The sequence below is a fragment of the Magallana gigas genome, chromosome 6 (assembly GCF_963853765.1).
Source record: "Magallana gigas chromosome 6, xbMagGiga1.1, whole genome shotgun sequence".
Taxonomy (NCBI): domain Eukaryota; kingdom Metazoa; phylum Mollusca; class Bivalvia; order Ostreida; family Ostreidae; genus Magallana; species Magallana gigas.
In genome coordinates, this window is record NC_088858.1 from 44,820,777 (window position 1) to 45,109,134 (window position 288,358).

General features: G+C 33.9%; 16 protein-coding genes and 4 long non-coding RNA genes across 32 annotated transcripts; 11 read left to right on the top strand and 9 right to left on the bottom strand.

Annotated features, from left to right (window-relative positions):
* Positions 1 to 2,573: 2,573 nt before the first annotated feature.
* LOC105346789 (calcium-independent protein kinase C) lies at positions 2,574 to 20,524 on the bottom strand. Of its 4 annotated transcripts, XM_034468879.2 has the most exons (16): positions 20,044 to 20,524; positions 19,742 to 19,805; positions 16,551 to 16,707; positions 15,231 to 15,345; positions 14,140 to 14,263; positions 13,405 to 13,526; positions 13,094 to 13,163; positions 12,547 to 12,600; positions 11,731 to 11,769; positions 10,042 to 10,220; positions 9,140 to 9,313; positions 7,877 to 8,031; positions 7,250 to 7,388; positions 6,039 to 6,227; positions 5,737 to 5,886; positions 2,574 to 5,382 (listed from the first exon to the last, which is right to left on the bottom strand). In XM_034468879.2, exons 1-16 carry the CDS (start codon positions 20,374 to 20,376, stop codon positions 5,206 to 5,208), a joined length of 2,241 nt encoding a protein of 746 aa, XP_034324770.1. In that variant the 5' UTR covers positions 20,377 to 20,524; the 3' UTR covers positions 2,574 to 5,205. The 4 variants fall into 4 exon arrangements, with proteins under 4 accessions (XP_034324770.1, XP_065944676.1, XP_034324772.1 ...); XM_066088604.1 differs by lacking the exon at positions 12,547 to 12,600; XM_034468881.2 differs by lacking the exon at positions 11,731 to 11,769 and having other exon boundaries at positions 20,044 to 20,523.
* A 6,715-nt stretch (positions 20,525 to 27,239) lies between these two features.
* LOC105317439 (deoxyribose-phosphate aldolase) lies at positions 27,240 to 29,501 on the bottom strand. Its single transcript, XM_011414082.4, has 2 exons — positions 29,259 to 29,501; positions 27,240 to 28,887 (listed from the first exon to the last, which is right to left on the bottom strand). Exons 1-2 carry the CDS (start codon positions 29,465 to 29,467, stop codon positions 28,137 to 28,139), a joined length of 960 nt encoding a protein of 319 aa, XP_011412384.3. The 5' UTR covers positions 29,468 to 29,501; the 3' UTR covers positions 27,240 to 28,136.
* A 229-nt stretch (positions 29,502 to 29,730) lies between these two features.
* On the top strand, positions 29,731 to 33,274 carry LOC105317465 (iron-sulfur cluster assembly 2 homolog, mitochondrial). Its single transcript, XM_011414108.4, has 4 exons — positions 29,731 to 29,890; positions 30,512 to 30,611; positions 31,161 to 31,276; positions 32,615 to 33,274. Exons 1-4 carry the CDS (start codon positions 29,733 to 29,735, stop codon positions 32,784 to 32,786), a joined length of 546 nt encoding a protein of 181 aa, XP_011412410.3. The 5' UTR covers positions 29,731 to 29,732; the 3' UTR covers positions 32,787 to 33,274.
* On the bottom strand, positions 32,801 to 50,493 carry LOC105317448 (tRNA (32-2'-O)-methyltransferase regulator THADA). Of its 2 annotated transcripts, none has more exons than XM_034468876.2 (34): positions 50,369 to 50,493; positions 48,760 to 48,947; positions 48,414 to 48,585; positions 48,034 to 48,145; positions 47,422 to 47,585; positions 46,785 to 46,919; positions 46,454 to 46,574; positions 45,698 to 46,275; positions 45,218 to 45,327; positions 44,747 to 44,833; positions 44,410 to 44,608; positions 44,001 to 44,094; positions 43,581 to 43,751; positions 43,014 to 43,178; positions 42,437 to 42,546; positions 42,100 to 42,293; positions 41,613 to 41,800; positions 41,206 to 41,501; positions 40,886 to 41,017; positions 40,466 to 40,570; positions 40,172 to 40,282; positions 39,552 to 39,795; positions 39,136 to 39,373; positions 38,496 to 38,714; positions 37,219 to 37,417; positions 36,691 to 37,091; positions 35,555 to 35,725; positions 35,018 to 35,117; positions 34,874 to 34,906; positions 34,663 to 34,781; positions 34,306 to 34,387; positions 33,837 to 33,951; positions 33,280 to 33,434; positions 32,801 to 32,897 (listed from the first exon to the last, which is right to left on the bottom strand). In XM_034468876.2, exons 2-34 carry the CDS (start codon positions 48,882 to 48,884, stop codon positions 32,838 to 32,840), a joined length of 5,505 nt encoding a protein of 1,834 aa, XP_034324767.2. In that variant the 5' UTR covers positions 48,885 to 48,947; positions 50,369 to 50,493; the 3' UTR covers positions 32,801 to 32,837. The 2 variants fall into 2 exon arrangements, with proteins under 2 accessions (XP_034324767.2, XP_034324768.2); XM_034468877.2 differs by having other exon boundaries at positions 50,373 to 50,440.
* Positions 50,494 to 50,610: 117 nt separating this feature from the next.
* Positions 50,611 to 59,779, top strand: LOC105317473 (protein expanded). The gene is made up of 13 exons (XM_066088922.1): positions 50,611 to 50,756; positions 51,433 to 51,590; positions 51,736 to 51,826; positions 51,924 to 52,003; positions 52,115 to 52,194; positions 52,328 to 52,514; positions 52,860 to 53,084; positions 53,360 to 53,431; positions 53,566 to 53,731; positions 54,175 to 54,372; positions 54,609 to 54,716; positions 54,818 to 55,740; positions 56,378 to 59,779. Exons 2-13 carry the CDS (start codon positions 51,495 to 51,497, stop codon positions 57,035 to 57,037), a joined length of 2,886 nt encoding a protein of 961 aa, XP_065944994.1. The 5' UTR covers positions 50,611 to 50,756; positions 51,433 to 51,494; the 3' UTR covers positions 57,038 to 59,779.
* Positions 59,780 to 71,454: 11,675 nt separating this feature from the next.
* LOC105317481 (protein FAM133B) lies at positions 71,455 to 91,401 on the top strand. 2 transcript variants are annotated; one of them, XM_020062856.3, is made up of 8 exons: positions 71,455 to 71,713; positions 86,963 to 87,006; positions 87,172 to 87,415; positions 87,573 to 87,625; positions 87,776 to 87,836; positions 88,007 to 88,425; positions 88,778 to 89,028; positions 90,740 to 91,401. In XM_020062856.3, the coding sequence occupies exons 1-7, from the start codon at positions 71,665 to 71,667 to the stop codon at positions 88,991 to 88,993; spliced, it is 1,086 nt and encodes a 361-aa protein (XP_019918415.3). In that variant the 5' UTR covers positions 71,455 to 71,664; the 3' UTR covers positions 88,994 to 89,028; positions 90,740 to 91,401. The 2 variants fall into 2 exon arrangements, with proteins under 2 accessions (XP_019918415.3, XP_011412433.3); XM_011414131.4 differs by having other exon boundaries at positions 71,457 to 71,713; positions 88,778 to 89,012.
* Positions 91,402 to 92,806: 1,405 nt separating this feature from the next.
* Positions 92,807 to 101,765, bottom strand: LOC105317490 (exocyst complex component 5). Its single transcript, XM_011414143.4, has 17 exons — positions 101,602 to 101,765; positions 100,729 to 100,971; positions 100,172 to 100,369; positions 100,009 to 100,076; positions 99,872 to 99,900; positions 99,616 to 99,725; positions 99,216 to 99,401; positions 98,880 to 98,956; positions 98,630 to 98,740; positions 98,366 to 98,461; positions 97,906 to 98,074; positions 96,354 to 96,462; positions 96,098 to 96,221; positions 95,671 to 95,866; positions 95,148 to 95,304; positions 94,217 to 94,377; positions 92,807 to 93,663 (listed from the first exon to the last, which is right to left on the bottom strand). Exons 1-17 carry the CDS (start codon positions 101,623 to 101,625, stop codon positions 93,577 to 93,579), a joined length of 2,145 nt encoding a protein of 714 aa, XP_011412445.2. The 5' UTR covers positions 101,626 to 101,765; the 3' UTR covers positions 92,807 to 93,576.
* Positions 101,766 to 101,769: 4 nt separating this feature from the next.
* LOC105317499 (kxDL motif-containing protein 1) lies at positions 101,770 to 103,351 on the top strand. The gene is made up of 4 exons (XM_011414154.4): positions 101,770 to 101,943; positions 102,163 to 102,315; positions 102,415 to 102,461; positions 102,866 to 103,351. The coding sequence occupies exons 1-4, from the start codon at positions 101,813 to 101,815 to the stop codon at positions 103,258 to 103,260; spliced, it is 726 nt and encodes a 241-aa protein (XP_011412456.3). The 5' UTR covers positions 101,770 to 101,812; the 3' UTR covers positions 103,261 to 103,351.
* Positions 103,352 to 105,053: 1,702 nt separating this feature from the next.
* On the top strand, positions 105,054 to 107,502 carry LOC105317509 (uncharacterized). The gene is made up of 4 exons (XM_011414165.4): positions 105,054 to 105,610; positions 106,172 to 106,345; positions 106,471 to 106,539; positions 106,649 to 107,502. The coding sequence occupies exons 1-4, from the start codon at positions 105,538 to 105,540 to the stop codon at positions 107,359 to 107,361; spliced, it is 1,029 nt and encodes a 342-aa protein (XP_011412467.3). The 5' UTR covers positions 105,054 to 105,537; the 3' UTR covers positions 107,362 to 107,502.
* A 3,748-nt stretch (positions 107,503 to 111,250) lies between these two features.
* Positions 111,251 to 123,390, bottom strand: LOC105317529 (gelsolin-related protein of 125 kDa). The gene is made up of 13 exons (XM_066087283.1): positions 123,328 to 123,390; positions 119,211 to 119,652; positions 118,891 to 118,971; positions 118,582 to 118,787; positions 118,114 to 118,299; positions 117,697 to 117,768; positions 117,010 to 117,090; positions 115,333 to 115,434; positions 115,083 to 115,229; positions 114,847 to 114,896; positions 112,052 to 114,443; positions 111,742 to 111,919; positions 111,251 to 111,416 (listed from the first exon to the last, which is right to left on the bottom strand). Exons 1-11 carry the CDS (start codon positions 123,328 to 123,330, stop codon positions 114,428 to 114,430), a joined length of 1,386 nt encoding a protein of 461 aa, XP_065943355.1. The 5' UTR covers positions 123,331 to 123,390; the 3' UTR covers positions 111,251 to 111,416; positions 111,742 to 111,919; positions 112,052 to 114,427.
* A 9,481-nt stretch (positions 123,391 to 132,871) lies between these two features.
* On the top strand, positions 132,872 to 134,201 carry LOC136276398 (transmembrane protein 79-like). The gene is made up of 2 exons (XM_066088292.1): positions 132,872 to 133,358; positions 134,185 to 134,201. The coding sequence occupies exons 1-2, from the start codon at positions 132,872 to 132,874 to the stop codon at positions 134,199 to 134,201; spliced, it is 504 nt and encodes a 167-aa protein (XP_065944364.1).
* Positions 134,202 to 135,553: 1,352 nt separating this feature from the next.
* LOC105317545 (C-myc promoter-binding protein) lies at positions 135,554 to 162,000 on the top strand. Of its 6 annotated transcripts, none has more exons than XM_011414230.4 (38): positions 135,554 to 135,572; positions 138,723 to 138,835; positions 141,403 to 141,703; positions 142,051 to 142,240; positions 142,382 to 142,438; positions 142,657 to 142,726; positions 143,072 to 143,241; positions 143,834 to 144,078; positions 144,365 to 144,431; positions 144,807 to 144,862; positions 145,160 to 145,304; positions 146,235 to 146,328; positions 146,477 to 146,558; positions 146,687 to 146,729; positions 147,040 to 147,180; positions 147,629 to 147,655; positions 148,455 to 148,596; positions 149,376 to 149,521; positions 149,783 to 149,838; positions 150,190 to 150,252; positions 150,497 to 150,638; positions 150,770 to 150,810; positions 150,938 to 151,082; positions 151,217 to 151,345; positions 151,466 to 151,790; positions 152,033 to 152,209; positions 152,468 to 152,596; positions 155,185 to 156,501; positions 156,906 to 157,125; positions 157,354 to 157,405; positions 157,601 to 157,901; positions 158,172 to 158,394; positions 158,683 to 158,833; positions 159,099 to 159,185; positions 159,514 to 159,616; positions 159,713 to 159,770; positions 159,999 to 160,171; positions 160,277 to 162,000. In XM_011414230.4, the coding sequence occupies exons 3-38, from the start codon at positions 141,408 to 141,410 to the stop codon at positions 160,411 to 160,413; spliced, it is 6,000 nt and encodes a 1,999-aa protein (XP_011412532.3). In that variant the 5' UTR covers positions 135,554 to 135,572; positions 138,723 to 138,835; positions 141,403 to 141,407; the 3' UTR covers positions 160,414 to 162,000. The 6 variants fall into 6 exon arrangements, with proteins under 6 accessions (XP_011412532.3, XP_011412514.3, XP_011412557.3 ...); XM_011414212.4 differs by lacking the exon at positions 135,554 to 135,572 and adding an exon at positions 135,629 to 135,778; XM_011414255.4 differs by lacking the exon at positions 135,554 to 135,572 and adding an exon at positions 135,629 to 135,778 and having other exon boundaries at positions 152,468 to 152,590.
* Positions 162,001 to 163,055: 1,055 nt separating this feature from the next.
* LOC105317584 (gamma-glutamyl hydrolase) lies at positions 163,056 to 171,377 on the bottom strand. The gene is made up of 10 exons (XM_011414274.4): positions 171,190 to 171,377; positions 170,256 to 170,381; positions 169,598 to 169,712; positions 169,167 to 169,223; positions 168,809 to 168,893; positions 168,119 to 168,260; positions 167,645 to 167,751; positions 167,237 to 167,330; positions 166,014 to 166,151; positions 163,056 to 165,064 (listed from the first exon to the last, which is right to left on the bottom strand). The coding sequence occupies exons 2-10, from the start codon at positions 170,332 to 170,334 to the stop codon at positions 164,919 to 164,921; spliced, it is 963 nt and encodes a 320-aa protein (XP_011412576.3). The 5' UTR covers positions 170,335 to 170,381; positions 171,190 to 171,377; the 3' UTR covers positions 163,056 to 164,918.
* Positions 171,378 to 174,653: 3,276 nt separating this feature from the next.
* On the bottom strand, positions 174,654 to 178,966 carry LOC136276447 (uncharacterized). Its single transcript, XM_066088425.1, has 6 exons — positions 178,810 to 178,966; positions 178,254 to 178,450; positions 177,568 to 177,738; positions 176,613 to 176,882; positions 175,364 to 175,614; positions 174,654 to 175,249 (listed from the first exon to the last, which is right to left on the bottom strand). Exons 1-6 carry the CDS (start codon positions 178,921 to 178,923, stop codon positions 174,699 to 174,701), a joined length of 1,554 nt encoding a protein of 517 aa, XP_065944497.1. The 5' UTR covers positions 178,924 to 178,966; the 3' UTR covers positions 174,654 to 174,698.
* A 6,233-nt stretch (positions 178,967 to 185,199) lies between these two features.
* Positions 185,200 to 188,793, top strand: LOC136276503 (uncharacterized). The gene is made up of 2 exons (XR_010714980.1): positions 185,200 to 187,518; positions 187,985 to 188,793. It is a non-coding gene; the product is annotated as an uncharacterized lncRNA (long non-coding RNA).
* A 15,460-nt stretch (positions 188,794 to 204,253) lies between these two features.
* LOC136276196 (uncharacterized) lies at positions 204,254 to 228,124 on the bottom strand. 3 transcript variants are annotated; one of them, XR_010714622.1, is made up of 4 exons: positions 220,056 to 220,358; positions 207,449 to 207,516; positions 204,936 to 205,195; positions 204,254 to 204,562 (listed from the first exon to the last, which is right to left on the bottom strand). It is a non-coding gene; the product is annotated as an uncharacterized lncRNA (long non-coding RNA). The 3 variants fall into 3 exon arrangements; XR_010714623.1 differs by lacking the exons at positions 204,254 to 204,562; positions 220,056 to 220,358 and adding an exon at positions 228,038 to 228,124 and having other exon boundaries at positions 204,839 to 205,195; XR_010714621.1 differs by lacking the exon at positions 204,254 to 204,562 and having other exon boundaries at positions 204,839 to 205,195; positions 220,056 to 220,365.
* LOC117689089 (uncharacterized) lies at positions 208,666 to 209,504 on the top strand. Its single transcript, XR_010715206.1, has 3 exons — positions 208,666 to 208,810; positions 208,925 to 209,026; positions 209,126 to 209,504. It is a non-coding gene; the product is annotated as an uncharacterized lncRNA (long non-coding RNA).
* A 4,339-nt stretch (positions 228,125 to 232,463) lies between the features above and the next one.
* On the bottom strand, positions 232,464 to 237,159 carry LOC105335158 (uncharacterized). The gene is made up of 7 exons (XM_066087503.1): positions 237,002 to 237,159; positions 236,462 to 236,658; positions 235,769 to 235,939; positions 234,810 to 235,079; positions 233,569 to 233,819; positions 232,912 to 233,453; positions 232,464 to 232,610 (listed from the first exon to the last, which is right to left on the bottom strand). The coding sequence occupies exons 1-7, from the start codon at positions 237,113 to 237,115 to the stop codon at positions 232,533 to 232,535; spliced, it is 1,623 nt and encodes a 540-aa protein (XP_065943575.1). The 5' UTR covers positions 237,116 to 237,159; the 3' UTR covers positions 232,464 to 232,532.
* Positions 237,160 to 259,273: 22,114 nt separating this feature from the next.
* On the top strand, positions 259,274 to 272,073 carry LOC109617250 (uncharacterized). The gene is made up of 5 exons (XM_066087504.1): positions 259,274 to 259,443; positions 259,788 to 259,906; positions 260,014 to 260,199; positions 271,627 to 271,746; positions 271,936 to 272,073. Exons 1-5 carry the CDS (start codon positions 259,338 to 259,340, stop codon positions 272,005 to 272,007), a joined length of 603 nt encoding a protein of 200 aa, XP_065943576.1. The 5' UTR covers positions 259,274 to 259,337; the 3' UTR covers positions 272,008 to 272,073.
* Positions 270,154 to 271,380, top strand: LOC117680555 (uncharacterized). The gene is made up of 5 exons (XR_010714624.1): positions 270,154 to 270,259; positions 270,365 to 270,466; positions 270,573 to 270,725; positions 271,080 to 271,198; positions 271,344 to 271,380. It is a non-coding gene; the product is annotated as an uncharacterized lncRNA (long non-coding RNA).
* Positions 272,074 to 288,358: the final 16,285 nt, after the last annotated feature.

Here is a 288,358-nt window from a genome sequence, read left to right on the forward strand (position 1 = left end):
GCCTGTGGACAAGGAAGGTGAAAGGGGCAAAAATAAAACGAGGGTGAATGTTTCCTTGTATACAGTAAATATTCCACCTAGGCACCTGATCATACCTCTATCTTTTTGGAGGTTCGTGTTGCTCTGCTTTGAATTTGTATTTCATTTTATGGATTTTTGAGATGGTTGACGGTTTGTTATTGTCATTTTTTCATACAGTAGTTTTTTCTTGGTTGGGTTGGCAAAGGCAGCAATCACTTCAGGTGGGGATTGTTCAGATAAAGCCATCTTTTGAAATGTAAGAAGTTCTAATACTGGTAATTTTACAGTAAAAAGATGGCATGGGAAAATGATTTCTTTACATAACTGGTACTTTTTGTTATCAAGAGACCCATGGGCCAAATCGCTCACCTGAGGAACAATTGGTATAATAAAATCAGCTTAATGGAGTCATAATACAAACTATCTGGACAATGTACAATAATACATGTAGATCCTGTATAAATAAAATCCATTTTTCCCCCTGGATATTCTTTTTTTTATAAAATTAGTCCCTTTTCTAACAGGATGATTTTATAGTCATACCATGCGTTGAGTATGCGGTTCTTAAAAAGATCCTTAACAATTGTTTATATATGGGATATAAACCTATATCAAATTCTGAACCTTCTTGTGAGGCCGATGAACTGTCATGGGGCCAAAGTCTAAACAATTATAAAGAATCATCTGGCTGATGGGTATCATTATTTTCACAACTTTTAAGCTACACTACCTGAGGATGCTTCCACACAAGTTTCAGCTTTGCTGGCTGATTAGTTTTTGAGAAGATGAGTTTGAAAGATTTACTCTATATATTCCTATGTAAAACTTCTGACCCCCCCCCCCCCCATTGTGGCTCCACCCTACCCCCAGGGGTCATGATTTTCACAACTTTGAATCTACACTACCTGAGGATGCTTCCACACAAGTGTCAGCTTTCCTGGCTGATTAGATTTTTAAAGAATTACTCTACATATTCCTATGTAAAACTTTGACCCCCTCCCCCCATTGTGGCCCCACCCTACCCCCGGGGGGTCATGATTTTCACAACTTTGAATCTACACTACCTGAGGATGCTTCCACAAACGTTTCAGGTTTCCTGGCTTAATGGTTCTTGAGAAAAAGATTTTTGAAAAATCTTCATTTATTTCTGATTAATTATCTCCCCTTCAAAAAGGGTGTGGCCGTTAATTTTCACAATTTTGAATCCCCTTTGCCTATGGTTGAAATTGGCCCAGTAGTTCTTGAGAAGGTGTTGAAAATGTGAAAAGTTTACGGACAGACGGACGACAGACAAAATGTGATCAGAAAAGCTCACTTGAGCTTTCAGCTAAGGTGAGCTAAAAACTAAAAGAAATTTTGAATTTGTCTCTTGGCAGTGCAAGTCTACAGACAGCTAAATGTATAACAACTGAATGATGTGTTTCATCAATTACCGGTATGTCTCCTTATATGAGCTAAATGTATAACAACTGAATGAACTGTTTCATCTACTATGTCTCCTTATATGATATTATAACAATATTCTCAGATTTGCAGCAGCTTAAAAATATATTTTAATGAATAAGATAAAGAGATCTGTTTTGACCGTAACCTTTGAGCTAAAATCTTGGTTCATGGTCACCCACTACCCCTCTTAATGATAATTATTTTCTTAAAATGATATTTTATGCAAAGATTGAATAGGATTTAGGCAGTTGGCACAGCCTAGTTTACCCTTCTCCCTTTACTCTCTTTATGTAAAGTATAAGCCAGATAGAATCAATGATAATGAATATATATGTTCAAGACAAAGATTTTTTTGCTAGTTTGACTTTTGACCAAGAAATGTTAGTACAAGGTCACTGTACACCCTTCATCCAAAGACTTTTATGCAGGTGAAGTATGAAAAGATTGGGCAAAGAGAAGGGAATATATGGTCTGGACAAGGATTTAACACACTGGATTATTATGACTAACTTTTGAAACTGTTTCAAGGTCACTTCACACCCTTTATCCAATGGCACTCTGTGGGCGAGGTATGAGCCAGACTGGGCTAAGGGGGAGAAATTGATGTCAGATGAATAGATAAAGAAACAGACATACTGATCATTATAAGAGTTATATAAGAATTTTACTACTTCCCACTATTTGAAACCACCAAGATTTTCTTTGAATGATTTCTTGCAAAACAGTTTTCTTTGTCTCCATACTTGATAAATACCAGTATTGCCCATTGAACAAATTTTTTATGTGACGTCAAAATGAATTTCACACAATATGGCTGTAAAGATATTACTATAAATTGCATCCAAAGGCCCATCAAGTAGAGATATCCATTGAAACAAAATAAAAACATATAAAAACAATCTCCAGTGAATTTTAGTGGTATAAGACAAATGATACGCCACCAAAAATCACGATAAATCTTGCACTATTATGCTGTCGAGCTTCATTATCTCAACCGCTGTATCTCAATTCCTCAAATATCTGGAATTTTATTTTTTGTTTACCATAATCACCTTTGAAATACAGTGGCATTATTTGCCTGAGGATATTTCAAAAAACAATGCAAGTTCTGATTTACTACATTTATTATACAACTTAAAACCTTTGTTAGAGGTTGCTATGGTAAAATGAACAATGGAATCGATGAGACATGTGTCGTAGATAGACTCTTTCTTAATGATATGGAATTTAAAAAATCCAAACAAAATAAACAAGCTCTCACGGAGTACTATAAAATGATTCATACATATAGTACACAATTGTCAGCATGAAACTTGAAAATCTCTAAAAATTGAATTGTAAGTTGCTAAAAAATTACATGAAATTCATATTACACACAATACTGATCTGGGTTACTCTAATAAATGACAGATTCTGACTCCAACTCTTTCTTGCTCTTCATGTATCAGCTGTATAAGATAAAATGCTTAAGTTCATATTAAAAGGAAATGAAATCAACAATAAACTGTCATCCCCAAAAATAAAACAAGCCTTCATAAATGCCTTTTTACTTGAAATGAAAGATACCGAGTTCAGCAATAAACCTATTAATAAAACAGTTGTAGAAATTTGTTTTTAAAGAGAGTCCTGTTATATCACATACATGTAGTTAAAACAAGGACACATGGTCATGTTTCTTATTTTGCATATTGTAATAGCACACTAGCATGTACATAAGATCTTTGTACTGGTAATTACAACATTCCCAACTTTGACAAAATACTTGTGTCAGTACATGTAGCCAAAACTGAAAAGATTGTCCCAATACAGATTCTTGCCATTAAGCATAACAGAGATTCAAAAAATAATTACAGAAATATCCGCAGAGGCGTAAATTTATAAAGGTCTAATATTCCATAAATCTAGACTAAGTGCAGAAAAAACAACCCATTTAATAAATAGCTTGTAAAATAAATACATGTGTGTATCAACCATCTTTTCGTCTTCAATTAAAACTGTATTTGGAGTTTATCAATAAAAGTTATGCAAGATTTAAAATGAAATAAAGTCTGAGCTTATTTTTTTGTAATACCTAGAAATACACACATATCGTATCAACCCTCATGAAATTGCTAAAAACATTTCTTATACAATGCAAGAGAATAAAGTCAATTGCTGAAAATGCTTGGAAATGAAACCAGCCTTTTTTCATCATTGAGGAAAATTTTTTTCTAGGGTAAGGAAAAGAGTATCAATATATTGTGAGCCAACACAAAAGGCAATCATCATGTTTGTACATGCATTCACATTCCTAGAATACAGTGTGTATAAACCAATCAAATAGCTTGTATCAAAGCTATAACAAATTATTTGCTCGAAGTTGTGTGCACTTTCCTTGCATACACAAATTTGGTTTTCTTTCAAATCATGTGTACAAACACTACTGTTATAGAAATTGTACGGGAATGGTTGAAGAATTTTTTTTCTATTTTGTATGATATATTGCAATCAATGTTTCGCAACTCGAACGATAAAAAAATGAAAGCATTCAGCTACTAAAATGCATAGAATGCCACATACATGAGTTATTTAAGAGACATCTCATTTAAATATCAACACAGGAGAAGTTTGTGCTTGAGTACATTTTCCCTCCAATTTTCTGGCATTTACTTGTTGAAAAGCATTTTAAGAATAGATACATATCCATGTAAATGAGATCAATACCAGAGTTTACAATAGAAAATTCATTACCACTGTTCAAGTTACACATAAGATTTTAGATCAACATGCTTTAATGAAACTTTGAACAACTGGTACAATCTGTCAATATTGTTTTTGTGTTTAATTGCCATATTTTACAATGTTTAAAAAAAAAAAAACTTTCAAAAAACCCTTCCAAGGTACCACAAAATTGGAAAGAAAAGAGGAATTTCCCCTCAAAGTACTATTGGTGTAAGCATCAATGTTTTTTTTATACACCGGAAACAGGTTGACTAGAATACTGTGAAATAGATAAATATATATTAAATTATATAAAACTAGGGATTAAAAACTTAAATGCAAACTGGTGTTTGTACATTATTAAATTAATAATTTATTAAACTACCTGCAAACATCCACAAGTATATTTCTTCAAATACAGAATTCAGTGCTTTCTTCATCTCAATATTTCTTGATTTGAAAATAAAAATAGCAGCTTGCTTAATTCATGAACATCTATCATTTGTGATAAGATTGTCATACTAGAATTTTTCTTTATAAAATAAAGAGTCCCAGAGGACAAGGTAACAATGCAGCAATATGTTTCTTATAGCATGAGAAATTTGATGATGAAGTAAACATGGTATAAAAACATTTACAGCATCATAGGTGACCATGAACATAGGTTTTGTATTCTTCTTTTAAATAGATAAAGAAACTGAGGTATTGAATGAAGAGGCTGAGGAGAAAAATAAACAATGAAGGGGGTATTTTCTAAAGAACTGGTGACACGCCACAACAAATCGCTGGAATATATGGAAATATTGGTTCGTCTGTATCTACCCAAAATATTGTCATCCGACATTTAATTACTGTAGATAAAAAAAAGGAAAAAAGAAACTGAGTTCCTCTTCTAAATTATCTTCTCTTCTTTTTCCTACAAATCCCTCTTCATTTCTGATGCCTCTGTGACTGTCGTTTTCTATTTTCTTTAACATATCAATTTGCGTAGGGGGAGCAAGGGAAAAAATCACATTCTTTCTTTAGAACTAGCTGGGGTCAATGAATATCCGAGGTTGTACAATAGGACAATTTTCCATAGTCTGGATTGATAAATGAGAAACCTTGGAATTCCTCTTGGTTGATTGCTTTCACAACACTCATGTCCACTGGAGTTAGTGTTGGTTCCTCAGAAGTAAAGTCTTTATCAAAGTTGTTGGCATCTGTTCTTGATTTCTGAATAAACATGACATGTATGATTTGAGTTTCAGACATTACATTGAAAACCACAAATTCAATGGCTTACGTGTGCATAACAAATTGACATTTTGTTTATGAGTATAATGACCTTTTCAATCTGTGTGCATTTTTTGTAATTTCAAACAGTAATCAAACTAAATTCATTGAGAGCTACAAATTATTTCCAAACATTATCATATAAGAAAATATTTTCTCCAATTTCAATTTATATACACATGTATTAACATACAATGAACTGATAACTTTATCTCTCCTCAAATTCATAGGGCTTAGTATGTGAAAACCTTCAAAATGACATCTTGATATATTTGCATAACATTAACCACTTACAATTTTAGGTTTAAAAGGAGGTTTTATTTGCCTCTTCTCTAGTAAATCCCAATCAATTTTCTCATGAAAAAATGGGTTAGTTAAGATTCCTTTTTCTCCTCCATGATCCTTCACACACCCCAGTCTCTTGGCAGGATTCTTTGTCATGAACTTGAATAGGAAAATATCACACACAAAATTAATTTTCATAGTTTTTAATATGAAGTTTACATATTGCGGTGTTTAACATAACACCGTAACTTGAACTCTTTTTTTTCATAAAGAGAAAAAGTACATGTAAAGCCTTGTACAGTAAACCCTACCCCTCGGAGGATCTGCACTGCTTCTTTACTGAGCCATACTGGATACAGAACATCATCATGTAGGATGGACTCAAACAGATCCTCTTCATTATCCGCCTCAAATGGGGGCTGTCCAGCCATCATTTCGTACATTAACACTCCTAATGCCCACCAGTCAACCGATGCATCGTAGTCCAGTTCTTGTAATATCTGAAATCAGCAGGCCATAGCTATTGCATTAACTTATTACATGTACTTAAATAAAACTAAACAGCTTCATGCTTTGTTTTATGATAAAAATATGTCACATTGTTGAGAATAAAAATTATGTGAAAAAGGAAAAAAAAAAATCAACAACACAGCAAGATTTGAACACTGGTTACAAGAACTTCAAGTCAACAATGTTATTGTTATTACACAATGTGTTAATTTAATGAAAATCTCAAATGTTTAACAAACATAAACAACATGTTGTGTATACCAAGCCCTGTGAACTTATACTCCTCACCAGGTTCAACTCTATTGAATAAAATCATAAAAGAAAGAGCTTGAAATGAATGCATGCATTATCAATGACCTGTAATTGCCCAATAAAAGCATGTCTTATATACTGTGGTTCCATTAATATTAGTGGGCATTAATTTTCATAGGTCTCGTATATTTTACACAGTTTCAAGGACACATGAATTCGTGGACAATGGTCTTATCAGTAAATTATGTTAACAGATTTTGTACTTAATACACATTTGATTTCATGGATTGACTGAACAATGAAATCCACTCTAATAAGAAGTGTTTGACAAAATACAGATGAAACCACAGTATATGCAAACTGCATAACCATTAGAAAATGTGGAAAGTTAACATTCCACAAAAACTGGTCCACTGAAATTTATGTGAGTCAACAGTATCTTTCATTTTAACACATACAGTATGCATTTCCAATAAGACCAATATGCAACTTGCTCTTATAGAACATGTTTCCTCATATTTCAATCATGACGCTTGACTACGACTTTAAATACAAGTAAAACTGTATGTACGAAGTATCAAAGTTACTACTATTTTAACTAATGACAAAATACATGAAATTATTTTTTGCATGCACCATTTGTGCACAACATTATATTTACTTTGAGAGTTTTAAGAGTCTGTGCATCATTTGTTGGCAGCATTACATTTATTTTGAGACTTTTGAGAGACTGTGCGTGTTTGTTTTTGGCCTATCTTACCTCAGGTGCTATGTAATCTGGAGTGCCACAGAAGGTTTGTGTGAGTTTGTTCTCCGTCATCCCTTCCTTACACATTCCAAAGTCAGCTATCTTACAATGACCCTCTGCATCTAATAATATGTTATCTAATTTCAAATCCCTGAAAAAGAGATCAAATGAGCATTTAATTGGATGCTTTTCCCCCAGAAATTTTATTTCAAAAGTGTATGAGATCTTACAGATACATTTGCATAAAATTAACAGATAAGTAATGACATAATAGGGAACATACACAGTTTCAGACCAAAAAATTCACATGAAAATTCATAAAACACTGCATACAATCTTATTTATTAGCTAATAAAGATTACTGTTAATTCCTAATTCACCACAAGGAATTAATATCTGCATAGAATTGTGAGGAGCAGCCACTGCATATTCAATTTTTTACAATTTTGCTACAATTTTTCTGAAAGTTGTGAATTATAAAAAATTAAGACAAATGTTATGTCGTGAAGTTTTGTGTTTGCAATTTCACATTCTTGATACAAGCCAGTGGGATTACGTAATAAAGTACATGTACTGCATAAAAAAAGGAATTTACAGAATTTTAATTTGTAGCTATAGAAGAAAAATTGAACACCTCACCTATATATTATTCCATTTCGATGAAGGAACATAAGAGCTAGAGTTACTTCTGCAGCATAGAACCTGGCTCTCGGTTCATCAAATTTACGAGCTCGTTGAATTTGGAACATTAAATCACCACCATTCACATACTCCATCACAAAAAATAGTCGGTCCTACAATCAATCCAAAACATGCCTCTAATAAATAGATATACACTTAAATCTCAAGTGCACAATATAGTATATTTTTAGGAAAACAAAGTGTCAATAATGATTATTACAACAGATAATTCAATCAATTGATACCCGGTAATCATTTTTGCTGAAATATAAATTTATACAATGTATGTATATATATTAAGCTTATAAACATCTCTTTATATTAAAGGATCACTGAAATGAATTCCATGTTTATAATATAAAACAATATCTCACAGATTTCAATATATTCTAACATATCATAAAAGTTAAATTTTAGATCATTATTATCATAAACAGTTTCTTCTTAAAACATTATAATGGCCAAGAAAAAAAATACACAAGTAATGTCCTACCTATAAACTACATGTATGTTCAATTTTTTACATTTTCTTATCATTTTGACCCTTTTTAAAAAAAAAATTTCACATCCCTTCATAAAAGATAGAATTCTAGCAGCAGCTTGGCTAAGGACAGATTGAAGTTTGCAGGCAATGTATGTACAAAATTACTTATGGCAAAAGTGAGTAATAAGTAGCTCGGCAATCTTAGCATTCTAAATTTTGCATCGAGTACTTACCAACTACCTGGTAACTTTACAACTGAAAAAATACCACTAGAGGTTCCTGAAGAAATACATGCATCACTCTTCTTTCTAATGCCCCCAGGCTTAATTAACATGCAAATTCTTTTTCAGTGAAAATCAATACATGTTACATTCATAAGAGGGATTGGAAATGAGAAGGGTATACTCAGGGTATATATTAAAGAATGCAATTTGATACACGACATGGACATTTTTCATACTGATGATGTAACCTTGACCTCAAGTCAAGGTCAATACATTGTCTTAGGTCATGAGTAACCTTTCCTCCTGGTATATTGAGCTATTGCTATCGATGCTTCTTTAAAAAGTTTGGTATGACTCAAATATGGAGATTCCTACATGCTCCCAATAATTCGCTTGTTAGCGTGGGGTTAAATAAAAGCATCCCCATGCCATGAATACACCATGACATTCTACAACTCTACTGATTACAATGCTACATCAATGCAGAATGAAGGCCCACATCACAAATCTTACCCTTGTTTGGAAGCATGAATGAAGCGCCGTCAGGAAGGGATGATTGGCCGATAGAGCCAGTATCCTCTTTTCTGTCATGGTGCACTCTACATCGTCGTCTTGTAAAATGGTTTCCTTTTTAAGAACTTTAACTGCAAAGACTTCATCTGCACCCTTCTTTTCTGCTAACATTACCTACAATCATGGATATCAACAATCATTCTTAGATAAATGTGAAATATTGTGCAACATTTAGAATCAGACAAACAGTATATTTTTTCCACATCTGTATTCAGGTTTTGGGTAGCTTTATAAACATATGAAGTTTTGTTTTTGCATGATATTTTATTATTCATTAATTTTTATGTGCCCATACTACATCCATTTACTAAATTAAAACACCTCAAGATTATTAATATATTATTATCATTTTTTTAGGGGGGGGGGGGTATGATCCACTGACCAATGTTATTAAAGACTACCTATATGTTTTATTCAATTAATTTTGACATATGAATAAACTTGGTACCTATGTATGTCATGTTGAAATACTGCATTTCCATTCACATGTACAATACACATGAAGAGCAACTTTCTAGAACACATGTGGTATACATTTTTAAAGTTTGATGAAAAAATTTTGAACTTTTTTTGAGCTTCTTTTAGCTGAACACTGATCTAACCACTTACAGCGATCAATGGACAAAAGGATGGAAAACAGAAATCAAATGTCAAACACTTTATGTCCTGTATATATGGGTAAAGTTTATAAAAAATAAGGTATTAATGTGTCACTGCCCTTACATCAATTTTAATTCTTCTTCAGTGACAGATATGAGTATTTTTAGAGAAGTTGGTCAAAAAGTGATACAGAAAATACTGAGACATAATTCAATCCCAATTTCTTCATGAGAATTACAAACCTTGCCAAAACTGCCTTTGCCCAGAACTTTAATAAATACAAAATCTGCTAGCCCATGTCTATCCATACGTTTGCGGCCTGACCGTTCCTGTGACGGACTACGCCCTCGACCTAAACACATGTCATCAGACGTCAATGTGTTCTGATCATTGTCATCTGGATATTCATCATTCCCATCATCTAGAAGCAAATGATCAGAGAAAATACATTTTAGAGTTACCATTAAGCTCTACAGTCCCAACCTGTTCAGAAACATAAGATTCAATGTCAATAAAATTAAAATACAGCAAAAAAAAATTATATATAGTTCTAAACTTGTATAGATCTTAATGTTTTAACTTCAAGCTTTAGATGCTCAACTTTTATCACTTGTAGAGTTTTTGTTTGCTAGCAAAGCAATATATCAAACTTTTACATTATTACGTTTTAAGAATTACAATTCATATTTTTTGCTAATGTTAGCTGAAAGCCTTGAAAATTTGTATATTATTTTCACTGGTTAAAATGCAGTACAAAATTTACATATTTCAGTAGAATATACACAGGTGTAAATTCCATTCAATGGGAGAGGTATTAAATTTTGAATAAGGTAATTTTACTTCAATATCTTTTGAACAATGCAGTAAGTATTGTAAATTAGGAAGAAAGTTAGCACTTGTAAAAGTGTGTGTTGATACTAAGAACACACAATGGTATGCATAAATAAAATTAGACACACTTGAAGACTTAATGTAAACAATACTAAACAAAACACAAAATAATATAAAAACCATCTAAACAACTGCATGGTAGATTTTCTGTTTAGTTTACTATATGAAACATGTACTGAAAAAGGTCACTCAATCAAAAAACATATGTACATATATAAATAAACGGATTAGATTTTGCACTGCATTCATTTTAAATAATAACTTGCATACATGTATGAAGTTATACATATGTATAATTGCTATATATATCCATTAAATAGGCAATGCAAGTAAGCAAGGTTATGCAGCATAAGTTTGTTTGCAGTTCAACGGTTAAACTGATTTACACCTAAGTTCTAGGTTCTCACTCTCCATTTTTAAGCTCTACTCACTACAAATGCATATTTGATGTTATCTGTTATGATATAAACCCAAGTTTTGCTTACTTTGTGATAACTAGTGTATATAAACTTTAATGGCATGTTCAGTTGTTTTTCATTTTTCAGTGATATTAATTTAAAGATTAAGCAAATTTTGGTTTTTAATATTATTGAAAAACAATAGGTATTATGTCCAACATTTCACATTCAAAACATTCAAATCTATTGATTGTTCATCCACAGCATTTCCAAAACATCTATACATACCAACTGTATGTGCTATAAAATGAAATTAACAATCATGACAAACACCTCATGCTTTTGAAGTTTCCCCATGCATGTTCTGGACAACTGATGGGAATGAAGAAATAAACAATTCATTTGATTGGACATAATCCCTCCAATGAGATGAAGCCACTCAAAGACAGCATGACACCAGCTCCCGACAAATTGTACACAATGTCTCCATGCATGCAGCAATGTAAATGAATTTGTCGCTGGCTACAAAATGATATATATTACGTATTTGGCGGCTGTCTAACGTGTATGAGATGCCAGCAGAGTATTGCCTTAGGTACAATTAAAAGCACTATTTTTTGTCAAATTGATTTTCTTACATACTTCTCTTTTTGTCTTTTGAGATTTCTACACCCTTTTCATCTATTAGATATATGTAAAATTTGCTCATTAAAAATATCTAGTAAAAATATTTCATAATTTTTTTATATAAGGGAAAGAATTTGATATTGCAAAATGAATGAATTTATGATTGAACAAAAATCCTACAGAAGGAATGGGACAATTCTCCTAAAATACACTACACTACCATACATATTTATAATTTAATGCAATTTGATTAGGAATTTTTTTCTTACATTTTTTCTTCCAATTTTACATAACCTCATTGTTCAACAGCATAGCGCATTTTATCGTGATGTGTAAATTGAGTTCAGATTGAAGGGTTATAAGATTTTTTTTTTAAATACTGTTAAACATTTTATGGCCAAATATCAAAACTAAAAAAAAAAAAAATTCTAAAGGATACCTTGATCTCAATTTTCAATTTTACTACTAATACAAATTGTCCCATTTCACCTGATGAAATAATATGCAACATATTTTAAAATTTCTCTTTATTCACATTTTATATAACAAGTAATGAATTATGAACCAAATAACTGTGCACAAACCAGATTTAGCTTAAATTAAGAAATTAACAACATTTCCATAACAGTAAAATTCTTGTAATAAAAATTTGTTAGAAAGTCCAAACTTTACAGGTGAGTGTCCAGAGATTGAAGAGTTTTAGCTTTGAAAATGTTATCTGCAGTTTGTTAATGCAATTGAAATTGCTTGATTGTAGTCGGAGCTATGGTCACAGAGAGAGAGAATGAAAAATGTGTAGCCAAAGACAAACACAGGTGATTCGTTACATACTAGCAACTGTGTGACTCCGCATGTAGGGAATTTTGTTCCCGTTTTTCTTTTTTTCTAAAATAAAATTATGGAAAAAAAACATATTGAAAAAAAGTTACCAGATAGAGAAGAAGAAAAAAAGTAGCAAATTAAATATAACATCAAGAGAGTCTGAGATTGAAATAAAAATTAAACCATGCAAAAATTTGTAAAATAAAATAAAGATTGTTTACTAGATTACAACAACATATATCACAGCACAATGAAATATTCATTTTCATTCTTTATAATAATGCGCTATATTTTATAAATCTATTAAGTGTCAATCTAGTAGAAGTGCAATTTCATATAAATGACCTTCATTCAATTTTCATGCTACTATTTATTTGCTTGATATGTTCTTCCCCTTTTCAGAAAAATTCATAAATCTAATCTATTGATCCAAATCATATACAGCTTTTGATGCTCATGCAGATTTTGATTGGCAGATAAACACTGTATAGATTGTCGTTATGCTGTCTAATCTAATTTGCTTAATCTAATTAACACTGTGCAGAACAAATCTTACCCAAGTCGGGAAGGGGTGATGTCAACCGTCCTTGTTTATCCTTGTTCGGAGAATCCGTACTTATTGATGGCTGCAACAAAAAACAAAAACCTATCATATAAACTCCATGTCATTATAAGTGTACAGATATCAAAAGGAACATATGGTGGTTTCATCAATATTTACTGAATGCCAATTTTAATAAATTTTGATCTTGAGTCGATCCATGAAATTAAATGTTCATTGAAGTATGAAAATATATTGCTGCTGAGAGATGCTAATCCTACTGTGCTTTGAATAACCATTCTATAATTTCAATGGTTCTCTCTTACCTTTTTTCTTGTATCTGGAGTAAGTCCAATATCTCGTATCACCTTTGCAAATTCTTTAGGATTTATTCCACAACTATTTGCAACATTTTTCTTGCACCTTTTGTGAACATTTATTTTGCAATCTGAAAACAAAAACCATGGCAATTAAATCTACAATTAATCATCATTTGACATTTGTTTACAAAGTTTTGAATGCAGAAATATCTATTAAAAATATCCAGACTTAATACATCCAACATTTTTATTTAAAAATAAAATGTACGTATGGAAACATAAAACATTTTGAGAGTCGATGCTCATATACTGTCAAGTTTTTTTAACAGATTCATCGGGACATTATTTTGTCTATTAATTTCTTGAATGATTAATGAATACATAGGGTTCCGCTTAATCTGATAGTCAATTTGTCCGAGAAAATTAACAGATTAACCGATTTAGCGTTTTTGTGGTCTTTTACGATCAGAAAGTGATTCTACAGTGACTTGCGCTTTGACTTTTACAGACTTGTGTTTCGACGACCTCAAAGTGATTCTACAGTGACTTGAGCTTTGACTATTACGATCTCAAAGTGATTCTACACTGACTTGCACTTTTACTACATGTATTACAATCACAAAGTGATTCTAAAGTTACTTGCACTTTGACTATTACAATAACAAAATGACTCAACAGTGACTTGTACTTTGACTATTACAATCACAAAGTGATTCTACACTGACTTGTACTTTGACTCACCCCCACACTGCTCTCCTTGTTTTACAATACCATACAGTAAGGATCCGCAGTGATCACAGAATGTTGGTCTCTTATAATTGTGAACACTGAACCGATGTGGAACATTGATCTTCACACGAGGTCCCTGCAGTAAAGAAAACCAATGAATTATACACCTACAAGTTCAGCATCATTACTGTTATTTAATAAGGACTATGAACAAAATTGTGGAACAGCAACCAGGTCGTCCTCCCCCTCCCCCCCCCCCCCCCTCCAAAGAGATATATAAAAGCATTTACCTACCATATATAAAAAGCAGCATTTTGAGTCTAAATCAAAAGATAAATACCTAATTCAGGGGTTTTTTTAGGTCCCAAAAACAAGGGCCTGGGCCTTTCCATTTGGGAAAAATAGCGACATTTGGATGAAATTGGGAAAAATGTCTTACCTTACATTTCTTTAAATAATTTCAAATACGACATAACCGTATTGTTAGAAAAATATGTGTAAATAGGTTTAACCAGCATCATCCAGTTTATTTTTTTTCTGTTATACTTTGAATTGTGCGACATAGTCGACAGTCACAATATGGTGGCCCTTATTTGGAACATGCGGCTTAGATTTTTAAAACCCCAATCCCGATTTACTTTTCACGAATTTCGGGACACATTTTTTTTCTTAAACGACATTTGTTTTAAACATTTTGGAATTTTCTGTGATGAAATTGGGAAAAACACGTTCTTTTCACCGTTGGGAATCGGGCCGAATACAGGCCCCCTATGATCCCTAAAAAAAACCCTGTAATTCGACAAAAAATCACAAGTATCTCCTTCAATCTGGTTAAAATCAGATCCTCGATGCTCCCGTTTTAATGATATGTTTTAACGACATATCATTAAAACGGGAGCATCAAGGATCTGATTATAATCAGATTGGTATCTCCTTCTACGTTCCTGCAATTACAATTATCCTACCGATTTTTGGTCAATGAAATACTGAGATCCTTCTTTACACTGACCACACTTAAACTGCCTCTGAATCCCCCGTCTGCATTTATCAGTACCATGCATGTTCATTCTGGTCATCATATATAATATTGCTGTACTACTCACCTCCTCACTACCATCCTCTTTAGAGCCTGGACATTTAGTAACAATACTTTTATGGCAGCGTTTGTGAACCACACATGTGCACACTTGACATTGATAGCCTTGATTCCAAAGACCCCTAGAAAGAAGGGAAAAAATGAAAATACAATATGATGCATACATTAAACAATTCTCAGTATAGACATCATTGCTATCTATTACATGAATCGTGGAATATGGGATTTATTTGTTTTAGTGGGCTAGAAAGGCATTAAAAAATGTTCAGTTTATTTACATCAAATTAATTTATAATTAGAGCATACTCTGAACAAAAAAATTAAACTGTAACATTATTCAAAAATTTCTTATATTTTGAGAATGTTAAGGACATGTCAAAGAAACTATATCAAGATTTGATATTTCTAGGATCGACAGAATACTATCATATTTATAAATGTACATGCAGCAAGGTACCTTGACTTTGCATAAATTATGAAGTTCAGTTAGTAAAATAAAAATATGTTTTCAACTTTTTATTATGTTTCAATTTACCTGCAATTTTTAATTAAGTTTCAGCAGTGACAAGTGAATGTCTGTGGGGCTAATCTGAATAATGATATTCATAATGCTGTATATAAATTATAAACCTATTCTTTGACCTTCTATTTTTAGGATGCATAATGACTTTGATTGACATTTAGTATTGCCAAGATCACTGATGTAGATCATTAGACACATATATATCACTGAAACCCCAACAGACACAACACAATTTATGCTCATTTGATTTCATGTCTTTCAGAAAAAACACCGTCATGAATGTCACAATCTAATCTAATTAACCAATGTTTTTACCTTTATAAATGCTTGAATTTACCATTAGAAAGAATCTAACACAGATCAGAGTTTGCTTTCAACGGTGGCAAAATACTGATGAAAAATATTTAACCTTCGAGAAATATGATTGCTAAATATGAAATCAAAAAAATAATGTCAAGGACTACATAGTAATGTATGGGTATTGGTGTTTTCAGCGCATAAAGGGCTTACACGTAAGGATCACAAAACAAAATAATCCTTGATAAACAGGATACACCTGCACAAGAACAATGCCTTATCCAAACCTGAAGTGGTTCAAGATCAGATGTCAAGTCTTTCAGGCCAAGAAATCAAGATTCTGTTAAAATGGCTTTTACAAGTCTGATACATCTTACACTCAGTAAAATGTCACTTGGCTACATGTTCATAGAAAAGTGACAGTTAATCTTGTGGGTCATTTCAACAGAGTCGACTGTTCTCTGACAAATGAAAAGACAGAAAGGGAAATAACCCTTGCACTCTCACCATATAAAATCTCGGCAAAGTGAGCAGAAAGTGGGTTGACGCAAAAGAGTAGCCATGAATTTATGTCCATTTACTTGGTGAACCCTTCTACGCATAGCCCCACGCCGCCGATTGAGTAGTCCTTCTTTTTCTTTAAACACTCTCTCCTTTGGGGGTTCTGAAAAATGTTCAAAATGCATTTTGATACAATTTTCAAAAGATAATACATGTAGTTATAGTTGCTGTCATTTACCAGACTTCTGATCAAATTGTTACACATTGTACCAAAAACATTCTTTAGAAATATTTATATCTTGTACTTTTATTTAGTATATAACTATATATATACCGGTATCAATAATTAAGGCTCTCATGTCACTTTTTATAGATTTCAACTGGGGCCATGAACACTTGGAACCTTTCACTCTTTTGGAGAAAATCATAATTAATAGAAACTCAAAACAATATTTTTGCTTGATAAAGACATGCTGTTTCTTTTACTTTTGTTGTTAATATATGTTTTCTGCAAATAAAAAACATAATTTTAGTTGGGAAAACAAGATTTCTTCTTTATATAAGTTTTTTAGATAGTGCCTTTCAGTGGTTCTAATCACCAGCTCTGATAATTCAATTAAAGAGAAATTAAGTTACTTTCCAAATAAATTAAATTCAATCTGAAGTGTACTAATCGACATAGGAAAAATATTAGGGTCATATTTTATAGTGTTGTACATATAAGTGATAAAGTTATGTTCTTAATCCTCATTTTTCTTTTTTTTTTTTTAAGGGAAGGGATGGGGAGAAAACCCATTAATTAAGACAGTCATATCTATGTTGTTTTTTTTTTAAACAGGGTAAGAAGGATACCCCAATGAGGTCCCTATACAGCTAAAAGGGCATAGAAGCTTATTAAGAAAATTCAGTTACAAGGAACTGTTACATATCATTTTGATTTTGAAACATTTTCCTAATTAATAATCTGACTCAAATCTACATTCATATCAACTGTATTGACCAAATATTGATTAAGACTTCATAGATGTTGAGCTGCCTTGTAATCATGAAAATATTAGAGAAATTGAATGTGTCAGATTCAGGGAATTAATTCTTCCTTTAAAAAAGTTTAAAGTTCCAGTACTTTAAAATTACTGCAGTTCAACTCCGGGAACAAAAAAACTTTTTTGAACAAAGGAGTACAGTTTTTACACATAGCATCCCTTTATTTTAGTATAATCTAAAGGTAATTTTTTAATGGTTTAATTATATTCATAGCATAAGTACTTTTGTGTATTAAAATAATTGGAGTAATATTGAGCAGGAAATGATGCAAACTTTATATGTGGTATTTAGAATAAGGGTCCTCATAATGAAACATATTAAGTAAGTACACTAGACACAAGTACTGCAAGTATACACTTCTATAAGCCTTGTGGATGTGTATTGTAGTATGCGTACCAAATTTCTAAGTACTACTGCAAGCTACAAATGGTTGTCTGAAGTGGAAGTTTACACTGTAGTTTACCACACATACCCAGCATGTATTTGAACCAGTATTATCAAGATATTACTTCAGTTACAGACATGTGTGACTAATAGTTTGAGTGTTTAATGAAATGAGTAACAGTACAAGGTAGTACTGAACCTTCAATTGTACAGTATTATGTGGTGTTCATATACAACAAAGATCTTAAAACAATGATGTAGATAAATTAAAAGTATGTAAATAAGTGACATAAACAAATGACCTATAAAGAGAGAGAGAGAGAGAGAGAGAGAGAGAGAGAGAGAGAGAGAGAGAGAGAGAGAGAGAGAGAGAGAGAGAGAGAAGCAGTGAAAGAAAGACATTGAGGGAGAGAGAAAGAGAGAGAAAGGAGAGGCAAAAAGTTAAATCAATGAGTACCAAGAAAGTTCAAGCAATGCAGGAAAATTTGGAGGTAAAATATTTATTCAAAATTTGTAGATTTATAAATAAAAAATTTCCAGCAGCAAGATGCATAATGCCGCTTTAACAACTAAGTATTTAGTGTTGTTTTCCTTAAATAACTGATACACAAGTATCAATCCTGATGACCCAATGTTAAATGACGTTTCTCAATATGTGAGCTAGAATCGTCCAATTTACAGACAAACTTTAAAATCAAAATATACTTTTTAATTTGAGAATGTTTATTTTTGAAAGCATGGATTTACGGACAACTATGGTAGTTTATTTTCTAATTCGCAATTCATCAAAAAAACAATAAAGTTAACAAATTTTAACTAAAAAAAAACCCCGATTGTAAAGTTCGGGGGTTGGATATTATCTTAAGTTTTTAATAGTTCATATTATTGATAAAAACATTTTGACTGAATAATTTTAACTGAATTAAAAAAAAGATCTATCAAGATGTGTATTTTTTGAAAGTTAAAAACGTAAGATAAAATGTTTGGAAAAGTGTACATATGAAAATAACCTTTCATATTCAAAATAAGGTGACATGCTGAAGATGACAATTTTTTAGGAAACATGATTATCAACATCATATGCTTATTACCACAAATAAAAGAATTTGGATTTCAATCTGTGAGCAACCAGCAACAAAACAAGGCTATTCAAATCACAACTCAACGTTTCCTTTATAGACAATATACTTCATATTGATAAAATTAACCATGGAAGAAAAATGGTTTCAAAACAAATAATTTTAGTTAAACTTGCAATCACTGTTCAATATATTGCCAGCTATGTAAACCATAAATAACACAAATAGATTACCCGCAGGGGCACCTGCTGCATGCAATGTTTACATACTTGCAATAATCTATTTTTACTTTTGAATCACCCATCCAATTGGTGTCTTTCTATTATCATTTTGATTGATTACAACTCAATATATAATTTGTGTACAGTGCACATACTCGTAATATTTATTTTATTATGATAAATAGCTCCTTATTTATTTACATTGTTAATATTGGTGGTAACCTCATTAACATAAATGATCACATCGACGACAAAAGCCTACGTCATTGGCTAATCTTCACATCACTTCTCCAAACAAGAGGGGTGCCAATATTGCACCGAGAGAGCATAACATGCAATCAACATTAACAGTTGATTTAATAAGAGTGCTTGTACAGTACATACGCTATATATACTCAAAGTTTGACCTGAAATTGAGGTTACGAGCGGAATGTACAATATATGCTAATGATATGATGTTGTGTATTACCTTCAGATGTTGAACCCTGAAGTTCCAATACAATGTGTATTTGTCCATTTGGTTCCAAGTCGACCTAAAATTTATCAAAAAACAGAAATATAAGTGAATCTTCAGTTCAGAACAGCAAACAGGGTTAATGTATATGGCACATTCCAATAAAATATACAAAAGCGACTCGTCTGCTGCTATTCTGGCGTCCATCTTGAATATCCGAATATTTTCAATTCCAACATTTTGGGACCTGTTTGCGTATAATTCCAAGCACTCCTCGTCACGAAAACCACAAAAAATACAATATGCTTTAAACATACCCAAAGATCGTTCGTTTTCTCCTTGATTTCCTCAAACGGGATAGAACAATTCGCAACAAAGTCGTCTGGGGGAATGGCAGCATCGTGGAAAACTGTCAATCCGATTGTGCGCCCGTTGTGCACCTCAGTCACAAAATTCTCGTTCCACACAGGAGTCAGAGTTTTCGTTTTAGTGGTGGTTCTAGCTACTTCATTGTCGTCAACATCTACCGATATATATGGATCTATCAACAAAGCCCCCTTGGCTATTTGATGGCGAGTTGAGCAGTCAGTTGGCTTCAGATCATGCGCTTCGCAGATCTTTAGCGTCATAGATCCATTGAAAAACTTCATTTTGGGTTGAATACAAACACAATAACTTTATATCATTGTACATCCATCATTAATCCGTTCGCAAATAGCCGAAATAACTAAACTTTACATCGCGGAAGTCGGTCCTTTGCTGCAATATATGCATTTTTACGTGTTACGCATGCGTGAAAATATACCATCATGACCTTGAACTTACGTTGCATGGATTTGTTTTTATTAGGAGGCTGACTCCAAAGCATCGTAATTAATGCGATTATGGAAATGATAACCACTGTTTTTATTTATCCTCTTAAAGAATAATGCATTGATATTAAATGATATGTAAACAAACTAGCAAGTGTTCCAAATGTTAAAAAAAAACTTAAATTTGGAAATTTAACAAATTTATTTATGTACATTCTAACGAGAAACGATTTAATCTTTTTTATCTTTTAAATATTTATGGGAAATATAACTGATTTTAATATATTTACCTTGCTTATTTAAAAAAAAAATATAAATATAACTCGACCTAATTTCGACGTAGACATATATACAATATAAAATATTCAGTCAAAACCATATATACATGTATGATCGTTCTCATGACTGAGGATGCCCGCCATTTGATATGACATCAAAGAAATTTCTAAATTTGAACAATTATTCACCATTCAGAATAAATCATATTTATTTATACATCTATAGTGTGAGGCTGAGGTCGAAACAGCTAAAACTTATGGATGTGTTTACCCTTCGGAATAAATAATTAAACAAAATTAATATACATGTATATAAAAATACAATTCGATCTTTTCTGGGACTTGAACGTGCATGTAGAGTATTTCAAATATAGTTCTTAACCTGTTTGATAATTTTTGTCTTCAGTACTAGTTTAAAAAAATACAAAAGGTAATAAGAGTATCCTCATATACTTTGATTTTAAAGATGGGTAGACAGAAATGTTCCAAGATCGGTGTGAAAACGTTGTAAATTATGCATTAAAATTCTAAGATTGTTTGTTATGTTTCCCTCTCTACGCCTATTACAGACTAATGAAAATGAATTGAGCTGAATTGGTTTAAATTTTTATTGTTTCAATGTTGAGTCACACCCACACATGCGCAGATTATTAAAATATTTAGGGGGAGGGGGTTGGGGGCTCCGAGGCCTATATACGGTAATTTCCTATGTTAATTTAATAAATTTTCCAAAGGGGAACCCTTACCCTAGATCCGCGCATGCCACAAATCACTGAAAAATAAAAAGGTGCAATCTGTCAAAGTAGAAATGTTGACAGAATCAATTTTAATCATCTCACGCGTTTTATTTCGGGGGTAGGGGATAATGATTATATAGATGTTAAGATATATCGCATTGAAATTCGTGTGTACACATATATTATTTAACTACAAAAGATTATGTTCTAAATCAAATAACAAGGAACGCTCTTTTTTTGGTTTAAAGAAAGAGAGAAAAAATTGTTTAATGCTGTTGACGATAGCGTGAGTGAGAATTCGAATCGCATAACAAGGTTACCTAACACAAGAGATATTTTTTCGGTGGGGATGGGTAACTCCTATACATATCTAGGCAGATAGAACTCGGGGATTTTATCAAGAACTTAGAGAAATAAACGACAGTCGCCGTATAAACATGGTGTGATGCATGACATGTGAATGTGGTTGTTAGCCGACATATTTTTTTGTTTACTTTATTGGGTATTTTCTTTTAGTTGTTACATAGTTAAGGCAAAAGGGTTTAAAATCATTACATGTATACACGACTTCAAATCGCTTTGCAAAGTTGATGTTAATTATGTACTCCAAAAGTAATATGTTCGATAATGTGGATCCGGGATTTTTTTTTTTCTTAACAGGGAGGGACAGGAGTAAGAACCCAAAATTGGATTCTTTGGTCATTTCAACAAAGGGAAAACAACTTTACCAAACGTTTCCACAGAGGCTAAAATACTAATTGGTGGGTTGGGGCTTGGACGAGGAAGGGTGAATGAGCAACATATAAGGTTTTTACGTGAAAAAAAAAACAATTAAACAAACAAACAATATTTCGACTAATTAACGAATGCTGTCCAGATGATTTTTTTTTGGGGGGGGGGGGGGTAGGATTGAAGGTATAGGTATTTTCTAATAACTGTACCCTTCTCTCCTTTAAATTAATTTACCCATTCTGCCCATCGTCGTAAACCACGGTTTTGAGTACACATGCAAGCTCCCTCAGTGATAATGTGAATAACACGTGGGTTACCAACGATGCCCTCTTCCGAATCTCCTCTTGAACCATACATGGGTGATAACATTAATACATGTATTATCACATTTTGGGAAAACGGTTTTCGTCGAGTTTACAAGGAGTAAACAAAAATCAGGGCCCCACTTGCCCACTTGCCTCTCTCTTTATTTTTTGGGGAAAATCCTTGTTCCGCGCTTTGATTTTGAAAAGAACATTCTCTCTCTCTTTCTCTTTCTTTCTCTCTCTCTCTCTCTCTCTCTCTCTCTCTCTCTCTCTCTCTCTCTCTCTCTCTCTGAGAAAATGCGTGGGTTTGCGACTACTTTCCTATGATAATTCGGTAAACCGGCTTTTAATTTCCCTCTCTAGATCGTGTAAAACAAAGTGCTGAATGTTGGGGGTTTCTGTGCTGGATTTCGGTGGCGTGCCGCAATTCTTTAACGTGTCACGTTGCAATATTGTTTCTTCAAAACATCCTGCTAAAAAAGTGGGTGTTTGTCGTCTTATAAAACGGAAGCGTTCGATTTTTAAATGATTGAAAGCAGGAAGTTTGAGAATTGCTCTTTATAAAAAAAATGAATATACTAAAATTTTAAAAACAAAAGTAGAAACAAAACAAAAAAAACTTCATTTTATTTTCTCAACAAGACGCTTAATTATTTTCTATCCCGGGAATTGACAAATACATGTATAAGAGAACATCTTTTACTCAATTTTAATGCAGACAAAATTAAATACTAGTATATTGTACTGCGTGTAGATCATCATATATAGAGCTTGATATTATTTTGTGACAGGCACGTAGCATTTTTTTTTAAAGCACGTAGCATTGTTATTGAAAGAAGGGGGTTGTGGATGTGAAATTAAGTAGCCAAGGGTTTACAATTCGCTACTGTTACCCTATAAACCCTTGGATAATGAAGATAATTGTAAGGCCGTGGAAATTGTGATTTTGATAAAAACTCATTTTAAATAAACGAAAGCTTGCCTAAATTTTTGAAAACCTGGAAGGAAATATACAGAAGATGGATTAATCAGGCGTGTGAAATGCCTGTAATGTATATAGTAGGAAGGATAAGAAAGTGAAAAATTGAAATTCCAACATATAACTACATGTACGGTGTGAACCCACCCCCCCCCCCCCCCAATAAAAAACCAATAACGAGTAATTTCCAGTTTCAGAACTTCAAAACTAATTAATTGGTTTTGCTATAATATTTATCAGTTCAGATCACTTTAATTTATTTCACTCATAACCATAGAATGGTATATGGGGTACAGGAACAAAAATAACGTATTTACAAAGGAACATTGTCACTGTGAAGTCAAACAGAAAGTAAATGGGGAGAACAAACCATTTGATTAATTTTTTAAATAAACATAATTTTTTTAAAGTCGCATAGCTATTTGAAGTCATGACTCATGATTTCAAAATTCTTTTTAGGATTAGGAGAAAAACAGTAATCTTAAGCTAAAAAAAGGCTGTTCGAAGTTAATTATATGTTTAACGTTGCCCGCGCGAAGGCTTTGGGGAATTGTTATTTTAAAAGAAAACAAACAAATCCTAATTTTCAGTTTTATATCCCCCCCCCCCCTTTTGATTTTATTTTTTGCAACTAAAATACTGCAATCTGTAGAAAAACGAAATGTTTAGAGCGCATTATTAATTATACATCGATAATTATTGGATTTGTCTTTAAAACTGATAGGAAATATCCTTAAACAGTTGCTTTACATTAGGCTTGAATGCGCTTACTGTATGCGTATAAATATAAATGAATAAAAATCATTGTATGAAAAATTTGTGTTATCACCCTTGATTTTATCACCCTTTCCGTTTTGAAGCTAGCTAGGTGACTTTAATCATATATTTAACTTTTGGCAGCCTACGAGGGTTGTTCGGAAATTATTGAGACAACACAAATATTTTATTTTTTTTGTGACAAATATTGGTAAAAATTGGAATAAACATTTGAAAAACCTAAACAAAAAATTAAACAAAGTATGATATTTAATATTTTGTTTACGACGGTACACAAACAAGTCGGTGGTCGCGGTACCCGGCGCAGGCACAAACTTGGAGATTATTAAACTTCATCAACTATACTTACTAAGTGTCGATGGACCAACAATTAATAGTAAGTAAGTAAGTAAATCATTTATTATAGTGACATGTGTATCTTTTACAACTGAGTAGTATATACAATTACAATTACATATATCAAACACCCGGACCATTGGACCTATAAATCACTGTAAAAACTATGTACATGTAATAATTTTTTATACATGCGCGAGAATTTATTTTGTCTTAATTTAAAGCAATATGAGCTGTATTTTTTAGAATTTTATTTTGCTGCAAAAACCTGTTAGTATGATAAGTCTGCATATTTAACTTTTATGATAAATAAAGTTAGAAAAAATCATTAATTTTTGTCAGAGGAAAGATTTCTCTTCTAGGGAACGTATAGCAAATCAATTTTTGTACGGGACGACAATAATTCAATTTTGCTCCAATTAAGGCTTCTTAATGGCCTTTTCACAAAAATTTGGCGAATAAAATTTAAAAACCATGGTATGTTTTGTCATTTTTGTAGAAAATATCTTTTTTCATGAAAATTGCAACTAATATTGCTTTAAGGTAACTCCGTACCTATAAAATTATGGGTTCAAAGTTAAAAAACTTTAACTTTTTTTTAACTTATTGGACTTGAATTTCATCAAAAAATAAATAAAATATATATGTATCCATACTATTTAAGATGTAAGGTAATAAAAACCAAAGGCTGAAATTATCATCTGAAAATCACACTTATTCTTGTTTAAAAATTAAATAAAAGTGGATGGATACTTGTTTATATATTTAAATTTTATTGCTTACTATGCCAGAAAACTAAAATTAATTAAAAAAAAGAAGAAAAAATTGTTTACATTAGAAAAATTATAGCATTTAGATATATCACTTAGAGAAAAATAGAAAAGAGTTATTTCCCTTTGTCATTATTGAATTATGTCGAATATAAGAATGAAAAACGCTTATAAAATATCTCCAAGTAAACACTGATTTGAGTTTATGATGTGCACCTATAATAACTTAGAAATTACAAATCTACTTGCAAGAATTTTAATGAATTCATGGTTTATGTAAAATGTATGACGTCACAGGAGGGTGGATTTACTTTAAATGCAGAATGTATAAAATTAGCAGTTTGTCTTGGAAAATTACAAATGAGAGTTCGAAATAGGTTGCCTTGAGATAAATATGAATTATTTGAAAAATTAATACTTTGATAAAGTTCACTTCTGAGATTGTTATATTGAGCACATTTTAGAAGAAAGTGGAATTCGTCCTCTATTTCGTCCAGAATGCAGAATTTACACGTGCGCTCAATGACAGGTTCCCCCCCGAAATCGTCCGGTCTCTTTCCTCAGCGGTAGTATCCCACACCGAAACTGTGCTATTGTTGACCTAACATGTTTAGGAATATTCATTGAAATGTAATTTTCTAGGCAAAAATTTCTTTTAAAAGTTTGTATGTTAATTTAGGAGTATTTTGGATCTGACTGCTGTTTGTCGATAAAACAGGTTATATTACATGGGTGCATATTTTCATAGGCTGTTAGTAAATCTACATCATCTAGAATAGACTTCATGTGCCAGCTCCAACTTCGTTCACCACATAGTGATCGGTCCCACAGAAAAGCCTTCTTGGTGATTCGGTCGCCGTCGATTGCCATAAGACGGTTCCAAAGTAATATTAAAGTAAATTAAATTATTCATGTTCATTTTGTTATTTATTGCATGTGACTAACTTATGTGCAAGTTTCACCAGTGTTCAAGTTGAGATGCAGAGTTTACCAAGCAATAGAAATCTGACCACGACGGTTCATTGAATTTCGACGAGAAGGCGGCGCAGCGCATATACATCAACTTAGTGGGAAACACGGAAGAAGACCTTTAACCCACATGTCAAGTAATTGTTTAAACAAGAATCACACAATATAAAGGAGTCAAGAGCTTCATTTAATGGGATTTTTTTTTTACTTATGCATATTTTTAATTTTAACAATTAATACTACATTGAAAATTAGATTTGTATGCTTAAAACCAGCTTTTAACAATATGAAATAGATCAAACAGGTTTATGTCCCATTTCATTCACTCGCATTCTTTGTAAATAATTAGCTCAAAATAATGACCAATGCCTGGCCATAACCACCATCCCCCCCCCCCCAAAATAAAACCAAGAGGCCCACAGGCTTTGAGGGTCACCTGAGTACCACAGCCTATCGATGGACCATACATTCAGTTTATTCACCCCTGTTGTGGATGTAGATAAGATTTTCTAATATTGAATACGTTTTCACTATCTGGCTTTATGGTAACAACTGGCCTTGTAGTTTTCAACAAGTTAAAAATGTAAAATTGTTAACGGACGATGATGGATGAAGACCAATGGCAACGTCACCCAAGTGACTCAGTTTACTTAAAATTTTGAGCCAGGAAGGCGACCTTAGGACAACATTGCTAACCTGTATAAACAGCATACCTCTTCAATCCCTGATCTAAGTCAGCTTCCATCTCCAAACTGATTTAAATTGGACTGATCAGTGAACTATCTTGGAATGATAAAAATAAAAACCCAGGCAAAATAGACATTATTTTGATTTTATTTGCCATTAACTGAGGTCAAAACAAGTTTACATACAAATTCTAGAATACTTGTACTTGAAAACTTCTGTTGAAGAAATCTAGAAAAATATATAAACCATATAATATTCAATACATCGATCATTCTATATTGATCTATAATTTTATAAGGAAAACTGACTAGCAGTTATAAAGATATAGTAGTCAACAAACATGAATATCTTTTTCATTTTCTGATTGAACACATAACAATTTCACCTTTTACAATCATAGAAAAGAAATTAAACCTCAGACAAAAGCAATCTGTACATAAATATTTATCTATAAATGACTCAAAAATTAATCCTTAATATTCCATATATTCCATGGTTTTTAAATCAGAGAAATTATAAATATTTACTGACTTCATCAGGATTTCTGTAATTAAAACACATGGAAATATCAAAACCAGTACAGTGTACATAGATTGGAAATTTCAATATTCCTTTAAACTAAAATCAGATCATTTTTTAATTCTTACAACACAGGTTAAATAACATGCAAAAGTAACTCTCTCCAATAAAAAAAATTCCCTTCTAAAAAGACAATTTATGGGAAAACAAATAGTGTCCTTTGTAAAAAAAATTTTAAAATAAAAACAAATATAATATGACACTATTCTCTAGTTACTGGGGAAAAGGGAGAGATTGAGAACTACTGGTTCATTCGTTTCTAAATCAAATTTATCTTAATTGGTAGCAAGGAATTTTAACTACCAGTATGGTTATTAACAATCATAACAAAATCATTCCTGACATTTCCTTAATGACAGTAATACTGATTATCTAGCACTTTTAACAAACTACTGTCTTCAAGAAACAGATCCTTGGTAACTTTTCCCCTTCATATGCACTCATATCTGTTATGACATAGGGATTTCATGGGCAGCTGCGTATCTTCCATATACGAAATGGAACAGCTGTCTTTCGATATCGATCAGAAGAGCACTGGCTCCAATGCGAAACAAATGAGGGGACAACCATTCATCACCCAGCTCTTCTTTCATTAAGGACAGCCAAGTGCAAGCATCTTTAGCACTCCTTATTCCCCCTGCAGGTTTAAAGCCAACTTTGTATCCAGTCACTTGGTAAAACTCTCGTATAGCTCGAACCATTACAAGGGCCACTGGCAAAATAGCATTCACTCCCTCTTTTCCTGTAGATGTTTTGATGAAATCTGCTCCTGCCATCATACAAGCCATGCTTGCTTTGTAGATATTGACCATGGAGCCTAATTCACCGGTGGCCAATATGGTCTTCATGTGAGCCTCTCCACAAGCCTCCCTCATCATGCGGACTTCATCATACACACCCCTCCAGTTACCCTCCAAGGCAAACTGGCGATTGATGACAATGTCAATCTCTTTGGCCCCATCTGCTACTGCCATTTTTATTTCCTCTAGACGTGTTTTGAGGGGCACCTGTCCAGTAGGAAATCCTGTGGCTACTGAGGCCACCGGGATGTCAGGGCGATTTGCAGCTTTAAGGTATTTTACACAATCAGCTACTCGGTTGGGATACACACAAACTGCACCAACTGTAATACCCTCATTATCCATCTCCATGGCTTTAAGGATATCCTTACCGACAGGATGTGCTGCCTTAAAACACAACCTGAAATGAAATTATTCAACATGTGTCAGGTTTCTCTTTAATAAAAAATTTAACACAAGTTATAAAATCCTTGTGAAAACTCTTTCTGTAGATTGTTTCAGCAGAAGATACTGACATTTATAATCCATAACCTGGAGATTTGTAAACCATTTTCATAGTAAATTCAGTGCACATTCTAAAGTTTGATAAATTTATGAATATAAAACCTAAGGGTTGCAATAGATCAATTTGACCATTATGAACTTCTAAAATTTAACATGCATATTAAACTTGAACAGTCTCTTAACTTTCTATTTAAAATGGTGCATTAAAAGCCGAGAGCAAGCAATTCAAATTACAATGCTTTACACAGGTAAGCTAATAATGATAACCTGGACACATTTGATGGAGTATCGTCCCCTGCCAAAGTTGTAAGATCAATGCATGTGGCAGCCCGCAGTAACCATGCAGCTTGCCATTGCTTCTTTACTGTTCTTCGAGTCCCTAGAGTTTCTGCTCTGCGCTTGACAGCAGGTAAATTGACGTGGATATTATCAAACCAGCTTGAATCGTACTCCACTCCAGGATTTCTGGCCGACATGTTTAGTTGTGTTCAGCTATATGTGACAAACTGAACGCTCACAATTTTAATTCGTATTGACAAGTGCTTTGAACGATAGAGCCGGATGCCAGCCATTTAGAGTTATGTCATTATATTACATAATACTTGAGAGGGGTCAGGTATGTTACACTGTTCTAGAGAATTCTTAATCGAAAATCACAATTTACAGAAATTTCTGATGTCTTTCATATAGACAACTGAACGATCCCTAACTCTATCACGGGTGCGTTTGAAATGCACTTCGATGACGTTGAGGGCGAAGAACTGTTTCGACGCAGATTTCTTTTCGTCCTGTCGTTTTTCGCTTCTGATTATTTTAAAGATAATTTTAATGGAATCATTAAGGAAGATTGGTCTATTACAGAAGACAAGCCAAGCTATTCTGCGTCAATGTTTCAAAAGGTAGGACTTGCTGTGTATAAGTGTCAATGAACAGAAAACGAGTGATGGAAAATTTAGGTTATTTCTGCTGTCAAATGACCTGCAGACGAAATGAGCGACGCGCTGCTCTGTTGTTGAATTGATTAATTTATGGAGACCATAAACCTTATATACTGATGTATTATTACTAAGAAACGTTCCAGTGGAACATGATTTGTCGATTGTGCTACTGGTATCAGAATATCCATAGTTTATAATTATGCAAGCCATTTTCACATGACATCAGCTGCAGATGAATAGATACAAGTCAATAAGGACTGTTTGATTGCTTTTTGAGTTTGTTTGTTAAATAAAAGATTTTATTTTTACACAAGGAAACTCGCCTTTTTTATCATTTCATAACGCTTTTGTCAATAGTACTATCGACCAACATCATTTGGCGTGATGATGTCACTGCATGTGTTCAGCATCAAGAAAACTACTGTGACATCAGTCACATCAATATTTTGCCGCTTTGCATAATATAATTTATAGTGATTTTTTAGATTGATTTTCATGATGATGAAAATCCATTACTGTAAGGTTTTATAAAACATCTCTTTATTAACATGCAATACAGAGTGTAAATGGTTTGCATTTCAGACAAATAACATGGAGTGAAAGGCGCACTGTCCATTTAAGCCAGAGAAAACTGACAAGTAACGAAAAGGACTTGATTAGACTTAGTGATACCTGTGTGAAGGTAATGTAACAATTCTTAATTTGTTGTTAGTATGTAAACTATTTAAAACTTGGCAGTTGCATAATATGTTCTGAAATTCCTGAAATTTATCTTTAACTGTTCCCTTTTCTTTTGATTTGTGAATAGTAGCAGGGTTTGCCACAACACACTCTAATCCTGCTTTTACTCTCATTCAAAGAATAAGTATTCTATACGTATGACTCGTTAACATGTTTAACTGAATATGTTCAACCAAATTGAGTAAATACCTTACAAGTGCATTGTATCAATATACTGGTACATGTACAATAAGTAATATTTTGCAATGATCTTATTTTCGCTTTTTAAGCAATCACTTCTACATTGCAAAATATCCAATATGCAAAAATTGTATCCGAACTATTTGCTACAAGACTTTTTTAAATTGCTAAGGGTGACTGATGCAAAGAATATTTTCCCCCTTATCACAAATATTGTGACATGAAAAAAAATGGATATACTGCATTTCATTCCTGGTAACAATTTAAGGTTTCTACATTCTGAAATGATCCTATTTTAATGTACATGCAGAGACTAAAAGAAATTGCACAAGACAACTCCTATCTGAGAGTAATGGTGGATGGAGGGGGCTGCTCTGGGTTTCAATATAAGTTTGACATAGAGTCTAAAATCCATGAGGATGACAAGTAAGTAAATTAAATCCCAGAAAACAACAATCATTTTGTTATGTATTTCTACTGCTGAGTCCAGGCAATTTGACCCTGATTTTCTTTACTGACCATACTATTTGAAGATATGACTGAAAGCATTCTAATGTCTAAGTAAAGAACAGTTTGGCATGTAATAAATTTTATTTTGAGGCAACCTAATCAGTTTAAAACTAGAGATACTGTGAGCAAGCTCACAATTGATAACCCCCGCTTAGAAAAAATCATAACTCATGGATTTTTTTATTATAGAAAGTATTGGATGAATCTGTTTCACCGTCAATTTTCTATAAATAACAACCGCTCTATTTTTTAAATCTGTTAATGCTGATATGAGTACACAAACCAATTTCTATTATTTAATAAAATTCCATTTTATTTCAAGTTAACTGTTAATGCATGAGGACATTTGCATCCTCATGTTAACAAACATGACTCAAATCAAACGAAAATCCACATGTCAAGCAGCCATTTAATATAAACATTTTGAATTTTTCGTATACTAAGCCCGATTTTTTTCCATACATTCCCCCCCCCCCCTAAAAAAAATACATCCATGCAGGCCATTTTCAGAGAGGTGGGGATGAGAATCTAAAAAATAATTTTATGTGGCCTGAGACAAGCAAGCTTTGTGTCAAATTTTAGTTTCTAATTTCCAATATTACAAGACGACACATTAAGCATTTTTTAAACAATGACCTTTAACTTCCTCAATTGACCTTGGATCAAGGTCATGACACACCCTTAGGTCATAAGCAATCTTTATGTGAATTAAAAACTTCCAATATTTGTCCATAAGAAAGATATAGACCGGACACGAATTTTGCACTTTTTCTGCAAATGACCTTGACCTTGCCCAAATAACCTTGGTTCACAGTCATGACACACCCTTACGTCATCAGCAATCTTTGTGTGAAGTAAGATCTTCCAGTGTTTCTCTATAAGAAAGATACGGACCGGACAAGAATTTTGCACAGACAGACGGACGGACAGACAAGGTAATTCCTATATACCCCCCCCCCCCCAACTTCGTTTGCTGGGGGTATAATAAATCAACAAGAGGCCATGGTATTCTACTTAAAGAAATTTTGGTACGGATGCACTTGAAATTAAAAAGTGCATGTTTTCTGTATAATTGTATGCCCTACAGTTTTTCAACCTAAATTTACCATTTGACATAAAAATGATTTTGGTGTAGATTTTGAATAATAAATATTCAATGTAAAATTTGTTTTGTAAGTGATATTTGAAATGTAATGTACTTGTAAATACATGTACATGTATTTGTTGATAACAATTGCCCCTTTTCTATTGTAGGGTATTTGAAAAAGATGGTGTGAAAATAGCTATTGATGTTGACTCCCTGGAATTCCTCAAAGGTTCTACCATTGACTATCACGAAGAACTCATTCGTAGTGCCTTCAGAGTTATCGATAATCCTAAAGCTGAACAGGGATGCTCTTGTGGTGCCTCATTCTCGATCAAGTGAAAAAAATAACACCATTCAACAGCAACAGCATTTATTGAGATGTCTGCATGATTAAATTAGACAGATTGTATTCCTCAGAAAGCTTGGAACAGCCCATGGTATCTTCTTGTTCTGAGGAAGAAAAGAAACAATAATCTGTGATACATATTATGAGTTAAACAAAGTTAATAAAGGATTAGCTTAAGTCGAAGGGGCATTACAAAATTCACTCTTCTGCAGACACACAAGATTTGTCATGACTTATTACGACTTATAAATTATTATAATGATATGCAACAGAATGTGTATTTTTGCAAGCTATTCATTATTCCTAATTAAGGAATAGCTTGCAGTGTCTTTTAAATATAAGAAATTAAAAAAATTACATTATCAGATAATGCAGATATTCAGATAAAAGCCTTCAAATGGTACCATGTACTTGTATGTGTGTCATGATTTTCACACACAACGTTTGTTTTGTTTTGAAATAAAAGTTTAAAAACATTGAACATACTGTCATAATGTTATTGTATCCAGCATTCATCTGAGAGATGTTCTCCTCACTGAGGCAGGCGGGCTTCTCATCTAGCAACAGTTGAACTGTGAGCAATAACTGCACAACTGTCCTCAAGTTAGCTGGCTCACATACATCATTGATCACTGAAGAATCTGTCACAAAACCATGGAAAGTGACTATCATACCACTAAGGAAGCTGGGTGGTCAACTAATTAACAATCAGATCTACCTTTAATTTTAGATGTGATTTTATAAAGCTATAAACTATTATTTAGTAAAAAATTTAATATAATTCTAAAATATGAATATTTTTCTAAATATTTATCCAGAGTTCTTCTAAAGGAAACTAACAAAGTCTAAAAATGACCACAACCATCCAGCCTTCTTTAATTGCTGTGTTTAGAAATCTCAATGTACTCATAAGAATTATCAAAGAGAATCATAATAACTATGTACATGTAATATGAGATAAAATTGCAATAGTCTCACACACAACTATTTTAGCATACCAGTAGCCTTGATAAAGCAATAACCACACTAAAGTTATAACATACCAAGTTGGTTTAGATATGCTTCTACAAACTGAAGATCCTGCACTATATCCTGTACATTTATCCCCTGCATATAGGAATGTGTCACTTCATTGGTGTTGCCCAAAGCCAACAGTTTCTGTGGTAGAAAACAACACAATAAAGTAAATAGTAAAAGAGGACCATGGGTCACAATACCCAGCTGAATAGTATGGACCTGATTCATACACATTCATTTGTTTATATAATCTTACATTATCTTCCATGTGATCTAAATACCAACAGTACTGTATATGTACCCCGTATAAGCAATGAAGGCCCTATGCTTTCATCAGTGTTATAAAAAAAATCCTTCAATTGTAAGACAATTTTGACTACTTGTATCCTCCATTTCTAAATTGAGAAGAAAATGTAAATGGTCTCAGACAAAATAAGCTTTATAGCTGGGCAAGTTAAATTAAATTATGACAATAAAATTTAATTTTGAACATACCTGTAACATTTGGAACAAATACCCAGCATTAAAGATGGCCTCCGAATAGAAACTATTGTCTTCTGCTTCATACAACTGTTTACTACAGACAAACACACAAACAAGATAATACAAATGTTGAACCTGTTAGAGGCATAAAAATGTTCCATAAGAAGAAATATTTTAAACAGTTAAAGTATATCATTAATTGCAAGACTTCAGTTGTCTATGATCAGGGCTGTTTTCCTGAAGCAAAGAGCATTTTTCATGACATACACAAACCAACCAACATACCAGTATGTTATTTGTAATATGAAAATGAACAAGAAAATATATGTGCATGTAGTAGTAGAAAAAAAATATCAGTCAAAAATGTACCCCTTTTGTGGTTTCACAGACAACTGGAGAACACTCCCAGGCTGGTAGAGTTTAAGAAATGCTTCCCTCACAACTTCTGATGACCACCAGAAATGGCCGCTGAAATAACTGATCCATTCCTGTAATAAGAAATGCACACAATATTGAAAGGATTCAACCAATGAAGAGGAAGGGTTTGAAATTTGAAAACTATGTCTGACTTGATACTTACTTGTAAACAAATATTGCATTGCAATGATGCATACTACAAATGGAAAGAAAAATAATGTTATGTGGTGTCAATATTCATCACTTACAAAAGAATAAAATGACCTAAAATACAAGCATCAAAATAAAACAGATTCCACATTGATACCTGGTTGAATTCCTGAGAGAGTGAGGCAATGAAGTTTGCGGCATGTACTCTTACATCGGTGTCATCATCTTGCACCAGGTTCCAGACACAGAAAAACAACCTGTTAGAAAAGACAGCATGTACATGTATTTTTATGTTTTACCGAATCACTAGCAGTTCTATATTGGGATATTTTTTTTCTTAGTTCTTACTTATTTGAAATCATGCATGTCTGTTGTATGTTGATGATTACGAATAATTTTCTTAGAATTTGAATCTCCAGTTATGGTAACTATGACATGCACAGACCCAAAATTCTTCCCTTGGGCATAGGGGAGGAACAATGATAATATTTGGAACTTTTGGTAAATTTGTTATGGGAATAATGAAATTGGACCCCCTAACCCCCTTTCGATGCATGCATGCATTACTGGAATGCCATTATGTAAAAAGTTTTACAAATTAACCCCCGTGTCTAAATTAAAGGTGATCATGGTAATGAGACAACTACACTGTCTTTACAAAAGTTTGGTATCAAAGTTGTTTTTCAAAACATACTTGATAACAGAAGACAAGAATAGTTCCCCTTTCCTCTGTTGGCTCAACCTCAGAACAGCCTGTCCAAAAATCGCCAGACAGTGACAGACAGCTTGCTTGCAGCGGTCAACACTTCTGCTGATTTGGTACATGGCATCACAGATTAACAGAACATCCTGGTCATCAACCTCCCTACATTAAGAAGCAAATTAGTATTACCTACATTTGGTATTACATTAGTATAAAACAGTAAAAATCAATTCCATATTCAGTATACTGAGAGGAGAGTAAAATGTACATGTACCGTTATCTATAATAATGACAAATTTTGATATTTGACTACATTTGAAATTAGATATCTTGAACACTGATATCTCGAATACAATGGATATGTCGAAGTGATTTGTAAGTCCCAACCACTTATTTTATAAGTATTTTACCCTCAATATCTCAAATACTCGGATATCATGAAGTTTTAAAACAGTCCCTTCTAGTTTGAGATAACAAAGATTTATTGTAGATGAAAATGATTTACAGTATATAAGGATATTAAATAAGGAATAAGAAATCATTCTTTGAGTATTATGAGGTGATAATTTCGGTCGGGGCGTAATCAAATCCAATAAAGCCCGAAGGGCTTTATGATAGATTTGATCACACCCCAACCGAAATTATCACCTAATAATATTCAAAGAATGATTCCTTATTACTTATATTTAAATAATTTTAAGCCATTGTACGATTAAAAATTTAAATATAAATAAGCAAACCCAGCTGGCGCTCCAATTTGACGTTATGGGTTATATAGTACAAAATTGATATGTATGTTATCACAGGCAAAGACACTCAAAAATGTAAAATTTAATATACATCTTTATTAAAAGGTTGCAAATTTTTCTTTACCGGTATTCTAAATTTCGTAGATAAAGTGATTGTTCAAATACCATTCTTTAGATTTCAAAAATAATTTTAAACAATCGTCAAAATTTGTGCATATTTACTTCACCAAGTAACAGCTAAAAAATCCTATTCTTAAAATACTCTGATCCAGAATTAGATGTATAGTACTCTAGCCCTGTTCTGTGATTGATCTAGATTTTTCTATGAGTATCGAAAGTGGTCATTATTCACTCGTTGATTCTATGAATGTTTCTTACCTTGTCTGCTCATTAAGAATACAAGCATCCAGATACACACTCCCTAACTCTAACACCCCTGTGCTCAGAACCCCACGATCCAAGATTCTGTGTTTGTTTTGTTGCCAGATCTCTTTCAACAGACCAAGATCAGATTTGTTCATTGTCCTTTGCTTCATGTATAATGCTGTCATACAGGAAAGAAGAGCACTCTTCAAGGGGGGATAATTCTCTGCCTGTGTGCACTTCAATAGCTGTGGGAAAGTCTCAGAAATCTTGTCTTCTCTGATTAGAGTGGTGATGGCTTCAATCACAAAGAGCTTCACATCAGCATCCACCTCCCGCGACATCAGCATTTCCACACACAGCGAGTAATGTCCATATTGTATCAAACAATCCACAGAGGCTTTCTCTGTTAATGGCTTTAAAACAATTAAAACAAAATCAGTCAATGCCACAGAACATATATACAAAATACGAAAATAATGTAAAAATTGTAAAATTACGTGTATATCTTAATTATATCTGTATTTGTTTTCATAATTATACCTTTGGCATCTTTTGTTCTTTCCTATGTGCATCTGAGCACAACTGTTTCCCTGTGCTAAGTATTTTGCTTTTTGTTGTCTGGTTTGTTTTGTCAATCAGACAGCACAACAGATGAACATACTGGGCTGATACTAAGTCTGGTAGTCCGGCCACTGAGCTCTGAATATTCAATAAGGTGTTTGTAACTTCCTCAGGTATTCTGAAAATAGAATGCTTTGTGTATTGGCTTGTGTATTGGATGGTAACCATTCAGCCTGGCATTGATTTATAAATGACCTTTAAATTACTAATATTTAGCTCTGACCTTGACATTTAAGGTCACCAACACTATATTTTATCATGTATAGTTCAACCATAAAAACTGAGAGAGGTTTTAGATATAAAAAAAAACACCCCATAATATCAAAAGCTGCTTTGATTACTGTAATGTTCTGATTAGATCATACATGTATATCGATTTATGATGTATGCTTAAGAAAATTCATAAACACAAGAACTTTATAAACATTTATTTTATGAGACTACCAAGTGCAACTGTTTCAATTAATTGTGATTACCGGTACAGTTACTGCTGACAGTAATAGGGTTCAACTGAATATTTTGACCAGTGAATTGTATAGCTGATTTCTAATGCACACAAAAACAAAGAGACGTTTTTAAACACTTATGCCCCCCTCCCTTGGAAACATCTGTGAAGAAAATGAACCTAAACTGCAAATACCCCGTAATTGAAATTTATCTCAGTCTATTGAAAAAAATGCTTGATTGTACCCAAAATTACAGTTGAACTAGATATCATTTTTGAATAATCTGTATACCAAATTTCATTTCATTACGTACAACCTCTGCAAAGAAAATGAACAGAAAATGAAAATAATTGGAATTTTTTTACATCCTAGGGGCATAATTCTGTCGAAAATTGTTCGATCATACCCAAAATTGAACTTGACCTAGATATTACAATGTATTATGATAAAACTGTATACCAAATTTCATTTCAATATGTGCATCCTCTGCAAAGAAAATTAATGAACAGAAACTGTTGGTGGAACGACTGACCAACCAACCAACAGCAGCAAAGCTTTCTTTAAAGAGGGGCATAATAAGTTCTCAAAAAAAATAATAGCAATCTGAAGAAAACTGTATGAAATGAACATTGTATAAAAGCTCTTTTAAAAGCTCTATTATTTTAAGTGGATGATTTAAATTGATAATTCACTAAATTATTTACATGTGGCTTTGTGCTACAAGTATTTGAGATTAAATATCCTACATACTCATTGCAACTGTTGATTAGCATCTCCACAGAAACCAGAGCTCCATGGATGAAGTTACTTTCGTTGGATTGCTTTAGTTCTGATAGCAGTTCTTTTGCTGTGTTCACGGTGATTTTCTGTGGAACCAAGGAGACATAGGCAGCAGCAGACAGCTGGCGTAGGTAGTACACAGGACTTCTCAACAAGGTCTTCACAAAACTCCTCAGAGGTAAGGCCTCACTGTCACAAATATAAGACAGTATTATATACATGAACATACAATATCAAACATGATATCTTAAAAAGATGACACATATTATTACTGTAAAAAATGTTGGCATTCTGACCATTATAGTTTATAGTGATTATTTCAATTAATATGAAAGTATATTGTGGTGACATTTTGTTTTTACCATCAGTCTGTACATATATAATAACTTGTAAGCGTTGCTAAAGATCTGATATATGCTGATGCATAATAAACAAAAATGGCTGCTCTATATAAGCATTTATAAAGGTTTTCAACACATCATTGTCATAGAATTTCCTATTAGTTGCCCAAGTAATGGTCAATATTTTGGTACTTTATCTTCTCATAAATTGCATGTAGACTGTACATATACCTATATAAATTAATCATTATTATGAATAAATTAATTACCTTGATTCACTTTCTTGATCGAGTCTACCCATGTTTGACAGAATTGTAAGAACTGGAAACAGGGATGGATGGAGGGAATCTATGGCAGTTATCTCCCTTTGCAGTGCATTTTCCAGACTTTGGAGGAGAAAAGGGACCAATTCTGGGTAATGAGCAGATAACTCTGACAGAGACTTGGTGTTGCATGCCTGGCTTCCAATTATCTTCTTTTGACCAAAAAGTCTGGTCATCAAAACACCTATAAGTAAAAATATATTGTTTTCAACCAGTGTACTTGATAAATATCTTCTTATCTATGATTTATAAAATAAAGTAAGGGCACCACAAAGTAGTGCATTGGTGTATTACTATGCTACAACTTTTAATTGTGTGTTTATACAGTACCATTTGATGTATTCATATAAGATAATACATACTAAACAATCGTGTTGCTGCATTCCTGATGGACCAAGCAGGAGACCCAAACTGCTCCACTACCAGGATCACAGCTTTCCCGATGAACTGCATGAGTGCCTCGTGTAAGCCAGAGTCTCCGTACAGACATTTCAAGATGTTCAGAGCATGAACCTGAGGCAGATCATGTCGGTCGTCTATGCTCTTGTCTAAAGGAAGCTCTGCCATATTGAACAGACCCTCCAAGGCTGTCCTCATCAATTCACTCTGTAACAATAATGTAACATCATAAAAAGTATAACAACTTTAGGCCTCCTCTCCCCAAATTTTTTATTGGTTTTTTCAAAATAAAATGTTGAAGGCAATGTACAGTATTTCATTTTTTATCCTTTTTTTAAACTTATAATAGAAATTTTGAGCTATTCCTCTTTTATTTATATGGCAATAAAATCAAAAAATTTGCAGAATTAGATCTGATGCAGCGGTGCATGAGAAACAAACCATCTTTGGTCTTAGAACAATGTATGATACATTTATGTATGCAGTACATTCATTTAGTAATATTCAGACAAAATGATTGAAGGGCAAATGCTCAAAGACACTACTAATGCACTGTTACAGAACAAAATGAGGGAGTCTCTACCTTTTTGGTGCGGCGTTCACAGGAGACAATAGACTGTATGATCACAGGCAGACCGGCCGATTTCCTGGTGGTAGATGTGGAGGATGCTTTCACTTTCAAGCTCTCCATTGACTGTGACCAACAAAGTGGATTTACATGTAAATTTTGTTAAATGTAAAAAACATACAAGTATAGTATGTCAGAACAGCAATCCTTTTGGTAATCTTAGTTTCAGATTTGAATTCATTTTTGTATGCAGTAAAAATATTATGACAAGTCTTAAACTTTTTTTTTTTGTTTCTTTTGAACACTTACTTCAGATAAGATCTTTTGTGGAATACATGTCAATTCTTTGTTACTTGTTTCAAACAGTGCTGAACAGAAGAGGATGAAAGCTGCTCTGCATCCTTCAATAACGCCCTGTAAGACATGAGAAAGGTGACCGATGTAATCCTGTTCTGCTCTTTATTGAATTGTAACTTCCTTCATTTCTTTTGTTAAATCTTGTTGAATATACCGTTACTCATTGTATGAAATTTATACAAGTCACAACAATAGGGATATATGTAATGTAAATTGTGTAGTACAGATTACTGCTTGAGCTATTTAGAGTGAAGTTCTTTTATACTGCAAACCAAAATATGTTTGCATAATTTTCTCCTCAGGCAAATACAGTTGGTTTAAAGTTGTCCTTAAGGATAAATAGTGAAAGTTCTACTGGCATTTAAGCCTTACCCTGTGTCTGCACTGAGTCAATACTCTAATGAAGGTGTCTCCTATAGACTGAACAATCTCAACCTTTGTGTCCATCTCATCTGAGAAGCTGATCATGACTTGCGATAGATGTCCCAAGCTAAGACAACTCTCCTGTTAATACAATTAATCGAATGTACATGTATATCATTTATATCACTTAAACAAAACATAAATAAACTTCAGTATATTTTCTTACTCTGTAATCTCTCAGAAGTAAAAGAATTTGAATTTAATTTGACTGATTACTTTCAAATACATGAAGTTTTTACAACTATCATATCCATATAATTGGGAAGTACCTTAATATTGACCCAGCACCATGACAGTAGATATTGGTGTTCCCCTGACAGGGCCTCAGTCTGACTATAGTCCTCCTCATTCTCCAGAATCAGGCTCTCCAATGCCTGCCCTATCTCTGCAAAGGAAGGACAGCCCTCGGACTCGGAGCCTCGGGCCATGATCCCTAACATGGTCTGGATGATCTGGGTGTTTAGCTGAACCAAAGAGAGATAATGCTCTTTGAAGTTTGCAATGGAGTCATGCTGCAGCAGTTGTGAACATTCTGTCAAACATCTTGTGATAGCTGTCACATAACCTAAAATAGAAGACATACATCCAAAGTCCTTATTCATCAAATTTAACTTACGGTAATCTAGGTTGAGAGCACAAAAGTTTGTATATAACTGGTTATGATAAGAATTCTAACCATGAATAGACACCGTCTTGGAAGCTTTCACAGGAGCATCTTGGGATTGGACCAGCATTTGTTTGACTTCTTTTAACAAGTCACAAAGGAAAGAATCAATTGGTCTTCCCATTTTCTCAGTCAATGTCAGGTCACAAGTACAGTGATCGGACTGTATAGAGAATTGCCATCCATTTTCTAATACACACCTAAAAAGGACAAAATTTAATTCCTACTAGTAAATGTAAAATAATGGAAGTTCAAAATTTCATACAATACAAAATTACCAAAAACCTTTTGTTTTTGTGCGAGAAATTTTTGCAAAGTTTGCAAGAGCCTCATCATTGCAAATATTTCTCATAGGGAACCAGTCCTCAAATATCTCTGGTACTTTTATTTCAGATAATTTACACATCATTTGTAAAATTAAGTCGCCGTAAAAAAAATAATGAATAAAGTTGGTGCATGCACAGTATTTAGAACTGCAGCTATCTATAGTCTGACTTACTTTGAGAAGACAAGTTTACAGAGAAGAGCCCCACTCTGACACTGATAAGGTTTAGGACTATTACTCAGTTGTAGAGCTTTAGTTAGCAGATGACACTCTGTGCTGCCATCAAAACCATCCCCTGAAGGCCCGGGACTACCATCCAGAGGCCAAGTAAAATACTCCAACAGCAGACTGCATGCCAGCTCCTGAATCTTTAATAGATAAGTCACCTTAGTATATTATGTGTTTATTTCTTTGAACTAGACTATTGCCATTTATTTTGATTCCATTTAATATTCACATATTACCAGTATGTACATATATCTAAGCAAAGTATTCTGGGAAGCTTGCTTACATCATCAGCTCCATCCAACATACATGTAATCAGTACTGTGTTGCTATGGCTACAAAAGAAATCCCACAATCCTTTTTCCTTCACATGCTGGTTCAATCTTTTGGTGCTTTCTTCAATAAGATAATAAATTTTACACATACATGTAAAATAAACATAAAAAGTTAATAAAAACTAAACATGAAAGAAAAATTCAATGCTATACATGTAGTGTAATATGTTATATACCATTGCAATTACATGTAAAACCTTGTTATCTTAAACTCAATAGAATGCTAAAAGACCTCTGAAATATCCAAAATTCTTGGTTAAATATACATGTTTGTATATAAAGAAATAGTGGTTGAGTCTTCCAATTCACTTCACATATCCATGGCATTCAAAATAATGATGTTCAAGATATCATAGTTTAACTGTATTCATATTTTACTGAATGTACAGTTTTTCCCTTAAATTACATGTAATTGTTACAAAGAATATCGTATCTACTTTAACATGAAGGACCAAAGAAAACAATCATTTCTAGCTGGTTTAACTTTGTGTATTTTCGTTTAGTCATACACATATACCTGGTACTAACCAGGTGTAAAGGACTTTCTTTGCTTGGCTTTCTCATTGTACTGAAACGTTTCATACAGAATGCCAAGGATTTCCAGACAGATCTTACGTCGCTGGTAGCAGGCCCCAGGGACAAGGTTATCAATGCACAGAGTGTGGAGCCACTCTACAAACTGTAGGGACACATCTAGAAAGAATAAATATTTCATAATCATTAAGTCACTATAACATCAATTATTAGACTATTTGTTTCAAGGTATGCAAAAAAATGGTAGGTAATGGAATTTAAATTGATAGTTTACTTTAAGCCAGGAAAAAATCACAGAAATATAATAAATTAAAATATGCCATTCACTTTTGTGCAATATAAACATTAAAGAGACATACAACATGAATGAAAATTACTTCCTGCTACTGGTAAACATCTATTTTACACAATATTTTCTACATATTACATTTATTTGAATTTAACTCAATCTTCTTTTAAAATACAAGTTTGTCATGACCAAATTTACTTAAATTTTCAAATTCATTATACTTTCAATAATTTTTTTTTTCTCTGAGACATTTTCAACAGCTTGATACTTACCGAGTAAATTTGAGTCTCCAGACTTGATGAGTGATATAGCTCCGTCCCTCACTCGCATCAAAAGTCTCTTCAGATGAGCCACTAGATGTTGTCTGAAAGGGGCAGAGTCTATCTTCAGATTCTGTGACAGAACTTCTCTCAGAAGTGTATCTTCTGTCTTTGATAGTGGTTCTGTAATGCAAGAGATTTCTCCAGTGTCTAAATTTATGTTGAACTTTATGTTTAACCAACCTCTAAACATTAGATTCATGTTTTCAGTATATATTAACGCAAAGTTTGAGAAATTAATTCAATCATATGTAATCTATTGATTAGAATACCTCTATGCATTAACTCATGGAGGAAATTGAGTCAATATTATCATCCAAAAAGAATAAAAAAAGATTTATACAATAATAACACACAATAATGTAGAATTACCTGCTTTTTTGTGAGAAACACACACAAGCCCTAAAGCTTCTGATCGAATTTCATCTTGATAGGAATACAATCCCTCTCTGATCAACTCTACATTCTATGAGGATAGAAGAAATATTCTGAGGTGAAGAAGACAATATGTTATATATTTAATACACATGTACACTTTCATTGCATAAGGCATTACATCAAAATATCCATTTTTTTTCTTCAAAATTTTCCATTTTTGGGAAAATGGTTACAAAAAAATCCCTATAGTAATGATTAATATGCCAGTCATTATGTGTTTTTTTGTCATCATTAGAAAACATAACTTGCTCTCACTTCTCTAGTATCCTGATTGACCCTGAGTTTCTGTCAACGTTTCCTTGCATAAATGAGATGTAATTACCATAATAAGAAAACAATTTACCTGCAATGCACAAACTTTTGTTGCTCGGATGACTTTTGACACACACAAATAGGCAAACAGAAGTCTAGATCTGTCTCCAGTTGTACATTTTTCCTTGGTAAGCAACTGCCCAAGTTTGCTTTGGATGTAACAACCCAAGTCTGGTGAAATCTTAGTTGTGGAGGGAATCCAATATTGGTTGATGTTGTTTCTCTGAAGCCTTGAGTATAATACATGTAAATAACAACACTTTTTCTGTTTGTGTAAAAGATAAAATGATAATATAATGGTATCAAATTAGAAATTTCTGGAAGCAATGCTTCAGACTTCATAACTGTTATTTCTCTTCATAGCTTACGTTTGGTCACTGAGCAGACCAGCTATAAGAGTTGACCACCACATTTCTTCCCACGATCTGATAAACTCTGTCTCCTCAGTTCGAGTCCTGGAAAAGAAGAAGTCCTTGTCAATGTACTGTACATAATATCTGATAATTGTGCTAAAGAACATTATAAATGACACAAGTGAAACTAGGTATTATAAATATGAACAATATGGTAATATAATCAAAATGGTGAATTTCGGATTACCATAGGTGACACATTTTAAGATAGGTTCAAGACTGGCTTGTTAACTAAATTGAGATAAATCTTTCCAATGCAGGAATATTGAAAAAATTAAATGTGCAATATGGTACAGGAATTGCATTTCACTGAATATGACTATACTTTTAATTCATGTCTGACTCCTTAAATATACTTATTCATATTATACATTGTAAATAAAACAAGAAGGAAAATGAATAATCCTATTTGTGGAAATCCAGTACCTCAAGTCTGCAACAAGGGCCTTGTACACATCTGCTGAGGCCGAGGCTAGGTAATTGGAGGTCAGACATTTCAGGAGCTCCTCTGGTAATGCAGGATATTCACGAATAATCTGAAGATCATCAGGTAAGAGATGAACTTATTTTTTACAATCATTGTGAGTCACATGTAATCATTAAACGTAGACAAATTAGAACATCCAACAACCCCCTGTAACCCCCCTAAAAATTAATGCCTGTACTAAAACCAAACTACTGAGTATGTCACACTTTTATCATTAATTTCAATGGTAATATTCAAAAGACCATTTTTCTATATTTATTAGAATTTGTTGACTTTTATATAGCCACAGCTCTATTTCACTTTGTAAATCAACATTTCAACATGAACTCAGGAAAATTAAAAGCAGAGAGAGAGAGAGAGAGAGAGAGAGAGAGAGAGAGAGAGAGAGAGAGAGAGAGAGAGAGAGAGAGAGCACTTACATAGTGAGATCCAACATAAGGTACCAGAGCTGATTTCACTTTATACTGGCCCTTTATATACCAAGGGACACTCTTAAGTTTCAGGAGAATAGAGGAATAGAAGGAGTCAGGATCTTTGGAACTCTTCCTATCTTTCTCTTTGTGAGCCATCTCCCACACTTCAAACAAATATTTCAGTGACCCGGTTGCTAATTCTGACACATCATCCACAGGGCTATCCCAGTTAAGCCTTACAATGTCCAAAGTTGTCCTCATTAAATAAGACTGTATGAAATCTTTACACTGGATGGCATCAGAGGAGATTAAGTGCAGAAACTTGCTAAACCAGATCTGAAGTAAGTTAAAGGCATGGTAGCGAATGGATATTGGTCCCATGCAGTACTCATGAACCACAGTAAACAGTTCAACACAAAATGGCACATATTCTTTTGAGTGGAATGCTAGACATTCATCACTGGAGCAAGCTAGCATTCCTTTCACCATGGCAATAGCTCCAAGCCTTTGCTGCAGCAATGAGTGTTCTTCGATTTCCCCCTCTGCCATCACCTCATTAAAGGAAGATACATGGGATCTGCTGCCTGCAGAGTATATAAATGGAGTTGTCTTGAATGTATTTATCAATTTTTAAAAATTTACCATCTGATAAAAAAGTTTACAGGCCAAATCACTCCCTGGAGCAAAATGGGCCAACCAGGTAAGTACATGTATTTTCCTTGCACCAACAAAAAAAGCATTGTGTTGTATTATAATATTTACCTTGAAATATATTACTGAATGCTGTCCAGAATTTGCGGATAGACAAGTGATTAGTTGGAGCTGATGCAAAAAATATCCCAATGGCTGTTCCAGATAACATTTTTACATCTGCAGAGAGTGTCTAGAAAAAAAAATTGTTGGATTAGAATATTCATACACTTACTTGTACCAGAAAATTTTTTTCTTTACACATGAACAAAGCATAACATGTGAACATAAAGGTAAAATTGTAAGGTAAAATGAATTCATTTGAAATCAGATTGACCACAACACAATTTTAAACATACATATCTTGGAAATAAACTAGTGGCAGAAAGTTTTGACAATATACCTCCTTGTCCAAAATCTGGAACAAACGGAGCAAGATTTGCTTTACAATTTGATGGTTGGGGTTATCTTCAGTTCCATCGTTCCAGGCTACAGCACAAGTAGTGGGTGAACAAGATTGGAAGAGTTGAAGAACAAACTAAATAACAGAATAACAGAAAATCATACATCTTTAACTCAATGAATCATGTGAGAGTTTTAAAAACATTTGATTTGTATGAATCTAGAAAACATAATACTATAGATATGATTGATCTTTGGATAATTTTAATGTTTTCTTCTAAAACAGACAATACACACACACACACATATAATCTCTAGAAAAAAAAATTATCATCTTCAGAAAACTCTTAAATATAGAGGTGCAAAGATTAACTACAGCAGTCAAAGATGGACCAATATCCCTCACCGGGCCTCTTTAGGATAAATGTAATGGTGATGATTACATGTATTAATCAGATGATGTCAGGTCAAGGTCATGACATCCTCAGATAATGAGAAACCTATGTGCTAAGTAGGAGCTCTTGATGTTTCTTTCGAAAGATAGAATGGACAGACAGATTGATTAATGGATACAATGTTTCCTAAATACACTGTACCCCCTAAACTTTGTTTGAATGGGTTGGGGTAAAATAACTGACCTTTACAACAGATGAAATAGTAAGAAAGTTTTCTATGCCAATCTCACTAGAGGCAATGGAATGTTGGACATCAGTGAGCTGCTGAAGAATCCATGTCAGAACTCCAGGCATATTCTGCTCTGCTGTGCCCCTTATAATTTCATTCTGCTCTAAAAGACATGATGCTGTAAAAGAGGAAGTCAGAAATTAAGTCATGGAAATGGTACTGAAAACTTGACATATGCTTTAAAAATCCTGTGATGTAACCAGTATTCATTTGATATCTGGATACATGCTGTTTAATAAGAAATCAAGTAATGTTAACAGTATTGAAAACTAGATTTAATGAAGTAAAAGAGAAAATGAGTACACTGGTACATTTAGAATTAATGTGACAAGATAAGTCTGTAGAGGGAAAAATATGGGACTGTTTACAGATCTTATAGACTACACCATGTTGATCATTGAGGTATAAGAACAATCAATGCATATATTTGGTAACAGGTCTTTGAGAACTGTAAATTGATTCATCTATCTTATTAAATTATTTACAGAAGTTAAACAGCTTCAAATGAAGGAAGAAATGTATCAGTCTTGCATAACCAATACATGACCCCATTTCAAATTATTTACCTGCAGTGAGATTTTGTACTGTTGGACGGGGATTATCAATGATTTCTCCCCAAAACTCTTGTAATTTTCCTTCAATTATTTTACCATGGTCTGGTTTCAATGGTACTAAAAACTGTGATAAAAGTAGAAATATTAACATTAATAATATCAAATATTAGTTTATTTCATAAAATGTGGGGTTTTTTACATAATAAAACCCATAAACTTTATTTGAATTGCATATAATCTTCAAATTTTAAATCTCTTTCTGATAGGACTTAATATCAGTGAAATGTGACTTGCAAGGGGACATTAAGTAGTGCAAATAAAAAATTAAGATAAAACAGCAGCCATCATGTTCACAATGAATTTGTACACATTAAGTAAATAAGTTTACAAACCTTTTCTAGAGCTCTGGCAAGTTTTATATTTTCAATACAGTGACAGTACAATCTAACGATGACAGTGATGAATTTTTGTACAACAGAATCGTCTACAGCTGTCTTATTTGTCAATATTTTCCCTTGCTGAACATCATCCAGATTCCGTAAAAGTTTATGGATATCATTTGTTCTATGATCAACAATATAAAATGATGACAATTGTATAAAGAATTATACCATATACAACACCTTTTTTCAACAGTTATAAAATCACATCCAATGATTAATTCTCAAATGGAAAGACTATTCACAGTAAAAATATGAGTCCAAATTACTTTAATATGACTGCAACAGCTTTTATTACCTGTAGTGTACTAAATTGCTAAAAAGTTGTTGAATTTTTTTGTGATTCTCCACTGGAAAGAGATGTATCCAGTCTGTTCCTTCAATTAGAGTTTTCAAATCAAATTTTGCTCCTACATCCATCATTGTAGTAGGTATCCTGCTACAGTGTTAGTCTGATAATTCTGGTATAGTAAATCAGCATAAGCCCTGAAGTCACAAAGAAAAACTAATTTAATATTCGGATATTTTATCGTTAAATTTACGAGGGTCAATCAAAAAATACGAAGACAATGTGGCTGTCTATCATATATTTTTAGTGAAAGTCATACTCAACAGATTAATCTGTGCACCAACACTTATGTTATTGATTTGCGAAGTTTTAGTCCATTTGATGAAACGGTATTTTTGTTACCCCTTTTTAAAAACAACATGTTTTGTCACCACGGCGCACGGTAACGTTCAAAACATAACGTCAAGATTAAACACGCACAGTTTATAGATATACCCCACCTTTATATCGCGCTTAGTCTCTTGTGCCTTTCTCCTTACAATTAAAAAATGGCACTGAACGACTTAACACCTTATTTGCACACATTTATTCAAGAATCATAAGTTAGTTCTTCAAATTTTTCATTTTCTAACCGTGTATCTCTTAGTGTACAGTAGTGATAACCCTGAACGTCGGTTGACGTTACTTATTTTTTGACCAAATATTTACAGATATTTTACTCTCTTTCGGACTGATTTATATTCAAAATACAATCACCACCACCTCCAATAAATTTATTACAGTTAAACACAAACTTGCATATAATTGTTGACTTATTTTATGTACCATTGAGTATTTTCACAGCTTGCATCGGCTTTTTCCTGAGTTAAATCCATTCTGTTTGTACTTCTCTTTGCGCCGTGACGTCCGGCGACGTCGATGTTTTTAGTCAATTCTAAAGAGGACTATCTGTCTTTAGTTACTAATATCTGTTTGACAAAACAATATATCCTGTCATTATTTGGTACATAGAATACCATGACTATACTTAATTTGCGGTTTCAATGTTATTTGGTTTTAAGCCCTATTCATAGAGATATTGCTTTTAACATTATATGGTTTATTGTTGACATAACACAAATATTGACCGTGCGCCGTGACCTTATTTTTGCAGGATTAGATTCTAAAGAATTCTTAGAAATAAAGGAATTTATTAAATTTTTTTCTTGCAAATTGTTTGAAACTATTGCTAAATTATGTCTTCCAAATTTAGTAATTATATGACGTTAAGTAACATAGCTATGACAAAAGTCTTCGTATTTTTTGATTGACCCTCGTATAAACATTGACCAAGTAATGCAGCAGTTGTCAGCAGGTGATTCAAACTAAAATTTCAAATTCACAATACATTCACTTTTTAGCCTCTGATGGTCAAACGAATAGGGTAAGGGGGTAGAATAAAAACTGAACTGAGAAAATTCGCGCTATTATTATGCTACTGTACTTCCAAACTGAGGGACCCTATATATAAACATCTTCACATGAAAGAACTCTGGGCACACTGTCTTTCTGTGTTTCTAATGCAATTAATGATTAGAAACCGAAACATTTACTTCAATACTAATAACTGAACACTCACGTACAGTCTTTCAATGAGCATCAACCCGAGTTATTTTCGCGCACATGTTGTTGTTTTGGTTTTCCATTATAGTCTCAAAACAAAATGAATATTTCACAAGTAGTATTTAATTAGATGATTTTTGTTACTAAACATTTATGTAAAAAACTGTTTGAATAAACTTCATGATATCTTTTATTATGATCTATAGTTTTGATACAGGATTAGACTAGAAATAGTTTGGGGATAAAGATCGAGATTATAGAAATGAAAACGAGGCTCGTTAGAGTTAAGAAAAGAGAATGGAATGTAAAGAATTCAGTTTCTTGGATGAATCGATATAACACAATAAAGTGCATAAAGAGCGACCGTGATCCAATTATAATTGTATCATACTGTAATTTGAAAGGTAAGTGAAAGCTAGTCAACTTCAAACTGCTTATATATAACCGTTAAAGTGCAACTTTTGGGGAAATTTCTCCGCCGGTGTGTACTTATCGGGACGCACTGCACGCATACACTCGCTCACACGTGTGTATTGTTTGTCCTCGTCGGGACAGCAATTTCCCTGAGATGTATTATGTACGATTATGAACAAATTATATAAATTCTGTTTTATTTAAAATGTTTAATACTAAAAAAATCTATTTGGATGCTTTTCGTAAAGGTAAACAACAATGCATTAAACTGATAATCCTTAAACGTACACACATGTGTAATGATATGACACATAATGTAACCATGTATAAAAGTGATATTACTGTGAACAGAAATGGTAATGAATGATTTCAATTGCAATGCTTATTACTCCTTCAGTTTAATTGGATAAAAATTCAGTAAAATTTTAAATTATTACATATAATTTTTAAAAGTTTTTTTGTTGTTTTCCCATCCAATCATTCACATGATCTGTTTTTCTGTGTTTGTAATAATATTTCTATAAAGTAAAATTGTATGGTCAAGGTTTGGAAATGTTGAACATATTGAGAGAATGTGAAACGGAAATGGGAAATGCTTGACAGGCAGTGATATTTCTTTTCCTGAGACTGTATAAGTGTATTTTGAACAATTATGTTTTTTTAAAGGGCTGATTATGGCTGTACACCACAGGAGATACCGAAGACGATAAATTTTTAGATTATAAATTATGTCCTCACTGTCATTGCACAATGCTGTCAGCAAGAAGAAAAAAGTTGTCAACGTCATCTTGTTAAATGGAGAGGCCTGTCAAGTCACTGTGGATGTAAGTATGCTTTAATGTTAAGACGTGGTAGTGCTAACTACACTACAGAAATGGTTTTTCATAACTCTTTTACTTTCAATTACCTCCAAAAATGCAATATCCTATAAAAGTGATGCATTGACTGAAAGAATTTTAAACTTTTCAGGTCAAGTCCAAATTCCTTGATGTGTTCAATCAGATTACCTCTTACCTAAATCTTAGAGAAACTGAGTACTTTGGGTTGGCACAGAAGAAAGGTAAGGTTCCTTATCCAAGTTCATATGGGAAATATGAATAAAAGATAAAAATTTAAGGCTTTTATGATTAAAACTAATCGTGTTGATTTTGTAATAGATGAGGAATACTTATTTGTTGGTCTTGATGAAAAAATTCACAAACAAGCACCAAAGTCTTGGAAAACAGGAAATGGAGAGGTACACTTTGATTGTTCATTTTCCTGTTTGACATTCTTAAAATGTACAAAATCATTTTTTTTTTTTGTTTATTTGAAATTTGTTAAAAAGAAAGATTTTGTTTTTATACAGGGCCTGGATGAACGAGGTCAGCCTATCTTGACTGTGTATTTTCGTGTTCACTTTTATGTAGACCAGTTTGTTTTACTGAGGTGAGTTTACATATTTCAAATGTCTACAGTACTTCTCTAGTTTTATTGTATTGAAAGTTTCTGAATATCTTAAATTAACAAAGTATTAATAAAATTGATTTAAATGTTTATTGTTTGGGGTTTTTTTTTTCAGGGAAAAGGTCACCAGGCATCTGTATTATCTTCAATTAAAAGAAAATCTACTGCATTACAATCATGTCTGTTCAGAAGGAAAATGTTTCCAAATGGTGTCTTATGCACTTCAAGCAGACTTGGGCAATTACAGCTCAGAAAAGCATGCAGAAGGCTACTTTGATCCAAGAGAGTATTTTCCTGCATGGGTAATTATATTTCCTGTTGATCCAGTTATACTACATTGCTATCAAAATCTACAAACTTTATATTTTCAGATTTGCTTTAATAAATCAAATATTATCTAGGATATATGATTTTATTGAATAAAAGTTGGATACTTCCTTCATGACTTATGCATTGTTTTAGAACCCTTTTAGAAATTAAACATGTAAGTTTGCTCTCTCTAAACCAACGTAAGAAAAATTGCCTTACTTAAGATAGTTTAGTTAATTAACACCATGAGAATCTTTGTTTAATTGCTAGCTGCTTTTTCTCTCTGCTTAAAGTAGTTTTAAACCAAATTGTTTAGCAAATTCTGAATTGTTTTGCAGATGGTGAAGAGAAGGGGAGAGAACTACATTGTGAACAATATACCAGTCATTCACAAGGATTTACAGAATGTGACAAAATCTGAGGCTGAACTTCGTTTTATTCGTGAGGCTTCCATGTCGCCTGCAGCACACAATCTTCATTTTTATCGTCTTCGGAAGCGGAAAACTGACAAAAGTTGCAATGCATGGTTAGGTGTTTGTGCCAAAGGAATTGAAATATATGAGGTATGATTGGAGTTGAAGGTTGTAATGAAGACTACAGATATTTGCTTTAGAACAGCTGTATAGTATTGAATTATTCAAGAGTTTTCATGCATATTGACAGATTTTACGCCTGTTGTTTTAGCAGCCAACAATTGTTTTTGTACAGTATTTAAAGATTCAGATCATGAAATTTTCCCCGCTGTTTATTTCATGGTTTAGAATTAACTTTGTAGTAACACATACAAGTATGATTTAAAAACAGATTTAAAAGCTCTTTGTTTTCTTTTTCTTTACAGGAAATGAGTGATTCATTCAAAAACCTTATTTCAACATTTTTGTGGCCTGATATTGGAAAACTCCACTTTGAGGTATGATACAAAAAATGGAATTGGCAAAAGGTTTAAAGAATTGAGTAAAATCTTGAAGTTAACACATATTTTGCAACTTTAAGGTTGTTGTATCTTTTAACAAATGAGAACTACAGAGTTGTTTTGATTTGTAGAAAAAGAAGTTTGAGATTCAGTCTGGACCAGGTGGAAGGAAGTTTTCATACTACACAGAGTCGGACTGCAAGTCTAAGTACTTGCTTTCCTTGTGTAGAACCACTCATATGTTCCAGATGGCCATCCAACCCAAGCTCATGGAAATCAGGCATTTGGATGCTGAAGGTCAGCATTGTTATTCAAATATATTTATTTATAAAATTCAGCTCTATGATCTTTGAGGTAATTGGAGATTTTTAAACAAGGATACAGATGAAAGTACGTCAATTTCAGATGAAATCAAGGAACCAGAATTTTCCAAGCATCTTAAATGCATTTTAAGAATTGTATAAAGGAAAAAAACTAGCTGCATGGTCAAAATTTACGACTTACAAATCACTAGGTGACACATAACCAGCTAAGATACCCTGTTAGGCATCAAAATTGTAAACAAAGTTTTGGTTTATCTTTCATTTCGAAGGAAAGTACAATGTACATGTACAAAAATATACTTACCACTAGATTTAGGTGGTGTCCTATTCTTCCTATAAATGATATATATTTTAAGTATACTTTACATTATGATGTGATTATAAATGCAGTTTATATTTTTTTCTATGAATACTCAGATAAGAGGAGATACAGAGAATCTTACATTTACTCGGATACCCAAGATTTAGTCACCAATGGAGGGACGTTTCGAGGGAACCTCTCACCCTCTACAAAAGGTGCCACCACACGATTCTCTGTGGTCAGTGACGCGAGCTCTAACACCACATCAGGCATAGCCAGTGACAAGATGACCATCAGCTTTGAAGAAAATGATGGTAGGTTTTGTAAAAAGATTGAAAAGATAGATGTATAGTTATTGGGGTTATCTGTCTGTAGTTCAGCTATTTTCCCCAAGTTGAACATTATCTGTGCATGTTAAAAAGACCAGAAAAGGTCATATTGAAAATGTTGCTGTCTTTAATTTTCTGTATTTGAATGTTTGGAAACATGATCATATGAATTTATTACATCATAAACTTGTGCATGCAAGATTTTATCTTCTATTTTTCAGAACCCACCAAAGAAATTATGATCGACTGTCCACCTCAAGTTTCAAATTTTAGAATGTCTCCTCGTCAAGGGAGATTGACAGCAGATGGAGTTATCTCCACTTTGCCAAGTATGTAAACAACAATAAGCATTATTATTTACTGAAAAGGTGTTGTCTATTTGGAGGAAATATTGATAATTTAAGGTGAATATTTTTTCCTCTGTTTTTAGGTTACATCCCATCAAGGGGTAAAAAGACAAGTCCTAAATTGGACTACAAATCAGCCTCCGTGGGGAGAGGAATGAAACATATAGACCGATCCCCCTCTCTGGGCCGCCCCACCATCCCCAAGCCTAGCACATCCCCCGTCACCCGACACATCGATAGAATATCACCCACCGCCACACCAGTTATTAGTGCACATAGGTCAGACATTAGCGCACATAGTGGACATAGTGCACACAGCACGCACAGTGCTCAAAGCTCAGGCACCATGTTTAACAGTTCTGAGCATGTGAACAAATCGCCTAGTGGGAGTAGTTTTGGTTCCTTACAAGGGGGACGACTCAGTCTGCCCTGCCCACCCCAGCCTGTGCCTCCAGCATATACCAGTGCTAGGACAGTGCCCGTCTATGTAGCACACAGCACCACCTCCAGTTTCAGCCATTCAGATGCAATATCATTTTCACAGCCAGTCAGTAGAAGCACAAGTCGTGCTGAAAGCTTTAACAAGAACTTTGGACGATACCACCTCCAGGAGAATGAATCCTTGATTCCTCCGGTGTCCAGTCAGTTACAAACACCATTCACTGGCACTTTGGCTCCAGATTTTGGGAGTGGCACACCTCTGTTAGACGCCTTGGCCGGTAATCTTGTCCTACAAAACTATCAAAACTACCCTCCTGTTACACACGGCGAAATGACCGAAGTTCCTTACCCTAAACCAGAAATTACTGAAGCTTACATTCCTAACACTGAAATGACGCTGCCAGAGATGACTAAGGAGTACCTGGCCCCACCCCCCATGTTTGCAGACAGTAGTCACAATGAGTCCACAGACTCAGCCTTGTCTGGGTCTGGTAGTATGGACCCCAAATTGTCAATGACTTCAGATAGTGGATCTATGGACCACACAGAGTCAGAAGTAGAAGAGGTAAAAAACTACTTAAATTTTCTAAAGACTTAATAATTTGTGTGAGATGCAATATTTTATGATGAAACACCATTTTTGGGAGTTGATTTTAATCAACTCTCCTATGCACTTACTCGGGCAAAGTGAAAGTGAAACAGTGTTTGGACCTAAGCACAAATCAATACCGCTGACAACACTTAGTTCTTGAAAATAATCGATAAATTCGATGCTATGTATTCTGAAGCATTGTTTTTCACGAAAACTTATACCATTATTAATAACATGAAAATAATAAGATTTTAAATTGTACAAACAGTTTAGATATTTTTTAAAGTTGTATGTATTCCTACGCTAGAGTTCAGTGTAGTCTCGTTCAACCAGACGCTTGGCTGTCTCCGTTAATATCCTACAAAACAGTCTCTCTTGCTTATCGGAGATAAACGGAGACAGCCGAGCGTTTGGTTGAACAAGACAAGAGTTCAATCTTGCCTGGATCCATAAAATTTCTTAGAAATACTTCGATTACTGATACTACTTGCCATGCAAATTCACATATCGTTGATTTTGAATAATTGATAATCGATAAAATCAACTCCCGTCAGTACTTCAGTACTTTGATATTTCTTGTTAGCATTTATAGATTTTTTTCATTTTGCAGTCAAATCAGGATGGGGAGCTAGCAAGTGAAAATCCACCAACTCAAATTTCTGTCAATAATCAAGAAGAAATCCTCCACCCCGAGCTGGAGGAGATTCGTGGTCAGCCCAGTGCATTTTCTTCCTTCTCCATGATAACTAAGCTGTGTACTGACAAATCCTTAATGCAAAACCCATATCCCAAAGTATCAGTACCTGTCATTGGTGCCTATGATATGAGTTCCATAAGGTCAACAGACTCACGAATTTCACATTTGTCACATGATATGGATGCTCGTCGTTTGTCGTCGTGTTACCCAGAATCCTCTCAACCAATGACAACGGTAACTCCTACCCGACCATTCAGCTGGCACAGTGAAAACTTTGAACTCGATGCCCAGTTGACCTTGCTAAATGGTAATGTTGCTATGATACCAGGTTACCTTGACAATTACACTAGCATGCCACAGAACCTGGGAGGAATCCTTGTAGCGCCCCCTTCTTCGTTAGCTAATACGTTTGCGCTAGACTTTGCGAGACAGCAGATGATAGGGGGCAGGTATTCCCCGCAGTCAATAGCAAGTCATTTAATGATACCCCCCAAGTTATCCAGTGGGGGACACAGTACTACTGATAGAAATATTAGTCAAAAAGCTTTCAAAGAAACCTTTGGAATTGCGTAATTGATGAGCTCTATTACATCAATAATTTTACTATTACTGATATTCTATTTTGAAAATCACTGTTGCAAAATGTTTGTGGATAATGTCTAAGCATGTTACTTATAAATTTTTGTTTTGCCCTGAAAGTGAAAAGATCTGAGTTGGAGTGACTGAACAAAAGTTGTATTTGAGTTTTGATTATGTCTGTTTGTTGAATGGCTTTTCAGTGTGTAGTTTTTGTAAGTCTGATGAACAATTAGAAATTGTCTACTGCCAAACAAATGGGTGAGCTAGGATTGAATAGCAGATATTTTTTGTTAAAGATTATTTTTATCAAATATTATTTTTATGTGCTGTGCACAAAATGATATTGTTCCTTATTTCATTAACCTTTGAAAATTTTTGTACATACATGTACAGTGAACAAAGTATTTTTTCCATTGAAATTTTTTTTTTTTAAGAAGCATGCAAGATGAAATATATTTTGAATGGTGATGCATATATTTTTTGAGATGAGAAGATGGTTCTATGCAATTTGATGGACTGTGGTCATTTAGATTTTACAGGTTTTTTTCCCACTGGGTATTTTATTTCATAATATTTTCCACAACATTTGCAATAAACTAACATTTTTATTATTGTAATATTGAATTGTTGTGATAGATATATATATATTTAATCTATACAAAGGTTGTATTAGGAAAGTTGTTGTCACAAGGATAAAATTTACATAGAATTATAAAAGATCATTATCATTTCCTACCTTAGCTGATTGTTTGAGCTTTAAAAGTTAGCTACATGATATATATGTGTTTATGTACAGTGGAATTTTAAAATGTTTTTGTATGTCAAAGTATGTGCATTTTTACCATGATATTATTTTAAAAGTTTTGGATCGACTTCTACATTGAAGCGTCTTTTCCTTTTTATTACGCAGGGACTTTTAGAGTTGCATTGTAAGCAAGCAGGCATATTTCTTAAAAAATAAAAAATCTGTATTTTTATTTCTATTTTATGATTGAAAAGTTAAATGAAAACTCATAAAACTCTATGATATATTACCCAAAACACAGATAATTATTTTTTAAATTTTTTTCTTCTTCATTGTTTGAAGGCAGTTTAAGTTTTAAAAGAGGAATATTTTAAATAATTTTGGAAATAACACCTCATACAAATAACATTGCTTGCATTTTAGGTTACAGTGCAACCTAGAGGTACCTGTGGTTTCATTCTGTGATGTAAACATTGTGATAATGGCTAAATAGCCAGCATTTCTTCTTCATGGTCAGTATAGCCTTCAGTATGTTAATTTCATGTTTGTGAAACAAACTTCATTCATTTCCCCCATTCATTTTGAAAGTCTAAATGAACACTTTATACTGCTTTTAGATATTTTCACTTTTGTGACTTTTGCAACTGTGTTAAAGTATTGTTCAGAAAAGGTAGATTTGACTGCATTTCCATAATAGCAAATAAGTTTAGATATAAATGAAAATAACCAGGTTTAAACACTTGTCAGCTGATATAAATTTTAGGATTTTTTTTTGGAAAAAAAATTTATATATTCAAACATTCGCTGTTAAGAAATTGGTTTTGTACAATATTTAGATTATAATGTCAGAATATGTTTGTTGAAAATGATACAATCTAATAAGTATGCTGCGAATTGTTGATTGCAGTAAGCATTTACAATCATTTATTTGTAAGCTGCATGGATTGTGTGATAAAAAAGCATGTTAAGGGTTATCCCTCCTTGAACTTCATACACACTTTGTTATATGCTAAGTGAACTTCTTTTCAAATCCACCAATTTATGCCGTATGGTTTATTTTAGATCTGAAAATCATTTTGGTTTTTGACTATGCATTTTAAATTTGTGCAGATAAATCCCTAATACTGCAGTCACAGGAAGGCTTTTGTCACATTTTCTTCTGCGGCAGACATCTATGCAAGTAATTCAAAACATGAAAGCTATTTTTTTTATTGGGGAATTTTATATACTTCATTTTAAGTCCATTGTTGTACAGAAGAATCCATCAAAGATATTACTTAGATACTGACATGAATTTATGTAGCCAGTATTCTCAGACATATTTGCAGAAAGCTAAGAAATGGTATCTCCATTCCTCAATATTTTCATATACATATTAATCTTACCAATAGGAATATGAGAGTGACAATGTTTTTGGTAGAGTGTGACTTGAAGAATGGAAACTTTGATTGTGGAATGACACTGGTTCTCTTGTTGTTTTCCCATGTTTTACAAAATATCCAGAAGACCTTTCATTGTGTTAGTTAACGGACAACGGGTGTGAAAGATCTATGCAATATCATTATTGGGCATTTCGCCATATCGACAGGAAGTTTTCTTTTGTGTTTTAAAATTCAAATCATGTGATTTTGGAGGATGCTTACAAAATGTTATTTCATATGTACAAAAAATACAAGCCTTAGAAATGTTGTCTTTGTGTTACTGAAGATATTATTACAATGAAAGTACATCAGTGTGTTTACACCTCATTCGTACAAGAGCAGGTTTAAATTCTTAAGAAGATGGTGCTAAGAATATTTCATTGGGGAGTGTTATGTGCCTTTTTATAGAAGGATATTTATCAAAGACAGCTTTATATGTTGTGTACACATGATGACTAACTGATTCTTATAATACATTAGAATTCTTTCATATTTGTTAAGATACTAATTATTGAAATAGCTAATTCATGAAGGGAGTATTTATACAAATAAATATATGTTACTACTGTATGCGATCTTTTCTTTTTATTCTTCATTGCTTTGTTTAGGGATTGTTTTAGGACTAATGACCGTCAACACCATTTCCACCAGTATTGCATTATACAATCCATAAAATATGATGGAACACGACTCTCCCTTTGGCCCAATCTGGCTCATACTTTACCCATAGAATGCTTAATGGTAAAGTGTACAGTGATCTTGAGCAAAGTTTCTAAGTCAAGGTGGAGGTCCTATCAGACCCCTTTGAAATCCAGTACCTTTGACTGACCCAATCTTCAGAACAAGAGTGCCTGTAGTGACCTTGAATCACATGTTTATGTCAACGGTCAAGGTCATAAGAGCTGTATGAAAACCTTTTTTTCCCCATTTTAATCCCTTCTTTGTATGACTTCACCCATAGAGTGCTGTTGTAGAAAGGATGTGATCTCAATGATGTGAAGGTTTGTTAAATTGTTGCTGAAGGCTTCAAAGCTACAAAGGTTTGGCATTGTGACATGTGAACAGTCTATGTCTCCATCAATGTGAAAAGAAATTGCCAAACACAATTTTCATCTAAGGATTTTATAATATTTAGTTAGCTTATTCCATACACATGTAAGAGCCACATGAAGTACATTATATATTCCATACAGATGGTACATTGCCATCGGACTAACGACCTTCGTCCTCTTAAATGAAAGTGTGCTTAATTCATACGTGAATAGATAATTAATGATATCCCCCGTTCTTGTTCTTACAGCGATAAAGTAATAAATGCTGAAGAGAATCAATGCGATATATATCGTTAATCAACCTAATACAGTAGCTAGCATTAATATCCTTCACAACGTCATTTCTTATTCATATCGACCAACCAATAGATGTTGTATCAAACTCATTCAAGTACAAACTGATGAATTCAATATGCAATGTAATAACTGAGAACACCGGCAATATCTTCAATAGGGTGTCAAGATCAATTAGAAAATCAATCACGAGAGAGACAGTTAGGAATATATTTTCCAGTGTCTTTGCCTGTGATAACTTTTTGTATTTATAGCCCAGTGCAGCTCATCAATGACGCGAATGACGTACAGGTATTGTTATGGCGCAAGCGGTGTTTGCGTAATTATACGAAATAAAAATAACGCAAATATATTTAAGGAATGAATTCAATATTTATTTGTTTCATACGATATAAAATGGTTTGGGGCAGTTTACGCTTTATAAACCGCAAAGCGGTTTATAAAAAAGCGTAAACTGTTTCAAACCATTTAAATCGTATGAAACTGATAAATATTGAATTCATTGCTTATAATTTAATTTTTTTATTCTTCATTGTCGATAAAAACCTTTAAAATGACAAAAAATTGTACAAAATTCAAACGTAACGTCAGGTGTATTGATACGTTTTTGACGTTAGTCTTACTATGACGTAGGCAACATTCTTTGTACGATATAAAATAATTTTTTAGCCAATCAGAAAGCGCGTTACAACCAGAATTAAATTATTTAAATGTAAGCAATAAGGAATTTTTAATAAGGTGATCAAATACTGTTGGCATGATCAAAAATCTGTCATAAAGCCCTCCAGGATTTATTGGATTTGACCACCTCTGACCGTATTTAATCATCTCATAGTGCATGTACCCAAAGAATGATTCCTTATTCCTTTAAAATAAAGAGGATACATTCCACGTGAATGTGACACCGAATGTTACAATTTAAAACATAGTATTTAAAAGCTCATTTTTAAAAGCCGACCTACCTACCCTATTTTAAAATTTGATGAAATAGGAAACACACATATTTTTGTTTGGCCTTATAAAATAAATATATATCCTTTTTTCTATAGTGCATGTAAAGTATCCTTAATACATACCTAATATTACATGTACTTCATTTCATAAAAGAACCATCGTTTATAATTGAAAATATTAAGCACCTTTATAGACTCGCGAATCCTACCCTTTGTATCCACGAACAGATCTTGATATAATTAAACATACTTTACTTAATAGCCGTTTTTGTAAAGGGAAAGATTAAACCACATTTGCCCCCCCCCCCCCCCCCCCCCTTCAAAATTACGAAGAGTACCCGGATCATGATAATTTCTTATTAATAATCTTATCACATTTTTTTAATCAGTCGTGAATTCTTGATTTGGTAATTTTTTGACCGCCAAGCCTTATATCATATTGTTTGAGTTTCCATAGATATCAAATCTTTACATCATTATTGGTGTAACGCTGGTCTTGAGTGGCCAATCAGACAGAATGAGGGCGAAGGAAATACATTTAGTACAACGGAAACATGATCCACAAAACAAACCAGGACGCAATGAATCATAATCTTTGAATTTCTCAGACTTCCTCTTCTACAATGATCTTTTTTAAAAAAAAAAAAAGGTTATCTGTGAATCACTCACATATGAAATTATACATTGTTGTTGGATCTTATGACCAAGCTGTATAACGCTGACATCACATGTTTAGAGTGCGGTAATAAGATTTGACAGCACTTTGGGTTCTTTAATATGTTTTGTGGTTCAGATAAAAAGACAAGGGAATAACTGTCAGCATTGTAAAAAAACTAATTAAACGGAGGAGACTGTCTTCTCAGCAGAGGCGTAAAGACTTGTGGAAGCTGATCTAACCGAAGCCAGATATCTGTCTTAGATTGGATTCAACCGGATTAAAAGATAGAATTATTAGTCGTTTTTACAACGGACATTTCTAAATAAAAACGGAATACGTCCTCTATATCATTTTGGTTGGTTTTGAGTGAATAATTATTTCAGTCAAATTTGATTCCAGTTTTAGACAATAAATTAAAATCTTCCACGTGGTTTAATAGATACTATTGTTATACTTGCATGTTAAATACTGAAATCTGATTGGTTTAGACGCAGTTAATAATATTTACTATTACCCTCAGCGTTAGCAACGCACTTGGCAACGGGTAACATTAAAAAATGTTACATGCGCGAAAATTATGCGCGTACGGTTCGCTGTAGAATTCACGTTATTCCTATATAAAAGCAGTAAAATTTTCTTAAAAATTTTAAAAAAGACATTCAGTATAACAAAATAAATAGTGCCTGTTTGGGAGGATAACAGTTGAAATTGACACCCCTCGAAAACCATTGTCAACCTCCGCTTCGCGTCGGTTGACAATGGTTTTCTCGGGGTGTCAATTTCAACTGTTACCCTCCCAAACAGGCACTATTTATATAATACTATGTATAAATGTGTATACAGTATATTAGTATCTACTAATACCAGTATCTAAAAGTATTGTATACACACATGTACATGTATATATACAGTACTATTACGTATTTAAAAACATAGTAATTAAATCGTATTCGAATTATATTAACACTGAAAGAATGTGATGTAATGTGATGCCTTTTGTCTTTTGCATAACATCATCTAAATGATATTTACATCAATCTAGACAAACAGTTCTTATCAATCTATAATAGATATAGTAGTTTCCGGTACAAAAAACTGTAGAGTTTTTAAGATAAGTATGATGCAAGTTGTGTAATTCATAATTTATAAACAGTATAAACTCATTTTGAACCCCATCTATTGATTCCATATTGTGCTTACTTAAAACAACCCCATATACCAGGTATGCCGCTATAATAACAGATATAGTATCTATAATATATTTTTAAATAATAATCATGAATTTTGGCTATAAGGTCAATGGTCAAGGTCAGTAGTAAATGTAACGATGGAACAGATGTCACCATGGTGAACGAGCAATTTAAGTGATAGAATTGTGGTGTATCATCATGGCAGCTGAATAATATCAATATAAGATGGAATGTTTTGGACAAGCCTACTTTGCACAATTGCAAAAAAAAATGCATTTCGGCATAAAGAACAAAATCGGGGCAAATATCAGACGAACTAGTATCGCAAGACTGACAGGCATGACAAAACAGGCACGAGGCAGGGAACATCAAACCAGAGGCGACCTTTCAAAAACATTTTGAATTTGACGGGCGACATTTACCAGGACTACTGGAGCTGCAGCCATTTATCTCTCGATGACATAAAGTGTGAGGGATTAATGCAGAGGCATTCGTCTGAGTTTGAAGTTTTAAAAGGTTAATAGATCTGTGGCACTGGAAATGCCAAAAGACTCATCGTACCAAGATACCAAACCGACCGTTCATACTCAAATGATGGCGACAGTGAGTTAGAATTGTATCCCGTTGTTTACTCAGATGATTTCATTTTCTTATATACTGCAATAAGAAGTTAACACGAAGCTGAACGCTTACAAATTATACAACGATACATATACGTACTTGCAATAAATACCGGATACCTTTCTTAAAGTGAAAAATTTGAAAGTTTAAACAATATAACCGATTTGGTTTGACTTTTCCTATAGCGTCACGATCATTTCTGTCAGCTACGTCATGCATAAATTATACACGCCGCCGGTGTGAAAACTGTATGATTGGTTAACTCCTATTTTTAGGCCGAGTTATCAGTATACGCTTATGCAATGCCAGAGCTGAAGGATTTCTCAGAACCGTTTATTTCCCCCCAATATTATTCATTCAAAATCGACTATCCCGTATGTTTAAATTCTGTGCTAAATTCTCTCTCTCTCTCTCTCTCTCTCTCTCTCTCTCTCTCTCTCTCTCTTTCTGTCTAAACGGGCGTTAAACCATAGCCTCAAGCTACGGTCCAGAGTACGGCGTTATAAAAAATATAATATTTAAAAGTTGCATGTGCTAAGCGTTCATTTCATGTAAATACCGTAAATGTATAATGCACATGTATTACCTACTAACTTGCCAGTCAAAGTGATAGGTATGAATTCCTCGATTTCTACACCTTTCGATCGGCAATCGACAGTCAATAAAACGATGATGTGAAAGAACGAGACGGAAGTGGAGAGTGCAAGGAGGTTTGTACATGTGCGTCTTCATTAGGCAAGTGTCCGATTCGTTTCTCTTCTGTTGCCCTATCACTTTCGGCGTAAATATATATACTAAAATATCCACAAACCATTTACTGCAGATTTCTTTATTTTACCTGTCTCTGAACCCCCGATCACCCCCTCCATACATGAACACTGGTTTGTTTACATACATAAAAAATACAGTTTTTGATCCGCTTTCCGAGTACGGTTAAAGGTTGTTTAATAGGAAAAAGTTTGGGGCGGGTAAAGCTACAATTATTAACAGTAGTAATCTAAATGAAGAATTATTTAAATGGATTATTTGCACAAAATGTGGTATGGTATGATGTAAATATTTTTAAAAATAGTGTTATTTTTATACGCGGCAAATTGCCGTAAAGTTTTTTTGTACATGTAAGTATTGTATGCACTGTAGCTTTATATTTTCTAACCCAAAATTTATACACAGAGCTACAGCTATATATGTGATGTACCGTATGTATTGTTTTATCACAAGTGTACACTTTCGAAAAATAGCCCAATTTGGACAGTCACGAGTACCCATGTGAATTTTTTATTCTCTGATATGTTGTTGTTCTGTCCGTGCATAATTTAGTCTTTAGTTAGTTAACCAGCAGCCAATCAGCGGTAAGTTGAATCCACCAATAAAAAAACTGTGGTTAAGGTGCGGGTATTGTTTATGTATGACGTAGCTGAAAAAGTTGAACGCGACGCGATCGGAAAAGTCAAACCAAATCGGTTTTAGTAATATATGCAATTACTAACGCAAATACAGTCTGTTCTTCAATTTTCTTTTCTTCTTTTTCCAATTAAAAATAAATCAAGTTTATTTAAAGGAGGAAAAACATAGCAAAGAAATATATCGATTTTCTTTGAGATTCTTTCCCCGTGCAACGAAACATCATTAATATAAGTTCATACAGGACACATGTAATGAATTATCGGCCCCATTAACTACCAAAGAGATTAACACGGACTATTAAAGTGACAAAGCTATTGTTTTAAGAACCTATTAAGACCAATTTATATTTAGTACCTTACTTTGCAATATACGGTTATTTGATTCATTGCTATGATGCCATTACAGACTTGTAATAGTAAATGGATGCACATTGAAGACTTAAGCATACTGACGCTGATAGAAGAAGTACATTTAGAATATCCTCTGTCACCACATCATTAAAAGATTTAAAAAAAATGTACCGTAGCACCACAATGGTTTCAAAGTAGTTTGCCAATTTTTGAAGTAAAGACTTGGTTAATGGTCTTATTGATAGAGCTCTAATTTGCACTTAAGACATTTTGAAGCTTATTTGAGGATTGTTTGAGTCAACTTTTATCCGTATTTTGACCATGCAGTAAAGTAGTATAAACTACACGTTTTATTTCAACATGATTCGTGACAGAGGGAAAAAATGAGCAACCTCCTCCCACGCAAGTTCAATCTTGTCACTGCTGCGGGAAAAACCATGATGACTCCAAATGAGACGAGCTCGGAATACAAGCCCCACAAGCATGTTTAAAATCTTAAATGTCACATTATATTTCAATATGATCGAACACATGATTTGTTTGAAACCATAACCATTCTTTACGTTGGCATTCTCGATAAAATCATTGCAGCCGGCGGTTTTTGTAAAGTTCAATTTCATGCTTTGGTTGCAAGGAAATGGAAGATACATGTATGTAAAATCTAAAAGGAACGAAATTAAATTTATCTACCATTAGTTGATCTTCCCAACATTATTATTTGACTGATATATATATAGATTTATTTTGCTGGTCATACACGCAAGATTGTGATTTTAAAGCAATGAATTAGATAGAAATTCTTTGTTGTTTAATTAGTTGTAGTGGCTGAATTTCCGTTGTTTGCTATGAATTTTTCAGTTTCACTGCTAAGTGCATTCCATTTAAAATTTCCCACTCCTTTGAATTATATTAGTAGGGGGTAAATAGAATTATACATATATTCCTTTGTTATGTGGAACTTTTTTTCAACCACGCATGCACAAGGTCTGTATAAATTTAGAACCACTTTAACAAGACTTTGGACTTTCGGTAGGACGTAACTACCTTTTTCGTGTGTCAAAATAAGTTAAAATTGACGCTTGTTGCAAGTGAAATATACGCAGATTGCGTAGTCTTTGCTCAAAAGCCAGACAAATCTTGTTGATTTCAAAGAGCCATGGCTGAGTGGCCAGCAATGAAATAGACAGGCATACGTCACATTGCTGTTTGGCACAACAACCCAAAGTCCAAGGTCCTGTTAAAATGATTCTTAGACTTGTTGCATTTAGAGCACTGTGTGCGCTTTCTACGATGTTTGAAATAGCCAGTTCTTTTAAAACTCTATCTTTCTTCTAGGTCAGTTGGTTAGCGGTATACCACATTGTTGGTCATAGGAGGCTGTAACAAAGTGTGAGGAAAATGAGCCACTCTATAAGATCTCGCCCAGACACTGTCAATTGATTTGACATAAGAATCCTATTGAGAATACACTCGATTATGAGAAGAAAAAATATCTCCTTGGTGTCACCTTAAACAAAAGGGAAATTGGAGTTATATCGATGCAAACCATTGAGACTTGAATGCTTGATCGATAAAAGTAATCATTTCTTTGTAAATGGGTCACACTCCAACATGATGACGATGAAAAAAAAGTTTCACGAACCATTTTTGTATGAACCATAGTTTATTTTCCTAATATCCGTTATTGTTTGATACTACACTGTGTCGGGTAGTAAAATTAGTATTTATGGTTGATTAATTAAAAATCTGGTAACAAAGAACTCCTCTTAACTTACTGATAATACTCGGAGATGACATTATAAAGACTTTGTTGACCTGACCTCATAAAAGTTCAAGGTCATGTCACGTAACGAACTTTCTTCCGGTGACTTGAATACGTGATGATCAGCAGCAACTAAAGCATCAATGACGCTTCGCTTTTAACGGCGTGAGCCATGTCATACATGTATGAATAAGCAAAACGCTGTACAGAATCATAATACAGTCATCGAACGATTCATCATTTGTGTCTGGACACAATGTCTTAAGCTTGCTTAGAAAGTGTTGGCGTAGAGATTATCTTTTCACCTAGTTCAAACAAATGAAATTCAAAATCTTAACTTATCGTAACAGTTATTCAAATTACACATGTAAATGTTTTATTACTTTAAGAAATGAATGTAATTATACTATATGAACTATCAAATCATTTTGGTACACACATTCTATATGGGTTTTAAGTATACAAAGTTTCCCCTGCTAGAGGAGAGAGAGAGAGAGAGAGAGAGAGAGTACACACATGTATTCACTTGCTACGCAGTAGATACCAAAATCAATAAAATGAAGTAAAGCATTGTCATTTTCTTTTTTATCGCATGTTTTATAAAAGGCAGATCTAACAGAAAATCAGGTTACAATCAAATTTTTGATTTAATTCTAGCACATTTATCCGATATGAGGTCAGCAATAATGCAACTGGACCCCAGATTGCGTGAACATATGAAATAAAAATTGTTTTACGCATTAACTTTGATCTATCTTTTTTATTAAACACCTTGGATTTATTCTTTTGTAAAGAATTATGAAACAGTAGCCCAAACAGGCGTTTTTTCTAATTCAAAAAAAAATACTTTATCGTAGACCTGTATATAATTTATGAATGAATCGATTTCTCATTTTGAATTAAAACATCGCCTTTAATTTGATTTATTTCTTAAATACGTATATAACCCCCGATAAATATGAATTTCAGAATGCTGGTTTTCTGAGTATTTGTACATGTAATTATATGTTTTTGAACGTTGAAGCAAAATTATAGTTTTAAACCTAAAACATATGTGTTAAACACCATAAACTGTCTATCTATGCCCAAAATAAAAAAAGATGGACAAATAAGCTAGAAAAATATTTTTAGTGGTATATTGAATCTATGAAAACAAAAACAGGGCACGAGCCTTGTTTACATGACAAAGAATTGTGAGCCCTGTATCTTGCTTATTACTCTACGATTGACTCTCAAATTTTATTTGATCATTAGAAATGCATTTCTAAAGCATTGTAAATAATAAAAACATAAAAATAGAATTTGACCAAAATCGTGACCATGCCCCTTTAATAGGAGCTTACTCCAGAAAAGTTTCTACGTAATGTTTTGACTGACCTTTGTCCAATTAGATTGTAACTGGGCGGAGTTGAGACATTACCGCTCGTGACTTGAATGAGAGAGAGAGAGAGAGAGAGAGAGTTGACTGGTTAATGGAGTAAATTATAGCCTAAATGATGCAGATAAGCAAACTATCTATCAAAAATAGTTCTATAAAGTGACAAATCAAGGTCTAGTGTTTCTATTTAATTCATGAAACTTTGAAGGGTTTTTAAATTCGGGAAACAGCGATGTCTATGTATAGATAATGTGATGAGGTACGTACTGTCAAACATCGAAGACTGTACGAATATTTAAGAAACTGTTTTTATTGCAAGTGTTACCATTAGTATTCAAATCAAAGTTTGCTTAATCTTCCTGGAATTAAACATTTACTTTGTATAAAAACTTTCTTCATGGTTACTCAGTGTGAAATATTCTTTACCTTAGGATGAATTTGTCCGCCATTGTTTTATTTTTCCACTAAGCATCCGCCTCCGTTGCCTTTCCTTTTCACTACATCTAAATTCATATGTGATCATTCGTATTTCAAAATATTTAATGTCCATATTCTCGGACTCCATGCTAGGAAATTCAGTTGGTTTGTTACGTCATTCTTATACATGTACATGTACATGTTGTCGACGGCGCGCGGCCAAAGAAATTTTCAAATCTTTAAAACGCTTTAAAGTTATACCAATATAAGATATACATGTAATTTTTATATTCAGACCTTAATTAATTTGTTTGCAAGTTTATAACTAATGATAATTTCTTCATCGGCACCACTTCATGACTTATAATTTACTCAATTCTCTCTCTCTCTCTCTCTCTCTCTCTCTCTCTCTCTTTCTCTCTCTCTCTCTCTCTCATCCAAGTCGCGAGCGACAGTGGCTTAACTCCGCCCAGCTACGATCAGGCCCAGGGGCCATAAAAGTTAGATGAGCTCACTTTTGATCTCAGTCTCACTTTTCCACTATGTGTTCCTTTTGTAAAAGTGAGACTGAGATCAAAAGTGAGCTCGTCTAACTTTTATGGCCTCGGGGCCTGATTGGACAAAGGTCAGTCAAAACATTACGTAGAAACTTTTCTGGAGTTTGACCCTGTTAAACGCTTCGATGTAGTTTGCTGTACAAAGATGTAGGGAAATGTTCAAAAATATTAACTTAAATCTAAAATATATGAATTTTTTTCTAACCAATAAATAGTTAATGGCCAAAAATATAATATTCAAACTTTTAGAGCAAATCTGATAGGAGATTTGTTGAAAATGCAACCTCTTTCATTACAGTCCAAGATGAGTATTGAAAGTCTTGCATGAAGTACATATATTCCAATGCATATTACCATAAGCAAGTACTAAAATCAAAAATGGTAACCGCGCAAATCTGTTTTTTCAAATGATTTTCCATAGAATTTTAAGTAAAATTTTACCGGGATAGGGGTGGGGGCTCCCATGCAACAAAATTCCCCCCGGGGAAGATGAAAGATGAGACGAATCACATGACAAGCGACCCGAGCGCTATTTTTTAGCGGACAGTCTATTAGTCTAGCACACGACACGATATTTCTGCAAAATGGTGATCAAGACTCAATGAACATTTGATTTAGTAGTACAGTTTCCAAATAAACATTCATTCGGTAACGTATTACAGAAAAGTTGTTTCGCCAGACATCATCAACGCTAATTATTCATTGAAGTGGTAGATTTGGGAAATTTGGGAATTGGGAGCGTCGTAATTGACAGTACACTGTAAAACGGATTGCATATGAGGTGCTGGCTTCACTTCTTTCTTTTAAATTACAAATGTCAATAAAATAAGCTTCAAGTTTAATTCCGGAAAATTTAATGACTATGTCGGCATATTTCAGTTGTTTGTGGGAGAAGTGCACGACGACCATTCATTGCTTGCACTCAAAATTCCTCTCAATTATTGATGACCCATGCATAATGTAACATGTAAGTAAAATGTAGCCCTCTTGTTGCAAGTCCAAGCGAGCGAGACTTGTTACTGTGAGCAGCCTGATGCGTCTCACGATACTAGAGCATGTATGGTATACGGCTTCTTGTCAGGGAACCCAAGGGTGAACATTGATCATTTGAATTAAAATGGAAGGACCACATAACTGTTATACATTCCCTGGCAGTATAACTCACTAGGAATATTCCTGTATTCCGCACTTTATCTCAAACTGATATTAAATCTACCATCGATGATCAGTTAGAAAAATTTTCCAAAGAAAAGTCGAGAAAACAACAGAATATTTGTGTTTTCTATTCAGCTTACCGAACTTAATCCTAGAAAATTAATTGATTTCGTCTTCTCATTTTTTTTCAATGAAAATCGATTTCTTAAGTTCTGCTGAAAAAGAAGATTATTGAAAAGCATGTAAACGTTTATTTCATCACACATGAGTTGATGTGTATTGCATCTACATTTTGTGCCTCTCATTAGATTCTATGTGGAGCCTTTCATCTATTCACTTCTCATTTACGTTGATCTGGGCGATTGATTTTTGATACATTTTTTTGGCGTTGACAAAAGAAAGCTTAACCAGAATAAAAGAAACACAGAATAGTGGTACATTCACAAATTCACACACAGTGCGCAGATAATGACTCTTACTTCCCTTTCAGTGACTTTTGTCAGAAACAGCGGCAGAAGACGCGATCCAGTAGCCGCCAAATACCTGAACTATTGAACGATTGCACAGATTACCGTAGCAGCGTTCTACAGCTTATATCCTCTCCTTACCGACTCCACAGAGCCACAGTCTCTCTGGACACTCCAAGCACTCAACAGGCGTCATGGCTTCTTCCCTCCTTGTTTTATGTTTCTGCCAAGGGTTATTCTCCGGTAAGTTTTCTTTAAAGCATTTTCTTAAAATTATGTCGTAGTTTTTCGTAGTTTTTTTTTAACCATCCATTATTCGTATTTTTAAAAAAAATATGTTTTTCTCTTTAAGCTCCGAGTTTTGAAGAATGTTATCTTTTAAAAATATTCTACCATATACAAAATAGTTTATTCTGTTATGTCTAGAAAAATTTAATTGAAGAAATTTTTACATTTCTTCTTTTATGAACTTTTGTATTTTTTGCCAACATATACTCTCAAATATTTTTTTTATATTGTTTTATTGATACACTTTTTGTTACTATCTAAATTGAGCGATATAAGAGCAAAGTAAATTATCATGAAAATACATATTTAAGCCAGATACAGTGCAATATTGATGAAGTTTCGTGAAATATGGGGCCTTTTTTGCTGTAATGGAACCGTAATAATGGAATAACATGCATGATTATTCTTAATTATTTAGACATATACATTTGCGCGGTTGATTGATTCATTTGGTTAAGATTGGTATAATCAATGTAATATAGATTGACATGCTTCAGAGACATATATATCAGTACCTATTTGTACCCTGGCATTTATTTGCTTTTTTGACTGTGAATACTATGAACCAGTGAAATTTTGCTTTAATTGATTCTTTTACAAAGTAACTGCATATCGCATCGTATTTCTCTTGCTTTAAGTGTTATGCATGTTCCTTTAATGTTGGTCTATTCTGGACAAACTCGCAAAAATATAAGAATTAAAAAAAGAATAATCTTTAATGGACATTAAAATAAAATATCAATGCATGATGGTCCGTAAAGATGTAACTTACAAACCCGTAGCATCTTTTTTTTTTAAGTGGGTGAGGGGGAGGCAAACTCATCCAAAAAATCTTGATGTGCTAAATAAAAATATTTAAAAAAAATAAGAAAGGTTACTTCTCAAATTCTCAAAATCATGAAAAATATAATCCGGGGGATTGGGGGGGGGGGTTAATGTGGTATACTTGTATACTTATAACTTCAATTTTACTGCACATTTCCGTATTTTCACTTCAATTTTTAAATAGTCCCCTAAAAGTCAAAAAGTGGGTTGGCCGACTCCACGATCATTCACTTTTTATTTGTAAACTGACTTAATCTGCAAATCTAAGACACAACTGTACGTACACATATATTTTTTTTCTACTTTACAATAACCAGTTACAATTCTGAAGACGGCAAATTTGAAACATTTCAAATATTAAAAAGTAAACACAATAATACTATTAGAGCTGATAATGTCATGTTGTAATGACAGGCAGTCAGAGTTATGTATCATATCAGGGATATATCGAGTGCTATATATTGATTTGTGGTTGTCGTAATAAGTGAGCTAGATTCGTATGGCGATGTGGAAGTGCAGGAATTTGGATGTAGATAGCTATATAGCCATCAGGATCCATTGATTCATTAATGAAAGCGGTATTACAAATCAGGGAATTTATCACACTGAATAAACATACGTGATATGTGGTGTATTGTCCCAATGTAACGATGTATATTTCTGTATATTCGAGTCGATAAAATTAAATAAAGTCGACATTATGGTGACTCGCCAAACAAAAAAGTATCATGCACATCTAGAATCAATCTATGAGAGACGAGAGACAAAATAAAAGCACCTGTTCTGAAAAGAAAATGGGTTCTATGTATAAACGTCTTTAACATCAGCAAAATGAATTTTTAAAAATCAATTCCATTATTTTCTTAATCATTCTGATTAATGGTGAAAAAAAAGCATTGATGAATTTCTTGTAGCGATTATAATCGATCACGCTTCGGTTTCCAATGTGTTTTGTGTTGACATTTCCAGATTGAATTTTATCTCAGATAACTGTAATCAATGAGTTAAAAACGTGCTCAGTTCCTTTTGGGATCTGCCGGTTTTCAAAATAAGAGGAACTGTCTGGAAAACGCAATATTTCTCTATATAAGTACTTTACTGCAGGTGCTCGGTTTTGTGTACTCTAGGCAGCAATAAGTTTCAATTTCACATCAATTGTTTCATGCGTGTGTGTTAGTTTCACTGCAAGAGAGAAAAACCGCGCGATCTTAAGAGAGTTTGATGACCATTTCCATTTTTAGAGTATATGTATTTTCTTTAGAAGGAAAGCTTTGATAGAGAAAGATAGAGAAAATTATTTAAATAATATTTGGAATGTTCCTTATTGAAGTGATAGTTTATGATTTTTTTTTAAAAACATATCTAGAATTTTAAAGAAGATCTGATTAAAAGTTTGTTGACATCAAGAATTCCTAAATTGTTGCGGGGTCTTGCATAAAGCATGACAAAGTTAGTAAGAATACAGCAGAACGCCGCCTGCTTCTAGCTAAAACGTAAAAATCATAATATCCTGTCCTAGTCATTGGGTACGCTAAATTCAGAGAGAAAAAACATATTTGAAAATCACAGGGATGAGATCTGTACCAAAGTCAATGTAAATTCTTATTCATTTTTTAGAATTTCTCCCCTGGGAGAAAACAGATTCAATATTTTACAAAAATAGGCCATTGACTCCTAAAGCCAAAAAAATCTTCGATCCACTATCTATAGATTCGGAACCAACATTAATTTTGTGATCCTCCAATATTTTCACGTTCAAATTTTCTAGCAAACGTCAATTACTAAAACAGAAAACCTCGCATTTATTGCTACGATCTTTTTCTTTATTTAATGTTAACTTTCTTGTAGCATCCCTTCACATCCACGCGATGTATACAACCACCAATCAGAATGGCGACAGTGTGTTCCGTGTAAAAAACATAAATGGACTTTTTTACCCTTCATCAATATGATTTTTTTTCAGCATACGAATCGCTTTATCAATACATGTATTCGGTATATACTTACTGTTATTCATATCAACCTTGAACCCCCCCCCCCCCAATAGAATGTTAGTATTGTTTACCCATATCACACCTTCACAGTTTTCCGATATTGCATATTTTATTTACCAGTATAATTCATTTATTTTTTTTTTCTCGAGAAAAAAAAAACCCAATAGCGATCCCATTAGCTTGATAAAGCCTTGTATTCGTCATTAACACTACATAATATTGTGTTCTTCTGTAATGGTAATATGAATCCCCAGGGGTGCTAACGCTGTTTGTTCAATATTGTCTATGAATATCAAAATACCAGTCCACAGCCAATTTAGACCTTGATTTGTGTTTGATATTCTATAATGATAATCTTTTTATACAATGCAGCAATCTTTATCCGTTTTCCTGCAAAATCACTGCATGATTATTATTTATTTTTTTTGGCAAAGGTCCACAATAAATTTATCAAATGATTTCGTAGGTTTTCTTTTAATTATAAAGAATGACATCCAACAGAAAATTGTTATAAACTCTTAAAATACTAAAACGAATCGAAATAATAACTTTTTTCTACAATAGCGGCATTTTGTAGTGCGCAAATTACCGTAACCTTTTAGAATTAGTACCGTTGATCAATTGAAAATTTCCCCGTATCTTCAAATAGAGAGGTGTTTCAACAATAGATGTATTCTGGTTGTAACGCGCTGTCTGATTGGCTAAAAAATTATTTTATATTGTATAAAGAATGTTTCCTACGTCATAGTAAGCCTTACGTCAAAAACGTACTAATCCGCCTGACGTTATGATTGAATTTTGTACAATTTGATGTCATTTTAAAAGTCAAGTGACTGTTTTTATCTACATTTAATAGCAAAAAATTAAATTATAAGAAATGAATGTAATATTTATTAGTTTTATACGATACAAAATGGTTTGAAACAGTTTATGCTTTTTAATAAACCGCTTCGCGGTTTATAAAGCGTAAACTGCCCCAAACCATTTTTTATCGTATAAAACAAAAAATAATGAATTCACTCCTAATATAAACCTGGGTACATTTGATACTTACACACAATAAAAGTGTTTCACTTATAAATAAGATAATAAGTACGGCACAAATATAACACCAGAATTTTTACACGTAAACCCTAACACCATGAGGTCCCGTGTGCCGTTTGCCGCTGAGCGTGTGAAGAGAAGCGTATAGTACAGGTGTTAGCACGTGCCGCGTGTTCAGTCGGTGTAAGGTTGTTATTTGACGTCATCATGGTGTGTAAAGTATTAGACAACGATCACGCGAATATATATAGGTTAAAGTACATGGTTGCAAAGAAGGGGATTAAATCACGTGTTTACTCATGGTCTCATGGTCATGGTAAAAAAATTTCTCAAGAATGAAAAAAGAAATTGATAAAGTGAAAAATTTAGTCCATAATTTTATTATCATTGATACATTTTAGCAACTTTTATTTATTAGATATTAATCATGTAAACATAATTTGTGTCTTCGTCAGACGTCAACAAAAAAATACATATAGTATTTAACCGTGTATGCTTTGCAGCGCTGGTGTTAGTTCCTTACAGTAATTTGGCGGGGGAAAAAATCTAGTTTTAGAAACTACATACCCATACCTATCAAATGAGATTATAAAAAACCAGGAATCCTTTTTTGGTCTATTGTACATCTGATACATTAACAATATTCAAAGCTTTCACACCTTTTGGTGATCATTCTCCGGCAAGAGTAAAGTATATACATGCTAGTTATAACACACCAACGTAACGAAGTGGAAAACTCGTTCTCAATGTTGCGACCCGAGTTTGATCCACGTGATCGACAATGGTTGTATCTGTAAGGTTATGGTGGTCGCCCTCTTGGACACGTGGATTTTCTTCGGGTGTCCCAGCTTCCACCCACATTAATGACCGCCTCGCGCTAACATCAGGTTTTTCAACACGTCTAAAAAACTTTTGTCCTGAAATAATCAGGGATTAACACACGTAATGTACTCACGTTATATTTAACACGCACATTATACTCACGTTATATTTAACACACGTAATGTAATCACTTTATATTTAACACACGCATTGTACTCACGTTATATGAACGAATTTTTTTTTGCATTTTATTAAATTTTGATTACAGATGATGCTATGCTAATATACAACTTATATATATTTTTTTAATTTGTAATTTACGTTGGGATAGTTTTTTAGATTGATGAATTCGATTTTAAGTTTTTACAAAAATGCATTTTTATGCAATAATTTAATTGGTTGATTTAATCAAACAATTTAGAAGCTTATTACGGGTTTCCACAATTTTACCGAGCATAGACTATAAAATGTCTGGTTTTGTTTACTGGACCATACGATTTCAATGACATATAATTAATGAACCACGTTGTGTATCGATTTCTTTCGAGATCTTATTATGGTACATGTATGCAGTTGATATTGCGAGGTTAAAAACCGTTTTGAGAGCAAAAAGGGTTCAACGTGCAGCCAAATTGCATGATACAGTCAACCCAATAATAAAGGAGGAGATATTACTGTTTATTAATGCATTTAATACGATATGACAGGACGTTGATTATATTCTTTTTAAATATTTGATTACTCATCGGGATGATATAAACTTATTATAACTGTTCAGCTAATGACCGATTGAATCCCATGTGAGCAAAAAGCAGATGTTTGAATGTTTGCTGAAAGCAATTTCAAACTGTCGTTCATCTATAGGTAATGGATGACGATACACACAACGTATTTGAGACACCATACATGTTTCATTGTGGGCGAAGTATGTGGGTGTTTTCTCCCCATTATTAAACCGATAAGGCTGAAATAATGCTAAATTATTTACATAATTTCATTCGTTTGTTTTTCGCACAGTGACGCAGAGTTGGAATTTGAGCTTTCCGTATTGAAAGAAAATGTACACGTATCTATAGAAATCAGCCGTATTTCACTTTTTATCTGTCAAATGCTATATTTCGATACACAACTTACCTGTATTAGTTTTCAATTGGGTTACTCTAACGCAACACAAATATTGTCTGTAGTAAAGTGTAGTTTTCGATAGGATTACTCTTACGAAAATGATATTAATACTTTCTCGTTTTACAATAAATTATATCCTGATATAGCCTGGGGAAAATAAGAATTTTTGAAAGGTGTACTGCAGTATTTATATTTTGGCTTTTATTTTCTTAATTTTTTTTAATTTGTTTATCTTTGTTATTTTTTTTCTTTTGCATTTTGTATGTTTTCCATTTTTCTTTAACTAAAATTGATACCATTAGTCAAAATTTGAGCATGCCCGAGAACAAAACATTTTGTACAGGACAATACCAAGTACTAGTAAGTTGTAAGAACTTGTTTCCAATCCGTTTGTGTAATTTACACAATAAAATATGTTCAAATCAAATCAAGTTCTAGTACATGTATTATGCCTGTCGTGTTGAGTCCTTTTTTAATGAACTGCCAGTGGGCGTGTAATGTCCATATCAAATACCATACAGATTGAAAACAAACGAGTCACGATAACTGCCACATTACAGTTGTGATGTCTACGCAGAATTAAAATCACAAGGAGGCGAAATAATAAATCACCTTCTATAAAGTAAAACGTGACATTGTATACTTTACACTGAAGCTTAGCATATTTTCACACATATTTTCTAAACTACTACACAGTTGTAAATTGTTATACTTGGTAAGAACCCCGTAAGTTGTTAGAACTTGAGTTCGAACTATTTGTATATGTTTATGCAATAAAATATGTTCAAACCAACCAAACATATTTTCATACTTTATTTTAATAATGGTATGTTGAATAGTAGAAGTTTCAAACACCAAAATGTAATAATTTATTTTTAATTTTTTTTTGTATTTAATTTTTTTTTAAATTTAGCTTCGTTATCTCGAACTTGATGGGGCTGTTTAAAAATTTCGAGGTATCCGAGTATCGAGATATCGAGGGTAAAATAAGTGGCTGGGACAAATCACTTCGACATATCCATTGTATTCGAGATATCAGTGTTCAAGATATCGAAGTTCAACTGTATACTGTACATTTTGGTGAGAAATAAAGGGTGGATGGGTGAGTGGGTGATGATTCCATGTCAGCTGTTAATTCCATGTTAACTGTAAAAAAAAAGATACTTTTGCAAGAGAAAACACAATTGTAAGGCGTAAACAAAAAATGGCCACCCCCGTACTTCTTAATAAAAGATTGTTGAATCATTAGTTGGCGATTGACTTAAAACGAACACATTATCCCCATGAAAGGAACTTTTCCTTTCATAAAGTGTCTCCACAGCTCGCGGAACGGTTGGACAGCTCTAATCAAATTGATATGCAGCGTAAGTGCCAGTTTTTAAGGTCCCTGCTGTAAGGAGAACAATGTAACGGAAGGAATGAGGAAATCGATTGCTCGCGCAGACCAGAGCTCGTCGTGGCTGCTATCCGTATTTGCCGGTATGCGAATTTTGCAAATCAATATTTTGACTCGGCTTTCTTTCTTATCGAGAATAACGCGGATTGTGACCATTTATAGTGAATCTTGATATATGGAAATATGATTACTGAGGGGTGGTTATTAGAATAACGAATGAGCAGAATAATCTAATCTCCCCCCACAGGCACATGACGTTATATATTTTTTTCATAATAATAAAAAATACAACCCCTACCTAAATATTTATTAATTTGGGGATATATTTTTTATTATGAGAAAAATATATAACTTCAGGTACCCATGCTTCCCACAATTTTTTTTACATACTATTAGATAATTTCCCTTTTTTTTCCCTAATGATATAGTCAGATATCAATTATAATTATTTAATTCTGTATATAGCTATTGTACATGTATTTCATAATAAACTATGGTTTACGCTAATCTTTTTTGGGATTTATGACAACCACTTATCTTTACTATTCAAAAAACAGAACTTCTAAATTAATTGAAAATTTTTTAGACTTTATTAATCATTGTGGAAAATAAGAAAACATCACAACCTGCAGTAAACTTAAGTTAATTCTTATTAATTTGTTAAAAACAATTTTCATAATCGTAAAATCGAAAAGCCTTCAAATTTGAAAATTTGCATCTCCTCGCTCTCATTTTTTTTTGGTCAATAAATTGTAAAAATTTACAAACCAACTTTACACCTCATAATATTATTGTTATCGTCACAAACCAGCATCCAAAATGTAAAATCCCTTGACTCTGGACCCAGACTGTAAATGGAGTAAAGTGATAAATCATCCTCTCTCGCGTTAAAATTGAAATACATGTATATCAATGAGAGTCTGTATCATTAAATTTTATCTTTAGTTTTATTGCTGGATGCCAGGATTCAACTTATATATTTTGCGGTACTTAAGCGCCCTCTTGTGGCCTTTCAGCGCCCTCTGTCGAAACTTCAGCGCTCTCGTGTAACCAGATTTCTTGGCTACACTCTCAAATTTTTTCGTTTAATTTTCCGGTTTAATAAGTAAAAACTGTTCTCTCGTCGTGGCAGTCTCACAATTAATATGAATGAAAGGGGAAAATAACTATTAAGCCAGAAACCATTCCTATACGAAGAAGCCGATTCTGCTGGCCGACGTCCAAGCCAAAATGTCTTCCTTGGGAAATGATGCTTCATTCTATTGCATGTATCCCTATATTTACAGTACTTTTGGGTTCTATAATATACAAGCCATGGCTTCCCTGGAAGATTATTTTCTATTGAACATTATCTATTTATTTCATCAGCGGGTGTTATTGTGATTAACCAAGCAGAGCGGACACCATTTACAATCACTTCCTTTCTGTTAATGTTTACTCAGATGATTTCAAAGACCATACTTTGTTCATACATTTTACCACCTTTGTGGGCTATATATATAATCAACACGAACTGTTCTATAAAAGGTATAAAGTGAACAAATGAATAAACAACAAGATAAGAAAATATATTAAATAATTGAATTTTCACCGAAAATTATTTTTAAAATTTACTGAAATCAATAAATGTTACAACTAAAATTCCCGAAAATGCGGATTATTACTAAATAATTAGTAAATCGGTTAATCATTATCGTAATCAATATTATAATGTATAAATTTTGGAACTTTAAAATTAAGTTTCATTTACATACAAGTAAAGTTAGTTTCAATACTAGTAGATGCTGTTCAGTTGTGAATTTATCCTAATATACATGTATTACTATTTTTGTGTCCTTCTGTGGACTTTGGATCATACATGTAACTCTTGGATGGAATTATATGAATCTATTTTACATCACAGCTGCTGTGTCATAACAAGTCAAAACTTGAGATTTCCAACACACTTCATGACGTCATAATCTTGTATTAAAACATTAACGATTGTAACTTTGTAACAACTTCGTAGCTGCACTGTGGGACTTATTACTTTATCTATGTAATCGGCGCTGTTCTATTGACGTCGTTATATCTTAAGATGATGCATGCAATGCCCTAGACAAGGGATACCGATGTACATTGTTTATAATTACGCAGAAAACTCGACGAAATCTTTTTGTGCGCAGGTGTTGAAACTTTATCATTTATTGCTGTAAAAATCGATTCTATAGTAGAAAAGGAAATAGATAACATATTAATACAAGAAACAGGCTTATTTCTGAACAGTTTGTGTGAATTATCATAGAAGGTCTTAATTTAAAAAGTTACAAAAAAACGACACAATTTTTGTGGCTCTGAAAGAAGGTCTTGGATTGAATGTCTATATATCAAAATATTAATTCGGTCAGTTGCAGGTTCCACAATAAATCAGTATTAGCAGTCGGACATTCATATATATGTTTTCAAATCACAAAAACTGTCTGATATTGGGAAAGTACTAGTAGTCTGTCGAGCATTCTTAAAATTGGAGACTCGCAAGGTTTTTGGGGGATGCAAGTCCTTCCCAGGGTATGATATATTAAATATGAGTAGTTTTACACAAAATCGATGAAAGATCTATCTTTTTTTTTAAAAATTCGATATATTTTGTTAGATACAATGTACATTCCACCAACACATTTCATTTTGGGTTTAATGACTTGAGGTAAAGATGACGACTTCGATATATTTACCTATCGTCTGAAAAAAAACTGTCTTGCTGTGAATTATCTAATCGTTTATATTGATGAAAAATGTCCTAACAGTTATCATTACAGTATAATAAATATGTATACAGACATAAAAAGCACGCTTGATAAATATGATTTAAATAATTCACAAGAACAAGGTTCTTCCGAAGGTCGTCTCTAAACAAACATTGCTCAACGTGTTAAACGCGGTAATGCAATCAATTATTGATATATCTGTAGTGAGAGGTTTTACAGTCTAATTAAAGTGAGTACCCTCGTAGATCTGCAAGGAAATATTGAATCCATAAAATTGGGTTTTTTTTCAAAAAGCACTTTCCTGTGCTCTCATTCCATTAAAGCATTTTCGACTTCACGTATTTCTTCACTGAAATAGTAAACCATTACTTTATCAACATACAGTGCATGATTTCCAGAGTGTCTTTATTGTGCTAGAACCATTATGACGTCATCATTGATTTGGCTTTTTTGTAGAATGCAGCCCAGGTTTATAAAATTTAAGATATAAATTCTTTCCATGATGCTTATTAACAAAAAGCTTTGTTTGATAGGGTGTACCGGGGCTAACATTTTTGGTAAACACAATGAAAAATCTTGTTAAACTGTCATATTTTCAATGAAATGTGAAGGAAGCTTTTGACTCATAAAATATATCTAGAATACCAACAGTCTCTCCAAAACAAGAATGAAACAAGCTCTTGACTTCCTCTTTAAAATGATGTCACATTGAATATAGGTGTCTGGATTTCTTTTCCCATGATTTAACATAAAATGTCAAGAAAATGTTTTTTCAACGTAACTCCTTTAGAGCCGTAAAGTACGGGAAAACGAATCTTCAAACTAATTATGACGTCATAATGGTTCTATCACCAAAAAGACACTCTGGGATCATTTACTAGATCTTTACCGGAATTTATGTAGAAAATGAAATAGTTTCTTGACATTCTATATTAAACCATGGGAAAAGTAATCCCGATACCTATATTCAATTTGCCACATTTTAAAGAGGAGGTCCTGGAGCTTGTAAAATACCGTTTTAATGAGAATGTAGGCATTCTAGATATCTTTCATTGGTCAAAAATGGACAATTCTAAGATTTGATACTTATTTCGAATTCCTTCATACTACTTAGATATTAATAGTTAAAAACTTGATTTTTCATTGTGTTTACCATTAATATTAGCCCCGGTACACCCTATGAAACAAGCTATTGTTATGAAGCATCTTTGAAATTATCTCAGGAATTTCATAAATCTGTAAGTATCTTTCATTTACTAGATCTTGACCTTAAAATGAACAACGCGAAAATGAAGTTGCTTCTTCATATAAAAAGATAACTTTCTAGACTCTCGTGGCAGGTAGCATTTTGCAACTATTTCATCGTTAAATGACCAAACCACAAACAAAATATTATTAACACAATTCTAAACACCAAGTTGTTTTTCAAAAATAAATTCTAGACTTTTTAAGTTATAGCTTTATGCCACTATTTTATTATTAGATAAGAAAACATTGTTGAAATAACAAGGAACGGCGATTTCTGGGTTGTTCTGAATGAAATTAAAGTCAGAGAAGGCACATAGATCGGATTTTAATCAAAAACAGGTATTCATTTACAGGATAGTTAGTCCTCAATTCAACTGTCAATTTTAATCATTGATATTAAGATTAGTTTGGGGTTTTTCTGTCAGTCAGACTTTTAGATTAAAAATGTAATCTGCATGACAAAAATCCAATTCCCTTGAGAGATATGTATTTTTTTAAGTATTACCATATATTAACCACTTTTAGTTGCTGAAAATAGAATAATATCAAAACCAATTTTAAACTTCTGTGTTTGTCAGGATCAGATGGACTTCACAATTTTAAGAGGAAGTACTTTTCTATCTCATGTGGTTGGTTTCACAGTTGCAGCAAAATATAGAAACATTACTCATTCTATATATCGGTAGCATGCAAGAGACAGACTTAGTTTGGACCAATTTGATGCCAATTCGTTCTGGCAAAGTAAAAATTCGGACAAATTGATGTCAGCCAAACACAGCAGGCCTTTAAAGATGTCGGGATGCATTTTGTTGAGATTGATCCAACTAGATCCAGACGAATTCGTAGTTATACCGATATATATAGTCTACTATCTACAACGAACCCTCTGTGTCAAAATCATGGTCAGCCACCGCTGCCAAGATGTGCTTTTAATTACTTCTTACAAGACTTATAGATTATACATATTACACAATTTTCCCGAAACAACCATAATTCTTCAAAATGCAGCTGATAAGTTGACCAAGGCTTCGTGATTTGTTTTACAATTCAGGGTTGTCATCGTACAGAGTTAATAAACCCTGATATTAAAGACTGTGGTCTGGATTCCCTGCTGCCGTGTAATCTGATTGGTGATTTCAAAGATTTATTTCATCCAATTTCTTCCTTGTAATCCGATTTTTTGAAATCCTATTGCTTTTTTCCCAGCTTTACGGTGTTTGGAAGAAAATAATTAAGAAGTTATGTAGGGCAATGTTCTATAAGATGCCAACTATCAATAATGGAAGTCGTAAAGTTTGTACGACACCAGATCGAATGTTTTTTACCTAGAATAGAATAGAGTTTACACTCATTGTTTACCGTTTAACACCCATTTCGAGAATGTTTCAATCATAAAAGATACCATTATAAAGATAGTGTCTGTTTGGGAGGGTAACTGTTGAAATTGACACCCCGAGACAATCATTGTCAACCGACGCGAAGCGGAGGTTGACAATGGTTTTCGAGGGGTGTCAATTTCAACAGTTACCCTCCCAAACAGGCACTATTTGTTTTATTATACTGAATGTCTTAATTTTAAAGAAAATTTTACTGCTTTTATATAGAAATGAAGTGAATTCTACGGCGAACCGTACGCGCAGAATTTACGCGCATGTAACATTTTGTTGTGTTACCCGTTGCTAGGTGTGTTGCTAACGCTGAGGGTAATAGAACGGATTATCAACTGCGTCTAAACCAATCAGATTTCAGTATTTAACATGAAAGTATAATAATAAGTGTTGGTAAAAAATATTACTATATGTACCGATGCATATATGCTCAGCAAGCGGGGTCGCTTACCTCACTGTTCTATTTGTGACAACAAACATAAATTGCCTACTATGAAATACGTGAAAGTCACCTTTAAAGAGCGTTTACATAAAAATCACGTAAAATGAATTTCATGTTGACTGTAATGTAATGTAATATGATGAATAGCACCAAAACATTTGAGAAATTTTAGCAAAGTGTAATTGCAAGTGAAATCGCACATGAAATTCAGGTAAGGGTCAAATGGATAGGTAAAGGGACAGGGGTCCTTAAGAATTAACATTTTATTTAACTGACTGCCACTGGTTTTCATGGCTTGAGTCTGTTGCAGTCAGGGCTCGAACCCACGGCCACAACCTTCCACTGATCACTGGGTGTAAAATTACACTTTCTCATATCATGTTAAAATTCAAAACTTTTTTGTTTTTTATTTCGTTGTAAAGTTATATCTTTATTAAAAAAAAACACCCTATGCTTAACTATATGTGCATCTTTTCAATAGTCTTTAATAATGATGTGCTTGAATTTGCAGTGATGTCATTTGCGTCATTTTCTCGTATACTTTTTGTAATTCGAAATGGGGTACCATAGAGTATTTTAGTTACCTTTTCTTTGACCCTCATGCTTAGTCTTGTTCTTTTATTCCTACATTCTAGATTCTATATTGCATTCAATTGTATCTGTCTTAGAGATTTAAATTCAAATTAAAAAGCTGCACTTATCTTTAAAAAAAAACCCACCTAGAATCAGGCATCCTTTAAACTGAAACATTTTACTGGGATCACGCGAAAGAAAATTTAAACTCATTAAGTAATCATTCATTTCTCTGGGAGCGAAACACGATAATAGTGATCTACCAAGTCGTTAGAATTTTATGGAGATTTGATGGCCAACAACTCGATATAAATTGAAAGAAAGGTCTTTCTGTCACTTAATGGACCACGTATTAGCAGATCCAGCGCGCAGGAAATGAACGCTGGGCTATATCAATATCTCTTTAAGTTCCAATTCCGGAAGACAAGGCACGACGTGCATGTCCTCCTTTGATTACGTCATCAGAACAAGTTGGAAGTGTTCGGATTAAATTGCTCGATTTGCCTGCAGGCAGCTTTTAATGAAATAGCAATGAAGTGATGCTCATTCCGGTGTCATCAAGGAATCAATCGAAAAATACTTGAAGCTCGAACAATTCATGATGGCGTGCAAAATTCCTCTTCCTATATCTCCCCTTGTTCCATTTTTACGGTGAAAAATTTGTGAATAAGATGAACGGGATACTGAATATGCCTCTGCAATGCCCTTGGTTTAATGCATGATGTTATGCAATCAGAGACAATATATCCTCAAATGTTTTACATTTCTTTAGGTAGATAAACAAACAGAAATTCATGTATGACATATTTATTTCATAGGCGTCGGAGCTGGGGGCTGGGTGGGGGGGGGGGGGGGCTTAACCCCCCCCCCCCCCCCCCCCCTCACTTTATTTTCAAAGTTGGACATAACCATTACCAAAACCTTTTTTAGGGCAGGGGAGTTAAGATTTCTGATAAGTTTAGCCCCTCTTTCCCTTCAATTTGCTCCGACGCCACTGCATTTGACGACAATTTGAATGATAGATTTGCAAATGTACAAAATGACTTATTCATTTGAAGACAATAGATTTACAAATATATAGTATAACATATTCATTTGAAGACATTAAGAATAATAGATTTACAAATTAACATATAGCCAACGGGAATGTTGGTATTGTGGTAAACGATGACAATCAATTTCCATGCAATCACTTCTTGGCAACAATTATACAGGAAGGTGAATTTTGATGCAAGGTTTTGATAAAAACCAGGAACCAAATACACCATTATAATCTACAATCATTGGTGGGAAGGAACAGAGCGTTCACACTTTAAACCAATTCAAAAAGTCAAAGATCTATCAAACTTTAAATAAATACTTGATCCCGTAAAGATTATACATGTAATATAAATCACAGTTATTATTTTTGCAGTAAACATTGAAAGACAACTAGTTATTCGTCGTTATTAATTTTATGAACAAAATTTATTTTACTTTAAAAAATATAAATCCTTATATTAGGTTTTAAAGGGTATGTTTTTATTATACGAAAAATATAATTATACTGCCAGGTGCCTATACATTGAAGGTATTTATTTACTGTTTTCTTTGTTTTTTCCAGTAATTACACTCGGAGCCCCTTTGGAGACCAAAATCAATGGAAAGGTGACGAATTGAGTATTTATATACACCTTTAAATTTAGAATGAGAAAAAAAAATGGAAACTTATCAAACTTTTCTGAACCAATAGTATTCTAAACAAACAACAAATGTTGCAATACTAAATGAATTGTATACTATTACTCATCCAGTAGTTTTCTATCAAAATAGCCTGCAGATGTTGAAGAAACAGACCTTTTGCACCTGAAGCCATCAATGGGCCGGTTCCTGGGAAATCCTGAAAATTTAGAAAGTTACGAAAATTCGGTCACGATACCAAAGTCGCCTGTTGGTGAATTCATTCGTAATGACGATGAAATGGAGGTAGAGGATGAAGAAAGTCTGAATGATTTATTGAAAACCGTTTTGATTACACTCAGAGATCACCCCGATATCATCATGGATATTCTTCAAGGTAACTACATTGCATGTTTCTGCTTTTTCATTCTGAGTTATACATATATTTAAACATGTGTTTCATGTTATAGATAACCATGATGATTTACACAGTCATGTATATCTTAACTATCGGCTGAAATATATTTATTATTCATTTTCCCCCCTTTATTTAGAGGAAGATAGGAAAAATAAAGATTTCCAACGACCATCGGCGCAACTTAATTCGGTAAATATAGTATAAAGAGTTCGTTGCTATTAGTAACTCCGCTAAAGAACTATGATTGTAGACATAATTATGGATTGGAACAAATATGATATTGTTTAGCGATAGTTTTCCATAATATGAAACAATTGTATATGTATATATCTTAATTAGGAGCCAAAGCGTATTGAAAAGAAAGGAGGCAATATGTACAAAGCGATGGGATATCCAAGTGGTATGTTGTTAAATATAGTTTCCTCTTTATTTTTTTTTTTTCTATTAATGGCAGTTTCTCTCATGCATACAAAATTATACCGTGAAATCGATTTGTAATACACTTTAAAATTTTCATTTAATTTGCTTTGGTGTCTATATTTCAATCATGGGATTAAATTCATTACGTAGAAGAATCAAATTCATCTCAAGAAAGTCAAGAAGACTCGGAATCACGTGATGGGAGCTACTATAAAAATAAATATGACAAATCGTCAAAGTCTTCCGAAGAATCAGACGAGAGCAAAGGCGTAGATTTAGCTCAATATTATAAACAGAAGTATGCAAATTCTAAAGAAGATGATAAATCAAGAAGTTCGTCGTCGTCGTCATCATCATCATCATCATCATCAGAGGAAAGCAAGCAATCTGAGCTACCATTGGACAAACGAGTACCAGAACAACCGGAAGAAACCATCGACATCACGTCACTTCCGGATGAAGGTGACATAGATTTGACGAAAATCATTTCAGAAGGGGGATTAGAAGATCTTCCTGAATATAAGGAGAAATTGAAATTTCAAAAACCAAGCAACCTTCTAACCTCAGATGTAAGTATCAGTCAATAAAATTTCTAAATTTCTAAAGCACCAAGAATAGATGTATATCTGATGATGCTTATAGTGCTCTGATTCAAGTTGTTACATACCTTTAAATACTTATTTAATTTACTCTTAATACTTATCTATTAATATTACTATCATATAATCACACTAAATATAACTTCTGTGATTCTTAAATGGTTTTTTATGTATTTATAATCCCCATAGCTTTATTAAATGGTATTGGGCAATCAAAAACCAAAAAATTGCAAATTAAAAAGTAATGGATTATTTAGAATCAGTAAATCGCTGCTTTCCATTATTACTCACTTGTTTGACAAATTTATTATTTCTGTTTCAGGGGACTATCTTTCTTGGAAAAATTCCTAAATCCGGTAAACCTAATGGAAAAGGCGCTAAACCCAAACCTAGTGCTTTAAAACCTGTCATTACCGAGGCAGACATGTCGGAAAGTAAAATGGAGGATAACAGAGAATCCGGCAGTGAGCATAAAACCGGAGCTAATGAGAAAACCGAGAAATCCGCCAGTCAACAAACTCCACAAGACGGGTCTTAACAGTCCTAACAACTCCAAGGTCTGGCGATCAATAGGTCTTGTTTTTTGTCGCTCTAAAATAAATCCTCGGGGTTTTAGGGTCCAATTTCATTCGGAACTGACTAAACAACGATATTGAACCCACCTCCATTTTCACGCCCAAAAGAACACTTTAAAGTTGTTTTTTTTTGTTTTACGGAATATTTACGAATCATTTAGATTGACTCCGAACAACTACATGTAATTCAGAAAAATCACGGTGATTTTTTTTTCATCAATTTTTTTTTCTGATTATTTCTAACTATAATTGTAAAGATCGATAAAGATATATGAATATACGTACCAATATACACACCAATAGATTATTTTCTTTTCAGTTGATCTCAATGCATAAATACTTACACAATTACTTACATGTGACTTCACATTTTTTTTTTACATATACATTCACAAATCAAAATTAATCGAAATTCAATAATCTCAAGCGTTTTTTAGAACTCCATTTAAGATTTCATTATGACAGCTTATGTCTTACATAAACCGAAACCAACTCTCTCCTTTCTATATGGGATTCTACAAAGACATATATCCTTTCTATACGTTAAAAAGTTTCCATTTGTCTTAACTCCATTTTCTTAAAAGTAAAAACTTCCTAGAAATTATCTTATTCTTCCTGTAGATAATGATTAAAAGATAATAAAACAAAATTAATTATTCATATGAATTTTAAAATTATATTGAATGTACATGTACTTGTAATTTTTTATGCTAAACATATTCAAACTACAGCAATAAAATGAAAAAGATTTTGATTTGATATAACTTTTTTTCGACCGAGAAATACTTTTCAAGCAAAATTCGAAATAACAGACAATGCTGTTTAAGTGTTAGATATGACTTTTTTAGCCATAGAACATTTTTAAGTAAAGGAAAACGCTTACTATTTTATTTCTAAAATTTGTATGTTTTTCTATATTTTTATACTTATCTCTCCTTCTAAAGAAAATAAAAAAGTATAAAATTAGTCATCACCCTCGAGCCAATATCATCCCATGTACAAAATATATAGAAGGTTTTCTAGTATTATTCGTCCTTATTAAAATCACCTCGGTTTATTTAACACTGAGATCGTGTTTTTGTGTTACAAATTCTATTTTTCTGGGGGAAAAACTAATGTAATCGGATATACGGATTTACTATAGTACTTAAAATTAAGTACTAGGGGATTCAGTTTTCGTGGCGTGACGCCGTAGTTTTCGGCTCAATCGGCGTAAAATAGACGATTTTCAACTCGCTTTGACTTTTATACTTTGATAAAGCCTTTTTTTACAAGTGCAACGTTAAGAATTCGCTCTTTTAAATGGTACTACTGATTTTAAAACGTTGAAGTACTAATATTTTTGCGATGCGCGATTTTGGTACTGTTATGTGATATCAACACCATAATGGTATGTTATTTCATAACACGTCATTTATATAATCTTTCAATATATTGAAGGAATAAATAAAACCCAGGAGGTGTTATATTGTTATATTTTCTGTGCTTCGTTATATAAATAATAATTAACTTTCTATATTAATCAATAGGAAACGTGGACACTTGCTTCCAAAATACAATGATGTCTTATATTGATAACATTCCGTGGGAGTCTATTTGATTAAAGCTTTTAAAAGAGCGAATTTCAAATTACAATGACTATTCCCTAATTGTGTTCTTTCGACTGGCATCTGCTCTTTGATACTAAAACTGTTCACTACTTCTTGCAGACTGAGGGGGCACTATCTCTTCCATAGACACCTTTGAAGATCATCTATCGTCATTTGATTATGAAGAATATTACAGTACCACAAAATCGTCCCTTTTCTTTGAGGAGCTGTAGAATGTAGATAAAAGTCGAGTCGAACACGCATCTGTGATACTTCCGTTATTTTCTGTTCAGATATTTGTGTGGACGTACTTATATTAAATTAGAAGTGTATAACTTTGGACGATGTGTCTTGATTTGACCTGTTACCCAGCTTTTGAGTAGTTTCCGGATTTCGTGTCAATATCAATACTGTCCAGTATCAGTCTTGACTTGTTCATATATATTTCACTCACATGTTACTTTGTATTTAAAATCGCAGTCACTCAATATCACTCCCAGTGTTCTTCCCTTTCTCGTTGTGAAGACTTTCTGTGAAGACATGCATGTACAATCTTATTGAGTGTTTTAAAGCATCAAAGTAGAAACAACGTTCTTAAATTTCAATTTACAGACTGTCAATGCAAGCAGAATGTACAGCGGCGAAAAGGTTTTTGTTGTTATCTTGTTATTGTTTTCTGGTGACACTAAAAAGTCCTAAATGAAATTGTTGCTATTTCTTGTTATTGTGTAATAAACCATGTTTATGAGAAATCAATAAAAAATCCCTGTTCGTTACCATTACATGACTGGGGCTTTTTTCCTCTCACGTATAAATTGATATTTTATGTACAAATCAACAGATATTTCAATGATACAGCTATTCCCTGAATCAACGGCGGTAATCGCTATTTCTACAGATGCCATTTTTCCCACACTAGTATATAATAAAAACAAGCATAAAGCAAAGATGGCTTAATTATCGGACCCATATTGAGACACAAATTAATCCTTTCTGCACTCGGCGATTCTTTATTATCAACTATAATAATAAAAACACTGAATACGATTGCAAAACCAGCATCGAATTAAACGAGCAAAACTGTTTAATCGACATTTGTACACAATAAACGTAGGAATAAAATACAGCAGAAGCTTTTTGAAATGGTTTTTATAGATTTATTACGCTGTCCTTTTTTTTTATCTTCCAAAATTGAATAATACGTAACTTTCCACTTCAAACTTTCAATTTTTAGTTTTGATCCTCATACCTATAGCGAGCATTGCAGAAAAATAGCGCCTCCAGCATTGGAAACCTATGGCTCAGATTCAACATCAATAACCCAAGATGCATCATCCATCCATGTTTAGTGTAGATAGGGCCAGTAATGATTTAAATATGACCATCAGAGGGCATCTGCACCAAAAACCTGCCCCTGTAAATTATTCTAAAAACTTCAATCTCCTCCAGCAGCTGATGACTCGCATTCATCATCTGTCTCTATTGACATCTATATAGTATTCTCTTCTCTATTGTTATAAGAGTTTCGATTGCATTCATACAGCTACAGATGACAAAACCGAATCATAATCGATCTAATCGTGTAGCGAATATTTAACAATAAATAGCTCTAATTCTTAGGGGAATAAAGGTAGTGAGCATTATTCCATTTGCATTTAAAAATGAGTAGAGGTACGTAAATTGTCGGTATTGTCGGTCAGCACGTCATACAGAAGGAACAACCATTTCTTCAAAGTATTTTAATTTTACTACTACTACTGTTTCTAATAACTTTTGATTTCAAAATTGCTAAAATTTCATAAAAAGATATCGATAAACGATGTCAACATTATCTTTTACAGGTATTTGAATTAAAGTTGATATCTAAATTGCTAAACTGTGTATATTTATGCATGAATATGTTTTAAAAAGCGCTAAATTGATGCTGTTTCAATAAACCTGTAGGACACCCAACCCCCTTCCCTCCCCAAAACTATATGAATTCAGTTGTTGATGGGTTTTTTTTAATCAAAAATGGCATTTTGGTTTCATCTTAGGCACTGATATCACAGAATTGAGCAATACGTAACCAAGGCCAATGTCCAAATTTCAACAGAGACAAAATACATTGTATATTGAAACAAGATTGCTAAAGGTACTCCTCCAATCATAATTTGGCTGGATTACTATCAACAAAACTAATCAACATATTTTTTCAAGTTTTATTTCAGACCTTCAATTAACATGTATAGGTATATGGTAAGTACTATTCATAAATATTGCACATCAAAGCATATACAACAATAATCAAACATCTGTAAAGGTTTAGAAGCATCTCTCTCTCTCTCTCTCTCTCTCTCTCTCTCTCTCTCTCTCTCTCTCTCTCTCTCTCTCTCTCTCTCTCCACACAAAATATCCATTGTAGTATAAATCAAGAACAATTACAGTGGTAATGATGACTGTGCATAAAGATCATTTCAAATTGAATGTAAATACTTCTTTGTCATTTGGTATAAAATCTTAGTTCAAGTGATAATGATTTCCCAAAAGAAATCTTAACTGCAATATGTTGAATTGCATTCGATTTCACAATGCGCTATGGGGTAAAAATTGACAGAATTTTGGAATTCTCTTATAAACTTATATCTGCAGGAATTGTCTGTCAGATCAGTAGGGATATCTCCCTTAATAAACGTTACTTGGGTGTATTTACTTTTCACTTCAACTGGTGTATAAAAATATTATAACATGAACAGTCCAACAATGAATTTTGTTTCTGAATATTCTTTAAGTTGTACAAAGCTCTGAGAAAACAAATTAGAAATTCAAGCTACCAGTAAATCAAGATCAAAACATGCACATACAGCATCTACTGTACTCATAATAAAATCTTCATATATTTATTAATTTTTTAAAATATAATAGAAATTGTCTTTCTCAATGACTCAAAGCACTCAAGGTTTTCTGTTATTTTTTCCTCATTTCAACATCATGGCTATCTTTGATGTTTTGTAATCTGTTCTCAGCTGAATAAAAGCCTGTAAAACGGACTTGTCTAATCCAGTCTGTAGAAAAAATGATTAATTATATATTAAGTAAAATCAGTAATATTAATGAAAGCTTTATCTCATCCATAAAGGTTATGTAATGGCTTATTCCTATTACCAAATGTATAGCAAAACTTTATAGCACAAGACCACTAGAAGGGAAACAATTCATCTTCCCGGACAAACACCAATAAAGGTAAGAAAACCTGTTAAGATTTTTTGGGGGTGGGGGGGGGGGGCTGTTGATTTATTGTACTGCACCAACAATGACATTTTTTTATGGTTTATTTTTGGTTGGGTGGGAATTCAAAAAATTTTAAGATCCTAATGACAAGCAAATGACAAGATTTCAACAAGATGTACATTTTTGTAGGACAAATAAATTTACAAGCTGATTGAGGTTTTGCCATATACTGGTTAAGGGCTTCAAACTTCAACCTATGCTTGACAGTGAGCAATAAATATAGTGTTTCTTTTATGAAAGAATTCATTGGTATACAAAGTTGCAGCATACCAGTACTTTACTGAATACTGATGAATGAATTATTCATTATATTAACTGAAAACTCACCAATGTTTCTCCACTACACACTTCCTTGAGATTTTCAGGAACGACCACCAGAAGATTACACAGAGCGTGGAGTTTCTCAAACAGATCAGACACAACTGGGATCTTGAATTCCTTCATACACTTTCTATATTCATTGACATCGCAAATCACCAACATCGCACCTGTCATAGAAACAAAGAGCAACTTCGTTTTGAATAATTGTATTCTGAAATATGTGCAAGTGCTTTTTATGATACATTTGTCAAGTATGTGGCTTTATAGTGGTCATAGGGTTTGATAAGTTACCCAAAAGTTGCTGGCTCAAATCCCACTAGGGGCAACTGATACTGTGCGTTAATTGTTTACTTATACATTGCAATTTATCTGCATTTTATAAGTGCATCCAAACTAAAATTACACATAGTTTGGATACTAATCCAGGGGAGTTAATGATTTACGGGTACACCTGGTATGAGTGCAAGCCCTATGAGCCCTTTGACTTGAAACTGATTTTACTTTACTTAATCAAAATATGCCCATAATTATTATCTTCTGTATCATTTTATCAAAATGTGCTATTCTAACATTAAAAACTTTTTTGATAAAATGTATCATAATATATTATTTTGGGGCTTATTTCAAAATCTCTGTTGATATTGAATAAATTTACAAAACAGAAATCATTCAACTACTGTGGAATCATTTAAATTCGAGGGGGCCAATTTTCGTGGATTTGGGTTTTTTTGCTTATTCGTGGGGATGTAAAGATAACTCTTTCTAAATTTGTTTTCGTTGAGGATGTAAATTCATGGGGGAGAACTACCCACTGATTCCACAAAAACTGAGCCACCACGAATTCTAATGATTCCACAGTATCAGTTCATGAATTCCATGCTTTGATTAATTCTAAAGCATTTGAGAGAAGAGAAAAATTAAATAAAAGATTACCTACCTAATGAATTATACTGAAATTGCTGTAGATGTTCAAAGAGCACTCTATGCAGCCTGACCCCTAGCTCTGACAGGACAACATCTATGTTCTTCCCGTCCAGGCTGTCACGGATGTTCTTGTGTATTCCATAGATAAACTTGACCACTTTTGAACAAGCCTACAATGAGAGACAATCAGTTGAAAGAATAACTTAATATAAAATGTTGTAAATTATATTAAGGATGAATATCTGTATATCAATGACATAAAACTTAAAAGAAAAGTGTTGCACTCCTTTTAATTTCCTGCAAAACTTTGTTCCAAGAATTATGCACATACATGTAGTTAAACACAGTCATAGCAAAATGATAGGGACAAGTAATTTTGATTCATCAAAACCTTAGTTTATTACCGTATTTCCTATCAGCTTATACATGCATTACAATTTTGAGGTCTGGGAAATGAAACTGACTTCTCTGAAAGCACAATTTTGTAATAAGTGTGTCTGCTGTAACCATGTTTTACTGTATTTTAAACTACTTACTGGTGACACCATAGCCAGCATGGCACTATCATCATCTGGTTTAAAGTCTGTTTTCTTCTGCTCGGCAGCTAACAGGAACTTTACATAGCCAGTAATGGCGGTCAAAGTCCGGTCTAGTCCACTGTCAATCTTACTCTCCAGCTGGTCTCGTAAATCTCGCTTCTTTTGCAGGCATTCACTGTGTCTGGGTGAGGATCTACATGAATAAAATAACAAAGTTCCAGCATAAAACAAGGACCAATGTAACAATATATAAACCAAGTCATGTAAATATGTATATCTACAATTAAAAAAAATCCAACAAATATAAAATATGTGGCTTGTGAAATAAAACTGCCAAAGCAAAAAAAGGTATGTGCTGATCATTAAATATTGAGGTACCTGGTTATAGGTACCATTAACCTTTAATAAGTGCAGATGTACTCACATGACAAGAGGGACCAGGGAGTCCATGAACTGTTTCTCAAACAGGTGAAATAGGGTATTGGCCTGGCCGACCACATCAAAGAAGTACACCTGAGGGGGAGTCCTTGGGTCAGGTAGAGGAATGGCTGGGGGATAAAAATAGGAATCTTTAACATGAAATCATTAAACCTAAAGTTAACTGCATTTCAGACTATCATATTTGCACCATTTACTATGAAATAAGAACAACAGAATCTTGTTCTGACAAGTAGGCCTACCTTGTAATCCTAATTCAACTGCATAATCAATGTGTTCAACAACCAAATACTGGATCAAGACGTCCAACACCTGCACCGCATTGCTGGGCATGTCTGAACTACTGGACAGCTGTAACAAATGTTGATCAATCAGTATTACAACAAAAATCACATTCAGCTTATACTGTAAATTCCTTTTATTATGCGAGTACTTAATTCTGCGATCCCGCTATTTTGTATCAAATCGCGAGAATATAAAATCGCGAAAGCGGAACTTTTATCCTTATTTCTCATATTTCTTAACTCTCAAAGAATAATGGCGATATTTTAAAATTTGCGATGGTTGCTTCTCGCGATTTTACGCGGATATTTATTCTTCGCGTTTAACTAGAAAACTGACCAGTCAGGAAGGGCCCCGCTATGACAATTAATATAGAGAAGTGAAAAAAACTTTGAATTCCATCCTCTTTATATTAACAATGATGAAAAATAAATGCCCGGCAGAAGATGTAAAGAACTGGAATATATAGGATCTCGTGATTTGTAGTTGGATATGATTTTCATCCAACAATTAAAGTGTTTTTTTCTTGAGCCTTAGTGAGGGGATAAAACACACAAGTTGGATAAAAATCATATTATACTACAAATCATGAGATTCTATTTATCCCATATTTTATACACCGCAATCAATGTTTACACTGTTTATAAAACTCTACATTATTTTTACTTCATTATGCCTAGGCAAATCCCATTGTAAAGTCACAACTGTGGAATATCAAAAAAATATCCAATGAGTCATATCCACGGGATAAAGTGGGTTAACATGGGATGAAATAAAATTTGTTAAAAAAACAAAGAATTGATACCAATGCAATGATACCTAGGCTTTGCCTCTATTCAATAAAACTATCATAAATCATTGTGTACGGTATTTTAACCCCAAAAAATATGAATATTATATTTCAAATCCATATTTCAAAGAATGTACACAATACTACACATCATTCAAAATTGACCTTAACTTCAAAACAAAGTTCATTTGCAGACACAGGCAGTGCAGTAATTAATCTCAATGTGACAGATAAAGATAAAGCTTAGGATTTTCTTCCTGTGGAAGGTTAATTAATCCCAAAGGACAAATATTGCACAGCCTTCCATGTATACAATGGTAACATTCTCAGCAGTTATCTCTCTTTGCTCATTCATTCTCAGCAGTTATCTCTCTTTGCCCATTCTTCTTATGCATAGTTAGGAATCTACCCCACCACCCCAGCTCCAAACCAGAAGACATAGAGAACCAAACTTAGCATCAAAATATGTATTTCTGCCTACTGAACTACCATACCAAATTTGAACTTGATTGGGCAACCATAAAAAAAGTTATTAGAAAAAAACAGGAAATTTGTGGACGGAAGAGTGACAGACAGACAGAAGGACGGACGGACAGAGTGATTACTATAGGGCACCCGCAAATCCTTGCGGGGCCCTAATTAGGAATCTACAGTAAACAACTCGTATTATCATTTACTTCAGCAATTCATTAAACAAAAGCTAAGTATCTGCATAGACTGACCACATGGCAGCGCTTGAATGCATTCTTGGCCTCCTGTAGAAGACTTATGGTCACTTCCTGGGATAGAAATGTCTCTCCGCCGTAGTTCTCTACCGCTGGACCGATGTTTACATTAGCTTTTGTAAGGGTGCCAATCTTTGCCTGTAGGTCTCTCTTAAAATCCACCAAGCTGTCAATAATATGTAAACATATTAATCATTACAGTGAAACATGCTTATAACGAAGTCCAAAGGATGGCCAATTTTACTTTGTTATAGGCATAATTCATTATATCCGTCAAGTTTACAACATGTAATAAAGTCACAGGGAATGAAAATCACCTCGCTGTAAGCCTCAATTCATTGTAAGCGTGTTCGCTATAACCGTGTTTTACTGTAAGTCAAAACAAAGAAGTGATATACCACTCAGTATCTGAGAAATGTCTTCCTATTACTGTTAAAATTCAAAACTTGTAACTTACCCCCCAGACTGAATCTGTTTTTTAATATGATTACTGTCCTCATAGTATCTCTGTAAATGAGCTGAACACCTCTCCTTCAGATATTTTGTTTCAGACCTGGAAAGACATCATCACAAATTAAAATTCGCTTTGCAGATTACATAACAAGTAAAAGATAAAAAAACAATTAAAACATAGAAGATTATTACTTAAATAAATCTTCTGATTTTTGCATTTGACAAAACTTATCCTTCATTTCAAAGACACCAAAAATTTAAAACTTACCCAATATAAGCTTCCAGATGTTTTGCAAAGATTTGCTTGGTTAGTTTGGTGAGAAATAGACTGTCACTGCCCATCTTGAAATGTGACAATTCTTCAGACAACTTCACTGTCCTATTTAAACAAATATATCATAATGTAATGTCAGATCAATCATGTTCTGAGAAAAATGAGTGAATTATTTCAAGGCTTTAAATGTTTGAAGAGCTTGGCGCTTTAATTGTACATGTTTAAATACATAGCAAAACATTACCTGGTATACAACTTGTAAAGTTGTACAAGATATTCTTCTGGGTCCTCTAAATGATCCAGTCGGGAAGAAATGTGACTCTAAACCACAAAGCAAATCAAAATACATCTACATGCAAACATCGCCTTGACTTCATTGTTCTAGATTAACTGTAGTACCAGTAAATATGCGGTCAATATCAACAATTGCACAAAGGATTTATAAATATACAATGAGACTGTTTGATATGATAAATTCGACATTTAATGTCCCTTCTGGGAGGATCCAGTGAAGGGGGGAGGGGAATTGGAAGGGGTTACGCTATCATATGAAGAACAGAAATCATGAAATGGAATCTACCTGAAGTTTGCCATGGAATATGTTCTGTACGAGTTTTGCCATCACTGTGTCTGGGTTACTGAACACCTCAGCAATCACCTCACTGGACCGTGTACACAGGGGGAGGACATCATCAAACGGGTCCGGCCTCAGGTACGCCCCAAGCTGGGACTCAGTGATGAAGGTCTCTATGCACTGTCCATAACCCTGTAATATTAGAAAAACCAGGAATCAATAATTGTAAAGGGAATTAATATTCTGTCAATCACAGAATACTTTCTACCTTTTTTACCTTGTTAGATGAGATAACATTAATATTTGTATTGTCTTTTGAGATAACATTTGTATTAACAACAGAGAAAAATAGTTTATCCACTTGTGTCTTATTTTTGCAAGTAAAGAATCTGAACTTTTAACAAACCTTGAAGTTGGATAGCACAGCAGCTACTTTTTTCATTTTTCTTTTATCTCCATCAGAATGGGCATTTTTGAATTCTGTGATCAGTTCTGACTCCACATAGTTGTATTTGTCTGTGAAGAAAACTTTACTTTAAATACCTTTAATACATGTATCAGACAAAATGATCATTTGTATCATATATTTATATCAACTTCACAAGTAAAAAATATGTTTATTACATAATTTTAAATAAATATGCAATATTATTGATTCTCACCCCATATCTTTTTACGAGCTCTGTCAAATCTGTAAATATAAAGCCAAAATGTTTATATTATATTGCATATAAAATATGCATCTAAAACCAGATAAATGTTGAAAAATCACATGTAAATTTGTCCTAAAAAAACTTACTTATCATTAGCAGGTAGTTCCAGTGCAATTTGGTATAATTTCTGAATGATATCAGCGGCCAGTTGCAACTAAAGGAATTAATATCATATTTTAACATTAGCCAGTTTCTGAGCAGCTTTTGAAACAGAATTGATGCATTAGATTAAAAAAAAACAAAATTTACCTGAAAAGGATCAGTAAAAACAGCTGACTTGGGAGGTTCATCTGACATGAACTCATCTAAGTAGTTCATGAGTCTTTGAGCCTCGACAGCTCGAGCTCTCGGGGTGTTCACTCCTTCAAGTTGGTCTCCTAAGTGAACAACTTTGGTTGCCACTAAGTTTATTCTTTCATCAAGAGATTGAAAGTGGGAATATGATGACTAAAGAGTAAGACAGGACATTTTAATCATGCTGACAGTAAGTACATGTAAAATGGAAAAAAATCATGCAAACTGTGAAACATGATGCAGTTGAGCAAAACTATATGAACCAATTGTCCCTTTATATATTCAGACTTTTTTGGTTTTTTTACTGTTAACTAAGATATCTGAATATGTTTCAATACAACTCACTATTTACACTCAACCTGAAGACAATCACAATAAATTTGAGGTATATACCCTCTATTCTTATTCAGTAACAAACAAGGGTGTTATCAAATCCCATAAAACTCTGTTGCAAGGGAATGACAAGACTTGATAAGTAGAGTTTTAATTACATTCATTATCATAATCCTTACCTGATTTTTCCTTTGTAGGTCTGCCACTCTTTGCCAGTGCTTCTTTTCTTCATCTTTACAAGACTGCTCCAACTTTTCAATATTCCTCTCTATCTGCTTATTTTTCTCCTCTAGATTTTTTATAACATCTTCAAATGCTGAATGCAAAGACCAGGGGTCAAAATTTTCATAGCTATTTTTGGATTTTTTTCCAATGACTTTCCATGCCAATCTTTCGACAAATTCATGCGCATTGAATGGTTCCTGGAATTGAAAGCAACAGCATTTATTTTTTTTGTTTAAAATAACTCATTAATAAATATATGCTTTTAAATAATAACTGAGAGCTAGTGGTTTGAAAAAAAAAATAGCTGGTATAAAAAAACAAGACTATGTACAAACCTACCATGTCAGAAAAAAAAATTGTTTACTTGTATTTAAGGAAAGTTTAAAAGCAATTTGAATTTTCACCAACCATGGAGATTTTAAACATAACTGTTAGCTATCCTGTAAAAGTCATGAAAGTAGAGTCTGGGCTGGGGAAGTATGTATTTTATAAAACAGTCTAAAACTGTTTCAACCCAAGTTACATGATTATAACTTAATTAGGCCCAGCTCTTTACTGACTTTAATAAGAAAGAAATATCAAAATATGTAATTTTTGATAGATTTGGGGACTGTATTTGAGAATTAAAAAAAACACACGCTCTTTGATAACAAGCCCATGTTATTGTCCAAAATGTGAGAATTTTCAACAGCCAAGCAATTTCTTAAACAAAAAATTCGCTCTCTTTAAAACTACGGGATATTATGTCTAAAGTTGAAACATAGCAAGGGTAGGCGTGTCTGAGGAAATTCAAACTGAATAAATCATAATTCCACATAAACTCTAACCTGTTCTAATTCTTCGAATGACATGGTTATTCGGAGTAGGTAAATTAGCACATCATTTAGGATTACAGCTGCAGATCAGTTCGCTATCTTTAACAAATCAAGACATTTCTGAATTTTTAGTCAGAAAAAATGGGAAGTCGTCTGTAATAAGGGAGATAAGCAATATCGATGTCATCAATGCCGATCCCGATTAATTTACATTCGCACAAAAATGTCAACAACGACGGAAGAAAATGATGATGATGAGGTAACGATAGAACCATCAAGGGCCTTCACCGAGGCACTTGTTGAACAGGTTAATAAGGAAGATGTTCAAGCCATGGTGGAACTACAGAAAGATATGTAAGTAACATGATTGGGGGCGTGGAGGAAATAAAAAAGAAAAATTCGAATTTCCTCTACTTTTTTTCGCATTATCCACCATTCACAAATGACCATCTAAAGGGTTGAAAATATTGTAGTAAATGCTTAAAGACCACTTAACATGAACATTTTTTGCGAATTGACTCTTTACAATACAGGAAATAATTTAAGATTATTTTTCTTCTTCATATCTTTCAGGTTGTCTAGGTATGAAAAAACCAATGAAATGTTGATAAATTTTAACATGCTTTCATCTGCTCGATGTGAAGCTACAACACAGGAATTTCGACAACATACTATTGTTCTTGGACAAATGAAAGCAGACTTAGATATTGTGTTCAGGAGAATAAGGTACAATGTACAGAGAGAGAGAGAGAGAGAGAGAGGGAGAGAGAGAGAGAGAGAGCACAACATGCACAAATTACTGTATATTTTAATTTAATTTTGTAGGTCTTTAAAACAAAGACTCGGGACTTTGTATCCAGAGGCTTTTGCAGGTAAAGGTATTTTTGCATCAGCTATTACATGTAATTCAAAATTATTCAGTGATGAATTGGTTTGCACCAACGTATTTTCATGAAAGAGCCTATAAAGATTAACATAAACTTAACATATTCAAGTAGTATTAAAGGTTTGATTTGCATGAGAAATATTTGCTGGCGGATTTTTTTTAAACATGAATAAACGTTTATTTATAATGTATTTCACTGAATAAGTTTTTTTGTTTTTTTTTTAAATATAATTCCAACCATGGCATGCTCTTATCCAAGATTAACTGATTCACTGCCTGGCTACTGACTAAAGTGCTTATTCATGTAATTGTTGTCAACAAAAAGCCATGGACTAGATTATGAAGGTGCAAGCAAATTAGGTACTAATTAACATCATGATTTCTTGCCAGCATGTAGTGATGTTTACAACATCTTAGAGAATAGTGAAGAGGAGGAAGAGGAGAAGGAAGAAGAGGCAGAGAAGGTGAAGAGCCCTGTAAAGATCAGTGTTACAGACACGACGACGAGTGAGCAGCGTACCCATGAGACCAATCATGGTGTAGAAGACTCTGATGTGAAAATTGTACAAAATGACCAAGCAGTGTTAAGTGATGAATTCATGGGTAGCTGTGCTGTGAAACAGGGTGATCATGTACATAATGATTGTGGTGCAAAATCCAGTGAAGTCTCATCATCCAGTGAAAGTGTTACCTCACCAAACATAATCAATAATGTAAAAAATCACAACACAGAGGCATCGAGTATTGGGCCAAATAACATTGCTGAAAATAAGCAAAGAATATGACACAATATTTTCTAGCTTTGTAGTATTACATGTGACTAGCTTTTTTGTTATAATTTTAGGAAAGTCTGTTAAAATAAAATTATGCGCTTACTGTGTATGGTTACTTTCCTTTGTAGTACTGTGTCTCTTTCTCTAAACATTAGGAGATAGCAAGAAGTAGGAACAGGACTCCTCTGACTTTGTAAGGCGTACCACTGCAGAATAATACCCAAATGAATAATTCAGCCAGAAGTATGGGGTATCCCACTCACATAAGTTATCTCAGTTTAATGAAATCATACTCAGCTTTTGAAGCAAACATTAAATAGACATGTAAGTAAGGTAGGGAAATGTTAGGATAGTATGTAAGCAACCCCTTGATATACAAATGCATGGTACAAGGATGCAGTCAAGAGATGGATCCAGGACTTTGCATTTGAATAATTCATGAATGCGAAGAATGAATCCCACAAATTATTTTTAGTATAAATCATGTGAAATTGCTGTCGAAAAATGTTCATTTGCAGACTTATCGCAATTTCATTTTGCTTCATGCAGTTCCATATAAAATTTTGCTTCATGCAGTTCCATATAAAATACAAATTATTTTCCTTCAATTTTACCTATTGCGAAAACTATATTTTCTCTGATTTTGTAACACAAGACATTCACTGAATAGGAGTTTCATATATATGAACCAATAATGTAAACAATTTATCAGTAAGAAAGCAGATTATAAAGCTTTTTTCGTAGCTTAATTATTTTTTTTCACAATTAAACCCGTTACTATATAAAACAAAACTTTTGCAAATAGACACTATAGTTTTGCAAATAAGACGCACAACTTGTAAAACTTCTCCGATATAACGTAAAACTTTCGCGAATGAGCGCGTTACTTTCGCGAATAAATATTTTATGTATGCGTGCTTTTTTCGACTTGAGACATATATAAGAGGTTGTTAAAGATAAGAAATGAACAACGAAAAAAAATAAAAAGATAAAAAAGGAATGAAAGGTGGGGTAGTGCACGGTCCTGTCCACAATTACATGTGAGCAAGACGATAAATATGTGGAATAGTTCCTCAGATACTTAATGTTTATCTTAAAGTTTATACTTTCTTAATGTATTATACAGAATAAAGCGGTCGTATATAGTTTTTACAATGCGAAATACGTGTGTGCTTCACGTGAAGACAGTCTTGTTCAGAGGTTGGGTATGGGATGAGTTTTTTTTAATTCTTATTGCAGCGTAATTTCCAGTGAAAATACGGACTAAATCCACAGTATGACGGCCTGTATGACCAGTTGTGATTGACGCGATTTTGATCCAGGAAGGGGGGATCCAGACCCCCCCCCCTTCCAATGAAAATTCAACCTTTTTAAATTTACGTATTAAGATTACCAAAAATAGGTATCAGACCCTCTTGGTAAACCGAATTATTTCTTGAGGCCCCTTCTGAAAAATGTTCTGGATCCGTTTATGCATATACGGTATATTTCTGAAAATTGATTCTCGATATACCCTATTTTTTTATAGGGAGGATGAGACTTTTTTTGCGGGGGGGGGGGGGGGGGGTATATTCTATTTTGCCCGAGTTTGGAGGAAGATGATAATTTTGCACGTACTTATTCGACCAACATTGTTATCGTAAATACCCAAAGATAATCCATCAGAGAAATTTTGTTTTAGAATTGTTTACTTGTTGTAGTCAATGTAACCACAAAAGCCGATAAAATTGATAAACTATGAGCAAAATAAACCGAAACCTACTCAATGTATTATGCAACATTTGCCATCTTGATTTATCGATAAATGAACCAAATCTACATTTAAAAGAATATCATGTGAAAACATGTATGCAACAGCATTGTACCACAACCATGTTTTTACTGTGTTATGTAAAATATGATATCCATCCGAAGGGCAGCGGTACCTATATATCTTTATCAGGTACGCCCGAGCACCTGTCTTTTGAAGTGCGAGTAACCAGGCCACGAATCACTTGTTATCCGTTTCTTGTCTTCATTGTGGACAGGGATACACAATAATCAATTTTTTAAACATCATAAAACCGCAATTTTGTCTGTATATTTTTAAGAATATCAGTTTTACGATTCGTATTTGATAATAAAATTATCAATTTTCAGTAAATTCTTTTTCGAATAAAACCATCAACGTTTCTTTGCGTTTTTAATCTGCCGACATTCCCGGCCATGCCATTGGTCATTTGCCTAGCCTAGTCCGGGAAATTTTGTAAATAATGGACGGAGCATGACAAAGAGGGGTGGCGATATAGAATGGACATCAACATGTGTTTTCTAGGATTTTTGACTTGTTTTGTTCATCTTCAAGTATATGTGTTTGGACAAGGTAATTTTTTTATTCATAAATATTTTTATATAAAAAAATAAGTTTTACCCTGCATAGACTATGGGTCGATATGATTTTTTATAGAGAGTGCCTGTTCTCCAGTCCTTTTACATTTATTTTCATGATAAAATATTGATTAAATTAAATCTGAAAATAATTATTTTAGTTTGAAATACACTATAAGTTATTTGTTTCATTCAATGATTTATCTATTTCATCGCATTGTCTCTTTTCGTTTATTGTAAGCAATGTGAGCTGTATTTCTTTCTTTTTTTTAAAGAATTTTATTTTACTGCAAAAACCTGCAATTACTAGTATTATAATTCTGCATGCAACTACACCTTTATGATGAGTAATATAAGGATGAGTCGTAAAATTTTATCAGAAGATTTCTCACTGAAGAATATATATCAAAATAAAAAATAATAAATTTTTGTACGGGACGATGATAATTTAATTTTGTTTTAATTGGGGCATCTAAAAATCTTTTTCCCACTTATACATGTATATGACATACAGAAGTTTATGAAATTATTTTATTTCGTTTAAAAATCACTGCAGTCGGCAGTGGCATGGAGATGGATGTCAACAAGTTCTTCCCTCATCTCCTGGAGAATTCCATGCACGCCATTAATCCCATGTCCTTAAACAACGCAGGGAACGACTGCCTAGGATCCGGGAATAATATATATGGGAATATTCCCATGGGAAACCCAATGCAGACGGGATTTATAGGTATACCTGTCTGCTTTGAATAATCCGTTCTTTTCTACTTACTCCTTTTCGTAGAAGACGGAATCAGACGAAGTTTGCCGAATGTTTTTTTTTCACTGCTGATAATTTTCTTTTTTTAATTTTAGCAAATGAACAATGTCCTTGTCAGCTTCAGATCAACTCTGTGGGTTGTTTTGTCTGCAGTTGTAGTACTGGTAATCACACGTACATTTTCCCGACATTCTTCATTCAAAAGTTGATTTTTGCAATTAAATTCAAACTATTTTTGTGCTTCATATTCACATTAAAGATCCTTTTTTTCAGAATCTCCAAAAACTGATAATAACATAATGACACCAAATGTTCCCGGATTAAATATGCCTTTCCAGTTTCCAAACGGACCTGCACACACTTCTAAACAATACACAGACAACTTATCAACAAACATGCCAACTAACCAGAAAATCCAATCGAACACAACCACAGTTTCCTTCGCGCCAAAAGGGACCCAGGCAAACGTTATTACCTATTCTACCTCTTTGTATAAAGCTATAATGAAAACAAACGCTGAGAAGACGAATTTCAGATCGTTCGTGATAACACCATCTTTTTCTCTTGGAGACTCTTATAAAACAGGCTACAACAAAGCTATAAAAGATTCGAGTTTTCCACACGAGTATACAGCGGTCATCGTAGGCCTTGGGACTGCCTTGTCCATATTTCTCATTCTTGTCTTAATCTTTGTGGTGAAGTGGAGATCGACCCGGCGAGAGCTTCGAAGACAACAGAGTGAACTGTATTTTGTGGAGAAGGCCAATCGGCAGAGTTCGTTAGTTTCCGACATCACCCTGGAACTTGAACGAGAAAAGAGGATGTCTGTGTACTCTGAAGTGAGTGACGATATAGAGCCCTCTTCCCCACAGGCTGACGTTATCTTGACCCCGACAGCCCCGCCTTTAACGCCAGGCCAGAAACAGCAGACGGCATTCTGCTACCCGGCAGACGACAATCGACATGACTATCTGGAACTGATTTAGAGCTGCACATCTATTTAATTGTCATCATGCAATTTCCTGTTTATTTTATTATTTACCAATGAAAACAGTATTGTATGCAAAAATTCAATAATCTCAATATATTTTCAGTTAAAGTATAAAATGAAATGAGCAAGATGAATAAGACGAATTAAAGAATAATTATTTTTTTCTTTTAGGTTTTACTGATTCTTATTTATTAAAATTGTTATTAAATGAATTCTAAAGATTGGTGGGTATAGCATCAAGTTTAAACTTACCGGATTTATAGAAATACTTGTTTTTTATGGATTCATTGGATTGACACTTGATAAATGTAGAAAAAAATTGAAACTTCAACATATCAAACGGTGCACCAAAGATTTCCCTATCAAGTAGACCAGTGCAATTCAGATGACTTCGTAACGCTGCATGCTGTTGAGTGCACGCCTGTTAAGACAGAATACATCTGCAATTCACACCTTTTTTTATATGAATGTAAAATAGCTGCACATAACTATTAGTAATGTATACCCGAAGGTACACCAATACACGTGGATAAAACGGTTTCACGTGGTGAACGTTTGTTTTGGATTGAGTCAACCGATGGCACTGTATATACTGTTGGTGTTATTGGGAGACCCTATGGTACTAATGATACTAGTACTACCGGTACATTTACTAGTACTTCCTCCTGGTACAAGAACACTATCCTCACATCAGGGGGAGCATCCGGGTCTTCTTCCAAATCCTGGATTAGGTCGGCAATGACAGCACTGACCTCGGGACTATTGGGATAAACCTGTTAATGATTAAGTCGCTTATACATGTATTACACCGTGGTTGTGACACACTATTATCCTGTCATTTATTTAACTATTATAAACAACAAAGAACATTTTGCAAGTGAGTACTAGCATTAGAAGTTACCATATTACTAGTATCTTTTGCCACAAACCAAATTATCAATGCCTTAATTTGTTCAACGTTTTAAATAATTAATTTCATGGGTGTTGTGTATTACCTTAAATCAAGTTGTAGATGAATATCATTTTTTTTTTATTTTGAAAAATATGATTTATTACAAACCACATTGTTAACAAATATTAAATTGGTGTTAAAATAATCTGAACTCAGATAAAGACTGTATGATTTTTTTTATTATCAAATCATCTATGCAGAGTATCAAAATATTTATACAATGTATAATCACTAACTTGCTCAGAATTTTAAATTAATTATTATGTACATTTCATTTTTCATTAATTATTTATGTTAATTATAACATCAACATTCGTCAATACACTTAACAGCAGCAAATTAAGCACTCAGCAATACACATAAATAATATAGCATCAACAGCATTCAGCAATACACTCAGCAACTTAAGCACTCACTGACTCAGCAATGTGCATAGAGAAAAATAACAACAGCAGCATTCAGCAATTTACTTAATACCAGCAACGTTAGCACTCGGCAATGTGCATAAAGTAAAATTACAATGCAGCATTCAGCAATGCACTTAACAACAGCAACTTTAGTACTCAGCAATGCAGCATTCAGCAATGCACTTTACAGCAACAACTTTAGCACTCAACAATGCAGCATTCAGCAATACACTTAACAGCAGCAACTTTAGCACTCAACAATGCAGCATTCAGCAATACACTTAACAGCAGCAACTTTAGCACTCAGCAATGCAGCATTCAGCAATGCACTTTACAGCAACAACTTTAGCACTCAGCAATGCAGCATTCAGCAATACACTTAACAGCAGCAACTTTAGCACTCAGCAATGCAGCATTCAGCAATACACTTAACAGCAGCAACTTTAGCACTCAACAATGCAGCATTCAGCAATACACTTAACAGCAGCAACTTTAGCACTCAATAATGCAGCATTCAGCAATGCACTTTACAGCAACAACTTAAGCACTCAGCAATGCAGCATTCAGCAATACACTTAACAGCAGCAACTTTAACACTAAGCAATGTGCACAGAGTTAAATAACAACAGCAGCATTCAGCAATACACTTTTAAACAGCAGCAACTTTAGCATTCAGAAATGTGCATTGAGTAAAATAACAACATCCACATTCAGCTTTAGCACTCAGCAATGTGCATAAATTCAAGTAGCAATGCAACATCCGCATTCAGCTTTAGCACTCAGCAATTTGCATAAATTCAAATAGCAATGAAACATTCAGCAATGTTCTAAGCAGCACCAACTTTAGCACTCAGCAATGTGCATAAAGTAAAATAACAATGCAGCTTTCAGCAATACACTTAACAGCATCAATTTTAACATTCAGAATTACATCTAGTTTAAGACAGTTAAAAGGTTGAAGACAACAATACAAAAATAGAAAAGTATCAGAAGGTCAAATGTCCTTTTCTTCTACTCTGTACATGGCTGTAGGAGGTGAGAGCTTTTGTCTCCATTCATTCAGGTAATTATTGTCTTGACATTGTTTGTGTTTACATTTGTGTTGGACATTTAGACCCTGCTGAACTTCTTCCTCCTCATATGAGAGCACTATCCTAAACAATGGGGGGGGGGGGGGGCAATCAGGTCTTCTTCCAAATCCTGGACTAGGTCAGTGATGACAGCATTGACCTTGGGACTATCGGGATAAATCTGTCAAGCAATAGGTAGCTTTTGAAGTATATGTACAGTGTACATATTATCATTTTTACAAATTAACATTCATGAAACTTTTATTCAAATCAAAGTAAATTTTGCATGTGAGCAGGAATATATTGGAAATAGTACCAATATTTCTTCTGGTTTAATATGTTATTGCTCTTAGTGTAGAATGATTTGGTTGATGTTGCAAACATTAGTCTATTATAGTAGTTCATGGATGCTCTGTTGTTATTTTTAACAATCGTACATACCTCTTTCCCACTTCAAAGAGCAGTGTCTTGAAGGATGGTAACTGGACAAATTGACACACACTCCACCTCAGACTGCCATATTTGCTGGTATAGGGTTCCCCAACCGACAGACACCACACTCCCCACCACCAATGTTGCTACATGATGACTGCAGGACACCCATTTACGCTTGCAGTTCTCTCGAGGGTGATTTAACCTGTTGTACAAGTCATGTAGCTGAAAACAAGGCAAAACATTACATAGTTATATTATAAAAATAACATTTTATATCTGGCTATACCAATGTATTATTAAGAGGGAAAAAATTACATGTTTGATCGGTAAAGTTTTCATGTAATCTTACCTCTCCATGGTGGTGCCAGTTAGACCTTTCACAACCTTAATTCTAATTGTTCTAAGGTGATGTCTTTGGGGCTGCCTGCCTTTCAGTCTGCAGAGTGGATTACTGCATCTGACGTCTTGTTGACATGAAGGTACCTGTACTTATACTGATCCGATGTTGGCGTAATATAGCCCTGGTCTCCGATTCTTCTCCATTCCCACTGTGAATATGAAACTGTTTCGTACAAAGAGATTTACAGTCAAAGAAGCTTTCTAAAAACACAGGTATTATATAATTACAATTGTACATATGCTACCTTTGTTGATTCAGTGGAAAAAACTTAAATGGTACATACCTGTACAGGTACCTTTCTTTTCCTATAATGTCATTATGTACAGATGATGCCAGTTACCATCCTTCAAGACTGACATTCTAGTAATGCCTCAAATTTTCCTCATACTGATTCAAATGAAGGGTAGAGAACATATTCTCTTGAGGTAGGGAAGGAGGCATATTATCTTCTTAAAGGGTTGAAATTATATCCTCTTGTTGGAGGGTAGAGGGCTTACAATCCCAATTGAAGGTAGAGGGTATATTCTCTTGTTGGAGGGTAGAGGGCATACTATCCCAATTGAAGGTAGAGGGTATATCCTCTTAAGGGAGGACAGAGGGCATATCCTTTTCAGGGAGGGTAGAGTAAACATTTTCTTGAGGGAGGGTAGGGGCATATCCTCTCATAGGAGAGTAAAGCACAAATCCTCTTGTGGGAGGGCTGAGATTGTTGAGACATATCCTCCTGAGAAACCTTGTGTTGTCAACTGGCAATGGGACCCATCAAACATCAAGAGACACTTGCACCTATGAAAAATAAGAAGCTAATTAACACACTACATGTTTACACATTTGACATGTACCTCTTCTTCTCATCTTTACAACAACAGATCTGTCTTTGAGTTATTTGTAATAAAAGAGCCATTTTAACAAGACCTTGGACTTTTGTAAGGGTGTAACTATCTATTTCATCACATTGCTGTTGGACACAACTACCCAAAGTCCAAACTCTTGTTAAAATGCCTCGAAATGCAATCTTATCATTTCCCAATTTGTCCTTTATGTAAGTTCCATTAAAACAAAGATCAGGGGCCCAATGCAGGGGCTTGCAGAATCTCTAACGATTAACAACCTGCAATCACAATCTTGGTGCCTATCCCTGGTGACTTTTTTGTTGATGTTGACAACACGTGGTTCCCTCTCATCCACATGGAGGACACTGAAGCAGCCCCACTCTCACAGATCACTGTTTGGCATTCATTTATGTTGATCCTGACAATTCATTGCCCTCGGCCAGCTATTGTAGCAAACTGTACAGAGGAAATTGATAAAATTAACTTGACAATGTTTCTGCACTTCTGTCATTGAAAATAGTATTAAAATTTCTTGGTTTCACTACTTTTAATATAAAGGAATCAATTTTTGATAATGATGATGATTACCTCAGCATCTCTGTTCAGTGCCATAACTACATCCTGTTTGCTAGCTACCATTTTAGGGGATCTGTGAGCTGTAAGCCTTATATAAATGTATCAATAAAAAAAGGAGGCATTTTTCATCTCTCTAAAAATCTCCCTGAAGGACTTATGCACCTCTACCCTCAACCTCTCATGCAGCTAGGAGCCTGTAGAATTTTTCATCGATGACTTTTGGGTACTTGGAGGTCTCTACAAATTCTTTCGCTATTATTCCTGTTAAAACATTTAGGCCAATTTGTCATAAAATATAAAAGAAAAAGGTAACAACTGATTCATTTCAGAGTATTCTATTTAAACTGATTAGGAAATCAATTGAATTTCATCATCAATAATCCCACTTTTTGATCGAGCCTCAGCAGAAATTTTGTTCATAGAATCATGGTAACTCTTATCGTGGCAGTGCCATTTTTCTCAGAAAACACCTTAATGACTTGAAGAGTTCCACCTTAAAATTGAAATAATACAGTTGGTACTTCTCTCCATGGTAATGGTGCCATTAATTTTACCTACACTATCAATGGTAAAGATTCAATGATAAGCATGTAACATATATGCAAGTTTGTACAGAAATTTCAAGAAGTTTGTTATAACTTTTTTGGATGTGTTATCTTACTTGAAAAATCGATCCTCCCATTTGAATTATAATCATGCTGCATAGGCTGTTCACCAGTGGCAGCTTCTATAACATTCAAGACTGACATGCAGTTTATGTTGCTTGGTGGGAGTGAGTGCTGCTAAGTTTGGCTTCCATCATTAAAGAGTCAATAACAAAGCTCTGTTTATCATTTTGTAAAACTGCATCTGTGTCTGAGACTCATCATCTCTTCTTTGAGTCATATACTGGCATCATTTCTCTGTTGGGGTCTCTCATAAATAAGGGTTGGGCCTTTTCCAATTGGACATTTCCTCTTGTATCCCTTTGAAAGGCTTGAGTTATATACAGAGTATAGAACAAAGTTCAGTTCTTGGCGGTGGTGGTTTAATACTAAAAACAACTCTTCCTTGGTTGTTTGGAGGTAATACTAAGATGAACAGTTCTTACATTTTTTGGAAGCAATACTAGATACAACCATTCCTGGGTTGTTTGGAGGCAATACAAAAAACAACTCTTCCTGAGTTGTTTGGAGGCAATACAAAATACAACCTACGGTAGCCTGGACTGCTTGGAGGCAATACTAAATACAACCCTTCCTAGGTTGTTTGGAGGCAATACTAGATACAACCGTTCCTGGGTTGTTTGGAGGTAATACAAGATACAATCCAGCCTTGGTTTTTTGGAGGCAATACTAGATACAACTGTTCCTGGGTTGTTTGGAGGCAATACTAGATACAACTGTTCCAGGGTTGTTTGGAGGCAATACAAAATACAACCTAGCCTGGACTGCTTGGAGGCAATACTAGATATAGCCCAGCTTGGGCTGTTTGGAGGCAATACTAGACACAATCCAGCCTTGGTTTGTTGGAGGCAATACAAGATACAATCCAGCCGTGGTTTTTTGGAGGCAATACTAGATACAACTGTTCCTGGGTTGTTTGGAGGCAATACAAGATACAATCCAGCCGTGGTTTTTTGGAGGCAATACTAGATACAACTGTTCCTGGGTTGTTTGGAGGCAATACTAGATACAACTGTTCCAGGGTTGTTTGGAGGCAATACAAATGACAGCAGTTCCTGTGTTGTTTAATTTTCAAGAACCAAATTAGTTTTTTTTCAGTCATAATAATCCTTGTATATTTTGTTTAGATTACTGATGGAGTGATCTAAACTTGAGGATGCTAGGGAGGACATAATTAAAATAAACGCTGAACATTGATATCCAAGGGTGTCTGTTGCAAAAATATAAATTCATGGAATCCTGGATGTATTTCCGTTTTGAGAACTCAAGTCCAAAATGGTAGTAGTTGTAAAATCTTGAATATCATCAAAGACTGTGAATTTTCTTTATCCTTAAATGTTTTGATTAAGCTTCAGAAATTTTGAAAATAATTTTACCAGGTGCATGTGTAATATCTCATTGAACAATGGTGCAATCCTTGAATTAATGAATTAATCTTCTTTAGACTCAGAGTGAAATATCTTTCAGCATGTGAAGTTGTTTCTGTTGGCTGCAAACTTTCCACCCTTCTATTAGTTATGTGACAGTGAGTTGGCTAGCTTGTCATTTGGGCCGAATTCTCCATGGCTGGTTGATTGGTTTTCAATAATAAAAGGAATCACTGTTGAATTAACTGGTTTCACCATAAACATACTTGACACAGCAAAAAATAAAAAATTATTGTCAGATAATATATATCACACATGCACCCGGCTGTTCCATCCCATTGTTTTCATGATTTTTTTTAATCCTCCCGACACCTGAAATGAAAAATTTGCAAAACATGTAAACAACTGTTATTCAAATAATCTTAGATCATTTAAGCAAAATCAAATCATTAACAATTTCATTAAGAAAACATAATACTGTGGTTTCATTAATATTCGTTGAATACCATTTTTCGTGGATTTCGTTGTTAAGTTGATTCACGAAATTAAATGTTCATTGAAGTGCAATTTCTATATTAATCCTCTATTCTACTGAATCTAGAAACCATTATTACCAACACAAAAATTACACTAAACAAACAACACTGATGAGTACAATATTTTTTTGGAGTCCAGTCTGTTCGGAATACTTGCAAATCACTTCAACATATCCATTGTATTCGAGATATCAGTGTTCAAGATATCAAAGTTCAACTGTATATAAAAATCTACTTACCCCGTGCAGCAAAACAGGCGTCTAAAAAAACGTCTGATTCGCTTCATCCTCTGAAACCAAAAATTAAGTGTTTATATAAATGTGAGTTTCAAAATCATTTTACTTAACAGTTCACTGTGTACCGGTATTATCATCATTGTAAAAATCATCATTGTAAAATGATGACGTGCGATTCTACAGTAATTTGAATTATCATATTTTTCTTAGAATTGATAAAAAGCATAGTAATGACATACCCCAACACGTTTTGGTTTTGCCTTCTTCTCAGTGGCATTGTCATTTAATGAAATATTCTCAATTGTTGGCACTGCTGCAGATTCAATTCCTCCGTTTTCTCTCACATCTTCATGCTGAGTTGCCTCCCTTATTTCAGGCTCAACATGCTGAAAAAAAAATATGCATTCTATTCCCTAGCAGTTGATGTTTAATAACCTGTGTACCAGGTCTAAAATATATATTTGTTGCATTCCTAAAAAAGATATATACCTCTCTGCAACAGGTAGAAGGTGTGCAGCAACAACAGGTAGAAGGTGTGCAGCAACAACAGAAGCAGTCCATCATGTTAGTCTTAAATATGGTCCAGCAGCTCTAAATACAAAACACAACATAATGACTGTATAAGTAGGAAACATCAGCAAGAGACTAGTGGTCCTCTTCTGATACTGTATACCAGAGTTTAAATTCTGACCACTCTTTTAATTCAATTAAATACAAACAGCATATTCAAAAGTTTACAGAAATATGAGATTGATTTGGTTAGTGACCTGCAAATCTTCTGAGAAGCCTGAAAAAATTTAATCACATACAAACCAAGTTTAATTATATCCTTGCCTTATTAATTTTAGAGCTTTACTGTTTATCACTTACATTTACATCTGAGAACAGCAAATCCTTCAGAATTACATGTTCATGTATTAATGCTTTTATCTATACTACTATATTAAAATAATAGACTCGAATTTTTAGTCTTTAATACCGAGAAATCGGAAGAATACTGTCTTTTGTTTTATATATTTTAAACATCTTTGGTACTTGAAGATTACCAATTTGTTTTTATTTTTTCTCAGTTAAGCTTCGCTAATTAATTATCAACGAAAATTCCTCAAAAAATCCCGGAAATCACCTGGATTTTTTGGATTTTACAATCTTGCGCTTGCGCAATACATTCACGCTAACGGGATCTTTAGTTTATATTTGTTTCCACAATATCACCTCTCCCTGAATAAACTCAGAAATGATAATACAAATACGGGTAAATTTTCATTGGACTTTTGCTATATATTCTGTTCATATAAATTAATGATTTCTTACGAGAGAAAGTATAAAATAACAAATATACATTTCAACTAAGCACTTACTTTCATCTTCGTGATGACAAAAAATATTGATTACATGCAAAAACGTTACATTATATTTGTTAGGAGAGTGAAGATAGAATATGTTTTATCGTAAAAATGAATAATGTCCTACAGACCCAGTTTTACAAAGAATATACGTGTACGTTGGTGAAAAGGTGTTGAGTTCTTCCATTTTATGGATTAAATTTTTTAGTTGAAAGAGATTTGCAGTCTCATAAAGGTTTGTTGTGATGTATTTGACTGTTATTTTCAAGGCAACATCATTCATTAACTTTCTCCAAAATCGTTCCGGAGCTTTTCTGCAATTTTCTGCTACTTTACGGGTATAAGTAAGGGATGGGCCTTTCTCGAGACACAGTTAGGTTATTAAAACTAAGGAACGTGTAGTGAAATTAATAGCATTATTGTAGGCTTATAGCTTTGTTATGTAAATGTCAATAATAAGGTGTATCGATGTACCTATTTCTAAATGTCCGATATGCAATGTCAACCCGTGCACACACGGGTCAAAGTCTAGTGTTTACAATAATGCAACCATCAAACAACAAGCTATTCTATTCTATGGGTTGAACATATAAGGACACATATATTTGCAATTATCAGCATTCTTCAATGACTTTTTTTTCATAATAATACTTTGTAAAAAGGGGGCATACATTTATCATTTAATTTATTGAGAACCTTTTATTGAACAATCATAAATCTAAGTATTGACACTTTTCAAAATTGCCTCATTGGGAAGGGGGGGGGATGGTATTTTAACAAATAAAAACATTTCCGAGTACTGGTACTGAAAAACTCATACCTCCTGTGGCATTGGATCTGAATAAGTCCTATGGACACCATATCTAAGATCATCTTCACACAAATACCACTCTGTGGTTTCCTGTTAAAATAATTTTTTGATGAATGCAAGATGTTTATAGGGTTCTTTTTTTCAGAAATTTTCAACTTTTTTGTTCAGGAGATATTTAGATAGATTAACTAATAATTATGGTCACTTCACCTTGAAATAATTTCTCAAACCAGCAGAAAATTACTTGATTATGATATAGCATGATGCATAAGAAGTATAAAAGTCAAATAGGCAAAAATAGGCAAATTTTGGATAAGAATTATGATGTTTAAAAATGCAACTCAGTAAATATGAACAAAAAAAAATGCAGACTTGAATTCATGGTCTGCAGTCTGATCACAAGCCTGATACTTTAAACAATGAGCTATGGTGATATTCAACCAAATTGATTGATACAAACAGTAGAATAATGTATTTAAAATGCCCTCTTGTAAGTATTTTAAAAAGTCTCAAATTAGTGAGGTACCTAAAAATATTTGTAGGCATCAATTGATGGAATTAAAAATTAAAATGTTGACATCAAAATTTCAAAGATACTCATGAATTCAAGGAAACAATTGTTACATCAACACAAAATGTTGCTAGCAAACTAAGATGAAAACAGAGAGTATATATATAAAACAAAATAAAACGTACCGCAATACTACCAACTGTTTGTTGGTGCCTGAACGAAGAACGATGCTGGTCTCCTCTTTGAGGAGTGAACGTCTGTAACCATAAAAAAACTAAAGTTATAAAATCCATCCATTCAGCAGCCTAATTTAGTATTTATCTGTACACAAAAATGTATTACATATATATATATATGTATTTAGAATATGGAAAATTTAGTAAATTATAGTAAATGTACATTAGAATGGTAAAATAACTTTAATTTGTTATTATTCACTAAAGTAAATAATATATAAGTGTCTTTTAAATATGTCATTATTATAATCCCTTTTACCCCCCCTTTTAGGTCTAGCAAGTAAATCATAAAAGGAATATAATAATTGATTTAAATATTAGCTTTTTTAAGGCAGTTAAAATAAATGGATTATTGACTGTACTTACGATGTCTTCCTGAAGCCTGCACTCGATGTCTTCTATGAACTCCCTCCCAGGGGAGCTAACTTCTGGCTCCTCATTCTCACTCTCTTCATCTCTTGAGTCATAGCAGAATCGTACTGTCATTACAGGATCAAAGTCAATATGGAACTTTTTGGGGACTTCGTTAGTTTGATGTTCTTCCTCTGAGTCCTAATTATAGTTCAACAGGTGTATACAAGGAAAATGAGGACATGTAAAGAAAGTCTTCTTAAATTGAGACTCTGACTAAAACAACAAATCTGTGCCAGTATATACTATGTCTGTGTAGTATCTGATACTTTTGGAAGAGGAATGCTTTTCCTGACTAAATTGCGCGCTTTCAAACATGTTCGATAAAAAGAATCAGTTTAAAACTTGTAAAATTGAAGATGCTTATTGCTTAATTACTTCTTTGTTGCTACTTTTTAGACACAATGACTGCTAGATTCTTACCTCCTCACTGAAATTGAGGATAATGTTTTTCTTTTTAGGGGGAACAGCCGGGTGGATTTCCGGGATGGCACTTTTTATGTTCTTTTTTTTGGTCTTGAGTTTTACTGCCAAAATACCCTTTAACTCGTTGGGTCTTGCCCCGCCAGCCCCCATTTCATTAGCTGTTCCACATCTTCCACTGCTTGTTGGGATTTCATTGCCTGTTGCTAAATATACATGATAATTTTTTTACTTATAAGATATATTTTTCAGAAGAATTTTTTATAAAAAAAAAAATATCGACGAGCAAACTTTTTAATGAAAGCATACCTGTTGTGCTTTCATCACCACTGACCACTCCTCCTTCATCACATGTGATGTAACTCTCATCACCAGATGTTAGTTCATCACCTGTTGCATGATATGAAATACAGAATTGATAAAACCATCATAAGTATATTTATCTATCATTAATTTGTTTAAAAGGAAATTGATATTTGAAAAAGTGATTTCACCCCTTTAAATACGTGACACCAATTTGAGTGGTTAGATGAGAATTACTAGATACCACCTTAATTTTCTTTTTGAATAAGTGATAATACATGTAATAAATGACAATTAACTCATAAAAGGTGCCAGGCAATGTTTACCGTCAATTGATGGAGAGCCGAAGTTTGAATCAACATCCTCTGTGTCACTGGTTTTAAGTGCCTCTTCAATTTTCTCTTTGCCTTCCTGATATTCCTCCACTCTATCCTCGCTTGCTGTTGCCTCAATGTTCTCTTCATTTCCGCCTTTGTCATTGTCTCTCTTGTATTCCTCCACTATATCCTTGGTTGCTGCCTTCTTGAAGTCCTCATTCTCCTCATTGCCTTCCTTGTATTCCTCCACTATATCCTTGGTTGCTGCCTTCTTCTTGCTGTCCTCATTCTCCTCATTGCCTTCCTTGTATTCCTCCACAATATCCTTGGTTGCTGCTGCCTTCTTGTCCTCATTCTCTTCCTTGTCAACTTTGCCTTTGCCTTTCTTCTCTTCTTCAATTAGCTCCTTGCTTGCTGCTGTTCTATTAGTCTCCTCAATGACTTGTTCATCCTAACAATTAGAATGTTCATAATTGATGCATCATTTATATTGTACAACTAATTTTACATAAGCACTCAACTGTTTTCTTTATGATAGTAAATGTCAAGAGCCATTATAAGCTAACAGGAAAAAATAGGTTTGTGCCATTAAGAGCATGTCTACGAGAAAACCATGCAAAAGGTGGTGGGAGCAAGGTTCTCTGATCAACTTCATATTTTGTGTGTAACAGTGTGCATCTATATGAATTAATTTGCCATCAAAATTATTTTGATTTGGTCAGTCTAAATTAGGTTCTGCAGCTCTGTTACTAAAAATAACATTTTGTCCCTTTTCAGAATAAAATTGTGCATAATTCACCAAATTATTGTTAAGAATTCTGAGTTAAGTTTAAATATAAATTCAAAATGTCTTTTAGAGTTAGTACTTACAAGATACACTAGTGTAAATCATTTTGTGAGAATTCCCAAATATTCTTTCTGTTAAGTGCAGATAGGTCACGAATCTGGCATGTTTCCAACTTTTTGTAAAATTTTTTAAATGCTTAAAAGTCAGAAAGTGGCACTTTAAATTCACTAAATCTGTTTCTAGTTATAAAAGAACATTTATCTTTACAGTATATCAAAATATCAAAAATCTGTCGTTGGACTCTGCACTAATGTTGCAAATATATTGTCTTAAAGTTTGACATTTTTCTGCTTTTAAAACTCTCCAGAATCTGTAGTTTAGCGTTAGCTTTCCATTGTCACAAGTATATTATGGGAAAAAACCCGAAATATTCGCGAGCCAAACAATATTTTACTGAACTGAAAGGTTCTTCAACACATTTCAGATTTTTTTTCAAAATCAATGCCATCAAAACACGAGAAATCATGGGGAAATGGGAATTAACTATTTTTTAAAAATCTTATACATTTCACTATTAATGAAAGAAAAAGTAAGCAAGCTTACATACCCCCACACCCCATTATTTGCCAATGCTATACATAAAGACAGGCAGAGTACCCATTGGATACACAAATAATTACAGGGGCAAAGCTACACAATTCAAAGTACTGAAGTACTTAAAGCCAGGCTCTTTTGGTGTGTAATTATATGTATTGTTTACTAAAGATTGACAATCTCTCTCTCTCTCTCTCTCTCTCTCTCTCTGCTAATTCGATAAACATAGTGATACATGTATTGATCTTTTCATTTTTTTATACTTGAACTAGTGATCTTTTGATTTAGGAAGTAGGACCAAATTTCATAGCCCCCCCCCCCCCCCCCCCCCAAAAAAAAAAAAAAAACCCAAACAAACAAAAAAAAACAAGCAAACAAACAAAAACAAAAAAAAAAACAAAAAGATTAATTCCATGGAAAAAAAATGATTAAATATAATTATATTTGTGTTGAATTTAACAGACGATTTTTTTAAATGCGGAAGTGGTGTGGAACCCATTGCCAGTGAATGTCCATCACATTAAATAATCATACAAAAGGTAGATTTGGTAATTATTTTTGTCCGACAGTATATATAAAGGATTGAACTTTTATTGTTTGAGGGGTGGAGGGACCCAATATCAAACCTGAAAAATCGTTAAAAAAAATATAATACATCATAAATTACGCCTAAAATTTGTAAATATCAGCATAATATCAGCGTAATATAATATAGAGACATATTTTATTAGCATTTCATTTATTCAATTTTTTTAATTACAAGACATGAAAAATTTGACTTTTTTATTAGACTGCTTCATAATTCTGGGACCAGGTCTTCTTATAATGGGTTATGATTAAATAACATCCCAAATAACAATCCTGTAAAAACAAGTTATGATGATTGTCTATAATTATATTATGGATAACTTTTTTATAGTTCATGTTTATATTTATATAAACGGGAAAAGGTAACCTAACACCTCCTTTTTTCCTTTACAACTATATTTTAATTTTAAGAAAAGGTACTGTACAAACTTTATTTTTTTCCAAGAGGAGATAAACTTCTAATAGGGAGGTAGGGAGTAGAGGTCTTTATTAATTTCAGATGTTCATACTGTGACAGTGTTATATTCTCAAGAACTAAAAAACCCTGGCCCCCTCCTCATCATTTCAAGATTCCATGAATATTATAACTTACATGTAGAAAAAAGTCTGATCCATAAAAAAAATATGTAAAAGGAATGATCGAAGAAAAGAACTATAGCTATCTGACATTAAATTCTTCCATCGGGCATATCAAAACTTGCAATGATACTGCGTACAGGTATAGTTATAAACTTATAATTGATAAAAGTGATTTAATATTGATTTTAAAATTTAAATGCAAATCATATTGTAAAGGTGTGCAATTACTCACTTTTACAATTATTTGTTTGCTTAATAAATTCAAACAGTCAAAATTAATGCTTATAGGAGTCTAACCTTAACACCTGCAGGGTGGTTTGTAGATGGTCAGTGAAATATACACGTACAGTAATGTGATGTCTATTGCAACAGACTCCTATGATAACGATGAAAATTTGCACGAGGCATTCCTAGTGAATTCCGAATGATGTCAACATACCCCATTATAAATCTTTGTAAGAAATCAGTTCTCGTTTCTGTGGATTTTTTCGAGTAAAATATGATAATCAGTGAATGAGATTATCTTGGATTTCCCCTTCATCTATTCTAATTGCACTTCTATCACAGGTTTGTATATTTTGATTAACTGATTAAAATAGCAGTTTAGACTAGATACAAGTCTCCTTCAAACTTCAATATGCGATACACTGAATAACCCTAACAAGACAGAACAATTTTTATGCAATTAAAATCATTCAATATCATAATATATATTAACAACACTCAAAGCATTTCTCAATACTTTGCCTGAACTTGAACTTGTATAGCTTTGTCAACATTCTGACTAGTTTACCTTCTCTACAGAAGAGCGCAACAGGGGAGACAATTCTAACAGTAGTAATGAAATGCAAATGTAATGAATAAGAATTCTTTGAGAAACAATGATAACAACTAATTTTTTTAAAATTAAAAGCAAAGCTTTTTTTCCCCATATTTGCATGGTTTTCTCGTAGACATGCTCTTAATATATCATAGCAATTTTCATGTAATATTATAGTCATACATGTATTTATTTCCTTTGATTATACTACGGTGTTATATTTTACAAAGAAAACCAAACATTTAATCTGCCAAAGATTGATCATGAACAGAAACTTCTACCCCTTTCCCCTTGTGCCTCTATCTTCCATTGTGATTTGACATGATTTCAAAATTCTTTATACTATTATAGCTCCAGGAGTTTGTATATCTCTATGAGAATTTATTTCACAAATTATATCCTTATTACTAAAAGGACGTTTCTTTAAATATTCTAATGTAAAATTGGAATACAATCAACACCCCCCCCCCCCCCCACACACACACATCAGGGATTTGGATATGACGGAATTTGATCTGCATACCATGCATGTAGTTTGCTTCAACATTTTTTATTCACAAGTCATACCCATCTACATATTCTCTAAAAGGATTTTTCCCATTAGTTTTCCCGTAAAATTGGACCCCCTCCACTATCCCCACTGTATAAAATTGTAATTCAGACATTTTTTGGTAAGACAAGTCAAATACTACGGAATTACAACCCAAAAATGTCTTCAAAATTATCTTAAAACATTACACAAGAAAGAAAGTTCTTACCATTCTTGCTTCTCTTAAATACTTTGATAGAATATTGATGAAAACTGTCGTTGCACATATAAAAACTACGCATCTATAAACAAAGCTATTGTGACGTCACACAATGAATTACGTCACACAAAGAAAACGTCATTATGTCAAAGTTCAAGTCTCCTGCATGATTACTTGTCCTTATTTTTTCGTAATTTTTTCCTCAAAAAAGATAGAATCATTTAAATTTTTAAAAAGAGCTTGGACTTTTAGTTACATGTGTCAAACAACAATGTGATGTAGGCTTGTTTATTTCATTTTAAACAGTTAGAACAAGGAAAAATTGTGGGTTGACCCATGTTTAGAACGCATGCAAATGCAAGACTGGCCGCCATATGTTTCTGATGATATTGCATCCTGAGCTGGTAACTGTGTCATATAGAGAGTGACCTTTTGAATCAATAGACCATTTAGTCAACCTGTATTAGAACCATTTTAACAAGAGCTTGAATTTTGGGTAGTTGTGTCAAACGGCAATGTAACGTAGGCCCGTATATCATTGCTGGCCACTCAGCCATGGCTCTTCGAAATCAACAAGGTTTGTCTGGCTTGAGACCAGCGTCATTTTTAACTTGTCAATAAGCAAATCTTGAATAAGACAGTAACTGTGCACTTCGAAAACAATCACTGCACTTATACATTAAACAAGGTAAGTTTTTGAGATGAACGCTATAGACATTCTAATTTTCTCTGCTTGTTAAAGATTGGACAAAGTAATGAAATGCTTTTCTCAGTTTCAATTTCATTCAAGTCAAATAAGTTACATATTCTGTCCTCCCCCGGTTCTCCTCGGTTCAATTTTTAGGGAAGTACACCACATAGCGATCATTGGAGAGGAAAATTACACAACCCGCTTACGCGGATTATGTATTTTCTGCAATTTTTCTGCAGTCGATTCCAAAGATACAACATGTTCATTTCGTGGCGACACTTTTCCCTTCTTTTTTTTTTATAGAAACGGGGTAAACCGATGAACTGATATCATTATCATATGGAGTATTAAGGAGGCTGAATGGTAAAAGCAAACTAACCATCAGGTCTGCCTTAAACTTTTAAATATGCTATTTCGTGCCATAAACTAATACTATTATATAAGTAAAGAAAAACCCAAATTGTTTAGCTTTCAAATTCGGACATATTTCTGTATCTTTATACAAAGTTCTTCCTCTATAGGGAGAGACCACTACTGTATATAATATGATATAGCTTAAAATGACCACGACCACCAAGCCCTTATAGGATAAAACAATCAGAAGCTTATTAAGGGATTTATGATAGATTTGATCACGCCCCGACCGAAATTATCACCTCATAATATTCAAAGAATGATTCCTTATTACTTATATTTATATAATTTTAGGCCATTGTACGATTAAATCGTTAAATATAAATAAGCAAACCCCGCCGGCGCCTCAATTTGGCGTCATTTGTATTATGGGTTATATATTACAAAATCGATACGTAGTGTCATCACAGACAAAGGCACTATAGTGTGATAAAACTGACGTAATTTCTACAAAGGTGTCTTGAGTTTTCATAGTGTTGTGTCATTATTCGATTTATTGCAAGGGTTCACACTTAATTGATAAATTCAAGCATTTTCTTGTAATTTACTTGTAGGCTAATTAAGTGACTTAAATGTGTTGTGATCCTGATATAAACTATTACAGATTAATTTAGTTAACAGTAGTAACCTTAGTATAAAATAGTTAACACGAGGCCTGATAGATACGATTTCTACCAAAGGTAATGGACATTTTTGAAGTTCGCAGAACTTTTAACAAACTATTCAACAGATTAAAATTATTGCAGATGAAGCTATTCATATGTTAAATTGTGAATTTTAGCTCGTTTATACCTTTGAAACGTTTAGATGACTTCTGTATTACAAAATGAACTGTGTCGTGAGACTGTCAAGTCATGAACACTGCATCATGCATGATCAGCGTTACATCTGTAGATGTACTATATATTTGTCAGGGGCATCAGTTTCAGTCAGGAAGTCTGGGGGCCACCTTGATAATTCAGGAGGAAGCTCCTGAATTCTAGAGATTTTTAGGGTAAAAATGAAGTCTTCAAATTTAGACCTTTGTGAAACATTTTCTGTATATTTTTCTTAAGAGTCTTAAAAACCTCACCTCCGTTGGTTGAAGGTGGATCGGTTCAAAACTTGCAACTTGTCGGTGAAAATTGTTCCAGTTGATTTACCCTTTAAATGTATTTACATGGGTATTACATGCAGATATTCAATGAAGGGAATTATCGAACTAGGATTTGAGGTCACTGCTTTTACCGGTAGATGTAGTTTGATAGCACATTTCAACAAATATTCATCGGCAGTACCTATCGGCTGGCAGACGAAGTTAGCAACCTTGTTGTATTTATATATACAGAGGGGATATGATTTTTTCAAAATGTTTGTTTTACGTAATTTTGTGCAATGAATGTATACATTAGATTATAACTATAGGTACGGTATAGCAAGCTCACGCTAAGAAAAAATCATAACTCTTGTATTTTTTCTATTATAGAAAATATTGGATGAATCTATTTCACCGTCCATTTTCTATTAATAACAACTGCTCTGTTTTTTAAAACTGTTGATGCTAATATGAGTACACAAACCAATTTCTATTCTTTAAATTCCATTTTAGTTCAAGTTAACTGTTAATGCATAAGGACATTTGCTTCCTTATGTTAACAAACATGACTCAAATCAAACAAAATCCATATGTCAAGCAGCCATTTAATATAAACATTTTGAATTATTGGTATACTGAGCCAATTTTTTTTTTTTAAACAGTGACCTTGAACTTCCTCAATTGACCTTGGGTCAAGGTCATGACACACATGACCCTCAGGTTATAAGCAATCTTGATGTGAATTAAGAACTTTCAATATTTGTCCATTAAAAAGATATGGACTGGACATGCATTTTGCACTTTTCTGCCAGTGACCTTGGCCTTGCCCAAATGACCTTGGGTCAAGGTCATGACACACCATTAGGTCATAAGCAATCTTTGTGTGAACTGTGAACTTCCAATGTTTCTCCATAAGAAAGATATGGACCGAACATGAATTTTGCACTTTTTCTGTCAGTGACCTTCACCTTGCCCGACTGACCTTGCGTCAAGGTCATGACACATCCTTACGTCATAAGCAATCTTTGTGTGAAGCTAAACTTCCAATGTTTCTCCATAAGAAAGATATGGACCGGACACGAATTGAACAGACAGACGGACGGATGGACGGGTGGACGGATGGACAAGGTGATTCCTATATACCCCCCAAACTTCGTTTTTGGGGGGTATAAATATGTCATAAAAGGATAATTTAAAGAAAAAATGTGTAAAGTCCTGGGGGTCTAGATACCTAGGAGGGGGTTGTCGGTCCTGTCCTCAAGCACCTCTGAAATACTGTGCGCCAGAAATCATTTTAGATGCTTTTGCTTATGCAGTTCTATCTTTTTATTTTATCACAAGACCTTTTCTTGTAATACAAAAACAATTATCTCATTATCACGAAAAGTATCTCGTAATAGCGAGAAATGATATCATATTAATGTCTTAGTCACAATACTCGGCCGGTAGCCGTAGACCGGTGGCTGTTGGTTTTGTTTTAAGCTGGTCTGTTTCGTATTTAAGCATGTTTTTAAGAATTAGTTGTTCGTTTTGCATAAACGTCTTTTTTATCCTTTCCGCCGTCCATAGCACAGTCAACATCTGAGATTAGCCACGTTGCAGCAACAACTCGTACAAGCTCGGCTTCAACATGACGCTAACCTGGCGGCGTTGTTCGAAGAAGCAGAACAAGAGCAACCAAGAGCCTCACGACGAAGAAAAAGGTGGTGGGTCCGAAACAGGATATTGCGAAGATGCTTGTTTAGGCAGTATAATACTCTTATGAGAGAGCCTGAGGCGGAGAATTCTATAGAGATTTTAAGTCTTTCCGCCGCATGGAGCCGGAGATGTTCCATAAGCTTCTAGTACGAGTGAGGCCACGCATTGCCGAGAAGATAAGGCAAGTTTACGTGAAATTGAGGTGAATTTACTACTAATTTTGCCAACACACATACATGTATATGTTTCAAATCTATTTATTCTGCATAAGTTTATTGGATTCTTCTCTTTCTTTAAATTTCCTTGCTGAATTCTATCGACTACCTGTCTCGCAATTAAGTGTTTTTGTAGTTTTGGTCATAGAACACGGGCATGCCCTCTAACCAGCTGGCTATCCTCTTCATGTTGTCAATAGATATTTCTTCAAAATGAATCCCTACACACTGTCTCTTCTTGGATCCGCTGACGGATAAATTAGTGGAGGCTTCCGAGCCGTTGTCATCGAATTCATCTTCATGTTCGATGATGTGGTCTGTGTCTAGATCTGTGCTCTCTGGATCCTGTGTCGGTGTCTTGTGGGGTGAGGTCCAGGTCGGTGCTTGGGTTGGCTTCTTCGGCTTACTGTACTTGTCAACACCTTGCCCTTCCAGACCCCCTTTGCCCTTGCTGACCCACTTGCCCTTGTCAACCACCTTGCCCTTTCCACCCGCCATGCTTTTGTCATTTCCTTCTGGGGATACCTTGATGTCCTTGTGGTCTTGGCATTTCGCTGAATGAATGTTGTGTACGTGTGAAAAATTTACGTGCCAATAAAGGTCCAGCAATGCATTGCTAAACATTTACGGATATTCGAGCGGTAATCGGCCGATGTATTTAACATCGTTCGTATATTGGCGAACACCATTCATATATCGGCAGTACATCGGCAGGCTATAGGCAAATGTTGGGTCGATAATCGGCCGATGTTTGTTAAAAACCGCTCACTTCAGACTCAAAGGGCACCGGACATTGATCGGCCATACACGATGTGTAAATGAGGTATTGACGTTGAGAAGCGATGAGGGACATCGATGGAGACATCGCTTATTTTAGCTACAACTTATTTTCTTCCGATGACTTCCACTGTAGTGCCGAATGACCTCAGATTAATATGGGTGTCCGGCTGGCATCTACGCCATTTTCGTCTAAAAACGCATCGGTAGCACATCGTTTACCCAATCGCTGGGTAATGTGAATGATACTTTACCAGAAAAAATGTTCTCGTTAATTACTTCATTATGAAAACCGATTTACGTTAGCGTACTAGATATATGTCCCGTAATAATGAAAACAAATCTCGATATTAAAAGAAAATATACCGTATTTAGGATATGGTTTTCATGTAATTGATAGATTTCATCTTTACAAGTAAGGCAATCTCGAAATTACGAGTAAGAAGCGAGACATTAATTAATCCCGTAATAATGGCTTGCAAGATAAATATCTTATTGTGAATTGGTTACGATATCTTTACTTGTAGATTTTTCAGTTAAATCGGTCGTAAAATCAATTCAATAAATACATAATATGTAAACCTAATGAAGTAACTCATAACTAGGCACAAAGCGACAGGGAGGGGGTGGGGGATTCTTACATTTTTGTTTATTGTGTCTTTTTTCTCTTCTATTTATTAAAAGAAAACCAACGACCAAGTCCCTACACTTTATTACTTATTACTACAAGATTAATTTGATATAGTTTATGTTAGCCTACTAGTACCATGACAATCTAATTCGTCTTTTGGTTTAAATGAGTGTTAAGTAATGATTTATGTTCAACGAATCTAAATTATGCTTCAGAAATAAGAAAATGATTTTTAAAAATACTTACCATATTGCATCTGTATGGAATGGCTAAGTCTGGACGGGAAACTCTCGCTTCGATCAAAACACAGGTTTGCAAGTATTATATCTACCGTGATATTTGGTAAGTATTGTAGGTACTACCAGAAAACTACCAGAAGAATCTTTCTCTAGCTTGATTATGACGTCACCATGGATGCGTCATAGAGAGGTTACATTTCGGAAGTCACTTACCCGATACTACTTCAGTTTATCCTTAAAAACGAAGCGTTCCGAATAGTTGAGAGAACAAAGGCGTGGGAGATAACTCTATTTTCCCTTTATTATTTTTTTTATCTTCTTTTTTTAGGGAAAGGGGAATCATTGGATTTATATATCATGTATAGTCACTCATTTTTAAGATTTTTAGTTAAATCTATTTATTTTTCTTTGTTTAAGGCTTTGTTCTAGTTGATTTTTCCTGTAATTGTTAATAAACAATTCCTAATAATATCTAATGAAACATCTGAGCAAACTAAAATTTTGATTTAATTATTGTTGTAAAACACACTGATTATTTTGTGAAAAACGTTTTAAAATTTTTGAAAAATAAAAATTGGTGTATGTCATGAAAATAATTACATTTACGAAGAGCTAGTCCATAATAATTTTTAGTTGACTGTTTGACTTCATGAATAAAAACCCGATATTATCGATACTTGATATTTATCAAAGCTCTATGCTAAACTTTTATATTGAATGGAGCAAGAATAATAATAATTGATGATGTCAATTTTAATTCAAATTGTATCATTATTAAAGAATTAAATTAAAAAAGAATACTAGTATTAAAATGAAATTTACTAATTACTAATATTCTCTCTCTCTCTCTCTCTCTCTCTCTCTCTCTCTCTCTCTCTCTCTCTCTCTCTCTCTCTCTTATATAAACAATAAGATTAACAATGATTAGTAAAAGGTCATAAGAGACAAAATTTTAAACATTTCTGTTACTTATAAGATACATTTAAATGCATGATTTGTTTAATTTTGATAAAAAAAAATTAGATAAGAAAAGTTGGTGATGGCTGTTACCAGTATGAATTTCAATATTGCATTGGAATGCGCGCTAAAAAATCCTGTTTAAAGATACAATAACCTTTATTCTGATTTTGCAAGACTATTTAGTATCTATTAAGTATCTCATTGAATCAATTCAATTCAATTCAATTTATCAGAGATATATGTCGTCGTTGTCAATTTTGCTACACCAAGAAAATCTATTCATGTTCAAACATTATATATTTTAATTCTGCATGAAGTTTGTTTTTCTCAGATATTGTAGGGAGGAATATCACGCATGCAGTTAATCGGATACTCTCTATTAGTTCTCATTATTTAAGGACAAGAGCGTACAATGCCTGACAAATCCCCCGCACCCAGAATGTCGAAATGGCATGCGTACATATAAAAAGAAATTTACATTTGAAAGTGCACATCAGAACATGTATAAAATAAAACATCATTCTCTGACAAATTAAAAAATTCAAATTTGTACTTTGTACTTATCTCATGTTTTATTCGTTTGTGTTATAAACATTAAAGGGACTTGGACACGATTTGAGATCAAAATTTTTATTTTTATTTTTTATGTATAAAATGATTTACTGGAGCATTTTAAATGATTGACCAAAATACTGAATGTTAAAGTCAAGTTACAAGCGAGATACAGAGCTAAGAATTGGTTGTTATGTAAACAAAGCTCGAGTCTTATAGTTGTTTACAAAAAATGTAATGTAGAGAATTACCATTTCTTAGACAAAATGACATGTAAAAACAATTTAAACTAACTCAATACCTTAATAAATACTATTATCAACAAAAGAAAGATATATTTGATTGAAACTTACACCAATACAACACATATGAAAAAATGACAATATTCGAGCTTTGTTTACAAAACAAAGAACTATGAATTCTGTATCTTGCTTATAACTTGATATTTGATTTTCAAATTTTGGCATAGCATTAAAAACTTCTATATTTATCAGTATAAACATTGAAAATGGAAAAACAAAATTTGAACATTTTTAAAAGTCAAATCGTGTTCAAGTCCCTTTAACATTATGGCCTCATATCTATGCTAGCGTTATTTTTATGCGACAGTGTGTGTAAAGAACATGAACATTAAGTAATTTTTATCGCTATCTAGTATTAAATATTTTTTCTAAAAAATCTAATGAATTTAACAAAAAAATGGTTTACTTAAAAGCACAGAAAGTCCTCTAAGATTCGAACACCCTCTCATACGATAATCTACAAGCCTCCGCCTTTTTTATCGCCTAACTCACTAAGCTACGGTGATACACTACAAGAATAGTGAATAACTTTGATGGTTTGACAATCATGAATATTTTAATAAAAGTGAAAACTTTTGGTGAAAACCACGAATTATGACCCAATATGGGTCTGGACTCCATTTTTATAAATCATTAATAAAAATGAATAAAACCTTATCCTTTAAATAAAAGTACTTTTAGGATGGAGTCAAGACCCATTCACAACTTAAATTTGCAATTTAGAACAGTAAATGATCAAGGTTTTTGCACAAAACGCTGTGCAGCTTAAATTTGGAATACCATTCCTGTCGTGTTTACAGAATGAAAGCATATGTTTGACTCATACCATGACATTTATACATGTACTATAAACAATGATACTAGACAAAAATTACTTTTTTAACTAGAAATATAAATCGTTCGTCTTTATTGCTCCAAGTGGGAGATATACAACGCCTTGTATGCCCCTGTCCTTTGAACATTCCATCGCTTAAAATTGCTAGATCAAAGCAACTTTTCCTCCAATCCACAAATTCCCCTCGGTGAGCCCCTCTAGATCTTCTTCGGAGTTGAGGTGTTCTAGTGGTTCACCTTCGTGCGATTTGCTTAGGAAGACCGTTATATATATTCACCCCCCCCCCCCCATATATTCAGTGTTATTTGGTTACTCTATTCTGCAGGACAGAGGCATTGTACAACATAATCACTGCACCACGTTTATTTTCAATTTTAAATTATTACACAGAAGCCGTTTAAGAAGAGGGATATCTACAGTAGAACTCGATTAGTACGAATACGGATGTAGCGAAGTTTTATAGAGTCCTCGACAAAATCTTTAACAAATCATTTGCCAATTTTAAGATAATAATGGATTAGGATATAACGAATTTACGGATATTAGTGAACTGATTTTGAGTCCAGTAGATGTTAAAAACAAACGAAATTCAAAAAGCTTACAACGAATTTCTTTAAAGCTTTGAATGTGGCCAATACCCATTGATATGAAGGTTAGAATGAATTAATTTCCATAAAAATTCTTCAATTTTATTTTCAATTTTTTAAGAATCAAAAGAAAGTATTTTTATTCTATGCCTCAATCAGTAAAATTGTAGTCATGTAAACATCAAAATGTGGTGGTGGATTATATAGTTTTAACAATCTCGGCAGAATTTTGACATTACTCGTTTTAAACCATTCAACGGTCAATCACTCTTCTCCCCGTCTACCGATTTATCCTCTCGCTGGCCTCTATTTTCACTGAAGACATATATACCGTTAACCTGATAGTTGATAAAGACAAACATTTATTCGACATTTGGCAATCGCACTACACAATCGGCAGAACGGAAACGTACAAGCAAGGTATGCTTCGTCTGAATAAGCGTGTATTTGTCTTTCTAAAAAAAGGCCTCATTTATAAATAATTTTGTTTTTGCATTAATTGGTGTTGTTAAAAATTATCAATAATATTTATTTGTCTTTTTCCAGTTCTAAACTAAGAATCTTACAAAGGGTCAAAATGTCGGACAAAGAAAAGGACAAGAGAACGCACGATGAGAAATTGGCGGTAATTATTAAAGAAATCATTGCTTCCGCAATCATCAGTAGCACTGTGTTTATTCTCAGCTACCTCTACCTTCCCATCAACACTTCCGGTCTGAAGGAACTTCCGGACAGACTGACTCTTACCATCAGCTGCCTCTTCGTGTCTTCGTTTGCTATTCACCTAGGGATTTTTGGAGTCTTCCGTTTCAGAGCTTTCACTAACGCCATAGATCCGGTTTACGGAAAATCAGAAAACCTGGTTTTTCTTCCGAACCAGATATTAAGAAACACAACTGAGCAGTTCTTTTTGCACATGATGGCCATGCTGACTCTGACTCTGTTCTTACAGGGCAGCTCTATGAAGGCTATTCCAATTCTGTGTGGCATTTTTTTGATCGCTAGGATTGTGTTTCAGGTTGGATATACGGCTTCTCCTATGAAAAGAGCGTATGGATTTGCGAGTACGTTCCTACCAACAGTAGCCGTGTATGTTTATTGCACATATTGCTTAATAAACAAACTATTGAACTAAAAGATGAATTTAACATTTATTTATTTGAAAAAATGGGTCTCAAACTAGTTTTTTATTAAATAAATATTATTGATAAATTTTGTATAATTTTAAGTAACACTAACTTTAAGATTTAATAACAGATGCATAACAAAGAGCGTGCAGGCAATTTGCGACGCTATGCAACCGTACACTTAGAATTTGACTGTATAATCTTATAAACGCATGCATGAATATGGATTTTTGTCTTGATATATAACATTCATAAGTTTAATAAATTGCGTACTACATGTCTGTTTTGATGTTGTTTGATTTACTTAGTATAAATTCATACATGTAATTGGGGTCCATATCTGCGGGCTCCGATCCGTTAATTAAGTGCGTCCGATCGATACATTTTATCCGGAACATATTTCATTTCCCTCTGTCCAAGTAGGTCCACCCAAACAGAGCCAGTGGATAGCATTGGACCAATTAAATTCCTGCTCAAAGGTGTTTAAAATCTTTGTTCCGAACATTTTTCCCCATTTGGTCCAGGCACAAATGAAACACCCAGTTCTATATGGTATCCATTTAAGTTACCTTGAAATAAATTTCTTTATCAAAAATTCAAGACCGAAAATTTTTCTGTACATATTTTCTTTCGATTTCACACCGTCGAGCATAGTGGCACATTGTGGAAGATGATCAGTGATCATACAGGGGTAGGGGGATATAGGTAAATTGAAATTCATTTCTTAAACCTTGAAACTTTTAAAAAGTTTTTGAATTTATAGATGAAAAATACATCTGAGGATTTTTTCTTCTTGCCATTGTCTGTTCGCTTTCCAATGGAAGATTTTTTTGTGGAGTAATCATGGGATTCAGCGTAAATATTGTTGCACGATGCCTCTGGTATCTTTGCACCGTCGCTTCGCGTCGGTTGACAATGGTTTTCTCGAGGTGTCAATTTCAACTGTTACCCTCCCAAACAGGCACTATTTATATACTGTACAATTCCCGCGGTCAGTTACAGTAACACGTACTGTCTCAAGTTCAATGTCGCCCAAACAACATGAAGTGTTTTGTGGACATTGAAAGGAAAGGAACTCGAAAATTGGATGCAATTACTGAGAAAAAACAGTGAGCTGTCGGTTTTTTATCACCTCGTACTTCGTGGAGAAATTAAAGAATAGTTTTCTTAAGATATGTGATACATATTTGTTAAAAGCATAATCGTCCAAGATGCCCATATCTATGATAACCTATTTAATTTGTTTTAAAGGTCTATAAGTCTGAAATACAGTACATTTAAAAATATCGATTAAACCCATTTTATCTTATATCTAATATTGTAATCATTTTTACGTGCCTGACCTTGGTTAAATGTTGATTTTTCTGTGTGAAATCAAGTACATGTACATGTAACAGTAGATATTATAGATAAAGCATAAGCATGAATCGACAAATTATGTATTAATATAGTTTACCTGAATGCACATCCTACCGAGACTTGTTGTTCCAACAAGTCTCCGTGATGTGAACCAATTTATTATATATAAATGGGAATAAAGGCGAAAGTTTCGCGATGAAAGTAAACGCTAAAGTTTCTATCGCGAAGTGAAGCGTTTCGCAAATAAACTCGATATAACACGAATAAACGCATAACTTCTCGCGATATAATGCAATGTGTGTGTGTGTGTGTGTGTGTGTTAGTATACAGTCTCACGAGAAGTCGTGCGTCTGAACTAACAATGTGTTATACACAGTTAAAAATTGCACACCGTACATGTATATATATATCGATCCAGTTTTTGCGTATCAAAAAAAATTCAATTGAATTAAATTGGAATTTAAGAAATCTAATTAAAAATTTATTATAAAAAATTAATAATTTGTTTTAAAAAATTAATAATTTGATTATAACAAATTACTAATTTGTTAAATTTTCATTTTTCATCAAATCAGATTGATGTGTTAATTATTTATAGCATCGAAAATTGCTGATACTGAGTAAAAGAAAAGCCAAATGACTTTCATAGAAACAGGTGTAAGTTTTATCCATTATAAACTTTCTGACATTTATTTCAAAAAAAGACCGCGGGAAGAGGACGTCACATTCAGCATTAAGTAAGTCGTACGTAAGTTATTATTCATTTGAACTACTTTTGTCAAGTAGAAAATAGTACGTATGGATCTTAAATTCACTGCTTTTTATGTTCATATATATAAATATCTACCACATTTTTAAGTTTTCATAGGAAAGTTTATGAGCAGTAATTTATTTAAGGCAGATATATAATGGTTAAAAAGAAATACGACTGACTAGGACAGTGAATGAATATTTTCAAAATGGTGGCTGCCTTGCCAAGTGCAAAATGTAAATAAAAAGTAAGACTTTGGATATATTGACTACATTTATAGCTATTGGGTATTTGTTAGTTTCCTGTGGCGTTGGTCTTATAATGAGAGCTTTTAGTAACATATTTGAAAACGTGAAGAAATTCTCAAATTATTTTTATAAAACAGACTAACCGTTAATACGTCTGTACGAAGGTATTTTTAGTATTTATTCATAATTAATAAGATTATTTTCATGTCTTGTCGAAAGCATATTCGTAGCAGCGTTAATTTTTGATTGAACAACGTCATAAGTGTAGTGTTTCCGGCAGGTCAATAGAGTTGCACAAGAAATGCATATTATAGTTTCAGTTGTCAACACGTGTAAGCATGGTGAGTGTTACTTGTCACGTGAATGTCACTACCCGATGTGTTATCATACATGATATGGATGCTTATTGCTTTTTTTTTCTTTTTATTCAAAGTCATATAGGTGTTCTTAATTTTTTCTTCTTTCAATGAGATTGATATTGCAATAATACCGTTTTTAAGTACATGAAGTATAAACATTTCAATCATCTTCATGTTTTGAATAGTTGACATTGAATGTATCTGTAACTGGATGTCAAAAGACAGGATTTAAAACCATTTACAAGGGCTACAGCCTAAAGACATGCATAACTTAAGAGGGACACTGTTAAGTAATATATCAGTGATGCTTAAAGTCAGTGGTTGTATGAACATTGTAATAAAATCTTACTTTTTTTTAGAAAGGGTTATGAAATTAGATAGAACTTATTTAAACAAGTGTTGATAAACGTATCAAGAATTATTTGATGTATGCTGACCCAATCCAGATCAATTCTTTTCAAAAACATATTTTGCAGGTACTGTGAAATTGTTCCAAATTCACTCTTAATTTACATGTACATAGTTAATATCAAATAGTAAGTGATTGTCACAATGATGTATATAGTTTGCTTGGGGTCAGAAACTGCAACTCCTTCCTTAAGTATGAATGCAAATTCATGATTTTGTTTAGTACTAATTTTGTTTGAGTAAAAACATGAATGTTTTCTTTTTATCATAGTATGCCAGTTGTAATAATAATAACCCAATTTTTTAAGAGGCTATGACATCACAGATGAAAAGTTGTATTTCCTCTTCCCTTGTCCTGATGTAATGATATGAAATACAAGGATCTACGTACTGTAGTACTGTCATAACATATATCGTATCTCAAAAGGAGGTACTTATCATGAAGTGTCTGGTTCATGAGCTTGATTGTAGAAATCTCATTGGCTTGGAGGTTTGTTGATTGTAGGCTTCTCTCTGACTGTGATTTCCTGACACACTCAGACTGCTAGAGTGTGTCCTTGTTTCATTCAGCTCCATGCTCTGATTATGTTCATGCACCAGTTAACGCACTCATAGTAAGTGCAGGAGATATAGAAATATGCGCTGACATACATGTAGGTAGGATTGTAGGGACATCAATTGCCTTATTATGTTATCAAATTAAAAGATACATTTAATTTTGATAAACCATTCCAGAGTACTTTTTAGATAGGTGCATGGTTGAACTTCATTGGTATAGTTGTACAGGATTAAAAGTGTCTCAGAATTTTATGTTGATTTTGAGCTACATAATATGTAGCATAGAAAGCAATAGAACATTATACTGTTTTCTATTTGCATATATATACGTGTTACAGATAGATACCTAAAAGTAAATGAAGAGGTCATAATTACTTGTATTTGTCTATGATATTGTGCAGGAAGTATCATACAGATGTCTTATTAACACTTGTAGACTCTGTCTAACTATATTGTATATATCTATCTTCATACATTTATTACCAGTGTATGTTTTTTAATAAGTAGTTTTAATTATTCATATACTAATTGCTAATAATATTTTTTGTAGAAGCCAGGGGGATAAGACACTTATGTAGCAATTTTAACAATTGACATGTTTTCTTACATATAAAAATCCTTGTACATGTATCCAGTTTAAGAGTGAAATTCAAACAACCATCCTGTTGTGTAGGAGTGTTTGTATATGCATGCAGAGGTCACCATCTTAACTTCTTCCTTGAATGCTAGCACAACACGTCTTCTGTCTCTACTCTTTAGGATTTATATATATATGCTGATGTGGTAACAAGGTTGCTACATGTGTTCTACAATCAATATAGGCAGTCAGTCTCCTTCTCTAGCCTCTCTGGGTGATGGTGGCTTGTTATTGTTGTTATTTATGTTGTGTATGGACAGCCTGTGTTATGTGTCTCTGTTATGACTCACACCAACATGATTCAAACTGTCAGAGGTCAGGGACATTGCTTCAATGTGAGTCTCTTTACTAACTATTAAGTTAGCTTTTTTTGGTCCCAATTACCTCCCTTCTTCTCTCTCCAATGATCCATAGCTGTAATGCATCTCTGGCCACGTAATTTGTCATTTACCGGAGATTGCCTTCAAGCTCAGGGCTGTCTAGTGCACAAGAAGAATGGATTCAAAAAAGTAATTTGCTATCCATTCATTGCTGTGATGTCTTAATTGCATAACATAGTCATTGACTACAGATGTTAGAACGGTGTAGCAAAAAAAACGAATATAAATGGAGTGGAACTGTTCTGTGAAAATGCATTCAGATTTTTTTTTTTAATTACATCTAAAAAAAATTTTGAAAAAGGGGAATAGCAGTAAATGAATGGGCAGATATGTGTAGTAAATCCAGTGAATAAAGGAATAACAAATAAGCAGTGTAGTCTAAACATATTAACTCTATATATACATGTACTAGAAACCATTTAAACGGGTTAGCACAAAGTATATATACCAGTGTTTACCACAAGATTGTTTGGGTTCCTTTTTCTGCCTGATAGCTATTCCTTTTTTGTTATCTCTTGTTAGAATGGATAAATGCTACTGATGTAGAATGTTTTTTTTTATGCAAATATTTATTTATGATGTAAATTGATTTTTCATTTAGGTGTAAGGTCTGTATTTTCGCCTCAAGATGTTGACCTGAGATGAGAGTTGAAGGATGGATTAAATAAGGATTAAGATACCAGCAGCCAGTCCTGCAGTACTGACGATTCTGTGGTATGTACTCACCTTATACCATACACACAAAAATAAACACTGCACTGCCCTGGCTGCCATTTACACAGCTGTAGAGTGTAGCACTTGGTGATGGACCGATGCAGTGACATCAAACTTGCAATCATGAATGGATGTTTTTTTTATGGTGATGACAGCTAATGATGTAGAAACATTATAGATGCTTGTTATGGCAGTATACTGCAAAACAAGAAAAGGTTGAATTCTTTATTCTACATTTATCATTCACAGTTACAGAAAGTATGTATTGTAAAAGGGTTTTTTGGGGTCTCTTTCATACCTGTATCACAATTACCGGTATATTTGTTGACAGTACCAGCTAACTTGTTTTATCCTGTTTATGCTATGATTGGCTGGCCACAGTAAATTTCTGTACTAGCAGTGTGCATAATTGCTATATGCACATGCCTGTCATTTTGAAAAATAGACTCCAGAGATGATATTTGTAGGAAATTTAGTAAGGTTCCCAAGGACTGCAATGCATACCAGTGTATGTTAGATATGACAAGAGTTTTATGGCACTTTACACAGAGATGTAGAGTACAAAGCACTCGATCTTTGTCCATAGTGATAATGATATACATGTACTTACACGTAGTCAATGAATATTGTCAGCCCGTACATATAGTGGATGAATTTTGTTAGTCATTATGTGTAGTTGATGAATTTTGTCAGTCAGTGTGAACACTAGGTTGCATAGCTTATGCTGAGAACAAGGCACTCAGATTTACTGTACATGTATTTTTTCACTCAAAAGAAGCCAATATTTTATTTTAATATAAGAACTATACTAAAGTTTCTATTTAGGTTATATATTAATGAAGTGATGCTACAATTAGAAATTGAAATTTAGATATCTACATGTGTATTTGTGTTAAATTGATGCCTTTTCAATAGATCAAAAGCTGTAGAAAAAGTGGCTTTGAATTTATCTTAACGATATCTTATGATATTGGTTTGTTTTGTTTGGGATTTTTTTTTTGAGGCGGGAAGGGGTGTAAACCATTTTTGATTTTTAGAAAAGATACCAGTAATACAGGATGAATTTATTGTGCTCTTTGATTACATGAGGGAAATAAAGTGTGAGATTTTGAATTACTGAAATTAATCCCAAAAGAGGAAATGAAGTTGAGCAAAGTTTGTTCATTCCATGTACATGTACAGAATGATTTGATTGAATCACTGTCATTTGAAATGTAATTCTTTTCCTCAATTTACCCGGTATGTTAATTTAACAAGTTTTTATTGAAAACCAGTGAAATTACATTTAAATGTAGAATCTAGTGCCAAAATTAACAAGAAAGGGGTACTCTTGTATGACTTAAATATATATTATGCCATTTAAGACTGTATGATAAGAAAGGCAAGTTTTTGTTAAGAAGACATATTTGTTTGTGGGTGCAAGTGCTTTCCAATAGAATATGTAACAACCCCCCCCCCCCCCCCCCTCCAAAAAAAAAGAAAACCCCAAAAAACGGAAAAAAAACCCAATATAAATAGAAACAATTTGAATTGATACATGTATGGAAGAAAATGAAGAAAATAAAAATTTATGGACTTAAATTAAAATTGTGGGAACATTAGATAGTGAAACATCTTTTGATTGTGGAAAGTGCTGTTTTTGATTGAGGAAAGTGCTGTTTTTGATTGAGGAAAGTGCTGTATTACTCAGAATTATTAAGGTTTAGACACCCCCTCTCCTTATCCTGCTTCAAACATGAGCTCACTTTATTCGTTTTTGCTCTCTGCTTTTCTCTGTAGTTCGCTTGGTGCTAGAATAATCAATGGACACAAAATGTCTTCATGCATACTTATTAGAGGACAGTACATTCACACAGTCAGGGAGTAATGCAACACTGTCACAGTCCATCTTTCCACTTTACCTTTCCCAGTTCAGATGTTTTTTCTTTCATGTGATTTGCATAAAAGTTGAATTTTATCTCGGTATATTCTCTCTGCTATTTTTCTCTGAATAGAAATACAGGCTTATGTTGATACATTATACAGATTAAAGATTGGCCTGAAAATCTTAATGCTGTACATGTTTCATTAATATATTCTACCAATATACTGCAATTATGTAGCTAATTTCTCAACAAATACAGGTGTATATACGCATGTATTGAAGTTCAAAACAGAGTTCAGGTATCATAATTCTTGTATTTGCATCACTTTATGGCACATGCATTGTGGCCTTAATGTGTCTGATGTGTTCATTTATTTATAGTTGTCTAAGAGCAGTTTCTTATACACACCAATATACATGTTGACATGCCTGTTGTGGTGATATACTTTGGTATAGATAATGAGATTATTTAAACAATACACAAAAAACAAAACATCAATCTGTCGGCTTCAGCAAGATTTTTCTGGAGTTTTATAAGTCATACTCTATAATAAGTAACATGAATTAATGTCATGATACTAATTGTAATTAGTTTGTTTAACACCGCTATATAAACTGATGGTTATTTCTTCATTTTGACATCCTCCCACACTGTCAGAGTGTGTAAGTCAGATAGATTATCCAGCTTGCATTTTATTTGCAGGCGTAATGGATGACAGGCGAGTTGCAGACTACTTTGTGGTGGCAGGGTTGCCAGACAACCCCCTCCCCTTGGAGGAGTTCTCCAATGAAGCGGCAATCAAACCAACATACAAACAAGACTCCATCACAGACATTGCCGTCATCGACAAGACCCTGGGAGAAAAAGTCCCCAAGGGCTACACCTGTATCGAGAGGACACAATTTAACTACCTTGCAGACCTGAATCATGGCAGCATCAGGTGCCACGAGATGTTCCTGTGTTACAAGCGGGGGAGGGACAAACCTCCGCTCACTGACGTGGGGTAAGGCCAATTTCTTTGAAAGCTAAGGAGCTTATTTATGTACCAATATGTATACATATAGATATACTTATAAAGCATAAAATGTTATGTGATGCTCTTTTGTAGCTGTGTTGATGACACTGTAAATTTTGGGGATTTAGTCTTTATGATATTGAAAACTTAAGCTACATGTGTGGATTTAATTAAAAAAGGATTTTGTTGAATTTGATAACATTTATGCAATATTGAAGACAGATCATTGAAAAACCAATATAGATGAATTTTCAATTATTTTTTGTATTGCACCTGTAAGAAATCAATGGATGAATTACATGAATTAATTTTCTGAGACACTTGTTTTTTTCCAGGGTACTTTATGAGGGGAAAGAGAGATTGATGTCTGAATGTGAAATTGTACACACCACACCCTGGGGGAGCCCGGCCAATGTGAATAACGGTAGCAATGGGAGGATCTATATAACGTTTCGGCGGGCACGGGAAACAGCAGCCAGTGATACCCTGGCAGTAGTTGATGTTGTCATTGTACTGCAAAATAAGGTAAGAATGCCAAAGAAGGAATTAAAGTGAAAGTAGTTCATGTTTTAATTGTACAATTACAGTTTAAGAAATTGATGAAAATACTGAAATATTAGAATTATCTTTAATAAAAATTTAAATCACATTTTAATGTTTTTACAGAATGAAGTCGCTCCTCATGCCTATCACAAAATAGAGAAAAACTTAAACAGAGGAATGGTAAGTACAAGAATTCTTTGTTAACCTGGATAAATGTTTAATATTCAATAGAAGTAAAGAAATTACTTAAACTTTTGCATTTAATGGAAAAAAGACACTGCTCTAATGATATTCTTTAGAAATGCATATTCAATAATTTCCAGAAACATTTGAATATCTATGTTTACGCTGTCTTGGTGAGACTCTTTTTGGTAAACTGTTTGTTGTTTCTGATAAAGGTGGGCTCTGATGTATTTGTGTGTTACAAGAAGGCCATGGTGAAGGCAGACATTCTTGCCTACAAGCCTGGTAGGTGCCTCATTCTAACATTCTGTTCATTGATGCAGAGAAACATACTTTAACAGACAGTTGTTTAATCTGTTTCACTATATCCATTCTCAGTACATATTTTGAGTTACAAAATCTGTGTAATTTAATTTATTCATACTTGTAAAATCTTCATTATTGTTGATATTCTCTGTATATTCTGATGACCTTTCCACACTGACTGGTGACATAAACCAATGTCAAGTAAATGCAGTATAAGCAATATCAATCAGAACTTTTTCAGAACTGACTTGTAACAAGTTCCTATTCTTTCATCTGAAAGGAGGATATTACAATGCATTAATTAAATTCTTGTATCATTTTTAGGATTGATACAAAGATACCCTGAGGAAGATTATGAGAATTTTCCCCTGCCCCCTGAGGTGCCCCAGTTCTGTCTCCCCATGGGATCCTCAATAGAGTGTTGGTCAGCTAAAGCCCAGCATCCTCTCCCCGTCTTCTCCACATTTGTACTAACACTGGCTAATAATGAGAAGGTTTGTATTCATGAAAAGACACTTGTGTATTTCATATTACAATTATCATACTGTACCTGTGCATACATAATTTATGTCTTAGTAATGGAAATGCATTGGATTTTGCATACTACTGTAAACAGGAAAATATTCGCCCCCTTTTATTTTCTTTCCTTCCGCCCTGTTGTCAGCGGTCAAATTTAAGACTGGACGAGTTTCAATATCACAAATTATCTTTCATTTAACATACTGGTAATTGTGCATGAGAATTCAAGACAGGGCAAAACCGTTTGCAAGTTTTGAGGGGTAAAAAAATAGGGGGCGAAAATTTACCCTGTATACAGAATGTTGTGTAGGGAAGCTTTCTATGATGATTAAGTAATTTTCCTTTTTCATGCAAAAAAATTGAAATTTAACTGTTTTATTGATACATGTATAATGAAAATGTACTAAACAAACATGATAAAAAAATCTATTTTGAAAAAACTCAGCATTTATATATATTTTATTGATGCTATATGTATTTTCAGCTTGTATACATGTAATTATGAGCAGAGATCAGTTTGTTTAAATAAAATTGTCTCAAAATCTCCATTGCTGTTTTTTTCTATAGGTTTATGGTGCTGCTGTCACATTTTACGAGGAATTTGAAGAAGAGAAACTGACAGATTTACAAATGAGACATTTAGGACTGAAAAATAAACATATTCGAGAACAGTATCGGATTCTTAAAACTGTACATTCCAATAAGAGTATCTGTCTTCTTTCCCACTGGCCGTTCTTTGATGCCTTCAGGAAGTTCCTGACTTACCTGTACCGTATATCTATAACTGGTCCCCATCCCGTCCCCATTGAAAGGTAAGCAACACATGCTGATATATTTGTTAAAAGAGTAAAAAGGATTGTTTTAAAAAAAAATTAGAATATTGTTTTTACCATATGATGCTTTTAAGCTGTAGGAAACAATCAGTGTTAAAGTCTCAATTCTTGGTAATTAAACTTTTAGTGCTCATTGTGCTTCAGATTTGATCGTTATTTGTTTTACATTGGAAAGGACATTGTTTATGTTGAGGCAAATTTTTCAGTTTTGAATTATTTTGATATTTGCATTCAACCTTATTTTATCTTATTGTTTTTATTACAGACATATATCTCACTTCATGTTTGATGTTCCATACCCATCTCCTCAAAGGCCGAGGATTCTTGTGCAGGTAAATCAAAATTAAGGGAAATTCACTTCTCTATTTCTTTTAACTTAATGATTGAGATTGTACAAGTGATCAGCAGGATTCAAAGAGTGGTTACAATAGCGTGTACAAAGCCAGTTGTGCCACAGGACTTTCATATGACATTTTTTATGTGAATTTCATGTGAGTCCTCTTTTTACATGAAGTTCATGTCAAAACTTTCAAGCTAACAAATTTCATAATTGTCATTTACATACACGGTATCTTAAATTATGCACTGTATTGAGTATTGTGAGTATGGTAAATTTGTACCAAATAAAAGTTTTAGTTTTCTAAAAGTTGTCTATCATAATACTGTACTGTGTTAAACAAGTAATAAAACCACTTTGTATTTTGTAGTTAAATCATGATGCCCTTTCTTTGTCCATGCCAGAAGATTCTCCATTACCCCAAAGGTAACCAATCCACTGCATTTTGTTCTTACATCTTAAACCCATAATGTTGTTATTATTGTAAACATTAATATTGTTGAGGGAGTCTTTTAGTTGAAACCACATTATTACATGTATTTGTTTTCAATCTTGTCCTTTCTACTGTTATTGTAGAATATAGCCCGAGATTTTACATTAATTTTACAAACTTTCTGAATTTCAATAAATCACTGAATATCTCTATAGATAATGTTATAAAATGAAGCTAGCTGTGAGACAATTTGCATGGTTTTCTGAGAATTTACTTTTGATTGTTCTCAGTGGAGCGTCGTACGTGACGATGCTGAAGAACATGGGTCCTGAGAACTGCATGAGTTTACTGCTGTACAGTCTGCTGGAGTACAAGATACTGGTCCACTCACTGCGACCCGCAGTGCTGACCGGGGTCGTGGAGGCCGTGGCTGGGGTAGGTCACAACACACCACTATAAACTGTAAACCACAGACACCACTGTATACTGTAAACCACACACATCACTGTTTACTGTAAACCACACACATCACTGTTTACTGTAAATCACAAACATCACTGTTTACTGTAAACCACACATACACCACTGTATACTGTAAACCACATACACCACTGTATACTGTAAACCACAAACACCACTGTATACTGTAAACCACAGACACTACTCTATTCTTTAAACCACACACACTACTGTAAACCACATACACCACTGTATACTGTATACCACACACACCACTGTATACTGTAAACCACAGATGCACAATGTATACGGTAAACCACAGATGCACACTGTATACTGTAAACCACAGATGCACACTGTATACGGGAAACCACACACATCACTATACTGTAAACCACATATACACCTGTATTCTGTAAACCACAGACACTACTGTATACTGTAAACCACACACACCACTGTATACTGTAAACCACACTCATTACTATACTGTAAACCACATATTCACCTGTATACTGACACCACTGTACACTGTAAACCACAAACACCATTGTATACTACTTACCATACATATGGTAAACCACAGACATCACTGTTGACTGTAAAGCAGTAAACCCTTCTAATCTGTATGCAAGAGAGTTTTGTGAGGTTTTCTAGAATATAGACTTTGCAATTTTTTCTTCCAACAAAACAGTCCTTTAACATACAAGAATTTCACATTTGTTTTTTTTTTGTTTACTGAAAAAACAGTTCTCATTTGTCAAAGTCAATTTGAATCAGATTAAATCTGGTAAATCTTGTAGTCAATTTTTAGACAAATATTTGAAGTATGCTATTGTCTTTGCAGTATACTTTTGTTACATAGAAAAAGATGATTATGATGAAGGGAGTTGTTTTGTTTTATAGATGATCTTCCCCCTTCACTGGCAGTGTGCATACATTCCTCTCTGTCCCTTGGGACTCTCTGATATGTTGTCAGCCCCGGTGCCATACATTGTAGGTAAGGTAACCAAATATCACATATGACATTAAGGATAATAATTCATTTGCTCATTTTGTAGCGATTGACTTTTTGATTTTGATGGATTTACTCATTGTTTAGGATATTAAACCATAAGACATAATGAATTGTTTACCTTTTGTTTCAGGTATTGACTCGAGATACTTTGACCTGTATGACCCGCCCCCTGAAGTGGTGTGTGTTGATTTGGACACGGTCACCATCAGTCTGTAAGTCTATAAGTTATGTACCCCCAAGTCCACTCCTTATGCACTTGTCATTATAATGAATACAAAATCAATTCTATAGTGTGCTTGTAAATTAATGAATGGCTGTTTAAACTTGCTTTGTTTTGTAGCCCGGAAGATAAAAAAGGTGTAAACTATAGGAGCTTGCCGAAGGTACAATATTAATGACTTCTGATCAACTGTGTAATACAAAACTGTAGAATCATTGAAATTTGTTGTGGCTCAATTACCGGTTATGGGGATTTCGCCTCACCCACAAATTTACGTACTAAACATATCCCGAAACACAGTATTTATTTATCATTGATACAAATAAGTCCACAAAATTACATCCCAGTAAACCTATAAGAATTAGATTCTCCATGAGTACTGGCACCCCCACAAAACTTATTGATCCCACTATATTCATTAATCTTTAGCTGTGATACATGTGCTAATATTTCTGTTGGTTTGTTGTGGACAGAAGCCAGCCCGAGTCCTACAAGACACTCTACACAAGCTATTTGATGAACTGTCCACCAGACACGGCCTGGGTCACAACATCGACGAGATCAACCTTGAGATGGGCTCGTTTGATACCGACTTCAAGAAAAAGAGAAAGGAGGTAATGGAGCAAGTCAGTCGAAGTTTGGGGGATTTCTCTTCATGTGTATTATTTCTTTTGTTGATATTTAATTGTGACAAACTCCATCTATTCTGCAAAATCCATCTTGAAACTTTATGTAGTCAAAGCTACCTTTTTATTATAATTCTGATGAAATATTGGATATGTGTAAAAAGATATATATTAACAATTTTTCTAAAACTGTACCTTCCTTTTCAAATATAAAATAAATTCCCATTTAGAACCACAAATTGTCTTAATTTTCATATAATTAATACATTTTTTGTGAACATTTAAAATATTATTTAGGAAACCCTGTTTTAATGTACTTAGTATTATAATAACCAATATCTATTACATAATTTACGTGTATATACACGAATTTGTATGTAACAACAGAAATGTAGTTTTAAAAGATAATTACAAATACCGGTAACAATTTTTTCAGGACCTTTCTTTGGTCTTTGAAAGAAAGGTTTGTGTTTAAATTATGTTGTTAACACCAAATCTCCTCTATATCATGATCATGTGATTTCAATTTAAACATTTTGTTATAAGCTTAACATGCATTACAACTGTGTTACCCAAACAGTTAAACCATTCTGTATTCATGTTTGTACTCATATGAAGGCTGATGGCATGCCATGGATCTTGATGGAGTCATGTTCTGCAAAGAATGTCAAAGTTTTAAATACTCTATGAACAAAGATTAACTTTACCTGTCATCTTCATCTATTCTTAAATTATTTATTTATTAAGTTGCTTGTTAATATCGAGCATGGCAATCTAGAACTGAAATCTTATACTTGTTATTCGAACCATAACCTATCTATCAACAACTCTTTTCTTCGTTAATCATAGTACAGGTACAAGAAGAGGTTGTTATCTTTAAAACAATTTCAAGTCGAATTTTGAATCCCTCAGTAAGTTCTTAAACAAAATACAAAATTTTACAAGTATAATTTTCATATTTTGCTAAGGTGACTTCATTACTAGTTAGATTTTTTAAATATTCCTCATTATATCAAAATTGAATCATTACAGTCAATCATATGCAATATTGAGATGATTTCTGATTTTTACAGTATTGAGATGATTTCTGATTTTTTGATTTGAGATGATTTCTGATTTTTATGGTATTGAGATGATTTCTGATTTTTACAGTATTGAGATGATTTCTGATTTTTACAGTATTGAGATGATTTCTGATTTTTACAGTATTGAGATGAGTTCTGATTTTTACAGTATTGAGATGAGTTCTGATTCTATTTCAGACCCTGCTGGAGCTGTCCATTCAGGAAGCGTTGCTGAGGTTCATGGCGTGTCTGCTGAAGGGCTACAAGAACTTCCTCAAACCCATCACCAAGGCCCCCACAGAGTCAACCACCGACCCCGCCTCACTCTTTGATATTCAAGGTACAGTGTATGCCATAGCGACCATCTGTATTAAGCGACTGTCTTATGTGACCATATTTAGACCGCCCAATGCAATTTTCTATATGTAAACCCTGCATTAAGCGACCTCCTGCCTTATGTGACAAGCGAACCATCATTTTTAGTCCCAGAATATGCTGTGTAGACTGTTTAAGAAACTTTTAGCATATTAAAATGGCATCCCAAGCTGACATATTAAGCAGTGTTTTGTTTTGATAACTAATTAGAGTATTTAACACATTTCATAATAAACAACTATCATCATTATCCCCCATATGTGAGGTTTTTCAAGACTTCGGCTTTATCTCTAATGACAACTTTTGTCGCACCCTATGTTAACAAAATTGTGGACCGAAATTATTTGGACTTTTACAAACATCAGTGGTAATCATGACTTATACTGTAGTTGTGCCACTATTACAATAATAGAAATGAGAAATATTGAATTTCTTTCGCCAAACATAGTTAAATTTTGTGTGCTATTCATGTACTCAAATTATTAATGGAAAGAAGTTTATCTTTACAATGTCTCTGTACTCAGTGTACATGAAGTAATGAAAGTTTTCAAATCTCTTACCCTCCCATTGATTGTGTTATTATCAGTACTTGTTTTTGGATATAAGTAACGATGGAGAGAACACACCTGGTTTATTAAAAATTTTAAATAGTAAGTATTGGTAAAAATGTACTTTAAATGGAAAGAAGTAATGATGTAGAGTACAAATCATGATAGTTCATGATTTTGATTTGTATTCTCCCAGGGTTTTTGAGAAGCAGAGACAAGTCCAACTTGAAGTTTTTCCAACAGATGGTAAAGACTCAGACTTTCATCAGTTTTATCTCAGAGAGATCCTTTGTCTCGGACAAAGATGCCAGCATCGCTTTCTTTGATGAGTGCATGGAAAAGGTGGGTTGTCAGACATTATCACATCTATCCAATACATCAATAATACCTAATTATGAAGACAGACTAATATTTCAGGAATTTCAGCTTTTTAAGGTTAATTAATTTAACTATGAGGATTTAAATTTGTTTGAAAAATACGCTGAAAGACCTTGAAAAATAAATATTGAATGTATTTAATCGTTGTAAGATTATGACAGGCCTGCATTACCTTTAGATAAAAATGTATGATAAATGTCATTTCTATCCTTTGATTTTCTGTAGGTGGATGAGACAAAAGATGAACCCAAGTTGATAGACATTGATGAATCTCAGAACAGGTAATCACAGTTTCAGCATATAGATTTGACTAATTTTAGAAATACTGTAGATTCCTTAATTTACGCGAGTACTTAAGTTTACATTTTCATTCAGTTTACATCTGTCCACAAAAGTAAAGTGAGATTTAAAAATCTGCGAGATATGCTTCTTGTGATTTTATGCAGATATATATTCCTTGTGTTTAATTAGGAATCAAATTAATGTCTTCATTTTTCATTTTAGTTTTCTATAAGATCTAAAATTGCCTTGGATAATCTCTTATTTGTGACAAAGTTGTGCATTTTGGAAGGAAGGTGTTCTATGATGTCTTTTGTCTTAATGATGATTTTTTCTAAACTTTGTTTTTGCAGTGAGAGAACAGTATTTATAATGCCTCCGGACCCAACAGGGTTACCTGAGGGGAAAACATACAGGTATGCTTTCTGTGTAGATTTTTACCTGATGGAGATATATAAACCTTACAAGAAAATATAAAACAACTATAAATTGAACAATTATTAGACACTGCATTTTCAAAATGATGTTTGGCTGATTGTAAAATTAATGAATCTTTCCATTTTTTTGACATTACATTTTCAATATAGATTTAAAGTTAAAAAACTATTAAAAGTTGATAATAGAAAATAATTTTAAAAACTATGTTTTGTATGATTTTAGTTACAATGGTTTCCCTGAGTTGCGGTCAGAGTTGTTCCTCAGAAAGCAGATCTCTAATGTTTCTTTGAATGAGAAACCTGCTAAAAGTATGCATGAGCCACTGTCTCGAAGAACAAAGCAGGAAATTAGATCGGCTCAAAAGGTAGGATTATACATGTACCTAGTAGTATTTGACAGTTTTGTTAAACTATGTAATTTAAACAACTTGCAGGCTGAGATTTATACATGTATACAGTAATTCAATCAAAATATTTGATTTCAATCTATTTACAGATGGCTCTTCAGTTTGCAAATGATCCTCAACTCTGGGCCAAGTATGTGTTTCACTTCAACTACATGTGGATCAGAAATACATCTTAATTCCACGACTTGAGTCAGATTTTTTATTGTATTCTAACGCTTGTGTAATGGAGTTGACTCAATTTTGTTCTGATTTGCCAGGTGCTTGTTGAGTCACTGCTACAGCCTGTGGTTTATCCACCTGCCAGCGTACATTGAACAGTCCAAGGCACTCAACAAATGTATGAAGGAGGCCTACGACGTCCTACAGAAGATGCAGCTGGCAAAATTACAGCCTCCTGATGAGGTATGTAGATGGGGACTTAAATTTTAAAACTGTTGACTATCTTTAGTCTTGTAGCTGTAAGTTATGTGTAGGGTATTGATATTTAATCAGAGGCTTTACCATAGGGTTGAATTCTAAATCTTTGATGCTTTTAGATGTGTTATCGTGTGATGCTTCAGTTGTGTTGTCTCTACAACCAGCCTGTCATGGCTGTCAAAGTCTTGTATCAGATGAAGAGGGCCAATGTCCAACCCAACGCCATCACCTATGGCTTCTACAACAAGGTTTGTTAGCAAGCACCAAAAAACTGTATTTATTGAAAAATCTCAGTTGCATGTGAATATCTTTAGAATGGATTTGTTTATTGATAATGATGTATCCTGTAAATTGTCTTGCAATAACAGGCAGTGTTTGAAGGAACTTGGCCTTCCACCAGAAGTAACGCCTCCATCTTGTGGAGAAAACTCAGAAACGTCATCATTGGAGCAGCTCAGTTCCGGAGAAGACTTCGCCGGCGAAGCATGTCCCTTAACTCCAACTCCGGCAGCGACTACGACCGTGTGAGTCGCACCAGCATCGACAGTTTCCTGGAGGAACAGTCGGAGCACAGGAGTACAGGGATAATGGTGAAATCGGACATCTTCAGTGATTCTAGTCAGATCAGCACGGCCAGTAAAGGAACCATGTCCTCCTCCACTACGACCGCCAAGGACGAGAGCAGTAGTACAGGTTAGGGAGCAAGGCATTCACTGGCCTCATTGAAATACATTGATTGATTAAGATTTAAGTCATTCATTTGGTTACACAATGGTGATGAAATAGTTGTACTTGATGAATAATGTTCAAGGATTTCATTAAAGATTAAAAAAATGAATTTTGTTCATAATTCTATTGTATAGTAATTTTTTTTATAAGAAAACAAATGATGTCGATGTATTTTTTTTATGTAAAAATTATTTCTTTTCTTAAAGGTGGTGTATCCGACAAGGGCTATAACTCAATGTCCAGAGAGGAACTGAAATCCCTCACTCATCAACCTTCCAGTGGAGAAACAGACTCAGAACAGCAAAAAGCCAACAAAGAGAAGACTAGTCTACGGTTTACACTGCCCAGTACGCACAAGGGCAAAGAGAAGAAGGAAGTTAATGGTGAACAGACTGCTTTACACATTGTGCAACAAGTTTGATATAGAGATATAGGATGCCAGAACTTAATTTGCCTCAGAGATTTTATTAGGCAGTTGAAGTGATATGTTTTGATTTTTTTTTTTTCATATCAGTGAAACAATGAGTGCTTTCATAAGAAATTTGAAAAATGCAACACATTTTTGACTATTATTCTTTATTTATACAAAAAAAGTTTTAAGAGAATAATGATGAATTGATCATCAAAATGTTGTTTTATAGGAGGAAATCCAGAAATCACATTCAGTGAGGTCGAGCCTGACTTTAGGAATCGGGTGGGCAGTATCGTCAGGAAGTCAATGGGCAGCGTGAGCAGCTCAGGTAGCCACGAAACCCTCAAAGGAAGTATGAGTAAGTCCAAGGGAAATTACATGCAATTACCATTCAGAAAGCAATTAAGACTGCAGATAGTGCTCATGTTCTGTACATGTATTCTGTTCAGTGTTATTTTAACATAATGATAATTATAAAGGTCTTACGGTACCTTGATACAGTTGAGCTGTAACACTACTTACAAATAATTTACATTTGAAACATTTCATATATGATAAAAGAAAATAATTAATTGTTAAAAGATTTAAGCTTGTGCAAATCACGATGTGTAAAATTTGTTTATCAGTTAAAACCTTTAAATGAATGAATAGAGATCAGATTTCTTAAATGAATTTATCCGGCATGTGTAATGTCACGAGTTCTTATGTTGCTGAATTATTTTGTTGTAGATTTGAATCCATTTTTATTGTAACTATAGTTAATTCACATTAATAGCTATGTTTCTGTGCTGTGATTTCACACTATCTAATGGAGAGATAGCCTGATAAGCTTCTTTCTATTCACCAATGCAAATATAGTGTTGAATGAATTGGGATGATCACTAATTCTTTTATTTTTTGTGAGGTCTTTTAATTCAGTTTTTTGGTAAAGTTTTTTATCTCAGTTTTAGAAAATTTTCTACTTCTAAGATTTCGACACTACAATGAAAGACATATCTTTCTTGTGGCCTAAAATAAAAGATTTTCTTTTCTATGACTTAAACTGTGATAAACTTGCAAGAAATAGGATTATATTTCTGATTTTAGTAAAAATTAATCTTGTTTGATTTTCTTCAACATCTTCTTTAAACATCTTTTTTAAACATCATCATTAATAATTGTAATTATTTTTTATTGTATTGAAAGCTTCCATGATTTTTTATGGTAATGTAAATTTGGACCAACGGGTACATGTAGTTACATGTTATAAGTACATTGATATATCTTTTTGGTGTATGAAGTTGCATTTTACAGGAACTTAGCCCTTATTAGCTCACCTGAGCCAAAGGCTCAAGTGAGCTTTTCTGATCACAATTTGTCCGTTGTCTGTCGTTGTCGTCGTCGTTGTCGTCGTTAACTTTTCACATTTTCATCTTCTTCTCAAGAACCACTGGGCAGATTTCAACCAAATTTGGCACAAAGCACCACTAGGTGAAGGGGATACAAGTTTGTTCACATGAAGGGCCACGCCCTCTTTAAAGGGGAGATAATTGAGAATTATTGAAAATTTGTTGGTATTTTTCAAAAATCTTCTTCTCAAAAACTATTTGGCCTGAAAAGCTAAAACTTGTGTGGAGGCATCCTCAGGTAGTGTAGATTCAAGTTTGTTCAAATCATGGTCCCTGGGGGTAGGGAGGGGTGACAAGAAGGGGATCAAATTTTACATAGGAATATATAGAGAAAATCTTTAAAAATCTTCTTCACAAAAACTATTGGGCCAGGAAAGCTCAAATTAAAATGGAAGCATCCACAGGTAGTGTAGATTCAAGTTTGTTCAAATCATGGTCCCTGGGGGTAGGGTGGGGCCACAATTGGGGGATAAAGTTTTACATAGGAATATATAGAGAAAATCTTTAAAAATCTTCTTCTCAAAAACTATTGGGCCAGGAAAGCTCAAATTAAAATGGAAGCATCCACAGGTAGTGTAGATTCAAGTTTTTTCAAATCATGGTCCCTGGGGGTAGGGTGGGGCCACAATAGGGGGATGAATTTTTACATAGGAATATATAGAGAAAATCTTTAAAAATCTTCTTCTTAAAAACAATTAGGCCAGAAAAGATCAAATTCAAATGGAAGCATCTTCAGGTAGTGTAGATTCAAGTTTGTTCAAATCAAAGTCCCTGGGGGTAGGGCGGGGCCACAATGGGGGGATCAATTTTTACATAGGAATATATATTAAAAATCTCCTTATCAAAAACTATTAGGCCAGAAAGCTCAAATTTGAATGGAAGCATCCTCGGGTAGTGTAGAATCAAGTTTGTTCAAATCATGATCCCTGGGGGTAGGGTGGGGCCACAATTGGGGGATCAAGTTTTACATAGGAATATATAGAGAAAATCTTTAAAAATCTTCTTTTTAAAGACCATTTGGCCAGAAAAGCTTAAACTTGTGTAGAGGCATCCTCGGGTAGTGTAAATTCAAAATCACAGTCCCTAGTGGTAGGGCGGGGCCGTGATGGCGGTTTCAATTTTTACATATATAGAGAAAATCTTTAAAAATATTCTGGGAAAGTTTTTCGGTCCAAAACTCAGTACTTAGTGTGAAAGCACAGGTTGTGCAGATATAAGTTTGATGAAACCATGATACCCTAGAGAAAAGTGGGGCAACAAAGTGGGGGGGGGGGGGGGGGTATATAGGAAAAGAGAAATATCATCTTACAGTTACAACAACAAAAGGGGCTTGGTATTTACCAAAAGAAAGAGGTGGATAAAAATTGGCAGATTTTCAATTTTTTTTAGCAAGATCTACTGTACTTAGTTGTCAAGATATTTTGATACTGTAATGCTATTTTGATCGGAATTAAGGCAATTGTTGCTCAGGTGAGCGATGTGGCCCCTGGGCCTCTTGTTCATTACTATTATACCTTAGTAAGATGATATTTCTCTAAAACAGATTTTTTTTTAATAGTGACAAGCTCACAAGCAGGGCTGCTGATGTTGAGTCAGAACTCTCTGGATTCCACATCGTTTCCACAGGATGTTAATCTCCAGTCCAGTCTAAATGCAGGTGACAACAAACGGAAACGCCACAGGAGTGCTGGAGACTACCACACCAAGACCTCGCGGTCCAACAGTGTGTTCAACAACTGGCGTCCGCGACACATCAGTGGTGACCCCAGCTGTATAGGAAGGACTCCTAAGGAGATTCTGTTGGATGACGATATTTTCGTGGAGGAGAATGTAATTTCCAGGGGGAATCTGGAGGGAATTAATGAGACAGTAGACAGTGGTGTGATTGTGGAGGATCCACAGGGTGGAGCTCTCCACAGTGATAGACCACAGGGACTGGATCTAAATCATTCCGCGGATCTGGAGGATTCAGGCACCCAGCCTTGTGATATTCCTCAGAGGAAGAGCTTATTGGATGGATTAGGTAATGTTGTACATTCCGTTGGAACTCCGGTTACAGAGAATGATCCTCTGGGGTTATTTAATGAAGATGATCCTGGTGAGGAAGGACAGGGAGAGGAGAAAGTGGTCATGAGGCGGAAAAACATTCAGACTCAGCCTTTTAAATCAGAGAGGCTAAATTATGGAAGACATAGTGCTAATTTTGATGCGGATATTCACCCAGAAGCGACTCTTCTGGTGGATCCGGAGGATCCAGATGTGGTGTATAGTGTTAGAGAAATAGACCCGAGTGAAGCAGGGATTCAGTGCAATATTCCAGATGAGCAGAAGGCTTCGTTCAGGATTGGATCAGGATTAAGTCTGGATGACTCCTTATCCACTGAGTATTTTGGAGGAGGACCAAGACCTTTATCTCAAATGGAAAAAATTGGAAAAAGGTTAATGGGAAGAACACAGAGCACTCCAGATAATCTGGATGAACAAGATCGGACAAGTAAATCTGGATTAAGTGCTGTGACAAATTATCTCAAGTCTTTTCAGTCGCCTACAAAAAAATCCCAGGACTCATTAGATGAAGCAGGTGGTACACCATCGGAATCCAGATTCAGAAGACTTGGGAGTTTTCGGAAAGGAGAACGGTTAAGTGGTGCTTTTAAATCAGCAGCAGGTGCTCTGATGAGTAAAGTGAATGAAATAAAACAGACAATTTCTACCCCCGTAAAGTATGGCTCCTCTCACTCCCTGGGGAGGTCCAGTGATAACCTGGATGTAGACGAGAGAAGAGGGAGAGATATGCCGGGAAGATCTCTGGATCATCACAGGAAACACAGAAATCCGCTTGAAGAATTTGATAACTTACATCCTTATCCTAATAGTAAGTCTTGAACTGTGATACTATCCATGACATGTTCTTCTTTTATTGTTTATATGGGATCTATTAATACTTATCAAATGGTGTATGCACTAAATGTGACTAATCTTTGCTAAACTGGTAAAACTTATGTTTATACAGTAAATCATTGCTTTCTACTGTTGATCAAGTTTTCAAAACACAGTGTTATGGATGGTTTTTTTTCTGATTTTTAGAAGTTTGAAGCTTTCATATTGCATGTGAAGGGATGTATACTTTACAATTGAAATTAGGATACTCAGCAAATTTAAATTGCTCATTGGGTGGACATTTATGTTCATCCGGTAAATTTCCTACTGGAAATGTAGCATTGACTATTGAAATAATCCACTAATTCTGATTTGAATCCTCTCGCCTTGTTTTTGCAGGTAGTTTACCATCATCCTCTTTTATGGAGCAGTATGTTCCTCTCAAGGAATTTGGTGAAAACAAGTCTGTTACTTTTGCAAGTTTAGAAAATACATTACAAAACATCGCCATGGAGATTGAAATTAGCAGCTGTTTCCGTTGCAATAGATGTAGAGCTCTTTTGTATGATGAGGAAATAATGGCTGGATGGTCTGCTGATGATTCAAATCTTAACACAACGTAAGTATTCATGATGCATGTATTTTAATTGTATAAGAAGTAGATAACTTTGTTAAGACTGTCTGATTTAATAGTTATATTCTTGTATTTCTGACAATGGGAGATTGGGAGTAATGGTGAGAATACTGGAAATAAGAATGTTCTACTTGTATTAAAATTCATTTTACATGTTCCTGCATGTTGTTAACAAGATAATACAACTATTTTACTGGATTCTTTCTTTTGTAGCTGTATATTCTGCCAGAATAAACTTGTGCCAAAACTACAAATCTATGTGAAGGTAAATTAAACTCAATGTGAAAAGTAAAATATCAATCTGTTTTAAATAAAAAAAAATAGTCATACAGAAGGAATGGTGCTGTAAAGGGAAAAAGATATTTTTGCATTTAATCTTGCATTAATACAGTGATTCATACATATAGCAATATGGAAAAGCACTTGGAATGTTTAGAAACTGCAGTGTGTAATTTTTTAGGATTGGCGTGGTGGGAATGTGTCCTCGGTTGAGGGCAGCAAGGACGACGACACGGACAAACAGTCCTCTACAACTGATACTGACGCACACTCTAGTCACTCAAACCACGACCCCTGGGTCCTCCAGGATAAAATCAATTCCGTCTCTAGTCTAGACAACTCCAACAATGACCTCTTCTTTGGGGAGGAGCATCTAGAGGGGGAGGGGCCACTCAATGTGTTGGAGTCCCCCGAGAGGGCCAAGCGGGACAGTCACCTAGCCAAGGCGGCTGTGTCCAATACCGCCAGCTCCCGGTCCTCCAGTCAGTATACAACTTGTATTGTTTGTGTTCATCTGCCAACAATTGCTTCACCTTACTTGTCATATGTGAAGAACCCCAATATTTTTAAGATTAGGAAGATAATGCATGAACAAATTTTAAATTGGTTCTAAAATTCTGAAAACTAAAATTTAAACCCTCTCAGAAAGATTCATAAGATACATGTATTGAGTCCATGCTTCAAGAGTCAAGATATGCTTTGAATATTCTTTGTTCCCATATACTATATGGACTTTTTGTGTCGTATTGTAGGTTCCATAGATTTGGAGGGTATAGCCCTGAACTCTCGGCGACGCTGTGCCAGTGAGTGCTTCACTAACTCCACAGACAACATGATGTACGGGTCGTCGTTTGACTCGGTGGAGGATTATGGGGGTTATTTGTCTTCTCCTATTCGTATTTCTATTGGAGAAGATGTAGAATTGCCTACAGGTCCAGACCCCACACCAGAAATGAAGAAAGACTTCATGGAGCGGTGAGATAACAATTGATAACGATAATCCATGTACAATAATTCTGTCTTTAAAAGTACAGCTGTATAGCTTACCACGTTTAACTTACAAAATGTTTATATAACTACTTTTGCTCAGTTTAGAAATAAAGCAATTGTATTAAAAAAAACAATTTCTTGAAGAAATTTTCTATTTGATGGTGTTCCTCAGAAATGATATACATTTCTACCTTACTATGAGGAGAAATAGATACACATTTTCCTAGACCTTGTCAATTTCTTTAGAAGTTTTTTTTTCTCTCTTTACAACAGCTGTACAACCTCTGTGGATCCTATCACTGTCCCATACTTATCTCCCCTGGTCCTCCGGAAGGAGCTGGATAACATCCTGGCCAATGAAGGAGACCTCTCCCTGGGCTCGGACGAGTTCCTGGACCAGCATCCGATCATATTCTGGAACCTGGTAAAGCTCCCTCTTTGTACATGCCTGTACAGTTCAAGTGATTTGTTGACGGAAAATGGGTTCATTGGGCAGGAAATGGAAATGACCTTTTTTATTTTTTGTACTACAATTATCTTTTCTTATTTTTTGGATACAAAATATTGGTGATAGATCTTTCAGAACAAATTAAAACACTCATTTTCCACATTGGCTTGTTGTTTTATTTCTTTCTCTTGTTTTTTATTCTGAATAGCAAATTGTTTTACTCCAACCCTTTGTATTGTAGGTGTGGTACTTCAAGAGATTGGAGGTCCCTAGTCATGTCCCTGGTTTCTTACTGACCGCCAAGTCCATCAATGGCGAGGAGGGCAATGTAAGTGGTGACTCTGAAATATCTTAAGCTGATTGATAATACATTTTGCTTAGGCATGGTGAATCTCTAATACTGAAGATGATTTTCACTGAGATAAATCAATGCTACTCGGATTTCTGGAATTTTTCACCTTGTAAGTGTTCAATTTGTATTATTTCAATTTTAGATTTCTTTCTTAATCTTGTGGAAATTAATTATCACAAAAATAAAACAATATGAATGTTTGTACCTATACCACCTACTTTACATCTTGATTCAAATCATTTACTACAGCTGTTAATTTTAAAACATATTCAATGGAGAATGTAAATGTGTATTGATATTTAAGGTTGGCGTATACAGCAGTAAGCATGTTTTGATACGTCCAATGTGGGATAACGTCCGCATCCATGAAGAAGTGGGCCTGCCTATGTACAGGTCATGGAATGAAGGTAAATATAACGACCAGTATCTGCTGGTGTCCATTTGGTCTGTATACAAGTTTACCAGAAGCCACTTGTTTTATGAACACTATTTTGTAATTCCAGGTCGAAGTTCTCACATGGTCGATGCACTGATTACAGAGGCGCAACCTTTCAATAAAGCGTATGTACATTGAAATGTTTAAAACACAAACTCAATTGTGTTACAATTAAAACTAAAAAGGAAAGTGCAAGTTCATAATTTTGTTTCAAACTATTTACACTTTTTAGCTTGTACTTTTGAAGCTTTGAATAACTACATGTACCGGGTATATATTTAAAATGTACCACCATTTCCATTTTGTTATCGTATACAGAGTACATGTACTTATCTTGGGTGTTTCTTTTTCAGAATTTTACATCAAATTATTGAGAGCATCATGTGTAATGACCTTTTGACCCCTATAAAACTGGTGATGAACTGTCGTCGAAGGCTGCGTCTAAGGAAGAGTCGACACAGGAGCATGTACCGAGACATCGTTTTCCTGGCCTTTATGGCCTGTGGCAAGGAGAATATTGATAATGGTAAAGACATAAATTTGTAGATGAACTGTATTAAGGTCAAATTTAATTAACTTTTTCACAGAATTATAATCTAATCATCTTTGTCTCTTGATTTTATTTCTACAGATGCTTTCGATCGTGAATACAGACAAGCATTCAACAAGCTGTCACACATGGAAATCAAGCGAACACAGAGAGACGACAGACCTCGCAAAACCAGAATCATTTGGTGTCGAAAAGTGTTTGGGGAATTAGAAGTGTAGATGCAAGTTTCTTATTGTGAAGTCATAGTGATAGTATTTGATGGGGAGAAAAATCATGTCCTGAATCCATAACTTTAACATTCTCTTTTCTCTTAAACTGAAATGAACAGAGGGTACATTTTTTTATGATACTGTTGCCCTTTTAAAGGTCAGTTATTTATAACATGTAAAAACTGTAATTATGGTGAGCAAGTTGGTGCTGTGAATGTAAAGAAATGGAGAAATCTGAATGATAATGTAATTATTTATGTAACAATTTGTGCTAATGAGTTGGTGAGCAGTGTTAATTATTGTTCAATGTAACGGTGTGCTTGATGTTTGCTCAGTTTGGGGAATTTTTATGAGGGTTTTCCATAATTTATAATAATCATAATTCTTTGCATTCAGTTAATTCATTTTCAAAAGTTCTTCTATACAAATCTATGTATGACACTTTACATAAAGTTATCAATAAATTGAAACACTTAGAGATGCATGAACTTATACATGTAATGGACAAATATTGTATTTGCAAGAAAACAATTGATTTTATTAATAATTGCCTGCCAGAATTATGATGTCAAGTTCTTCATTGCTTTTATTGTTCTGTTATTTCATAAAAAAAAGTATTAAAATCAATGTAAAAAAGTTAATTTTATAGTAACATCAAATGAAACTTTAAGAAGAAATGTTTCATGGGATTTTTTAAGAGTGCTATATACATGTATGTATCAAATGAAATAGAAAAAGTCTACCATCATCTGATCATTAAAGTACGAGGAACATTATCCACATGATGGGAAGATACCTAGCGCCTTCATTGGTTAGCTTTATTGAATTATACCTGTATCTCCACCAAATTATGCCAGTATAAGGATCACAAGCATGTGTCAATGTTTGGAGTTTGGAGTGTTTATACATAATCAATACACATGTAATTTATTTATGAACATATGATTGTAAAGAAGAATGTAATATACATGTAATTATTGCTGGTACTTTTGGTTCTGTAGGTTTTTAATCTCTGCACAAGTTCTCTAAATTGCTTTTTGATATGCATCTGTTATCTGTTGTGGGGGTCTCATTGATTCATTGTAAGGGTCTGTATATTCTAGAAATATGTGGATTCTAGATATGGTTTATAATTATGTAAACAAAGGGTTCAAAGTCCGGGAATCTAGATCATGTGTATGCATGACAGTTTGTTGTTGATTTTTTTTTATTGTATGGTGACACTAGGGATATAAATTATACATAGGTGTGCAATTGGTGTCACCAGAAAATCATAGGTGTGAGCTTTTAAAATGTTGCTGGCTGCATAATTTATTATGAGATTTAATGACATTGTAATTCTGTTCTAGATGATGATGTTGTAAATATATTAAGTTCCTTGAAGATGAGAAAAGCTAATATAAATAAATGAAATGCTCATTGATATGGACAAGATGTTTTAATGTGTGCTGTTGCTAAATTTTAGTCACTTATAGATAGACCCATCCATTGTACATGTAAATATTAGAGTATTAATTGAGTAGGTTGTATATTGTACATATTCAATGTGTAAAATATTAACAAGTAAATAAAATGAGATATAGGGTGAACTAACAATATCTTTGGTTCTCTTTTTATGCCCCCCTTCGAAGAAGTGAGGGCATATTGCTTTGCTGCTGTCTGTTGGTCCGTCGGTCGGTCCACCAACAGTTTCCATCCATTTTCTTCACAAAGGATGCACATATTGAAATGTAACTTGGTATACAGGTTTATCAGAATAATATGTAGGTCAAGATTGATTTTGGGTATGATCGAGCAATTTTCGACAGAGTTATGCCCCTTGAGCGTAGAAAAATTTCAATTATTTGCAGTTTCCATTCATTTTCTTCGCATAGGATGCACATATTGAAATGAAATTTGGTATACAGGTTTATCATAGTAATATCTAGGTCAAGTAGAATTTTGGATACGATCAAGCATTTTTGACAGAGTTATGTGCCTTGGACTTAGAAAAATTTCAATTATTTGTAGTTTCCATCCATTTTCTTCACAGATATTTTCAAGGGAGGGGGGCATAAGTGTTTTTCAAACATCTCTTGTTTAAGTCAGCTTGGTATGAAAAGTCCATATTTGTCACCTTAATTTATGGCTTTTCATGATAGTGAAGCTTTTAAAGTATCTGAGTCTGAATACCAATTGCAGTTTGAACTCGGTGAAGAATGAATATTAATTTATCATAATATTTGTGAGGCAATGAAGTGAATTCATATAGTTTCAAAAATGGCTACATGATTTCTCCATGTAGAAAGTCACAAAAATTGAGGCATTCAACAGTGCTCTTGCTAGCGCTAGCGAGCACTTGCCAAATTTTGTGTTGCAGGTATTTGAAAATTTGGCGAGCCTACGCTCTTTTGAACTCCCTCTGGTATATTGTTGCAACCATTGTTGTCACCTGTACTATTCACATCTTTTCCCAAAGAAACAATTTCTACCAAACAGATTTAAAAAGAATAATTTCCAAGTGTAATCATTTAATTGTGGGGGTTCAGAGAGGCCACACTAGGTCATTCTATGATATAATTGTCATTTTGCAGAACAGTCTCTCATTCAGATGTCTGCTTACATGTACTATTATCTGTCACAACTCCCACATTACATAAAAAAACCCAATAAACCTTGGTAGAAACATTTTATTATATCTGTAAATAAATATATTGCTTGTGAAAGAGTAAAAATAAGCTATCTAATTACAGTTACATGTAATTGTTCCTAAATTTCATTTGATTTTCCTGAAGAAAAAAAAATGAAAATTGTTCAAAAAACAATGTAGATGTAAATGAGAGATATGGCATAAAGCACTGATATATATATATAAGTATACAATGTACACGCAGCTTTGTTGATTATTTATGTATAACTTTGGAATAATATTGTTTGACTAACATAATCTGTTGTAAAAAGTGCATATCAGTGCATATAAAAAGCTATATTTACATTCCACACATTGTTTGCTTGTAAAGTGTGTTGAAAGCTACAGCAGTTATAACACTGTAATGCACACAGGGTATTCAAAGGTTAAAATGACGAGTTTTATTATGACGTCACAAACGTTGAACGCTGTAAACTGCAACGTCACAAGCGAAAATCAAAGTGCACTCTTGTGGCTGTTACTGTGGCTCTTCCATTAATATGAACTTACACTGAGGATAAGAATTTTTAGGTATAAATCACATTAGCAGACACAGCATGAAGCTAAAAAAAGTGTAAATATAAGCATTAAATCATGATTTTTTGAAGTATACAGTCTCATTACTGCAGCGATGTGGGCATACAAATTTTCATAATGCGCTAACGCATGGTACTCAATTTGTATGCACACATCGCTGCAGTTATGAGACTGTATACTTCAAAAAATCATGATTCAATACTATAACAATGATTGTGCATGGCTTTCAGTCATTCCATTTGACAACAATAAGTAACTCTCCACAGTGTACATGTACTATATAGGTTTTACAGTTTACTATGCTGTACATGAACTATATAGGTTTTACAGTTTACTATGCTGTACATGAACTATAAAGGTTTTACAGTTTACTATGCTGTACATGAACTATATAGGTCTTACAGTTTACTATGCTGTACATGAACTATAAAGGTTTAACAGTTTACTATGCTGTACATGAACTATAAAGGTTTTACAGTTTACTATGCTGTACATGAACTATATAGGTTTTACAGTTTACTATGCTGTACATGAACTATATAGGTTTTACAGTTTACTATGCTGTACATGAACTATAAAGGTTTAACAGTTTACTATGCTGTACATGAACTATATAGGTTTTACAGTTTACTATGCTGTAAATGAACTATATAGGTTTTACAGTTTACTATGCTGTACATGAACTATATAGGTTTACAGTTTACTATGCTGTACATGTAGTATAAAGGTTTTACAGTTTACTATGGTGTACATGTACTATTAAGGTTTTACAGTATACTATGCTGTACATGAATTATATAGGTTTTACAGTATACTATGCTGTACATGAATTATATAGGTTTTACAGTTTACTATGCTGTACATGTACTATAAAGGTTTTACAGTTTACTATGGTGTACATGTACTATTAAGGTTTTACAGTATACTATGCTGTACATGAATTATATAGGTTTTACAGTATACTATGCTGTACATGTACTATAAAGGTTTTACAGTTTACTATGCTGTACATGTACTATAAAGGTTTTACAGTTTACTATGCTGTACAATGTACATGAACTATAAAGGTTTTACAGTTTATTAGCTGAACATGAACTATATAGGTTTTAAAGTTTACTACTGGAATGTATACACTTGTCTGTACTAAAAAAAAGAAAGATAAAAGTATAATATCAATATACAAGTTATTGAACATTAGCTATGTAGGCAAAAAAATCCCTGAATTTTCTTTTAATATGTAATTATAATATTTATATAAATATATTTCATTTAGACAGAGTCAAATTGTTTACTCCAACTTGCTTTCTGACTAAATGCATGTTACTGTTGTTTCATTAAGGAAGCCAAAGTAGTAATTTTCAAGCGAATTCTTTCTGTCAAACATAGGATGGAAATTGTTGACCACAATTTTGTTCTCTGCTTTGAAATCAGGAAATCGGTGGGGACTTTTTCGAGCTGAAATATAAGTTAAATATACATACAGGTTCAACACATCATTAAATATTCATGCCATTTATTAATGAAAAGAATACAGGGGGCCCACGGGCAACATGGCTCACCTGAGCAACAATAGCCATAACTGATCATATGGTATCAAATGCAAAATATCTGAGTAATTTAGTGGAGTACACATGGTTTAAAAAGATTCTCAAATTTTTATCCACATAATCTGTTTCACATCAAGCCTGTTTTGTTGTTTTAGTTTATTTCAACCATCCATTGGGGCCTCACCCTACCTCTAGGAATCATGGTTTGAACAAACTTGAATTCACACTACCTAAGAATGCTTTCAAATTCACACAAGTTTCAGAATTTCAGGCCACAGATTTAAGAGAAGTTTTTTATTTGCTATTTTTTTTATAATTCTAAATTATCTCCAAATGATGAGGACCTGGCCCGCCCTGGCCTTTCATTCTAATAAACTTAATATAAGGATGCATTGTGCCAAGTTTGGTTGAAATTTGCAGAGTGGTTCTTGAGAAGTAAACTATGTGAAAAGTTTACAAATGGATGAACGAACAGACAGACGGATGGACAGATGGACACCAAATTCTGTTTACTGGAAACTGTTTTTTATTTGGACACTTATTTTTGTACTTTGATTCCAAAAGAGGTACAATCACTATTTGCATTGTTAGTTTTGATAGCTACAAGGTTAACCTATTAAAATAATTTTTTAATGAAAGTTTTTGCAGTTGAGATGATGGCACAAAATTGAAAAATAGCACTCCTTGTAAAAATCCACTTAATATGCAGTGTTAGACAATCTCTGTTATAATACACAGGTTATATTTTTCCCCCAATCATTTAGTCTTCACACTTTCTTAAACTGATATAAGAATTATTCCTCAAGTTTTACTGCATTAATTGACGCACAAAAAAATAAAATTAAGGTATTATTTACCTTGAGCTACAAAAAAATCTGCAAAATACTGAGATACTCTGATGGCATGGGCATCATGGTTGATGTGAGCTTTTGACATCCATACAAAGTTGTTCTTCTCTGGATGCCATTGTACAGCGTATACAGGATATTTATATGCTGTGGAAAAATAATCTAAATATGATCTATTAATGTCTTCAAAGTAATGTACAGTCAAACTTTGTTATTTTGAACTAGATGGGGCTGTTTAAAAGAAGATGGGTGAATAAGGCGTGTAAACTGCCCATATGGGGATAGATAAGATACTATAAAATTAAAATGTGAACAAATCTCATGATTTGTTTATAAATTATTGAAAACAATGTATATTTACCATAACATCAATTTTTAACCTTTAAATATGTTAAATATTTAGAATAGGTTGATTTAAACTGGCGTATGCATGTCAAAACCTCCAAATAGTGTCATTTTTAGAACTTCAATGCCTTTTCTTTCATAGAGTGGGTCTAGGCTCCATATTTTTGTTATAGTCTATATAAGGTTTAAACGAAATCAAACCGATTTCAATCAACAAAAACATGGAGAGATGACCCACTATACTTTAAAAATGTCATTTTGTATCCCAAAAATTTAAAGTTTTAGAGAAATACTACAAGTCCGTAAATTCGTGGTTGAAGTTGCATTTAGCATTTAACAATGATATTTGTTGTGACTGAAATGGCTCAGTAGTTAGAGCACCAGACATTCGGTAACATTATAGAGGAGGTTTTTTAGGTTGTGGGTTTGATACCACCAAAACTTTAAAAAAAAATTTTCTTATCGTTTGTTAAAATATTCAAAGCTGAATAAATTTAGAAACTGTGCTTTTGTAAACTTGTAACATAACATCATCTAGTATATTTGGTTGGAAAAATTAATTTGAAATTGTTTTTTACGATAAAACCAAATGGGCATTTGCGCTATCTTCTTCCCCCATCTTCTTTCAAAATATCTGATTTTTTTAAAGATATCAAGGGTAAAATACTTAAAAAATAAGTGATTGGGGCGTACAAATCACTCTGACATATCCATGGTATTCGAGATATCAGTGTTCGAGGTATCAAACTTCAACTGTATATAAATTGCAAATCAATTGCCAAATTTCATACCAGATAGCTACAGTGGGGAGAAAAATATGGTATTAAAAGTTATTAAATGTTTTTCTACTTTTGAAATTAAATACAACCCATATCCAATGTAGTTACCTTCCATCGAGGATATGAATTCTTTGCCATTTCTGTCTTTATTGGTAGATAAAACCTTAAAGAAACTCCGGAGATTTTTGTTCTCAGAAAAATTCTGCAATCAAATGAAATATCAAATAAACTGAAAACATAACTTTTTTCCAAATAACGGCATAAACACAATGTAGGAAGTGTTCAATATGAGGTTTATGTACAAAACCATTCAATTTGAAACTCAATACTATTACACTACAAAAAGAGCTGAATTAATGGTATAATTATACAGAATACTAGTGTATGTTAAAAATATTTATATCTCTTGTATGTAATGTACACTTGCATCTTTAAAAATATATATATTATGTATCAAAGATCATTATTGAACAAGACAGAAATCTAGATGCATCTACTGAATGGGATTGTACACACTTTGGGGGTAAGGGCCCAGCTATGGTAGTTGGCTGTCACATTCTCAGTTTTCAGAGGCAGATAAACATCCCTCGGCAAATTACCAAACAGGACACTATCTGTAGCCTCTGAAATAAAACTCAAATGTCTTAATTAGGGTGAAAAACAAAATACAAATGAAGAGAGACAGACACGGGGAATATATGGATATGCTACAACTCAATGTGTCAAAGAAAGAGTCAAAGAGAGAGAGAGAGAGAGAGAGAGAGAGAGAGAGAGAGAGAGAGAGAGAGATACTGATGGATAGACAAAGAGTGACATTTATCAAAATTGACAACCATAAGATATTTTATTAGTTTAACTTTCATAACTTCATGATAGCATGCTTCATTATAAGAAAAGATGTCTGCAATTTAACAATAATTAAAGACAAGTTATAGTTAATCCACATTGTGCATTAATGTTCAACATTTCGTAGCATCGCATTGATTTTACCAGTGGTGAAATTCAGTGGTAGAGGGAGGTCTTCAGCATCCACAGCTGTTAACAAATTCTGCTTGGCGACCAGAACAGACATCAACTCAAAGCCTTGACACGTTCCCCACATAGGGAAGAGGTCACCATCTTTATCCTTGGCCTGCATAACCAAAAGAATATCAGAATATCATGAGTGAATGTACTTCATATTTAAAATCCAAGAATGACTCAAAATATTCTGTAGATTTCTTTTTAAACACAAGGGTTAATTATCATAATCTGCTTTAAAGTATGGGAAGTAACCCTTGCTGATTTCAGAATCTTGTTGTTTTTTTTTCTGACATGAATTAAATATATAAAACTAAAACAAATGTTTGGAACTCGATCACACTTTTATATTCTTGCAATTTACTAAAAAAACAAGAGAATGCCTGTATTTTGAACTTGTGTTTAATATGGAATCTGCAGTAATATGTTAAAGAAATCATCTGAAAAAAAGTCTTAAAATATACAGCGCTACAATGTACATGTATTCTCAAATGCAGTTTTACATTAAGTGCAGGCCAAACAATTATGAGGATTTAAAAAAAAATACATAAAATTTCAAGCAAAAAAATTTGTAAAAGTTTAAGTTAAAAATAAAATAAAATATAAAGAGCATGTATTTATTCAAAGAAATTTTATTTGACAACAATTGTATAAACATACCTGAATGGTCAGTTTGTAGAAAATCATGGCTGTCTTTGCGAACTGTGAATTCATGAGATCAACCCCCCCTCCAGGGAATAAAATTCTGATAAAGCAAAACATAAAAATAAATTATAATTTTTTTAAAAACTGCACATGGTTGAATAGATTGCCCTACCAAGAAGGTTTAATACATGGGCCTTTTGACAAGAAAATCAGCTAGTTTGTTCTACTGTATCAGTCCATGATGTGTACTACCAGTGAACAATATTTTACAAATACCTATATATAAAGAGAGAGGAAAACGATAAAAAGAAATGAAATCTTTTTTTAGCTACTAATGAATGTTTGGTTGTATGTGATGAATAATGCAACTTACCCATTCATGGAATTGAATAACTTCTTGTAGTAGCAATAAGCTTTCATATTGTTCTCCCTGAAGGGCGAAAAATATCAAACATTCTAAATTAAAATACAGTCAAACTTCATTATCTCGAACTAGATTAAATTGTTTAAAAACTTTAGAATATCCAAGTATTTGAGATATAGAGGGTAAAATACTTAAAAAATAAGTGGTTGGGACTTACAAATCACTTTGACATATCCATTGTATTTGAAATATTAATGTTCCTAGATATCAAAGTTCAAATGTACACAATTTCAAACACTCATTAAGGAAGTACCTACATGTACATCGAAATCAATTCAAAACTAGATTCAAAATTTTTTTGGGATCAAATTCACACAAACAATTTCACAATCAATTTAAATATTCCAAATGTGAGATATGTCGACCGTTTATGATCTGACCTGAATAACAGGACAGGGACCACTCTGGCGCCTGCAGACTCCAGCCATTTAATGTAGGGGGCGGGGATGTAGGTGGCTCCTGGGTCCCCCTTAAATGACTCCTGTGCCAACACCCCTGAAACATTAAGTATGATACAGTGCTTACTGTGGAATCATTAAAATTCATATAGCCAATTTCCATGGAGCATCAACATTTCAAAGGTTTATGGAAATGAAAATCAACCTAAAAATCATCTTCGCTTATAGCCAAGTGTTTCGGTCTACACCCCCCCCCCCCCCCCCCCCCCATTATGGGGAGCGGAGTTGACTGAAAATCAATCCTTGGCTAGCAAAGATGCATTTTTAATTGACAGTTGACAGCTGAAAGAGAGAGAAAATGTTTGATTGGTGCAATACTTTTAATCAGTCAATGAAAAAGTGGGTTATATTCAAAGTGATATTGATCATATAAAGTAGAATTTACACGATTAAGAGGGAATTCAGTCCCTACACTCCCTCAGGTGCCTTCTTAATCACGTAAATTTTACTTAATATGATCTAATTAAAGTAACTGCTATGTAGAGACTGCATTGGAAACATGTCATAGCTAGTATATTATCATATACATTAGATATTTTAAACATACAATCTGAAACAGGACAAATCTAAATACATGTACCTATTATTGGCCTGTTATTGATAGGGAAACCTTCTGCCAATTGTAAGAGAGTTAATGAAATAGTCAAAAGGATCCACATGTTTTCTTCTCTGGTTTTTTTTCAAGCTTGGGTAAGTACACAAATATCTGAAAGATATTAAACAATAGTGAACAAGCATGATAATTAAATTTAATATGCTTTAATGCCTACAGCTGAAAACATAATAGAAACTAAGTAAATCGAGTGTGATAAATATTCCCAAAGAGTTGTGCTATAAATTTCCTTTTGTTGTACATGTCATGAGACTGCAGACCCTTGAATGGAAGCCCTATTATAAAGGAGCTAAGGAGAGGAAGGCTAAAAGTATATTCTGAAGATACCTATCCTAAATTGTGACCCAGTTACTAAAGTAGTTATTATACTAGCTCTTAATATTCTGAGATTATATTTTAATATTTTCAGTAATGTGTAAAAAATAATACTAATATGCATCTTTTTTTTTATTATTAAAACACATTCTTTTATGAAACCTCACCATAACAGCGAACAATTTGTATGTAATATTTATACATTTATACATGTACTCATAACTCATTTGATTTACTTTTCAGATGCAATGTTGTACACATGCAAATCAAATATTTATTTAAAAGCAATAGTGAAAAATATGTTAAACTTACTTGAAGGAAATGATTTGGTGAATAAAAACTACTGTACAACAATATTTTCCTTTTATAAAGGAAATATATCGTTTATATAAACAAAAACCACAACAATACAAAAACAACATGCACAACGGGATATTGTTTTACTAACACGCACGATATTCCTTTTCTTCCAGGGATTAACAAATTAGCATTTGCGACATACCTAATTGACAGGAAAACAGTTTCCCTAAGGATTATAAAGGAATTTTGAAATTGTATTATATAACATGATAAGTGCCATACCAACCTTAGTCTTGCAAAATCATGTAAAAGTTAAAAATTTGAAAGCTGTTATAGCAGTTAGTCGCTTTATGTTGTGCAGCTAATCCCGGCTACTTGAATTTTTCGTAAATAGTAAAAAATAAAACACTGTCAATGTTTCTTTGTCGAACGATAAGGTCATCTTTTAGAGCTTCTGGCAAACCGAAATTAACTGCCCAAAACAAAATGAAAGTAGAAGATATCATAGTCAATTCTTTCTAGGACTTTTCGGGAACATAATTATGTTAACTACGGTACTAGCGTTTCGTGTTTTCATAAGTTAGAAGCATTGCTGTGTATGTAGTTTACATAACACTTATAAATGAAACTATTCAACAGTATTCATTAACAATATAAGTTTTATCTATAAACAAAATTTTAAGGGGGATATCATACGTTGATAAAATATAATTTGTAAATGCATGGTAAAAACGCTCTTCAATATTCCTCATTCATATTTATGCTGTATACTATGTAGCCTTGATAATCAAAGAAAATTGACAAAAAAGTGTAAAGGTACACTATATTATACAGCTAATAAATGATGTCCCAACTGCATCATTTTCAACCGCCCTCAGTTTGGGTAATCTGATTAAAATCGGATTTCAGCAGGCACGTATCTTGGGGGAGGGTGCATGGGGGGGGGGGGGGGGGGGCTGTCCCTTCCCCTCCTTTTTCTCGCAGCAAGCATTTTTTATAAAAAGTACTTATATAAAAAAAAAATATCATGGAATTTACTCCTCACTTTTTGGGAACGATGTAAAAACTGAAATGAATGGAAGGTACATTGCAATTAACAGTGAAGTTTAAGGTAAATATATATACTACGCAACCCCCCCCCCCCCCCCTCCCCCACGGAGATACGATTATCATGAATGTGAGAAGTTCCCTTTTTGGATGTTTGTCAAGTTTTTTTGGATGAGTCTGGTTCCCCCACTTTCAAAAACGATGCTACGTGCATGTTCAGTTTAGGATATATTGAATCACGTATGCACACGATGACCGCACCCGATTATATATATAAATATGCCCAGGAACATGGCGTAATATTTTTTCTCATAATAAATAAATTATATACCCTCTACCTAAAGATATAGTATATTATTAGGTAGAGGGTATAAGTTTTCTATATCATAAGAAAAACATATAACGCCAGGTACGTTTTGATAAATAGTAAAAGGAAAATAATACTTAATATCTTAAAGATTTTTATATATTTTCTTGGTAAAAACTACTAAAAAGAAATACTTTTAAATAATATTTCTATTATCTTAAAAATGTTCATATATTTTTTCCAATGGTCGTATGATAATGTAGGAAAACATGGTTTCCTGCCCTATTTTCTTCCCCGATAATGTATTGCTAGTAAGAATTGGAAGTTGACCATTGAAAATGAATAAAGAATACATAGAGTCATGTGTTATGTTGTAATAAAATATTGTAGTGATTTGATCCCCCCCCCCCCCGTGTTGTTTTGTTATTTTTTTAGACGAGAATCGACGAGATTTTTATAATAGAACTCTGCATGTAGACTTTCTGTAATGATTTCTATTGATATCACGTGATTTATACAGACTCCGTGTTCTATGTTTCGCTCGTGCGGTGTATGGACTTCTGTTTTTGGGGATATAAAAGCCAGACAATTCTGTAACTCGCTCTCTTTGGGTTTTCTCTCATTCTGGAGACGAGGTAAGTCGTTGTTTTTATTTTAGTATTGTTTAGGCTGTGCATCTATATTTTTGAAATGGAGTTTTATTGATTTTCGTGTCTAAAGATTTTTATTTACGTTTGATAAGTGAAAGGGATTGGAAAGTAATTTATTTAGCTAAATTTTGAGACTTTGATCAGTTTAGTTTTTAAAGTAAGTTACACGTAGATTTGGCAGATTCTATTTCAGTTATTAAGTTAACTTTGTTGGGAAATCTGGATTTTTTTTAAAGGTTTGTACCTTATATTTCAAAAACTATGCTACATTTTGGATGACTATGATGAATTATAGGTCGTCTAGTGTTTGTTGAAATTTGAACTTGTTGATTGTCTCAAGTAATTTCGGCAGTTAGTAATTATTCTAAGTGGTATTTAATTGAATCATAGGGAACTTCTCAAGAGTGATTTTCCCCTGAGAGCTCTAGAATTTGAAGGGTGATTTTCCCCTGAGAATTCATTGTATAAGTTTAACTTTATTGCTCACTGAATTTAATGGGTGATAACCCCACATAATTCCAGTTCTTTATTCATTTTATTTTAAAACTGTATTGCCTATGGTGAATTATCCCAACTTTATATTGTGTTATATTAGCAAGTCGATCTCGTCGTTTACGTGTGTACACGCGTTTTTATTTTGTGTCGTGTTTTATATTTGTTCAAATGAATAAATTTAACTTCAGTTCAAGAGTCTGACTCTTGAACTGAAGTCCAAAGACTTATCGTAATGGGACACAAATTCAGAAAGTTAACAAATTTATTCATTTGAACAAATATAACAAGAGTCAGAGTCATGGTCAGCGTCAGGGTCGGAGTAAAAGTATTAGAGCTAATTAGGTCAGATTAAGTTATGTTTTATTATGGGTCACTTAAGTTTCCTTGCTGATGGGAGATAATCAGCTGGTGGCAGCGCTAATGGGAAAAAGGACTTTCCCACTACAATATTTCTCTTTTCGTGTGTGTCCGTTATATTGATATTTATCAAGCGGATTAATATATACTAAAGTAATAATTACATGATGTTTTCAAAATTCTCTGTTTTGCGCCAATATACGGCAGTAAACAAGGCTTCTATCCTGTTTTTGTTGACATAGGTTCAATACACCAGTAAACATCTTTTTCAAGCTTATTTCTCTATCTTAGAACCATTTTAACAAGAGCTTGTGTCAAACAGTAATGTGAAATAATTGCTGGCCACTCAGCCATGGCTCTTTGAAATCAACAAGATTTGTCTGGCTTCTGAGCTAAGACTACGCAACCGGTGCGTGTTTCGCTTGAAACCGCGTAATTTTTAACTTGTTTTGATGCAAGAAATAGATAGCTACGTCCAACCGGAAGTCTAAGGTCTTGTAAAAATGGCTCTAAATTATTCATTTTAAGCATAAATAAACAGTTTTTAATGTTTAACATATTCATTTCAGGTCTAAAACTGGAATTTTCCCTTCAAAATTCAAAATGAAAACAAAATCTTTGTTTACTACAGCATCGAATGATTTATTTTTGAAGTCGTCGTGTCAATAACTGCCGTCAATTGAAAAACAGAATTTAATGGAAAAACATAGTAGAATGTAAATATATAGCAAATAATTGTTAGCCCTGTAACTCCCTTACAACTCAACAAATGACACTCAAATTTTGGTTGTCTATTAAAAATGCCTTACTATAAAGCATTGTAAACATTAAAATCGGAAAAATAATGTTTGACTAAAATCGTGACCATGCCCCTTTAAAAGGAAACAACAATAATAGAGTGAGTTCGATTTATTTCTGAAAAATACATCACATGATTCATCACACTACCTTATGAAAAATCGGTGGGTCGTTTCCGCACGTGGAGCAGAAACTGTCGACCCGTACCGAAACTATTTCGTCATTTTCATTAGTCAGGAAAGTGAAGCGGTACATGTTTTTCAAATATTTGATCATCCCAGTTCCTTCTGCTTTGAACTGGTCTTTTCCTGATTTTGTCCAAAAGTCCCATGTAGCGACTCCGTACCTCAGGACCAAGTGTTCATTGTTTGGGTCAAACTCAACGTTCAAATTTCCGTAGATGGGATTGACGTACAGACCTATATACTCGGTTATGGGCCTTTGTGGGTTGTTTGTGTTGGAGTACCCCGTGTACTTTGGCGCCGTAAGTCTGTCGCAGATAGATGACGCATCAAGCCATGGCGTCACTCCAAGTGCGACGTCAGACAGGAAGTTGTGCAACAAGACGCGCAGGATATAGTCGTCGTCCTCGCCGTTCATGGAAATGAACACGCCAATATTCTGAGAGGGGAACAGTGTGATGAATGACCTGTAGCCGTACGTGCTGCCAGAGTGTAGGAGAATTTCGTTGTCTGCAATCAACACATTTTAGAATGAATAAACATTTTTAAAAAATGAATGTTTTCAATTTTCTCACCTTGAAAAAAAAACATCGGAAGAAGTCAATCTATTTTCATTTTACATACTTCTATAAAGTCCTCGCTTCCAGCCAAGCCCATAGCCATTTTCAGTGGTTGGGACCTCCTCATTTCCAAAGTGTGTGTTTACCGTGGTAGAGGACAGTTTTCTGTGTTGTTGGTGTAAGGCGTTAAAATTCGCTGTTGTCATGAACTCGTTACCATTCTTGTCCGTGTTACTGAGGTGAAAGTTCATGTATTTAGCCATATCCACTGCGTTCGACATGATGGCCCCTGAACCTGCCCAGATCCCCCATTTCCTATTAATCAAAAAAAAAAAAATTCTTGAGGTTTTTTCCTTTTTTTTTATGTAAAACAACTATCTGCACATGTGCAAAGTGTGCAAGCATTTACGGAATTTTAACTTATCTCGCCCCGGTCACAATGTACAAGTCATGCCAATACAATACATGCCCCCCCCCCCCCCCCCCCCCCACGCCAAAGTTCATCCTTAGCTTAAATATGAAAATATGTATAAAAAAATATGCCACATATAAAGTGAAAAGCGATTATCTCTCTCTGAGAAAATGTACAAAGAGTACATGTACTATTCTAAAATTTTCAAATTTCTTTCGAAAAATAAACGTAGTTCAATTATACGTATACATGAACTAAATTAACGATGAAACGTTTATGTCTATATTTTTTTTTGTAGTTATATAATTCTTATGAATTCTTATGAAACGAATACAATGTTTATCAACGACAACTGGTAGACCTTAGGGCATAGATAATACCAAGTTGTGTAAACACGGCAAATTTTAACTCTGAAAAGAAGCATGAAAGTAACAGCATGTAAATATAACGTCAAGGGGGAGTAGTTAAAGCATAAAACGTCGGCCAGGAATGTTAATTTTGTTATCGGTATTTTCTCTGCTTTTCGCAATACACATAAAATTGAATTTCTATACACGTGGGTTCGTTAATCATCATAATAATTCTGAAATTACATGAACTTGATGTAAATGTAAATTAAGGTTAGGGGAATACCAGCATGCATTTCAGACATTGTTAACAATTTTAAAATAATCAAGTTGAAGCGATACAGTAACTTTCATACATAATATAACTTTAGTTTGAACGATCGAGGAAAAAAAGACAGCACAGATTGATGTTGAAAACAAGTATTGAAAGGAAATGTTTGTATAAACATAAAGGGCTAAAATCTATTTTTTAAAAATCCAAACAAATACAGTAATCGCCATGATTCAATATTATGTAGATTTAACTTTAAATCTGAAATTATTTCGCGACCTACTTGCTGAGTTCCAGCGGAACCGGAACCACCGCCTTTGGTTTGGATTTCGGTCCTTTATCATAGCCTTGTGCAGCGCTCGAGAGATCCGCCAGAGTGGTTATAAACGTGGATGACGTCATGCCAAGACGGTCGAAGATTTTCGACGTCACTAAATTTTCCCACGGCTCGTTGCCCAGTCTCTCGGAGAGGTAGGAAGCAAATCCGTACATCATGTTGGAGTACAAGAAGGACTTCCCGAACGTCTTCACCGGCGTCATAGCGGCAAAACGTCTACACAATAGAAAAATAATGTTTTATTGCTCTTTAAGGTCAATATCTAGTAAATGAAAGGTGCCTACAGGTTTATGAAGATCAGGATATAAATTCTTTTCATGATGTTTTGTTTCATAGGGTGTAACGGGGATTAAATTTTTGATAAACACAATGAAAAATTATGTTTTAAACAACCATTTTCTAGGAATTATGAAGGATAAAAGTAACAAATCTCGGAGTTTTGTCCATTTTTGACTAATGAAATAAATCTAGAATGCCTACAGTCTTTCCAAAAACGGCACAAAACAAGCTCTTGACCTCCTCTTTAAAATGATGGCAAATTGAATGTAGGTACCGGAATTACTTTTCCTGTGATTAATTATAGAATGTCAAAATATTGTTTTGCTTTCTACAAAATTCCTTTAAAGCCGTAAAATACGGGAAAAGATTCATCAAATCAATTATAACGTCATAATGGTTCTAGCACCAGACACTCTGAAATTATTTTTTGCAAAAGTAAATTAATGTAGATTGTCTAACCAAGAAATGGAAAAAGCTTTCTTTAACTGTTTGCATAGATGTTGCAGCTCTTTGAGTTATCGTAACATTCGCAAAGATTACAAGTACAAATAATCGTATTTACTTTAAAGAGCACAAGCTAATCGATGGAAGACCCCCTCTCCCTGCAATAAGAAGCACCTACTGTTGGAGGTTGGCCCTGGTCAGGTTCTGGTCCAGCCTGAGATTGGTATGGTCAGGGACTCCCATCCTGTGGGCCAGAATGTCCACCACCGTGGCGGAATCCGTCCGCTCTTGATCGACGAAGACAAATCCCGGGTCCATCATGTCTTTTACCTTTGTAGTTAGGGCCAAACTAAACGGAACGTAAACATTTAATCCTTTTCTTGTTATTCTAAAATACTATGACTTTTCAAAAATATGAGAAAGCATTATACCGGCACTGTCCAAAATAATCAAATTTTAAAAATAAACTAATTTTAGCGTACACTTTGTTTGTGGGAGACTGTATTTTGAACCTCGTCTGTAAACAACTAAATACAAGAAACAATTGATATTTCTCTACTTATCCAATAATGAATGTAAATGTGGTAAATACTAAGTAAGATATGTTAAGCATAAAAACTCAAATTAATACGCCGCATTGTGCATAAAATTCGACGTTGCAAGGTCCTCATTCATCATTGACTCAACCATTGTAAAATATGTAATCAAATTGTCATGATATGAACGAAATGCTCGTATGAAATAAATCAAGTATTCAACAATTGCCCAGTCTTTGTGTACAAACGTATATGATAATTGATTAATGATAACTTTCTGTAAAACATATATTGTATTGACTACTTTATATTAAGAAATTCAAAGTACTTTTCATCTTCCATCTGTTTGACCAGCAATGTTGCCGCAAAGGATTTGGATATGGAGCCGATCTGGAAGAGCGTTTGTTCCGTGACGGGAGTGTTCGAATTGACGACGGTCTCCCCGTAACCTCTGGCGAACAGCGTCTGGAAATCCTTCACAACGCTGACCGTCAGCCCCGGAATCCAGGGGGCACAGTCCATCACCTTCAATGAATGGTAGAATAATTGAAAGTCCGATTTACCCCATGACAAATGGGCTGAGTGATTTATAACTGCCATGTGATATTGATTACATTATAGCGTACATGTATTTATGTAGTAATTACTACTTAAATATATATAAATACTTGTACAAATGTCAACGGACGTGAAAAGACAGAATATATATTATATATAGTTAATTGAAATAGTGAATCCCCTACAATATTGCTTGTCGGTTTTTTTAATACCCATTGCAAAAAGGGATGAAATTTAAAAAGTTTTGAGTTAATCTGGAACTGAACTAAAATTTTGCAACATTCAAAAATTGTTCAATAAATATAAATACCACAAAAATTACACACCTGTTGCAAAGTTTGATCCACTGCATCTGCATATTCAGCGGGTGTAATAGAATAGGAACCCGGATAATAGCAAGCAAGTACCAGAAACACCAAGCTTAAGCAGCGACCGTCCATCCCGATTTATGAGGTCTCTATCACAGTCCGTCTGAGCGCCACACTTTATATATGTTAGATATATACGACTATACGTCATAGGTGAGAAAAATCCGGTTTGGGTTCAATTTAAATCGTTCGCTCTTATTGCAGCAACCACAACAAATTATTTTATTTTGACAAGTCCCCAACCAATGGTAGTCGGTACGCAAACATATCTGATACATAAAAAAATGATATCAAGCAGAGATCATTGGCTAAATTAAAGAAAATGGGAGAAATTGTTAAAAGGTTCAGAAGTATTAGAGCGTTTTATAGCGCATGTAACCAATTATGCATAGGAAGCAGTTCATCTTATGTTATGAGTCAGGCAGTCAAGTTCAAGTTCAAGTTCATTTATTTTCACTCATAACATATAATGTTACATGAGGTGCAGAAGAATTATATACAAAAGTATAAGAAAAGCAGGATTTACAAAAAGAAACAGAATAAAGTAAACAATGAATTTGTTATAGTTGTTACGTAGGATGACCGACCAAATCAAATATTTTTCTAATTAAAGTACACATTTTCATTAGTATTACATGATTTGAAGATGACATAAGTGTTCTAAATTTTAAGATGTTTGGGTTTTTAAGATAATAATTACTAAACAATTTTTTTCTAACAGGTGACAGTGCACTACATTCTAAAACATAATGAAATTCATCGCCAATTTGATTGGCTTAAATTCACATAAGCCGCATTTGCGGTCTTCACGTGGAGTATTGTTCCACCTACCAATTTCTATAGGGAGGTGATGGTTTGTAGTTCTATATTTAACAAACAAGTTTCTTAATTTTCGTGAAAGTATTAATAAATAGTCTTCACAACAAAAATTATATTTAAAAATACGATATATAGCACCTTTTGACGAACTATCTAATTCACTATTCCATTTTTGGACAAATTGATCTTTAAGATTTTGTTTGACAATATTTTCTAACTATTTTACGCTAACAGGATTTTGCTGGTGCCATACAAAGGATAAGCCACAGCTATCAAGAATGTTTTTTATACAAACTAGCCACTTATTATTGATTTCACCTCTAATGTAACAATTGTAAAGATACATATACATAGTTTTACATAACTTATTCTCCTGGCATAACATCATCTTTGCCCAAAATCCAATCATGCATTCTCGTATAAATTGTTATATATAATGGAAAACTACCTGTCTCCCCATAAACCATAAAACTGGGGGTACTACTTTTCAAGTTAAGTATGTGTTTAAGAAACCTTAAATGTACACGCTCGATAACATCAATATTTTCGTAACCCCATATTTCACAAGAGTATAGTACAGTCAGCTGAAACAAACAAACATCAACCTTAAAGCAGTTTAAAAGCGACTGTGATTATAAGTCAGATGAAGACCATACCACACGGATCGAATTAATGGATACAGTATTTCACCGACACCAACACGCTGAACGAACGCTGACCCCTTCAATTGCAACCATAAATAGAATTTTTAACTATATTTTATATGTTTTATTCTTTAAATGTTAAATGGTACATATACGGATCTCAGTCGAGACTAACATATAAGAATGACAATTTCACACCCCTGTTAAAAACTTTAATTTGAATCCGGGGACTAAAACCAGTAAACTTGTATTTGAATCTACATTTAAACCACTACTTTTGTAAAATGCAGAGCTGTGGGTGTAAGTAATAAACTAGTAATATATACTAAAAGATTCTTAAAGTGTAAAAAGATTGAAGATGAAGACTGTTTTAGAAATCTACCTTGTGAAAAAATATTACGTAAACATTTTCTTGGTCTTCACATAAAATATACAAGTTTTGCAGTATTGTCTGGGCTCCCCCTGCAATATGATATTGTCAGATTGTTAATCGAACGTTGGTATTTTGAGAAAAATTCTCCACAGAATGTAGCAAAAACATTTTTTGATTATGCAAGGCAAGATACTTATGCATTGCGTATATGTCTTTGGTTTCTTGATTTAACAATCCATGATAATGTAATCAACTCGTAAATAATGTAAACAAAATGAAGTTGAACGTTTCTTTTCTTTTCATATATATGCAATCTATAGAGTGCAATCGTATGAAATTAATTCATTCATAAATTTTTGTAAACAAATTTCGAATATTTCCGAAAACATGGTTGGTACAAAAGAATACACAATACTATGCTACTGTTGTCATCCTAGCTCCGAGCTGATATGTTGATTGGAGGACATTTTTGTAAAGGTCGGTGGCGCATTAGACTGGAAGGTAATAATTTCCACAGAAATGATTTTGGAGTGACTAGAATGGAACTTGATTTGATGAATGTCAAGTGTTTCGAACAGCATCCCTTGTCCCTCTACTTGAAACTGGTCGTGACTGTGTTTTGGCCAAAGTTTCCAGGAAGCGACTCCGTAGTTTAATATTAGATGGTTCTTCCCTTCCATTGTGACACGAACTTCTCCATAAGCGTCATTGTGATAAATACCAACTTACTCCGATAGAGGGCGCGATGCTGAGACACTGGGTCCGGTCTATTAATTATGACGTAGTGGGAATAAGAAATAGAGGAGTACCAGGGATTTGGAAAAGTGCACATTGTTGTTGCGTTTAGCCATGGCGTTACATCTAGCAAATTATCTGAGAGAAAACTGTGCAGCAGGTGTCTTAAGATGAAATGTTCATCCTGCCCAGTCATTGAAGTAAATACCCCGAGGTTAAGATCTGGTAAAAGGGTCACCAATGAACTGTAACCGAAGGTAGTGCCCGTATGACGTAGAATTCGGTTACCTGACAACAAAAATATAGAATGTCACTGTTATCAAGAAAATCGTTTATTGCTTAAAGCTTTTCATATTTATCTGTAAATATTTATCACTGTAACTAAAGCAAGTAGGAAATTATATTGGGACGGGAGAACAAAAATTGTTATCAAATTGACGTTGAAAACTCAAATTCCGCTTTGATAATTTAAGCATGTTTATACACTATAAACTGCATTGTTGGAAGAACCATACAGAAAAATACCAAAGCCAAAAAATAAATAAATTAAATAAAAACCACAACATCCCTAAAAAAAACACGAATCGAAGGTATCAATTTCGTAAATATTGCTCTTTAAAACAAAGAGTCAATTGGTAATCATAGACATCAAATTTACATAGCAAATCCGTACTCATACTAATTGCAAAACCGTTCAGCTTGGCCTTTTTAAAACATAATTTGTATACCTCTATAGTAACCGTTCTTCCAGCCAAACGCGTAGCTTGTATCAGCAGTGGTAACAGGAACCAGCGGCTGCCGGAAGTACTCTCCCGTCGATGTGATCAGATTGTGTGGCGCATGGAGGTATGCAAACAAACGACTTTGCGTTTAACAATGGAAATCCTTATTTGTCTTTGCCATCGTTCAGGTGAAAATTCATCCACTTAGCGAAGTCAATTCCATTAGTCAAGACACTATTAGACTCTGCCCATATCGCCCACTTGCTGTTAAAACAAAGCTGACTTAAAATAAAAGTTGGTTACGAGGTACTAATAGCAAGTGAAAATTCTGTCAATGGTCTTCTATCAATAACAAAAACAGCAATTGAATTATAATCATTAAAGAAGATATTTAAATGTAAATTTATATGAGAACACTATTTAAAAGCAAATGAAAGATAATTATTGAAGGAGGATTCAAAGAACCCAGAGATTCAAGTCATAACAGGATATCTAAAACGAACAACTTAAGGTTGAAAAAACCAGCAACACATTGAGGTAGCAAGGGACAGTTCCGAGTACATGAGAATCAGAAGTAAAATGCGAAACCTGCGGCTATGACTGTTGTGCTGACTTTACACAGTGAAACTGCAAGTTACAGACGGGAGGTAAAATAACACGAAAAGTAGGTGGATGGGACATTGAAAACTATACACCGGTAAGTTTGTGACATGTGATAGTGCAACATGCACGCGGTACGGAAGGTCAACCCTTTGCAGGGAATTAGCTGGGGGAGGTCTAAAAAGCTGAAAAATCATGAAAAATTAGCAAAATATGAAAGGGTCAAAATTTTATAAAAACCAGTATGTAGAGAATTTTACAGGTTTTGATTAGTAATTTTCTTCAGAAATTGGTGAATGACCTTATAAAGAGTGAATTAAAGGTATTTGTGCTGAATAGGAACTGAGGAAATTCTAGTTACAGAGTTCCGAGGACATGCATCCCTTGGCTACAATGAATTGTATAAAAAAACTGTCCCCTGTTACCTTCAAGACTACATGGTATTTTCATATTTCTCCTTTAAGTGTAATTTTCAGTGGATTTTGTACCATAAGTAATACATTTTGTGAAAATGGATGATTTTCTTGGCAATAGATGTCATGACATGATTTATTAGCTAAAATATTCAAGGGGAGTAACTCCCTCTTAAATGTGTAGAATGACCACCACTAGAGTAAATTTGTTTAGAGAGTAGGCATTTCCTATCCTGATGACAATTAATAGGCTACAGTTAATTACTGAGATAAGAATAAATACTTTAAAACAGTTTTTATCAATTAAATCATTAAATTTATGAATTTGCAGCCATTTTGCTGTCTGATTTTATGAAATAACATTAATCCACCTGACTTATATCACCCAATTTTTTTAAAACAGCATATTTTTATTTCAAATGAACTTTACATGTAGACAAATGCAGTTATCAAAGTATACAATATGTCAAAAAACTCAAGATTTTGCGCCTTCCTATCAAAAAATGGTATTTTAGATTTATTTACAGAATTGAAAAAGCCACCCCTTCTTTCCAATGGACTCCATTACCATTACATGTAGGATATATAAATGTACATTTGACCTTGAAATAACATCTGCTATGATAATTACTCTTGAAATGAACAAAAAACAACATATTTTTACCCTTTTATTGTATATTATATATGCATCAAAAATATAGAAAAACATGTAAAATTTGAACATTTTTCATGGAATTCTCATCGGTCCCCAGGTACCCGGGTGTGTTTGAATTTCATTTTAATTAAACGCACACATCACACTTGTAGGTCTTACTAATTTAGCAAAGTTAAAAGGAGACTAGAAACCAGACTATATAAGATATCCACTAAATATGATTATAGGCTTTGTTTTTCATGAAAACAAGAAATCACATGTAGGGCGACATGACTTTTTGTGAATAAAAATGCTACAAATCATCCATTTACCAAAAAAGATCAATTTTAAATATCAGTGATGGTTGTTTTCAATTATGTGTAAATGACTCAAGCCACTAAATGAAATGACTCAAGGAAACTGCCACAAGTTTCATAATATTAGGTCAAAGTGTTCAAACTAATGCTTCATGTGAAAATCAAAAGATAGGGGGAGGGTATACATGTAAAGGGATTTCTAAGTGATGTGATGCTTTTATCATGATAATATCAAGCAGATGTATGTAGTATTGAATAAGGTTTCTTATTTAAGGAGGTTGAACAACAGTTGACCTCTAAAAGATTAGGTAAAGATGCTTTATTTATGGAGAGCCCTGTGAATCTGTGTTAAATAGAGGAAAGTGGAAATGGTGGGTTCACTTAAATGACCATATTTTTCTTAAACCTCAATGGAATTGCCAAATGTGGTGTACTTTTTTTTCAGAATAGCATAATCTTTTTGATTTTAAGACAAGATGACTTTTCAGAGAATGTTAGTGTATGTTAAAGGTAGCAAGGGACATTTTCGAATAAAATACCCGTCAATATTTTTGTAAAACTAAGAGTTGCTGTACTTGAAGGCTTATGAGTGTTGCTAAAATTCATGAAATGATTTTAAATGATTATCATTAGTTAGAGGGGTGTCTCTTGTTGAAATTGATATGCAATATGTGACCCCTTATGTTAGGTACATGAGAATCAGAAGTAAAATGCGAAACCTGCGGCTATAATGTTGTGCTGACTTTACACAGTGAAATTGCAAGTTACAGACGGGAGGTAAAATAACACGAAAAGTAGGTGGATGGGACATTGAAAACTATACACCGGTAAGTTTGTGACATGTGATAGTGCAACATGCACGCGGTACGGAAGGTCAACCCTTTGCAGGGAATTAGCTGGGGGAGGTCTAAAAAGCTGAAAAATCATGAAAAATTAGCAAAATATGAAAGGGTCAAAATTTTATAAAAACCAGTATGTAGAGAATTTTACAGGTTTTGATTAGTAATTTTCTTCAGAAATTGGTGAATGACCTTATAAAGAGTGAATTAAAGGTATTTGTGCTGAATAGGAACTGAGGAAATTCTAGTGTGGTAGATCGGGATTTCGTTTCTATTTATTATTATTCGTATTCCGATCCCGATGTGATTTATTCTATTACTTTGGTAACGCCCACTTTATACGATAGCCAATAACGTTAATGACAGTTGTCTATTGTTCTGTCCCATATATAAAGCCGTGTAAGTCCTTATTTGACGAAGGAGACGGCTGGTTTCGCTAGCTACTTTTCTCCTGAGAGAGAGAGGGAGGGAGACAGCTGGTTTCGCTAGCTACTTTTCTCCTGAGTCCCGGCCCGTCTCGTCTGTCTATTTAAGGTCCCTGTTAAAGTTAGGTTTTAGGGTTGGGGGATTTTAAGTATATGCTATTGCCTTGTGTTCTTATTTTGTTATAATAAATTTATAAAGGGTTGTTAATCTTGGTTTTCATTTACTTTGAGTTTTGGTTTATTATATCTGGTTTATCTATAGTGAGAGTAAAGTCGTTTTCATACCTTATTTATAATTTAATAAAGTTTAGTAATGTAGAGGTCAAATTTAGTCTCAAAACAAAAATAAACACAACGCGAAGTACTGATAAAAACCTATACGGCACTGACCTGCTACATTATTTGGTGAACCGTGACCAGGATAGGGTTTGTACTACAATAGTCAGTGGCACGTGCTACTCACTTTCAGAGCCCTATTCAGTGATTCGGACTTGGCTGAATTCTTTTGTTGTCATTTTCTATTGTATTGTGGGTTTTTTTTTATTTCTTTAGCTGTCGCTTTTCTTTGTAATGGATTTGTGGGTTTGAGAATTCATGCTGTTCGTGAGTTGAAATATTTAGTAGATTATTTTTGTACTTGATTTTTACGCTGCATTTTTTCATCATGCAGTTATGTTTAGAGATGATAGAGAATTTTTGCGTGAGAGAAATTATCCCTCAGCACATATTCAGACCGGGAATGGTGTCCGTTTTGAAAGTTCAGATAAGTCCAACGAAGTTAGAGTAAATACTATTGATAGACAGATAGAAGAGTTATCAGCAAAGTGTGATTTTTTAGAGAGAGAGCTAAAAACGAAGTATTTTAAAAATGGTCTTGCTTTTGAAAATGTTAATCAGGCGGCTAGAGAGAATCGAACGCACGTGCAATCTGACAATTATTTGGCACATTCACGTCATTCAAAGCATAGGAAAGAAATTAAGTCGCCAACATTTGATGGTAGTTTTGATATTCATGAGTTTTTCATTCAGTTTGAACAGGTTGCTAAGTGGAATGGGTGGAGTAAGATAGAATGTGCAAGTCAGCTTATTATGAGTTTACGGGGGTCTGCAAGACATGTGTTATCCGAAATTCCTTTGACAAAGTCTGACAATTATGATGTTTTAAAAGAAATTTGTAAAAACTATTTCAATCCCGGAGAAAACGTGAAAGCTTACCAAGTTGAGTTTAAAACAGCGTGTAGACAAAATGGGGAAGCAGTTGAAGATTTTGGTTATGCTTTGAAAAGGTTAGCCTTAAAATCATATCCACATATTCCCTATAAATACTTAGAACCTCATATTGTTGACCAGTTTATCTTTGGTTTAGGGGATATTGATTTGCAAAAGCATGTTCAGTTTAAACATCCCTCCACAATTGAGAAAGCGATAGGTTTAGCAATAGAATATGAGAGTTTTGTAAGTAATTTTGTCGCAAACCAAATGCCTGTTTCAGTTCACACAAGTGACAGCGATTTTATTAATTTAAAAGCATTTATTAGGGAAGAAATTCAGAAAGCGTTTTGTGAACATTTTGTTGATGAAGTTGATTCTTTACAGAATTCAAACATGTCTGATTGCCAAATCTTTTCACATAATATTACCAGTAAATCGTGCCATCTGGTTGGTCATTGTTCTGAAAGTTCAAGCTCGTTAGAAACAACTCTTACTCTCGAAAAACCTTCAGGGACTAATGCCATGGTCGGGTCATTAGTTTCAGGCCGTTCAAACCTTACCGAACACAGTCGACCATTCGAGGTAGAGGTAGAGTCGCAGAACCAAACAGAAACTGGTAAAACGCCGGGTAAAGTTCAATGTTTTGAAGAAAATGCATGTTTTGATGAAGTTACTGTAGCACACGATGTGCCTGTTGACGTAATATCCAGTTCTACGTGTAATTCTGTAATGGATGAATCCGAGCGTTCTGACACTGAGTTGCAGACCGATTACTTAGCACCTTTGGTTGAAAATTATGAAACCTTGAACCCCGAAGTAAATGTTTTTACAACAAACTCTCATACTTGTTCTGATTTACCAGGAAATAAAGAGAACGAGCACATGGCGAATTCCATCCTGGAATGGAAGCTCGATGGAAGAACTGTTCCCCCTGGTAAAGTCAATTCTTGTATGAGCGGTGAAATCCCCTTACAGTTGTCGTTCGTGGGTACTACTTCTATGTACAAGCCCGTCGACCCAGTATTGTACCCTTACTGCCGACCTGAGCATCCGAAGGGAATTGGCTAAATGTGTTTTGATATAACAATGTCAGTTGAAAGTTAGAGCGGTGTAGCATTTGCGTGTTCGTTGATTTGTTTATTTTTGGCTTATAAACTAAATTAGATTTTTGTAAAATTTAATAGATTTTTAAACACGCGTAAATCTAGTAGGTTAGTCTAACAGTAACTATCCTCTGTCGATCTTGTTGACAAAACTGGGATAGTATGCATGTTAATAACCCGTGTAAACATAATACTTTTATGTATTGTGAAGTTCCGTGTTCAGTGTGATGATTTGATATATGGATTCCGTTATGATATTTATGACATGTTTATTAATAAATTCTTTTGATTTTTCAGACCATGTATTCACCAGTTTTATTGCAGTTTATCCAGACACCAGGCTGGCTAATGTGAAATTTGGAAATGGACTGAAACCTGATACATTCAACTCGATATATTTCAATTGTCTGATCGTCATCATAATATCCGATGTTATACCGGTATCCACTGTGTTCACCCTGGAATCAGCGATATCCGTGAAGATTGTGTTAATCGTGTGTAAATGTTGTGTTATACCCATAGTATTATATTCCGGAATGTGTTCCAATAGTGATTGCTGAGGACCATGAAGACTTGTGCTGTGAAGTGAACTTAGCAATGTGACATATTCACCTGATTATGTTTTGCTTATATTTTGTATAATGTATGTCTTTGAGGGAAATTTGATTGAAATGCACCACTTGATTTTAGTCAAATGCATAGCATTTGTCTTTAAGGGGGGAGGAATGTGGTAGATCGGGATTTCGTTTCTATTTATTATTATTCGTATTCCGATCCCGATGTGATTTATTCTATTACTTTGGTAACGCCCACTTTATACGATAGCCAATAACGTTAATGACAGTTGTCTATTGTTCTGTCCCATATATAAAGCCGTGTAAGTCCTTATTTGACGAAGGAGACGGCTGGTTTCGCTAGCTACTTTTCTCCTGAGAGAGAGAGGGAGGGAGACAGCTGGTTTCGCTAGCTACTTTTCTCCTGAGTCCCGGCCCGTCTCGTCTGTCTATTTAAGGTCCCTGTTAAAGTTAGGTTTTAGGGTTGGGGGATTTTAAGTATATGCTATTGCCTTGTGTTCTTATTTTGTTATAATAAATTTATAAAGGGTTGTTAATCTTGGTTTTCATTTACTTTGAGTTTTGGTTTATTATATCTGGTTTATCTATAGTGAGAGTAAAGTCGTTTTCATACCTTATTTATAATTTAATAAAGTTTAGTAATGTAGAGGTCAAATTTAGTCTCAAAACAAAAATAAACACAACGCGAAGTACTGATAAAAACCTATACGGCACTGACCTGCTACACTAGTTACAGAGTTCCGAGGACATGCATCCCTTGGCTACAATGAATTGTATAAAAAAAACTGTCCCCTGTTACCTTCAAGACTACATGGTATTTTCATATTTCTCCTTTAAGTGTAATTTTCAGTGGATTTTGTACCATAAGTAATACATTTTGTGAAAATGGATGATTTTCTTGGCAATAGATGTCATGACATGATTTATTAGCTAAAATATTCAAGGGGAGTAACTCCCTCTTAAATGTGTAGAATGACCACCACTAGAGTAAATTTGTTTAGAGAGTAGGCATTTCCTATCCTGATGACAATTAATAGGCTACAGTTAATTACTGAGATAAGAATAAATACTTTAAAACAGTTTTTATCAATTAAATCATTAAATTTATGAATTTGCAGCCATTTTGCTGTCTGATTTTATGAAATAACATTAATCCACCTGACTTATATCACCCAATTTTTTTAAAACAGCATATTTTTATTTCAAATGAACTTTACATGTAGACAAATGCAGTTATCAAAGTATACAATATGTCAAAAAACTCAAGATTTTGCGCCTTCCTATCAAAAAATGGTATTTTAGATTTATTTACAGAATTGAAAAAGCCACCCCTTCTTTCCAATGGACTCCATTACCATTACATGTAGGATATATAAATGTACATTTGACCTTGAAATAACATCTGCTATGATAATTACTCTTGAAATGAACAAAAAACAACATATTTTTACCCTTTTATTGTATATTATATATGCATCAAAAATATAGAAAAACATGTAAAATTTGAACATTTTTCATGGAATTCTCATCGGTCCCCAGGTACCCGGGTGTGTTTGAATTTCATTTTAATTAAACGCACACATCACACTTGTAGGTCTTACTAATTTAGCAAAGTTAAAAGGAGACTAGAAACCAGACTATATAAGATATCCACTAAATATGATTATAGGCTTTGTTTTTCATGAAAACAAGAAATCACATGTAGGGCGACATGACTTTTTGTGAATAAAAATGCTACAAATCATCCATTTACCAAAAAAGATCAATTTTAAATATCAGTGATGGTTGTTTTCAATTATGTGTAAATGACTCAAGCCACTAAATGAAATGACTCAAGGAAACTGCCACAAGTTTCATAATATTAGGTCAAAGTGTTCAAACTAATGCTTCATGTGAAAATCAAAAGATAGGGGGAGGGTATACATGTAAAGGGATTTCTAAGTGATGTGATGCTTTTATCATGATAATATCAAGCAGATGTATGTAGTATTGAATAAGGTTTCTTATTTAAGGAGGTTGAACAACAGTTGACCTCTAAAAGATTAGGTAAAGATGCTTTATTTATGGAGAGCCCTGTGAATCTGTGTTAAATAGAGGAAAGTGGAAATGGTGGGTTCACTTAAATGACCATATTTTTCTTAAACCTCAATGGAATTGCCAAATGTGGTGTACTTTTTTTTCAGAATAGCATAATCTTTTTGATTTTAAGACAAGATGACTTTTCAGAGAATGTTAGTGTATGTTAAAGGTAGCAAGGGACATTTTCGAATAAAATACCCGTCAATATTTTTGTAAAACTAAGAGTTGCTGTACTTGAAGGCTTATGAGTGTTGCTAAAATTCATGAAATGATTTTAAATGATTATCATTAGTTAGAGGGGTGTCTCTTGTTGAAATTGATATGCAATATGTGACCCCTTATGTTAGGTACATGAGAATCAGAAGTAAAATGCGAAACCTGCGGCTATAATGTTGTGCTGACTTTACACAGTGAAATTGCAAGTTACAGACGGGAGGTAAAATAACACGAAAAGTAGGTGGATGGGACATTGAAAACTATACACCGGTAAGTTTGTGACATGTGATAGTGCAACATGCACGCGGTACGGAAGGTCAACCCTTTGCAGGGAATTAGCTGGGGGAGGTCTAAAAAGCTGAAAAATCATGAAAAATTAGCAAAATATGAAAGGGTCAAAATTTTATAAAAACCAGTATGTAGAGAATTTTACAGGTTTTGATTAGTAATTTTCTTCAGAAATTGGTGAATGACCTTATAAAGAGTGAATTAAAGGTATTTGTGCTGAATAGGAACTGAGGAAATTCTAGTTACAGAGTTCCGAGGACATGCATCCCTTGGCTACAATGAATTGTATAAAAAAAACTGTCCCCTGTTACCTTCAAGACTACATGGTATTTTCATATTTCTCCTTTAAGTGTAATTTTCAGTGGATTTTGTACCATAAGTAATACATTTTGTGAAAATGGATGATTTTCTTGGCAATAGATGTCATGACATGATTTATTAGCTAAAATATTCAAGGGGAGTAACTCCCTCTTAAATGTGTAGAATGACCACCACTAGAGTAAATTTGTTTAGAGAGTAGGCATTTCCTATCCTGATGACAATTAATAGGCTACAGTTAATTACTGAGATAAGAATAAATACTTTAAAACAGTTTTTATCAATTAAATCATTAAATTTATGAATTTGCAGCCATTTTGCTGTCTGATTTTATGAAATAACATTAATCCACCTGACTTATATCACCCAATTTTTTTAAAACAGCATATTTTTATTTCAAATGAACTTTACATGTAGACAAATGCAGTTATCAAAGTATACAATATGTCAAAAAACTCAAGATTTTGCGCCTTCCTATCAAAAAATGGTATTTTAGATTTATTTACAGAATTGAAAAAGCCACCCCTTCTTTCCAATGGACTCCATTACCATTACATGTAGGATATATAAATGTACATTTGACCTTGAAATAACATCTGCTATGATAATTACTCTTGAAATGAACAAAAAACAACATATTTTTACCCTTTTATTGTATATTATATATGCATCAAAAATATAGAAAAACATGTAAAATTTGAACATTTTTCATGGAATTCTCATCGGTCCCCAGGTACCCGGGTGTGTTTGAATTTCATTTTAATTAAACGCACACATCACACTTGTAGGTCTTACTAATTTAGCAAAGTTAAAAGGAGACTAGAAACCAGACTATATAAGATATCCACTAAATATGATTATAGGCTTTGTTTTTCATGAAAACAAGAAATCACATGTAGGGCGACATGACTTTTTGTGAATAAAAATGCTACAAATCATCCATTTACCAAAAAAGATCAATTTTAAATATCAGTGATGGTTGTTTTCAATTATGTGTAAATGACTCAAGCCACTAAATGAAATGACTCAAGGAAACTGCCACAAGTTTCATAATATTAGGTCAAAGTGTTCAAACTAATGCTTCATGTGAAAATCAAAAGATAGGGGGAGGGTATACATGTAAAGGGATTTCTAAGTGATGTGATGCTTTTATCATGATAATATCAAGCAGATGTATGTAGTATTGAATAAGGTTTCTTATTTAAGGAGGTTGAACAACAGTTGACCTCTAAAAGATTAGGTAAAGATGCTTTATTTATGGAGAGCCCTGTGAATCTGTGTTAAATAGAGGAAAGTGGAAATGGTGGGTTCACTTAAATGACCATATTTTTCTTAAACCTCAATGGAATTGCCAAATGTGGTGTACTTTTTTTTCAGAATAGCATAATCTTTTTGATTTTAAGACAAGATGACTTTTCAGAGAATGTTAGTGTATGTTAAAGGTAGCAAGGGACATTTTCGAATAAAGTACCCGTCAATATTTTTGTAAAACTAAGAGTTGCTGTACTTGAAGGCTTATGAGTGTTGCTAAAATTCATGAAATGATTTTAAATGATTATCATTAGTTAGAGGGGTGTCTCTTGTTGAAATTGATATGCAATATGTGACCCCTTATGTTAGGTACATGAGAATCAGAAGTAAAATGCGAAACCTGCGGCTATAATGTTGTGCTGACTTTACACAGTGAAATTGCAAGTTACAGACGGGAGGTAAAATAACACGAAAAGTAGGTGGATGGGACATTGAAAACTATACACCGGTAAGTTTGTGACATGTGATAGTGCAACATGCACGCGGTACGGAAGGTCAACCCTTTGCAGGGAATTAGCTGGGGGAGGTCTAAAAAGCTGAAAAATCATGAAAAATTAGCAAAATATGAAAGGGTCAAAATTTTATAAAAACCAGTATGTAGAGAATTTTACAGGTTTTGATTAGTAATTTTCTTCAGAAATTGGTGAATGACCTTATAAAGAGTGAATTAAAGGTATTTGTGCTGAATAGGAACTGAGGAAATTCTAGTTACAGAGTTCCGAGGACATGCATCCCTTGGCTACAATGAATTGTATAAAAAAAACTGTCCCCTGTTACCTTCAAGACTACATGGTATTTTCATATTTCTCCTTTAAGTGTAATTTTCAGTGGATTTTGTACCATAAGTAATACATTTTGTGAAAATGGATGATTTTCTTGGCAATAGATGTCATGACATGATTTATTAGCTAAAATATTCAAGGGGAGTAACTCCCTCTTAAATGTGTAGAATGACCACCACTAGAGTAAATTTGTTTAGAGAGTAGGCATTTCCTATCCTGATGACAATTAATAGGCTACAGTTAATTACTGAGATAAGAATAAATACTTTAAAACAGTTTTTATCAATTAAATCATTAAATTTATGAATTTGCAGCCATTTTGCTGTCTGATTTTATGAAATAACATTAATCCACCTGACTTATATCACCCAATTTTTTTAAAACAGCATATTTTTATTTCAAATGAACTTTACATGTAGACAAATGCAGTTATCAAAGTATACAATATGTCAAAAAACTCAAGATTTTGCGCCTTCCTATCAAAAAATGGTATTTTAGATTTATTTACAGAATTGAAAAAGCCACCCCTTCTTTCCAATGGACTCCATTACCATTACATGTAGGATATATAAATGTACATTTGACCTTGAAATAACATCTGCTATGATAATTACTCTTGAAATGAACAAAAAACAACATATTTTTACCCTTTTATTGTATATTATATATGCATCAAAAATATAGAAAAACATGTAAAATTTGAACATTTTTCATGGAATTCTCATCGGTCCCCAGGTACCCGGGTGTGTTTGAATTTCATTTTAATTAAACGCACACATCACACTTGTAGGTCTTACTAATTTAGCAAAGTTAAAAGGAGACTAGAAACCAGACTATATAAGATATCCACTAAATATGATTATAGGCTTTGTTTTTCATGAAAACAAGAAATCACATGTAGGGCGACATGACTTTTTGTGAATAAAAATGCTACAAATCATCCATTTACCAAAAAAGATCAATTTTAAATATCAGTGATGGTTGTTTTCAATTATGTGTAAATGACTCAAGCCACTAAATGAAATGACTCAAGGAAACTGCCACAAGTTTCATAATATTAGGTCAAAGTGTTCAAACTAATGCTTCATGTGAAAATCAAAAGATAGGGGGAGGGTATACATGTAAAGGGATTTCTAAGTGATGTGATGCTTTTATCATGATAATATCAAGCAGATGTATGTAGTATTGAATAAGGTTTCTTATTTAAGGAGGTTGAACAACAGTTGACCTCTAAAAGATTAGGTAAAGATGCTTTATTTATGGAGAGCCCTGTGAATCTGTGTTAAATAGAGGAAAGTGGAAATGGTGGGTTCACTTAAATGACCATATTTTTCTTAAACCTCAATGGAATTGCCAAATGTGGTGTACTTTTTTTTCAGAATAGCATAATCTTTTTGATTTTAAGACAAGATGACTTTTCAGAGAATGTTAGTGTATGTTAAAGGTAGCAAGGGACATTTTCGAATAAAGTACCCGTCAATATTTTTGTAAAACTAAGAGTTGCTGTACTTGAAGGCTTATGAGTGTTGCTAAAATTCATGAAATGATTTTAAATGATTATCATTAGTTAGAGGGGTGTCTCTTGTTGAAATTGATATGCAATATGTGACCCCTTATGTTAGGTACATGAGAATCAGAAGTAAAATGCGAAACCTGCGGCTATAATGTTGTGCTGACTTTACACAGTGAAATTGCAAGTTACAGACGGGAGGTAAAATAACACGAAAAGTAGGTGGATGGGACATTGAAAACTATACACCGGTAAGTTTGTGACATGTGATAGTGCAACATGCACGCGGTACGGAAGGTCAACCCTTTGCAGGGAATTAGCTGGGGGAGGTCTAAAAAGCTGAAAAATCATGAAAAATTAGCAAAATATGAAAGGGTCAAAATTTTATAAAAACCAGTATGTAGAGAATTTTACAGGTTTTGATTAGTAATTTTCTTCAGAAATTGGTGAATGACCTTATAAAGAGTGAATTAAAGGTATTTGTGCTGAATAGGAACTGAGGAAATTCTAGTTACAGAGTTCCGAGGACATGCATCCCTTGGCTACAATGAATTGTATAAAAAAAACTGTCCCCTGTTACCTTCAAGACTACATGGTATTTTCATATTTCTCCTTTAAGTGTAATTTTCAGTGGATTTTGTACCATAAGTAATACATTTTGTGAAAATGGATGATTTTCTTGGCAATAGATGTCATGACATGATTTATTAGCTAAAATATTCAAGGGGAGTAACTCCCTCTTAAATGTGTAGAATGACCACCACTAGAGTAAATTTGTTTAGAGAGTAGGCATTTCCTATCCTGATGACAATTAATAGGCTACAGTTAATTACTGAGATAAGAATAAATACTTTAAAACAGTTTTTATCAATTAAATCATTAAATTTATGAATTTGCAGCCATTTTGCTGTCTGATTTTATGAAATAACATTAATCCACCTGACTTATATCACCCAATTTTTTTAAAACAGCATATTTTTATTTCAAATGAACTTTACATGTAGACAAATGCAGTTATCAAAGTATACAATATGTCAAAAAACTCAAGATTTTGCGCCTTCCTATCAAAAAATGGTATTTTAGATTTATTTACAGAATTGAAAAAGCCACCCCTTCTTTCCAATGGACTCCATTACCATTACATGTAGGATATATAAATGTACATTTGACCTTGAAATAACATCTGCTATGATAATTACTCTTGAAATGAACAAAAAACAACATATTTTTACCCTTTTATTGTATATTATATATGCATCAAAAATATAGAAAAACATGTAAAATTTGAACATTTTTCATGGAATTCTCATCGGTCCCCAGGTACCCGGGTGTGTTTGAATTTCATTTTAATTAAACGCACACATCACACTTGTAGGTCTTACTAATTTAGCAAAGTTAAAAGGAGACTAGAAACCAGACTATATAAGATATCCACTAAATATGATTATAGGCTTTGTTTTTCATGAAAACAAGAAATCACATGTAGGGCGACATGACTTTTTGTGAATAAAAATGCTACAAATCATCCATTTACCAAAAAAGATCAATTTTAAATATCAGTGATGGTTGTTTTCAATTATGTGTAAATGACTCAAGCCACTAAATGAAATGACTCAAGGAAACTGCCACAAGTTTCATAATATTAGGTCAAAGTGTTCAAACTAATGCTTCATGTGAAAATCAAAAGATAGGGGGAGGGTATACATGTAAAGGGATTTCTAAGTGATGTGATGCTTTTATCATGATAATATCAAGCAGATGTATGTAGTATTGAATAAGGTTTCTTATTTAAGGAGGTTGAACAACAGTTGACCTCTAAAAGATTAGGTAAAGATGCTTTATTTATGGAGAGCCCTGTGAATCTGTGTTAAATAGAGGAAAGTGGAAATGGTGGGTTCACTTAAATGACCATATTTTTCTTAAACCTCAATGGAATTGCCAAATGTGGTGTACTTTTTTTTCAGAATAGCATAATCTTTTTGATTTTAAGACAAGATGACTTTTCAGAGAATGTTAGTGTATGTTAAAGGTAGCAAGGGACATTTTCGAATAAAGTACCCGTCAATATTTTTGTAAAACTAAGAGTTGCTGTACTTGAAGGCTTATGAGTGTTGCTAAAATTCATGAAATGATTTTAAATGATTATCATTAGTTAGAGGGGTGTCTCTTGTTGAAATTGATATGCAATATGTGACCCCTTATGTTAGGTACATGAGAATCAGAAGTAAAATGCGAAACCTGCGGCTATAATGTTGTGCTGACTTTACACAGTGAAATTGCAAGTTACAGACGGGAGGTAAAATAACACGAAAAGTAGGTGGATGGGACATTGAAAACTATACACCGGTAAGTTTGTGACATGTGATAGTGCAACATGCACGCGGTACGGAAGGTCAACCCTTTGCAGGGAATTAGCTGGGGGGGGTCTAAAAAGCTGAAAAATCATGAAAAATTAGCAAAATATGAAAGGGTCAAAATCTCATAAAAACCAGTATGTAGAGAATTTTACAGGTTTTGATTAGTAATTTTCTTCAGAAATTGGTGATTGGCCTTATAAAGAGTGAATTAAAGGTATTTGTGCTGAATGGGAACTGAGGAAATTCTAGTTACAGAGTTCCGAAGACATGCATCCCTTGGCTACAATGAATTGTATAAAAAAAACTGTCCCCTGCCACCTGAACATCATAATAGTTCATTTCCACACTCATTTACATTTACAGTTTTTTCTCTGAAATGGTTTTACAAAGTACATTGAATACATGTATCTGTATTGTATATATACCGGGTCAGTGCATGCGATACTGGGACGAGTCGGGACCCTGGACCATTTCTGTATCCAGTAGCTACCTTGGAAAAGTCTGAAGTAGTTGATGCAAACGTGGAACTGTCCATTCCCTGCGGCTGGAATAGTTCTTCTTGTATAAGTATTCCCAACTTTTTCCGCCAAGATTCTCCGATATATAGGTAACTAAGGCGTAGTTCAGGTTACTATAGACGAAACTTGTCCGGAATGGGTGTACCACTCAATGTAAGGCATCCGCCTGTAAAAGACCAGAAATTATACTAATACTCTCTCTCTCTGTGATATATTAGACGCGCTTGATTTATCTACACTGTTGTATACCTGGTGTAGATGACTTACACCATATAATCAAGCGAAATTTGGTGTAGTGTATAATGTATAGTGTTCAATATGGACGCCAAAGTATTGAAAGCTGCCGAGGAGTTCCGTTTTTGAGACAATTCTTTTAATAGCTTTTGAAAATAAATCAATTTTGTAATCCATTGCTACCTTTGCCAGTTTTCAGATTCATGCAAAGTACAGTATGTGTTTTGTTTTTGTTTTTTTTAAATAGGCTATTAAAAATTGTTTATAAGTTTATTTTAGGAGAGACACAATGCTCAGCAGAAAAATAAATGCGTATAAATCTTTTCTTACTTCTTATTTCACTATACATATCCAATGTATCTGTTGACTTTTGCTGACAAAACATGTTTTCTTGATACATATAAAAAATACAAAGCTTTTGAATTTATTTTTCTTATGCTTTGAACACTTTCATATTTACACACGCAATATGTACTACAATTAGGCTATCAACTCTAGCATATTTAATTTCATGTGCTGACAAAAGAAATTCTTCAGATTTCTCAGTTTACCGTTTTGTCGCCATATTGAAAACAAGAGTGTACATTGCAACACATGCCCTGCACAAAGAGTAGACGGTGTTCACCTAAGTGTACACTTTTGCACTTGATTATAGAAAAGTGTACACAGGTTGTAAGGTGTAGACAAATCAAGCGCCCCCCATTGTTACATCAGATGCAGTTCTAACCACTTTTTATTTGTCTCCATTATTATTTTTTTTATTTTCTAAAACAGTTATGGTCGTTTTGAAATGTTTCTTGCGAAATGTTTACAAACATTATGATACAAACTTGAAATATAATAAGGGCAAATACTAATATTGTTCATCTTCAAATAAGTATCATTTGTAATAAAGTTAAGTTTTTGAAATTGATTAAGATGAGTGAGTTTAAACAATTGTTGATTTTTTAATGACATTTTGAATGATAATGATCAAAATAAAATAATGTATAAAACCCTTCTCGTATCCAATATTTTCATTGGATATTGTCATTTTCAGTTTTTCACCAGTTACAAAATACATTCCTTCAAAACAATTTTGATTGGTTCGGAAGAAAATAACACATATCGCAATGTTACTTTTAATTTGTCAATGTCTGAATTGAACGACCTCATGTGGACAAAATGGCGGCATTATACGATCTTTAAGCCAATGCAGGCATTAAACGACTGATGGTCTATGCAGGCATTAAACGACTGATGGTCTACTAAGCCAATGCAGGCATTGAACGACTGATGATCAAGAGTCAATGCAGGCATTTGACGACTAATGATCAAGAGTCAATGCAGGCATTGGACGACTGATGATCAAGAGTCAATGCAGTCATTGGACGACTGATGATCAAGAGTCAATGCAGGCATTGGCCAACTAATGATCAAGAGTCAATGCAGGCATTGGACGACTGATGATCAAGAGTCAATGCAGGCATTGGCCAACTGATGACCAAGAGTCAATGCAGGCATTGGACGACTGGTGATCAAGAGTCAATGCAGGCATTGGACGACTAATGATCAAGAGTCAGTGCAGGCATTGGACGACTGATGATCAAGAGTCAACGCAGGCATTGGCCGACTGATGATCAAGAGTCAATGCAGGCATTGGACGACTGGTGATCAAGAGTCAATGCAGGCATTGGACGACTGATGGTCTACTAAGCCAATGCAGGCATTGGCCGACTGATGATCAAGAGTCAATGCAGGCATTGGCCGACTGATGATCAAGAGTCAATGCAGGCATTGGACGACTGATGATCAAAAGTAAATGCAGGCATTGGAAGACTGATGATCAAGAGTCAATGCAGGCATTGGCCGACTGATGATCAATAGTCATTGCAGGCATCGGACGACTGATGATCAAGAGTCAATGCAGGCATTGTCCGACTGATGATCAAAAGTCAATGCAGGCATTGGACGACTGATGATCAAGAGTCATTGCAGGCATTGGACGACTGATGATCAAGAGTCAATGCAGGCATTGGACGACTGATGGTCTAGAGTCAATTCAGGCATTGGACAACTAATAGTTTTTAAGCCATCTTGATCATTTTCCGGATCTAATGCAGGATTGTTTCACCTAATGGATGACATTTTGTTTGTTTGGTGATGTTTTAATGAGATAATCTAAGCATGAAATGTAATTTAAGTGATATTAAAAATTAATGAAGGAAATAAATAGAAAAGTATTTGGAGTCATTGCTTGATTTGAACATTCTATGCATAAAATAAGATACTTCTACATACAACGTCCTTGTACATTTGTCTCATAAACAGTGTTATCAGACTGAGAAATTTCACCACCAAATAATCTAATACTATAGGAAACAGAACATTTTTGTCATCATTCGTTATCATTCTATATTAGTGCACAAACGCATAATAATTAGTTTTGTAAAGTGACTATTAGTTGATGCTTGAAGATAGTGACCTTAAACATGCAGTTATTATTTTTAGCATTCGAGAAACAACAAAGTTGCAGTTATCAAATTTCATGCTTTCATCGAGCAACTAACGTACTGACAAACAAAAACCCCCCAGCTAATTCCTGCATTGAAAAACTTATCATAATCAAACGACACCCAATACCTGGTTTGAACCACTGAAAATACATCCAATACCTACATTTTATCACTATAAATTCAGTCTTCCAATGCCTGCATTAAGCGTCTCTTCAGTCTTCCAATGCCTGCATTGTGCGACTCTTTAGTCTTCAATGCCTGCATTGAGCGTCTCTACAGTTTTTCCAATGCCTGCATTGAGCGTCTCTTCAGTCTCCCAATGCTTGCATTGAGCGACTCTTTAGTCTTCAAATGCCTGCATTGAGCGTCTCTTCAGTTTTTCCAATGCCTGCATTGAGCATCTCTTCAGTATTTCCAATGCCTGCATTGAGCGACTCTTCAGTCTTCCAATGCCTGCATTGAGCGACTCTTCAGTTTTTCCAATGCCTGCATTGAGCGACTCCTCAATCTTCCAATGCCTGCATTGAGCGTTTCTTCAGTTATTCCAATGCCTGCATTGAGCGACTCCTAAATCGTCCAGTGCCTGCATTGAGCGTCTCTTCCTTTTTTCCAATGCTTGCATTGAGCGACCCCTCAGTCGTCCAATGCCTGCACTGAGCGTTTCTTCCTTTTTTCCAATGCCTGCATTGAGCGACTTCTCAGTCGTCCAATGCCTGCATTGAGCAACTCTTTATTCATCATTGCAATCATCCAATGCAAGCAATTAGTATAACTCATTCTTCACCCAATGCAGGTATTCCTTCTGTCCAATGAAATCACACTGGATGCATATAATGCCAATGCCCATAAGCATTATAAAATGTATATTGTAGTTTCTGCATTGCTTCAATGCTGAGTTTTAACTCTAAGAAAATATTCCAAATAAGGAACATGAAGTCTAAAACGTAAATATTTTAATTCCCGTTATCACAAAACTGAATGACAAAGCAAGGAATTGTTTTATCAGAATGTCACAAGAAAAATTCACATATTTTGCTGATATTTCGAATGGATACTTAGCGTGTTTCTGTGAATTGCCTTACTTAACGCAGAGAAATCAGGGGGGAAAATGGTTGAGACAAATAAAAAAATAGTGTAGACTGCATTTTATGTAGAATATGATAACCTCGACGCCAAGTTGTTTCCTAATCGGCAACGGTATATTGCGTTGCCACAATCGCTCGCCGGCGACGCGTGTTCCAGCAATCGGCGACGAAGGCAGCACCGGTAAATCCGGCGATGCCAGTTTAATGGAAAGCACCCTAAATCTGGGAAGAAAGTTGAAACTGCCAGTTGATCTTGTGTATGGCCATCATCCAGGGGAAGACCAGTTATATGAAAATTACCACGCCTTTGTTGAGAAAATGAAAACCAATGTAGGAGTCATCCACGAAAATGCCAGGAAAAAAATGATTGAAGTAAATGAAAATCAGAAAAGAAAATATGACACCAATTCAAATCATAAGCAGTATACACCTGGACAACATGTATGGATCGCGTCTAAAGCCAGAACCAAAGGGAGAAGTCCGAAACTTTAAAACCATTGGACAGGACCCTACATAGTACTAGGCGCTGTATCCGACTTCGTGTACAGAGTCAAAAGGTCATTAACGGAAAAACCAAAATATATTCACCATGAATAGAGTAATAATTCCGAAGCGTAATAAATGAAAAAAGATCCCAATAAAGCGCGTTCGTTAAAACAGTTATAATTTATTTTAGTTCAAAATTGTGCGTGAACCATTCCAGTGACCTTTATTTCTGATAACATTTCATAATATAACCAATGAAGGAAAATAATGATGATTGTGAAGTGACAATAACTTTATTTTATTTCAGTTAAATGATGTTGTCTTGTAAGACCTGCTTCAGGGCGTACCCTACATAGCGCCAACTTAGCAGGCACATCAGAGATACATGTAAGCATGACAGCCAAGCAGTATCGTGCAAATACTCTCAGTATGGATGTGTTTTGGCCATGTCAAGGAAGAACCAATTACTTCCTCATGAAGCAAAATGCAAGTATCACCAAGTCAATGGTGGACCGACTAAAAACCGTAGGATCCATCCACAAGTTGAGAGAGAGATGCCAGGGACACCGGTACCTATGGTACTCTGTACGCAAACATATCTGATACATAAAAAAATGATATCAAGCAGAGATCATTGGCTAAATTAAAGAAAATGGGAGAAATTGTTAAAAGGTTCAAAGTATTAGAGCGTTTTATAGCGCATGTAACCAATTATGCATAGGAAGCATTTCATCTTATGTTATGAATCATGCATTCAGCTGAAACAAACAAACAGTAACCAATGGGTGACACACTTTAAAAGCGACTGTAATTGTTAGTTAGATCAAGACCATACCACACGGATCGAATTAATGGATACAGTATTACACCGACACCGACACACTGAACGAACGCTGATCCCTTCAATTGCAACCATGAATAGTATTTTTAACTTTATTTTATTTGTTTTATTCTTTAATTGTTAAATGGTACATAAACGGATCTCAGTCGAGACTAACATATAAGAATGACAATTTCACACCCCTGTTAAAAACTTAAATTTGAATCCGAGGACTAAAACCAGTAAACTTGTATTTGAATCTACATTTAAACCACTACTTTTGTAAAATGCAGAGCTGTGGGTGTAAGTAATAAACTAGTAATATATACTAAAAGATTCTTAAAGTGCAAAAAGTTAGAAGATGAAGACTGTTTTAGAAATCTACCTTGTGAAAAAATATTACGTAAACATTTTCTTGGTCTTCACATAAAATATACAAGTTTTGCAATATTGTCTGGGCTTCCCCTGCATTATGTTATTGTCAGATTGTTAATCGAACGTTGGTATTTGGAGAAAAATTCTCCAGAGTGTAGCAAAAACATTTTTTGACTGTGCAAGGCAAGAAACTTATGCATTGCGTATATGTCTTTGGTTTCTTGATTTAACAATCCATGATAATGTAAGCAACTCGTAAATAATGTAAACAAAATGAAGTGTAACGTTTCTTTTCTTTTTATATATATATGCAATCTATAGAGTGCAATCGTATGAAATTAATGAATTCATAAATTTTTGTAAACAAATTTCGAATATTTCCGTAAACATGGTTGGTACAAAAGAATACATAATACTATGCTACTGTTGTCATCCTAGCACTGAGCTGATATGTTGATTGGAGGACATTTTTGTCGGTGGCGCATTAGACTGGAAGGTAATAATAAGAAATAGAGGAGTACCAGGAATTTGGAAAAGTGCACATTGTTGTTGCGTTTAGCCATGGCGTTACATCTAGCAAATTATCTGAGAGAAAACTGTGCAGCAGGTGTCTTAAGATGTATAATGTTCATCCTGCCCAGTCATTGAAGTAAATACCCTGAGGTTAAGATCTGGGAAAGGGTCACCAATGAACTGTAACCGAAGATAGTGCCCGTATGACGTAGAATTCGGTTACCTGACAACAAATATATAGAATGTCTCTGTTATCAAGAAAATCGTTTATTGCTTAGAGCTTTTTTTTGTTTATCTGGAAATATTTATCACTGTAACTAAAGCAAGTAGGAAATTATATTGGGATGGGAGAAAAAAATTGTTATTTAAATGACGTTGAAAACTCAAATAACGCTTTGATAATTTAAGCATGTTTATACACTATAAACTGCATTGTTGGAAGAACCATACAGAAAAATACCTAAGCCAAAAAAAAATTAATTAAATAAAAACCACAACATTCCTAAAAAAAACCCACGAATCGAAGGTATCAATTTCGTAAATATTGCTCTTTGTAACAAAGAGTCAATTGGTAATCATAGACATTTACATAGCAAATCCGTACTCATACTCATTGCAAAACCGTTCAGCTTGGCCTTTCTTAAACATAATTTGTATACCTCTATAGTAACCGTTCTTCCAGCCAAACGCGTAGCTTGTATCAGCTGTGGTCACTGGAACCAGCAGCTGTCGGAAGTACTTTCCCGTCGATGTGATCAGATTGCGTGGCGCATGGAGGTATGCAAACGACTTTGCGTTTAACAATGGAAATCCCTATTTGTCTTTGCCATCGTTCAGGTGAAAATTCATCCACTTCGCGTAGTCAATTCCATTAGTCAAGACACTATTAGACACTGCCCATATCGCCCACTTGCTGTTAAAACAAAGCTGACTTAAAATAAAAGTTGGTTACGAGGTACTAATAGCAAGTGAAAATTCTGTCAATGGTTTTCTATCAATAAAAAACAGCAATTGAATTATAATCATTAAAGAAGATATTTAAATGTAAACTTATATGAGAAAACTATTTTAAAGCAAATGAAAGATAATTATTGAAGAAGGAATCAAAGAACCCAGAGATTCAAGTCATAACAGCATATCTAAAACGAACAACTTAAGGTTGAAAAAACAAGCAACACATTGAACATCATAATAGTTCATTTCCACACTCATTTACATTTACAGTTTTTTCTCTGAAATGGTTTTACAAAGTACATTGAATACATGTATCTGTATTGTATGTATACCGAGTCAGTGCATGCGATACTGGGACGAGTCGGGATCCTGGACCATTTCTGTATCCAGAAGCTACCTTGGAAAAGTCTGGAGTAGTTGATGCAAACGTGGAACTGTCCATTCCCTGCGGCTGGAATAGTTCTTCTTTTATCAAGTCTTCCAAACTTTTTCGCCAAGATTCTCCGATATATAGGTAACTAAGGCGTAGTTCAGGTTACTATAGACAAAACTTGTCCGGAATGGATGTACCGACTCAATGTAAGGCATCCGCCTGTAAAAGACCAGAAATTATACTTATACTCTCTCTCTCTGTGATATATTAGACGCGCTTGATTTATCTACACTGTTGTACACCTGGTGTAGATGACTTACACCATATAATCAAGCGAAATTTGGTGTAGTGTATAATGTATAGTGTTCAATATGGACGCCAAAGTATTGAAAGCTGCCGAGGAGTTCCGTTTTTGAGACAATTCTTTTAATAGCTTTTGAAAATAAATCAATTTTGTAATCCATTGCTACCCTTGCCAGTTTTCAGATTCATGCAAAGTACAGTATGTGGTTTTTTTTTTTTTTTTAAATAGGCTATTAAAAATTGTTTATAAGTTTATTTTAGGAGAGACACAATGCTCAGCAAAACAGTAAAGTAATTGTCAAGCCAAAAAAAAAATTATGAAAGTGAATTTACTTTCTTTACAACTGAAAAGTATAATCTGGCAAAATTACTAGCGAGCTAGTGCATTCATATGCTTTGAAAAATAAATGCGTATAAATCTTTTCTTACTTCTTATTACACTATACATGTTCAATGTATCTGTTGACTTTTGCTGACAAAATGTTTTATTAATACATATAAAAAATACAAAACTTTTGAATTTATTTTTTTTATGCTTTGAACACTTTCATATTTACACACGCAATATGTACTACAATTAAGCTATCAACTCTAGCATATTTAATTTCATGTGCTGACAAAAGAAATTCTTCAGATTTCTCAGTTTACCGTTTTGTCGCCATATTGAAAACAAGAGTGTACATTGCAACACATGCCCTGCACAAAGAGTAGACGGTGTTCACCTAAAGTGTACACTTTTGCACTTGATTAGAGAAAAGTGTACACAGGTTGTAAGGTGTAGACAAATCAAGCGCGCCCATTGTTACATCAGATGCAGTTCTAACTACTTTTTATTTGTCTCCATTATTATTTTTTTATTTACTAAAAGAATTATGGTCGTTTTGAAGTGTTTCTTGCGAAATGTTTACAAACATTATGATACAAACTTGAAATATAATAAGGGCAAATACTAATACTATTCATCTTCAAATAAGTATCATTTATTATAAAGTTAAGTTTTTGAAATTGATTAAGATGAGTGAGTTTAAACAATCGTTGATTTTTTTTATGACATTTTGAATGATAATGATCAAAATAAAATAATGTATAAAACCCCCTTCGTATCCAATATTTTCATTGGATATTGTCATTTTCAGTTTGTCACCAGTTACAAAATATACTCCTTCAAAACAATTTTGATTGGTTAGGAAGAAAATAACACATATCACAATGTTACTTTTTATTTGTCAATGTCTGAATTGAACGAACTCGTGTGGACAAAATGGCGGCATTATACGATCTATAAGTCAATGCAGGCATCAAACGATTGATGATCAAGAGTCAATGCAGGCATTGGACTACTGATGGTCTACTACGCCAATGCAGGCATTGGACGACTGATGGTATAGAGTCAATGCAGGCATTGGCCGACTGATGATCAAGAGTCAATGCAGGCATCGGACGACTGATGATCAAGAGTCAATGCAGGCATTGGACGACTGATGATCAAGAGTCAATGCAGGTATTGGCCGACTGATGATCAAGAGTCAATGCAGGCATTGGACGACTGATGATCAAGAGTCAATGCAGGCATTGGCCGACTGATGATCAAGAGTCAATGCAGGCATTGGACGACTGATGATCTACTAAGCCAATGCAGGCATTGGACGGCTGATGGTATAGAGTTAATACAGGCATTGGACGACTGATAGTCATCTAAACCAATTCAGGCATTGGACGACTGATGGTCTAGAGTCAATGCAGGCATTGGCCGACTGATGGTCTAGAGTCAACGCAGGCATTGGACGACTGATGGTCTAGAGTCAATTCAGGCATTGGACAACTGATGGTTTTAAGCCATCTTGACAATTTTTTCTGGATCTAATGCAGGTTTGTTCCACCTAATGAATGACATTTTGTTTGTTTGGTGATGTTTTTAATGAGATAATCTAAGCATGAGAAGTATTTGGAGTCATTGCTTGATTTGAACATTCTATACATAAAATAAGATACGTCTACATATAACGTCCTTGTACATTTGTCTTTTTGTTCAACAGGATACTGTAACACAACTTCAACTTTTGAGACAGAGCTTGATTTTGATTTAAAAGAAAACAAACCAATTGTTTTAATTCATCGTTTTTGATGGGTAATATTTTTTTAATAAAGTGCTATATTACAAAACCGGACCATTTCATTCCTGGTGTCTACTCCAATTACAGTTAGACCTTTCTTTACTCCAGCTTGTAGTGCTTCATCTGAAAGAAATATTAAGCGTAATAAATAAACACAAGTTCTACATGTGTATGCTGTCTTAAATGCACAGTTCCAAAATTTAATTAAGTTTTACATGTATGCAAATGGATTTGATAAATGTGTATATTAATTAATTCAAATGACAGAGAGCATAGGATGGTTTCAGAATTTTGTGAGTGACATAGGAGAACATATGCCACACCAAGAAAAAGTTACGCTACCTGCTGGAATGAAGAAAACAGATGTGTGGAATCTAATGACTTCTGACCTTGACAGTCAGTCTTTGGCAAAGTCATCATTTATGACGATATGGAAGAATTCTTTTTCTAATGTAACCATTGTCAAGGTATACGTTTGTGTAATATATTTGAGAATAATGAGAAAGTAGAACAATATTTATGCTCGTATAATCACCAAAAAATTGGACAAGTGAATAGAGTTAAATGACTATACATTTTTTAAAAACAGGAAAACCCATTTTCAAAGTGCCACATCTGCACAACTTTACATTTTGAGTATGAACAATGTGGAAGATATGACAAAGAAGCAAAGAAGCTCATAATAGACAAGAAGAGAGAACACTGGGAATATGTTACATGTAGGTAAATATTACATTTATTTCTTTAAGTTTTTAACTTCATCAATTTCCGATAGTTTTTGTTTTATCTGGTTTACTTCAAGACTGGTTATTTCATGCACTAGCACTTTCGCACTCAGTTTAAATAGATTTACTATGGAGAAATTGATTAATGCGATATTCGTTACAAAGAAGTACAGGTTGTGTTTTTGGCTTTCCCTTCCCACCCTGACCCAGATATGCTTTTTTAAAGATAATTAATGAAACTAATATTGAACTGCTGTTAAATTGTTACTTTTATCTTGTCATTTATTTGTATGTTGAATAAATCTTAAATGCGATTTGTAACGAACACACCAATCCTAAAAATTGGTTTTATTTTTCAATAAATTAGTCAAGAAAATATTTAGTTTCAGAGAAGTGAAACAAGGGAGAAATTAAATGTTTTATTCTGTTCTTTTTTCAATTCTAACAAAACTATATGTAGAAAATCTTTTTTCATAATGTTTTGTAAAGGAAACAGAAGGATGCATACTACATGAGAAGAGAGGCGTCATGTTTGTATCCGAAGCGCTTCCTAACAATAGTCATGGACGGAATTGACCAGCAGAAAACTAACATTCCCATTCTATACACCGAAGCAAAAAAATCGGAACAGATTTCGAATCTGCAGCAAGTAAGGACACACTTGCTGGGCGTACTGGTCCACAGAGATCCAGGTAACATATAGAACAATCCATATTAAACATTTGCAATTCAGAACACATTGCTAGTAACTGAAGTACATACGTGTGTCCCTCAAGTTCAATATTTCTGTACTACTTGTTTTTCAGAAACTTTAGGAAAGAGAAAAGTTGGATTTGGCCATTTTGATTTGATGCAATATCCACATGATGCCAATCTTAACTTGACTGTTCTGCTAGAAACATTATGTGGTAGGTACTGTTTTTGTAAAAGTAATAGAAAAGACAAGTTTACTAGAGCTTAGACACAAGTGTTATATACAAATGTATATGGAAATCCTTTTTTGGCAGAGTTCAAAGATGCACTAGGAACAGAGCTTCACCTGCAAACAGACAGTGCTTCGGACAACAAAAACAAGACGGCCTTGGACTTCTTAGGATTGCTAGTGCATTTGGGCATATTTGAGGAGGTATTTCTTGTTTACATAATGCACAATTTAATATTGAATTATTTCCAGTTCATTAATAAGTACCTGTTAGTGACATATACAGTGACAAATATTTTATTTCTTCTGTGTTACCTGCACATGCTCCCAGTTGGCCATACACATGAGGACATAGACTCTATGTTTTCAAATTTTTCAAGCTCTTTAAAAGGCGACATTATCACCCCTGCGAATGTGCTCGGAATGTTTTCTTTATCGTTGCTAAGTATGTAGTAAATCCAAAGGTGCTCGAATGAAAGTTCACGAGACTTCACCGAGTTTGTTCAGTTCCTGTGAAATTTCGAGCGGAAGTATAAGTGTTCGGGTAATATTCTTAAAGTACGTAAGTACTGGTCAATTTCCATATCATATCCTACTTTGATTTATGTTAAAACATCAACATCTTTTAGATGTATGTCTTATTTCACCATCTAGCGGTAATTTGAATTTAACGATGATAGTCAGAACAAAGTTATCGTTCGTGTTCAACCACGTGTAGAGTGGTTGAAAATATAAACATTGGGTTGCTAAATAAAATCATAGCCATGTTTGATGCTTCTGGTGTGCAATTCTATGTTTTTAAAAAAAATAATGGGTGAATGTTTTGCATAAAAACTTAGTATATCGAGCCATTTTCAAAGAACATTATGCATTTAAAAGTATAAGTCTCTTTCACTATTGATGTTATTACTAGGTCAGGCGCGGATCGAAAATTAATTCCTATATAGGGGGATCTCTACTACGCATGTTAATTGTTGCAACAGCAGGAAAAAAAACCCTATTTTTTCTATTGTCACATTTATTTATAGAACACATTTTATCCACCACTTAAAGGAACTTGGACACGATTTGACTTAAAATTTTCAAATTTTATTTTTCCATTTTCAATGTTTATACTGATAAATATAGAAAATTATAATGCTTTGTCAAAATTTGAAACTCAAATATCAAGTTATAAGCAAGATACAGACTTTATAATTCTTTGTTTTGTAAACAAAGCTCGAATATTGTCTTTTTTACATATTCGTTGTATTGGTGTAAATTTCAATCAAATGTAACTTTTTTCTGTTGATAATAGTATTGTAGAAGATATTGATTTGGTTTAAATTGTTTTTTACAAGTCATTTTGTCTAAGAAATGGTAATTCTCTACATTACATTTTTTGTAAACAACTATAAGACTCGAGCTTTGTTTACATAACTATCAATTCTTACCTCTGTATCTCGCTTGTAACTTGACTTTAACATTTAATATTTTGGTCAATCATTTAAAATGCACCAATAAACCATTTTATACATCAAATATAAAAATAAAATTTTTGATCTCAAATCGTGTCCAAGTCCCTTTAATGAAAACAAGAGGCCAATTGGCCTTAACGGTCACCTGAGTAGCATATATCCAATACACAAACTTGTCATGGAGTCTCATATATGCATCTAATTAATTTGGTTTCATACTGGAGTAGAAAAATTATAAATTTGTAATGACAACCACATTTAATTCAAACTGTGAAACCTATAATTTTGGTGAAAAACTAAAAGATCTGGTCTACAAAATAATGAATTCAGTTTTCCTTTCAGGTGTGTGGGAGTAAAGAAGATAATTTTTTAACGTTATATGCATTAACATCGGCCCTGCCCTAGAGTCAAAACCCATACCCCAGGGGACATGAACATTAAAATTTCAGTAGAGGACTTCCTGGTAAACATAATTATTAGTCGTTTTTTTTAATACAGATGTGTGAGAATAGAGAAGAAGATTTTTAAACATTATATGCATTAACACTTTATTGCCATATTGCCCCCCCCCCATGTCCTGAACCCCTGACCCAGGGGCCATGAATTTCACAATTTAGGTAAAGGAGATTGTGGATATCATAACCATGTATTCAGTTTTTTGCCCACATGTGTTGGAGTAGAGAAGAAGACTTTTTAAGATTTAAATCATTTTTACTATATGGCCATATTGGCCCCACCCCAGAGCATGAACACCTTACCCAGGGGTTATGAATTTCACAATTTTAGTAGAGAGCCTCATGGACATCATAATCATGCATTTAGTTTTTAACAAATATATATGGGAGTAGAGAAGAAGATTTTCTAAGATTTAATACATTTTTACTATTTGGCCTGACGGCCCCATCCCAGAGCCTGAACCCCTGACCGAGGGGTCATGAATTTCACAATTTAGGATGAGGGCTTCATGGACATCATTATCATGCATTTAGGTTTAAACAAATATATATGATAGTAGAGAAGAAGATTTTCTAAGATTTAATACATTTTTACTATTTGGCCATATTGGCTCCACCCTAGAGCCTGAACCCCTGACCCAGGGGTCATGAATTTCACAATTTAGGATGAGGGCTTCATGGACATCATTATCATGCATTTAGGTTTTAACAAATATATATGATAGTAGAGAAGAAGATTTTCTAAGATTTAATACATTTTTACTATTTGGCCATATTGACCCCTCCCTAGAGCCTGAATCCCTGATCCAGGGGTCATGAATTTCACAATTTAGGAAGAGGGCTTCATGGACATTATAATCATGCATTTAGTTTTTAACAAATATATATGGTAGTAGAGAAGAAGATTTTCTAAGATTTAATACATTTTTACTATTTGGCCATATTGGCCCCTCCCTAGAGCCTGAATCCCTGACCCAGGGGTCATGAATTTCACAATTTAGGAAGAGGGCTTCATGGACATCATAATCATGCATTTAGTTTTTAACAAATATATATGGTAGTAGAGAAGAAGATTTTCTAAGATTTAATACATTTTTACTATTTGGCCATATTGGCCCCACCCTAGAGCCTGAATCCCTGACCCAGGGGTCATGAATTTCACAATTTTGGTAGAGGGCCTCATGGACATTATAACCATGCATTCAGTTTTTTCCTCACATGTGTGGAAGTAGAGAAGAAGATTTTTGAAAATTTGGCTTTTTTTGCATATTTGGCCCCGCCCGTGGCACCCCAGGGGTGGTAGAGCCATAAATTTCACAATTTAGATTCTTCTTACCATAGAGATGCTTCACACCAAAAATGGTAACGATTGGCCTGGTAGTTTTCAAGAAGAAGTTAAAAATGTAAAATTGTTAACGCACGACGCACGACGCACAGACGCACGACGCACAACGCACGACGACGGACGAAGACCAATTGCAATAGGTCACCTGAGTGACTCAGGTGACCTAATAAAGTTTAAAATCAATATACGTCTAGAATTTATATTTGACAACAAGTACCTAGATTCTATAAAAAAGACTATAAACACGAGGCACGATTTTTACTGCGAAACTGAAAGGGTCAAATAAAACCACGTGGTTTAAAATTTAAATGACAATAACATTCGCAGGGGTGATTATGACCCTAGATGGTAAAATCTAACTTCACATCAAGTTGAAAAACCTATCATTACAATTGCTTCACGACATCACTGCTGGTTTTTCTTTACAATCCTGGAAATGATATTTTTATTTTCAGACCTGCTTCAAGCTTTTCAAAAGCTATCATATGTTGAGCGAGGAAAGATGGTAAAATTGGTTTGGGATTTTAAGGGATGAATGGAAAATAGCCTGATCAACAGCCACGGTCTTGGGGATCAATTTGTATTTCGGATTAACACAGTTGACAAAGGTTACTTAAATCAATATACTCAAGAAATAAACAGCAAAATAAAAAGTTCACCAGGATATGAACTTGGTTGGTCACATGGTCAAATCCTTTGAAGCCCGAAGAAGATTTGATCATGTACCAACCAAGTTCATATCCTGTTGAACCTTTTAGCATTGCTGTTTATTACTTATATTTACATTTGAAAAAGACAAATCATTCACAATTGTTAAGATTTCTGAGATTTTATGTTTACAATATTGCTATTTTATAGGTTTATATAATGGAACATACTTGATTAAGTAAATATTTAAATGCGAAAATATGCTTATTTTATTGTACTCTTTATCAATAATAAGATAAGATAAGATATTCTTTTTTTCCTCCAAATTATTGGAGAGTATTACATAATCAAATTATAAATTCAAGTGAAAATAGAACAGAAACAAAACATATTTATATATGTACATATTTTGATAGACATTTATAAATTACGACAATCTATTGCAAAGGAACCTCTGTTTTTATACAACATAAATGCAACGATTAACATAATCTGTTTCCATTTTGTATACGATATATTTTTAAAACTTGTACCATTGACACATCACATAACGGATAAAAACTGTAATTCTGGATCTTGATTTTCAAACAATATATATTCGTTGACATCAAGAAATTCTAAAATGTTTTCAAGCATAACTTCTCTGTCTTCTAAAAGATTATAACAGCTTAAAACAAGGTGCATATTATAGCTATCTGTTTCCTTATAACATAAAGGACAAGTTTTACATACAGTTTTCATTGATGAAACTTGAACTAAAAAGTTGATCAATAGTCGTTTTGAGGGTTCCTCTTTAGCAATTTGCCAGAGCTTATTAGGGCACAAAATCGTATGTATTCTACTAAAAAAAGAGGGTTCAGGGTTCACACGGAGGGAGCTATGCCATTGTTTTTCTTCTGCCCAAATTGTTATGATAACCAATTTTGAATATTCTTTTTTTTTAAATTAATATTACAGTCGTTAAAAATCACATCGAAGAGCTTATATTTCTTAGCTGTTTGTAACAAGTTTTTAGTTGCAAAAAGTTTTTACATGAACATCAGAAATAAACCTATAAATCCGATTTTGTAAAGAGTTTTGGTCTGATCGGTGTTGTCTCCCTAAAAACAATAAGCGGCATTTATCAATGTAGCCTTGCATGGTCCACAGTCCAATATTTGAGATGCTGGAGAGCGACGGAGAAAATTTGGAAAATCCTTGAATGATTCTGGATAAGTGTCTTTGTACATACTCTAGGAGTTGCATGTCGGTGAGTGTCAGTGACGACCATATTTCACAGGAGTAGAGGGCAGAGGGTAGCACAACACGTTTCCATATTTTGGCAGACACATCTGGATGAATGTCGGAGTTATTAACACCAATAGAGTATAATGAGTGGATTTTTGATCTTGCATTTTTGCACACTCGTTCTGTTAGCTTGTCAGTTTTCATATTTGCTTGTAAAAGGCAGCCAGCATAAACAGTGTTATCAGACTGAGGAATTTCACTACCAAATAATCTAATACTATAGGAAACAGACCATTTTTGTGTCTTGGAAAAACAATAAAGACACTTTTACTTGGATTGTAATGAAGTATATGCATATTTTTCTACTTCTTAGAGTATTAATTGTAAAGACCTTGGCGAGTGGTCATTAAAACAGTATCATCCGCTAATAAAATACCTGGTATGTGTATATCACCCAAAACAAGACCATTACCATTTTGGCAAATTTCAGATAACAAATCATTAATGTGAACAAGAAATATAAAAGCACTTAGGACCCTTCCTTGTTCTACACCTTGTAAAACTTTAAACAAGTTGGAGTTTGCACCACAAAATGACACAAAACATTTGCTGCCATTATACCAGTAATTTATAATTTGCCATAACCTTGAGTCAATATTAAGATTATATAGTTTATATAGGAGACCATTATGCCAAATTCTGTCAAACGCTTTTTCATTATGTAGAAATGCACAAAGAACTGATGAACCTTTATCTACATAATAACTTAATGCTTCTTTCAAGACGTAACAAGCTGGTATAGCACCATATTCACTTCTGAACCCAAATTCCAAATTATGTGGGAATGATACATTTTTGTTAGCGAAGTCATTTTCAATTCTTGATAGAATTATTTTTTCAAACAGTTTGCTCACTACAGATGTCAATGTAATACCTCTGTAATTAGTAGGATCACATTTATCCTTATTTTTACCTTTATAAATAGATATAATTTTTCCAACTTTAAACATTTCGGGTACATACTTCAGGCACGTAGCATCGGAGGGGGGGGGGAGGGGGGGGGGGAGGGGGGGGGGCAGGGGGCAGGGGGGGGGCCCACTTTTTCTCACAGCAACTAAATTTTTAAAATTTACATATAAAAAATTGAATTATCATGGAGTTAGCCCCCCCCCCACTTTTTTGGAGGATGGAAAAAATTGATATGAAAATAAGGAAATTATGATTTAAATTGAAGTTATATACTATGCCACCCCCCTCCCCATTATGGGGAGCAGAGTGGACCAAAAATCATCTTCGCTTTTAGCCAAGTGTTTCGGTCTACACCCCCCCCCCCATTATGGGGAGCGGAGTTGACTGAAAATCAATCCTTGGCTAGCAAAGATGCATTTTTAATTGACAATTGACAGTTGACAGCTGAAAGAGAGAAAAAATGTTTGGGTGCAGTACTTTTAATCAGTCAATGAAAAAGTGGGTTATATTCAAAGTAATATTGATCATATAAAGTAGAATTTACACTATGTGCTATAAATTTCCTTTTGTTGTACATTATTAACCTTCACATGTCATGAGACTGCAGACCCTTGAATGGAAGCCCTGATATCAAGGAGCTAAGGAGAGGAAGGCTAAACGTATATTCTGAAGAAACCTATTCTTAATTGTGACCCAGTTACTAAAGTAGTTATTATACTAGCTCTTTATATTCTGAGATTATATTTTAATATTTTCAGTAATGTGTAAAAAATAATACTAAGTACACAAATACATATGCATCTTTTTTTTTTTTACAAAACATATTCTTTTATGAAACCTCACCATAACAGCGAACAATTTGTATGTAATATTTATACATCTATACATGTACTCATAACTCATTTGATTTACTTTTAAGATGCAATGTTGTACATATACAAATCAAATATTTATTTAAAAGCCATAGTAAAAAAAATATGTTTAACTTACTTGAAGGAAATGATTTGGTGAATAAAACTACTGTACAACAATATTTTCCTTTTATAAAGGAAGTATATCGTTTATATAAACAAAAACCACAACAATACAAAAACAACATGCACAACGGGATATTGTTTTACTAACACGCACAATAGTCCTTTTCTTCCAGGGATTAACAAATTAGCATTTGCGACATACCTAATTGATAGGAAAACAGTTTCCCTAAGGATTATAAAGGACTTTTGAAATTGTATTATATAACATGATAAGTGCCATACCAACCTTAGTCTTGCAAAATCAATTAAAAGTTATAAATTTGAAAGCTGTTATAGCAGTTAGTCGCTTTATGTTGTGCAGCTAATCCCGGCTACTTGAATTTTTCGTAAATAGTAAAAAATAAAACACTGTCAATGTTTCTTTGTCGAACGATAGGTCATCTTTTAGAGCTTCTGGCAAACCGAAATTAACTGCCCAAAACAAAATGAAAGTAGAAGATATCATAGTCAATTCTTTCTAGGACTTTTCGGGAACATAATTATGTTAACTACGGTACTAGCGTTTCGTGTTTTCATAAGTTTGAAGCATTGCTGTGTACATGTATGTAGTTTACATAACACTTATAAAGAAACTATTCAACAGTATTTATTAACAATATAAGTTTTATCTATAAACAAAATATTAAGGGGGATATCTTATGATATGATAAAACATAATTTGTAAATGCATGGTAAAAACGCTCTTTAATATTCCTCATTCATATTTATGCTTCACTATATGTAGCCTTGATAATCAAAGAAAATTGACAAAAAAGTGTAAAGGTACACTATATTATACAGCTAATAAATGTCCCAACTGCATCATTTTCAACCGCCCTCAGTTTGGGTAATCTGATTAAAATCGGATTTCAGCAGGCACGTATCTTGGGGTAGGGTGGGGGGGGGGGGCTGTCCCTTCCCCTCCTTTTTCTCGCAGCAAACATTTTTCTTAAAAGTACTTATATAAAACAAGACATATCATGGAATTTACTCCTCACTTTTTGGGAACGATGTAAAAACTGAAATGAATGGAAGGTACATTGCAATTAACAGTGAAGTTGAAGGTAAATATAATATAACTACGCAACCCCCACCCCCCGCCCCCTCCCCCACGGAGATATGATTTTCATGAATGTGAGAAGTTCCCTTTTTGGATGTTTGTCAAGTTTTTTTGGATGAGTCTGGTTCCCCCACTTTCAAAAACGATGCTACGTGCCTGTTCAGGTTAGGGTACAGTAAAACACGGTTATAGCGAACACGCTTATAATGAATTGACGCTTAAAGCGAAGTGAATTTCATTCCCCAAGTCTCTATTTCATGTTGTAAACTTGACGCTTATAACGAATTACGCTTATAACAAAGTTAAATTGCCCGTCCCTGGGACTTCATTATAAGCGTGTTTTACTGTATATTGAATCACGTATGCACACGATGACCGCATCCGATTATATATAATAATGCCCAGACAAGTGACGTAATATTTTTTCTCATAATAAAAAAATTATATACCCTCTACCTAAAGATATAGTATATTATTAGGAAGAGGGTATATGTTTTCTATATCATAAGAAAAACATATAACGTCAGGTGTGTGTTGATAAATGGTAAAAGGAAAATAATACTTAATATCTTAAAGATTTTCATATATTTTCTTGGTAAAAACTACTATAAAGAAATACTTTTAAATAATATTTCTATTATCTTAAAAATGTTCATATATTTTTTTCAATGGTCGTATGATAATGTAGGAAAACATGGTTTCCTGCCCTATTTTCTTCCCCGATAATGTACTGCTAGTAAGAATTGGAAGTTGACCATTGAAAATGAATAAAGAATACATAAAGTCATGTGTTATTTTGTAATAAAATATTGTAGTGATTTGACCCCCCCCCCCTTTGTTATTTTATTTTTAGCATGTCCTTTAATGTTGCAGATGTATTATAATTGTACATATGGAGAGGAATATTTGTACTTATAACGGTATAGATTGATAATGAACCTTAATAACTTACTTTCGTATCATTCAATCATTGTTGACATGTGTTACATTCCAACATATGCACTTTCGTTTTTGCACTTCCTGTGTGTCAATCGTAACTACTCGGCCATTTCGTCTGGCGAAAAATAATATTATTTTTCGCCAGTGGAAATGGCCGAGTAGTTGGTGTCATAACAGTATTTCACTGAAGGTTCACGTCAAAACATGGCTGAGACAAAATAATTCCCGAATTTTCCTTTGAATTCGGGGCGTTTCCGCGCGCGACAGGAGCTGATTTTTTTATGAGCTAAAAAACAATGTGTAATGGGTCTAACTATCCCATTTTTGTAATAATGCGAGGTCATTTGAATTTTTGATGCGTGTTGTTTCCGGAGGGGGGTGAAAAGGCCCGGGCTTGATTTTCAAGCACATGTGTAACTTCGAGGTAAAAAAAGTCCGACGCCTTGCTGGATGCACGTGTGTATTTTGCTAGAAAATTGTAAATGAAGCGTTGTTTAAAAAGATGTCAAGAGGATTTTTTCCAGAAGTTCGTTTTGAATTTTTAATCTGTCTGTAAAGTTGTGCAATTTTGGTAAGAATATATAGTAAAATTTAATACTGTAGTGACACCTGCAGGGAAACGGGTTTGCTGTGTTAAAAATTGTTTTACCTGTGCTTTAGGTGTTGAATCAGTGTGTTTAGACAAAAAATGACAAACAATGGGGTTTTGTAGCCAGCAGCACGCTTATTTTGTTTTTAATGATGCATACAAAATTAGCCCACATTTCCTCTGAAATGTTCTACTGCCTCAAAACAATGACCCATTTATAGATCGGACCGTCTAAACTGCCCGAAAATCTTTCAGCAGATCAAATAAGATGTAGTATTCATCGTCGTAAGCAACAAAATCTTCTACGGGCTGTGAGTTTCAAATAAAATCGGTTGTTTAGGCCCTTGTGTTACAGTAAGAAATTCTCAAATTATGTCCAAAATTGAGAAATACTGATATGAAAGCGGAAAACAGCTGAGACGCATCACTCATGAAAGTTAGATTAGAACCAGACCATGCTATTTTGGACAAAGGTTCTCACTATTTCCATAAATTGTATGAAATAATGACGTTTTCTCTACCCCCCCCCCCACCCCCCCCCCCCCCCCCCCCCAGCCAGAGGCAGGGTCGTCGAATATTTTGCTGACTTGATTTCTGGGGTCCACGTGATATTAATTAAATTGCGTCATTTTATACATTTTCATACATCACTTGTCAATTTAAAACCAAAAAATCACTGAATATCAAAACACCGTGTAAATGCATACAGTATAACTTTGATCATATTTTCATAAATCAGTGGCCACCGTGTACACCGTGGTGTTAAATATCGCTCATAACTTTCTGAAATGAGTAGATATCTTCATAATTTTTTTTTAGTCACACAACAAAATGAGTATTGTTACGACCCATAAACATTGCTGATTAAATAATTTATTTACCTATTTATTTATTTATTTATTCCAATATTGTTATTACACATAGTTGTTTATTTATTGTTGATATTGTTATAGTATGTTCCTATGCGATTGTTGAAAGGTATTTATAATATATAAAGGATTTGTTTTAACATGCAAATCTTGATGTTTGTTTTAGTACGGTACTGTACTACAGTGTTTTGTATATATAAGGATTTCTATCCAGCAGAAATACTACGACGAATTTATTCAACCAGTAATGATACACATCAGAACAACTATCTGTCGCCTATATCTAACTTACAACTCTATTTACAAGGAATTAATGCGTCTTGAGTACTCTGGGGCAAAATGATCGCTTACAAGTTATGTCAACACGTGCTCAGCACTACGCCGCTTCAGAAAACTATTTTCTGCTTTATATACTACAATCTGCGTTGTTTAATTACTTACGTCTGACTGTTAAGACATCGATAAATACTTTGTGTTAGCTGCATCATCGTCTTTTTGAGCGGAAACCCTGTAATGTTTTCGTTCGCAGACACCATTTTACTTCATGAATATTGATTAGTGGGTCACGTGATAAAGGCTTATATAAGGCCGAGCCCGATCAGAATTAGACACTTCGGTCACTTCATGTTTGAGATGAGTCAGCTTCAGCTCTTTCAGCCCGACTTCCCGGCTACGAAGGTGAATATTTTGCACCTTCTCTATTAGATAGGCATATCTGAACATAGGTTCCATTCATGATATGTTAAGGTTTTAGTAGATCTTCAGCATCGCCTTCTGCATCATATTCAGCATCCCTGCTCACCCTCCTCAGAAGGTGCAACCAAATAGAGTTCAACACCTTTAAACCCCTACTACTAGAATAAGAACTTGGTTTCTTATATTTATATAATTCATTTATATAATTCATCAAAAGCCTAGGTGATTTCATCAGGTGCACCTTAATAAGGTGCAAGTATATACTATTAGTTGTAGTTGTTGTTTACACCTTCTATTAAAAAGTCAGCACCTTCCCCTATAGACTGTACCTTCTACGTTTAGGTGCATAGATTTCATTAAAGGTAATAATTTATACAACCCCGTGACTCAAGACAGCACCTAGACCTATGAAGGAGACCCTCCAGAGGAAGATTCTTGAATTTTATATTTTATAACTGAATAAATTTGTATTGATTTTAAATAATCTTGTCATTACTCATCTTCTACCAGGTACAGAGGGCTCACACCTTTTGAAACAACTGAGACCTTACAATCAAAGTTAAAACTAGTGTTTTTTAAATATCAAATAGGTACCAGTTGCGTTTCAATTGGCGCCCAACGTGGGGCCCTCAAATAATCTGTACTTGTAGAGAAGATGGGTAACCTGACAGAATGTCTGTACCTACCCCAGAAGGTGCTGACTCAGTACCTACCATGGATTCAAGTGAGGAGGTTGTATTTAACCCTCAATATCATTCATCTAGAAAGCATGTCTTAGATTCTCTAGAAGCCAACTTGAGTTGCTCTCAACACCTAGACAATGAATGTGATGCAGAGGGTGATGTGGCTTATAAAAAGGGTCATGACACTATCCTCCAAGAACTGACTTCTCTCAGACACACTTTATTACGCGAAGCCAGGAACCTATGTTCAGAAGCCATAGAAAGTACTTTTGATGTTCGAAATAGACTAGCAAAAGATATGACAGATCTGCGCTCAGATGTAGAAAATCAGCTCTCAGACTTACACTACAGGGTTACACAGCTAGAGAGATCACACCAACAAATACTACAAACATTAGATATTCAAGAAATTAAGTCAGCAAGACCCAAATTCAACTCATTGCAGGAAAATACTTCTCAAAACCAGAACAAGAATTATGCAGGGTCAGTACAGACTGCAATGTGTTTGGCAGATGAGCCAGATATAGATGGTACATCAGTTCGTTTTTCCTGTCCTTCTCATATCGAGCACAACAAAAGGGGGACAACTCCTACACCTCAATCATCCAACACTAATGGGATAAATGGGGGGGTCCCAAGGCAGTGTAAACCCTTTTTACCCTTCAAATCATGGTCAAAGGGGGACAACTAATACTAAACCACAAATCTTTGAGGGAACTGAAGATCTTGAAGAGTACCTTGCCCAATTTCAAATAATTTCTGAAATAAATGGTTGGGATTATACTACTAAATCCTTCAACTAGCAGGTTGTTTGAAAGGACCAGCACGCTCAATTTTGAGTGAACTCAACCAGACAGAACCTCGAGACTATGATAGCTTAGTACGATCCTTAAATACTCGTTATGGTTCAGTAGAAAGAGCAGAGATTTTCCGCACTAGACTCAAAACACGAATGAGGAGCAAGGACGAATCCATCCCAGAGCTAGCACAAGCTATCAGAAAATTAACAAGGCAAGCGTACCCAAGCGCGCCAGCTGACATAACCGATGTCTTGGCAATTGACCACTATATAGATGCCTTGCCGGATATAGATATGAGATTAAGAATAAGAGAGGCTCATCCTAAGAACATCAGTGATGCAGAGTCACAAGCTATTCGTTTAGAAACTTTCAGGTAAGCAGACAAACAGAGAGGACGACTCGTCAGAACACTTCAAAATGAGACAGATTTTGATGTTAAAAGTAAAAGTTAAAAGTATAAATGCTTCCACCATGGATAGCAGTACAAAACACTTTCAAGAGGAAGTCTGCAAAACCATCAAACATGAATTCTCTAGTTTGAGAGGTGATTTTAAATCAGTCTCCCAAGATCTAAAACAGAGACAACATAGACCACCTCAAAGAAACAGAAATCAAAATGATTTTCGGGCGCAGAACAGTAGTGAACAGGGAAACGAGAGAATGTCGGAACAAGGGCCAGAGGTCGACCTCAAATGTAGAATGGCCCAATACTATCATAGTTAATGAATCGTGGTCTAAGAATGAAGGCTTATTTGTGAAAGTGAGAGTGCATAATGAAGATATTGCCATGCTTGTAGATACTGGAGCAAATGTCACCTTGTTAAGTCAAAACTTTGTCAATCAGTTAAAGACTTCATGCAAACCAGATATTAGACCCGTCAACACTAGTTTCGTAACTGCAACTGGGGAGAGTACTCCATTTCATGGACAAACTAATGTTACTTTGTCCATAGGTTCCAAGTGTTATGACCACAATGTACTGATTGCAAACATCAGCAATGATGGTATTTTGGGATTGAATTTTCTGGTCAAACACGCCAGTAATGTCAACTTAGCAGAAGAAACATTGAATATAGGATATGAGGGTAAAAGAGTACCCTGTCATAGATTTGTAAGCAATGCTTTATCAACTTGTTTCAAGATTGCGGTTACAGAAAACATTGAGATCCCCTCCAGAAGTGAGACAATTGTACCTGGCACCAGTTATCTACCAGGTCAATTCGCATTCATTGAGAGTGCCCAAAAATTTGTGGAAAGAAAAGGATTGTTGGTAGCAAAGTCCTTAGTAAAAGTCAATAAAGATATTATTCCCTTACGAGTCGTCAATTTATTGGATGAACCCTGCATGCTATACAAAGGCACTATTGCTGCCACTGGCGAGGAGGTAAAATCTGAAGATGTCTGCGTATTAGAGAAAGTACAAAAAGGGTCAACAGGGGAGACAACTTGTTCAGACTAAAACCTCAGAAAATACCAGAGCACCTTAAGGACCTGATTGACAGGTCAAGCGCCCATTTGCCCCCTGATGAATAAAATAAACTCTCTGCTCTTATCAACATTTATTTTCAAAAGATTCTTCTGATTTAGGGCACACCACCTTAGTTAGACATGAAATAAACACCGGAAATTCCAGACCAATAAAACAAAGACCTAGAAGAATACCCTTGGCAAAGTTAAAAGAGGCTAATGAGGAAATCTCCGAAATGAGATCTGAGGGCATTATAGAGCCATCAATGAGCCCGTGGTCCTCTAATATAGTACTTGTAAAAAAAATGGTTCTCTCAGATTTTGCGTTGACTTCCGCCAACTAAACGACATCACCATAAAAGATTCACACCCTCTGCCTAGAATTGACTACACCTTTGATGCATTATCAGGATCTAAATATTATAGTACACTTGACTTAAAGTCAGGTTACTGGCAAGTTGGTCTATCAGAGGAGGACAAACAAAAAACAGCATTTTCTTTTCCGGGTGGGGGACTATGGCAATTCACGGTTATGGCTTTTGGGCTATGTAATGCCCCTGCGACCTTCGAGAGGCTCATGGAAAGAATCTTTCATAGGAAATATGCTTAGTCTATTTAGACGATATTATCGTCCATTCAAAAACATTTGACAAACAAATTGAAAACCTCAGATTAGTGTTTGATCGACTAAAAGAAGCCAACCTGAAATTAAGTCCAAATAAGTGTCAACTCTGTCAGAAAGAGGTACTATTTCTTGGTCATTAAGTCAGCGAACAAGGTCTCTCTACAGATCCGAATAAAATAAAAGCAGTCAAAGAGTGACCAACACCAAGGTCTACAAAAGAAGTTAAAAGTTTTCTCAGGTTGACATCATATTATAGAAAATTTATATTGCATTATGCTGACAAAGCTAAGCCTTTACATAGATTGACAGAAAAATCAGAAAAGTTTCACTGGGATGAAAATTGTTAGAAGTCTTTTGAGATATTAAAAAATGTCCTTATTACTGCCCCTGTTTTATCATATCCAAAAGAAAACGGAATCCTCATTTTAGATACTGATGCAAGTCTGGTTGGCCTCGGTGCAGTACTCTCTCAAATACAAAAAGAAAAGAAACAGTTATTGCATATTACAGCAGGACATTTTCCCGGCCAGAAAGGAGCTACTGTGTGACAAGACGTGAACTTCTAGCTATAGTTAGCTCATTAAAGAATTTTCATCACTACCTAAATGGACGGCATTTTTTGGTCAGAACTGATCACGGCGCGTTAAGATGGCTGTTGAATTTTAAAAACCCAGAAGGGCAGATGGCACGTTGGTTTGAGGTGTTAGCCTCATATGATTTTGAAATACAACACAGAGCCGGGAAGATTCATAATAATGCCGATGCACTTAGTCGTAGACCTTGTACAGAACAACATTGTTCGCATTGTCTCAGAACAGAACACAAAGAAAATAAAGAGGATGAAGGGTTAAAGAATAAACAACAAATCATAGGGAATTCAAACAAAATTGTTTGTGCAACAACTAGATCAATACAGCAAAATGAAGCACCAGAAGCAACAAAGGATGACATACTACCCTGAATAGAGCAACAAAGAAATGACCCAGTACTTAAATTTATTATTGAAGCAAAAGAGAGAGATCTTAAACCTGAATGGTCCAATATATCTGCAATGAAAGACAGTATGAAATACTATTGGCAAAGATGGGATTCATTAGAGTTAAAAGAGGGAATTTTGTATTACAAATTTATAAACACAAGAGGCTTTATCTCTTGGCTAGTTGTTGCTCCTCCTTCAGCAAAAGAAACTATTCTTAGTCAATTTCATGATAGCATAACTGGGGGTCACCTTGGAATTAAGAAAACTCTCCTCAAGGTTCAACAGCGATATTTCTGGTTTAATTTGAAGAAAGATGTAGAAAGTTGGTGCAGAAATTGTTTTTATTGTGGCAGTAAAAAGCCACCACCAAATGAAATGGAAGGCACATCTAAAGCATTACTATGTTGGTGCTCCATTCGAACGTCTAGCGATGGACATCTTAGGACCTTTTCCAAGATCAAATAAAGGAAATAAATTTTTATTAGTAGTGGGGGATTATTTTTCAAAATGGTTAGATGCCATTCCTGTGAAAGACCAGGAGGCTACCACTATAGCAAAAGCTTTTGTTAATAGAATTGTGTCCATCTTTGGTGCACCGTTACAATTACATACTGACCAAGGGTCAAACTTCGAATCAACTGTATTTAGAGAGATTTGCAAGATCTTAGGTATTAAAAAAACTAGAACAACCCCATTACATCCTCAGTCAGATGGGATGGTTGAAAGAGGCAATCGGACCATAAGTCATATGATACCTGCATTTATTTCAGAAAATCAAAGAGACTGGGATGAAAATATTTATCTTCTTATGTTAGCATATAGTTCCTCTGTACATGAATCAACAAAAGTGACACCAAACAAAATGGTTTTTGGACGACAAGTCACTCTACCTATAGAATTGATATATGGAAAACCAACAGCGGATACAGAAATTCCAGATAGCTTCGAGGAATATGCCTATCAATTGCAACAAACTCTTGATAAGATACATGAATTTGCGAGAAAACACCTTCAAATGTCTTCAGACAACATGAAACGTCGATACGATAGGCAGGCACATCAATTAAACCTTGAAATTGGTGCAACAGTGTGGTTGTACAACCCTAAGCGAACTAAATGTGTATGTCCTTAATTACAAACAAAATGGGAGGGTCCTTATACAGTACTTGAAAAGTTAAATGATGTCATCTTCAAAATCCAGAAAAACAAACACTCAAAACCGAAGATTGTCCACCACGACCGCCTCAAACCTTAAACATGTACTAACAACAGTAGAATTTCATAACATCTCCATAGACATAAGTTACTAGAATCCTGTAGTATTATCACCAATAACAATACATCATGAGCGCAGATCTGCAATTAAAATATATATAAATTGTACTCAAATATTCAGAATGTGTAGAGTTCCTTAAGATATCCTAATTTATTTGATTACAGATCACCATGTACAGAATGCCCCGACCTAAGCTTCGAGAGAAGATCTCTTTGCGAACGCCATGTTTTTAAAAGGAGCACAGCGGCTTTGGTTACCTGTGCACTGTGTGTCATCGGATTTTCAATCGACCGGACAATCATTCAGGTCGTTGTGTGGGGAATAAGTTATTGTTAAGAAAGAAAGCGACCAGAACTTTTACAGAGGAAGAGGCAGAGGAGCATCGGGTGTTCATGAGAATCTAAATTAGCAAAGAAGATCAGAGGCGTACTCCATCTCAACGCCAAGAGCTGCAGCAAAATAACAGGAAAAGATCACATCAGAGAAACTTCAGAGCAGGAAAACAGAACAATCATATCGAAAAGAGAGCCAGATCGCAGGAAACTGAGAGAGTTGCAAGAAAAGAAGAAACAGAGATGAAGGAGTCTACCCCTAAAGCCCAGCCAGAGCCAAGACCAACAGTGCTACAAGAACAGAACAAGAACGCCAAGCCACAAATAACACAGCCAGAGTCAACCAATGCAAGAAATAAAAGTAATGCGGAAAGGTCAAATGAAGATGACTGCCTTTCTCTATATGCAGAAGGGTTTTCCGATGAAGAAATTCAGGAGGCATTCAACGAGATTATCTCTACGCCCCCACCACTAAATCAGGACATCACCTTTCCACCTGTCAGAAAACTAGACACCACGCCTGCAACCCCAGTGTTAACGTCCAAAATTTCTTCAATATCTACATCAACCAGTGCGTCTTCCGTTTATTCTCCAACGTCCAAAGAGTCAAGCACCACAGTTCCGAGCTACGTACCAACACCAAAGATGGATGATAAGATAAGAAAAATAAATGATTCTCAGAGGAAGAGAATTATTCTCAATATTGGGGGGAGGAAATTCGAGACCTCAGTGTCGACCCTTATGGTCAAACCCAATTCAGTTTTGGCCAAAATGATATCCCCGGGAGGAGTGAAACCTTACAGCGTCGACAATGTATACACGTATTTTATGGACAGGAACCCGCAGAACTTCAACTATGTATTAGATTACCTAAGGAATAGAGGAGACCTTCCCCTGGATGCTTGGCCAATAGATCAGAATAGCTTACGAGAAATTTTATGAACTGCGACATCTAGAATTGATTTGTGAGAAGAAAATCATTGAAATTAAGAACCTCGACTTAACCGCAGAGTTGGCTGCTCTAAGCAAGATGTAACTTTATATTTGAGGTCAAATATTTCTTTCGAGGAGGAGGGTAATGTTACGACCCATAAACATTGCTGATTAAATAATTTATTTACCTATTTATTTATTTATTTATTCCAATATTGTTATTATACATAGTTGTTTATTTGTTGTTGATATTGTTATAGTATGTTCCTATGCGATTGTTGAAAGGTATTTATAATATATAAAGGATTTGTTTCAACATGCAAATCTTGATGTTTTTTTTAGTACGGTACTGTACTACAGTGTTTTGTATATACAAGGATTTCTATCCAGCAGAAATACAACGGCGAATTTGATACACATCAGAATAACTATCTGTCGTCTATATCTAATTTACAACTCTATTTACAAGGAATTAATGCGTCTTGAGTACTCTGGGGCAAAATGATCGCTTACAAGTTATGTCAACACGTGCTCAGCACTACGCCGCTTCAGAAAACTATTTTCTGCTTTATATACTATATACCACGATGTTTAGATGGAATAAACACAATCTGCGTTGTTTAATTACTTACGTCTGACTGTTAAGACATCGATAAATACTTTGTGTTGGCTGCATCATCGTCTTTTTGAGCGGAAACCCTGCAATGTTTTCGTTCGCAGACACCATTTTACTTCATGAATATTGATTAGCGGGTCACGTGATAAAGGCTATATAAGGCCGAGCCCGATCAGAATTAGACACTTCGGTGACTTCGTGTTTGAGATGAGTCAGCTTCAGCTCTTTCAGCCCGACTTCCCAGCTACGAAGGTGAATATTTTGCACCTTCTCTATTAGATAGGCATATCTGAACATAGGTTCCATTCATGATATGTTAAGGTTTTAGTAGATCTTCAGCATCGCCTTCTGCATCATATTCAGCATCCCTGCTCACCCTCCTCAGAAGGTGCAACCAAATAGAGTTCTTTAAACCCCTACTTCTAGAATTAGAACTTGGTTTCTTATATTTATATAAATCATCAAAAGCCTAGGTGATTTCATCAGGTGCACCTTAATAAGGTACAAGTATATACTATTAGTTGTAGTAGTTATTTACACCTTCTATTAAAAAGTCAGCACCTTCCCCTGTAGACTGTACCTTCTACGTTTTGGTACATAGATTTCATTAAAGGTAATAATTTATACAACCCCGAGACTCAAGACAGCACCTAGACCTAGGAAGGAGACCCTCCAGAGGAAGATTCTTGAAATTTATATTTTATAACTGAATAAATTTGAATTGATTTTAAATAATCTTGTCATTACTCATCTTCTACCAGGTACAGAGGGCTCACACATTTTGAAACAACTGAGACCTTACAATTAAAGTTAAAACTAGTGTATTTTAAATATCAAATAGGTACCAGTTGCGTTTCAGTATTAATCAATTTATTAATGTTGATTTTGCGATAACAAAAAATGAGTTATTTTGCAGGTGTCATAACAGTATTTCACTAAAGGTTCACGTCAAAACATGGCTGAGCCAAAATAATTCCCGAAATTTCCTTTGAATTCGGGGCGTGTCCGCTCGCGACAGGAGCTGATTTTTTTTATGAGCTGAAAAACAATGTGTAAGAGGTCTAACTATCCCATTTTTGTAATAATGCGAGGTCATTTGAATTTTTGATGCGTGTTGTTTCCGGAGAGGAGTGAAAAGGCCCGGGCTTGATTTTCAAGCACATGTGTGACTTCGAGGTAAACAAAGTCTCACGCCTTTGGGATGCACGTGTGTATTTTGCTAGAAAATTGTAAATGAAGCGTTGTTTAAAAAGATGTCAAGAGGATTTTTTCCAGAAGTTCGTTTTGAATTTTTAATCTGTCTGTAAAGTTGTGCAATTTTGGTAAGAATATATAGTAAAATTTAATACTGTAGTGACACCAGTTACGATTGCCTGTGTGTATACGGAGTTTACCTTACTTTGTATCAAGAATTATGAAGTGTTCAGAATGTTCGTTTGATCGATTTCTCTCATTCGGCGCACCTCGGCCGATTCCGGTATCAAGATGAGGTACGAATCTGCCGAAGTGTGCCGAATGCGATTTCTCTGTTTATGCGGGAAATATAAAGTCTTTGTAAAATAGTTCGAGAGTGTAAACGAGATTTTTGGGAACATAACTGATATTTTACATGATAATGTTATGTGTTGTTTTGTTATTTTTTAGACGAGAATCGACGAGATTTTTATAATAGAACTCTGCATGTAGACTTTCGGTAATGATTTCTGTTGATATCACGTGATTTATACAGACTCCGTGTTCTATGTTTCGCTCTTGCGATGTATGGAATTCTGTTTTGGGGGATATAAAAGCCAGACAATTCTGTAACTCGCTCTCTTTGGGTTTTCTCTCATTCTGGAGACGACGTCAGTCGTTGTTTTTATTTTAGTATTGTTTAGGCTGCATCTTTATTTTTGAAATGGAGTTTTATTGATTTCGTGTCTAAAGATTTTTATTTACGTTTGATAAGTGAAAGGGATTCTAGTAATTTATTTAGCTAAATTTTGAGACTTTGATCAGTTTAGTTTTTAAAGTAAGTTACACGTAGATTTGGCAGATTCTATTTTAGTTATTAAGTTAACTTTGTTGGGAAATCTGGATTTTTTAAAAAAGGTTTACCTTATATTTCTAAAACTATGATACATTTTTGGGATGATTTTGGATGATTATGATGAATTATAGGTCGTCTAGTGTTTGTTGAAATTTGAACTTGATGATTGTCTCAAGTAACTTCGGCAGTTAGTAATTATTCTAAGTGGTATTTAATTGAAGCATAGGGAACTTCTCAAGAGTGATTTTTCCTCTGAGAGCTCTAGAATTTGAAGGGTGATTTTCCCCTGAGAATTCATTGTATAAGTTTAACTTTATTGCTCACTGAATTTAATGGGTGATAACCCCACATAATTCCAGTTCTTTATTCATTTTATTTTAAAACTCAAAGTATTGCCTATGGTGAATTATCCCAAGTTCCCCTTTATATTGTGTTATATTGGCAAGTCGATCTCGTCGTTTACGCGTTTTTCTTTTGTGTCGTGTTTTATATTTGTTCAAATGAATAAATTTAACTTCAGTTCAAGAGTCTGACTCTTGAACTGAAGTCCAAAGACTTATCGTAATGAGACACAAATTCAGAAAGTTAACAAATTTATTCAATTGAACAAATATAACAAGAGTCAAAGTCATGGTCAGCGTCAGGGTCAGAGTAAAAGTATTAGAGCTAATTAGGTCAGATTAAGTTATGTTTTATTATGGTTCACTTAAGTTTCCTTGCTGATGGGAGATAATCAGCTGGTGGCAGCGCTAATGGGAAAAAGGACTTTCCCACTACAATATTTCTCTTTTCGTGTGTGTCAGTTATATTGATATTTATCAAGCGCATTAATTTATACTAAAGTAATAATTACATGATGTTTTCAAAATTCTGTTTTGCGCCAATATACGGCAGTAAACAAGGCTTCTATCCTGTTTTTGTTGACATAGGTTCAATATACCAGTAAACATCTTTTTCAAGCTTATTTCTCTATCTAGAACCATTTTAACAAGAGCTTGTGTCAAACAGTAATGTGAAATAATTGCTGGCCACTCAGCCGTGGCTCTTTGAAATCAACAAGATTTGTCTGGCCTCTGAGCTAAGTCTATGCAACCCACTGGCGTCGGAAGCAAAATGAAAGTGGGGGGGGGGGGGGGGCTAGACTAATCCTCAGAAATATTGTGAAAAAAATTAATTCCCAAAATCATGGAAATCCTAATCCGTGGTGGTGGTGGGGGGGGGGGGGGGGGTATACCTATACATTGTACCCCCCCCCCCCCGGTTCCGACGTCTATGCAACCGGTGCATGTTTAGCTTGAAACCGCGTCATTTTTAACTTGTTTTGACGCAAGAAATAATTAGCTACGTCCAACCGAAAGTCTAATTTCTTGTTAAGGTCAGACAACACGTTCCTCGAGAATCTTTTTTTGTATCTCCTCGTAATAAAGAGTTCCAATAAAAAATATTAATTTTATAATTACTTTTAAAATGATAAAAATTTGTTTGGATATGGTTATATGTCTAGATGGTCGAGTGGTTAGAACCGTGGCCGCTTACTGCCAGAAACGTATGGGTTCTAGAGGTCGTGAGTTCAAAGCCCCGCCCCGGCGCATATATAGTTATATTATAGTGAATTTCGCTGTGGGGTTGATGTATTTATTTTTATATCAGCAATTCAAGTGTATTTTCAAGAAGATAATATAGGAAATTGCATACTCTAGTATTTTGCAGAATTGCCTGGTAAGGTACCCTAATTTTTTGCAAGAAGGCTTGTCAAAGTAGTAGTAAACCATTAACACATTCCTGGAAAAAGTTATCTAAAATTGAGGAACATGTCGTCTGACCTTAAAATGGCTCTAAATTATTCATTTTAAGCATAAATAAACAGTTTTTAATGTTTAACACATTCATTTAAGGTCTAAAACTGGAATTTTCCCTTCAACATTCAAAATGAAAACAAAATCGTTGTTTACTACAGCATCGAATGATTTATTTTTGAAGTCGTCGTGTCAATAACTGCCGTCAATTGAAAAACAGAATTTAATGGAAAAACATAGTAGAATGTAAATATATAGCAAATAGTTGTTAGCCTTGTAACTCGCTTACAACTCAACAAATGACACTCAAATTTTGGTTGTCTATTAAAAATGCTTGTAAATTACTATAAAGCATTGTAAACATTAAAATCGGAAAAAAAATGTTTGACAGATATCTTTGGTTTACAAACAAATTTTGACAAATATTCAATCCTTTTTCGAAAATTTGATAATAGAGATATTCATAGGTTGGAAAATTTAATCATTCTTTTCACAAAACAATGTATTCTGCAAACTAAAATGAAAACATCAAGGCTAAATGTAGAAAACATTAAGAAATCTATAACCAGAAGACTGTTTATTGAAAAACTTTTGCTTCTGAAAAACTGTAATTATCATTTGTTTGATATTTATTGGAAAGATATATTTCAACGTTTGGAACATTCATCACCATCTTTATTCTCTCCTTAATGTCCCTGTTTCTTCTTATCTTTTTTTGGTTTTTTTGCTCTGTATCTTTGAATTTTTCCTTTTCCATTTTTTTTCTAAAAAGAAAACCATTTTTCACATATATATTTATGCCACAACCTGTTCAAATTATATCGTTACTATTCTGAGAAGTAATACATATAAGTATATATACTTTATATCAAAATATTGATTATATCTATCAAACAAATACTATAAATTTAATGTATATGTATACATTGCAACATATATTTATATAAATGTTTATGCTATGGTATGTGAATATGTGAAAGTTCAATTAAAAAAAATAAAATTAAAAAAAAATAGAGTGAGTTCGATTTATTTCTGAAAAATACTACATATGTTTTATCACACTACCTTATGAAAAATCGGTGGGTCGTTTCCGCACGTGGAGCAGAAACTGTCGACCCGTACCGAAATTATTCCGTCATTTTCATTGGTAAGGAAAGTGAAGCTGTGCATGTTTTTCAAATATCTGATCATCCCAGTTCCTTCTGCTTTGAACTGGTCTTTTCCTGATTTTGTCCAAAAGTCCCATGTAGCGACTCCGTACCTCAGGACCAAGTGTTCATTGTTTGGGTCAAACTCAACGTTCAAATTTCCGTAGATGGGATTGACGTACAGACCTATATATTCGGTTATGGGCCTTTGTGGGTTGTTTGTGTTGGAGTACCCCGTGTACTTTGGCGCCGTCAGTCTGTCGCAGATAGATGACGCATCAAGCCATGGCGTCACTCCAAGTGCGACGTCAGACAGGAAGTTGTGCAACAAGACGCGCAGGATATAGTCGTCGTCCTCGCCGTTCATGGAAGTGAACACGCCAATATTCTGAGAGGGGAACAGTGTGATGAATGACCTGTAGCCGTACGTGCTGCCGGCGTGTAGGAGAATTTCGTTGTCTGCAATCAACACATTTTAGAATGAATAAACATTTTTTTAAAAATGAATGTTTTCAATTTTCTCATCTTGAAAAAAAAACATCGGAAGAATGTAATCTATTTTAATTTTACATACTTCTATAAAGTCCTCGCTTCCAGCCAAGCCCATAGCCATTTTCAGTGGTTGGGACCTCCTCATTTCCAAAGTGTGTGTTTACCGTGGTCGAGGACAGTTTTCTGTGTTGTTGGTGTAAGGCGTTGAAATTCGCTGTTGTCATGAACTCGTTACCATTCTTGTCCGTGTTACTGAGGTGAAAGTTCATGTATTTAGCCATATCCACTGCGTTCGACATGATGGCCCCTGAACCTGCCCAGATCCCCCATTTCCTATTAATCAAAAAAAAAAAATTCTTAAGGTTTTTTCCTTTTTTTTAAATGTAAAACAACTATCTGCACATGTGCAAAGTTTGCAAGCATTTACGGAATTTTAACTTATCTCGCCCCGGTCACAATGTACAAGTCATGCCAATACAATACATGGCACCCCCCCCCCCCCCCCGCCAAAGTTCATCCTTAGCTTAAAATATGTATAAAAAAATATGCAACATATAAAGTGAAAAGCGATTATCTCTCTCTGAGAAAATGTACAAAGAGCTCAAGTACATGTACTATTCTAAAATTTTCAAATTTCTTTCGAAAAATAAACGTAGTTCAATTATACGTATACATGAACTAAATTAACGATGAAACGTTTATGTCTATATATTTTTTTGTAGTTATATAATTCTTATGAATTCTTATGAAACGAATACACTGTTTATCAACGACAACTGGTAGACCTTAGGGCATAGATAATACCAAGTTGTGTAAACACGGCAAATTTTAACTCTGAAAAGAAGCATGAAAGTAACAGCATGCAAATATAACGTCAAGGGGAGTAGTTAAAGCATAAAACGTCGGCCAGGAATGTTAATTTTGTTATCGGTATTTTCTCTGCTTTTCGCAATACACATAAAATTGAATTTCTATACACGTGGGTTCGTTAATCATCATAATAATTCTGAAATTACATGAACTTGATGTAAATGTAAATTAAGGTTAGGATAATACCAGCATGCATTTCAGACATTGTTAACAATTTTCAAATAATCAAGTTGAAGCGATACAGTAACTTTCATAAATAATATAACTTTAGTTTGAACGATCGTGGAAAAAAAGACAGTACAGATTGATGCTTAAAACAAGTATTAAAAGGAAATGCTTGTATAAACATACAGGACTAAAATATATCTTTTTAAAATCCAAACAAATACAGTAATTGCCAAATTCAAGATTATGTAGATTTAACTTTAAATCTGAAATTATTTCGCGACCTACTTGCTGAGTTCCAGCGGAACCGGTACCACCGCCTTTGGTTTGAATTTCGGTCCTTTATCATAGCCCTGTGCAGCGCCCGAGAGATCCGCCAGAGTGGTTATAAACGTGGATGACGTCATGCCAAGACGGTCGAAGATTTTCGACGTCACTAAATTTTCCCACGGCTCGTTGCCCAGTCTCTCGGAGAGGTAGGAAGCAAATCCGTACATCATGTTGGAGTACAAGAAGGACTTCCCGAACGTCTTCACCGGCGTCATAGCGGCAAAACGTCTACACAATAGAAAGATAATGTTTTATTGCTCTTTAAGGTCAAGATCTAGTAAATGAAAGGTGCCTACAGGTTTATGAAATTCAGGATATAAATTCTTTTAATGATGCTTTGTTTCATAGGGTGTACCGGAGCTTAAATTTTTGATAAACACAACGAAAAATTATGTTTTAAACAACCATTTTCTATGAATTATGAAGGATAAAAGTAACAAATCTCGGAGTTTTGTCCATTTTTGACTAATGAAATAAATGTAGAATGCCTACAGTCTTTCCAAAAACGGCACAAAACAAGCTCTTGACCTCCTCTTTAAAATGATGGCAAATTGAATGTAGGTACCGGAATTACTTTTCCCGTGATTAATTATAGAATGTCAAAATATTGTTTTGCTTTCTACAAAATTCCTTTAAAGCCGTAAAATACGGGAAAAGATTCATCAAATCAATTATAACGTCATAATGGTTCTAGCACCAAATAGACACTCTGAAATTATTTTTTTCAAAAGTAAATTAATGTAGATTGTCTAACCAAGAAATGGAAAAAGCTTTCTTTAACTGTTTGCATATATGTTGCAGCTCTTTGAGTTATCGTAAAATTCGCAAAGATTACAAGCACAAATAATCGTATAAACTTAAAAGAGCACAAACTAATCGACAGAAGACCCCCTCTTCCTGCAGTAAGAAGCACCTACTGTTGGAGGTTGGCCCTGGTCAGGTTCTGGTCCAGTCTGAGATTGGTATGGTCAGGGACTCCCATCCTGTGGGCCAGAATGTCCACCACCGTGGCGGAATCCGTCCGCTCTTGATCGACGAAGACAAATCCCGGGTCCATCATGTCTTTTACCTTTGTAGTTAGGGCCAAACTAAACGGAACGTAAACGTTTAATCCTTTTCTTGTTATTCTTAAATACTATGTATTTTTCAAAAATATGAGAAAGCATTATATCGGTACTGTCCAAAATAATTAAACTAAAAAACAACTAATTTAAGCGTACACTTTGTTTGTGGGAGACTGTATTTTGAACCTCGTCTGTAAACAACTAAATACAAGAAACAATTGATATTTCTCTACTTATCCAAGGCCGCCAATAATTAATGTAAATGTGGTAAATACTAAGTAAGATATTTTAAGCATAAAAAACTCAAATACTGTGTAATTGTGCATAATATTCGACGTTGCAAGGTCCTCATTCATCATTGACTCAACCATTGTATATATGTAGCCAAATATCATGATATGAACGAAATTGCTCGTATGAAATAAATCAAGTATTCAACTATTGCCAAGTCTTTGTGTATATGATAATCGATTAATGATAAGCTTGTGTAAAACAACATTTATATTGTATTAACTACTTTAATTTATATTTAGAAATTCAAAGTACTTTTCATCTTCCATTTGTTTAACCAGCAATGTTGCCGCAAAGGATTTGGATATGGAGCCGATCTGGAAGAGAGTTTGTTCCGTGACGGGAGTGTTCGAATTGACGACGGTCTCCCCGTAACCTCTGGCGAACAGCGTCTGAAAATCCTTCACAACGCTGACCGTCAGCCCCGGAATCCAGGGAGCACAGTCCATCACCTTCAATGAATGGTAAAATAATTGAAAGTCTAATTTACCCCATGAGTGATTTATAACTGCCATGTGATATTGATTACATTATAGCGTACATGTATTTATGTAGTAATTACTACTTAAATATCTATAAATACTTGTTCAAATGTCAACGGACGTGAAAATACAGAATATATATAGTTAATTGAAATAGTGAATCCCCTACAATATTGCTTGTCGTTTTTTTAATACCCATTGCTAAAAGGGATGAAATTTAAAAAGTTTTGAGTTAATCTGGAACTGAACTAAAATTCTGCATACATTCAAAAATTGTTCAATAAAAAAAATAAATACCACAAAAATTACACACCTGTTGCAAAGTTTGATCCACCGCATCTGCATATTCAGCGGGTGTAATAGAATAGGAACCCGGAAAATAGCAAGCCAGTACCAGAAACACCAAGCTTATACAGCGACCGTCCATCCCGATTTATGTGGTCTCTATCACGGTCCTCCTGAGCGCCACACTTTATATATGTTTAATATATACGCCAATACGTCATAGGTGAGAAAAATCCGGTTTGGGTTCAATTTAAATCGTTCGCTTCTATTGTAGCAACCACAACAAATTACATTATTTTGACAAGTCCCCAACCTATGGTACTCGGTACGCAAACATATCTGATACATAAAAAATGATATCAAGCAGAGATCATTGGCTAAATTAAAGAAAATGGGAGAAATTGTTAAAAGGTTCAGAAGTATTAGAGCGTTTTATAGCGCATGTAACCAATTACATGTATGCATAGAAAGCATTTCATCTTATGTTATGAATCATGCATTCAGCTGAAACAAACAAACAGTAACCAATGGGTGACACACTGTTTTAGAAATCTACCTTGTGAAAAAATATTACGTAAACATTTTCTTGGTCTTCACATAAAATATACAAGTTTTGCAGTATTGTCTGGGCTCCCCCTGCAATATGATATTGTCAGATTGTTAATCGAACGTTGGTATTTTGAGAAAAATTCTCCAGAGTGTAGCAAAAACATTTTTTGACTGTGCAAGGCAAGAAACTTATGCATTGCGTATATGTCTTTGGTTTCTTGATTTAACAATCCATGATAATGTAAGCAACTCGTAAATAATGTAAACAAAATGAAGTTTAACGTTTCTTTTCTTTTTATATATATGCAATCTATAGAGTGCAATCGTATGAAATTAATTCATAAATTTTTGTAAACAAATTTCGAATATTTCCGAAAACATTGTTGGTACAAAAGAATACATAATACTATACTACTGTTGTCATCCTAGCACCGAGCTGATATGTTGATTGGAGAACATTTTTGTAAAGGTCGGTGGCGCATTAGACTGGAAGGTAATAATAAGAAATAGAGGAGTACCAGGAATTTGGAAAAGTGCACATTGTTGTTGCGTTTAGCCATGGCGTTACATCTAGCAAATTATCTGAGAGAAAACTGTGCAGCAGGTGTCTTAAGATGTATAATGTTCATCCTGCCCAGTCATTGAAGTTAACACCCTGAGGTTAAGATATGGGAAAGGGTCACCAATGAACTGTAACCGAAGATAGTGCCCGTATGACATAGAATTCGGTTACCTGACAACAAATATATAGAATGTCTCTGTTATCAAGAAAATCGTTTATTGCTTAGAGCTTTTTTTTTGTTTATCTGGAAATATTTATCACTGTAACTAAAGCAAGTAGGAAATTATATTGGGATGGGAGAAAAAAATTGTTATTTAAATGACGTTGATAACTCAAATAACGCTTTGATAATTTAAGCATGTTTATACACTATAAACTGCATTGTTGGAAGAACCATACAGAAAAATACCTAAGCCAAAAAATAAATTAATTAAATAAAAACCACAACATTCCTAAAAAAAAAACACGAATCGAAGGTATCAATTTCGTAAATATTGCTCTTTAAAACAAAGAGTCAATTGGTAATCATAGACATCAAATTTACATAGCAAATCCGTACTCATACTCATTGCAAAACCGTTCAGCTTGGCCTTTCTTAAACATAATTTGTAAACCTCTATAGTAACCGTTCTTCCAGCCAAACGCGTAGCTTGTATCAGCTGTGGTCACTGGAACCAGCAGCTGTCGGAAGTACTTTCCCGTCGATGTGATCAGATTGTGTGGCGCATGGAGGTATGCAAACGACTTTGCGTTTAACAATGGAAATCCTTATTAGGGCTTTTCGACTTTCGGTCGAAAAGACCTATTGTTTTCGTTCTGTTTTATTAGGGCTTTTCGACTTTCGGTCGAAAAGACCTATTGTTTTTGTCTTTTTTTAGGGCTTTTCGACTTTCGGTCGAAAAGACCTATTGTTATTCTTCTGTTTCTTATTAGGGCTTTTCGACTTTCGGTCGAAAAGACCTATTGTTATTCTGATGTTTCTTATTATTCTTTTTCTCGACAGAATTTCCGTCAACGATTTTTTGAAAACGGAAAGACATATTGAAACAAGTATGCAATAGTCTTATAGCATTCTTTGATGACACGCGTATGTAAGGTTTTGGACTTCCGGTTCCGGCACTTCCGGTTTTGAGAAGGAAAATACTAAAAATTCATTGAAGCACAATATCTTTATTCTTTTTATAGGTAGAGCATTCAAATTTAAGAATTAGATGCATCTTGTCTTGGTGTTCAAAATCATAAGCGTAGCCATTTCTCTATCTCTTACTGTTTTTGAGATATTAGGGCTCAAACTTGAGAAAAGGGGGGATGAAAATTTTTTTTTCAAAAACCCATAGGAATTTAATAAGACGCCTAGACATTGTTCAGATAGAAGTATTCAAGATACATTCAAAGTTTCAATAAAAAAATATTGAGTAGTTCCGGTTTTATGAGCATTTGAAAAATTGTCTATGGGACTTTCAATGTTAAACTAAAATCACGCGTCGTTCGTTTTCTCAAAAAGTTTGCAAGTTAACATTACAATATTTCAGATGTATAATGATACGCGCAATGCGCAGACCGGAAAAGTTTTTGGGTAGACAATTCAAGAAAATTAGGGATCTGCAGGGGCCAACGTACAAAACAGCCCTTTAGCTGTAACTTTTTTACCTTTCATCTGATTTTAAAAATCTTTTCAGTTTATTGTTTAGAATTAAGAGTACAATCTTAAAATTATGGTCCGAGGGGCCCCTTTTTGACTCCTTAAAGGGGTTTGGAAGGCCCAAAAATCATCACTTGTTTAAATTTCAAATATTTTTTTACTAAGAGTCATCTTGCTTTGCTATAAGAATGTAGAGCATAAATAATATAGGTATACCAAGTTTTGTGTCCGAGGAACTAATACTTATTTCAATATGATTTTTTGAAAATATTCCTCTAGAAATTAGAATTGTAGCTACCTGTAAAGTTCTGGAGTTATCTTTCTTTTCACATTGCACTACTCATAAGTTCCTATCTAGGCAACTGGGGATACCAAGGCGTTTAGAACACTTGGAAATAAGTTGAAGTATAATTTTTTTTAACATTTAATTAAAAAGGGCTCATGGGGCTGTCGAAAAGCCCTTACTTTTTGTTGAAGACAAAAAAAGTTCTAGTTATTAGGGCTTTTCGACTTTCGGTCGAAAAGACCTATTGTTTTTGTCTTTTTTTATTATTATTATTTTCTCGACAGTTTTTTGTCAACGATTTCTATAAAACTGGAAGATATATAGATACAATCGTGCAACGGTCTTACAGCAAATATATCAATCTATGGAAAGTAAGGTTTTGAACTTCCGGTTACGGTACTTCCGGTTTATATAAGGAAAATTGTAAAAAATGAACGAAACGCAATACTTTGTTTAGTTTTTGAATAAGAACGTTCAGCTTTTGGAATTAGATACATCTTGTCTTGGTGTACAAAATTGTAAGCGTTGACAACTTTCTATAACTTACCGTTTTTGAGATATTAAATCCTAAACTTTAGAAAAGGGGGGATGAAAAACAAAAAATTTCAAATGACCTTTAAAAATTTAAATTATACCTTACCATTGTTAAGATAGAAGTAATAAACGTACATTTTGAGTTTCTTCAACATATATTGACTACTTCCGGTTTTATAGGTCGATGAAAATCACCTATGGGAGTTTCAATGTTAAACAAAAATCACGCGTCGTTCGTTTTCTCAAAAGGTTTTCAAGTTAACATTACAATATTTCAGATGTATAATGGTACACAAAATGCGCGAACCGGAAAAGTTTTTGGGTAGACAATTTAAGAAAATTAGGGATCTGCAGGGGCCAACGTACAAAACAGCACTTAAGCTGTAACTTTTTTATTCCTCTTCCAATTTTAAAAATCTTTGCAGTTTATTGTTAGGAATAAAGAGTACAATCTTAAAATTATGGTCCGAGGGGCCACTTTTTGAGTCCTTATAGGGGTTAGGAAGGCCCAAAGATCATCATTTGTTTAAATTTCAAAATGTTTTTTAGTAAGAGTTATCTCGCTTTGCTATAAGAATGTAGAGAATAAATACTATAGGCATACCATGTTTTGTGTCCGTGGAATGCATACTTCCTTCGATATGATTTTTTGAAAATATTCCTCTGGAAATTAGAAGTGTAGCTACCTGTAAATTTCTGGAGTTATCTTTCTTTTCACATTGCACTGCTCATAAGTTCCTATCAAAGCAACTGGGGATATCTAGGTGTTTAGAACACTTGGAAATAAATAAAAGAATAATTTTTTTGGAACATTTAATTAAAAAGGGATAATGGGGCTGTCGAAAAGCCCTTACTTTTTGTTGAAGACAAAAAAAAGTTCTAGTTATTCTTATGCTCGACAGAATTTCCGTCAGCGATTTTTTAAAAACGCGAAAGAATTTTGAAACAATTATACAATAGTCTTACAGCATCTCTAAGTGACACGCGTATGTAAGGTTTTGGACTTCCGGTTCCGGCACTTCCGGTTTTGACAAGGAAAATACTAAAAATTCATTGATGCACAATATCTTTATTATATTTATAGTTAGTGCATTCAAGTTTAAGAATTAGATGTATCTTGTCATGATGTACAAAATCATAAGCGTAGCCATTTCTCTATCTCTTACCGTTTTTGAGATATTAGGGCTCAAACTTGAGATAAGGGGGGATGAAACAGAATTTTTTTTAAAAAAACCTTAGGAATTTTATAAGATGCCGAGACATTGTTCAGATAGAAGTATTCAAGATATATACCAAGTTTGAATAAAATATATTGAGTACTTCCGGTTTTATGAGCCTATGAAAAATTGTCTATGGGAGTTTCAATGTTAAACTAAAATCACGCGTCGTTCGTTTTTTCAAAAAGTTTACAAGTTAACATAACAATATTTCAGATTTATAATGGTACGCACAATGCGCAGACCGGAAAAGTTTTTGGGTACACAATTAAAAAAAAATATGGATCTGCAAGGGCCAACGTACAAAAAAGCCCTTTAGTTGTAACTTTTTTATTTCTTTTCCGATTTTAAAAATCTTTTCAGTTTATTGTTCAAAATGAAGAGTATAATCTTAAAATTATGGTCCGAGGTGCCACTTTTTGACTCCTTATAGGGATTAGGAAGGCCCAAAGATCATCATTTGTTTAAATTTTAAAATGTTTTTTAGTAAGAGTTATCTCGCTTTGCTGTAAGAATGTGGAGCATGAATACTATAGGCATACCAAGTTTTGTGTCCGAGGAAGGAATACTTACTTCAATATGATTTTTTGAAAATATTCCTCTGAAAATTACAAGTGTAGATTCTTGTTAAATTCTGGAGTTATCTTTCTTTTCACACTGCACTACTCGTAAATTCCTATCTAAGCAACTAGGGATACCAAGGCGTTAAGAACACTTTGAAATAAATTAGAGAATAATTTTTTTTGAACATTTTATTAAAAAGGGATAATGGGGCTGTCGAAAAGCCCTTACTTTTTGTTGAAGACAAAAAAAGTTCTAGTTAGGGCTTTTCGACTTTCGGTCGAAAAGACCTATTGTTATTCTGATGTTTCTTATTATTCTTTTTCTCGACAGAATTTCCGTCAGCGATTTTTTGAAAACGGAAAGACATTTTTAAATAATTATGCAATGGATTTATAGCAATTATAAATGTCACGCGTATGTAAGGTTTTGGACATCCGGTTCCGGCACTTCCGGTTTTGACAAGAGAAATACTAAGAAATCATTAAGACGCAATATCTTTATTATTTTTTTAGTTAGAGCATTCAAGTTTAAGAATTAGATACATCTTGTCTTGATGTACAAAATCATGAGCGTAGTCATTTCTCTATCTCTTACCGTTTTTGAGATAGTTGGGCTCAAACTCGAAAAAGGGGGGATGAAAAAGAAAAAAAAGAAAAAAAAACTTAGGAATTTTATAAGACGCCTAGACATTGTTCAAATAGAAGTATTCAAGATATATTCCAAGATTCAATCAAATATATTGAGTACTTCCGGTTTTATGAGCCTGTGAAAAATTGTCTATGGGAGTTTCAATGTTAAACTAAAATCACGCGTCGTTCGTTTTCTCAAAAAGTTTACAAGTTAACATAACAATATTTCAGATGTATAATAATACACACAATGCGCAGAACGGAAAAGTTTTTTGGTCGACAATTCGAAAAAATTAGGGATCTGCAGGGGCAAACGTACAAAACAGCACTTTAGCTGTAACTTTTTTATTCCTCTTCCGATTTTAAAAATCATTTCAGTTTATTGTAAAGAATAAAAAGCACAATCTTAAAATTATGGTCCGAGGGGCCACTTTTTGACTCCTTATAGGGGTTTGGGAGGCCCAAAGATCATCACTTGTTTACATTTCAATTTTTTTTAGTAAGAGTTATCTCGCTTTGCTGTAAGAATGTAAAGCATAAATACTATAGGCATACCAAGTTTTGTGTCCGAGGAAGGAATACTTACTTCAATATGATTTTTTGAAAACATTCCTCTGGAAATTAGAAGAGTAACTACCTGTGAAGTTCTGGAGTTATCTTTCTTTTCACATTGCACTACTAATAAATTCCTATCTAAGCAACTGGGGATACCAATGCGTTTAGAACACTTGGAAATAAATTAGAGGATAATTTTTTTTGGAGCATTTAATTAAAAAGGGTTATGGGGCTGTCGAAAAGCCCTTACTTTTTGTTGAAGACAAAAAAAGTTCTAGTTAGGGCTTTTCGACTTTCGGTCGAAAAGACCTATTGTTATTCTGATGTTTTATTATTATTATTCTATATTCTCGACAGAATTTCCGTCAGCGATTTTTTGAAAACGGAAAGGAATATTTAAATAATAATTCAACAGTCTTATTGCAATTGTTGATGACACGCGTATGTAAGGTTTCAGACTTCCGGTTCCGACACTTCCGGTTTTGACAAGGAAAATACTAAGAATTCATTGAAACGTAATATCTTAATTATGTTTTAAGTTAGAGCATTCAAATTTAAGAATTAGATGCATCTTGTCCAGTTGTACAAAATCGTAAGCGTAGTCATTCCTCTATCTCTTACCATTTTTGAGATATTAAAGCTCGAACTTGAGAAAAGGGGGGTGAAAAAGAAAAAAAAATTAAAAAACCATAGAAATTTTATAAGACGCCTAAACATTGTTTAGATAGAACTATTTAACATATATTCCAAGTTTGAATACAAAATATTGAGTACTTCCGGTTTTATGAGCCTATGAAAAAATGTCTATGGGAGTTTCAATGTTAAACTAAAATCACGCGTGATTCGTTTTCTCAAAAAGTTTGTAAGTAAAAATTACAATATTTCTTTTGTGTAATGACACTACCAATGCGCAGACCGGAAAAGTTTTTTGGTAGAGAATTCGAAAAAATAAGGGATCTGCAGGGGCCAACGTGCAAAACAGCCTTTTAGCTGTAACTTTTTTACCTTTCATCCGATTGTTAAAATCTTTTCAGTTTATTGTTTAAAATAAATAGTTATATCTTAAAATTATGGTCCGAGGGGCCACTTTTTGCCTCCTTATAGGGGTTTGGAGGGCCCAAAGATCATCACTTGTTAAAATTTCAAAATGATTTAGTAAGAGTTATCTCGCTTTGATGTAAGATTGTAGAGCATAAGTACTATAGGCATACCAAGTTTTGTGTCCCAGGAATGAATACTTTCTTCAATATGATTTTTTGAAAATATTCCTCTGGAAATTAGAAGTGTAGCTACCTGTAAAGTTCTGGAGTTATCTTTCTTTTGACATTGCACTACTCGTAAGTTCCTATCTAAGCAACTGGAGATACCAAGGCGTTTAGAACACTTGGAAATAAATTAGAGAATGATTTTTTTTGAACATTTAATTAAAAAGGGATAATGGGGCTGTCGAAAAGCCCTTACTTTTTGTTGAAGACAAAAAAAGTTCTAGTTATTATTATTATTTTCTCGACAGTTTTTTGTCAACGATTTCTATAAAACTGGAAGGTATATAGATACAATTATGCAACGGTCTTACAGCAAATATATCAATCTATGAAAAGTAAGGTTTTGAACTTCCGGTTACGGTACTTCCGGTTTATATAAGGAAAATTGTAAAAATTGAACGAAACGCGATACTTTGTTTAGTTTTTGAATAAGAACGTTCAGCTTTTGGAATTAGATACATCTTGTATTGTTGTACAAAATTGTAAGCGTAGACAACTTTCTATATCTTACGGTTTTTGAGATATTAAATCCTAAACTTTAGAAAAGGGGGGATGAAAAACAAAAAATTTCAAATGACCTTTAAAAATTTAAATTATACCTTACCATTGTTAAGATAGAAGTAATAAACGTACATTCCGAGTTTCATTGACATATATTGACTACTTCCGGTTTTATAGGTCGATGAAAATCACCTATGGGAGTTTCAATGTTAAACAAAAATCACGCGTCGTTCGTTTTCTCAAAAAGTTTTCAAGTTAACATTACAATATTTCAGATGTATAATGGTACACACAATGCGCGGACCGGAAAAGCTTTTGGGTAGACAATTTGAGAAAATTAGGGATCTGCAGGGGCCAACGTACAAAACAGCACTTAAGCTGTAACTTTTTTATTCCTCTTCCAATTTTAAAAATCTTTTCAGTTTATTGTTAGGAATAAAGAGTACAATCTTAAAATTATGGTCCGAGGGGCCACTTTTTGACTCCTTATAGGGGTTTGGAAGGCCCAAAGATCATCACTTGTTTAAATTTCAAAATGTTTTTTAGTAAGAGTTATCTCGCTTTGCTGTAAGAATGTAGAGCACAAATACTATAAGCATACTAAGTTTTGTGTCTGAGGAATGAATACTTACTTCAATATGATTTTTTGAAAATATTCCTCTGGAAATTAGAAGTGTAGCTACCTGTAAAGTTCTGGAGTTATCTTTCTTTTCACATTGCACTACTCATAAGTTCCTATCTAAGCAACTGGGGATACAAAGGCGTTTAGAACACTTGAAAATAAATTAGAGAATAATTTTTTTTTAACATTGAATTAAAAAGGATAATGGGGCTGTCGAAAAGCCCTTACTTTTTGTTGAAGACAAAAAAAGTTCTAGTTATTATTATTCTTCTCGACAAAGTTTCGTCAGCGATTTTTTGAAAACAGAACCGAAAAATAAAAATTTTATGTTGGATTCTTTTAGCAATTTTTAAGTTCTCCCGTATGTCCCTTTTTGGACTTCCGGTCTATATACTTCCGGTTTACACATGCAAAAAACAAAATATTAAAAGGACCTTTGTATCTATTTTATTTTTTGATTATAAACTATGAAATTTTGGATTTAGATACTTCATAGTTTGATATACAAAACTGTAAGCGACAACTTTTTTCTATCTCTTGCTGTTTTCGAGATATTAGACTTCAAACTATGAAAAAAGGGGGGATGAAAAAAGTAGAAATTGAAATTACCACCAAATTTGTTAAATGAGGAATGGGAAATATTGAAACTGTCATAATTATCATATATTTAAAGTTTCGTTTGAAACCATTCACAACTTCCGGTTTTATAAGTTGATTAAAAATCGACTATGGGTGTTTTAATGATAAACTGAATTCACGCGGGCTTCGTTTTCTCAAACAGTTTTCAAGTAAATATGTTCATATTTAACTTTTCAAATGAAGGACCAAATACGCAGACCGGAAAAGGTTTTGGGATTAAAATTTTGAAAAATAAGGGATCTAGAGGGGTCAAAGTTGAAAACAGCCCTTTAGCTGTAACTTTTATATTTTTCATCCGATTATTAAAATCTTTTCGGCTTAGAGTTCAGAGTAGAGAGTACAATTGAAAAAATATGGTCCGAGGGGCCACTTTTTGACTCCTTAAAGGGGTTTTGAAGGCCCAAAGATCACATCTTGTTTAAATTTCAAAATTGTTTTTTGGAAGAGTTATCTCGCTTTGCTCTAAGAATGTATAGCATAAATACTCTTGGCATACCAAATTTTGCGTCCCATGAATGAATACTTACTTTGAAATGATTTTTTGAAAATATTCTTCTGAAAATTAGAAGTGTAGCTACTTGTTAAATTCTGGAGTTATCTTTCTTTTCATACTGCAGTACTCATAAATTCCTATTTAAGCAACTGGTTAAACCGAGGCGTTTAGAAAATTTGGAAATAGATTAGAGATATTTTTTTGGACACTTTAAATAATAAAGGGAAACTGGGGCTGTCGAAAAGCCCTTACTTTTTGTTGAAGACAAAAAAAGTTCTAGTTTGTCTTTGCCATCGTTCAGGTGAAAATTCATCCACTTCGCGTAGTCAATTCCATCAGTCAAGACACTATTAGACCCTGCCCATATCGCCCACTTGCTGTTAAAACAAAGCTGACTTAAAATAAAAGTTGGTTACGAGGTACTAATAGCAAGTGAAAATTCTGTCAATGGTTTTCTATCAATAAAAAAAACAGCAATTGAATTATAATCATTAAAGAAGATATTTAAATGTAAATTCATATGAGAAAACTATTTTAAAGCAAATGAAAGATAATTATTGAAGAAGGAATCAAAGAACCCAGAGATTCAAGTCATAACAGCATATCTAAAACGAACAACTTAAGGTTGAAAAAACCAGCAACACATTGAACATCATAATAGTTCATTTCCACACTCATTTACATTTACAGTTTTTTCTCTGAAATGGTTTTACAAAGTACATTGAATACATGTATCTGTATTGTATATATACCGAGTCAGTGCATGCGATACTGGGACGAGTCGGGATCCTGGACCATTTCTGTATCCAGAAGCTACCTTGGAAAAGTCTGGAGTAGTTGATGCAAACGTGGAACTGTCCATTCCCTGCGGCTGGAATAGTTATTCTTTTATCAAGTCTTCCATACTTTTTCCGCCAAGATTCTCCGATATATAGGTAACTAAGGCGTAGTTCAGGTTACTATAGACAAAACTTGTTCGGAATGGATGTACCGACTCAATGTAAGGGATCCGCCTGTAAAAGACCAGAAATTATACTTATACTCTCTCTCTCTGTGATATATTAGACGCGCTTGATTTATCTACACTGTTGTACACCTGGTGTAGATGACTTACACCATATTATCAAGCGAAATTTGGTGTAGTGTATAATGTATAGTGTTCAATATGGACGCCAAAGTATTAAAAGCTGCCGAGGAGTTCCGTTTTTGAGACAATTCTTTTAATAGCTTTTGAAAATAAATCAATTTTGTAATCCATTGCTACCCTTGCCAGTTTTCAGATTCATGCAAAGTACATTATGTGGTTTTTTGTTTTTTTTTAAATAGGCTATTAAAAATTGTTTATAAGTTTATTTTAGGAGAGACACAATGCTCAGCAAAACAGTAAAGTAATTGTCAAGCAAAAAAAAAAATTATGAAAGTGAATTTACTTTCTTTACAACTGAAAAGTATAATCTGGCAAAATTACTAGCGAGCTAGTGCATTCATATGCTTTGAAAAATAAATGCGTATAAATCTTTTCTTACTTCTTATTACACTATACATGTTCAATGTATCTGTTGACTTTTGCTGACAAAATGTTTTATTAATACATATAAAAAATACAAAACTTTTGAATTTATTTTTCTTATGCTTTGAACACTTTCATATTTACACACGCAATATGTACTACAATTAGGCTATCAACTCTAGCATATATAGTTTCATGTGCTGACAAAAGAAATTCTTCAGATTTCTCAGTTTACCGTTTTGTCGCCATATTGAAAACAAGAGTGTACATTGCAACACATGCCCTGCACAAAGAGTAGACGGTGTTCACCTAAAGTGTACACTTTTGCACTTGATTAGAGAAAAGTGTACACAGGTTGTAAGGTGTAGACAAATCAAGCGCGCCCATTGTTACATCAGATGCAGCTCTAACCACTTTTTATTTGTCTCCATTATTATTTTTTTTTATTTTCTAAAACAGTTATGGTCGTTTTGAAATGTTTCTTGCGAAATGTTTACAAACATTATGATACAAACTTGAAATATAATAAGGGCAAATACTAATATAATTCATCTTTAAATAAGTATCATTTGTAATAAAGTTCAGTTTTTGAAATTGATTAAGATGAGTGAGTTTAAACAATTGTTGATTTTTTTTATGACATTTTGAATGATAATGATCAAAATAAAATAATGTATAAAACCCTTCTCGTATCCAATATTTTCATTGGATATTGTCATTTTCAGTTTTTCACCAGTTACAAAATATATTCCTTCAAAACAATTTTGATTGATTCGGAAGAAAATAACACATATCACAATGTTACTTTTAATTTGTCAATGTCTGAATTGAACGACCTCATGTGGACAAAATGGCAGCATTATACGATCTATAAGCCAATGCAGGCATTAAACAACTGATGGTCTATTAAGCCAATGCAGGCATTGAAAGACTGATGATCATCAAGAGTCAATGCAGGCATTGGACGACTGATGATCAAGAGTCAATGCAGGCATTGGCCGACTGATGATCAAGAGTCAACGCAGGCATTGGACGACTGATGGTCAAGAAACAATTCAGGCATTGGACAACTGATGGTTTTAGGCCATCTTGACCATTTTTTCTGGATCTAATGCAGGATTGTTTCACCTAATGGATGACATTTTGTTCGTTTGGTGATGTTTTTAATGAGATAATCTAAGCATGAGAAGTATTTGGAGTCATTGCTTGATTTGAACATTCTATGCATAAATAAGATACCTCTACATACAACGTCCTTGTACATTTGTCTTTTTGTTCAACAGGATACTGTAACACAACTTAAACTTATGAGACAGAGCTTGATTTTGATTTAAATGAAAACAAAACACTTGTTTTAATTCATCGTTTTTGATGGGTAATATTTTTTTAATAAAGTGCTATATTACAAGACCGGACCATTTCATTCCTGGTGTCTACTCTAATTACAGTTAATAGACCTTTCTTTACTCCAGCTTGTAGTGCTTCACCTGAAAGACATATTAACATAAACACAAGGTCTACATGTGTATGCTGCCTTAAATGCACAGTTCCAACAAGGTTATCACATATATATCTAAATAGTCTTCTGCACTTAGTTGTCGAGATATTCAGATTGTTATTACTGAAATGCTAATTTGATCAGAGTTAAGGATATTGTTGCTCAGGTGAGCTACATGTATCATCAAAGTTTTCTTTATAATTGTTCAAAGTAAAAAAAAAATGGCAGTTACAAAATTCAATTAAGTTTTACATGTATGCAAATGGATTTGATAAATGTGTATATTAATTTATTCAAATGGCAGAGAGCATAGGATGGTATTTCATTTTCATTTGTGAGTGACATAGGAGAACATATGCCACACCAAGAAAAAGTTACGCTACCTGCTGGAATGAAGAAAACAGATGTGTGGAAGCTAATGACTTCTGACCTTGACAGTCAGTCTTTGGCAAAGTCATCATTTATGAAGTTATGGAAGAATTCTTTTTCTAATGTAACCATAGTCAAGGATCACGTTTGTGAATATTTGAGAATAATGAGAATGTAGAACAATATTTATGCTCGTATAATCACCAAAAATTGGACAAGTGAATAGAGTTAAATGACTATACATTTTTTAAAAACAGGAAAACCCATTTTCAAAGTGCCACATCTGCACAACTTTACATTTTGAGTATGAACAATGTGGAAGATATGACAAAGAAGCAAAGAAGCTCATAATAGACAAGAAGAGAGAACACTGGGAATATGTTACATGTAGGTAAATATCACATTTATTTCTTTAAGTTTTTAACTTCATCAATTTCCGATAGTTTTTGTTTTATCTGGTTTACTTCAAGACTGGTTATTTCATGCACTAGCACTTTCGCACTCAGTTTAAATAGATTTACTAGGGAGAAATTGATTAATGCGATATTCGTTACAAAAAAGCACAGGTTGTGCCGTTGGCTTTTCCTTCCCACCCTGACCCAGCTATGCTTTTTTAAAGATAATTAATAAATAATTAATAAACTAATATTTAACTGCTGTTAAATTGTTACTTTTATCTTGTCATTTACTTGTATGTTGAATAAATATTAAATGCGATTTGTAACGAACACACCAATCCTAAAAAAGGTTTTATTTTTCAATAAATTAGTCAAGGAAATAATTAGTTTCAGAGAAGTGAAACAAGGGAGAAATTAAATGTTTTATCCTGTTCTTTTTTCAATTCTTACAAAACTATATGTATAAAATATTTTTTCATAATGTTTTGTAAAGGAAACAGAAGGAGGCTTACTACATGAGAAGAGAGGCGTCAGGTTTGTATCCGAAGCGCTTCCTGACGATAATCATGGACGGAATGGACCAGCAGAAAACTAACATTCCCATTCTATACACCAAAGCAAAAACTTCGGAACAGATTTCGAATCTGCAGCAAGTAAGGACACACTTGCTGGGCGTACTGGTCCACAGAGATTCAGGTAACATATAGAACAATCCATAAAAAACATTTGCAATTCAGAACACATTGCTAGTAACTGAAGTACATACGTGTGTCCCTCAAGTTCAATATTTCTGTACTACTTGTTTTTCAGAAACTTCAGGAATGAGAAAAGTTGGATTTGGCCATTTTGATTTGATGCAATATCCACATGATGCCAACTGTTTTTGTAAAAGTAATAGAAAAGACAAGTTTACTAGAGCTTAGACACAAGTGTTATATACAAATGTATATGGAAATCCTTTTTTGGCAGAAATCAAAGATGCACTAGGAACAGAGCTTCGGACAACAAAAACAAGACGGTCTTGTGCTTCTTAGGATTGCTAGTGCATTTGGGCATATTTGAGGAGGTATTTCTTGTTTACATAATGCACAATTTAATATTGAATTATTTCCTGTTCATTAATAAGTACCTGTTATAGTCTGTCCCAAGATATTTATGCTGCATATTTGAATGATTTTTAATAAAAATACACATACCTGTGACTGAAGTGCAATTAAAATCGATGAAAGGGAAAATTCCCAAGATAACTTCATTCACACATTATCATTTTTCCCTCGTAAAAATTCACAGGAACCAAAACAGATTTCCTACGGAGATTTATAATGGGGAATGTTGACATCTTTTCTCCATTCGGAAATACTCGGGACACCTCGCGCAATTTTTCAACGTTATCATCCGGGCGTCTTCATCTCCTTAGCAATGGAAAAACCTCGTAGACTTTTTATTTTTAGCCGTGTGCTGATACCCGACAAGCTAGAGGGGGCGTTTCAAAGGGGAAATCTTGGGATTTTTTCATACTATCGAATGAACATCGTCTGAACCAAGAGGTATTTATAAATATTGAACAATTTAAGAAAATATGCGGCAAAATATCTTGGGACAGACTATAGTGACATATACAGTGACAAATATTTTATTTCTTCTGTGTTACCTGCACATGCTCCCAGTTGGCCATACACATGAGGACATAGACTCTAAGTTTTCAAATTTTTCAAGCTCTTTAAAAGGCGACATTATGACCCTAGATGGAAAAATCTAATTTTATATCAAGTTGAAAAACCTATCATTACAATTGCTTCACGACATCACTGCTGGTTTTTCTTTACAATACTGGAAATGATATTTTTATTTTCAGACCTGCTTCAAGCTTTTCAAAAGCTATCATATGTTGAGCGAGGAAAGATGGTAAAATTGGTTTGGGATTTTAAGGGATGGATGGAAAATAGCCTGATCAACAGTCACGGTCTTATGGATCAATTTGTATTTCGGATCCACACAGTTGACAAATGTTACTTAAATCAATATACTCAAGAAATAAACAGCAAGTTAAAAAGTTCACCAGGATATGAAGTTGGTTGGTCACATGGTCAAATCCTTTGAAGCCCGAAGAAGATTTGATCATGTACCAACCAAGTTCATATCCTGGTGAACTTTTTAGCATCGCTGTTTATTACTTATATTTACATTTGAAAAAGACAAATCATTCACAATTGTTAAGATTTCTGAGATTTTTTGTTTACAATATTGCTATTCTATAGGTTTATATAATGGAACATACTTGCATAAGTAAATATTTAAATGCGAAAATATGCTTATTTTATTGTACTCTTAATCAATAATAAGATAAGATATTCTTTTTTTCCTCCAAATTATTGAAGAGTATTACATAATCAAATTATAAATTCAAGTGAAAATAGAACAGAAACAAAACATATTTATATTTGTACATATTTTGATAGACATTTATAAATTACGACAATCTATTGCAAAGAAACCTCTGTTTTTATACAACATAAATGCGACGATTAACAAAATCTGTTTCCATTTTGTATACGATATATTTTTAAAACTTGTACCATTGACACATCCCCTAAGGGATAAAAACTGTAATTCTAGATCTTGATTTTCAAACAATATATATTCGTTGACATCAAGAAATTCTAAAACGTTTTCAAGCATAATTTCTCTGTCTTCTAAAAGATTATAACAGCTTAAAAGAAGGTGCATATTATAGCTATCTGTTTCCTTATAACATAAAGGACAAGTTTTACATACAGTTTTCATTGATGAAACTTGAACTAAAAAGTTGATCAACAGTCGTTTTGAGGGTTCCTCTTTAGCAATTTGCCACAGCTTATTAGGACACAAATTCTTAGGTATTGATTTGAACATTCTATGCATAAAATAAGATACCTCTACATATAACGTCCTTGTACATTTGTCTTTTTGTTCAACAGGATACTGTAACACAACTTCAACTTTTGAGACAGAGCTTGATTTTGATTTAAAAGAAAACAAAACACTTGTTTTAATTCATCGTTTTTGATGGGTAATATTTTTTTTAATAAAGTGCTATATTACAAGACCGGACCATTTCATTCCTGGTGTCTACTCTAATTACAGTTAATAGACCTTTCTTTACTCCAGCTTTTAGTGCTTCACCTGAAAGACATATTAACATAAACACAAGGTCTACATGTGTATGCTGCCTTAAATGCACAGTTCCAACAAGGTTATCACATATATATCTAAATAGTCTTCTGCACTTAGTTGTCAAGATATTCAGATTTTTATTTCTGAAATGCTAATTTGATCAGAGTTAAGGATATTGTTGCTCAGGTAAGCTACATGTATGTGGCCGGTGCAAAACAACGACGGCATCCTAACATCCAGACATGTCTTAAACTTATTAGAACCCGACACTCTTGGTATATGTCATAGTTAGTTAAGAGTGTTTCGGCGGTATTAATAGCACATGTCATTTTTGAATTGTAATAAGGCCCGCCTCGTCAGGAGTTCACCTTATGCATAAACCAATTAATCTCTTTGAACTTTATTTGGTTTTAATTTGGATCTAATGAATCTCACAGTCCAATATTTGAGATGCTGGAGAGAGACGGAGAAAATTTGGAAAATTTTTGAATGATTCTGGAGAAGTGTCTTTGTACATACTCTAGGAGTTGCATGTCGGTGAGTGTCAGTGACGACCATCTTTCACAGGAGTAGAGGGCAGAGGGTAGCACAACACGTTTCCATATTTTGGCAGACACAACTGGATGAATGTCGGAGTTATAAACACCAATAGAGTATAATGAGTGGATTTGGATCTTGCATTTTTCCACACTCGTTCGGTTAGCTTGTCAGTTTTCATATTTGCTTGTAAAAGGCAGCCAGCATAAACAGTGTTATCAGACTGAGGAATTTCACTACCAAATAATCTAATACTATAGGAAACAGAACATTTTTGTGTCTTGGCAAAAACAATAAAGACACTTTTACTTGGATTGTAACTAAGTCTCCAAGTATATGCATATATTTCTACTTCTTTGAGTAAACAATGTAAAGACCTTGGCGAGTTGGTCATTAAAACAGTATCATCCGCTAATAAAATACCTGGTATGTGCATATCACCCAAAACAAGAACATTGCCATTTGGCAAATTTCAGATAACAAATCATTAATGTAAACAAGAAACATAAAAGCACTGAGGGCCCTTCCTTGTCCTACACCTTGTAAAACTTTAAACAAGTTGGTGTTTGCACCACAAAATGACACAAAACATTTGCTGCCATTATACCAGTATTTTATAATTTGCCATAACCTTGAGTCAATATTAAGATTATAAAGTTTATATAGGAGACCATTATGCCAATTTCTGTCAAACGCTTTTTCATTATCTAGAAATGCACAAAATACTGATGAACCTTTATCTACATAATAACTTATTGCTTCTTTTAAGACGTAACAAGCTGGTATGGCACCATATTCACTTCTGAACCCAAATTGCAAATTATGTGGGAATGATACATTTTCGTAGCGAAGTCATTTTCAATTCTTGATAGAATTATTTTTTCAAACAGTTTTCTCACTACAGATGTCAATTTAATACCTCTGTAATTAGTAAGGTCACATTTATCCTTATATTTACCTTTATAGATAGATATAATTTTTCCAACTTTAAACATTTCGGGTACATACTTTTCACTCTTTATAGCATTAAAAAGTAGACATAGTTTTTCAATAAAAATATGACCACTGTATATCAGGTGCTCGGTGGTAAGAAAGTCTGGTCCAGGGGCTTTGCCTTTTGAGAGTTTTTCAATATGATGCTTTATTTCCTCAACTGTTATAGCGTCTTGTTCCGTGAATTGTTTTTCCTGATAGTTTAGATTGTTATCGATGTTTTCTACGATTTCATTAATGTAGTTTTTAAAGTTATCATCGAATTTACCTGGACAATGTCGTTCGCACACAAGATCTGAATAATATTCCTCCCAAAGGTTACACATGTTATGTTTTCTTTATATCTTAACTTGGAAGGTAGGGATGTGCTTGTTCGTTTTTTATTTTTCCACGCTGTTCTATAAAAAGTTCCTATATCTATTTTGGCTGCTTTATCGATTTCATCAAATATTGTTTGTGTCCAATCTTTTTTTGCTAATCTGTGAAGTTTTCTAAATTTACATTTTGTTTTCTTGTAATTTACATATGATTCATTTTGTTTGTCTCTAGGCGAACCTTCTGATTTCCATGCTCTTCTAGAACGCTGCATTTCATAATGGGCGTTGTGTAACTCTGATTTTTTCCAATATGGTTCGATGTGTGAATTAAATTTTCCATATGGAATATGTTCGTCAGCAGATGACAGAAGAGAAGCGGTTAGGTAGATAAGGAACATATCGATGGTGTCCTGAGATGACAGTACCATATCTGTTGAGTTTAAAAGATTATCACATGTAATTCTATATGCTGCTAGGTTGTTTGTGTCAGCTAACTTCCATTTCTGAATATTTCTTGAATAGTCTGGTGGCAGGTGAGTGAAGATATTTTGGAGGTCAATTTCACATAGTAATGGAAAGTGTTTAGAAACATCGTAAGCAAAGTCTTGAAATATTTCCTTATATTTCACCTCTGGAATAATCCACTCGGGTACAAAGACGTAGTTAAGAAGTGATCTAAATATTTTCTCTTTTGTTTGGAACGTAAAATGGGTGTCAGATGAAAATAAGCTACTAAGATTTCTTTCATGTGTAGTTTCCATAAGGAGTTTTGACTTTGGACTGCTGCATTTGTTTTTAATATCTGTATTAAAGTCGCCGCATAGTACTACGGGGCAAATTTCACTTAGCTTATTCTTTTTTCTTATTTATTGTTAAATATATCAAGTGAAAAGCTGTCAATGTGACAGCAAACCGGGTTTTCTTTTATGTAAACTGTATCCATAATCCATGTCAACCCTAATCCAGTGAAATGGAGTACCCGACATGTATATGCAACATTTTGTCAAAAAATGACTAAGTTCAAAAGCTAGTATTTTTTTCATAAATTATCGGAAATCAAAATCCTAGCATTATGCACACCTCTGATATATGTACAATTGATCTGCAAAAGAACAACTTCCTATCTTGAGAACTGTAGGAGGAGTTATCCGTACAATGAGGGTTCCCTATATGCAACATTTTGTCAAAAAATGACTAAGTTCAAAAGCTAGTATTTTTTTCATAAATTATCGGAAATCAAAATCCTAGCATTATGCACACCTCTGATATATGTACAATTGATCTGCAAAAAAACAACTTCCTATCTTGAGAACTGTAGGAGGAGTTATCCGTACAATGAGGGTTCCCTATATGCAATATTTTGCCAAAAAATGACTAAGTTCAAAATCTAGTATTTTTTCGATAAATTATCAGAAATCAAAATCCTAGCAATATGCACACCTCTGATATATGTACAATTGATCTGCAAAAGAACAACTTCCTATCTTGAGAACTGTAGGAGAAGTTATCCGTACAATGAGGGTACCCTATATGCAACATTTTGCCCAAAAATGACTAAGTTCAAAATCTAGTATTTTTTCGATAAATGATCAGAAATCAAAATCCTAGCAATATGCACACCTCTGATATATGTACAATTGATCTGCAAAAAAACAACTTCCTATCTTGAGAACTGTAGGAGAAGTTATCCGTACAATGAGGGTTCCCTATATGCAATATTTTGCCAAAAAATGACTAAGTTCAAAAGCTAGTATTTTTTTCATAAATTATCGGAAATCAAAATCCTAGCAATATGCACACCTCTGATATATGTACAATTGATCTGCAAAAGAACAACTTCCTGTCTTGAGAACTGTAGGAGGAGTTATCCGTACAATGAGGGTTCCCTATATGCAACATTTTGTCAAAAAATGACTAAGTTCAAAAGCTAGTATTTTTTTCATAAATTATCGGAAATCAAAATCCTAGCATTATGCACACCTCTGATATATGTACAATTGATCTGCAAAAAAACAACTTCCTATCTTGAGAACTGTAGGAGGAGTTATCCGTACAATGAGGGTTCCCTATATGCAATATTTTGCCAAAAAATGACTAAGTTCAAAAGCTAGTATTTTTTCGATAAATGATCAGAAATCAAAATCCTAGCAATATGCACACCTCTGATATATGTACAATTGATCTGCAAAAGAACAACTTCCTATCTTGAGAACTGTAGGAGAAGTTATCCGTACAATGAGGGTTCCCTATATGCAATATTTTGCCAAAAAATGACTAAGTTCAAAAGCTAGTATTTTTTCGATAAATTATCAGAAATCAAAATCCTAGCAATATGCACACCTCTGATATATGTACAATTGATCTGCAAAAGAACAACTTCCTATCTTGAGAACTGTAGGAGGAGTTATCCGTACAATGAGGGTTCCCTATATGCAACATTTTGTCAAAAAATGACTAAGTTCAAAAGCTAGTATTTTTTTCATAAATTATTGGAAATTAAAATCCTAGCATTATGCACACCTCTGATATATGTACAATTGATCTGCAAAAAAACAACTTCCTATCTTGAGAACTGTAGGAGGAGTTATCCGTACAATGAGGGTTCCCTATATGCAATATTTTGCCAAAAAATGACTAAGTTCAAAAGCTAGTATTTTTTCGATAAATTATCAGAAATCAAAATCCTAGCAATATGCACACCTCTGATATATGTACAATTGATCTGCAAAAGAACAACTTCCTATCTTGAGAACTGTAGGAGAAGTTATCCGTACAATGAGGGTTCCCTATATGCAATATTTTGCCAAAAAATGACTAAGTTCAAAAGCTAGTATTTTTTCGATAAATGATCAGAAATCAAAATCCTAGCAATATGCACACCTCTGATATATGTACAATTGATCTGCAAAAGAACAACTTCCTATCTTGAGAACTGTAGAAGTTATCCGTACAATGAGGGTACCCTATATGCAACATTTTGCCCAAAAATGACTAAGTTCAAAAGCTGGTATTTTTTCGATAAATTATCGGAAATCAAAATTCTAGCAATATGCACACTTCTGATATATGTTGAATTGATCTACAAAAGAACAACTTCCTATCTTGAGAACTGTAGGAGGAGTTGTCCGTACAATGAGGGTACCCTTTTGGCAGCCGCCCGCCCGCCCATCCGCCCGCCATTTTCACCATTTTAATAACCGGATTTTTCCGTTGGAAAACCCGGTTAAAAACTGACTATAGTTAGAAATTTTGGTTTTGCAAAGTTGTATTATGATATATTTGAATAGATTTAATGGGGGAAAATTAATTTAAAATTGTATTTCACTACTAAACCGAATGGGCATTTGCGCAATCTTATTCCCCCCATCTTCTTTTTAAGCTCTTTAAATTTCACATCAAGTTGAAAAACCTATCATTACAATTGCTTCACGACATCACTGCTGGTTTTTCTTTACAATACTGGAAATGATATTTTTATTTTCAGACCTGCTTCAAGCTTTTCAAAAGCTATCATGTGTTGAGCTAGGAAAGATGGTAAAATTGGTTTGGGATTTTAAGGGATGGATGGAAAATAGCCTGATCAACAGCCACGGTCTTATGGATCAATTTGTATTTCGGATCCACACAGTTGACAAAGGTTTAAATCAATATACTCAAGAAATAAACAGCAAGTTAAAAAGTTCACCAGGATATGAAGTTGGTCGGTCACATGGTCAAATCCTTTAAAGCCCGAAGAAGATTTGATCATGTACCAACCAAGTTCATATCCTGGTAAACTTTTTAGCATTGCTGTTTATTACTTATATTTACATTTGAAAAAGACAAATCATTCACAATTGTTAAGATTTCTGAGATTTTATGATTACAATATTGCTATTCTATAGGTTTATATAATGGAACATACTTGCATAAGTAAATATTTAAATGCGAAAATATGCTTATGTTATGTACTCTTTATCAATAATATATTTGTATAAATAGAAAGAAGGATACCAATTTTCCACTATAGAAAGGGCGAGAGAGAACGATTGATGCCGGATGCAGCTGATGACACCACTTATGAGGTTCATCATGATAGGTGCGGAATACTGATATTCAAGGTGGCTACTCATTCTAAGTGTATGTGTTTGTGTGTGCAAGTCGGTGTGTGTGCGTGAGAGACAGAGACAGAGATGTATTGAATTAATCATTCTATAATATTGTTTAGGACATGGATTTTCTACAAAGAGCCCCAGATTGTGTTGCTCCAACGGACAAGAGCATGTATCTGGATTGGATTTTAAAAGAAACATGCCCAAAACAACTAAAATCTGGCCTGCTTACTTCCACAGAGCAGCAATGGTGGGGGAGTTTTTCATCGGTGGTCATGACGTATCTTAAGACTTCAAGAAATGTTATTATAATCAGAATTTCATTTTTTTTTTTACATTTATTACAGATAATTGTGTACAAGTCTAACACCCAGTATTAGAATCTCAATATACTTATATTTAAGGTCGATTTCCCATTGATTCATTTGAATGAAAGTGTAAAAGAGATACCAGAAACTCTGATGTCCCATCCAGTGGAGACGAGACTTCAAGAGCTCGAGGACAAGACAATGAAAAGAGCCCTGGTAATGCAAATTCTTCTTATTGTATATGTTACACTGTTCAAAATTATCTGTTAAACATCACAAGTGTATTCCACTTACCGTAATATTCTTTTTTCATTTAAAATCATACACAATATTTAGTTTTTACAATATTTTGAAGTGTTTTTTATTTTGATTTAGTTTGATTCTTGACAGGTGTACACTGGTAACTATCTACATCCGAAAAAGAGGAAAGCAGCAGAGAAGGGCAAAAAGCAGAGAAAATAATAAATTAAGCAATTCCAAAGCACAACATTCTTTGGTGTTTTTTAAAATGCTTTCCGATAGCATTTAGATCAATTATGGAATGAAAAAAAAATCCAAAACTCTGAATTAATGCTTGCTGATAGGTTTGGAAAAGAAAATATTTGCATTTCCCTGTAACATAAACAGGTCTTTAATGTAGCATTTGATGTGTTGATATATTTATAATTTGTTATCATTCTATATTAGTGCACAAACGCATAATAATTAGTTTTGTAAAGTGACTATTAGTTGATGCTTGAAGATAGTGACCTTAAACAGTTATTATTTTTTGCATTCGAGAAACAACAAAGTTGCAGTTATCAAATTTCATGCTTTCATCGAGCAGCTAACGTACTGACAAAAAAAACCCAGCTAATTCCTGCATTGAAAAAAATTATCATAATCAAACGACTCCCAATACCTGGTTTGAACCACATCCAATACCTACATTTAATCACTATAAATTCAGTCTTCCAATGCCTGCATTAAGCGTCTCTTCAGTCTTCCAATGCCTGCATTGAGCGTCTCTTCAGTCTTCCAATGCCTGCATTAAGCGTCTCTTCAGTCTTCCAATGCCTGCATTGAGCGTCTCTACAGTTTTTCCAATGCCTGCATTGAGCTTCTCTTCAGTCTTCCAATGCCTGCATTGAGCGACTCTTTAGTCTTCCAATGCCTACATTGAGCGTCTCTTCAGTTTTTCCAATGCCTGCATTGAGCGTCTCTTCAGTCTTCCAATGCCTGCATTGAGCGACTCTTCAGTCTTCCAATACCTGCATTGAGCGACTCTTCAGTTTTTCCAATGCCTGCATTGAGTGTCTCTTACGTTTTTGAAATGCCTGCATTGAGCATCTCTTCAGTTTTCCAATACCTGCATTGAGCGACTCTTCAGTCTTCCCATGCCTGCATTGAGCAATTTTTCAGTCTTCCAATGCCTGCATTGAGCGACTCTTCAGTTTTTCCAATGCCTGCATTGAGCGACTCCTCAATCCTCCAATGCCTGCATTGAGCGTTTCTTCAGTTCTTCCAATGCCTGCATTGAGCGACTCCTCAGTCGCCCAATGCCTGCATTGGGCGTTTCTTCCTTTTTTCCAATGCCTGCATTGAGCGACTCCTCAGTCGTCTAATGCCTGCATTGAACAACTTTTTATTCATCATTGCAATCCTCCAATGCAAGCAATTAGTACCACTAATTCTTCACCCAATGCAGGTATTCCTTCTGTCCAATGAAATCACACTGGATGCATATAATGCCAATGCCCATTAGCATTATAAAATGTATTGTAGTAACTCTTAGAAAATATTCCAAATAAGGAACATGAAGTCTAAAACGTAAATATTTTAATTCCCGTTATCACAAAACTGAATGACAGAGCAAGGAATGGTTTTATCAGAATGTCGCAAGAAAAACTCACATATTTTGCTGATATTTCGAATGGATACTTAGCGTGTTTCTGTGAATTGCCTTACTTAACGCAGAAAAATCAGGGGAAAAAATGGTTGAGACAAATAAAAAAAATAGTGTAGACTGCATTTTATGTAGAATATGATAACCTCGACGCCAAGTTGTTTCCTAATCGGCAACGGTATATTGCGTTGCCACAATCGCTCGCCGGCGACGCGTGTTCCAGCAATCGGCGACGAAGGCAGCACCGGTAAATCCGGCGATGCCAGTTTAATGGAAAGCACCCTAAATCTGGGAAGAAAGTTGAAACTGCCAGTTGATCTTGTGTATGGCCATCATCCAGGGGAAGACCAGTTATATGAAAATTACCACGCCTTTGTTGAGAAAATGAAAACCAATGTAGGAGTCATCCACGAAAATGCCAGGAAAAAAATGATTGAAGTAAATGAAAATCAGAAAAGAAAATATGACACCAATTCAAATCATAAGCAGTATACACCTGGACAACATGTATGGATCGCGTCTAAAGCCAGAACCAAAGGGAGAAGTCCGAAACTTTAAAACCATTGGACAGGACCCTACATAGTACTAGGCGCTGTATCCGACTTCGTGTACAGAGTCAAAAGGTCATTAACGGAAAAACCAAAATAAATTCACCATGAATAGAGTAATAATTCCGAAGCGTAATAAATGAAAAAAGATCCCAATAAAACGCGTTCGTTAAAACAGTTATAATTTATTTTAGTTCAAAATTGTGCGTGAACCATTCCAGTGACCTTTATTTCTGATAACATTTCATAATATAACCAATGAAGGAAAATAACGATGATTGTGAAGTGACAATAACTTTATTTTATTTCAGTTAAATGATGTTGTCTTGTAAGACCTGCTTCAGGGCGTACCCTACATAGCGCCAACTTAGCAGGCACATCAGAGATACATGTAAGCATGACAGCCAAGCAGTATCGTGCAAATACTCCCAGTATGGATGTGTTTTGGCCATGTCAAGGAAGAACCAATTACTTCCTCATGAAGCAAAATGCAAGTATCACCAAGTCAATGGTGGACCGACTAAAAACCGTAGGATCCATCCACAAGTTGAGAGAGAGATGCCAGGGACACCGGTACCTATGGTACTCGGTACGCAAACATATCTGATACATAAAAAAATGATATCAAGCAGAGATCATTGGCTAAATTAAAGAAAATGGGAGAAATTGTTAAAAGGTTCAAAGTATTAGAGCGTTTTATAGCGCATGTAACCAATTATGCATAGGAAGCATTTCATCTTATGTTATGAATCATGCATTCAGCTGAAACAAACAAACAGTAACCAATGGGTGACACACTTTAAAAGCGACTGTAATTGTTAGTTAGATCAAGACCATACCACACGGATCGAATTAATGGATACAGTATTACACCGACACCGACACACTGAACGAACGCTGATCCCTTCAATTGCAACCATGAATAGTATTTTTAACTTTATTTTATTTGTTTTATTCTTTAATTGTTAAATGGTATATATACGGATCTCAGTCGAGACTAACATATACGAATGACAATTTCACACCCCTGTTAAAAACTTTAATTTGAATCCGAGGACTAAAACCAGTAAACTTGTATTTGAATCTACATTTAAACCACTACTTTTGTAAAATGCAGAGCTGTGGGTGTAAGTAATAAACTAGTAATATATACTAAAAGATTCTTAAAGTGCAAAAAGTTAGAAGATGAAGACTGTTTTAGAAATCTACCTTGTGAAAAAATATTACGTAAACATTTTCTTGGTCTTCACATAAAATATACAAGTTTTGCAATATTGTCTGGGCTTCCCCTGCATTATGTTATTGTCAGATTGTTAATCGAACGTTGGTATTTGGAGAAAAATTCTCCAGAGTGTAGCAAAAACATTTTTTGACTGTGCAAGGCAAGAAACTTATGCATTGCGTATATGTCTTTGGTTTCTTGATTTAACAATCCATGATAATGTAAGCAACTCGTAAATAATGTAAACAAAATGAAGTTTAACGTTTCTTTTCTTTTTATATATATATGCAATCTATAGAGTGCAATCGTATGAAATTAATTAATTCATAAATTTTTGTAAACAAATTTCGAATATTTCCGTAAACATGGTTGGTACAAAAGAATACATAATACTATGCTACTGTTGTCATCCTAGCACTGAGCTGATATGTTGATTGGAGGACATTTTTGTCGGTGGCGCATTAGACTGGAAGGTAATAATAAGAAATAGAGGAGTACCAGGAATTTGGAAAAGTGCACATTGTTGTTGCGTTTAGCCATGGCGTTACATCTAGCAAATTATCTGAGAGAAAACTGTGCAGCAGGTGTCTTAAGATGTATAATGTTCATCCTGCCCAGTCATTGAAGTAAATACCCTGAGGTTAAGATCTGGGAAAGGGTCACCAATGAACTGTAACCGAAGATAGTGCCCGTATGACGTAGAATTCGGTTACCTGACAACAAATATATAGAATGTCACTGTTATCAAGAAAATCGTTTATTGCTTAGAGCTTTTTTTTGTTTATCTGGAATTATTTATCACTGTAACTAAAGCAAGTAGGAAATTATATTGGGATGGGAGAAGAAAATTGTTATTTAAATGACGTTGAAAACTCAAATAACGCTTTGATAATTTAAGCATGTTTATACACTATAAACTGCATTGTTGGAAGAACCATACAGAAAAATACCTAAGCCAAAAAAAATTAATTAAATAAAAACCACAACATTCCTAAAAAAAACCCACGAATCGAAGGTATCAATTTCGTAAATATTGCTCTTTGTAACAAAGAGTCAATTGGTAATCATAGACATCAAATTTACATAGCAAATCCGTACTCATACTCATTGCAAAACCGTTCAGCTTGGCCTTTCTTAAACATAATTTGTATACCTCTATAGTAACCGTTCTTCCAGCCAAACGCGTAGCTTGTATCAGCTGTGGTCACTGGAACCAGCAGCTGTCGGAAGTACTTTCCCGTCGATGTGATCAGATTGCGTGGCGCATGGAGGTATGCAAACGACTTTGCGTTTAACAATGGAAATCCCTATTTGTCTTTGCCATCGTTCAGGTGAAAATTCATCCACTTCGCGTAGTCAATTCCATTAGTCAAGACACTATTAGACACTGCCCATATCGCCCACTTGCTGTTAAAACAAAGCTGACTTAAAATAAAAGTTGGTTACGAGGTACTAATAGCAAGTGAAAATTCTGTCAATGGTTTTCTATCAATAAAAAAACAGCAATTGAATTATAATCATTAAAGAAGATATTTAAATGTAAACTTATATGAGAAAACTATTTTAAAGCAAATGAAAGATAATTATTGAAGAAGGAATCAAAGAACCCAGAGATTCAAGTCATAACAGCATATCTAAAACGAACAACTTAAGGTTGAAAAAACAAGCAACACATTGAACATCATAATAGTTCATTTCCACACTCATTTACATTTACAGTTTTTTCTCTGAAATGGTTTTACAAAGTACATTGAATACATGTATCTGTATTGTATGTATACCGAGTCAGTGCATGCGATACTGGGACGAGTCGGGATCCTGGACCATTTCTGTATCCAGAAGCTACCTTGGAAAAGTCTGGAGTAGTTGATGCAAACGTGGAACTGTCCATTCCCTGCGGCTGGAATAGTTCTTCTTTTATCAAGTCTTCCAAACTTTTTCGCCAAGATTCTCCGATATATAGGTAACTAAGGCGTAGTTCAGGTTACTATAGACAAAACTTGTCCGGAATGGATGTACCGACTCAATGTAAGGCATCCGCCTGTAAAAGACCAGATATTATACTTATACTCTCTCTCTCTCTGTAATATATTAGACGCGCTTGATTTATCTACACTGTTGTACACCTGGTGTAGATGACTTACACCATATAATCAAGCGAAATTTGGTGTAGTGTATAATGTATAGTGTTCAATATGGACGCCAAAGTATTGAAAGCTGCCGAGGAGTTCCGTTTTTGAGACAATTCTTTTAATAGCTTTTGAAAATAAATCAATTTTGTAATCCATTGCTACCCTTGCCAGTTTTCAGATTCATGCAAAGTACAGTATGTGGTTTTTTGTTTTTTTTAAATAGGCTATTAAAAATTGTTTATAAGTTTATTTTAGGAGAGACACAATGCTCAGCAAAACAGTAAAGTAATTGTCAAGCCAAAAAAAAAATTATGAAAGTGAATTTACTTTCTTTACAACTGAAAAGTATAATCTGGCAAAATTACTAGCGAGCTAGTGCATTCATATGCTTTGAAAAATAAATGCGTATAAATCTTTTCTTACTTCTTATTACACTATACATGTTCAATGTATCTGTTGACTTTTGCTGACAAAACATGTTTTCTTGATAAATATAAAAAATACAAAGCTTTTGAATTTATTTTTCTTCTGCTTTGAACACTTTCATATTTACACACGCAATATGTGCTACAATTAGGCTATCAACTCTAGCATATTTCATGTGCTGACAAAAGAAATTCTTCAGATTTCTCAGTTTACCGTTTTGTCGCCATATTGAAAACAAGAGTGTGCATTGCAACACGTGCCCTGCACAAAGAGTAGACGGTGTTCACCTAAGTGTACACTTTTGCACTTGATTAGAGAAAAGTGTACACAGGTTGTAAGGTGTAGACAAATCAAGCGCGCCCATTGTTACATCAGATGCAGTTCTAACTACTTTTTATTTGTCTCCATTATTATTTTTTTATTTACTAAAAGAATTATGGTCGTTTTAAAGTGTTTCTTGCGAACTGTTTATAAACATTATGATACAAACTTGAAATATAATAAGGGCAAATACTAATACTATTCATCTTCAAATAAGTATCATTTGTAATAAAGTTAAGTTTTTGAAATTGATTAAGATGAGTGAGTTTAAACAATCGTTGATTTTTTTTTATGACATTTTGAATGATAATGATCAAAATAAAATAATGTATAAAACCCCCTTCGTATCCAATATTTTCATTGGATATTGTCATTTTCAGTTTGTCACCAGTTACAAAATATACTCCTTCAAAACAATTTTGATTGGTTCGGAAGAAAATAACACATATCACAATGTTACTTTTAATTCGTCAATGTCTGAATTGAACAACCTCATGTGGACAAAATGGCGGCATTATACGATCTATAAGTCAATGCAGGCATCAAACGATTGATGATCAAGAGTCAATGCAGGCATTGGACGACTGATGATCAAGAGTCAATGCAGGCATTGGACGACTGATGATCAAGAGTCAATGCAAGCATTGGACGACTGATGATCAAGAGTCAATGCAAGCATTGGACGACTGATGATCAAGAGTCAATGCAGGCATTGGACGACTGTTGATTAAGTGTCAATGACCGATGGTCTACTAAGCCAATGCAGGCATTGGACGACTGATGATCAAGTGTCAATGCAGGCATTGGACGACTGATGATCAAAAGTCAATGCAGGCATTGGACTACTGATGGTCTGCTAAGCCAATGCAGGCATTGGCCGACTGATGATCAAGAGTCAATGCAGGCATTGGCCGACTGATGATCAAAAGTCAATGCAGGCAATGGACTACTGATGGTCTACTACGCCAATGCAGGCCTTTGACGACTGATGGTATAGAGTCAATGCAGGCATTGGCCGACTGATGATCAAGAGTCAATGCAGGCATTTGACGACTGATGATCAAGAGTCAATGCAGGCATTGGACGACTGATGATCAAGAGTCAATGCAGGTATTGGCCGACTGATGATCAAGAGTCAATGCAGGCATTGGCCGACTGATGATCAAGAGTCAACGCAGGCATTGGACGACTGATGATCTACTAAGCCAATGCAGGCATTGGACGACTGATGGTATAGAGTTAATACAGGCATTGGACGACTGATAGTCATCTAAGCCAATTCAGGCATTGGACGACTGATGGTCTAGAGTCAATGCAGGCATTGGCCGACTGATGGTCTAGAGTCAACGCAGGCATTGGACGACTGATGGTCTAGAGTCAATTCAGGCATTGGACAACTGATGGTTTTAAGCCATCTTGACAATTTTTTCTGGATCTAATGCAGGTTTGTTCCACCTAATGAATGACATTTTGTTTATTTGGTGATGTTTTTAATGAGATAATCTAAGCATGAGAAGTATTTGGAGTCATTGCTTGATTTGAACATTCTATGCATAAATAAGATACCTCTACATCTAACGTCCTTGTACATTTGTCTTTTTGTTCAACAGGATACTGTAACACAACTTCAACTTATGAGACAGAGCTTGATTTTGATTTACATTAATTCATCGTTTTTGATGGGTAATATTTTTTTAATAAAGTGCTATATTACAAGAGCGGACCATTTCATTCCTGATGTCTACTCCAATTACAGTTAGACCTTTCTTTACTCCAGCTTGTAGTGGTTCACCTGAAAGACATATTAAGCGTAATACATAAACACAAGGTCTACATGTGTATGCTGCCTTAAATGCACAGTTCCAAAATTTAATTAAGTTTTACATGTATGCAAATGGATTTGATAAATGTGTATATTAATTAATTCAAATGACAGAGAGCATAGGATGGTTTCAGAATTTTGTGAGTGACATAGGAGAACATATGCCACACCAAGAAAAAGTTACACTACCTGCTGGAATGAAGAAAACAGATGTGTGGAATCTAATGACTTCTGACCTTGACAGTCAGTCTTTGGCAAAGTCATCATTTATGAAGATATGGAAGAATTCTTTTTCTAATGTAACCATTGTCAAGGTATACGTTTGTGTAATATATTTGAGAATAATGAGAAAGTAGAACAATATTTATGCTCGTATAATCACCAAAAAATTGGACAAGTGAATAGAGTTAAATGACTATACATTTTTTAAAAACAGGGAAACCCATTTTCAAAGTGCCACATCTGCACAACTTTACATTTTGAGTATGAACAATGTGGAAGATATGACAAAGAAGCAAAGAAGCTCATAATACACAAGAAGAGAGAACACTGGGAATATGTTAGGTAAATATTACATTTATTTCTTTAAGTTTTTAACTTCATCAATTTCCGATAGTTTCTGTTTTGTCTGGTTTACTTCAAGACTGGTTATTTCATGCACTAGCACTTTCGCACTCAGTTTAAATAGATTTACTCGGGAGAAATTGATTAATGCGATATTCGTTACAAAGAAGTTCAGGTTGTGTCTTTGGCTTTCCCTTCCCACCCTGACCCAGATATGCTTTTTTAAAGATAATTAATAAAACTAATATTGAACTGCTGTTAAATTGTTACTTTTATCTTGTCATTTATTTGTATGTTGAATAAATATTAAATGCGATTTATAACGAACACACCAATCCTAAAAATTGGTTTTATCTTTCAATAAATTAGTCAAGAAAATATTTAGTTTCAGAGAAGTGAAACAAGGGAGATATTAAATGTTTTATCCTGTTCTTTTTTCAATTCTAACAAAACTATATGTAGAAAATCTTTTTTCATAATGTTTTGTAAAGGAAACAGAAGGATGCATACTACATGAGAAGAGAGGCGTCATGTTCGTATCTGAAGCACTTCCTGACGATAATCATGGACGGAATTAACCAGAAGAAAACTAACATTCCCATTCTATACACCAAAGCAAGAAATTCGAAACAGATTTCGAATCTGCAGCAAGTAAGGGCATACTTGCTGGGCGTACTGGTCCCCGTAGATTCAGGTAACATATAGAACAATCCATATAAAACATTTGCAATTCAGAACACATTGCTAGTAACTGAAGTACATACGTGTGTCCCTCAAGTTCAATATTTCTGTACTACTTGTTTTTCAGAAACTTCAGGAATGAGAAAAGTTGGGTTTGGCCATTTTGATTTGATGCAATATCCACATGATGCCAATCTTAACTTGACTGTTCTACTAGAAACAGTATGTGGTATGTACTGTTTTTGTTAAAGTAATAGAAAAGACAAGTTTACCAGAGCCTAGACACAAGTGTTATATACAAATGTATATGTAAATCCTTTTTTGGCAGAGTTCAAAGATGCACTAGGAACAGATCTAGAGCTTCACCTGCAAACAGACAGTGCTTCGGACAACAAAAACAAGACGGTCATGGGCTTCTTAGGATTGCTAGTGCATTTGGGCATATTTGAGGAGGTATTTCTTGTTTACATAATGCACAATTTAATATTGAATTATTTCCTGTTCATTAATAAGTACCTGTTAGTGACATATACAGTGACAAATATTTTATTTCTTCAGTGTTACCTGCACATGCTCCCAGTTGGATACACATGAGGACATAGACTCTATTTTTTTCAAATTTTTCAAGCTCTTTAAAAAGCGACATTATGACCCTAGATGGTAAATCTAATTTCACATCAAGTTGAAAAACCTATCATTACAATTGCTTCACGACATCACTGCTGGTTTTTCTTTACAATACTGGAAATGATATTTTTATTTTCAGACCTGATTCAAGCTTTTCAAAAGCTATTATATGTTGAGCGAGGAAAGATGGTAAAATTGGTTTGGGATTTTAAGGGATGGATGGAAAATAGCCTGATCAACAGCCACGGTCTTGGGGATCAATTTGAATTTCGGATCCACGCAGTTGACAAAGGTTACTTAAATCAATATACTCAAGAAATAAACAGCAAGTTAAAAAGTTCACCGGGATTTGAACTTAGTCGGTCACATGGTCAAATCCTTTGAAGCCCGAAGAAGATTTGATCATGTACCAACCAAGTTCATATCCTGGTGAACTTTTTAGCATTGCTGTTTATTACTTATATTTACATTTGAAAAAGACAAATCATTCACAATTGTTCAAATAACTGAGATTTTATGTTTACAATATTGCTATTCTATAGGTTTATATAATGGAACATACTTGCACTTGCATAAGTAAATATTTTAATGCGAAAATATGCTTATTTTTATGTACTCTTTATCAATAATATATTTGTATAAATAGAAAGACGGATACCAATTTTCCACTATAGAAAGGGCGAGGGAGAACGATGGATGCCTGATGCAGCTGATGACACCACTTATGAGGTTCATCAGGATAGGTGTGGAATACTGATATTCAAGGTAGCTACTCATTCTAAGTGTATGTGTTTGTGTGTGCGAATCGGCATGAGAGAGAGAGAGAGAGAGAGAGAGAGAGAGAGAGAGAGAGAGAGAGAGAGAGTGAGAGAGAGAGACGTATTGAATTAATTATTCAATATATGTTTAGGACATGGATTTTCTACAAAGAGCCCCAGAGTGTGTTGCTCCAACGGACAAGAGCATGTATCTGGATCGGATTTTAAAAGAAACATGCCCAAAACTACTGAAAAATGGCCTGCTTACTTCCACAGAGCAGCAATGGTGGGAGAGTTTTTTATCGGTGGTCATGACGTATCTTAAGACTTGAAGAAATGTTAGTATAATCAGATTTTCATTTTTTACATTTATTAAAGATAATTATGTACAAGTGTAATACCCAGTATTAGAATCTCAATATACTTTTATTTAAGGTGGATTTCCCATTGATTCATTTGATTGAAAGTGTAAAAGAGATACCAGAAACTCTGATGTCGCATCCAGTGGAGACGAGACTTCAAGAGCTCGAGGACAAGGCAATGAAAAGAGCACTGGTAATGCAAATTCTTCTTTTTGTATATGTTACACTGTTCAAAATTATATGTAAAACATCACAAGTGTCTTTAGAGTTTGTTTATTCTTCCACTTAGTATTCTTTTTTCATTTAAAATCATACACAATATTTAGTTTTTGCAATATTTTGAAGTGTTTTTTTTATTTTGATTTATTTTGACTCTTGACAGGTGTACACTGGTAACTATTTACCTCCGAAAAAGAGGAAAGCAGCAGAGAAGAGCAAAAAGCAGAGAAAATAATAAATTAAGCAATTCCAAAGCACAACATTCTTTAGTATTTTTTAAAAATGCTTTCCGATAGCATTTAGATCAATTGTGGAATGATTTTTTTTTTTTACCAAACTCTGAATTAATGCTTGCTGATAGGTTTGGAAAAGAAAATATTTGCATTTCCCTGTAACATAAACTGGTGCTTAATGTAGCATTTGATGTGTTGATCTATTTCTAATATGTTGTCATTCTAGATTAGTGCACAAACGCATAATAATTACTTTTGCAAAGTGACTATTAGTTGATGCTTGAAGATACTGACTTTAAACAGTTATTAATTTTTTGTATTCGAGAAACAACAAAGTTGCAGTTATCAAATTTCATGCTTTCATCGAAAAACTAACGTACTGACAAACAAAAATAGTTTTTCAGTTTTTCCAATGCCTGCAATGAGCGACTATTCAGTCTTCCAATGCCTGAATTGAGCGACTCTTCAGTCGTCCAATGCCTGCATTGAGCGACTCTTCAGTTTTTCCAATGCCTGAATTGAGCGACTCCTCAATCGTCCAATGCCTGCATTGACCGTCTCTTCAGTCTTCCAATGCCTGCATTGAGCGACTCTTCAGTCTTCCAATGCCTGCATTGAGCGTCTCTTCATTTTTTCCAATGCCTGCATTGAGCGACTCTTCAGTTTTTCCAATGCCTGCATTGAGCGACTCCTCAATCGTCCAATGCCTGCAATGAGCGTCTCTTCAGTTGTTCCAATGCCTGCATTGAGCGACTGCTCAGTCGTCCAATGCCTGCATTGAGCAACTCTTTATTCATAATTGCAATCATCCAATGCAAGCAATTAGTACCACTCATTCTTCACCCAATGCAGGTATTCCATCTACCCAATGAAATCACACTGGATGCATATAATGCCAATGCCCATATGCGTTATAAAATGTATATTGGAGTTTCTGCATTGCTTCAATTCTGAGTTTTAACTCTAAGAAAATATTCCAAATAAGAACATGAGGTCTAAAACGTAAATATTTAATTCCCGTTATCACAAAACTGAATGACAAAGCAAGGAATTGTTTTATCAGAATGTCGCAAGAAAAATTCACATATTTTGCTGATATTTCGAATGGATACTTGGCGTGTTTCTGTGAATTGCCTTAATTAACGCAGAAAAATCCGAAAAAAATGGTTGCGACAAATAAAAAAATAGCGTAGACTGCATTAACGTCGTTAAAACATTTTACGTTAGTTTTGTTTTCTTCTATGTATATGTAAATATACATAGATATTCTAAACATTTGTTGTAATGTTGTATTTGTGATCATGAATATACTTTTTTTTTTAGAGCAAATGTGTGAAGAGTACCTGACTATAGTGAATCTTAAAAAGATAATAAATACTGATCGAATATAATAAGCGATTATTTCTAAAAGCGTTGATAAGGGGTTAAGGTTAATATCCCCCTTGATTTTGATCACACGAACTTAGAAACACACACTTTAAGTAGACGGGGTTTCTTAATATTAATAACAAGGATCTGAGGGCTTCTTTTATACCTTAACGTGTCCATTTAGCTCAGTAGAACTATGTCTTTTTTTAACTCTTCACAACGATATTGTGGTGAATGTGGGCCGTTTTCTCCATTTCTTTTATAGTGTACATCAAACAAATTACAGGGCAGTGCAGGAGACCTATAGGGCTATTATTTCCTGGTCCCAAAATTGGGCTGTACGAGTACCACCAGGTAATTCCGAGGGGTTTACATCTCCCTTGATCTTGACAACACGATCTTTACTGCCTCCGAAGGTGTCATTGCTCACACAAACTATTGATGTACATGTATCAATCATCTTAATGTGAATTAAAGTATGCCGATGATAAAGCAAAATATATTTTCTGTTTGAGTAATTTCTGTACTTTGACTATTTTCTTTATTGAATGGGTGCTGTAAGTGGCTGCTAACTTCAGCATGGTTATAATGCCTAACAATGGAGTTAACTTTTCATAACGTTGGTTTCATTATTAATTCTGGGTGATGCACTTGCATTACCAGTAGTTTGTGGTGGGGGAAAATCGTCAATATGTAAGTATTATTCAAGAACAATATCGAGTCTACTTTTTTATCGCCAATAAACAAAACTTTGTTTTAAAGTGTCTTGTATCTCAAAATAATGTTAATGTGTTTTCATTCGTTATAATGGGATATATACATGTAAATGTAACTCGTTAAGATGACAACCATACCCCTATACAATACGCCGGTATCTTGTTTTAACGGAAGGATTTTTAATTTTTATTTTCTAAAATATACCCCTTCTTGCACTTTAAGTTTATTTGAATTAAAATTTGTGTTACTTTTTGTAAACTACAGTAAAAATTACAATATTGTAAAGACTATTAAACAAATGAAATGATAAAAAATTATACTGAAAAACTTTAATCTATAAGGGGGTCATCATTCAGGGGTCACTTTTTTTCAAGTAGAGTGTGCTCATTTTTTTGAAATGACACTTATTCTTCAGGCAAAAGGGTCATTTTCTGCGTAGAATAATGACCCCCGGTCAATTAAGTTTTTAAATTTTTGGAAACTTAAGTAAAAAGTAGAAAAGCCCCAGCTAGATTTGAACTCTCTACTTACGGACACGTAGTTAACGCTTTAACCCATTGCACTTCACTATTGGGTAACATTATTTTGGGCGAAAACATTATATTTATATTTTATTGTTTACTTCATTAGGAGTGCATCACAATATGCAGGTGCCCTGTACCACCTTAAGACAGAAATGTGTGCTTTACATAGTTATTTACCTAACAAAATAGTGCAACAGGTTTTGGGGAATAAAGTCATAAAAATACATGTATGTTACAAAAAAACGGATCTTTGTCTGAAGTTACGAACACAACACAGGTCCGCAGGCCGCATTAGCGGATACTAGTTTTACCCAGCTCTTTGGTTAGATGGGTTTCACGTGGTGTACATACCGGTATGTGTTTTCCAAATGCAGAAAAGGTTAATTAACATGTATAAACGTTTCTTTTGTGATGATCAGCCAAAGGGATTCATATTGTTTTGCAACTGGATTATCATTATGATGTTGACAAATATAGATAAACATAATGCATTTAGTAGCACAATAGTATGAGACACCGGTATAGGTATATGTATTACTTTCACTTTCTAAATAAGTGATCTCCCTTTGCCAACATACTATATCATCAATTTTTAATATTTGAATAAGCTTATCATCATTACCTATCCTATCGCATTTGTACAGTTTCTGTCATTTTAATTGCAAAGATTATTTTTTCATTTGTCAGACTAACACTATTGAGTTGACCCCATATTGACCCTGTGACAATTTGTGTATTACATGTAAGTAAGTGTAGAGACTTATTGTCATGTTTATATAAGTTATAATAGGAAGGAAGAGGTCTTTTTCTTCTTAATGTATTATGATAAACCAAATATAATGTAGGCCATGACCTATGAGATTGTTCTGACCCCAAGAAACCGAAAATACGAAATATCTTGAAAACTGTTGAGATCCCCACCACTAAAGCATATATCATAATTCTTGTTTCTAATGTCATTATGATGCATCAAATATTGTTAAGTACATGACCTCCAGGTGTTGTCTTTAACACCCCCCCCCCCCCGAAATAAGAAATGATGATATATTTTGATAACTTTTGAGATCCCGATCCCTAAACCATATTTGTTCTTGCTCTTTGTGTCATTGCGCATCAAATGGTATATAGGTTATGCCCCCTTGGATACACCCTGACTTTATAGAACTAGAAATGTGGATGTGAAGGATAAACATTTAATTTTAATCATTTATTGTTATTAATTTCAACTTAAATATAAGTTATTGATCCCCAGGTAGATAATAAGACTTTTGATCATATCTCAGTAGATCATTTGTCAATTATGCAAGATGATATGTGATTTTTTTTAAGAAAAACATTTTTTTCTAGTTTATAAAACTTTTTAAACCCAAAATTATATTTTGATTTTAATAGATCATTCGACAATTAAGAAAAGTGTAAATTTAAGTCTGTTTTATTAGCCAAAATAAATAAATAAATGGCATTGCAAGTTTTTTTTTATTTTAAGGGGAAAAAAAGTCATTTTATTAACAGTGTAAGAAGGGATTCATGCGCGAATCCAGAAAGTTTTTTCAGGGGGTGGGTGCATAGTTGGCAATTTTATAATGTAATTTAAAGAAATTTGAAATTTGATTTTTGGAGGGGGATCTGGACACCCCCACCCCCTTCACCTCAATCTCTAGATCCACACATTGCACATCTACAGGACAGCCTCTATAATATCCCAAGATATGATGTGTTTATTCATTAAATCATTAAATCATTAGTTCTGGGATCTAGGTGTTTTGAGTGATAAATGTCAATTATTTGCTACTATTTGACTCCCTGGATAAAATTTAAATTTTTAAAGCCTTATTGCATATCTATAGGACAGTGCAATCATATCCCAAGATATGATGTGTCTATTCATTAAATCATAAGAGAAGTTCAGGGATCTAGGTTTTTTAAGGAGTGACAAACGTCAATTTTCTGCTACTATTTGACTCCCTGAATGAAATTTAAATTTTTATAACCTAATTGCTCATATATATATATATATATATATATATATATATATATATATATATATATATATATATATATATATATATATATATATATATATATATATAGGAGAGCCCCAATCATATTCCGAGAGATGACGTAGCTACTCCAAAAGTTGTAAGAGGAGTTCTGGGAATCATACTTTTTGGGGTAAAAAACGTCATTTTTTGTTGCCCATCGATCCCCGTGGTGAAAAAAAATTTGAGACCTGATCACATTTCAAAATGACACCCCAATATTCTAAAAGATCATTTGGATACTGCAAAAATGTTGACGTTATTGAAACCAGATTTTTTGGAGAAAAAAACGTCCTTTTTCGCCCACCGAATGATCCCCAGTACAAAATTGAAATTTTTGGAACCTTATTGCGCATCTATAGGACACCCCAAAACAAATTCCAAGAGATGATTTGTCTATTGTTGAATATGTAGGAGGAGTTCGAGGAAGAAGAAGGTTTTTTGTGAAAAAACGTCATTTTTTATTTGACCCCCCCAGGACAACCAGAAAATGTTTGAAACCTTTTTACAAAACAACATGACACCCCAAATCAAACTCCAAGAGTTCAGTTTGCTGATTTATAAGATGTAAGAGAAGAGCAGTTTGAGAAAGTAAAACGTGACAGACGGACGGACGGAACAGGGTAACAACAATATACCCAACTTTCTTAAGAAAGTGCGGGTATAACTAAGGCACGTTGAACAATATTGATGACATCAACGGGATCAACGCCTTTGTCCCGTTTTTTTCAATTTTCAGCTTAATTTCATAAAATCGCCAATGGGTCTGTTGCGTCTAAAATTCGTGACTGAGTATTGTTAATAGTTCTCTTTCTTATCCGATAGAGGCTGATTAAACTTTTTTCTCAACATTTTCTTTACAAATCTGTCAGTTTGCTTAAGTTGCAATTGTTTACTATTTGGAATTCCACAGTTTTTAGTGCCTTCCTCTCGGATCTTTTTTAAGATTTAAGATTTAACCTTGATTTGCATACTTAGCAATGTATTTTGTGATTATTTTAGGAACCTTGGAACCTTTTTCTATGATGTTGGAAGGATCAAAATTAGTGTCCGAATCAAGACCCGAACTGGAGTCGCAAGAATCATTTGATTCTGATGATGATAAATTATCTTAACTTTTGTCACTGGATTCCTTGTACTTACGTTTGGGTTTTGTTCTGGACATTAAGACGAGCTTCTTACCCCATTGTTTCTAGTGCCCTGAATAGGCGATTTTCTCGTGCGCCAAAATGGCGTGTTTTTACTTATGTCCAAAACTGGCGAACGTATTCTAGTACCCTTTCTTGGCGTGGAAGTACTTTCGTTCCCTGAAACTTCATTTTCCGTCTCCATTTGTTCAGATTCGGAAACGTCAACTTGTAATTGGTCCCGAGGAGGCTGCCTTCCATCGGCGTATGACGACGATAGCTGTGATTGAGCCATCAAACGCGCGCGAAAAACACATCGACTACACACCTGGAGAGCTAAAATTGAAAGCAATCGATTTGGTCACTCAGGTGAGAGTGGGCGAATCTTAGTTTTCAGTATGGATATACAGGCTACGAACAGCTGATTTTCTAGGGCTATTATAGGAAGCTATTGCAATGTTATGTCTTATGACTTTTCTGAAGTATAATTAAATCTGCGGATGTACTTTAACCATTTTTGAGATTTTTCAGGGCATTTGTAATATCTTGAACTGTTATATCAGGATTAGTATCATCCCTTAATTTTTGTGCAAGTAGATGAAATTGTTTAGAAATGAATCTGTGAAAATCTTTCTTCTGACTTTTTTTTTTGCTCTGTTCAGTATTTTGAAATACTGGTAAAATGTAAAATTGGTAAAAAGGCGAGGAAGAGTTTTGCATATTCTGAATATTGTCTAGTTTATGTAACAATTTCAAAAATGTCATAGGGTTCTTTTCTATGCTGTTATTAATTTCATTACTGATACTTTGTGTGTATAACTTTTCTTCATGTTTGCAAAGTCTTCTGTATTTTGATTTTTATTTGTAAAAACGTTTCCTATAATGACTATTGAAGGGATATTAGTTGACCAACTTTTCATTCTCTTTAAATGTGTTTTGGAGGTCAGTACAGGACTCGGAAACCCATGGTTTCTTGTTGCGTCTTTAAGACCTAAAATTTGGCGTTTTTGTCACAAATTTTGCACAATCTTGTAGTATATAACTAAATGATGTTAAAATAGAATCACTATCATCATAATCAGCATTAATAAATTCTGAAAATCTGTTTCTGAATGATGTGCTATTGATATTTTTGAATATGTTTCTATGAAATCCTTTGTCCAAATGAATTTTCCTGGAAGGGGGTCCAATTTACATGTATTAATGATTGCGAAAGGAAGCAGAGGAAGCAGAGCAACACAGACCTCCAAATAGATAGCTAAATAAGTAAGAAAAGTTGACTATAGAAAAATTGAAGTCAACGCGTTTATCATAAAGTTGCCATCAATGTCCATCTTCAGAAGAATATTCAAACATGAAACAGATATTTCATATATTTAAAAGCAGTTTGCCACTATTGTTAGTGTGTTTGTGGTCAAGATTATTTCTTAACAATGTACTATCATATTGATAATGAAGGTCATCACCATTAAAACAATGGGAATCCTTGTCAAATAAAATAAAATCTGGTTGGGTGTTGGTGTAATAATAATAATGAATAAGTCACAAAGCAAAGTTGAGTATATTGATTCTAAATCATTATTTCCACTAGAGTTTTTCGGTGAAATGTAAACTGCAGCTAAGTAAATATAAAGCTAAAAAAAATTATGATCAAGCTTAATCCATAAAATATCTGGATGACTTAGTATTTTCACTTGAGATATGCCTTTCAAAATACAATTCTCTGCAAGAATACATATTCCTCCTGGATGACTTCTAGCATTGATATGTTTTTTTCTACTGCAAGAATGAACTAATTGAAATTCACTCAATGTTACGTCTTGATAGTTATCGCCCAACCAGGTTTCTACAAAACTAATAATGCTAAAATTAGAGACAATATTTTGAAACTGAGGGTTTAAGGCCTTCACACTTGTGAGACTCTCAACATTTCACATGCCTTATTTCAAAAAATGTTCCTTACATTTTACGTTCAACTGTTTTTACACATGGTACATATAAAGCGGTTGAAGGTTAATTTTGCATGACTGTTATATACATACGTATATTTTATTGATAAAGACAACTTTCTCATATATTTCATTCATATTGAATTAATTTTCTTTTGTAAACTGAGTGAGATTTTCTTAATTGTAAAATTGATACAAATTGCTTAACTCTTTAACAAATGATGGTATTTTATGTTTGAAATTTAATTTGTTTGATCGTTTTAGAAATACATTGCCGCATCTGTTTGTGATCTCTCATGTTGACATCTCCCTCCTCTTCCTTATCCATTTCTTACAGTGATCCCCTGTTTATTGCCATTTGTTTTTTTCGTTTATCTGATTGATGGTCAGATCTTAGACTGGCGTGTCTTTGAATTTATTATGGTAATTCCCTCCTGTATCCTGTTTTGAGAATCTATGTCTTTGAGCGTTCCCCAAATTCTGGTTCCATCTTGGAGTTATTTCATTGGTCCGTTATAGAAATAGGGGAGGAGTTGTCAAAGATGAGACATGCGGGATTGATAATTATTTTACACTCTTACTTTGGATTTATTTTTAAAATGATGTTTCTTTAATTGTGATTCTAGACTTTAATAAATTCTAAATTTTAAAACCGGATATTTTTATTTACGTTACATTACGTAACCAATATTACGTAATCACAACATGACTTAATACAGTATCAAGATAATACATAAAACACACATAAGTATCTTACTTTCATTCGTATGAAAAAATACATTATATGGGCACATTAGCAATGAACAGACACAATGTAAACAATACAATTTCACATATAAAGTATCTTACTTTCATTCGTTTGAAAATTATACATTTGGGTACATAAGTAATGTACTGATACAGGGCAAACAATACATTTTCATGTAAGTATCTTACATTCATTTGTACATTATACATTATACGGGTACATAAACAATATATCTGCCTCTTGGAATACGCCGAAGGAGTTGATGTACTTCAGAACCAGAATGCGGTTTCATCGTGCATGCGACTATTATTGTCGGAATTCCAAATTATTTTATTTTTTCTTTCGTTCATGTTTCTTTTCCTTCAAAATTGTGGTATTAAACCTCCGAAAATATGAAGGAAGAATTACGGAGATAGTAGTTTCAACAACAACCCCCCCCCCCCCCCCCCAAAGTTTCCTAGTTTCGAATTCGTGTTCCAGTGTTACAATCTTATTTCTATAGTTAGGCCTAATAGTTTTCACACTGCCTTGCACTTCCGGCAGCTCAAATCTGGGTCACCTTTTTTAATTTGTAAACAATACGGCAAATAATCGTGCAAATGTCAAACAATTCCTCACACGGATAGAATATTTATTTTTGTATTATAATTACCTAGATAGGAATTTTTAAAACATTAACTTCGTTTTTCTCCAATAGTTTTTCTGAAAATTATTCGATACTGGCAAATATTCGTTACTGGTATAACGACTGTACCTATAGATTTGCTTCACGGTGCTTTTTCTAATGACCGATCATGTAACGTTACGGGTGTTTACATTTTGTTGACAGTTATTTTTTGGAAATTCCCGTTCGATAAATAGTATTAAATTAGAACAGATGAGAAAAGTAGATCCGGCTAAATTTATATTGATACAGGTATTAGAAGTGCCAATATCTTATCAAACTAATAAATATAAATGATATTGTCAATTTGTTAATCGGAAGTTGGTAGCAAAAACATTTTGTGACTTAGTATGACAAAAATCTCATGCTTTGCATCTGTGTCAATGGTATCTTTCAATTGTATACCAACTCATAATAATGTAAGCAATAAAGTAAACAAAACAAATAAATTTGCAATAATTTGTTTAAAAACCTGATAGGTTGATTGGATGATATCTTTGAAAAAGTCGATGGCGCTTTAGACTTGAAGGTTAAAATTTCCACAGAAATGATTTTGGAGTGACTGGAATTGAACTTGATATTATCAATGTCAACTGTTTCGAACAGCATCCCTTGTCCCTCTCCCTGGAACTCGTCGTGGCTGTGTTTTTTTGGCCAAAGTTTCCAGGAAGCGACTCCGTAGTTTAATACTAGATTATCATTCCCTTCCATTGTGACACAGACTTCTCCATAAACGTCATTGTGAAAAATACCAACGTACTCCGATAGAGGGCGCGATGCTGAGAAAGTCTTGTTTATTTTGACGTACTTGAAATACGGAATAGAGGACTTACTGTACCATGTACTTGGAAAACTGCACATTGTTGTTGCGTTCAGCCAGGGCTTTACACCTAGCAGGTTATCTGAGAGAAAATTGTGCAGTAGTTGTCCAAAGATATGATTTTCATCTTCTCCAGTCATTGAAGTAAATATCCCGAGTTTAAGATCTGGGAAAAGGGTCACCATTGAACTGTAACCAAAGGTAGAGCCCGTATGATGAAGAATTCGATAACCTGACAACAAACACATAGAATACCACTGTTATCAAGCAAATCGTATGTAGCTTAAAGCTTTTCATGTTTTTATGTGAGCATTTATCACTGTTAATAGAGGAAGACTTAGTTGGAAATTATATTGGGATGGAAGAAAAAAAAGAACGAAGTTGTTATAAACATGATGTTAGAATCTCATTCCGCTTTAATAATTTATGCATGCAGATACACCGTTAATTGCATTGTTGGAACCATACAGAAAAATACGTAGATAAAAAAAATGATTAAAAAACCCCCAAAACGCCCGGGAATAAATGAATCGAATCAATTTCGTAAATAATACTCTTAAAAGTAAAGAGTAATTGTGTATTAAATGTACACAGCAAAAGCGTAGTCATGCTCATAGCAAAACCGTTTAGCTTGGCATCCGTAAACTTAATTTGTATACCTCTATAGTAACCGTTCTTCCAGCCAAACGCGTAGCTTGTATCAGCTGTAGTTACAGGAACCAGCGGCTGCCGGAAGTACTTTCCCATCGGTTTGATTAGATTGTGTGGCGTATGAAGTTTTGCAAACGACTCTTTTTTTAACAAACAAATCCTTGCTTTGTCTTTGCCATCGTTAAGGTGAAAATTCATCCACTTAGCGTAGTCAATGCCATTTGTCAAGATACTGTTGGAACCTGCCCATTTCGCCCACTCGCTGTCAAAAAGCAAAGATGACTTGAAATTTGTTAAAAGGTACTAATAGCAAATGCATAATCTGTTAATGGTTTTCTATTAAAAACAACTAAAAGCAACCTAAATATAATTATTAAAGAAGATATAATGGGTTAATTCATATAAGAAAACTATCAAACGCAAATGAACGATAATTATTAAAGGAGGAATCAAAGAAGCCAGAAATTCAAATCATAACAGCATTGTTGCAACCACTATTGAAACAAACCACTATTGAAATAAGTTATTTCAATAGTGGTTGGGAATGTATTTCATTAGAAAAATTACCTTGCAACCACTATTGAAATAAAACCACTATTAAAATTACAAGCAATTATTTTAATAGTGGTTGTGAATGCATTACATTAGAACAATCACTTTGCAACTACTATTGAAATAAAACCACTACTGAAATAAATTATTTCAATGGTGGTTGGGAATGTTTTCATTAGAAAAATCGCTTTGCAGCCACTATTGAAATAAAACCACTAATGAACTAAATTATTTCAATAGTGGTTGGGAATGTATTTCATTAGAAAAACACTTTGCGACCACTATTGAAATACAACTCCAATTGTAGGAATTATTTCAAAAGTGTTTGGGAATGTATTGCATGATAAGAATTACTTTACAGACACAATAGAAGTGTAACTCCTATTGATTTTTTTAATCATAGATGGGAATGAAATTCTTTATAAATATTACAATATTACTCTGTAATCACTTTTGTATATCATTTTTGCAAACTATTTTTAAAACAAGAAATCTAACGAACAAATTTCAAATAGAAAATTTACATGTACGTATTTTACAGACTTGCGCATTTTACGTTTTAAATAATAACCGAGGCTAAAAATTAATGTAATAATGTTACGATTTACACTGCTTGCAGAAGTGAATAAAAAATATCGCAGATTAACATGCAAATGATTTTGTTTAATCTAACGAACAATTTCAAATACACAATTAAGGTATTAAAGATCAATGTACTTATATGAATATTTTCACTGTTGCGCAGAAATGACTAATCATCGCAGATTAACATATAGAATTGTTTTCATATTTAAACAAAAATTCTCTTTCTATAGATAAATCATGTTCTATGAAAACTATAAATTATTTGTACAATAGTGAACACCTTGTAAATTGCCAGAACTTCTCTTCAAACCCTATGTATATTAAAAACTCGTTTATAGCTATAAACATGTTATTTTTTAATATCACTATTGAGATAAATTATTTGAATAGTTCAATAGTAGTTAGGAATATACTTCATTACGACCACTATTTAAATACATTATTTCCAATAGTGGTTAGTGTAATTTTATTACGACCACTATTGATATAGATTACTTTAATAGTGGTTGGTTTAGAAGTTTATTATGAGAAAAAATTGCAACCACTATTGCAATACAAACACCATTAAAATATTATATAACATATTTCATTATAATTATCTTGAAATATATTATTCAAATGTTGGTTATGAATGTATTTCATCATAAGAATAACTGTGTAGCTACTACTAAAATTCTATAATATTTTCCTTCAAAAGTAGTTGGGAATGAATATCATGATACATATCACATTTATGATAAAGTATGGATGCATTTCATTATATTTTTTTTAATATATTTCATTTCAACCACTATAAAAATAATATATTTCAATAGCAGTCGTAATGAAGTACATCCCTAACCACTATTGAAATAATTTATCTCAATTGTAATATTTATAACAATATTTATCAATAAATAATTATTTAATATACATGGGGTTTGAATAGAAGTTCTGGCAATTCACAAGGTCTTCACTCTTGTACAAATAATTTACAATATTCATAGAACATGATATGTATATAGAAAGAGAAAGGTAAAGAAAACTAGAGGTACTGTGAGCAAGCTCACAATTGATACTTGATACTCCCCCCCCCCCCCCCCCGTTAAGAAAAAATCATAACTCATTATTTTTTCTATTATTGAAAATATTGGATGAATCTATTTCACCGTCCATTTTCTATTAATAACAACTGCTCTATTTTTCAAAACTGTTAACGCTGATATGAATGCACAAACCAATTTCTATTCTTTAAATTCCATTTTATTTCAAGTTAACTGTTAATGAATGAGGACATTTGCATCCTTACTTAACAAACATGACTCGAATCAAACGAAAATCTACATGTCAAGCAATATAAACATTATGAATTATTCTTTCCGAATATTTTCCCCTCTTTTAAGAGGCCATTTTAGACAGAATTATTCTTTCCGAATACTTTCCCCTCTTTTAAGAGGCCATTTTAGACAGACGGGGATGAGAATCTTAAAAATAATTTTATGTGGCATGAGACAAGCAATCTTTGTGACTAATTTAAACTTCTAAATATTTCAATTAATACAAGATATGACACAGACAAGAATTAAGCATTTTTTAAATAATGACCTTTAACTTCCTCGATTGACCTAGGGTCAAGGTCATGTCACACGTTCAGGTTATAATAAGCAATCTTTATTTAAATTAAGAACTTTCAATATTTGTCTATAAGAAAGATATGGATCGGACATGAATTTTGCACTTTTCTGCCAGTGACCTTGCCCGAATGACCTTAAGTCATGGTCATGACACTCCTTAGGTTAAAAGCAATATCTGTGTTAAGTAAGAACTTCTAATGTCTCTCCATAAGAAATTAAAGGTAAGGACGGAACACAAATTTTGCACTTTTATTCCAGTTACCTTGACCTTGCTCGAATGACCTTGGGTCAAGGTCATGACACACCCTTAGGTCATAAGCAATCTTTGTGTAAATTGAAAACTTCCAATGTTTCTCCATAACAAAGACATGGACTGGACACGAATTTTGCACTTTATCTTCCGGTGACCTTTGCATTGCCCGAATGACCTTGGGTCAAGGAAATGACACACCCTTAGGTCATAAGCAATCTTTGTGTGAAGTAATAACTTCCAATGTTTCTCCATAAGAAAGATATGGACGGACACAAATTTTGCACTGGCAGACGGACAGACGGACGGACAAGGTGCTTCCTATATAACCCCCTCCCCCGTTTGCGGGGGGTATAAAACTATGAAAGCAATTCTTTATGTTAATATGTAAAATGGTTATTTCTGCACAACAGTGAAAATCCTAACATAAGTACATTAATTTCATGGTCTCGATAATTATTACCATATAAATTTGTAAAACCTTCATTATGAATTTGAAATTGCTCGTTAGATAAATTGTTTATCTCTTTTCTAAATAGTTTGCTAGGATGATATACCACTTCTCACTTTCCTTAGTGTTACAATAGTGATTACAAAGTAATATTCATAAATAAAGAAATTCATAACGAACTACGATAGAAAATTATTTTAATAGTAGCTGTAGTTCAATAGTGTCTGTAAAAAGATGAAAAATATCCCCAAACACTATTGAAATAATTTATATCAATAGTGGTTTTATTTCAATAGTGGTTGAAAAACAGCATATTTAAAACGAGCAACTAAATGTTGAAAATACCAGCATCACATTGAACATAATGATAGTTCATTTCAACACTCATTGAAGGAACTTGGACATGATTTGAGATCAACATATTATTTTTATTTTTTATGTATAAAATGGTCAACTGGTACATTTTAAATAATTGACCAAAATATTGAATGTTAAAGTCGAGGTACAAGAGAGAAACAGAGGTAAGAATTGATTGTTATGTAAACAAAGCTCGAGCCTTATAGATGTTTACAAAAATGTAACGTAGAGAATTACCATTTCGTAGACCAAAAATAGTAAAAAAATGTAAACTATTTCAATATCTTCATATATACTTTTATCAACAAAAGAAAGATACACTTGATTGAAACTTACACCAATAAAACACATATGTTAAAAATGACAATATTCGAGCTTTGTTTATAAAACAAAACATTATGAACTCTGTATCTTGTATATAACTTGATATATGACTTTCGAATTTGAACATAGCTTTATAAACTTCTATATTTATCAGTATAAACATTGAAAATGGAAAAATAAAATTTAAAAATTTTAGGTCAAATCGTGTCCATACGAAAGCCCATTGAGCTCATTTTCGTAGGTAAAAAAAATATTTTTTTTCGCGAATAAACGCGAAACTTTCGCGATTTAACGCGTTAGTTTCGCGAATAAACGAAAAACTTTCGCGATTAAACGCGAAATTTAAATATAAATATTGTTATTTCATAGAAAAAACCCTATGAAGAATATTTACTGAAAAAAATATATTAATTTAAATAAAACAAAATAATATTATATAAAGATGTAAATGAATTAGATTTAACCTTATACAAATTAACATAAATTAAAACGTAGGAAATCTTCAAAATCTTAGTACTGGTTTTCAAAGGACATAATGCATCGCGCTTCTCACATTCTAATGGGCGCTGCATTATTGAAAATGAGGCAGCAACATATTTTAGTTATAACAATTTTAATTCGAATTAATTATAATTTTAATTATCATTTTAGAATTTAAAGGATATCATTGTTTGAAACGTTATATGTTATATCGCTGCGACATAACTTAACGTCTAGTTTAATATCAAAACGATAAGTCAAGCTGTAAATTGAAATTTTCAAGCCTTTGTTCAAATCTAGATGACGTAAATTCGTCCTCCAAATTTATCCCATATGTAATTTGAAAATTAATACTAAGATTTTAAAGGTTTCCGACGGTTAAATTTATTTCCTTTTTATAAGAAAAAGATCATCAATGAATGCCTGTTCGAACACAGGGTCGGCGAACAACTTTGAACATATAACATATAAAAATAAATCAACGTAACACGGATATTATAATAATAATGAATAATAAGTATTTTATTATATAAAACTTAAAATGTGTTTGTTTTCCATCGTTTTTCTTCATAAGGGTTCTGTATGAAATGACAATATTTATATAATACAGTACCGATCAGACCCAATTTAACACCAGAGTCAACCACAACTAAACCCCGGGTTTACGTTTTGGGTTTACTTTTTGAAAATTTGGGTCCACTCGGGGTTTACTTTGGGTTTACTCGGGGTTTACTTTGGGTTTACCTTGAAATTGCTTTTGAGGTCAACTGTATGCACTGAAGTGTGATGCAGACTAGTATTTTATCTTACCATCCTACTGCCTGTAATTCCTACCCTTTGTATATTCCGAATACACAGTTAGCGTCTGTTTTCAGGGGTATACGTTTGACTGGGTTTACTCTCTGTGTCCACTCTGGGTTCACTTTGGGTTTACTCTGGGTCCACTCTAGTAAACCCAAAGTAAACCCAGAAAGTAAACCCAGGGTTTAGTTGGGGTTTACTCTCTGTTAGGTTGGGTTTGATCGGTACTGTAATTTCGCGTTAATTTGCGAAACTTACGCGTTTATTCGCGAAACTTACGCGTTATATCGCGAAAGTTTCGCGTTTATTCGTGACAGTTACGCGTTATATTTT

Coding starts and splice junctions, on each gene's coding strand:
- LOC105317490 (XM_011414143.4), bottom strand. CDS start 101,625: ATGTCATTCGAAGAATTAGAACAG. Junction 100,972..101,601: donor CATTCGAAGAATTAGAACAG/GTTAGAGTTTAT, acceptor TTTCAATTCCAG/GAACCATTCAATGCGCATGA. Junction 100,077..100,171: donor TTTTTACTGATCCTTTTCAG/GTAAATTTTGTT, acceptor TAATTCCTTTAG/TTGCAACTGGCCGCTGATAT.
- LOC109617250 (XM_066087504.1), top strand. CDS start 259,338: ATGGTAAAATTGGTTTGGGATTTTAAGGGATGGATGGAAAATAGCCTG. Junction 259,907..260,013: donor GCGGAATACTGATATTCAAG/GTGGCTACTCAT, acceptor AATATTGTTTAG/GACATGGATTTTCTACAAAG. Junction 260,200..271,626: donor ATCTTAAGACTTCAAGAAAT/GTTATTATAATC, acceptor CTTTTATTTAAG/GTGGATTTCCCATTGATTCA.
- LOC105317465 (XM_011414108.4), top strand. CDS start 29,733: ATGACGTTGAGGGCGAAGAACTGTTTCGACGCAGATTTCTTTTCGTCC. Junction 29,891..30,511: donor CTGCGTCAATGTTTCAAAAG/GTAGGACTTGCT, acceptor TTTGCATTTCAG/ACAAATAACATGGAGTGAAA. Junction 30,612..31,160: donor TTAGTGATACCTGTGTGAAG/GTAATGTAACAA, acceptor ATGTACATGCAG/AGACTAAAAGAAATTGCACA.
- LOC105317481 (XM_020062856.3), top strand. CDS start 71,665: ATGGCTTCTTCCCTCCTTGTTTTATGTTTCTGCCAAGGGTTATTCTCC. Junction 71,714..86,962: donor CTGCCAAGGGTTATTCTCCG/GTAAGTTTTCTT, acceptor TGTTTTTTCCAG/TAATTACACTCGGAGCCCCT. Junction 88,426..88,777: donor GCAACCTTCTAACCTCAGAT/GTAAGTATCAGT, acceptor TTTCTGTTTCAG/GGGACTATCTTTCTTGGAAA.
- LOC105317584 (XM_011414274.4), bottom strand. CDS start 170,334: ATGTGGATCCTTTTGACTATTTCATTAACTCTCTTACAATTGGCAGAA. Junction 168,894..169,166: donor TTATTCAATTCCATGAATGG/GTAAGTTGCATT, acceptor TTGCTTTATCAG/AATTTTATTCCCTGGAGGGG. Junction 167,752..168,118: donor ACCACTGAATTTCACCACTG/GTAAAATCAATG, acceptor GTTTTATTTCAG/AGGCTACAGATAGTGTCCTG.
- LOC105317448 (XM_034468876.2), bottom strand. CDS start 48,884: ATGATGGATGTAGGAGCAAAATTTGATTTGAAAACTCTAATTGAAGGA. Junction 44,609..44,746: donor GGTCTGCTCAGTGACCAAAC/GTAAGCTATGAA, acceptor ATTATACTCAAG/GCTTCAGAGAAACAACATCA. Junction 34,907..35,017: donor TCTCTCAGGAATTCAACCAG/GTATCAATGTGG, acceptor TTCCATTTGTAG/TATGCATCATTGCAATGCAA.
- LOC136276398 (XM_066088292.1), top strand. CDS start 132,872: ATGTCGGACAAAGAAAAGGACAAGAGAACGCACGATGAGAAATTGGCG.
- LOC105317439 (XM_011414082.4), bottom strand. CDS start 29,467: ATGTCGGCCAGAAATCCTGGAGTGGAGTACGATTCAAGCTGGTTTGAT. Junction 28,888..29,258: donor ACTCCATCAAATGTGTCCAG/GTTATCATTATT, acceptor ATTTCATTTCAG/GTTGTGTTTTAAGGCAGCAC.
- LOC105317499 (XM_011414154.4), top strand. CDS start 101,813: ATGTCAACAACGACGGAAGAAAATGATGATGATGAGGTAACGATAGAA. Junction 101,944..102,162: donor GTGGAACTACAGAAAGATAT/GTAAGTAACATG, acceptor CATATCTTTCAG/GTTGTCTAGGTATGAAAAAA. Junction 102,316..102,414: donor ATTGTGTTCAGGAGAATAAG/GTACAATGTACA, acceptor TTAATTTTGTAG/GTCTTTAAAACAAAGACTCG.
- LOC105346789 (XM_034468879.2), bottom strand. CDS start 20,376: ATGAAGTTTTTCAATGGATCTATGACGCTAAAGATCTGCGAAGCGCAT. Junction 9,314..10,041: donor GCAAAGGCAGTTTTGGCAAG/GTTTGTAATTCT, acceptor CCATGATTGTAG/GTAATGTTAGCAGAAAAGAA. Junction 6,228..7,249: donor CAGATTACATAGCACCTGAG/GTAAGATAGGCC, acceptor TGCTGATTTCAG/ATATTACAAGAACTGGACTA.
- LOC136276447 (XM_066088425.1), bottom strand. CDS start 178,923: ATGGACGGTCGCTGCTTAAGCTTGGTGTTTCTGGTACTTGCTTGCTAT. Junction 177,739..178,253: donor AAACAGATGGAAGATGAAAA/GTACTTTGAATT, acceptor CGTTCCGTTTAG/TTTGGCCCTAACTACAAAGG. Junction 175,250..175,363: donor GAAGCGAGGACTTTATAGAA/GTATGTAAAATG, acceptor TGTTGATTGCAG/ACAACGAAATTCTCCTACAC.
- LOC105317473 (XM_066088922.1), top strand. CDS start 51,495: ATGTCCTCACTGTCATTGCACAATGCTGTCAGCAAGAAGAAAAAAGTT. Junction 51,591..51,735: donor CCTGTCAAGTCACTGTGGAT/GTAAGTATGCTT, acceptor TAAACTTTTCAG/GTCAAGTCCAAATTCCTTGA. Junction 52,195..52,327: donor GACCAGTTTGTTTTACTGAG/GTGAGTTTACAT, acceptor TTTTTTTTTCAG/GGAAAAGGTCACCAGGCATC.
- LOC105317545 (XM_011414230.4), top strand. CDS start 141,408: ATGGATGACAGGCGAGTTGCAGACTACTTTGTGGTGGCAGGGTTGCCA. Junction 149,522..149,782: donor TTGATGAGTGCATGGAAAAG/GTGGGTTGTCAG, acceptor GATTTTCTGTAG/GTGGATGAGACAAAAGATGA. Junction 150,253..150,496: donor CCTGAGGGGAAAACATACAG/GTATGCTTTCTG, acceptor GTATGATTTTAG/TTACAATGGTTTCCCTGAGT.
- LOC105317529 (XM_066087283.1), bottom strand. Junction 118,972..119,210: donor CGGCTCTCCATCAATTGACG/GTAAACATTGCC, acceptor ATCATGCAACAG/GTGATGAACTAACATCTGGT. Junction 115,230..115,332: donor CTTCTACCTGTTGCAGAGAG/GTATATATCTTT, acceptor TTTTTTTTTCAG/CATGTTGAGCCTGAAATAAG.
- LOC105335158 (XM_066087503.1), bottom strand. CDS start 237,115: ATGGACGGTCGCTGTATAAGCTTGGTGTTTCTGGTACTGGCTTGCTAT. Junction 235,940..236,461: donor AAACAAATGGAAGATGAAAA/GTACTTTGAATT, acceptor CGTTCCGTTTAG/TTTGGCCCTAACTACAAAGG. Junction 232,611..232,911: donor ACCCACCGATTTTTCATAAG/GTAGTGTGATAA, acceptor TTTTCTTTTTAG/AAAAAAAATGGAAAAGGAAA.
- LOC105317509 (XM_011414165.4), top strand. CDS start 105,538: ATGGACATCAACATGTGTTTTCTAGGATTTTTGACTTGTTTTGTTCAT. Junction 106,346..106,470: donor AATGCAGACGGGATTTATAG/GTATACCTGTCT, acceptor TTTTAATTTTAG/CAAATGAACAATGTCCTTGT. Junction 106,540..106,648: donor TGTCTGCAGTTGTAGTACTG/GTAATCACACGT, acceptor CCTTTTTTTCAG/AATCTCCAAAAACTGATAAT.